This window comes from Catharus ustulatus, chromosome 27 (genome assembly GCF_009819885.2).
Source record: "Catharus ustulatus isolate bCatUst1 chromosome 27, bCatUst1.pri.v2, whole genome shotgun sequence".
In the NCBI taxonomy this organism is placed as follows: Eukaryota; Metazoa; Chordata; class Aves; order Passeriformes; family Turdidae; genus Catharus; species Catharus ustulatus.
Window position 1 is genome coordinate 2,427,748 of NC_046247.1, and position 288,358 is coordinate 2,716,105.

Genomic DNA, 288,358 nt, shown 5'->3' on the forward strand with positions numbered 1-288,358 from the left:
GGCAGCCCCAGCAAATCTGGGAATTCCATCCCAGCCAGGAATTCCTCCCCAAAATCCCATCAAAGCAGCACATGGAGCCCTGGAATGATTTGGGTTGGAGGGGATCCCAAAGTTCATTTGGTCCCACAGCTCCCACTGTCCCAGGTTATCCCAACCTGGAATTCTTGGACATTCCAGGGATCCAGGGGCAGCCACAGCTCCTCTGGGAATTCCATCCAGCCCCTCCCTTTTATTTCAAGGTAGAATTCCTCCCCAAAATGCAGTCTAGAGGAATTGACACCTTTCTAACAGAGGGAGGCTGCAGGTACCTTTGGGCTCTCTCAGGAGAATTATTTCAGTGTGAAGGGGCAGAGGGCAGGTGAGGGATTCCTGGGCACTCTCCAGGCTGGATTTGCAGCCCTACAGCTGACAAGGAGCTTTCCTCACCCTCTGTGTGCCAGGTGATGCCTTTTTGTGCCTCCTTTCCTTCAGCCCTTTCTCCCATTTCACTCCATTTACAAACACTGAACTCAGTTCACAAATTCTCTGAGCACCAGCGGTCTGTGGCTTGCTTTGCAAAACCCATTTCACATTTTTGTGAATGCTGGGAGCAGAGGTGCTGCTGGCATCCCCTGAGCCTGCAGGGTTTGGTATCCACTGAGCCTGCAGGGTTTGGTATTCCCTGATCCTGCAGGGTTTGGTATTCCCTGGAGGGTTTGACGTTTCCTCATCCTGGAGGGTTTGGTGTTCCCTGAACCTGCAGGGTTTGGCATTCCCTGCAGGGTTTGGTGTTCCCTGCAGGGTTTGGTATTCCCTGAACCTGCAGAGTTTGGTGTTCCCTGAGCCTGCAGGGTTTGGTATTCCCTGATCCTGCAGGGTTTGGTGTTCCCTGATCCTGCAGGGTTTGGTGTTCCCTGAGCCTGCAGAGTTTGGTATTCCCTGCAGGGTTTGGTATTCCCTCCAGGATTTGGCATTCCCTGAACCTGCAGGGTTTGGTATTCCCTGGAGGGTTTGACGTTTCCTCATCCTACAGGGTTTGGTGTTCCCTGATCCTGCAGGGTTTGGCATTCCCTGCAGGGTTTGGTATTCCCTGCAGGGTTTGGTGTTCCCTGAGCCTGCAGGGTTTGGTATTCCCTGCAGGGTTTGGTATTCCCTGCAGTGTTTGTTAATCCCTGCAGGGTTTGGCATTCCCTGCAGTGTTTGTTAATCCCTGCAGGGTTTGGCATTCCCTGCAGGGTTTGGTGTTCCCTGAGCCTGCAGGGTCCATTCCCAGCTCTCTGTGGGTATGACCCTCAATGAGCCCCCTTGGACATGGAAAAGGTCCCTGCAGGAAGAATCCGAGCCTTGCCCAGGTTATGGAGCTGATTCCAGATGTGACAGGAGCCAGGGAACAGCTGGAGCTGTGCCAGGCTCAGCTTGGAGAGCAGGGGAAGGTTGGATGTTGGGAAAGGTTCTTCCCCCAGAGGGTGGTGGGGCACTGAACCCAGGGAATGGGCACAGCCCCAAATCTCCAGAGCTCCAGCAGGGTTTGGGGAAGCTCCCAGCTGGGATTTTGGGTCTGTGCAGGAGCTGGATCCATGATCCCATCCCTTCCAGCTCAGGACATTCCATGATCCTACAACAGGGATCCCGTCCCTGCAGCTTCAGAATGCCACAGTTACTCCTCACTCTGGAGGCCCCTTTGGAGCAGAGCTTTGATTAAATATTCTGGAGTGTTCAGTGCACGAAATCTTTTTATTTCCTGTCATTATCTCAGTACAATCATGAGTGCCTCTTTTATTATTTTTATGGATGTGCTCATCAGCTGTAGCTTTTCCCATCCCAGTGGGAATTTCCCTGCCCTGAAAAGCTGAACCTCACACTATCTGGTAGAAACTGAATTTTTTTCCCAGCTGGTGAGTGCAGCACCAGCATCTCCCATTAACAGAGCTCTGCTGGGGGAGATATTACAAACCCTAATCTGCTGGAACAGCCCACTGGGGTGAGTTTGTGCTTTCCTGGAAACTCTCACAGGTGCCTCAGCTGGGACATGGCAGTGAACAGAAATAAAGGAATAAATACACAATAAAGGACTCTTGCTTGTAACTTGAACTTGTGCTTTACAAGGCAGAAAATCTCTTTTTATACATTTTGCTGTAAAAGCAGCCTTAGTTTACTGTTTGTTTGTGGCATGAAGGAATTTTTGTTATCAGTCTTTAGCTGAGGAGAGAAACCCCACAGTCACAGTGGAAGCAGCCACTTTTTTTAACTTTTTATTTCCAAATCAGGTAGGTTTTCTTTTCCTGAGACATTTTTGCATTAGGCTCTGTATAAACTGGATTAATTTGGGATCAGTTCTTGCTGTGCTAGGCTGGCTTCACCTGAAGCTGTTTGCTTTGTTCTTATCTGTTCATTTTATACACAGGAAGGTCCAAATTGTGAATAATTCCACAAAATAAACCTGTAAAGGATGTGCAGCTCTGTCAGGGCTCTGTGACAAAGTCAGTGCAGATAAACCACCTTCTTCAAAAAAACCTGAATTAAAGAGGGGCACTTTGGAGCTGTACAGGAGGTCCAAAATGTCCTTTATCCAACTTGGTATTGCAGTGCAGTGACACTGAAATGTGCTCTGGGCTGGGAGGAGGGAAGAGCCCTTGTGGGAGGTGAGGAACACAAATTTTGGTATTTAAGGATATTTAAACCTCCCCCAGATGGGGCTGGGCAAAGGCAAACCCAGAGTTTCCATGTTCTTTCCCTCTCACAGTTTAGAAAGAGCAGAATTGCAATTTCCTGCTGTATTTCTATTTTAATTTTCCTAATAAAGAACTGTTAATCCTATTCCCATATCTTTGCCTGAGAGCCCCTTGATTTAAAAATTATAATAATTTTGGGGCAAGGAGTTTCCATTCTGCATTTCAAAGAGAAGCTCCTGCCTTTCTCAGCAGACACCTGCCCTCCAAACTAAGACATGAGGACAGGGAATGAGCTGAGCTCTGCTGTGAGGGGGGAATGAAACAAAGCAAAGAGGATTTAATTTAATTTCATTTCCTTTCCTCTCTCCAGCAGGTGGAACAAGTCTGCCTGGCTGCCTAAAATCCACATTCCAGTGCTCCCCTCCACGGAGCCTCTTCTTCCTCTTCAGGTTTTCCCTTTTTCTGGCAAGACTTCATCTCTCCAGAGGAGTGAGCAAATGCAGTTTTTGATTTTGTCTTTCTAAGTGTTTCAGATTATCCTGGAGCTCCTCACTCTCCAGGACAGCTTTTCCCTTCTCAATTACTGGATGTGCTGAAGGGAAGCAAAGGAATAAAGAAGGATAAACTTCAGCAATGCTCAGGGCCAGTCCTCCCCAAATCTCTGCACACAGAACCTTCTGAAAGGTTAAATATTGGGAAAAAGGATTTTGGGATGTGCTGGCCTGTCCTTTTTGGGTGGATTTACCAGCCAGGAATATTTAGAAATGTTATACAATAGCAGTGATTTAACAAACCCCAAACTGATTTGGAAATTCACATTTTTAAGCCCCACTTTCACAGCAGAGGAGGCTGCAACCCCAGATACACTAAAATTCAGGAAGGAAAATGAAGGGGGGGGCTGTGGTGCAGCTTTGTGTGCAATAATTTAATATTAATTAATTAATAAAGTGACAATTTTAGGTGTCAGTGAGGGGATTTGTCTCCTGCCCTCCAATCATTCTTCTCAGGGGTGCTCAGAGCTGTCTGATGCTTTTGGCTGGTCATGGAACAAGGTTCCAGCTCTGCTCCCAGCATTTCCCTGGGGTTCATTTTAGGCTGATTTCCTTCTGGGACGTTGTGGAGAATCCTGGATTCTCTCCAGAGCCTTGACTCCCCAGCTGCATCCCAGTTCACCCCTTGGGTTCCCAGTCTCCTTCCAGACCAATTCCACCTTCAGATCCCCCAAAATTCCAGCCTGGACTCTCCTTTCAGCCTTCTGCAACTAGGATGGGGAGGATTGGGGTGTTTGGTCACCCAGGACATGAACCTGTGTGACTTGGGGCTGTGAATGGATTTAAAATGGGAATTTGAACTTTAGAGGATGGGGACAGGGACCATTGGGGTGTTTGGTCACCCAGGACACGAACCACATGTGACTTATGGCTATGAATGGATTTAAAATGGGAATTTGAACTTTAGAGGATGGGGACAGGGACCATTGGGGTGTTTGGTCACCCAGGACACGAACCACATGTGACTTGGGGCTTTGGATGGATTTAAAATGGGAATTTGAGCTGGACTGGGGTGTTTGGTCACCCAGGACATGAACCATGAGTGACCTGGGGCTTTGGATGGCTTTAAAATGGAAATTTGAGCTTTAGAGGATGGGGACAAGGACGATTGGGGTGTTTGGTCACCCAGGACATGAACCTATGTGACTTGGGGCTGTGAATGGATTCAAAATGGGAATTTGAGCTGGATTGGGGTGTTTGGTCACCCAGCTCATGAGCCATGAGTGACTTGGGGCTGTGAATGGATTCAAAATGGGAGTTTGAGCTTTACAGGATGGGGATGGGGAGGATTGGGGTGTTTGGTCACCAGGACATGAATCTGTGTGACTTGGGGCTGTGAATGGATTTAAAATGGGAATTTGAGCTTCAGAGCACCCCGTTTTGCTTTTGCTGTGTGCCTGGATGATCCAACCCCACCCAAAGAAGAGGCAGCACCAACCTTCCCCTGGAAATGATTTTTGAGGGTGGATGGGAAATGAAAAGTTATTAAAAGCAGCAGAGCTCTCAAGGACCCCAACTTTTCGTTTCATTCTTATGAAGAAGCTGTGAACCCAACAGGGAAAAAGCCCTGGGAGTAATTATCCAAAATGGGTGGCACAAACCCGAGCAGAAAGTAATCCATCAGTTTTAAAGCTGCTCATCTCAAACTGTGAGCTTGATTTATCTGACCTGCATTTGGGAGCAAATATTAATGAAAGGGCAGAGGCAGCTCATGGCTCCTTCAGTTCTTTCATTTCCCACTAGATGTCTCTGGTGGAAAAACTAATTAGGAATGTTCTTGATTGAATTTGGGAAAAAAAAAATTGGATGAAGTTTTTTGGTGTTGTTTTTTATTGTTATTATTATTTCTTGTAAAGTCTTGCAGCTTAACCCTTGCTCTTTCTTTGGTAATTACTTCAGCATGACAAGAGGCTGCTTAGAAATGACTCAGTTAATGAATATTGGGGGGTTTTTTTTAAGTAATAAAGAGTAGTCCAAGTATTAGGAGAAGGAAATTTTTACTCCATCTTCTTTGAGGGAATTCTCAAAATTCCCTCAATTTTGAGAATTCTTTGGCTGGAATCTGTAAAATCAGAGCTGGGAGAGAAGTTCAGCAATCAGTGAAACTTCCCTGGGTTTTTTTTTTTATTTATCCCAACATTGGCAGTGTGTGTTTGAGCTTGGATCTCCTCTTGGAGTTTCTTTTTCAAGAGCAGCTTTGCAAAAACTAAAAATATGTTTGAATCTGCATTCTGCACACAGAAATTCACAAGCCTGCACCTCTGCAGAAATAGTTTCTTTTGTCTGACTTGTTTGTTAAAAATAATGGGAGTTTAAGCAGATGTGAGGATGCACCCACATGGCTCTGGCTGCAGAATTGAGAATTTATCCTAGCAAAGAGCTCAGTTTTAATTTCCTCTCATTTTTGTGTTGCAGGAATCCTTCAGGAGCAGTGGTTGGATGTTGAGGAGTCACTGACCTGCTCACACTTCATCCCAAACTTTGTTGGGTTTCTCTGGTATTATCTGAGTGATTTCTCTGCCTGCTGAATATTTCACTGAAAGAATTCAAAAATTTTTGTTTGGAACAAGCAAAAATCCATCTCCACTCCTGGCATTTTGGAGGTGAAAATGAATTCCAAGTGTCGGGGGGGGACTAAGGGAGCTCCTTCAGAATGGTGAATTTGCTTTTCCTTGGCTTTTCCCAAGGTTTGTCAGCCTGGACCAAGTGTGGAATTTGGTCTGTAATGATGATTTGGGTTTTAGGGAGGATCAGTGTGTATTTTATTTTAGAAATTCTTAGTTTTTTCCAGGACAGACATCCCAGTAAACCTCAGCGTTCCTGGCATGGCAGGAGTGTGGGGATACACATATGGAGAATGCTTTAAATAAAAGCCATAATAATAATAATGGAAATAGTAATAATAGTAATAATAGTAATAATAGTAAAAATAATAAAATAATGGAGAAGGAGAATCCCACAGAATTCCACTGGATCAGAAGGAAAAGAGCAGAGATTTCCAGCCTGGAAATCTCAGCAGGACAGAGCTGGGCTGGGTGAAGAGAGCAGAGCCTGCTGATGCCTTGGGGTTCGATTTTATACTTTTCAGAATCTCTGCTGCTTGGTGTGTAACTCTGGAAGTTCATCTTAAGGTGTTAGTACGTGTTAGTTGGGTGTTAGTAAATTCTCCTCACAGGGAAGTTGGACAAAACAATTCCTTTCTAGCTGGAGAATCAAGGACAACCAGTACCCAAAAATCATAAACAATGGTTAAAGGAAGGGGGTTGAGACTTCACAGCCTGGGGCTGTGGTTGGATAATTAATCCCAATATGTAAATGAACCAAAACTTAAAAGTGTAAAACTCAGGATTCATCTTGGATTTGATTTGGGTGTGACCCCATCCAGGCTCTTGCCCTGCCCAAGGTGAATCCTTTCAATAAATTCCAATTTTATCCTTTCAATAAATTCCAATTTTATCCCTTTTGCTCTGTCCAGTCTCTGTTCCAGCTCAACCTTTCCTGGCATCAGTGGAGTCATGGAATGGTTTGGTTCAGAGGAACCTCAAAACTCATCCCATCCCAGCCCTGCCATGGGGACACCTCCCACTATCCCAGGTGCTCCAGCCTGGCCTTGGACATTCCAGGGATCCAGGGACAGCCCCAGCAAATCTGGGAATTCCATCCCAGCCAGGAATTCCTCCCCAAATCCCATCCAAGCAGCACATGGAGCCCTGGAATGATTTGGGTTGGAGGGGATCCCAAAGTTCATTTGGTCCCACCGTGGGTCCCACAGCTCCCACTGTCCCAGGTTATCCCAACCTGGAATTCTTGGACATTCCAGGGATCCAGGAGCAGCCCCAGCAAATCTGGGAATTCCATCCCAGCCCCTCAACCCTCCCAGGGAGGAATTTCCCCCCAATATCCCACCCAAACCTGCCCTTGATCACTTTAAAACCCTTGTCCTGTCTCTCTGTGTCCTGGGCACTTTTGGGATTTGTTTTCCTGATTGAACAGCACCAAGCACCCAAAAACCAAGGAACCAGCAAGAGCCATCCTTTTGCTTCCCTTTCTTCAACTCCCTTTCACTGCTCTTTCTCTTTTCTCCATTTCTTGCCCTCCAAGCTGGGCCCAGTTTGGCCAGTGAGTCCCAGTCCCAGCACTGGTTGTGCTCTGGGCAGGGCAGGCTCCAGCTGTGCCCACAGCTCTGAGTCCCCAGGCTTGGCAGGAGGCTCTGGGCACCGTTCTAATTAGATAACAGAATAATTTCATATGCAATTGGAAGTGCTGCAGGGGAAGGGAGGTGGTGGGGAAAGTGGATTGTAATTACTTGAGCTGGAATTTGGCCAGGATTTGGGGGTTACTCTTGCAAAGAGCACCAGGGGAGCTCCAAGGAGCACAAGGAGTCAAATCCCAGGGAAATCCTGATTTAGGAGATGCAGCTCTGGTGCCTGCCCAGCACTGAGCAGAGCCACCAGAAAAATCACATTTCCATGATAGAGGTGAAAAGGAGATAGAGGGGAACTGGGAATGGTTTTTATTCTGCCCTGAATTGTCCTTGATATTTTCTGCCACGCTTTCCCCATGAAACAAAAAAAAAAGATTTGATGGTGTGCGAGCTGAAATTTGAGGTCTGGTGGCTAAAATGATCTGATACATGAGGGAACTCAAAAATTGTGACTTTGGCACCACTTTCACTGCAAGTGTGACTTGATAGAAACCCCCAGCCTAAACTGTGAGCCTTGATCAGGCTGAGCAGCCCAGAAATTCTGAATTTGCAGAAGATGTCAGTGTCAGTAGGTGAGAGTCTGACTTTTCCTCTCCAAAAAACAAAAAAGGACCTCTCTTATTTTCATCCTCACTGCTAGTCAGGAAGATATATACTCCCCAAATAATAGCAGTTTCCTTGTGCTGGAGTTATAGTGGCTTTGTGATACAATAAACAGCACCCTGTCATAAGTCTGGGATAAAAAATGGCCTGACATTTCTTTAAAAGTAAAGAGAAACACCACTGCAGCAATGACCTCTGGGCAAGGGCACAGATGTTTTGCATGGTGGGGGAAACTGTGGTTCCAGGCTTATCCACGAGGATATATTGCTTACTTTTCACAAAGAGTTTTCCTGAGAAATTACAGTACATGAAAAAAAAAGAGAGCCCCCAGCTCAGCCCCTTCAGTGCTCGTTTTTTAAGTGATACAAAGCAGAATAAACGGGACAGGGTGGGTTGGTGACTTTTGTTGTCCCTGCTGTTCGCTCACTTTGCGCTTTAAAAAATCCTCAAGTCCCTCAAGTCCATCCTCAAACTGGATGGAAAAAAAAAATTTCAAGTCCCTCATGGTCCAAACTGGATGGAAAAAAAAATTCTCAAGTCCCTCATGGTCCAAACTGGATGGAAAAATTTTCTCAAGTCAGATTTCCCCAGGTTTCTCCAAGCTGTAGCACTCCATGGATAGAAATTAAGATTTTTTGGGGTGACTTTTCCAGATTTCCCCAGGTTTCTCCAAGCTGTAGCACTCCATGGATAGAAATTAAGATTTTTTGGGGTGACTTTTCCAGATTTCCCCAGGTTTCTCCAAGCTGTAGCTCTCCATGGATAGAAATGAAGATTTTTTGGTGACTTTTCCAGATTTCCTCAGGTTTCTCCACGCTGTAGCACTCCATGGATAGAAATGAAGATTTTTTGGTGACTTTTCCAGGTTTCCATGGCTGTTTCCTCAGGTTTCTCCAAGCTGTAGCACTCCATGGATAGAAATAAAGATTTTTTTGGTGACTTTTCCAGATTTCCCCAGGTTTCTCAGAGCTGTGTTCAGCTCTAGAACTCCACGGATAGAAATAAAGATTTTTTGGTGACTTTTCCAGGCTTCCCCAGGTTTCTCAGAGCTGTGTTCAGCTCTAGCACCCCATGCATAGAAATGAAGATTTTTTTTGGTGACTTTTCCAGATTTCCCCAGGTTTCTCAGAGCTGTGTTCAGCTCTAAAACTCCATGGATAGAAATAAAGATTTTTTTGGGTGACTTTTCCAGGTTTCCCAGGTTTCTCCAGGCTGTGTTCAGCTCCAGCACTCCAAGGCCATTCCCACACTTGGGCTGACTCCCTGTGTTTGAAGAAGAAAAGTTGATTTGTGCATACACCAAGAAGCTTTTCTTCCTCCAAGAAATGTGGAGGACACAGGGAGCACAAATGATGTTGAGCTCCTTTGTTTTCCCAGGATCACACAGCAAAACCAGGAAAAAAACAATTCCAGGGATTTTTCTGGTGTTTTATGTGTCACACTCTGTTTTTTTCAGGTGTTTCCAGCTTGGTGACAGAGAAAAGTGACCCAAGTCCAACCTCTGCTGAATAAAATGTTCTTTTTTGAGCCCTGCCTGGAACCTGGGGTGTCCTGGGATGTCCTGGAAGAGCCTCTGAGGCTCTCTGAGCCTGTCCCACTGCTCATCAGAACCAATTTTATCAGCTTGGTCATTCATTTATTAACTTATTTACCAATTATTTATTATTAAATGGTTTGTAATAACCATTTCTGATTGGTTTTGCTGTCAAACAACAGAATTTTAGGACCAGTGAAGCTCATATCCCAGACTCTTCTGTCAGAATTTAATTTGGGATGTCCCCCTGGGAGGGTGGAAAATGTTCAGGGCTGAAAATAAAAAGGAAATATTTTCCTGCTCCTTAAACTGGACAGGAATTGAGTTCTCTGACACCTTGTTTAAAGGATAAATAGTGCCAGAAATCAATATGCTCATCCTGGAGATCTGTGGAGCTTCTTTAAATGTTTCTTCTTTAAACTTTTTTTTTTAATAAACCTTTTTTTAAAATTTATAATTATTTTTTTCTTTATTTTATTATCCTCATTTTATTATTTTTATTCTCATTTTTTTCTTTAAATGTTTTCATTTAAATGTTTTCCCCTTGTTTCTTTAAGCTTTTTCTTTAAATATTTATTTCTTCAAACATTTTTCTTTAAATGTTTTTTCTCTAAGCTTTTTTCTTTTTTTTTCTTGTTATGTTTCTTCTATAAATGTTTTTTTTTCTGCAAGTGAATTCTTCTGCAAATGATTTTTTTTCTTCAAATGAATTTTTTTCTTCAAATGATTTTTTTTCTTCATATGATTTTTTTTTCTTCAAATGATTTTTTCTTCTTCAAATGATTTTTTTTCTTCAAATGTTTTTTAATGTTTATTGTTCTAGTGTGGTTTTTTGATTAAATGTAGATTTTTCTACAGTTTTGGTTATTTTCCCATTGTTTTGATTGACTGAATATGAATGAATCTCTCTGCTGGAATTTATATCAGTGTTTGACACCCTCACATCCTCCTCAGTCCTTATTTTTCTATATGTGCTATCAATGGTTTTGTGATCTTCATTCAGAAATTTTTTTTTAATAGCATGTTAAAAATAGTTAAACTCTAATAGGAGTCACCACTTGGGAAGTTCGAGGGGGGTTAAGAAATGAAGGCCCAAGGATGAGCTGCAATTTTCTCAGTGGGGAAACTGAGGCAGGGATGGGAATGGCTGAGCTGTTTTTATTGGCACACACAGAGGGTGTGATTTAAATCCCCAGGGTGGGATTTAACCCAACACCCATCAATCTCCAGGGCCAGCACCGAGAATAACAACTCCTCCAGGCCCAGCTCCTGCTTCTTGTGACTCAAAAAGGGGCACAAAAATTCCCATTTTTCAGAATTTGCACTGTCCCATGGCGTGGCATTGAATAAATGACATTAAACATTTTCATCCCTGGCTGAACTGGGAGAGGAAGGGCCAGGAGGGAACTTGGCTCACACTGTTCATGACAAAAGAAAACTTTTATCTTCCTCAATGAATGTAATTTAGTCCTTTTAAACGTCTCAGTTCAGGTTTTCACTCCTTGACCACTGCTTGATCCATGAAATTGCAGAGCAAACCCTTTGTTTGCCATTTGGCACAGGTTTCATCTGCTTTCCCCTTCTCTTTCATCCTCCAGCCAGTTCTTCAAACTAATTAAAGCAACTTAGACTTGACCCAGGCTGTCCTTTCACTGGATTTTTCAGGGAAAAAAAAAATCCCTTTATCTGAAAAGCAAACAACAAGCAGCTGATAACACAGTGGAACAGGAGTTCAGAGATAATCCAGAGGAAAAGATCCTGGGCTGAGAAGGGGATTTTGATTTGGGGATTTTCCTCTATATTTGGTGTACATTTTTCATCCACGAGATGGCAACAAGCAGCCACCTAGAGAGCTCTGAGAGCAGAATCTGGGCTTTTATCTCGGGCACTTTCTGGGAAGGTTCAGCCCTGGGTGACCTTTGCTGCCTTGGGCTCTGTGCACAAATGTCTGAGCCCTGCCCAATGTGCTGCCTTTGTGTGCAGAGACCCTGCCAGGCCATTGTGTGCCTGTCACTGCCACCACCGGGGGACATCTCCAGCAAAAGGGATTTTCTGGAAGGCATTTCATCCCCCTGCACACCTAGGGCTGTTTGTGGCTGCCTTGAGGATGTGGATTTGGGGGTGGCTCTTGGCTCACCTGTAAAACCATGCTCAGAATTCCTTTTTGTGAAATAGGAATGTCCAGGGAGATGGGGAAGGGGCTGGAGAATTCCTGAGGGAGCTGGGAAGGGGCTGGAGAATTCCTGAGGGAGCTGGGAAGGGGCTGGAGAATTCCTGAGGGAGCTGGGAAGGGGCTCAGCCTGGAGAAAAGGAGGCTCAGGAGGGACCTTGTGGCTCTGCACAAGTCCCTGCCAGGAGGGGACAGCCTGGGGGAATTTGGGATCTGCTCCAGGAACAGGGACAGGAGCAGAGGGACCCAGCCCTGACCCAGGGAACAGTGGCTGAGGGCAGGACAGGCTCAGTCTCCAGCCAGGTTCTGCATGTGGGTCACAGCCCCATGGAATGTTCCAGGCTGGAAAGCTGGGAAAGGCCCTGGGGGTGCTGGGGACAGTGGCTGGACATGGCCAGGTGGGCACGAGGCCGATGGCACCTGGGCTGTGCCAGCCCCAGTGTGGGCACAGCCCCAGGGCAGAGATTGTCCCCTGAGGGACACCCTGGAACCTTGGGGACAGCCCTGGAGGGGCTGGAGCATGTCCAGGGCAGGGAACGGAGCTGGGGAGGGGCTGGAGAATTCCTGAGGGAGCTGGGAAGGGGCTGGAGAATTCCTGAGGGAGCTGGGAAGGGGCTGGAGAATTCCTGAGGGAGCTGGGAAGGGGCTGGAGAATCCCTGAGGGAGCTGGGAAGGGGCTCAGCCTGGAGAAAAGGAGGCTCAGGAGGGACCTTGTGGCTCTGCACAAGTCCCTGCCAGGAGGGGACAGCCCCAGGTCGGGCTCTGCTCCAGGAACAGGGACAGGAGCAGAGGGAACGGCCTCAGGCTGGGCCAGGGGAGCTCAGGGGGGACAGCAGCAGGAATTTCCCCATGGAAAGGGGGCTCAGGGATTGGAAGTGCCCAGGGGGGTTTGGATCCCATCCCTGGAGGTGACACCCAGTGACAAGGTGGGATCAGGCTCAGGTTGGACTCCATGGGCTGGGAGGGCTTTTCCAACCTCAATAATTCCACGGCTCAAGACTTGTGGATCCCTGAGAATCCAAATTAGTGAGAGCAGCCCCTTCCCTGCAGCTGCCCTGGCAGGAATTTCTCTGTTGAGGCACCAACACCTTCCAAGAAATTCTACAAGACCCAAGGAGATATTTCCAGTGTTTGCTTCAGGTGGCCTTAAGCATTTTCAGTGTAGGCCTGACACCATCACCCCTCACTCCTTCATCTACACAAGTCCAGGCTAGAAATGGGAAATTCTGATCATTTCCACAAACATTTTGCAGCAGAGGGAACCTTGTGCCTTTCCCCTGTGTGGACTGAGCTGTGTGTTATCACTTTTAAACCAACAGGCTCTGGGATGGGGGTGTGGAGCCTTCAATAATTAGATTGAGAGGGCCCAGGGACACCAGGAATGAAAAAATGGGCTGGATATTTAAACTGAATGTTGATATTTAAACTGAATGCACAGGGCTGCTGAGCTTGCTCTCCAGCACAGCTCCTCACCTTGTGCAGGGAAGTTCTGGGCAATTCCAGGTGTTGTTGGTTTTTTTAACCAATTTTGGAGAGTGCTCAAAGCTGGACATGGGGCCTGGTGGAGGGAATGTGTTTTCAAACATAAATAATTTAAAAGTGCAAAACAAGTAAAGGCATCAAAGTGTGGGGAGCTCTGCAGAGTTTGGTGTGCACACCATGGACAGGGACACCTTCCACTATCCCAGATTGCTCCAGCCTGGCCTTGGACACTTCAGGGATGTGGAATTCCATCCCAGCCCCTTCCCCACCTCAAATTCCTCCCAGTTTCCCATCTAAACCTATTCTCTTTCAGTTAAAAGCCTTCCCTCCTTTTCCTGTCACTCCATCCCTTGTAAATAATCTCTAGGAAAAGAAAAATAATAACAAAACTAAGTACAGTTAAACCCTATGCTCCTTTCTTATGTTTGCCATCACTTTTCCCCCTTGGCACCTCAGATTCTCATCCTGAAAAGCTGCTGTGGTTTTATTTCCCCTTCCCTTCAAAGCTCTCTGGGATTTGCTGGTGAAGAGGCTGAAGTTTATCTCTGGTGATGTGGATGCTCCTTGTGGGAAGGAGGAAGGCACTGACATCTGGGCTGAGTCTCCATGGCTCTGGGAGATGTTTGGATCCTGAACTGAAGCTGTCAGCTCTTGGAATCGTGCAGCAGATCTGCCCTTCACAGCTGGGCTCTGTGAGGAGATTTTATTTTTTGGAATCCTGGGAAAGATTTGGGTTGAGTATTTGCTCTTAGTCTTTAACTGGTAGAGGTTGAGGATGGTGTTTCAAAGTTGTTTTATTCGCTCCAAGATGGAGCAGAGCAACGCTCTGGCAAAGTTTTCATTTCAGAACCTGTGGGTGCTAAAATTTGAGGCCTGGAATGATATTTTGGGGTGGAAAACAGGGAATAAAGTGTCCAGAGCAGCAGCAGCTATAGCAAGGAAGCTCTGGCAGTTGGGTGCAGATTTTTTCCCCCAGCCTGTGCTCAGTCCCCAGGCACAGACGGGGATTTGTTGGCAGCGCCCAGGTAGCGCAGGGAAGTGTGAGCTCCTGGAACATATGGGCTGCAATATCACAGCACGGGCGCCTGTGAGAGGCAGGCAGCAGCTCAGAAAATATCCCTGCTTTTGTCAGTTTAAATACATGCTGTTGGAGGCAAAACATTTGGATTGAGGAGAAAAAAAAATATATAGAAAAGCTCTGCAGTGCGTGTGTCGGAGAGATTCCCCTCCCCCTTCGAACTCTGTTGTGTTTCTGTGGCTGCAATTAAGAACAAAAAAAAAACCCAAGAGAAATCCAGAAAAGTTTGTGGGTCTGAAGAACAGCTCCAGTGCAAAGCAAATGAAGATTTTGGGGAAGAGAAGTCAATGAGAGTCTTCATTGCCTGAATAAATTCCAAGGAATAAATGAAGAGTTTGGTTGTGAAGGATCACAAACCCTTTCTGCACTGTCCATGGCACCAAAGGAGGGAATCTGAGGGCAAAAGTACTCTGAAAATACTATAAAATAGATTATATAATATATAATATATAATAATATATGTTACAGAATATAGAATAGAGAATAGAAAATAATATATAATGTATAATATACAATATATAATATATATACATAATACATAATACACAATACATAATATATAATAATATATGTTTCAGAATATAGAATATAGACTAGAGAATAATATATAATATATAATGTACAGTATACAATATATAATATACATACATAATACATAATACACAATACATAATATATAATAATATATGTTTCAGAATATAGAATATAGAATAGAGAATAATCTATAATATATAATGTATAATACACAATATATAATATACATACATAATACATAATATACATGTCTCTGATTTTAAATCCAGTGATTTAGAGGCTGCAAATTTTATGATTTAAAACATAATAATAATTTTAGATTTTGTTTAAGGGGCTGCCCCTGTGTTGTTGCCATCAGTGGGCAGATGAAATTCCAGCCCTGTTTGTTGTCCCTCCTTTTTTGCTGAACCAAACTCCAGCTCTTGTCACTCCTTTGGAGAATTTGGCTTCAAATGCCTTTTGCATTATTGTAACCGACAAGTCTAAGACACTGCCTAATGTTAATGCTGCTCATTGCTGCCAATTATAATCAGAGCTAGTCAAAATAAACAAATTAAACAAATAAACATGTCAAAACATCTCAGTCCTAGAGAAAATAAGCCAAGTCTGAGCCCTCTCAGTGCTGCAGCATAACCAGTGTGCTGTGTTGTGAAATGTTCCCTCAGGTTTTCCACCTTTTTTTGGGGGGGGAAGGGAAGAAAAGTTGGGTCAGTTTAGAATTATGGTCGAGTCCTGCCCTGCTCAGGAGGCTGCAAGTGAAGCCAGAATGTTCCTTCACCCACCCTGATGATCATCAGCTGTATGTTGTGAATGGTTTTTAGTGTTTGGGTTGTTTTGTTTTGTTTTGTTTTGTTTGAGGGATTCTTTGCTGTCAGAGTGCCAAGATGCGAAATCATTGTAGGGGCCGGACGAGATGCAGGTGAAAATATCCCCAATGTTGCTGTGCACATCAATATAAAGCATGCTGCTGCTGGGACCATCCCAAATTTAAATGCCATTTCAATTAAAAGCACCCCAAGTTTAGAAGAGAAATACACAAAATGCACAAAACACACAAAATATACACAAAATGCACAAAATGCATAACACACACAAAATGCATAACACACACAAAGTGCACAAAATGCACAAATACACAAAATGCACAAAATACACAAATACACACAAAATATACAAAATGCACAGAATACACAACATGCACAAAATAGACAAATACACAGAATACAAAAAATACACAAAATACAAAAAATACACAAAATACAAAAAATACAAAAAATATTCAAAATACATAAAATGTATTTTTGCTGCACAGAGAGGACATCACAGCTTGGATTTGCTGAGAATTGGTGGTAATGGGAGGAGAGGACATTTTTTTTCTTTATTTCTTTTTTTTTTTTTAAATGGCATGCTAACCTTAAAAATCTGTTGGGAGGTTAAAGGAAAAAGCTGTCGCTTTAGGCAGGTGGTTCTTGTAAAGAGGTGATCTTTTAAAGTGCACTCTTAGCATGTCAGAGTCTGGGCAGAGATAAAGCTATAACACAGGTGAGTGCTGGGACTCTTCTGGTGTCTGTCACAGGGCTTTAAAATCCCATTCAGAAGTTGCACTTGGAGAGGCTCTTGCTTTGTTTTAATGTGAGACACATGCAGCTTCAAACAGGAATGAAATGGAGATAAAAATGGAAATGCAAAGCTCAGAAAGTGCTGTGTGCTCTCACACACCTTGGGGTGTCCCTGGGGGTCAGGGGGGATCAAAGCACCACTGATGGGGGGATTGTTGCTGAATTTCTTGGGAAGGAGCCTCTGTCTGTGGTAAATGGCTGGGATCCCACTGGGATCAGCTATTCCACCTTCTCCAAGGGGATGTCCTTGAGGAGCCACTGCTCAACAAATCCTCCTTCAGTCCTGGAACAAAGCTGGGAGAGCAGAAAGGTCCTGCTGAAGGGAAACTCAACTTCTTCGAGGTGCAATTTGGAGAGAGTGTGAATTCCCCACAAAAATACACCAGATTCTCAACTCTTCCCCCTCTCCCTCCCTTCCTTTTCTTCCCCCCACAATATTTTTAAAGCGTGCAAGGGCTGGGGGAGCAGAGGAGCCCCGTGCCTTTGAAATGCTGTTTGCTGCAGACAGTGCAGAGAATCTCAGTTATTAACAGCCTCTCACAAGACAGTTATTTTTGGAGTGGCCTCTGAGGAGGCAACCTCTTGGAATCGAGCTCATTTATTCTGCGTTTCACTGTCCTGCCATTTCCTGCAGAGAGAGGGGAAAAGTGAAACCACATGTTTGGAGGAGCGAGCGTAGGAAACCCCACTGAAGACAAATGACTGCTCCTCTCCCCTGGCAATTAGTCAGGGCCGGGCTGGGTGCCAGCCCAGGTGTTCCCAACCGTGTATAAATTTGCCAAAGAACAATGAAAATAGCAGCTGATTGTGCTGACAGATTCTTCTGGTAATTTCCTGTTGTTTGGCATCTTCAGGTTACTTTCCCACAATTATGGGTCCTGATGAAATGCTGGGCCTTCAAATCCACTTTTTTCACTGGAAACAGAGGAATTGTGTGTGTGTAGACCAACCCCGCTCTGCTCTCCAGCCCCTGCCTTTCCCCCTCGCTCCCAGATGTTTTAATTTAATTCATTTTGTAAAATACATATTTTAATGAGTCTGAATTTAAAAAATAAAAAGAAAACAACAAAAAAAAATTTCCCTTTTTGCACCTGTATCATATAGAATTTCTTGGCAGTCCCACTGTGGGTTTTGCCAGGATTCCTGCTCGTTCTATCACCTCAAGCTGCCACTTGGAGGATTTTCCTGCCATTATCTTTGAAATCAGGGCTGGTCAAGGAACACTCATGGATGGAGCTGAGCCTTGGGCTGCTCGTGGCATGGGAAGGGAGGTTTGGCAGCTGGAGGTGCTGGGAAGGTGGTGTTGAAAGCAAAGCTGTCTCCAGGATTGGCTCTGAATGTGGGGGAGAACAGGCTCACCCCAAAGAGCCACCACGAGTTTTATTGTGGGGAGAGAAAGGAGGGAGGACAGACTTTACAGAGCTCTTAAAGCTCTGTGCAATCCAGGCTGTCAGGAAGTTATAAATACTTGTTTGGGTTTTTTGAACAGCTTGACAGGGGTTTTTTTTTGAGCTGGAGCAGAGCTGGATGGGCACCAGGGGACATCAACCCCGGGTCCATGGTCTTGTTCCTTCCCAGAGCATCCCAAGGAGAGGGAGAGCAGGGCTGGGGTGTTGGAGCAGGGTCTGACAGGGAGGGGGAGCCTGCCCAGCCTCTCCTCTGAGCATTCCCTGCTCCTTCAGTTATTCCTACAAGATCCATTCTAAGGGTGACCCTGAGTTCTGAATGGTTTTTTTAATATATAGTTTAAATGTGCATTTTGGCAAGATCTAACTTGCATGTTTTAAAATGAATAAATGTCCTGCCTTGGCTAGAAAATTTCCTACACCTATTTGTTGTCCTTAAAGGGAGGAAATTTTGCATTACTATTGGGACAGGTGAATTGTGAGTGAGGTTGATTAAAACCACCCTGCTTTTAAACTCTTTCTCAGAAAATGGCTGGTTTGACTGAGTTAAAATCTCTGCCTTCCCTTTTAAAAGGCAGAACTCCCCAGTCTCAGGCAGGTTCTCCTGGTTGCTTTGGAGGAAGGGAAGGATGACCATTCCTGCAGCTTGAGGACTTTTTCTTTTTGCCTCTTTACAACTCCCATTGATTTACCAAAATCTGAGTATTGGGCTAATACTGATACTCAACTGTGAGGACAAAAGACTCTGTAACAATTTAAAGTTAGACAGTGAATGTTTATTCAGCGCTGGGCAGCAGTGTGGGGTAACCCTCTAACACACACTGCACAATCACAGCTGGTCACAGAGTCTGTTTATTGACAAAAGGTTCAAACAAATTCATATTCATAACACCAGCCCCTCCCATCCCTGCTTCCCATGGTAATTAGCTGGAATGGCAATTAAGCAGCGTGGTTGGCTTCTTGAATTAAGTCTGGGCTCGTTTTTATGGGGAGGGGTCTTAAAAGGAGGAAGTAAGGTGAGTCTTCCTCACCCTGACCTTTTCTATCAATGACAATACAAATGGCTTTGGGGGCAGCTCCAGTTTTGCAAAGAATGAGTTTGTGGTTGCAATTGTTTGTGTTCTTTGGACCTACCTACCAGTTTCATCCTTTCCCATTGCAAGCACAGCTCAGCAAACATAAATTGACAGGAATCAATTATTGAAGTTTCAGGTAACGATCTCAAGCCCAGTTTCTTGTAACTTTTAACTAAAATCCTGATTTCTTTAAGGTTAGTGTTTCACCAGTGCCCAGGTATGAAAGGAATCGTTGAGGAATTGTGTCCAGCGTCCCAAAGCGTTCCCTTCTTTGAGGCCACTCTGCCTCCCTGTACCACCCATCCCACTGTAAAATTCCTTGGGGGACATCTCTGCTCCTTCAGGAGCTCCCTGGCTGTGCTTTGCAGGACCCATCACAGCTCTCTGTGCTCCTGGCTGCAACAACAACATCCCATGTGGATTCCACTGAGCAGGTTTAGGAAAAGCAGAGAAATCATGTTGTGAAACTCCCCCACCTCCCCTCACCCCCTTGGTTTGCATCAAAAAAACTGTTTTCAGTGGAAATCTTCTCCCAGCTGGAGTGTCACCTTCTGTTCAGATCCCTAAAATTAGACTGAGAATCTTCTCTCACTTCAACAAATCTGTGCTGTCTGCCTGACAGGAATTATTCTGGAGCAGCCATGGGGCAGCTTGGAGGGCTCTCTGGAGATGGAAAGCACCCAGTGGTGCTCAGGCTCCTGGCTGAGGAGGGAGAGCTCGTGGGAAGTGTGAGGAGGTTGGAAATGCTTCTCCCACGGGCAGTTCACGATGGGGATCCCCCTCCCAGGACCCATCCCAGGGTTTGGGCTCTGGGCAGCTGCTGGGTCTCAACCCACCCTGAATCAGAGGCTGCTGAAGGCAATTAGAGCCTTGGTGCTAATTATTATATAACCATGGGATGGTTTGGGTTGGAAGAGACCCTAAAAACCACTCAGTGGTTTTTAGGGTCTCTTCCAACCCAAACCATCTCTTGATTTGGTGATTTCTGTTCCAATTCCTCTGCTCTATTTCCCAGGACAAGAACATTCCCCCCAGTGCTTGTCCAGTTCTTCATGACCAAGTTCTGTGTGTATTAATGGTTTCCAAATACTTTCAGCATCCCAGATCTGCCTTTTTCAGCTGTAGAATTTGGTACATAATTTTCTCTGGTGTCTTGGAAAAAAAACAAACAATGCAAAACCCCCAAAAATCCATGTCCTGTGAACGAGATGTTTTCAAGGTGTGCTTGCAACTTCTGAATGTTTGGAAACTACTTTCTTTAAGAGATCCACATTAAATATATTACATAATATCTGCTAAATTATCATAGGAATCCTTCTGGATTTGTCCCTGCAAGAAAGATCAGGCTCTTCCCTCCCTGTTTGTGCATTAATGTTCTTGCAGTAACTTTCAGCTTCAGGCTTGTGACCTCTGAACACAAACTCAAAAATTAATGATTTTCTCCTCTTTTTTCAAGCCAGTGCCTGTGTTTCTTCAAGTCACTTATCATGTGTCACATGACAAATGAGCTTCTGGAGCACTGAAACTTCTAAGAATATTATTTTTCATCTTTTTTACTCTGCTCTGTCTGAAAAACAACTCAGTGCCTCTGAGTCTTGGACAGAAAGCTGAGGCAGAGGAAATCCTTGAGGCTCAGTGACTGAGCTGTGCAGTGGCTTTTGGGTGGCATTTCACATTTTCAGTTGCTGATTCTAAAGATGAATATTTTCTTGATTGAGATTTCTTGATTTTCTTGATGATTTTCTTGATGAAGTTTAGAAAACACTTCCAACTTCATCCATTCAGTCTTTGACCAAATCCCACCATGCCCAGTCCATCACTTTGGGATGTCCAGGCATTCCTGGGACACCTCCAGGGACTCCAAACCTCCCTGGGCAGCCCCTGCAATGTTTAAATCCCTCCTGATGTCCAACCTGAACATCTCTGTGCTCAATTTGAGATTATTTCTCTTTGTACCATCACAGCTGGCTGTAAATAGAAAAAGAAAATGTTTATTTTGTGCTGCCAGCACGGATTTCCTGGGATCCAGCCTTCAGCTGGAGGGTTTGGGGTTTGTCTGGGTGTCCTGCAGGACATGGAGTGGGGTGTCCCAGCTGGATTTGCATTTTGGAGTTTGCCCATCCAGCTCTGGAAGAGTTCATGGAATTATTTTTGGGCGGGAACTGAAAACTCATCCAGGTCCAAACCCAGCACTTCCCGCTCTCCCAGGGTGTTCCAAATCCATCCAGCCTGGCCTTGGACACTGCCAGGGATGGAGCAGCCACAGCTGCTCTGGGAATTCCATCCCAGCCCCTCTGGGAAATCCATCTAGCTCCTCTGGGAAATCCATCCAGCTCCTCTGAGAAATCCATCCCAGCCCCTCTGGGAATTCCATCCAGCTCCTCTGAGAAATCCATTCCATCCAGCTCCTCTGGGAAATCCATCCTAACCCCTCTGGGAATTCCATCCCAGCTCCTCTGGGAAATCCATTACATGCAGCTCCTCTGGGAATTCCATCCCAGCTCCTCTGGGAAATCCATTCCATGCAGCTCCTCTGGGAATTCCATCCCAACCCCTCTGAGAATTCCATCCAGCCCCTCTGGGAATTCCATCCAGCTCCTCTGGGAAATCCATCCCAGCCCCTCTGAGAAATCCATCCAGCTCCTCTGAGAAATCCATCTAGCTCCTCTGGGAATTCCATCCCAGCCCCTCTGAGAATTCCATCCCATCCCCTCTGGGAATTCCATCCTAGCTCCTCTGAGAACTCAATCCCAACCCCTCTGAGAAATCCATTCCATCCCAGCCCCTCTGAGAATTCCATCCTAGCTCCTCTGAGAATTCCATCCTAACCCCTCTGGGAATTCCATCCCAGCCTCTCCCCACCCTCCCTGAGGAATTTCTCCCTGTGAATTCATCACTACCTCACTGGAATCCAGCAAAGCACAAACCATGCTGGCACTGGAGAATTTCTGAACCTTCTCCTGGGAAAGGATTTGGGATTTTCCTGCCTTTCCCCTTGGCTGGAATGCCCTGACCTGCTCTGTGCTTGTGCAGCTTTGCTGTGGCTTCACCCCAGGGCTGAACTTCAGCTGAGCCCTGAGGTTCCCTCTCCAGCACTTCGTGACTCCATTAGGGAGAAAAAACCAAGATTGATGTTATATTAATGGCAAATCTGGGAGCTGAGTTTTATTTCCAAAGTGAAAAATCTGACTGTAGGTGAATCTGTTCCAGGGCTATCCAGTTTGAGTTATCTGGAAGGGAATCACTTATCAGCAAGGCAGGTGTTTTTCACTGCATTTCACTCTGGGTCCCTGAAAATCATTACTCGTGACTGGAAATCGTGTTCCTGTGTTTTAAATTTTCCTTTTCTCCTTTTTTTTTTTTTTTTCTTTCCCCTCCCTCTCAATTTCTGAAGCTGAGCAGCCAAATGTTGGGAATTACTGGTCTCTCAGAGACACGGAAGATTTTCAAATGGTTTTCATGTTTTTTGGAACAGTTTACATTTGGCTGATCTCTTTTAGTAGGAATTCTTGGATTTCCAACCACCCCCCCTCCTTTTTTTCTCTTTGCAGTTATGAAAACCAGGTTTGCTGCCTTGGTGGGGGGAAGGGAGAGGCTGGGAAGCAGAAGATGAATTTATTCTGACTTTATCTTTATTTCATTCTCCCGAGTTAAATTCTACCCTGCTTCTCTGTGGCCAGCTGGTTTGAATCACTCCAAGAGAACACTATTTATGAAGTGTCTGTTTCAGGCAGTGTCAAATCCTTCAGCTCCTGCTCTATTCTCCATTGTAAGCAGGAACATCAGTAGCCCAGGTGGGCTTTGAGTAGCTTTGGAAAGCAGGGAGGTGAGAATCTATTTATTACTTACTGTGGATCTCAGTAGACACAGACTCCAATTAAGGCAGGAAGCTGACACACTTTGCCAACTCCTTCCGAGCAGAGGATGCAAAAAGAGGGAATAAAAAATTAAATAAAATAGAAAATATTACCCCAAACTTCTCTGCGTTCTCTCCCACAACCTAGAACTGTAATTCCTCTGTCTTTGCTTTTTTTCTCACCTCCTTTTGTGAAGAATGAATGCAGAAAGCAGTGGGGGAGTTGGGTTTGGCTTCCAGGGCACAGGTGATGGAAAAGTCCAGAAGCCACTGGAAAAACATCAAATTCCTTTACTGCAGGACTTGAATCCCCTTTATCTCTGTTCCTGAAGTAAATTAATTTACACTTCTGAAACTGATAATTGCTCCATTGTCACTTAAGGTCATGATCAGATTTACAGTATCTTGTTTTTAGAGCATCAAAAAATGTTTATTCCTATTCCTATTTAGCCAATATTTGCATTCTAATCCACAGAAGATATCAAAACCAGATTATTTATTGTAGCAACAAATGTGTGCATTGTAAATACACCAAAGAGAAAGAGGACAGTAAAAAAAAATAAATAAAAATGTGCAGATTTTTACTTGTGTCTGCTGATATCCAGTTCAGAGATCACAGAATGTGCAGCAGCTCTGCTAATTTCTGATTTCCTTCTCACCAATCCCAGTTCAGCCACACGAGTATCAGCCCAAGGTAGTTCCTGTAATCTCATTCAAAATAATTTGAATTGTAAAAATAAAGGGTTTTTAAATAAAATATTGTTTTGTGTAAGGTGGATATAACTGGAATTCCCACATATGACAGACCTGCTTTCAGACCAAGGCTGGTTCAATCTAGAAATCACTCACATGCTCATTTTTATTGCAACTTTGATTTTTTTCTATATCATTTCTCCCTCTGTTAAACTGCTTTGAAAACAAAGCAGAATAAAACAGAGAACAAAAAGAAAAAAAAAAAAGAAAGAGGAAAAAAAACCCACCCATCATCAAAATTTCCAGCTCTGGATGTTTTCCAGTGAACTATTCCTGAATGAAAGCATGTTCTGTCTTCAGTGTAACGTTGGCTCTAATGGAGATAAATCAGAGCATTCAGTTATTCACAGAAATCTTGAAAGGAGAGGGAAAAACCCCAAAGAAAAGAATGATCCTGAGCATTAGCATTTATTTAGCAGCTCAGGGGGAATCTGTGTCTGCTGAAGCACAAAGTGCAGCTGCTGCTGCTCCAGAAGGAAAAACTCTCCCTGTTTTTTTACAAAACTCTCCCTGTACTTTTTTATTCTCTTTTTTTTCTGGAAAGGGCTGTGGAGTATTTGCATCAAGCCCTAACCCTGCATTCTGCTACAATACAAATCAGTTTTTATTTCTTCTCCCTACCTCCTTCCAGTTCCTCCAAAAAGTCTTTTCTTCCATCAAAATAAATTAAATATTCTGAATTAGGAGATTTTTTTGAAGTCTTTTCCCACCTCTATACTTGTGTGGTTCCTTTTTGCACCTGTTGTTCAAATATTATTTTGAGTTCTTTGCTCAGGATCTGAAGCTTTCCCAAGCTTTGAAATGCTTTCAAATTCAGCTACAATTTTTTCTGCCAATCTGTGAAATAAATACATGGAAATATTGAAAGCTGTAGAAAGAGAGGCAGGAAAATGAAAAGAATCAGGGAATCTTGGAATGGTTTGGGTTGGAAGGGACCTTAAAGATTATCCAGCTCCAACCCCACTGTCCCAGGTGATCCAAGCTGGCCTTGGACACTTCCAGGGAGGGAACAGCCCAGCTCCTCTGGGAATTCCATCCCAGCCCCTCCCCACCCTCACAGCCAGGAATTTTTCCCATCTATCTGACCAAAATTTCTTTCAAACAAATTCATAAAAGAGGTTACAGAGGCTGAGCAAAACAGTTGCTGATTTTTAAAGTTTTTTTTTTAAGGCATTTAAATAACTTTTGATGCTTCACTTGGGATTGATAATATTGGGAATTATTATTTCTTAAAGCAGAATTGGAGGCAATTTTTCATCAGTTTTGGGGTGGCTGCACTGAAGTCAGGTGCAATCTGATTTTGGGGCACTTAAAGGACTCCTGACTCCCAGAAACTTCTGTGAGAGCTTGAAATTGATCCAGTGGTTTTACTGGGAATTTTCTCTGGCAGATTCTGGATCTGTTTGAGCATCATCTGAGGTCCAAACATTTTTAATGCAACCAATTTTGGGGGTGTTTTGTTGAGGGAGAGCTGGTGTGGTCCACAGCAGTTCAGGAATTCTTGAATTCCTGATGAACAAACCACAACAATTCAGGAATTATTGAAAGCCACCAGCACAGGGAGAGGATTTCATTGTTCATCACACATCTCCTCCACTTGACATTTCTGCACCCTTGTGTCATCCTGCAGCATATCCTCTTCAGATTAACAGCAATTCATCATTAATCCATTTGAATAATACTTTTACTTTTTTTTTTTTTCCAATGGAAAGAGACAGAAAACATCTGCATATTGAGTAATATTAGCTGCAGTTTGTGTCTCAAGTGAGCCTAACTGACAACCCTCATTTGTTATGACTGTGGAGGCTTAATTGGGTTGACGTAGGATTTGGACTTTATGAAAGGAGAAACAGTTTGAAAATCTTTCCCCCTACTAAAAAAAAATAAAAATGCACAACAAAACACTTTTAGAGAGGGAAAGAGCAGGGGAGGAAAGGAAAAAAAAAAGGTTGAATATGTAAAATAACAACACTGAGGTGTCCTGGTAAGGCCCAAACATTCAGGAGGTGTTTTAATAACGATGCTTAAATGAGAGATTAGTTATTAAGCCATATGGTTTGGATTACAGCTCTCATCTTTTGTTTCCTGCTTATGCTGTCAGGCATTAATGTGATTGTTTTGATTCTTTAATGCCTTAATGCATCATTCCTCCCGTGCATTAGGATAATAACTCTGGTCCTCCAAAGGGCAGCACTGCCATTCATTACTCTTCTGGTTTTTTTGGCTGACCAGGGACATGGAAATGACTTGGAAAATATTCCAGCATTTCTGGAGCCAGCATGGGGGGATCACCCAGGAAAGCTGAAGGGCATCAAAGCTCCTGTGGCTCCTTTGGAGGAAGGGAAGGATGAGCATTCCTGCAGCTTGAGGATCTTTTCTTTTGGCCTCTTTGCAACTCCCATTGATTTACCAAAATCGAGTATTGGTCAAATACCAACACTCAGCTGTGAGGACAAAAGACTCTGTAACAATTTAAAGTTAGACAGTGAATGTTTATTCAGCGCTGGGCAGCAGTGTGAGGTAACCCTCTAACACACACTGCACAATCACAGCTGGTCACAGAGTCTGTTTATTGACAAAGGTTCAAACAAATTCATATTCATAACACCAGCCCTCCCAGCCCTGCTTCCCATGGTAATTAGCTGGAATGGCAATTAAGCAGCGTGGTTGGCTTCTTGAATTAAGTCTGGGCTCGTTTTTGTGGGGAGGGGTCTGAAAAGGAGGAAGTAAGGTGAGTCTTCCTCACCCTGACCTTTTCTATCAATGACAACACAAATGATTTCTGGGGATAGTCTAATTTTTCAAAGAATGAGTTTGTGGTTGCAATTGTTTGTGTTCTTTGGACCTACCTACCAGTTTTCATCCTTTCCCATTGCAAGCACAGCTCAGCAAACATAAATTGACAGGAATCAATTATTGAAGTTTCAGGTAACTCTCACAAGCCCAGTTTCTTTTAACTCTTAATTAAAATCCTAATTTCTTTAAGATTAGTGTTTCAAGAATTGGTGCAGCAGCCTGAGATCCTTGTCATCCTCTGGTCACCCCAATTTACCCAGCAGGAAGAGCAGCAAGGTGGAAGGAGGATGAAAGGTGTGACGGGCTGCTCACAGCACTGAAATGTATTCCACATGTCACTGGAGCTGTGATGGGGCTGCACTGGAGGAAGTGTCAGTGTGAGAGACAAGTCCAGGATTTAAGTACAGGAAATACCCAGTGGGATCCTCACACAGCCTGGAACTCAAACACACAACAATTCTGGAATTCAAACACACAGCACTTCTCAGGCTGGGGAGGGCCAGGATTGCAATTTTAGGTGGGAAAGAAATTTTACCAAGATAATTTCCAGAGTTTGTTGGGTTTGGGGGTTTTGGGGCAGAGGGTGTTGAGGATTTTTTGCTTTTTTCTCCTCATAGGACATTCTGGTGTGTCTGTAAGCAAACTGGGACACAACGAACTTGGAGACCCTGGAAGGAACTGAAGCTGCAGAATTCAGCCTGGGGAAGAGAAGATGAGCCTGGGGCAGAAAATAGAACATGGTTTTGGGCCCAGCAATTGCTGGGTTTTAAAGGAAAAAAAAAGTGGATTCCTGTATTTTGTTGTATCAGAGTTGATATTTCCTGTTGCTTGGCAGAACCATATCCTTTCATACACAGCAGCAGAGGGTGAAAATGTTTTTAGGATGGAGAAGTGGAGGAACAAAACTTGCCTCCTTCTCCTTGAGCCTGATTTAGAACCCAGCAGTTCCTTCCCAGGGAATGTTTGTGCTGATCCTTGGAGTGCAAAATTAGTGGGGCATGAGGAGAAAAAAAATACAATAACAGAAAAAAACCCTCTTTTTTAATAATGCAAACAATTCAGCAAATCCTGATGTGATCCTTTAACTCTAGGTTTGATTGAAGGTGATTTCCTTCAATTAAATTGCTGAAATTCCTCTCGTGAGCCTGGCCACAATTTCTGGATGGTTCTAAACTATCAGAGGAAGGGAAGGGAGACAGGAAGGTCTGTCCCAGAGAGAGTGATCTGAATTCTCTTCAGGCTGCTCAGCATGACAGGAGGATGGGATTTGGGGGAGGAGAAGGTGAAGGCAGGCCCCAGAATCACAAGCTGAAGGATGAAGGATGGAGCTGAAGGATGAAGGATGGAGCTGAAGGATGAAGGATGGAGCTGAAGGATGAAGATGAAGCTGAAGGATGAAGGATGAAGCTGAAGGATGAAGGATGGAGCTGAAGGATGAAGGATGGAGCTGAAGGATGAAGGATGGAGGTGAAGGATGAAGGATGAAGCTGAAGGATGCTTTTCCAGTTGGGAATAAGGAATCAGGGCTTGCCCCCTCCCCATCCCCTTTGTGCAGAGCCATTCCCCCAAACTCCCCATCCTTCCCACCCCAAAATCAAACCCAGCTCGGGGGGGTTCAAGGCTCCAGCTCATCCCGTGGGCTGTGGGATGAGTTTGGGGCTGTTTGCTCCACATGAGTCATCTCCCACTCTGCCTGAGCCTGGCTGAGCCCCTGGAGAGCAGAGCTCAGGCTCTGGTGGCTGCTGAATTAAACAATGAGAAATATATGCCAGCTCTTTCCATTTGCTTATTAATAGGTTCTGTGTCTCGTGCTCCAAGGGGATTGTCCTTGCTTTGGAATTGCTGGCGGGGAAGCATTCAAGCATTCAGTGCCTGTAAATGGAGAAAAATGGGGAAGGGGAGAGAGGAGAGGGGTTCAGGGCAGGTGGGGAGCGTGGCTTTGCAGAAATTGGGAGTGTTGTGGTTTCCAGGAATGTGGTTTAAATGCTCGGGGTCTCTGTCAATCCAGCACTCTGTAAATCTCTGTTGTGATTTCCTGACACCACCAGCAATTCCTATCTGTGCACTCAGGACCCTCCACTGTGAAATTCCTTGATAGATGAGCAGGTTCAGTGTGATATTTTATGAAGACAAGGCTAAATATTTTATCCTCTTCCCAAATTTCCAGCGATTTGTGAATATTGGGTAATATTAGTGAATGCAGGATGAGTTTGAGCTCCTCATTCTCTTTAAATCGTTTGGTTTCCAGTAAATCCTTTAGGGTATGAAAATCTCAGCCTTGGGGTTGTTTCCCCAGAAAATCCTGGTGGTTTAAGAGATAATTTTATGTTCCTGTTTCAGATCACTGCAGTTTCATTGTTTAAAAAGCTGATTTCAGTCCATCCTTACCCTTCTCATGGAGTTAGAGGAGAGTTTGAGTGAAAGAATTTGTGGAGGTGCTGCTCCAATCCCCCACTCCAAGCTGGGCCACTCTGGAGTTAGATCATGTTGTTCACAGCTAATAAACAGATTTAGAACAAAGGAAAATGAATCAGGCACAAACCTCAAATGGGTGGAAATTTGGAAGTGCTCAAGTGTTCCTTTTCAACAGAGATTTTGGAGATTAAATTCTGTTGTCTCACTGATTGGGTTTTTTTTTGTTGTTGTTTTTTCTCCAAATTTTGAATGACATTTTTAACTCGACCACTTTGGACACCAAAAATTCATTTTCTTTGGAAAATGGAACACAGGCTCTAAAGTCTGCACACAGACTTTAATATTAATCAGGTGATTTCTTTCAATTAAATTGCTGAAATTCCTCACATGAGCATGGCCACAATTTCTGGGTGATGGTTCTAAATTATCAGGTAAATGGATAAACTCTGAGCTGATGAGTTTTAGGTGCCAAACAGCAGCTTCAAATCCTGAATGAAGAGTGATAATGGGTGAAGGGATGCAGGACTGGTTTTCCAACACGTTCTTGCACAACTTTCTTATGGAAAAACCCCTGCAGGATTTTGGAATCCCTGGGCAGGTGTATCAGTAATTTCATTTACTCTGTAAATGGCTCAGGGATATTTGCATATTATGTGAATATGTGAAGTTTTTATGGATGGAGAGTTGGATTTGCACTGCAAACTCGAACATTTGGGCTTGGTGATTCTTGTGGGTCCCTCCCAGCTGAGCAGATTCTGTCATTTTGCACCCAGGTTATTGCTGGCATTTCCCTGTACTAAACGACCACAAACTGATTTATTCTTGATATTCCACCAAAAAAAAACAAAAAAAAAAAAAAAAAAAACAAACCAGTGCCACCTCCCAGAGCAGGCAAGCCAACGAGTTCATGGAGGAAGAATTGTCCATGATTTCATCTCTTCTATTTGCACCCCCAGCCCTGAGCATGGAGCTGCCTCTTGCCCCCCGTGCCAGGATGATTAATGGGGGCAGCACAACGAGGTCAATTAGCTGGGTCACTCTGGAGCTGAGAGGTGCAGAGTGTTTCTTTATTGAGCGCTGCATTCACACTCCAGCCCCTGACCTGGGCTCTGGTGATTTATTACAGGGGCAGTGTTTTGATCACTTACCTTCAGCACCTCAGGTTGGCTCCAGAAATCAGCTTTTCACTGGCAATTAGAGGCTGGGAAAAGAGATCCCTTCAAAATGTGAGCCCCGAGAAAAAGGGATGGGGAGCCTGGGGATGCTTTTCAAAACTGTAACAAAAAAAAAATTAGATTGGGTTCTATCTCAGAGTAAAAAAAAAAAAAAAAAAAAAAAAAAAAAAAATCCAAAGCTGAAATTTTACAGCATTTTCCCCCACTGAGCTGAAACAGAGGAACCAAATCTGTCCTAACAAATTTGGAAGAGCTGCCAGGGAAAAAAAAAAATCTCTGCACTTAACATTTATATGGATTTGTGGTGGAAGACACAGGAGAACAACCTCCTGCTATTTTTGAAGGGTTCAAAAGCTCTCATACGTGTTTATTAATGAATTTTAGCACTTTTGAGGCATCTTTCAGCAGAGGAATCTGAACTGAAGCTTTTGTTGATGGAGTTGGGGAAACAAATCCCTGCTGGTTCTCCTTGGGGTGCTCAGACTGGGAGAAAAGAGGAATTGAAGCACCAGGCAAAGTGTTTGTGGTTTTATTTGAGGATTTTTGGGGTCACTGATTTGTTTTGAGGGTTTTTTTGCAGTTGTAGGGTTGGGGTTTTTGGTGATGGTTGGAGTTTTTTGGTTTTGGGGTTTTTTTGTGTTTTTGTTTGGGTTTTTGTTGGTTTTGTTTGTTTTAGTTTTTGGTTGGTTGGTTGGTTTGGTTTGGGTTTTTTCGGGGTTTTTTTGTATCCCAATATCCTATTTTTATTTCCTTATTATCTCAAGCATCTCAGCCCTTTGCCTCAGTCCTTGATTGGGTCTCATCCCTCGATTTATGAAAGATTCGCTTTTCCTTTTTGTACCTGTTGTTAAGTGTGGGCAGAGCCTTTCCTGTGTCCCAGAACAAAATAAACCCAACCCTAAAAACACAGATTAAGGATTCCATTCACGTGAACTTCCTCAAACATTTCTCAAGCACGGTAAAAACCACTCAGATTCATCTGAGATGGAACACAGGGGTAAAATTCTCTCAGCTCTGGACAAGCAGTTTTATATTTCAAGACACAATAGTGTGTTTCCCCTTGCATCTTCATAGCATTTAATGGTGAATTATTTCCTCTTCTAGATTTCTTTTAAGCTTTTACTGCTGTTGCAGGATTTAAAATATGAGCATATGGGAAAAGAAAACTTGTTTAAAAACATTACCTGTCCTTGTAGACTTTGGAGTAATTTCCATGGCATCCTGTTTTATTCCTGTAGACTGCTGTTGACTCAGTGCCTATTAATTTTTATAAGACTCTCTCCATCAAGCTTTGTAAGGGAGAGGCAGATATTTAGTCCCTGGCCTGGTAAATTTTAATGACAATTTTGCATGCTTGACTTAATTCCTATTTCTCGTGTCCCAGCCGTGCCTCTCCCTCACCTTGTTCTTTCAGGGCTGGATTCTTGTCTTTGGAGGCTGAGCCAAGAACACCCTCAAGCATTTACTCCCTCAGATTTAACAGAGGATTTTTCCAAGGTGAGTTGGTCCCCAGATCTCTCTGGATTCCTGAGGGAGCTGAATCCCAGCTGCCCTCCTTGCCTTCCACATCAGAGCTGTGACACTGAGAGAGCTGGAAAACAGGAGAAAATGTCTCTTAGCACTGCTGGAAAGCTTTTGGATCTTGTATTAAATCCCACACACTGAAATAGTGGAAAAGGAGGAGATTTCTCCCTGTTTTCTGATAAATAAAAATAAAATGAAACACTGACAGTATTTTTTTTTTTCCTGCTCACTGTGATCAGGCTTGTCTGGGGAGAATGAGCAGAGAAGAACTGGTGCTCCCTCCTACCAAGAAACGTGAGCCAGAATCCTGGTTCTGGATAAAAACTTCCACAGCAGTTCCACACACCCCAGCTTCTCCCTGGGACTAACTGGTGAGCTGGATATCCACACCAGGATTAATTCAAACCCTGGAGAAGCAGGATCTGCTCACAAATGGACCCGAAATTCAATGAATTGGCCTCATCTGTTAAACTCTTTCTATCTCAGAGGTGACCTGGAAAAATATAAAAATTCCATCTATGTTCTAACAGCACTAACTCTGGCTGTAGCAGTGTCCAGGCAGGTTTGTCCTTCCATGGGTAGCTGGAAAACCTAAGACAGCTCAATCCCTCCAGGCCATGTGTCTTGGGTTACAGGATGTGATCAAAGGTGTCTGTTCTATCAACATCTGCTGAGGGTGGGGCAGTGATCCTGATCTCTGTGGGAGATATTCTGCTAATGGGCATCCATTGAAACCAGCTGGGGCAGTGTTCTTTATCTCATGGGATATCTCCTGTTCATGGCCATGGTTTATAAACCAGCTGGGGCAGTGTTCTTTATCTCCATGGGATATCTCCTGTTCATGGCCATGTTTATAAACCAGCTGGGGCAGTGTTCTTTATCTTTTCCCAGCCCACCCTTCCTCCAGCCAGTCATTTTCTGCTCATGGCCACTGAGTCCCAGGGCATGGCTGATAAAATTCCATCATCCCATGGGGAGATGCTCCAGCCAGGGGAGAAGCCAAGCATTTCCTACCCTGATCAAATCTGAGATTTGGAACATCAGAGCAGCCTTTCCCACTGGATCCCAGAGGAAAACCAGACCCTTCCACATCATCCCTGGAGCTCCAGAGGGAAACTGCACCTTGTCCAGGAGCACTGCTCCAGCTGAGCCACATCTGTCACTGCAGGAGGATGCAGCCACCATGGGATGGGACTGCTGCCAACACCCTGCCTGACTGACGGCTGTCAGCTTGGATTCTGACTCTGCCAGGGCTTGGGGTTGTTCTTTGGAATTCTGTATTTCTATTTTAATTTCCCTAGTAAAGAACTGTTATTCCTATTCCCATATCTTTGCCTGAGAGCCCCTTGATTTCAAAATGATATTAATTTGGAGGGAGGGGGTTTCCATTCTCCATTTCAAAGAGAGGCTCCTGCCTTTCTCAGCAGACACCTGTCCTCCAAACCAGGACACCATGGGAGCTGGGAATCTCAAATTCTAGGTTCCATACCCAATTCCTTCGTGACTCTGGGAAGGTTTTTTTCCCTTCTCTGTTCTTCATTGACCTCTCTGCTCTTTATTTATTTCCAGAATCCCAGAATGTCCTTAAAGTCCAGCTCATTGCAAGCCCTGGGATGTTGCCTGATCAGAGCCTCAGAATTTGGCTGCAGTGGGAGAATTCATTCCTAGCAGGATAATAGGAATGGAGTAGAAGAAAAGCCCGAGTTGTTTCCATGCCTTTAGAGTCATAAAACATATTCCTGGGCTTCCAGATAATCTTGTGTAATTGCTCTGCAAATAAAACTACCAGTTTTCCTCTCCAAAGAGCAGCTCACAAGCCAAAATCCCAAATTATTAATCTATTTGTCCCCATTGTAGGCAAGATTAACTTGATAGAATGCTCCCCAAGCCCCTGGGTGCCCTCAGGACCTGACCCTACCTGGTTTTCTCCTGTGAATATTTACTTGGGAATGGTGCTGCAATTACAGCTTCTCATAGTGGGAATGAAAGCTGCTGGAAATCAACAACAACAACCAAAAAAACCCCCAATTAATAAATAATGCCATAATGAATTTTCCATTTCGTGACATTCCTACAGAATTTCACTGAGGATTGGATCCAAACCATCGCATTCCCCAGGACACCCTGCAAGCCTCATCCTTGAAATAACCCACGGAAATGATCTGATTTAAATCCTGGAGTGGTTTGAGGTGTATTTATAGAGGTCCATTTTGGCTTTCTCCCCAGTAATCACTATAAAACTTTCCCTGAAGGGAACATGAATATGTGTAAACCTTGGTGGGAGCAGGAAAATAAAAATAGAGCCATGAACCAAATTTGCAGCAAATATCAACTCTTTTAACTCTCTTCAGGATGAATAAAGCAGCTGAAGAGCTGCTTCTCAGTTCAGGAAAAAAGACTTATTTTCTGAGCTGCAGATGAATTTGGGGTTTATTCCTGAGCAGTCCCAATAAATTCATCTCCTTTCTTTGTGTGAGCACAGAGCAGGCTCCCAGCAATGCCTGAATATTGATTGTGGCCCTGTTTTAATATGGAAGCCCTAATTGGGATGATTGGGAGCCCTAATTGGGGTGGTGATGGGGACCAGGCACGGTGACATCTGAGCCCTGGATTGGGGACACCCTGCACTGCCAGAGTCCATCACACCCAGGATGATTCCCTCAGCCAGGGAATTCATCTGAATGAATCTGATTTCACCCAGAGCTGCTTCCCTCCAGAGAAATCCCCACTCAGGGCTGGGCAAGGAGATTTTCCTTTCGGGGGCACCATTCTGGAATTATTTATTATTAAATATTATTTATTATAAATCTATTATTTATTATAAATCTATTATTTATTATTTATTGGGAATCTGTCCCAATAAAAGCAGGGCAGATTCCGTGGGATGGACTGGAATTCCATGCCTGCTCTCACTCCCTGTTCAGGTTCTTTCTGTGCTTTTATTCACTCCCCTTCTCCCTGTACTAACCTACTTCTATTTCTCAGCAAAATATTTTAGATTTCGAGGCTCCTTTCAGCCTTAAAATAATTCCACAAGCAAACACAAACTGCTAATGCTACCAAAGAAGGTTCTTTCTTTCATTATGACGTTGATAATGATGATGATTATTATTTGGAAGAAGGTGGTGAAAAAGGGAGAATTTGTCATTACTGTATAATTTAAAATTGCACAGCCTACAGCCCACAAAACAGAGCATGTAATTACACACTTACTAGAGGTAACAGCAGTGCTGATAATTATTCTTTACACAGGAGAATCTCGCTGATATCCCAGAGTCAGAAAGTGGGAACTACAATATCTTTAATACCATCCTTGGAGACCCTCATAAGCAGAGGAGAAGTATGAGGAGGCACACAGGGTCCAGAGCAATATCTTTATCGTGCTGGAATGTCAGGGGCTTTGCTACAGCACAAATCAATAGATCCAAGTACTTCTATTTTTTCTTTTTTTTTTTTTTTCTCTCTCTCTTTTTTCCCCTTCTTTTTTGGTACAATATTTTTCTATGACCCAACCTTGGAAAAGTACAGCGAAGGCAGAGGAGCAGCCCTGGGATGGAACAAACAGTTTGAGTAGGAGCCATGGTGGTTTAGGAGAAGAAAGAGCTGAGATTTCTTAATTGATGTATGTTAATTCATTTATTTTTCTATATTTTTATATATATATTTATATTTTTATATATAGTATTTCTTTTTAAGGTATGTTGTGCTGCACGAATTTTTAACAATTTCAGGGCTGTAACCTTAATGTTTCTCAGACATTAAAACCCCAATTTTTCTCAACCAATTTTTTAAACTATTTTTTTATATTCCTCTCTCTCGCTGTTCTCTCTCAGCTTTTTTTAGCATTTTTGTCCCTTTGATTTAAATAATTCAGATTTCATCTTACTTTTGGCATTTCTCTTGGTGCTTGCCAATCTGAGCTAGAAAACACCTGCTGGAGAATTTTCCCCATCCCAAATATTGGGTTTTTTTGAGTAATTAATTAAAATCAGGGTAGAGTTTATGGTCTAAATATCCTCCCCTCTACTCCTGAATGGTATTTATTTTGCAAGCAATTAGTTTGATTTTTAAGGAATTAAATTCTATTTGCTCCCTAAACTTTCCCATGTTTTACCAGTTTTTTTTCCCCAGCTCGTGCAAATTGATGGGAATTTACCTGGCCATGGTGAATTTTGAATTTTAATGGAAGGAGGCTCTAAATGTGTTCCTGGAGAGATGTGGGTTCTAAAACAGACAAAAAAAACCTGGTGGCTCCTGATTTTCCTGTGCTGTGGGGTCCAATCAGACTGAAGGTGTCTTAGAGGGTGACCAAAGTCTGGATTCTGTCCCCAGCTGTTAAACCAGCTGTGGCAGTGATCCTGATCTCTGTGGGATATCTCCTGTTAATGGCCATGGTTTATAAACCAGCTGGGGCAGTGTTCTTTATCTTCCCACAGCCCATCCTCCCTCCAGGAGATCTCTCCTGTCCATGGCCACTGAGTCCCAGGGCATGGCTGATAAAATTCCATCATCCCATGGGGAGATGCTCCAGCCAGGGGAGGAGCCAAGCATTTCCTACCCTGATCAAATCTGAGATTTGGAACATCAGAGCAGCCTTTCCCACTGGATCCCAGAGGAAAACCAGACCTTTCTACAGGATCACCACTTCAACAAGAGCCCTTCACCTGCCCTGCTACCCCACCCCAACTAGAGGGGTGTCAGGTTGGATTCTGACTCTGTCAGTGGTTTTTCTTTTGTACTGTTGCATGTATTTTATTTTTCTTTTTTTTTTTTTCTTCCCCTATTAAATTGTATTTCTGACTTGGAGTCTCTCACTGTTTTTGCTTCCAAACCATTACAGAGGGCTGATCTAACTTAAGCCAGGTCTAGTGTGGCTGCTCAAGGTGAGCTGGTCCTGCTCCTCCTGGATGGTCCCAGCTCCAATCTGGGTCACGGTCACAGAGAGGCAACGGGGATGATGATGTGCATGGAGCACCTGGGGAGGAGTCAGGGGACAGAAAGTTAATTAAAAAGAAAAAGTCTGCTCTTCATCTCCCTGATAACAAATGTAAAATTGACATCAAGGTCTCAGCAGTTGGTGGAAAGGGAAATGGAACTGTTTGTGCTCCAATGAGAGCTGGGAGCACCTGAGGGTGAAATCAGAGTCTTCCCTCTGAAAGGGATTGTCCACCAGCCTCTGTAAGAGACTTCCCAAAATCCTGGACATCCCTGAACGTGTGGATGTGGCTTGGGAGGACGAGGTTCAGTGGGGAACACGGTGGCTGATGAACTGAAGGGTCTTCTCAAACCTCCATTATCCTGAGATTCCATAGGAGACAGAAAAAAGGTGACAATCCCAGGGTGTTCCTGTGATCCCATAGGAGACAGAACAGAGGTGACAATCCCAGGGTGTCCCTGTGATTCCATAGGAGACAGAAAAAAGGTGACAGTCCCAGGGTGTTCCTGTGATTCCATAGGGGACAGAACAAAGGTGACAATCCAAGGGTGTCCCTGTGATTCCATAGGAGACAGAACAGAGGTGACAATCCCGGGGTGTTCCTGTGATTCCATAGGGGACAGAACAGAGGTGACAATCCCGGGGTGTTCTGTGATTCCATAGGGGACAGAACAGAGGTGACAATCCCGGGGTGTTCCTGTTCCTCTGGGGAGTGTCTGGAGACACTTGGAGATGTCTGGGGCACTTGGGGAGGTGTCTGGGGTATTTGGGGGTTTCTGGGGACACTCTAGGGAGTGTCTGGGGATATTTGGGGGTGTCTGGGAGCACCTGGGGAGTGTCTGGAACACTGGGAGAGGTTATGTGTGAAGCTGGGACATGGGAGGATGTCTGGTGGCACACAAGGAGGTGTCTGGTGGCACATAAGGAGATGTCTGGTGGCACACAAAGAGGTTTCTCGTGGCACACAAGGAGGTGTCTGGTGGCACAGGGATGGGATCTTGGTGCTCAAGGTCTGGTGCCACACCCAGGGCCAGGTGGGGACATTCAGGTGACATCCCAGGCATGCTGGGAGCTCCACTCCCATTGCTCAGACTGGATCTTCCCCCTTGCTCCAGTCTCACACCGACTGGAGCTGGGGCAGGGGGAAATGACAGAACCAGTCCCGTGCTGGGGACAGGAGCTGTGCCAACCTTTTTGTCCTGGCCTTCTGTGCATTCCAGAGTCACACAAACAGCCCACCCGGGCTGCCCCTTGATATTTGTCCCCTTATCCTCCTGTGGGTCCCCTCTGCAGTCCCATGGCTGAAGTTCATCCTTTTTTCCAGCTCTTCCCTTGCAGCCTGGTGCCAAAAGCGAGGTGCCATTTCCATATTAATGCCTGCAGTGCTGGTGGCTGAGCTGATATCTCTCTTTGCTTTTGCAGCTGGATCATATCTGGTTCCTGATTCCCATGCCATACCCCCTAATTATTATTTTTCACACTTCATAACATTTTGGTAACCAAAATGCTCTGGGGCTCCAAACTTATCTATTCCATTTTAGCCCAGAGGAAACTTCGCAGCCAGTTCCAACTTCTAACCCCCCAAATATGAATTTAGATTGGAAATTCTGATGGATCCTGCCCAGGATTGGCGCAGCCCTGATAGAATATTGTAAAAAACTGACTTTGTTGCACGTTGAGAGGGGGGTATTTTCTACCCCCCTTCCTTTCTTTTGTGTAAATCTGTTTTCACCACAGGAGCACATGCTGTCTCTTCTGGCTACAACACTACTTACTAATTCATCGATTCATCTTTAATGAGGCCCCCTGCCAATGTTTAAATAGCATTCGGAACAAAGAAAAAGGCAACATTTCCAAAACAGCTGCTTCTCCCCAGTCTTGACATCTCAGCCTTTCAGAATTTTTAAGTCTTTTTTTTTTTTTTTTTTTTTTGTACCCCTACGAAAGTTGGTAATTTATAATTTAGGTGTAGCGTTATAATTAATTGTGTACAAGATGGAGGGGAAATGGGAAGAGATAGGAATGGATTTAGAATAAAAGCAAGGGGTAAAGTTTCCCCCAGGCTGTTGTGAGACGTGAAACCAACACTGTGGTTTCTGTGGATGGCTCAGCATTGCAGATGGAGCACTGGGAGAATTCTCCTTGGCAGCCAAAATCATTTCTTGTGAGTGCTGAGTTGGTCCAAGGACACGAGAAAGCAAAGATTCCTCTGTTCCTACAGCTTCCCTTTCCCTGGAAGTGCTCAAAAATGTGGGGATGTGGCACTGGAAGATGTGGTTTAGTGGTGAATGTGGTGGTGTTGGGTTGAAAGTTGGATTTGGTGGGGTTAGAAGCCTTTTCCTGTGATTGGTGATGTCTTTGGAGCTTGAGCTGACCACTTGTGTATGTTTTAGAGTCTTTGTGTTTTAGTTTGAGCACCAGAGAAAGAGTTAGGAGGGTTTTTTGTTGTTTTTAGAGGTGGTTTATTTTATTTCATCTAGAAGTTCTTTCTCTGACCAGCTGAGGTTTTTTAACTAGTCAGTTCTAGGCACACTGCCCACCCTGGGCTGGCATTATCTTCTTACACTATAAACTACATCAACATTATTTAAAATTATTTTTCAATACCTATTACTTCTATTGTACAGTCTGGTTTTATTTTAAACTAATTTAAAAATGCCAACATCACCCAAAAGATGGATGCAGGAAGAAGGAGAAAGAAGGACAGAACATGCTCAAATTCTTCCGTTTTGACCTCAGACACTTATTATAAACAATCTTAAAAACCTACTTTTTCACCTTATCATAATCTAACTTACACTCTGCTTATTTTTTGTGACTTGTAATTCTTCATGCAAAGGTGGTAATTTTTCCCAGGGGTTGAAATCAAGGCACAGGGGTTCTGGGCTCTGTGCTAAGGTTTTTGAACCTTCTGCCTGGGTCTGGAACCATCCAGGGCAGCCAGAGGGATGTCCTGGGTTCCCACATTTTCCAACCTTAACAATTCCATGATTCCAATTGCTCAACCCTGCTCAGAGCTGAGCTGGCTCCACAAGCTGCTCCTAAAGCTGCTCTTGGCCATTCCTGTCCTTGTCCTGGTTTCTCTTTTCTCAGAGGATGGTCAGAGGGATGGAGCAGCTCTGCAGGGAGGGAATTGGGATTGTTCAGGCTGCAGAAGAGAAGCTTTGGGTGGCCTCATCGTGACCTTCCAGGATGTGAAAGAAAGGTGAAGAGAATTTCTCCAAGGACCTGAAGTGTCAGGACAAGGGGAATGGCTTCCCACTGCCAGAGAGCAGGGTTAGGTGGGATTTTGGGGAGAAATTCTTCCCTGGGAGGGTGGGGAGGGGCTGGGATGGAATTCCCAGATTTGCTGGGCTGCCCCTGGATCCCTGGAATGTCCAAGGCCAGGCTGAAGCACCTGGGACAGTGGGAGCTGTGGGACCCACGGTGGGACCAAATGAACTTTGGGATCCCCTCCAACCCAAATCATTCCAGGGCTCCATGTGCTGCTTTGATGGGATTTTGGGGAGAAATTCCTGGCTGGGATGGAATTCCCAGATTTGCTGTGGCTGCCCCTGGATCCCTGGAATGTCCAAAACCAGGCTGGATCACCCTGGGACTGTGGGAGCTGTCCCTGCCCATGAGATGAGCTTTAAGGTCCCTTCCCAACCCAAACCATTCCAGGACTCCATGGAAATTCTGTGTAATGGTTTGGAACTCTGCTTTCAGACCTGGAATCTGCTCTCCTGAGCACTTGGATCACACTGACTTTTGAAATTCTGCTAAATCCATGTGCCTCTTTCTAGGATTAACTTGGAACTTCTGCATGCTTCCCAGAACAGGAGCACTCCTTACATTCAGGTGCTTCCTCAGTTCTTCCTCTGGATTCTTTCCAGCAGCTCCAGATCCTTCCAGTCCAACCTCCAGCACTTGGAAAATCATCCTCATGTGGGTGGGGGAATTGAGGGTGGACTGGAGGGTTGGAGAGATCATTGGGATGGCCCCAGAGGGTGCTGGGCACAGCACCAGAGCTCCAGGAGAGTCTGGACACCACTCAGGGGTGCCCAGGGTGGGATTTTGGGGTCTCTGTGCAGGGCCAGGACTGGGCTGGCTGATCCCAGCTCAGGATATTCCACAGTTTTGTGATTCTCTTTCCTCTTGGCCATGACAGATGTAGGGAAATCAGTGAATATTTTAATACCCACATGCCATCCAAACTTCAAGGCCAATGTTGGCAAAGGAGCCCAAGGCAGAAGAGAGGAAATCCTTGGGAAAAAAAGAGGATATTTTCTACTTAAATTAGTGTTTTACCCAATTTGGTTCCCCAAAAGCACATTTCTGCATTAAATAACAGAAGTCCTCCAGCCTCAGCGTGCACACTTGTCTAGAAAGAAGAACAAAACCAAATGAAGGCAGTTGGGAGGCATTTCCTGGGAAAGGGATTCATGATTCTGTTTCCATGGAAGCGACAGCACATCCCAAGTGGCAGAGGGAGCTGACAGAGCGAGGCTGGGAGAGGAAAGAGGGAAAGAGGGAAAGTGCCATCTCCTTCCTCCCAGCAGAGTAGGGGGGCAGAGCTGGGGGGAAATGGCTCCTGCAAACCAGGCAGGGAAATGTGAGAGGACACAGGGACATATGGCACAGCTCTGGGGAGCTGGGCTGGGCTCAGCTCTGCCACAAACTTCCTGGGTCCCTTTGGGCAACTCACACAAGACGTCTTCCAGTTCCTGTGGAAATCAATAATTGATTTCACTGGGCTCTAAATCAGAGCCTCAAACATCCTGGGCAGGGTTCAGGCTGGGTCCTGTGGCTCCTGGGGGCTCAGGTCCAAGTCCAGCTTGGTTTTGTTGTTGATCTTTTGCTCTCCTTAGGAATGAAACACTGCCCATTCCCAGGGTGGCTGATCTGCTCAGGATGAGGGGGTTTCATATCTGCCCCTCCAGAGCTTGACAGAAAATGTAAAAGGCTGTGCTGGCAACTCCACAGGACTGAAAAACCTTTCCTTGCTTTGGATCAGCCACTTGAATTTGTCACCATGCATTTCTTTTTGGTTTTAGGTGTGACATAATGAGCAGAAGAGTTAAACAATGAGAGGGGTGAGGAAGGGGAAGAAAATAACTGGAGTATGTGCAAATATCACTGATTGCACTGAAAATTCCTTCTCAGCACCCAGAGACAGGAGGGCCCTGCTGTGCTCATGGAGGAGGGTCTGGGATTTGTTCCCTTTGGAAATGAAAGCTCAGTGAAAAAGGACAGGAGAGCACCAAACTGCAGCTCATTACAATTATCTCATGTGCTTTTGTTCCACATGTATCCCATGTTTGATTTCTATTCTTCACTTCTTTTAACCTGAAAAAGAATAGCTGGCTCAGGGGGATTTTGGGGGAATGTTGTAGGGGCATAGAGAGCAAAGAAAACAAATTCTTTTTTTTGGGAAGAATGATTTTGGCTGAAGTCCTCCTATTTAAACTTAGCCTTTTCTCCTGGGACAATGACTGTGAAGGAATCTCAGCCTTTCCTCTTCTCCCCTGTTTGAATGAGTGACTTTTTGGCAAGCAGCGGGAGCTGGTGGGCTCAGGGTGTTGGGAGAATTCTGCAGCCTGTGCTGCACAAGAGAGGGAGCTCCACCATGGCACTGCTGCCCTTAAAATCCAGCACATCATTCCACAGGCTCCTGGGCCCATGGGAGGAATGCTGCAGATCCCAAATAATAATTATATTAATATATTTTGTAATAAAAAACATAGTAATAGTGGGTTTGCACAAAGCCTGGCCATGAAACACCAGGTTTGGCTACCAGAATTTCCTCCACAGCCAGAATCCAGCCCTGCCTGCACTGGCCACTGCATTCATTAATACAAATCCTAAATTTCATTCTTTCCAAGAGTTTTCACTGAACTGGAGTGCTTTAACTGGAGCTCCCAGAGCAGGAACTGGGCTGCAGGGTCGTCCCCAGCAGGCAGGGCAGGGAGCTGCAGTGCCTGAGCTGCTGGGTTTTATTTGTAATGCTTTCTGGCACTGCATTTCACTGAGCTAAGTGCTTTGTTTCTCCCTCAAGTGGCACTCAGCTCCTGGGGTTTGCTTATGAATGCTGAAGGAGAATGTCCACTCGCTTTACTCCTGTTGTTTGTGTACTGTACAAGCTTTTGGCTGTCTTTGCCAAAGGAAAAGACAGGTTGCTGCTACTTAGAAGAAATATTTTTAATTGCATAGTATTGATTTTCTCTTCTCCTTGGTGGAGCTCTGCTGCTCATGGATGCAGCAGAATGTGGGGCTGTGCTTTGTGCAGATGGATCAGCTCTGAAAAAATAAAATTGTGTTGGGGTTTAAACCCATCCAGTTTTTTTTCCTGCCTTTGAGCCACGCAGAATTTGGCTTTCCATGATGGATTTAATGGAATACACAAAACTGAGCTTCTTCCTCTGTGTGTGCTGTGCTTTCTGCATGAATATCAACCATCACTGGTGTTATCACACGTGGGGCTGCTGGAATTCCCGTGTTGGATCCACAGCTTTGGGGTGGATCACGGCCAGGGGAGATGGTCCCAGGTTTTTATGTTGTTACCCCTCACCAAATGAACAAATTGCAGAGCCCTCAGCATCCCCAGCAACACCTCGAGGGGAAAAAGAGCAATTCTGCAAATCCTGGATGTAAACAGGTTAAAATAGAGCTGTGGAGCTGAACCATTTCCTTTATCACGGCTCTGAAGTTGGGATAATACCCAGTTCAGAGCTGGTAAAACGCACATGAATGTTGATGCAGGGCCAGGGAGTTCTAAAATTGTTTTCACATTTATATGTAAAGCAATTACTGATGATTTTTTTTTCTCTGCCTCATAACCTGAGAAGTGGAGCAGACATGCAGGAAGTCTTACATTTTATTTCACTCTGGTAGACTTGTAAAGCAGGCAGCCCTGGTGTACAGAGCAACAGGAGTCAAATGAAACTGGAATTTTCTTTTATGGCATTACTTGTAGCCCCATAATGCTGCAGATACCTTGGGATTGGGGAAGGGGTGGCTGAAGCTTGTTCTGAGAGCCCACAACCATTCCAGAGCGATTCCTGGTGTCCAGAGCATCACCCAGCACCCTTCCCTCAGCCCTGCCTCTGCTGATCTCTGCTCTTCAGGGCGCTGGGGAATGCAGTTTAATTCTTCTCACCCATTATTACTCTGCAAACTGCTCGCTCAGACCCTCCTCCAAGCCCACACATTCTTTCCTGAGGTCTAATTAATTCATTTGCAGAGCTGTGCCGCTCTCCCTGCTCGTTCTGCAGAGGTGCTAAGTCTTGCAATCAGAGAGAAGGAACCTGAACAGATTTGTTTTCCAGGCTGATAGAATCAGATCCTGTGCTGGAAAAAAAAAAGATATATCTTTGAGATATCTCAAAAAGAGAACACCAGCACTGTTTGGGTCAGGATTATCCTGAACTGAGCCCTGTTTTGCCAGCACCCAGCCCCTGGAGCACGAGCTCTGCCCTAAGAAACAAAACCTGGCCCTGCTGGTGCTCAGCTTTTTGGTTGGAGCAGGAAAATGCTTCATTTTCCAGCCTGGAGTGGGAGCTGAGGGTGGCTGTGGAGAGTATCACTGGTAATTAATTACAGGAATTTCACAATTATAAGCCGCACTTCCGCGTGTCAGCAACGTTTCGTTCTTTGTCCATAAATAAACCACACCGGATTATAAACTGCACTTTTGTTCGCTGTGAGGATCCGTGTGCAACTTTCACAAAGTTGCCAATTAGTAAGAGAATTGCAGGATCGCGGGGTTTACTGGCTCAGGGCGGGGCTGCTGCAGGCTCTCACTTCCCAGTTGGCAAATTTCTGAACTTTGTTCATATATCGGTCGTTCCGGAGTATAAACCGCATTTCCGGGTGTCGGCAACGTTTCGTTCTTTGTCCATGTATAAACCACACTGGATTATAAATTGCACTTTTGTTCACTGTGAGGATCCGCGTGCAGCTTTCACAAAGTTGCCAATCAGTAACAGAATCGTGGGATCGCGGGGTTTGCTGGCTCAGCTCGGCGCCGGGTGGGCTCGCACTTCCAGGTTGGCAAAATTCTGAACTTTTGGTTACTCTGGAGTATAAGCTGCACTTCCGGGTGTCAGCAACGTTTTGTTCTTTGTCCATAAATAAACCACACTGGATTATAAACTGCACTTTCATTCGCAGCGAGGATCCGCGTGCAACTTTCACAAAGTTGCCAATCAGTAACAGAATCGCGGGATCGCGGGGTTTACTGGCTCGGCTCGGGGCTGCTGCAGGCTTGCACTTCCAGGTTGGCAAATTTCTGAACTTTGTTCATATATTGGTCACTCCTGAGTATAAGCCGCACTTCCGGGTTTGGACCAAAATTTTAGTCACAATAATGGTGAAATTACTGTAATTACTCAGCCATCAGTGGTGCCAGGCTGGGGTCAGCCCTTGGAGGGGACACAGGGCAGGGGAACAGGGGCTGCTGCAGCTCCCCCTCTGCTGGGGCTCCATGCTGGGGGTCCTGCAGCCTCTCATCACAACATTCCTGCCAAACCAGGAGGAGGGGATGTGTGGAGGCTCTAGAATATCTGGGATTATGGAATCCCAGAATGGTGGGTTGGATTGCACCTGAAATCCCACCCAGTGCCACCCCTGCCATGGGTGGGACACCTCCCACTGCCCCAGGTTGCTCCCAGTCCTGTCCATCCTTCATCCACATCCTTCATCCCTCCTTCTTCTGGGAACAGCAGTTAAATGTAAGATTTTAGAGTCACAAATCCAGTTAAATGTAATATTTCAGTCACAAATCCAGTTAAATGTAAGATTTTAGAATTACAAACCCAGTTAAATGGAAGATTTTATAGCCACAAACTCAGTTAAATGTAAGATTTTAGAATCACAAACCCAGTTAAATGGAAGATTTCAGAATCACAAACCCAGTTAAATGTAAGATTTTAGAGTCACAAACCCAGTTAAATGTAAGATTTCAGAATCACAAACCCAGTTAAATGTAAGATTTTAGAGTCACAAACCCAGTTAAATGTAAGATTTTAGAGTCACAAATCCAGTTAAATGTAAGATTTTAGAGTCACAAATCCAGTAAAATGTAAGATTTCAGAATCACAAACCCAGTTAAATGTAAGATTTTAGAAAAAAAAACCACCAAAAGAGCCATCAACAAATTTTTTAAAAAAGGAAATAAAAAATAAAAAGAAAAAGCAGTGATTAACAATAATTTATTATGGTAAAATATTTACACAGATAAAAATATTGCACTTGGCATGTTAGGACCAGGAATAAACTCGTCTCTTGTCCTGTAGCTCTCATCTATTATTCATTCTTGCTGTTTGGCTCTTTTCATGTCGAGATCTCAAAGCATTTTGGAAATGAAGATGTAAATTGTTCTCCTTGTTTTGTAGTGCAATGGCTGGGAAAGGGAACAACTGCACTGCAGCACCACTGGAGACTGGAATTTGGGGGCTCCATCATCCCAGGTCAGGCTTTACCCACTGGATTCTGGAGATTGCCACTTCTTTCAAGGGTAGGAAACGTGATGGGATTAATGAGATCAGAGGAAAAACCAAGGTGGAGAGGGTGGGAAGCGCAGAAGGGGCTGAGGGGGTTTTGGAGAAGTGGGAAAAGCAGATGTTGGGATGGGAGTGGGTGAGGGGATGAGATCTTGGAGGATAGGGTGGGCTGGAATGCCAGGGGCTGGCAGGGAGGTGAGCTCTGCATCTCAGGGGCTGTGCAGGGATCTGGAGAGAACTTCCAGGAGCTTGAGGTGGTGCCCAGGTGTCTTGGGTTACAATACAGGATGTGACCAAAAGTATCTATTTTATCACCATCTGTTAAACCAGCTGTGGCAGTGATCCTGATCTCTGTGGGATATCTCCTGTTCATGGCCATGTTTATAGACCAGCTGGGGCAGTGTTCTTTATCTTCCCACAGCCCATCCTCCCTCCAGGAGATCTCTCCTGTCCATGGCCACTGAGTCCCAGGGCATGGCTGATAAAATTCCATCATCCCATGGGGAGATGCTCCAGCCAGGGGAGGAGCCAAGCATTTCCTACCCTGATCAAATCTGAGATTTGGAACATCAGAGCAGCCTTTCCCACTGGATCCCAGAGGAAAACCAGACCCTTCCACATCATCCCTGGAGCTCCAGAGGGAAACTGCACCTTGTCCAGGAGCACTGCTCCAGCTGAGCCACATCTGTCACTGCAGGAGGATGCAGCCACCATGGGATGGGACTGCTGCCAACACCCTGCCTGACTGACGGCTGTCAGCTTGGATTCTGACTCTGGCAGGGCTTGGGGTTGTTCTTTGTAGTTCTGTATTTCTATTTTAATTTCCCTAGTACAGAACTGTTATTCCTATTCCCATATCTTTGCCTGAGAGCCCCTTGATTTCAAAATTGTAATAATTTGGGGGAAGGGGTTTCCATTCTTCATTTCAAAGACAAGCTCCTACCTTTCTTGGCAGACACTGTCCTCCAAACTAAGACACCATGGCTTTTCCAGCAGCTTTAGGGAATCCCAGAACAAGCTGAGCTGGAAGGGACCCACATTGAATCCATTGTAGGCATTGACTTGCAGCCCTGCAGAAGCTCCTGAACTTGCTTTTGCACATTCATAATTAATAAAAATCTCCCTGGCTTAGCAAATGGGAGAATTCACAGCTCAGTGCCTCAGGAGTCTGTTAAAAAGTGACCCCTTGTCCTTGCTCTTGGTGCTGACTCTGTGTGCAAAAGCTGCTGATGGCTCTGCCTCTGAATATCCATAATTGGCCCATCCAGGTGACGACACAGCCGAAATTTTGGAGACTGCAAATGTCACTGTGGGGCTGGGAGGATGTTTGATTTCCTTCCAGGCATTGAGGAACAAATTGCCTTTAGTGGCAGCATCACCAGAAATTAGCCTCCCTCACTTCTTCATGTCGCTTCCAAGCATCTTGTTGATATTTTTATGGATTTTTATCATCCAGCTTGTTATGCAGCCACGCCAGGTTCTCAGGGATCAGCAGGCAGGGGGGGCCAAGCTTGAATGAGAGCTCCTGCACTCGTGGTTTTAATATCTTTTACTTCAAAGCAAGGAGCTGATGTGATCTTTCATCATCTCAGCTGTTGTTTACCAGCTCCCTACAGATGCTGTTTGAACTAACAAACCCCACATTTCCTGGCTGCAGTCAGGAATTCCCTGGGTGGCTGCAACCCCTTCCCTGCGAGGCTGAGTCATCCTGATTGAATGATGCCACCAAGGGGAAGGGGATAAGCGCTCAGGATCACCTTTCAGGCAGAGAAAAACTGCCCAAATTCCCCTGCCTCAGCTCCTCAGCCCTGCTCCTGATTTTCTGCTGCCAGGGCTGGGGTTGGGGTCAATCACTGAGTGTCTCAGGGACACAGGGACTGTCCCTGGTGCAGGGCTCCTCTTTGGCTCAGAGCTCTGGCCAGGGGTCATTTTGGCTCTGAAATGAGCTGAGATCCAGGAATTGCAGGTGAGCAAAGAGCTGTGAGGTCACCTGTGCTGAGAGGATCAGAGCAGGGGGTGCAGCGCCTGTGATTAAAGTGTGGGAGAGGCTGGGAGGGAGAAAATAGCAGCACTTCAGACTGTTTTCCTTTTTTCTCCCCTTTCTCTCCTTTTTCCCCCATTTTTTTTCCCATCAGCAGTGTGCTCCTGCTACCTTTATCCCTTTTCCTGGAAGTTTGCTGCAGAACCTGATAGAGCTTTAAAATACACTGAAATAAATATGTTATAATAAAAAATGGGCTGAAGCTTTTGTGTGCCAGACTGGTCCTCAAATAGATTTTCCTTTCAGGATACAGGATAGCAGCCAACCAGGACTTTTTTCCCCCCATTATTTATATCATAAATCATGGAATTATTTGGGTTGGAGGAGAATTTAAAGATCCAGGCAGGGCCACCTTCCACTATCCCACGTTACTCCAGGTCCCCTTGGACACTCACAGGGGTGCAGCACACTCCAGTCCCTTTGTGTATTTGTATTTTTATAGAAATATTGTTCAGCTGCAGAGCCACCATGGCATGAATCCTGCTCACCTCTCACATCCATCCCCAGGAGCTGATGGTCTGAAAGGGCTGGGAATAAAAAAGATTTGGGAAGTGATTTGCTCCAGGTGAAACAGAAGGTGATTTTATGGGCCCCTCTTAGTTCTGATGTTCTCTAATTGTTTTATTGGTGAAGAAATGCTCTTTAGAGTTGAGATTTGTGACAGGGCTGAGCAGTGGAAACTGCAGGAAAATTGGAAAGGATGCCTGGCTGGAATGAGTCCCTCAGCTCCCAGGAGCAGGGTGGACAGTCAGCAGCATTTCAGAACACAGGCACTGATTCAGAAATGGATAAATTTGTGGCTATAGCTGAGTTCAGGTGCTGTGAACGCCATCGAGCTGCCAGTCAGGAATTCCTGTCCATGGAATATGTGGAATTTCTGTGGAAATGGTGCTGAGCAGCCCTAATTCCACACTCCTGCAGGATTCCTTCCTCCTCATCCCAGCATTTATGTGGAAAACTGCAGCCTCAGAAACCTCTGCCCAGCTGAAAATTCTCCTTTTTGGGTGCTGGCAGCCTCCAACCAATCCCTCCTGTTGCTAGACTCTTGTCTCCAGTGCAATTTTGGTGAACAAAAGTGTTATTGACCTGACAGAGAAACTAAACTGCTTTTCAAAGCCACCAGTGCACCTAAGCCAAATAAACAATCTGTAGGGCAACTTCCACGTTATTTCTCTGCAGACTTTCTGGGTTTTTTTCCCTGCCAGACAGGCACCTCTCAGAGCAAAAGGCAAAATCACCCTGTTGGAATCTCCTCTGCTTCATATTTCCTAATAAAACAGAATTTTAAAATGAAAAGGGATTTTTTTCTAAAGAGCAAGTGTGGGAAAATGATGGAGAACTTCATTTCACACAGATCCAAGAATAATTTTTCCCCTGTTCAAGATGCTTGGCTATTTAGTCTGCATCAGAGGCATGGGAGTTTATCAATCAAAGAGCCACTTTGTCATTAGCTGGAATCTGGGAGTTGCTCTGAGATTCAGCTCCATGCAGAAATGGGGAAATCAGGGTCTGCTTCTCAGGCACACCGAGGCTCCTTTGTGCACCTCCAGTGCCAAAAAAGGCCCCCAAGACTTCATTTCACATCAGATCTTTCATAAAATCCATTCACCCAAAGTGCTTTAGGGTTAAAATTAATTCAGTTAATGAGTTAAATAACTGCCAAGGGAGAGAGAAATTAAGAGTCATGGGCAAAGGGGAAAAGAGATGCTTCCAGCTGAGTTTAGAAGAGAGTGTGAATGAGTTGGAGGGGAAAAGAGATGCAAAGGAGATGCACTGATGGGCAAGAGCTGCAGAGGAGAAAGCTCTTATGCCCTGGGGGTCAAATTATATGAGGGGAGGAGGAAGGGGCCTCTTTCTGCAGAACTGTACCACTGGTAGCTGATTTAAAACCAGCACAGAAGTAGCAAGAGAAGATGAAGGTTTGTACCCAGTGCAGCTCTAAATTCTGCCCAGGTTGCACAAACACTCATTTTTTATTATAATAAAATTTTTAATAAATTTTTATAATTTATAAATGTTTATAATTTAGAGGAAATTGTCATGGAGTACGTTCCTATTGCATCAGGGAAGAAAAGGCAGACTTTGATTTGCTCCTTTGACTCCCAGAGTCATTTTAGAGAACCATGGGATAAATGAGGTTGGAAAAGCCCTCCTTGATCTGTGCCCAATCCCCAGCCCAGAGCTCCCAGTGCCACCTCCAGGAATTCCCTGGACACCTCCAGGCACTCCAAACCCCTCTCCCATGTTTAACAACTCATTTTTGTGAGGAAATTCTTGCAGAATTGGGTCCAGGCAGAGCTGTAGCTGGTAGACAACTCCCCCATGCCCATTCTCCAGTCCTCAGCAGCCCTTCCTTTGACAAAGAACATTTGAACAGATGTTTTCCAAGTGAGCCATTCTTTCCCACTTTTTATGGAACCTCTCACTTCACACGAGGCAGGGTCTGAACCTGAAAGGAGCTGAGCTACACCAACCTTAAACACCCCCAGCAGCTCAGACTGATGACGTTCCCCACGCTTTAAGAAGCCTCTGAGGCTCACAAACAGAAGTTTTACATTTAATAGTTTGCATAGGACCGGCCCTGATTCATTCCCCTCCTTTTTTTTCCCCTTCACTGCTCCATGATGGTGCATTTATGGTGCAGGAAAGTGCCTTGGAAGCTGGAGAACAGTAAATGCAGGCCTGGATTTGCTCAGCAGAACTTGTGCAGGGCTTTACAAGAAATTTTCAGACAAACTCATCCGACAAAAGTTGGTTTGAAACAAAAAGAAAAAAAAAAACAAACAAAAAAAACCAAAACAACAAAACTAAACCACAAAACCCTCAAAGCCCCAAGTGCCTTATTTGAGGAATGTAAATAAAACACATCCTGGATATTCTCTTAACTTTGGCTTATGTAAGAGGGAATTTGCTTTTGCTTGGTGCTCACTTTGTGAATTTGAGAGAGAATTTGCTCTTGCCTGATGTTCACTTTGTGAATTTGAGAATTTGAGAATTTGTGAATTTGAGAGAGAATTTGCTCTTGCCTGGTTCCATTTGTGAATTTGAATTTTCTCTTGCCTGGTGTTCAATTTGTGAATTTGAGAGAGAATTTGCTCTTGCCTGGCACTCACTTTGTGAATTTGAGAATTTGCTCTTGCCTGATGTTCACTTTGTGAATTTGAATTTGCTCTTGCCTGGTGTTCAGTTTGTGAATTTGAATTTGCTCTTGCCTGATGTTCACTTTGTGAATTTGAATTTGCTCCTGCCTGGTGCTCACTTTGTGAATTTGAATTTGCTCCTGCCTGGTGCTCACTTTGTGTGGAGTTTGCTGCTCTGTCCCAGGGAGCTCCTTTGATCAGCACAGGGAAGGGGATGGTGAGGAGGGAACTCTCAGGTTTTTGGGTTGCACCCACACAGCTCAGGGGCTGAACAGTCCCTCCCTCCTGTGGGTGGCTCAGTGTCAAACACCAGGAGCATCCCCAGGAGATGATTTCCCCCCAGGTCCCTCTCAGCAAGCAGAGGGAAGGATTCCAGCACATGGAGAACAGCTCTGGTAAGACACACACCCACCAGGCTTCTCCTGCTGCCTCTGGAGCTTGGACAGGCTCTGATTTCCATAAATCCTTCTGTGAAGGTTTGCATTTCAGATCTGAGTTAGTGCCAGGTCTGAAGCAAGAGCTGGGTGCCCGTTCTGAGGGAAAAGAGCAAAGGATGGAATTTCTCCAGACTGTTCAGTGCCCATGGACTCATCCTCCCACCTGCACTTGTTTCCTCCCCTCTCAGGTCTCTGTGGCAGGGGCTGCCTCCAGTCTGTTGTTTTTGGATCCTGGTGCATCCTGTCTTTGATTTGGATGTACCTTGAATCACAGAGAGCAGGTCTGAGGGAGTTTCTGTGCATTTCCTCTCCTCTGTGAACCACCACAGATAATTCCTGCCTCGTGGGCATGTGGATTTTAATAGTTCAGTCCCCCAGTTCAGCAAAGCACTCGAGTACATTCTGCTGGAGTAAATGGGATTTTAATTCTGTGATTACATTTTTTTTGGGTGAACCAGGGCCACAATAAAATATTGGGAGATCATTGGAATTGGAGGTGTTAGAGAACTGAAATGTCATTATCAGTATTTTGCAGTTAAAAAAAAAAAAAAAAAAGGTGATATTTATTCCCTACCTCCAACCAGGAAAAAATGACATTTGGTCATCTTAAACATATAATTTAGATGTGACAAATAGCCTGAGATGCTTGGTTTGCCTGGTTATTTTGGAATAATTTTTTTATTTAAAATGCAGTAATTCTGTGCCTTAATGTGGTTTTCTGGGGGGAGGGGAAAGGGAAGGAGAAGGAAAGGAGAAGGAAAGGAGAAGGAAAGGAGAAGGAAAGGAGAAGGAAAGGAGAAGGAAAGGAAAGGAAAGGAAAGGAAAGGAAAGGAAAGGAAAGGAAAGGAAAGGAAAGGAAAGGAAAGGAAAGGAAAGGAAAGGAAAGGAAAGGAAAGGAAAGGAAAGGAAGGAAAGGAAAGGAAAGGAAAGGAAAGGAAAGGAAAGGAAAGGAAAAAGGAAAGCCCAGTGGCTCGGCAGCTTGTTCTTATCACCTCCCAGACTGATTGCAGCTTATCACACCCAGCCCGGAGCTCCCTGCCCAGACAATCCTTTAATTGTCTGTCCCCCGTTAAGTAGCAGCTCTGATGACATTCCAGACCTTGACCCCTGCCCTGTCCAGCGCCAAACCAGTGCCATTAGGAATCATGTAACACCGGGAATTGGGGATTGCTGCAGGAGGCCAGGGGTCAATCTTCTGTGGAGCTGCAGCAACAATGCTGGGTCCAGCTGCCTCCCCCTTCCCAGAGCTGGGAAAATGGGGCTGGAACATTCAGGGAAGGAGGAATGGACAAGCCCAGGATCGCTGAGGAATTCCATCCATTCCATAAAGAGTTTGGGCAATCCTTGGTCAAGAAAAGTGCTTTCAGTATTTGATATTTAAGTTTTCTTGGACACTGGGGCTTGGAGAGTGAGTGTGCAAAGGTCCTGGCAGCCACAGCAACAGGTTCTGTGTGCACTAGAGCACCACGAATGCCAGCTGAGATCTGGGATTTGGGAGATGGGAATCAGAGCACCAGCCACTGCTGAGACACTCCAAGAGTCAGGCAGGGTGTTGGCAGCAGTCCCATCCCATGGTGGCTGCATCCTCCTGCAGTGACAGATGTGGCTCAGCTGGAGCAGTGCTCCTGGACAAGGTGCAGTTTCCCTCTGGAGCTCCAGGGATGATGTGGAAGGGTCTGGTTTTCCTCTGGGATCCAGTGGGAAAGGCTGCTCTGATGTTCCAAATCTCAGATTTGATCAGGGTAGGAAATGCTTGGCTCCTCCCCTGGCTGGAGCATCTCCCCATGAGATGATGGAATTTTATCAGCCATGCCCTGGGACTCAGTGGCCATGAACAGGAGAGATCTCCTGGAGGGAGGATGGGCTGTGGAAAGATAAAGAACACTGCCCCAGCTGGTTTATAAACCATGGCCATGAACAGGAGATATCCCATGGAGATAAAGAACACTGCCCCAGCTGGTTTATAAACCATGGCCATGAACAGGAGATATCCCATGAGATAAAGAACACTGCCCCAGCTGGTTTCAATGGATGCCCATTAGCAGAATATCTCCCACAGAGATCAGGATCACTGCCCCACCCTCAGCAGATGGTGACAGAACAGAAACCTTTGATCACATCCTGTATTGTAACACAAGACAAGATCCTCCTGGCTGTGGCTGTCAAAATCCCACCTTCTGCATGTCCCAGCCCACTCATCTGCCACTGGAAATGTGTTTCTTTTGGCACATTGGAAGATGAGGCATGGAAATTATGAACTGAGGGTCCAGTTCAGGGAGTTAATTGAGAATATTGATAGATTCAATAGACCTCCCATTAGGCATGTCCCAAAATACTGTCTCCACTTAGCCTGGAAATCTCTTCTTTAATAACAGCTGCTCTTATCACTGGAGTTTGATTTTTTATGCAGTATTCAAGCTGAGCCTTTTAAATAATGAGAAATAAGCTTGTCTGAGCTTGTAAATGTGCAAAAATTCTCAGTGAACCCTCCAAGTGGTGCAAACCAAGGTAACCATTAAAATCAGTGGAGCTCTGCCAGTTTACATCCTTTAAAGACCTGACTCTATTCCCAGGCATGTTAGAGGTGTTACTGCGTAAATGACTGCAAAAAAAAAGATTGCTGAAAGGATTTTTATGCACCAAAGGCAGCTCAGGTATCTGGTCCAGGGAGGGCACATCCATTGCTGCAGGAGGAAATAAAGGAGAGAAAATTTGGAAGCACTAACGGAAATTTTTAGAAGCTCTATAATGACAGGTCACATTCCCAAGGACAATAAAGTGGCACATCCAACACCAATTATTCAAGAGGGGCAAAAAAGATGCAGCGAGCAATTACAGCTTAACAACAGTTGTGGGAAAAATATTCGGAAGCATTTGAGGGTATTTGGGGAGTGAACAGCTTGAGAAGTGTAATTTGATTAGAGATGGCCAATGAGGGGGTTGGAGGTGGGTTTTAACTGAGGATTCTTCCCAGGTATTGCTGCCAGGGGAGGGCTGGATGGGGATGGGATGATGGGAACTCGCATTTTTGAAGTGCCAGCCTGGGATGCAGCAGCAGAGTTTCACAGGGCTGGGCTGCAGAGCCCGCTGGAAGGTGTTTAAAGGAGGGGGGTGATGGATGCTCTTTGTCAGCAGAGCCAGACTGGGTTTGAAGAAGTGAAATGAAGGGTTTGGTTTTTGTGTTTGGCTTCCTGACAGTCACAGAAGATCATCACACAGGGGAAAAGTGGGAACTGGGCAAGCTGGCTCCCATCCAAGCTCTGGCACTGGGGGAAGGTCTCTAAATGAGTTTTTTGGGTGTCTCAGTGCACTCCAGGAGCTCTCTGGGTCATGCACAGAGCAGTCTCTAATTGAGTTTTTTTCTAGGTGTCTCAGTGCAGTCCAGGAGCTCTCTGGGTCATGCACAGAGCAGTCGCTAAATGAGTTTTTTTTGGGTGTCTCAGTGCAGTCCAGGAGCTCGTGCACAGAGCAGTCTCTAAATGATTTTTTGGGTGTCTCAGTGCAATCCAGGTGCTCTCAGTCATGCACAGAGCAGTCTCTAAATGATTTTTTTTTTGGGTGTCTCAGTGCAGTCCAGGAGCTCATGCACAGACCAGTCTCTAACTGAGTTTTTTTTTGGGTGTCTCAGTGCAGTCTAGGAGCTCTCTGAGCTCATGCACAGAGCAGTCTCTGAGTTTTTTGGGTGTCTCAGTGCAGTACAGGAGCTCTCAGGTCATGCACAGTGCAGTCTCTGAGTTTTTTTGGTGTCTCAGTGCACTCCAGGAGCTCATGCACAGAGCAGTCTCTGAGTTTTTTTGGTGTCTCAGTGCAGTCCAGGAGCTCATGCATAGAGCAGTCTCTAATTGAGTTTTTGGGTGTCTCAGTGCAGTCCAGGAGCTCTCTGAGCTCTCCTGCACAGAGCAGGGCAGTGTAACTGTGCCAAGGGGTCTTTGCCCACGCACACAAATCCTCTTTTCTTTGTGACTCACTTGGGAAATTCCTTTCTGTTGCCTTTTTAAACTGCAGGCTGCACTCTGGGGATGTCTCTCAGGGTCCCCCCTTGCCTTGGCCTGTGCATCAGGACAGGTCTCTTTTCTCTGCTATTTATTCCCCCTGAAACCTTGGCAGGAGTTGTTTGGGACATTGTCCTGTCACCTGAGGGACAGCAGGGAGCACAGAGTGTCCCTGACCATTAAAGATCCTTGGTGCTTCTGGGTCAAAAAAACCCCTAATATTAATAATATTAATATTAATAAAAACAGCTTTAAACAAAGAAACAGAGAGGATTCTCCTCCTGAAACACCAGAAAAGCAGCTTAAGATCCATAATTCACATGACCTCAGTACCTGACTGGGTTGGACTGGGGGTTAAAAAGGTAATTTTTGGTTATCCATTTTGGGAGGGAATAACTGGAATATTGCAAGCAGCACCCACAGATTCCCTCTTCTCTCTCAAAATGCTTTTCCAGCTCTTTTTGAAGCTCTTTGGGTCCAGCTCTTCTGGGTTTTGTGATTATAAACACCTTACAGTCCCAGTCCAGCACAGCATTCCCTGGGTGCTGCTCCAGGACAAATAAAAACTGCCCTGAACTGCAAGGAAATGGTTGGGAAATGGTTGGGAAATGGTTGGGAAATGGTTGGGAAATGGTGAGTGACCGAGTGCTTCTGTTACTGCACACCCAGAAATGTTTACTCATTATATTGAAATCGGTTTGGATCATTGGGGATGAAAGTGAAACAAGATATAAGCCTGCAATGACATGCATAAATACATAATTAAGTGTATTTCCTTTCCATATGGAGAGGATTAGCTCCCTTGCCTCAGCAGGGAGTTGCTTTATTTGGTGTCTGCTTTGGTGTCCCTTTCTCTCTGACAGCTTTCAGGGGATGCTGAAAGGGAATTTCACTCGCTGCCTAATGAATCTTGGAGTAAGGACTTGGAGGGCAAAGAATAAGTGATTACCTCAGAAAACAGAAGTTTGCTGACCTGAAGGACCGCCCTGATTTCTCTTTTTGACCTTAAGTGGGCCCTGTGGGATGGCAGTGCCCACCTTTCCAGCACTTACTGCTTAGTCATAAATCCACATGGAGGGGAGAGGGACGTGTCTGGTAAATGCTGAGGCGTCAGCAAAAGCTCCCGAGCTCAGGTTTCATAACTCGAGAAATATTTTATCACCCCTGTGAGCCAAACCTCTGAAAAAATCAATAGAACTTGAGAGTTGTCTGTATTGATCTGAAGGGCTGAGTTGTACTGAAATATTCATGGCCCTGTGTGTTTGTCTATGTGTGGTTTGGGGACCGAGGCGTGGGCAGATTTCAGAGGGAAATATTCTCATTTTTCACTTTAACTGGATTAAGCACACCCTTAAGAGGCTCTGGATTTGTTTGTCTGCCAACCAGCCAGAAATGCATCATTATTATTATTATTATTATTATTATTATTTTTAAATGACAAACCGTTGGGAGGAAGGAGTCAAGGAGATCTGATAAAATTAGCACCAGCTCCTCCTGGGGATCCCCGGGCTTGCTTTGTTTGCAAAGCCAATTTGGACACTGTGGCTTTGATCTTCACTTTCAGTATTTGAGCAGGCATGTTTAGTATCACTCATTTCACTGGAGATTTGGGATTCAAGTTTCCTCAACAAGCTCCAAAGCAGTACATTAGAAGGGGAATTGTCTGCCAGGCGTCTCAGAATCTCAATACCCTTGATACTAATTTGATGTGATGCATTTCACCAGATGTGTCTACCTGAGCACTGCTTTATGCCCAGGGGGGTTGTGCTACTGTAGAGTATTAAAGTTGCCTCTTCCCCCCCCCTCCTCCCCTTTTTCCTTTCCTCCCTTTTTCTTCCAAAAGCAGCTGAAGGAAAAGCATCCATAATTTTAATATTTTAATCTGCATAGAGGTGGATTTTTGGAAGGAATTGCCTGTGTGTGCTGACAGGATTTATGCAAAAAAAAACCCCCTGATAATAAAGCTTCAAAAATATTTTAAGGAACTCCAATAAAGCTTCAAAAATATTTTAAGGAACTCCAATAAAGCTTCAAAAAATATTTTAAGAAACTGGTGCTTAAATATAGGCTAAGTGATTAATTTATCCCCTCCAACTCCAAAACCTGCCTTTTTATTTTTTTTTCTATAATTATGGATGTAAAGGGAAAGGCTGAGAAAGGAGAAATGGAGAAAAAAAAAAGGGTGGAAATTACACTTTAAGAAAAAATATTGGCTAAATAGGCAGCCAGGGGGCTGAAAATATGTTTTTTTTTTTTTTTTATTATAAAGAGTGTGGGGTTCAGGCTGTTTGTGGGTGGTGTTGGAGCCCAGATCTTACATGGAAGGAAAAACAACAGCAATTAGAACTGGTCTGTTCCTTAACTCCCCACCCTGTGCAAACTCACCCATGGTTAAAAATATTCCTGAGAAATAAAAACCAGCACCCCAGAGAGGCATTGCTGCAATCAGTGCCTCGAAATAAGCAGCAAGAAAGTTTGGGCACCTGAGATTTGCTGATGCTGCTGAAGAAACCAGAACAGATCGTTCCCTGCACCCAGGGAAGTGTCTTTTCCCCAGGGAAGGGGCTGGGAAGGCAAATCTTGCTTTGGGATCTGGAGCACCCTTTAAAAATCCAATAAATCTGAATTATTGCTGCTTCCCAGAAGGGGGAACCTCCAAATTCTGTGTGAACCCCAAGTGACAGAGTGTGAGCAAAGCTGTCACCAAGATTCCATCCATTTTCCATTTTTTTCCATTTTATCCATTTTTATCCATGTGACTGTCACAAACCTTCCCTGTAGAAAGCAAGAGGGGGAAGAAAAAAAAGCATCCTCGCATTTTTTTATTTATTTCCATCCCTCAATGGCAAAGTAAACGGAATGTTTAAGCATCACATCAAAGATGTGATTTCTCTGAAGCTAAAAAGCCCATTAATCACAATTTTAAAGTGTTCTTTAATTACCCTGTAATGAAACGACACACGCAGAGCGGGAGGAAAAAAAATTGTGTATTTTGGAGTTGCTCGTGCTTGTTTGTGTTTCAAATCTCCCCGGAAATCCTCGGTGATCCCTCTTGCTCCTGCTGCTTAATTCCAGCCTGCCACAGCTCCTGTGCTGTGGGAACCCTGTGCTGTCTGAGGCTCAGGGAAAATGGGCAGGGAAAACGGGAAATTGGGAATTCCATCCTCTGAGGGAAGCACAGAGCATCCTGGATTGAAACACAGAAAAGTGGGGAGGGAAAATGGAAAATTGGGAATTCCATCCTCTGAGGAAGCACAGAGTCTCCTGGTTGAAGGAACAGGAAAAGTGGGAGGGAGAACAGGGAAAATTGGGAATTCCATCCTTGAGAATGAGGTGAGCACAGAATGTCTCCTGGATTGAAGGTACAGGAAAGTGGGAAGGAGAACAAGGAAAATTGGGAATTCCATCCTGAGGGAAGCACAGAGCATCCTGGATTAGACTCAGTAAAGTGGGGAAGGAGATCAGGAAAATTGGGAATTCCATCCTCTGAGGGAAGCACAGAGCTTCCCTTATGAGCACAGGAAAATGGGAAGGGAAACAGGAAAATTGGGAATTCCATCCTTTGAGGAATGAGGTGGAGCACAGAGCTTCTCCCAGATTGGACAGGAAAAGTGGGCAGGGAAAATGGGAAAATTGGGAATTCCATCCTCTGAGAGAAGCACAGAGCTCATCCTGATTGAGTACAGGAAAAGTGGAGAGAGAACAGGGAAAATTGGGAATTCCAGCCTCTGAAGACACAGAGTTTCTCCTGGACTGAAGGCACAGGATGGAGAGGAGAACAGGGAAAATTGGGAATTCCAATTCATTGAGACAAGGAGACAAAGGGAGCTGGGTAACACTTGGAGGGATGAGCTCTCCAGAGCTTTGAGAAAAGGTGAAAACCTGGGTAAAAACCTCTTTGTAAAACTGGAATTTGTGAAGGAAGGAGTGAAAAATCAGAGCCCACTCCTGTCCCTTCGAGGGGTTGTGATAGTAAGAAAATTTGGAATACAAAGTAAATTCAGCAAAATCACAGGCCACACCTCACCAAAATTCCATCCTGCAATCCAATCAACCTTTGCAGGTCCTAGAAACCCTCTGCAATTTTTTAAAAACCTGAGACCATCCATAAACGGGAGATGCAGCTGTGAGCCCTGTCCCCATGGGCAGTGCTGGTGAATCCTCCTCTCACTGGGGGAGGAATACCTGGGCTGGGAATGGGAATTATCCCCTTCTGCACACCCAGCTGGTCCAGGCCCTGTGTTTTGGGCTGGAATTCACTGCTCTCACCAAACTCAGCCAAGTGGGTGTGTTCTGACTCGCTCTGTTTTCAAACCCAGACAGTTGTTAATGAAACAGTTGCTGTTTTGTTGACAGAACATTAATTACTTGATCTTAGGACTTGGTAATTGCACGGGGCCCCTCTGTATACATCACTAATTACATTAGCAATTATATGGCGTTTTAAAGACAAAGAAATGACTGCAGCAATTGCAGTGTCAGAGGGACCCTGCTGCTAAATTCCAATCAAGTCCCTGCACTGGCAGGGAGGTGTTGGGAAAAGTCCTTCTTGTGGTGGCCTCGAGGTGACCACCTGGGTATGGTAAAAATCTCTGTGTTCCAGCCCACACCAGAGAGAGTCAGGAGACTCTTCTGTTGTTTCCAGAGGTGTTTATTTTATCTCATCTCAAAGTTCTTTCCCTGCCCAGCCCAGGTCCGTTCCCAGCTCAGCCCCAGGCACACTGCCCACCCTGGGCTGGCATTATCTTTTTATACATAAACTACATCAACATTATTTACAGTTATCTTCCAACCTAGCACTTCTATTGCACAGTCTGGTTCTGCTCTAAACCAATCCAAAAGTGCCAACATCACCCAGAAGATGGATGCAGGAAGGAGAAAGAAGGACAGAACACGCCCAGGTTCCTCCATCCTGACCCCAGACCCCATTATAAACAATCTTAAAAACCTACTTTTTCACCTTGTAATATCTAACTTGTTTTTTGTGACTTGTAATTCTTCATACAGGTGGTAATTTTTCCCAGGGGTTGAAATCCAAGGCACAGGGGTTCTGGGCTCTGTACCAAGTCTCTGAGCCCCCTGCCTGGGTCTGGAACCATCCAGGGCACCCAGAGGATGTTTTGGTTTCTGACACTTCTCATCCCAACCCCACACAAATCCCACTCTGTCTGGTGCTGCCACTTAAACCAGGGAGTCTTGAGGAAAGAATTTCTCATCCAGGTTAGTTACACTCTTAAAATTGATCCAAAGCGTTCTCAAAGGCTGCTTGCTGTTGGAAATATTTTTTTTTTCTCTGTTACTCTTAGAAATAACTGAGCCATATCTTAAAAATCACAACTGCAATTAGGAATAAGCATTGTAAAACTCTGAGGAGCTGCACTGTGTTCTGAGACCTTCCCTTGCCAATGAGTAGGTGACTTCAGGAGGTTACAATTCCTCCAGAAGGTGCAGTTTGCACCCCCATCCCCCTGTTGAAAATAATGTTCCAAGGGCCAGGTTGTGTTTTTTTCATGCTCTAATTTTGCCCAGACCCAACACAGGACAACAGATCCCATTTCCCCTCCCCACTGTGCTTCCCCCAGAGTTCTTCTATTGCTCCATGGATGTTTTTGGTGCCTTTTCCCTCAGGATGAAGTGTTGGGTTTCCCTTCCCTTATCTCCCTGGTGTTTGTTCTCTGCTCTGTCACCCCCAGCTCCACCCCCAGCTGCAGGTTAAGCCAGGCCTGCACAGGGAGTTAATGAGACATTCCTGCCTAAATAACGTGGTGCCATTAAAGCCTCAGATCTCTGCACCTCAGCAGCTGGGTGTTGTCACTGAGATAAATATTTTTACTGGGCTGGCAATTGCCTGCCTGCCCTGCACAAGTGGCTTTTGTTTCACCATTACTGAAGTGAATTTTTTAATTTTTTTTTGTCTATCTAGAAAATACCTGGAAAGACACACACAAAATAAAATAAGGTGGGAGAGGATGTGATGTTCTAGAAGTTGTTTCTGAGCCAAGGCAGAGCATGGCCAGATGTGACATCCCCCTCCCTGGGGAAGGACATCCCTGAATTCCCCAGAATTCCCATTATCACTGCTCTCAGCAGGAATATTCCTTGGCTGCTCCTGACTGCAAATTCACTGACACTTTGGTAAAGGGACATTTTCTATCTGATGTGACCAAAGTCATTGAACTCCTCCCAGAGTGTGTTGGAGGGAAGGTTGAACATCTGATCCTCCTGTAAAACCTGGAGAAACAAGGATTTGACATGTCTTAACATTGACCAAAAACCTCTTTCCACAATATTTTTTAAGAATGGGGTAAGACTGATAACAAAACACGTTCACACAATGATCCTAGAGATCTTTTGGTTTTTTTAAAGATATTTCTGTGCAGATAATCCTGATAATCTCAGATATTGGGCTTGGAGGGAGTTGTTCCTATGCTTATTTGAGTTAAGAACTTGTTTTTTTTTTGTCTGAAACTCACACATCTCCTCCTCCCTCCCTTTTTTTTTTTTTTTTTTTTTTTTTTTTTTGGGAGCTGTGACACAGCCCAGGCTCGTGTTTGTGTGTGTCCATCACCAAGTCCTTAAGAGATGTAAGAAAAGCAGGAGTGGAACAGCAGAGCTGCAGCTTTCATCTTTCACCTTCTCACTTCCCCGCAGCAGGGCCCTGGTAAAGACTGGGAATCTCTTTCACAGGAGCCGGGGTTTTATCACCAAAATCATCACTTGAAACGCTGCTGGGATTTCTTAGGGGGAGGAAAAAAGCTGAATCAGATTTTCAGGAGAATGGGCCTCTGTTCAACAGGAGGTGAAGGATATTTCATCAGGACAGTGGAAAATTGGGGTTTCAGTGCTGGGATGAAGGTTCTGCTGATTGCACCTTTTCCTGAGATGAGGAATTGGTGCACATTACCAAAAATCTCTGTTTTCTCCCCAGTTTTGGGCTGATAGTGCCTCGTGTTTTCAGATGCTTTCACTGACATCTGGCAGTAATTTAAACACTGACTCACATTCTGTCAAAAATGTCAGTAAAAGTGACCTTCCTCATTAAAATTTTCATTTCTTTGAACCTTTCCAGTAATTTTCATTGAAGAAAATGGAATTTCCTGGTTCAAATGGCCAATTGCCATTTTCCAAGCAGCTTTCAGCACTCTTGTTTTGTCCATCCCTGTGGCTGAGATGGGAATAAATATATCCAGATTATTTTGGGAGCCAATGTGATTCACCTCTGCAGTATCAGTTCGTTGTTTGTCAGAGTTTTGCACAAAGACTGTGCCTAAATCAGGACCAATCCCAAATTTAGTCCAGGATCAGTCAGTCACAGTTTTTATTTGTAATAAAGAAATGGTCATTAAAAATCAATTATTTACTATTAATTATTCTTATCCGCCCAGCATAATCTCAGCCTGGCTCTCCCAAATTGTGGTTGGATGTTTTACAGGCAAATCTTCATTTAAAATTGATATAAAATCTCTCACATAACATTTTATGCTGTTTTTTAAGTGTTATTGTTACCCTGAGTGACCCATAAAGATGATAAAGAAGCAGATTGAACACTTGAAATTAAGATAATTCCCCCTTATTTACAGTACAAAAATTTTATTTTTTTTTTTTGTTAGGATAATTTAAAGTTTAAAACTGAAGTAGACATATTCATTTTACAAACAAGATATTCTTCCATAAGTAGGACCATTAAAAACAGTAAACAAAAAAACCAAAAAAGCTATCTTTACAAAAGCTCTGTGCATAGCAACTTCATACTGTATATAACTACAAAGCAAAAAAAAAAAAAAAAAAAAAAAAACCAAAAACAAAAAATAAAACAACCAGCCAACCCAAAACTATACAGGAGGGAGAAATGAGGAATTTACAGGAAATGGTTTGGAGAAACCATGCATGTTGGAAGTGTGCAAAGAAAGAGGGAGAGGAAGATGCTCTGCTGAGATAATTGAGGAGATCAAACCAACTTGCCCAAAATCATGATGGAATTTGTCATCACCTACTGCAACACCTTCATCCTCCCAGTGGCAAAGAGGAAAACTCTCAGGGAATTGTCACTGCTCAAAGGGGACAGGTTTGATGGTTACACTGAAAAATCCTCACATATCAATTCTGGAATCATCTTTGCCCAATTCCTAGTTTAATTTTTCAAGGATTTCTGGTTGTGTTTATTTACAGGTGTTTTCCTGCAAATCAATTAATTTTATTCTCATCTCAGTAATGATTTCCCTGCATTGACAAAATCCATGTTCAAAACAATTCCTAGTTTTAATTTTCAAGGATTTCTGGTTGTGTTTATTTACAGATTTTTTCCTCTGTAAATCTCAATTTTATTCTCATCTCCAGTACCATGATTTCCCTGCATTGAAAAGATCCACATTAAAAACAATTCCTAGTTTAATTTTTCAAGCATTTCTGTTGTGTTTATTTACAGGTGTTTTCCTCTGCAAACCTCAATTAATTTTATCTCATCTCCAGTAAATTATTTCCCTGCATTGACAAAATCCATGTTCAAAATAATTCCTAGGTTTAATTTGTTCTCATCATTTTGGCTCAAAGCAAAGCAGATTTTTCATATTTGCATCAACACAGGCAGTTCCTCTTCTGCAAGTGCTTGGAGCAGCTTTTTAGGGAGTTTTCTCTTTTTCACTTGGACTCGTGGCAATTGGGCAACTGGACAGAACTGATAAAAACAACTGAAGGGTGAAAGGAATGTTCAGTGTTCCAGAAACTTTCATCTTTTTCTATTTTTTATTGCCAGACTGTCATTTCTCCCCTGAATCTTCCCAAGATTTCAGTGATGTGGTAGATCTTTTTTTTTTTTTTTTAATGTGCCTGTGCTGAATAGGCAAAAATAAAACAGAAGGATGGACAAAACCCAGCTTTTTCCATTAAATACCTCATTTTTATTTTTTTTTTAATTGGAAACTTTCCTGACTGAAATTTTGTAATGAAAAATTCCATTTGGTAAAAAAAATGAGAAGATTTAAGGTAGCAAACTGCTGCTCTGCAGCACATGGTCTAGAAATTCCTGATCTGGAATATTTGCCAGACAAAATTGAATCTATTTGATGATCAATTTTAGAAGTAGCCTGTTCAGAGAAGGGCAGGGGGAATATTCACCATCTTCACACCTTGGAACTGTTTGGGGTTTTCAGGTGGGAATGGAGGAAGGGATTTGATGGAATGAGTCCACCAAGATAATTTTTGGATTTAGGACTCAATGTGTTTTCACTGAAATTTAGGGAAGTTTTAATCCCAGCTCTTCCAGTCCTCAATCCATTCTTGCCCCTGGATAAATCCATAATTCCAAATATGAATTTGGACTCCTGCTTAGCCCTGGTGAAATCAGCACCTATGAACAGATAAATATTTTGGGGGTTTTGTTGTTGCTGTTTTGTTGTCCAGGTCAGACATTCCTGTTTTGTTATCAGAGGTGCTCTGATGACTCCAGACTTTTTAACATCTAGGATTTTTTGCTATTTCAGATCTCTCTTGGTTTCAGGGGTGCTGGTTGATCTCCAGTGGCTGCCACATCCTTGGTGGCCCGAGGGGCACGCAGAGAACCCGTAAGGACAATCAACCTGCAGCCATAATTAACAGGGATTCATTTTATTTCATTTTTTTGTGGAACTCAGACAGTTTCAGTAGTAGCCTGACTGTGAAATATTAATTATATCCACATCATGTTTCTTAAACCCACGTTATTCCCACCAAATCTCTCTTTAAATTGTCGTTTTTGCTGATATAAGTTGGGCTTTGAATTTTAGAAGAGATTAACCCTCTCCACCTTTTCAAAAAGGGACTTAATGGCATTGAGGGGGCACCAAATGGAGACCCTGCCCAACCTCCCAGCACAGCCAGGAACACAAAACCCCCTCCCAACATTGGGACTTCCTTTAGGAATCCCAGCAGCTCTCTTGGTGTCTCCAGCCCCTCTGAGAAACTCTTTAAACTCCTGTGCAGTGGGTGGGTTTATCCCTTAAACTGAGCTGGGCTCCACACAGGAAAGGGAACCTGCAGGACCTTGGAAGTGTTTTCCAATCCCTGGAATTGTCCAAGGCCAGCCTGGGATAATCTGGGACAGTGGAGGTGTCCCTGCCATGGCAGGGGCGGCATTGGATGGGTTTTATGTCCCAACCCAACCATTTTAGGGTTTTTGGGCTGCCCCAAAACCTGTCCCTGGGGTCATCCCCCACCTCAGGCTGCCACCAGCACCGAGCTGTGGATCTGCAGAGAGGATTTTTGAGCTGTGGATCTGCAGAGAGGATTTTTGAGCTGTGGATCTGCAGAGAGGATTTTTGGCTCTTCCTCATCCCAATTAGCTCCACACCAGCTCCAAACGAGCTCAGCCAAGAGAGTTTTCCCAGTTTCACCATCCCAAGCACAGCTCAACTTCTACCATCCCTAAAGATCACCAAGAACACAATTTTGCCTCACCCATCCATAAAACTACTGGGAAAATGGAGAAGTTCAGATCCTGGGCCCTTATTTAGGGTTTATTGATTCACATCAAGGTGTTTCCATAGGAACAACTGTCCCATGCACCCATTAATTGTGTGGATTTTAGAGGGGTAGCTGATTTTTTTTTTTCCCCCACTAAAAATGGCTTTCCAACAACCAAATTCTTTTGAGAGCTCTCTGGTTTAGTTGGATAATTTGTAATTTTCTGGTTTAGCTGGATAATTTGTGATTTAATTTATCAGACTTTTCCTCACCTTCCAGTTTCAGGAGAGGAGATGCAAAGGAGAACTAAACTCTTTTTTTGTTTTTAATGCTAAAATGCAGGGAAATTCAAAGCAATTGATTACCTCTATGAACTTCAATATATAACTGGCAAATACTTACCATTTTAAATGACTCAGGATAAAAGTGCATAAATCACTCAAATACACGTTCACCTTTCATAAATGCACCCTTAATATGAAGCATAACTGAATTTAAGGTGTTCTAACTACATGGAAAAACCACAGAGAACCCTTCCCCTCCTAATTCATACATTGAATCTATAAAATAAACTCAGTACCTCATGAAAAATGCGATTCACTCAAATCCCTAAGTGCCACTCACTCGTCAGCTGGGTCTTTGAGACTTAGCAGTTAATCTTAGTACCTGAATATTTTAATTGAAAAAAAAAATGGGAAAGGGGGGGGGAAAGATGAGGAGGGTGAAAAAAAATTCCTACATGACCTGTTTAGCACAATGTAGGTAAAAGTTTCTGAGGGTTTTGTTAATCAGAAAGAATCCTATACATCCTTGCACAAGAATTCAGTGAGGGGGGGGAAAGTGAGGAGCAATTGCAGCAGTAATAATATATCTCAAACTTATCACTACATTTTTGCATCATCTTTCTTCATTGTACAACTGGAGGAAAAAAGTCCAAAAAAGGGTTTTAATTTCTACCTCTACATACAATAAGTTACAAGTTTATTTATTTAAATAATTGTAAAACATCTTACATTTTTTTAAAGAGGTTAAACTATAAGCAAATACACACATACACCAAGTTCCATCATTCATGTCAGTTTGTCCTAGAAATTCTTTCATGCTGGTACCCTGTTTTGTTGAATTGTTTTTCTGCATAAACTAAATCAATATCTGAAAGGCTCCATAGAAAATAGAAACTTCAGCTTTTTTTACCCCTACAAAGTAAAACAAATTGTATCCAAAATATCAAGCTTGAATCATTTTGCCAATTCCTTTTTTTTTTTCCCTTTGAATATTTTACAAATCTCAGGAAGGTTTTCGTGTCTTCCAGGAAAGACTTTGCAATTCCAATTCCATTCTGCCAACTCTTGTTCATCCTGGCTCTTGCTGTTTCTTCATTCCTAATGTTTGAGGAGTTGATGTGGTTGTGTCAGAAATATGAAACAAGTAAATGATGCAGACTTCTATCTTGTCCAATCCATAAAAAATGTTCCTTTTTTTTTCCTGGGCCTGGCTTTCCCCCAAAAAAGAGCTTGTAGTGCTATTTTTTCTTTTTTTAGTGGTCCATCACAATAAGTAGTTTTGTGCTGTAAAAGAAAAATGAAAAAAAAAAAAGGAGGAAAAAAGGGAAGAGGGAGAGCAGCAAAGCTGCCCCTTCCTTACATCGGGGGAACGACAAGACCAGTCATGGCTGAAAAAGAAAAGTGAAAAAGATGAAATTGTGACAAAATGTTATGGAACAAAATATAATCGAGTCCTCTGTGAGCAGTCAGGAGTCACAGGGAGGGCTGATCTGAGCTTAAATTCGAGTTTTAGTGTCTTTAAATCGTGCTGTAGTGCGAACTGTGGGACTGACCATGACACAGGCAATGGGCAGAGGGTAAAAGGAATAAATTTCTTCCTGTGAGGTGGGGAGGGGCTGAGGGAATTCCAGAGGAGCTGTGGCTCAAAACCATCCTCAACACCCAAAACTGAGTGTGAGCTTTCTTTTTGTCCCTGGTAGGTGTTTTAGCAGGACCTGAGAGTGCTGATATGGATCAGGATATTTTATAATCCATCTCTCAGGAGCTCACATCAGCCAGCACAGAAAGACCTTGATGAGTTCCACAAGAATCTTTATTTCATGGTCAAGCAGGATTCTCTCAGAGACAAATTTGAGACAGTCACATTTATGGGTTCAAGGGGCATTCAAACTACAACCAATAAAAAGTTTATCCAAAGAACAGCATCCAATCTAAGTGAGAAGTTCTAAAGGTGAGCTGACCAATTACACAAACTAATTTCTAACCAATTATCTTCCAAAGTGTTAGAGAGTGACCAAATTCTTAATGAATTTGGCTCAACCTTGGTATCTAGTAGACATTATCTATTCTAGAAAGTTCCAGGGGAAGATGCTTTAGGGGAATTGTATCATCCACAACTGAGCATGGAAAAAACCAAAATTCTGCTTCCTCTCCCCCCTTGCTCATCTGCTTGGAGGGGCTGGGAGCAGGGAAAGGTGGGGAAGCCAAGGGAGCTCCCCCTGGGCTACCAACAAGGGAATCGCTCCAAGCCAGGGAATTCCAAGCCCTGAAACACAAAGCAAAGCCCAGGGCTGGGTTTTACCAGTCTGGTTCCAGTGGAACAGCCTCACTTGGCTTCCCCTGCATGGCTGAGTCACTGCAGCCCTACCTGGCACACCCCCAGAGCACTGGGCTTATGTAAATTATTTATTGGTCACTCTGCTGCCTTTAATTGCAGCTCTGCTCCTCGTAACCAACGTTTGGAGCTGCCTGGAACCAGAGCTGCTCCCCAAGGTTTGGAGGGGTGAGCTGAGTTTAGATGAGCTGAGTTTAGTTGTTTTTATACAATAAATGAGTGAGGCACGTTTTTCAAAGGGGCCTGGGTGCAGTGCAAGCTCCTAATCCTGCAAAGATTTATGTTCACTGAAATTTGGGGGATTATTGGTGTGTTTAAAGCCAGGTCCCCCTGAGAATTCGTTTCACCCTTTCCTTGAGAGGGTTTTTAAAAAGTGTTTTGGGCAAGTTCCTGAGCTAACACAAGTCTCTTACTGGAGCTGTGTTTTTAAACAACTGTGGGGTTTTTTTTAAACAACTGGGATTTAATACAATAGAAAATAAATATTTTCATATTTTCTTACTGACTGGGGCTAAAGTCCCTGTCAATTTTAGCAGATAGCTGAAAGAGAAAGTGAAACCCAACAGCCTGAAGTCAAACAGATACTTTTTGTAATTGCTTTGGAATTTGCTGTTCTTCCTCATATTTTCAACCCTAAATGAAGCAGGTAAACTCTTCCATGCCTGTTTTTGGGATATGTGTGAGTGCATTAGAAAAGAGATTTTCCACCAAGGATGCAGCTGGTGTCTGTGGAGTTTAAGCTCTGTTCCCTCTGTTTCTATTTTTATCAACAGTATTTTCACTTTTTTTTTAAATCAAGGAAAACCTCCAGCAAAGCAAAGCAAAGTTTAAACCTGAGTTTCTGCTGTTTCTCTTCATAAATATTTTAAGACAACTTGTAGATGCATGATTTTGGGAAGTTTCTTAAATGAAAGTACATATTTTGCAAGTACATTTTTTACTGTAGGATTACAGATATTAATAATAAAATAATATGTCTTGGAATGGAAGAGGTTTCCAGAGAAGCTGTGGCTGCTCCATCCCTGTCCCAGGCCAAGCTGGGTTGGAGAAATCTGGGACAGTGGGAGGTGTCCCTGCCCATGGATGGGTTTAATGTTTTAATGTTTTCATGTTTTAATGTTTTCATGTTTTAATATTTTCATGTTATAATGCTTTAATGTTTTCATGTTTTAATGTTATAATGTTTTCATGTTTGAATGTCCCTCCCAACCCAGACGATCCTGAGATTTTGCGATCCCACAATCTGACACAGCAAGTTTATAACTCAGAAAAACTCAGATAAATATAACTCAGAAAACACGAGCACAGCCTAATCTGTGTCACTGGCATTTCACTCTCAGCCTCACCTCCTGCCACAAAGAATGAGGAATTCTGTGCAGGAATACTGGCTGCAATTCTCACCTGCTTTTCCTCTCAAGGCTTTTCTCTCTTTCCACACACCCTGCTCTGCCCATTTCCACCCCACCTCCACTCCCCGCTGGGGCTGCACTGTCAAAAGCCTATTCCCAGCCTGGATCGCTTTTTATTGAATGTTTGGGAGGTTTGGATTAAGGTCTTACACTGCTAGCAAAGCTGTAATTATTTTTGCCTGTATTACTATATATTGAATCGATGTAACTTTTCAATAAAGGTGGTTCAATGCAGGACACTCCCTGATGAGTTGGGAATATAGCAACCACCAGTCATTATCCCAGAGGGTCTTTTTTTTTTTCCTCTCTCTTGGAGGGAAATGGAAAAAGAATTAGAGATGAGCCTTATTGTATTAACCTTGACAGCTTGCAATTATCAACTGAAACACTTGATTAAAATTGTCACAAGGTTGGAGAATTTTTTTGCAGATAAATAATCAAAGATGGGTAGCATTCAGATGATCTGGTGATAGGCACCTTTAATGGGTGCAATTAATAATGATCAAAAGCCTGGGGAGTACAAGTGGCCTTTGGAAAAGTGGAAAAGGATTCATTGCAACTCAAATGTGGGGACTGGGAAGGGGATCAGTGCTGAACTCCGGGATCATGGAATGGTTTGGGTTGGAAGAGAAATGAAAAATCATCCAATTCCAATCCTGTGCCATGGCAGGGACACCTCCCACTGTCCCAGGTGCTCCAGCCTGGCCTTGGACATTCCAGGGATCCAGGGAGAGCCACAGCTCCTCTGGGAATTCCCTCAGCCCCTCCCCTTACAGGGAGCAAATCCTCCTAAAATACATTTTTGGGAAAAAAACCAAAAAAACAACAAACCCTCCCTGTAAACTGCTAGAATAATGGGAATACAAATCTAGGGATGAGGATTGCACAGCTGCTCCTGTTTAGACTGGAGTTTAATCCAGGCTTAAACACTGCTATGGTGAATTATATGGAAGTTCTAATCTAGATTTTTATTTCTGCCTGTAAGGAGAGAGGCATGCTCTGAAGGGCAGCTAAAAATAATAGTAATAGTAATAATAATAATAATAATAATAATAATAATAATAATAATAATAGGAAGAAGAAGAAGAAGAAGAAAAGAAGAAAGAAGAAAAAGAAAAGAAGAAAAGAAAAGAAGAAGAAAGGAAAGAAGAAGAAAAAGAAGAAAAGAAGAAGAGAAAAGAAGAAGAAGAAAGAAGAAAAGAAGAAGAAAGAAGAAGAAGAAAGAAGATTATAATCCTCTAAATGTTGATACATAATGCCATAATATTTAATATTAGTATTAATATTAGTGTTAGTATTATTAGTATTATTAGTATTATTACTATTATTACTATTATTATATATTGAGGAGATGTTTTCCACATGTTATGGGTGGGGAAATTCAGAGTTATGGCCTTTGGAAAGGGGCCTGCACATATTCACTGCCTGCTCTGTGTTCTTGCTGTTCTCTCTCCAGCAGCATTTTTGGATTCCCACTTTTGATAAATCAGCAAATAAATCCTAAATCCCATGCCCAGCACACCTATCCCTGGTCTGCAGCCCCAGGGGGTGGCAGAGGCTTTTTATCCATCTCCCAGTGCCTGAGCCCAGGCCAGGAGCCTCTCTGGGAGCCTCCTGTTGACTTTTTGGCCACATCTGTCTGTCAGCACTGTGGGAACGTTAATTTGGATATCAGGCTGCATGTACCTGGATCCTTTCCAAAGCATGTGCTCCCCAGCTTGCATCAATTTAAATATTTCAGCTGGAATTTGCATCCATGGCTGAAAGAGTTCAATAGTTACAAAGACCTGGTGTAACAAACCTTGTTTCCTCTTGTTGTGTCACTGAGCAGTCCTGCTTGTCTGGATATTTCTATTTAACAGTTGTAGAATATGAATATATTTATGTTTGTGTTGATGCACAGGTAGAAATCCCACAAAGAAAGGGATGTGGTGAATGAATTCTGTATCCATTTTTCTCTGATTTTACTAATTCAACAATTATTCACAGCCTTAACTCGTAGATTAATCCTGACTAGCTCAGGACTGGACTTAGGTCAATAGAAATTGATAGATGTCAGGTTTTAGCTTTGAGATTTTGTAATATTTAATGTTAAAGCTCGATTTTTAGAATCTCTCATTGATTACTGATTTATAGACTGGATAAAATACGTTATAGACACCAAATGGCACCAACTGGTCTCTAATACTTTATTTATTTATAGGTTGAAAGAGAGATAAACTCTTTCTAAGCAGAGTCTTGAGTGTTATCTTAAGGAAAATAATTAATTAAAATATTTCAGTAGTTTGTTAATCTGTCCTTTTTCTGTCTCCCACAAGCAGCCTGAGGGGTTTTCTCTCTGATTTGTGTTCAGCACCACCTCAGGTAACTCCTTAATATTTAGGCTTAATATTTAGGCCTTCTCTACATAACAGTTAGACAAGTTTAACTTTAAAGCAGATTTAAATCTGTGCATTCACAAGGTGAGATCAATGGAGCTACCCATTCATGGCAAGAAAATATGTTAGGAAAGTGTGGGTTTCCTGTAACTGGGGCAGAGGAAGAAGCAGTTTCAGAATTCTCTGAGTTAGCCTTTAAAAGTGTTACTGGTTTTGTTCATTCACTTAGAATTTCCTTATTACATAAAATAATCCCACTTTCTGCAGGTCCCGTGGCCCAGCTGAGGGTTTATATCACACCCAGCCCAACAGGTGCTGTTTGTGGGGCTCATTTGGAATTACCACTGGCTCTTGGCACGGCTCAATTCCAGACTTGTGTTTCCTAGGCTATCTCCAGTGAAGTCTGAAGGAGCCAGATGACTTCCCAGGTCCTATAAAGGCTTTTTTTATGGAGACTTGGAGCACATTTATGTGGTGCACACACCCCCCCCAGCCTGTTAAAAAGCAAGAATTCCGTACAGGTTTCCATTCTTATCTCAGTGCTCACATTTGTTTCACAGATCACCTTTAAAAGGGCTGTAAATGGGCTGTGGGGCTCAATTCCCAGGCTGAGCCTAAACCTTGCAGCAGGCTTGTGTTCTGGGCCAGAGCTGGGGATTAACTCTGCTCTGTTTAACATGTCCCCAAGCCTGGGGAGAAGCCGTTCCCCACAAAAGAGCCGCTGTTCCACGAGATTCCAGGGAAAGGCGTTCCTGCCTGGGTCTTTAAGGTCCTGTCCCAGCCCAAACCATTCTGGGGTTGAAATGCTTTGGGTCAGAACCTTCCCATGGAAATCATCAAATCAAATACCTGGATCTTGCTTTAAAGCCAAAATCTTGGATTAATGCCGTGGGTTACAATACAGGATGTGACCAAAAGTATCTGTTCTATCACCATTGGTTGAGACCGGGAGGGGCAGTGATCCTGGTCTCTGTGGGATATCTCCTGTTCATGGCCAGCTGTTAAACCAGCTGGGGCAGTGTTTCTTTATCTTCCCACAGCCCATCCTCCCTCCAGGAGATCTCTCCTGTCCATGGCCACTGAGTCCCAGGGCATGGCTGATAAAATTCCATCATCCCATGGGGAGATGCTCCAGCCAGGGGAGGAGCCAAGCATTTCCTACCCTGATCAAATCTGAGATTTGGAACATCAGAACAGCCTTTCCCACTGATCCCAGAGGAAAACCAGACCCTTCCACATCATCCCTGGAGCTCCAGAGGGAAACTGCACCTTGTCCAGGAGCACTGCTCCAGCTGAGCCACATCTGTCACTGCAGGAGGATGCAGCCACCATGGGATGGGACTGCTGCCAACACCCTGCCTGACTGACGGCTGTCAGCTTGGATTCTGACTCTGGCAGGGCTTGGGGTTGTTCTTTGGAATTCTGCATTTCTATTTTAATTTCCCTAGTAAAGAACTGTTATTCCTATTCCCATATCTTTGCCTGAGAGCCCCTTAATTTCAAAATGATAATAATTTGGAGGGAGGGGGTTTCCATTCTCCATTTCAAAGAGAAGCTCCTGCCTTGCTCAGCAGACACCTGTCCTCCAAAGCAGGACAATCCTTTAACCCAGCTGGGCTGGGGCAGATTTTCCATCCTGAGCCCTGCACCAGCACTGTGATGGCTGGTGGTGGTGGCTGCATTTACCCAAATTGAAATTCAATGTGAATTAACCCATTCCTCACCTCTGAACCCATTCCCATTGCCACTGGAGCAGGCAGGAGAGGGGGACCCTTGGGGTCTGATGACAGGAGCAAAGGCACTCTTCTGTTTGACAGCAGGGAACACCGAGGAGGAGAAAGGGAGGATGGAAGAAGTGCTGGAGGAACCAACTGTTGGACTTGAAGACATCACTGCCAAACGAAAAGAAAAAAAAGAAAGGATTTCTCATCAGGAATTTGGTAAATCTACTACAAGAATCCATTGTCTGATCCTTGTTCTGCCTCTCAGAGGAGTCTCATTCTCTCAGTGAGTATAATTAGAGTTAGGCTGAAGTAGAGAGGGAGTTAAACAGAATACTTCAGAAAAAGTGGGGTTTAATTCTTTCAAAATTAAGGGTGAGGGTGCCAGAAAATTGAAAGCCATCAAGGGAAAAACAGAGTCAATAGGAACAGTAATGGCCTGTCCACTCAGTGTCCTTGGAATTTGGAAAGCTTGGCAAATCCTGGGTCTTCCCCAGTTTCTTACAAATTACATTTCCCTGGTTTCAAACTGCTGCTTAGATTTTACTCAAAATTACCTACTTTTTAAGGAAGTACCTTGCAAGAAAAAAGCCGCTTTCTTTGTCCAATAACTTGTCCAGGAAGTGTTTGCTGAGCTTCCAGAACAATATCAGCTGTTCTTCAGCAAAATGAGCAACAAATACCAATATTGCATGTGAATTACCAGGTCTCCTGGAAATATTAGTTTGAAATCACAATCACTGGAGACCTGGTCCTTTCCTTATGGAAAGCTCCAGAAGAGAGGATAATAATAAAAAATAAAAATAAAAATAAAAATTAATAATAATAATAATAATAATAATAAATTAAAATCTGTTTAAATCTTCATCCTGTTTTTATATATATACACATATATATTATATTAATTATTTATTTACACCATAGCTGATGGTGTAAACTTTTTTTTTTGTTTGTTTTTTAACACATTTCCTAGCCAGAGGGAAATCAAGGTATGGAAAGAAGAGTGGCTGGCCATGGTAAAACAAGCATAAATTTTAATTCAAATTCCATTATATTATATTCTGGTTATGTTATATATGTTAAATTCTGGTAATTAAGGTGAATGGGGTGTAAATGGGGTGTAGATGGGGATTTAAATGGGGTATCTGAGCAGGATGGGTGTAAATGGGGTTTAAATGGGGTGTAAATGGGCTGTAAGTGGGGTGTCAATAGGGTGTAAATGGAGTGTAACTGGTTATCTGAGGCAAGATGAGTGTAAGTGGGGGTGGAAATTGGGGTGGAAACCGAGTGGAAATGGGGGTGTAAATAGGGTGTAAAATGGGGTGTAACTGGATATCTGAGACAGGATGTGTGTGTCTGGGGTGTAATTGGGATGTAACTGGGTATCTGAGGCAGGATGGGTGTTAAGTGGGGTGTAAGTGGAGTGTAACTGGGTATCTGAGGCAGGATGGGTGTAACTGGGGTGTAAATAGGGTGTAAATGGGGGTTTAGATTGAATTTAAATGGGGGTGTAAATGGGCTGTAAGTGGGGTGTCAATAGGGTGTAAATAGGGTGTAACTGGGGTGTAAGTGGGTATCTGAGGCACGATGGGTGTAAGTGGGGGTGGAAACGGGGAGGAAATGGGGGTGTAAATGGGGTGTAACTGGGTATCTGAGGCAGGATGGGTGTTAAGTGGGGTGTCAATGGGATGTAACTGGGGTATAACTGGGTATTTGAGGCAGGATGGGTGTAAGTGGGGTGTCAATGGAGTGTAACTGGGGTGTAAGTGGGTATCTGAGGCAGGATGGGTGTAAATAGGGTGTAACTGGGTATCTGAGGCAGGATGGGTGTAAGTGGGGTGTCAATGGGGTGTAACTGGGGTGTAAGTGGGGTGTAACTGGTTATCTGAGGCAGGATGGGTGTAAATAGGGTGTAACTGGGTATCTGAGGCAGGATGGGTGTTAAGTGGGGTGTCAGTGGGGTGTAACTGGGGTGTAACTGGGGTGTAAATGGGGTGTAAATGGGGTGTAACCGTATCTGAAGCAGAAGTGGCCGTACATCCATACGGGGACCCGCTGGGGGAGCCGTTGATGAAGCCGGGCGAGCCGGGCACGCCCAGGTTGCCCATGGGCACGTTGCTGTAGCCGTTCATGCTGGAGCTGGACGTGCTGTAGTTGGATTGCTGCGGGGTGGAGCTGGACGAGTACCCCCGCGGCGAGATGCTGCTGGTGTTGCGGATGTAACCTGGGAACAAAGCACATTTCAGAGCTCCTCCGTGGCCCAAAACCTCCTCCTGCACATCCCCTGCTGAAATAAATATCTCTGAAATCCACATTATTTAAAACATTCAAGCAACGCAAAGAAATTAATTGGTTTTTTTCCTGCAGTTTAAGTTCTGAACAATCTGATGTACATTTTTCCAATAAAATTTGATTTCTTAAAATTTTAAATTCATTCCAAGACCTGGAAAACATTTTGTCTAATTACAGTGTGACCTTTCTCAGCCCATCCTGTTTGGACACACAAACCCATTCTGTCACCTTTGCAACAACTTTATTCTTTCTACACCTTGAACTTTACAACTAAGTTTTTATAACTAAGTGTTTTTCTACTTAACACATCTCTGCTTTAAACTTTAAATCTACATTCTTACTTCTAGCACCTGGTTATCCTTGTTCCCTGTAACAACATGAAGGTAAAAGTTCACACCCCCACTGAGATTTTATATTTATTTTGAATTTTTTCCCAATTAAAATCCCGTATTCTTTCCCAGGCTTTGATTTAGAGAAATTTGAGAATCTGTTGCATTTTGGACGCCCCCAGCTCACCCTGGTTGTTGCCCTGTGCCGACTCGGAGATGCTGACGCCCAGCTGGCTGCCGTAGGAGTTGATACCCATCATGGAGCTGTGGGCAGGGGAGCTGGAGAGCGCCGGGATCTGCGCAGGGTTGCGGGGAACGCTGTACAGAGCCTCGGCGATGTCGGCCGCGCGCTTCAGGATCAGGTCCTGAGAACGAGGGATGGCTCAGGGGTGGGGAGGGAGGAATGGGAAACATTCCTGGGGTTTGGGAATGGGAAACCTTCCTGGGGTTTGGGAATGGGAAACCTTCCTGGAATCTGAGAATGGGAAACCTTTCCAGACTTTGGAAAAACCTTCCTGGTGTCTGGAATGGGAAACATTCCTGGGGTTTGGGAATGGGAAACATTCCTGGGGTTTGGGATAGGGAAACCTCCTAGGATCTGGGAACAGGAAATCATTGTGGGGTCTGAGAATGGGAAACCTTCCTGTGATCTGGGAATGGGAAACCTTCATATGGTTTGGGAAACATTCCTGGGGTTTGGAATGGGAAATCTTCGTGGGGTCTGTGAAATGGGAAATGTTCCCAGTATTTGGGAATGGGAAACCTTCCCAGGCTTTGGGAATGGGAAATCTTCCTGGGGTCTGGGAGTGGGAAACCTTCCCAGGGTTTGGGAAACATTCCTGGGGTTTGGGAATGGAAAACCTTCCTAGGGTATGGGAATGGGAAGTCTTCCTTGGGTATGGGAATGGGAAACCTTCCCAGGATTTGGGGCTGCACCGTCCCACCCCAGCAGCCTGACCTGGTTGTTGTGGGGGGTCCCATACAGGGCCTCAACCAGGTCAGCAGCTCTTTTCAGCAGCATTTCCTGTGGGGCAGAGGGAAAGAGGTGTTTTAATGGCAAAAAAATTAGCAGTGATCAATAAAATGAAGTAAATTAAATATATAATAAGTAAAGAAAATAAACCAAAAAATTTAATTAAATGGTAATAAATAAAATAAAAATAAACAGTAGAAATACATGTATAATAAATACAAATACAAAAATACAATTAATTGAATAACTATGTCATAGATACAATACAAATAAATAAATAAATAAATGCAGTAAGCACAATACAATGATAAAATAAAACAGGAGAAAATAAATAAAATAGTAAATTGAATAAGAGAATAGTCTAGACTAACCTAAAGTAAAATTTTGAAATAAATACAATAAATAGTGGGATGGGATGGGATGGGATGGGATGGGATGGGATAGAATAGAATAGAATAGAATAGAATAGAATAGAATAGAATAGAATAGAATAGAATAGAATAGAATAGAATAGAATAGAATAGAATAGAATAGAATAGAATAGAATAGAATAGAATAGAATAGAATAGAATAATTAAATACATAAAACCATGATCTAGTATTCTCTCAAGCGACTCCAGTGTTTGTGTGTGGTCACTCAGAAGCCCGGGTGCGCTCACCAGGTGTCATTTGCCAGGTACCTGAGGAATTTAATCCTTCTCGCTGGCTCAGAGCAGCCCCCCAAGGCACGAGTCCCTTTGGAGCCGGCGGGGCTGATCCCGGCTCGGCCGTGCCGTGCCCGGGGCTGCTCCGTGACCCGGAGCTCTCCAGAGTCCTGAACCGCCTCCGCAGCACCAAGCTCGGAGACAAACGCCAGGCGTCCCGGTGCTCCCCCGGGGGATTCCCTGGATCCTTTTGCACGGACACACGGACGTGTGTAGGATTCAATAAATCCCTTTGCATGGACAGAGAATTTGGGCTCAGGGATCTGCCACCGGGCAGGGCACAGAGACAACGAACTGGGAACGTTCACGGGACTCAATTCAGCAGCAAAATTACACAGAGACTGTTTGAAATCTAACACACAAAAATCGCTGTGAGTTCTACACAATCCATTCTTTCCACACTTACAGCTAATTGGTGAATTCAGATGTAATTGTCACTTATGACGTAATTGTGTTTCTTTAATGAATTAGAAGTGAAAGAGCACGGTGGGCTGAGTGAAATGGTTTAAATTATTTTACCTTAGCTAATCTTTCAGGGTCCCCGGGATGTCTTGGGATGACCTTCTGCAGTCTTTGGAAGCCGTAATCTATGGTAGGTTCATTTAAAGCTGGAAGGAAAACATCAAACCCCACCACAATTTATGACAGTATCTAAACATGTGTTTTTATATGGCTCTGACTCAACAGGGCAACAGAGAAATCACAACTTCAGCCCTTAAAACTGCTGCAGTTTCCCTGGCTGAACTTCTTATCCTCTATCAAAGGCTGAATGAATAATTTGCATCACAAAACACTCCTTTAAGGATGAATGTTTCACTCTGGACAAAACCACAACAGCAATAAAACAAATTATGAGACAAACACGCACCAGAACAGGTCTTGTCCTGCTGGTTACACAGCCAGAAATCAGCCAGCCGTGTTTGCTCCTCTAATAAACACATTCCACACATGCCCCCAACGTTTTGCAGTCCCAAAGTAGGGCACAGCTCTTCATTAGACACTTTCCCTTCCCCAGTTGTGTGTTCTGCATACGCCGCCACTTCCCTGTAATGATCTGAATCTCTGGTGGATAAACCAGGATATTTTGACCCAGATCCTCAGTTAGCAGTAGCTGGCAGAGCCCTACTGGCATCGCTGATGATTTCAGAAAACTTCACACACTCTCCTAGTCTCTGCTAGGAAATCGCAGCAATAATGATCGAATTTCTGATTGTTCAAATTCCAATTTCAGTTGGTGCAGAACCCAAAAGTCAGCTGGCAGCATTCTGCATGCTCCAACACCTCAGCAGTGCCACTGAGCACCAGCACAGTCACAGGGATGTTTATCTTTGAATTCCCTTATTCTTCAGAATGCACATTTTAACACAAACGACACATTCATGCTGAGGATTCTGTGAAGAATTTCATGACACATTTAATAAGTAACATATGCAAGTCCTTTAGCACTACCCTCAGTCAGGACTGGCTTAGACCTCCCTGTATCATTTATGGTCCTTTGTGGGGAAAAAAAAAATCTCTATTTTTAAAAATAACTAGCACTGGCACAGCTGAAAAATCCTGATTACAAGAGATGCTGATGGTTCTTATTGAATCATCCCAAATATCCTGAGCACCTCACAGGAGAACATCTCCTGCACCTGGAGATGAACCCATCAAGTGAGACAGATTTTCCACTGATCCAGGTTCCCTGTTTATCCCTGTCTGCCTTTGCTATAACAACATGAAGGTAAAAGGTCACATTCCCCACTGAGATCCATTTTATATTTACTTTTTATTAAATAATTATGGCATGGCATGAAGTTTAAATATTACAGGAGATAATCGAGTGGGAATTGAGCAGAGAAAACCCAGACCTGAGAATTTAGTCTTGGCTATACTTAGAATGTCTTTGCTGTCCACTGGGAGCCATTCTGGTTTGCTTAAGGAGTTTAATAATACACATTTCAACTGCCACAGAATCTACATCCCGTTTGGGAAGAGCAGTTTTTTGGGGGTGGGTTATTTTGCCAATAATCCTGAGAATTAGAGGCCAGTTCTCTCAAGAGCCTAAACATCATTATGTGTCATTTTTCTTCTTCATCACAAATCCACTCATTTAAGTTCTATATCTAAAGCTACAGAAATGTGAGATATATAGGAATTCAAACATGCAAAATGTACAGGAATTCAAATATATATAAAGTTACTAAAAATAGCTAGTGGGAATATGCAAAATGCTAATTCAGGAAGAAGAAGCTGGCTATTATTCAACAAACATTTTTCCAATGGATTGACGTGGACAGTTTCATCCTGATAGATCAACAGCAGCAAATGATTTCCCAACAATGCAGAATTGTTCTCAGGACTCAGCCATCCTGAATCAATGTGTACATTATGTCTTCCAGCACAAAGGTTTTCTGTACAGCCTGCAACCAAATTGCCCACTACTGGTTGTACTCATTAATGGAACAAAAATATCTCTGTTGTGAAATCCTGTGAAAAACCAACACCAAATATTTGGGGGAGTAAATGACACCTTCCCAAGTGGAGGCCAAAGATGGAGAATCCACCAAAAAGTTTAAGCTGCCCCACAATCCCACTTCCACTGAGGAAAGAGCTGCTGGGAATGTGTGTTAAATAGAAATGCACCAGAATTATATCCAAATGCTTTGGGATTCATGGATTCAGAGACCATAAAGGGGTCTGACACACAAGCAGGCTGCTCATTATTTCCTAGAAATCAGATATCTGAAATGAAACACCTCAGAAAATGGACTCAGGTACAAAATCCCTTTGGCAACCCTCAAATCCAGAGTTTCAGGCTCAAGGGGTCTCTTGAACTTCCCAAAACAGTTTAAAAAACTGGGTGTGGCGTGATATAATTTATGCACAAAAAGAGAAACCACCTGGGGAATAAACTAAATTATCAGCGAACCTGTAAACCTCTCCTTAGCATGCCTGCTGCAACAACAGATTTGTTGTGTAAGAGTAGGAGGGATCTAAACGTGTCAGCAACTGATTTTATTTATGTGAGGCTCAGATTATGGACAGTGCTTCCTCTTTGATGTTCTTTACCCTCCCAGACTTGTGTTTTTATGTTAAACACAATTATTCTGACTTGCTGGAATAGGAGGGGAAGGATTCTCACAGCTAGGTTCTTCCATGGCACTTCAGAGCTACAGCTCAGCCCCTCTCTGCAGGGCCAGGCTCCAACACCCACCCAGCACAGTGCTGACATGGAAAACATTCATTATATCAGGAAATATTAATTACATCACATCAAAGCACATCAGGCTGCTGGAGGAGGATGATGCATGATTTACCCTGAGTGGCAGCAGCTCGTGCTGGGGTCACCCTGGGAATGTGGGAAAGGTGTCCAGCAGCCTCACAGCTCTGCAGATTACCTTGGATTTACCCCACAAAGCACAGGGAAATCAGGAGAATCCAGGTCTGGATAACTCTACAAACATCCTGAACCCACAAAGCTGCAGCACAGGGAGAGCAGTTTTTGCAGTGGGCTGCCCAGCCTTTAAGGTGTTAACAGATAAAAGGCACCTGTGGAATCAAAATTGAGCCATGGAATGCTTTGGGCTGGAAGGGACCTCAAAAACCATCTTGTTCTACACCTTCCATTAGTCCTGGATGCTCCAAGCCCTGTCCAACCTGGCCTTGGACACTCCAGGGATGGGGAGGCACAGCTTCTGTGGGCAGCCTGTGCCAGGGCCTCACCACCCCCACTGGGAGGAATTCCTTCTGCAAATCTCACCCAAATTTAGTTTGAACCCATTACTCCTTGTCACTACTGTTCTGGTTTTCCTGTCAGCCCCCTCAGATCCTGGAATTCTCTTTTCCCCATGTCTCTCACAGGCTAAAGCAGTGACAGCAGGAAATGCTTTGTCACCTCAGCTTTTTCTGTCCAGCTCACTCTTCCAATTTACAGAGCTCTCTGCATCCTTGTGAGTGTTGCTTCTCACAAGCAGAAAACAAGAGCTCCAATCTCCTTTCAAGATCCAGCAAACTAACACCTTCCCATCCCTGGATCCTGGCACGGAGGCTGATACAGCACAACCAGAGCCCAGCCTCTCCCACAGATGATTTTATATTGCTTTGCTCTGACAAGGTAACCCCTGGAGGATTTCTGCTCAGCAAGGAAAATTATGTTCCAAATCTCCCTGATATACACATTTCCAGGTTAGCATCTCTGTGACAAAGTAAATGCAGAGCTGTGATCAAAGCTGAGCTAGGAAAGCCTCCAAGACGTGCCCTCAGCTGGCATAAACTGGTGTGTTATTAAAGCCAAGGGAGCTATAATGGAACCACTTAGAGCAGCAGAGAATTTGAATTTGTGTCGTATTAAAAGCAGAATGTGAGGCTACAGCAAGATTAGCAGCAGAGAACAAATGTCTTTCTCTTCCAGGAGCAGCTGATGAAAGGAGAGCAGCTCCGAGCAGGGATGTGTGTGCAACTGCATCCTCACCAGATGAAGGCACACACAGGGTGTGTTTGGGTGTGGTGGTTTAAAAACAGGCTTTTATCTCTCATTTTAACTATTTCTTCTCTTACTTCAACTGCTGAAGTTGCTTCAGCAGCTGCCATTCCCCTCCAAGGTGCCGTTTGCCTGGGTTTGCTGTACTCTCCAGAACGTTCCATGTCTACAGAACCCTGCTGGCTTCACTCTGACAGGAAGTTTTCCATGTGGGAGCCTCGTGGAGAAGTGCACACATCCATTTGGTGATGAGAGGAGAATGCAGCACCCTGGGTGAGAGCACTTGGGAGTGGAAATGCTCAGAGCCCCAAAGTGGAACAGTGCAGGAGCCCAACATAAAGACACAGATGAGCTCCCACAACAGCCTCACTGTGCCACTCAGATTTACCCTCCAAATGTGCAGCCAATTTTTATATTCATCTTTCCAACAGTATTGCCATTTTCTTCTTCAAACAATCTGTCTTAGTGTGACTCTTTCAAAAAAAAATATAGAAAAGCTCAAATATAATTGGGTTGAACATAAATATTTGGTTGCATATTGTGTTGCCAGACCCATGTTATGACAGCAGTTGGGAAAAATAATAATGTGGGGTAAAAATTCCTCATGAAAGTTCCTCCTTACACCCAAAAGTGACACCACTGCCTTGGAAGGGCAAGAGTAAATTGATTAAATAATGAATTAATCAAACCAAATCACCGACACAGCTCCTGCAGCCCGAATGCCAGGCACCCACCTGTGTAAATGAACCTGCCTGGTGCTCCTTTGCAGAACTGTTTGGATTTGTAGGACAGTGTCACCTCCACCACGCCGGGGATGTGCCGCGGGGGCGTCTGGACGCGGATGGCGTGAGGCGTGATCAGCTGGGGATGGCAACAGGACAGGCACCGTCAGCTCTGGGCTCTGCCCTTGCAGTTTGTTAGAAGTGCAAGATACATTGTTGGCTTTTCACAATTATTAGGATAAATGCTATGTGTGGAATGTTAAAATAGCTTTTCTGTATGAATATAGTTTTTTTTTTTAAAGGTAGTATGCTTAAACTACCCACTTAATTAAAATAACAGCCCATAAACGTGTGATGGAAACCCTACAACTAACACAACAATTATCAACACTCACCAGCTGCAAAAGGCCAGGACCACCACCCAAATTAAAATTGATAAGAAGAAAATTAAAACCACAAACCAAAAAAACATGCGTGCTCTAAAAAAGCAAACCCAAAGAGTGGCCATGCTAAACAGTTCTCAGAAAAAGCTGAACTAGTTAAACTATGCATAAAGAACTATGAATATGTAACAAGTTACTGTATTGTAAAATGTATTTAAAAGAGGGTTCCTGACAACCTTTGCTATTACCCACAGCCCATCACAGCTACCAACATTACCACATCCATGTCACTTTTCCAATCACTAAATTCAGTGTGTTACAGATTAAGCTACAAGTTGTTCTTCAGTTTTCTTGCAGTGGAAAATTCTGAGATCTTTTCTCTACTTGCAACATGGCATTTTTGTTTGTGGAAATTCTTTTGCTTGGTAAAATCACCTTTTGTTTGAGGTGGATTTATCCTTTGCTCAGAGTCATAAAAGCCCTTCCAACTTGCTCTTTGCCTTTTTAGCTGCTCAGTAAGACTGGCTCAGCAATTCTTTTTCTCTGCATTAAAACTTACTATCATTTCTATACCTTTTTAGATTCTACATTCAAAGATCTTTCTGTTACATACACATATCTGTGAGCCCTTCCTGTCAAATCTTTATCTTTCCCAGCAGGGAGCTAACCCCATTCCTCCTCAGGAAAGGGAATTGTCCCCAGCCCAGGGGCAGCTGGACCCACCTCGCTCCACACCAGCATGGTCCCAAACACCACCTGCAGCCCATCGAAGAAGTTGTCCCCGATGATGATGACCATGGCTCCCCCCGTGGTCCAGCCCTCGCTTGGGCTGATGGCTTTGATGCAGGGCGTGGCTGCACACAACAAAAAAACATCAAAACTTCATTTCAAGGTGTTTTTTTTTAATTCCCCCAGCTTTGAGGGTGTTTGCAAGTCTGTGTGTAAATTCCTGTGAGCATCAAACCCCAAGTGATGCTAAACTGGAGCTGAGAGCAGCTCCACCCATCCACAGCTGGGAATTCCTCAATTCCCAGTGCTGGCAGAGCCTGGGACAAGTCCCTTCCATCCACTCACCCATGAAGGCTGCTCACCACTGCACAAACCCCAGGATGCTGATAAATAAATAAATAAAGGAGTGTTTTCTGCCTTGCAAGTGTTAATTACTTGCCTATTCATTACTGGCACTTAACATGGTGTCATTAAAGCCTAATAGGCCAACTGTAGTGGGTGTAAAAATGAAACGCTTAAATGATTGTGCAGAGGCTGCTTAAAAAAAACAAAATAGCACCCACTCATTAGCATATGATCCCACAGACACAAACCCCGTGGAAAAAAAGGTAGAGTCACATTCATTAACTTTATCAATGGGTGAAAGAAGATACAGGAATATCAAATGTCTCCTACAATTCATATCAGGAGATAATGTCTAATAATTTTTTTGATTTTATAAAGTCAATTTTTTAAAAAATTTCTTTCTTCCATATGTTCAAGGCCTCTGGACTATGCATCCCATCAGGAACCCAATATGGTTTCCAGGCCATAACCAAAGTCAATCCATCACTCCATTCCCAATGTTGACAGGGTCAGAGGTGGAGGGGAGCTTTGGCAGTGCTCCAAAAACATGAGACTCCTTTGAACAGCCAGTCAATCACATCCAATCAGTCAAGGAAAAACTGGATGGCTTCCTAGGCTAGGAATCCTGGGATTTTCCTTCTACCATTTCACTGCCCGCTGGGGGAGAATTAACACCACTCTGAATTCTTTACTGATTCAATCATTTTCTTCCAGTTCATTAATTCTTCTCTTAGGTTGATACAGGGCACAGTTAAGAAGTGGGGCAGCAAAACATTATAATGAAATAATATCCTTGCTTGTCTATTCCACTAACATCACCAGCTCTTCTCACTTTCAGTGGCTGCAGGAGAGGGAGAAGCAGGCACTGATAGCATTTTCCAGCACTTTCCAGTCGTTTTTTAGCACTGAGGGAGGCGGAATGTTTTGGGAACCAAGAGGGAGAGGAGAGGAGGGGCCGAACATTTTGAAACTTAACAGATACAAGAATTTGTAATTGCTTGAATCCAGTCCCCAACCCATCCTGGAGCTGGCCATGAGTCTGGCTTAGCCAAACAAACTCCCATCAATTAGTGTCAGCTCCCTCTGCGCATCGTTAGGCTCCGTGCACAGTTTGTTTAAGGGAACCAGTGACACTTTTTCATACACATCTTGTGCTGGAACGGCTCTGTTTAACTAAGATGTCATCTTGCCTAATTTGCCTGAAATCAAATCTATCCCAGCTGAATGAGAGGGCTGAAATTTAGATAATGCTCGGTGTTTCTGTGTTTTTCATCTTTGCAGTACATACTAATTAATAAATTGCAGGGGGAGGGGGAGCCAGTCCCTTAGATGTGAGGAGGATCATATTTTGCATGCAGTAGACACTGTTTTCCTGCCTCTGCCTTCCCCAAACCCCCTGAGGCTCTGCAATTCCCCCTCAGCTCTCCTTCACTCCTGAAAACAAACAGAAATGGAAGAATGGGTAATTTCTGCTCTGCTCTCCAGACAAAGCTCCCACCTTCCGAGGGGTCGAGTCTCCTCGCTCTCCGCCCGTGCTTGGAGTTGTTGTGCACAAACATGTTGTCAGACACGGCCAGCACGTGCCCATCCACGTTCACTGTTGTTGATAGCACCACCTGGATATTTAGGGAGAGAAGGGAAAAACAGTCAGGCAAACAATTTATTCCAAATTCATCTTGGTAAGGATTAATTGTTCGCTTCGGCTAGACTCTTGTCCTGTGAAATAGCAGCAGGGGTTTAAGAAGGGGGGAAATATTCTCAGCCTTCATTCAGTGCATTAATTGCATTTACACAGCATTCTGTATAGAAGCCTCACTGAATAATGACCCAGCTCCTGCAGGTTGGAAACTCCATGAAAACAGGACCTAATCCCATGCCTGGTTTTGACAGGTGAGTGCACAATCCTGAAAAATCATCTGAGCCTGAGCACCCCAAACCAAGCAGGTTTAAACCTCAGCCTCCATGACTGGGCTCCAATTTGAATTCTTAGAGGAACTAACTGTGTATGTTAATTAATCCCACTTCAGTTTTTACAGCATCCAAACCTCTAAATCCCATCAATCCAGGAAGATGTGTGACTTCAAACCACAAACTTTTGGGATAAACAAGCGTTTATTTAACTCCTGGAAGAAGATGCCCTCTGACTGAGCAGTTATGACCATTATTTAATTCCATCCCACTGCCACACCTACAGTAATGCACAGCCATGGAGAGCCAAACCCTGGATGTGTTCATGGATTTTCACAGCCTCAGCTGTCTCAGCCAAGGTAAGAGAATGTCAAGCTCCAATTGTTGATAAAACTCTATCCAGCACAGAGCAGGAGAGACCTTGCCCTCCCCAGGCTTAGGCGAGCTTAAAGCACACTTTCTTTCTCGAGACAACTCTAATTCATTCCAAAAGGCTCTTGTCATCCTGTGCTCTAATACTTCTCAAGCATTCTTGTCACAGAATGTGTTGCTTTTGTGTGCCAGCAGATTTCCTCATTCCCATTAGGGTGGGGTGTGACTCCATCCAAAGGGAACGTTTCCCGCATGACATAGCTGAGCCCACTCAGATGCACTTCATTATTTTCCCTTAAACAATGGAAATAAATTTTAGTCTCTCACTGGCCAGCCCAGAGCACACTGTGGCAAAGGGGAATAGGCCTGAATTATTCCAGTGTCTGGAATATTTACAGCAAGTGCTTAAATTGCAACCAAATGTAAATAAAAAAGGGTGTCTTGTATATAGAATTACTGTGGAATAGAGACATCTCTGAGCTCTTACATGGGAGGGATCAATGCACACCCATGTGCTCCAGGAAGAGAGAACAGAGCCAGGCTTCAAGTGTTCACACTTGAATGGAGCAAGGAATGTCCTGAGTGGAAAAGGGACCCACTGGGATCATTCAGCCCAGCTCCAGGCCCTGCACAGACACCCCAAAATCCCTGGGGCAGTGTCCAAACAAGCAGTGTCCAAATGCTCCTGGAGCTCTGGTGCTGTGCCCATTGCCTGGGGAGCCTGGGGAGTGCCCAGCACCCTCTGGGGGAAGAACCTTTCCCAAAATCCAACCTTTCCCAAAATCCAGCCTTTCCGTAAATCCAACCTTCCCCTAAATCCAGCCTGTCCCTAAATCCAACCTTTCCTTAAATCCAACCTTCCCCTGCTCTCCAGCCTAACCCTCCCTGCACAGCTCCCTGGTTCCTGTCCCTGTCCCAGAGCAGGGCTCAGTGCTGGAATCATAATTTGTGTTGTGCACAAGACCAGAGCCACATTTGGGTAGGAGATGAAGAGACCCCACAGCAATGGCAGAGAAATGGCAAGAAGCAGGAGACAAGTGCTGAGCATCCTCTGCTCCCTGGGGCTGCAGGAATGGGAGATGCACTCCAGATCTCTCTCCATGTGTGGTTCCACTTTTATCCACCTCTCCCATCCATGACTTGGCCTACCACAAGCTGGGATCCAGGGTGAATAAATAGCAGTGTCAGGATGATGAGCAAAGCTCAGATGTGCAGCAGAACCTTCTCAAAGTTTTGGTCTTTTTTTGTTGTAACCTGAATTTCAGCAGAGACTTTTGCACCACCACCCAGCTCCTCAGCCATGGTGTGGAGAAAGGACATGAAATCATGGACACCAAAATGACTGAACTTCTTCACTTCACCCCAGCCATTCCCTCTTGGAATCACAATACAATTATTTTATTCTGGAGATTAAAAACCAGTGTTTTATGGATAAAAGGAGGAGGAATGTGCATTCCACCATGGTCTCTAACTCCCAGGCCCTTCCCTTTCACAAGCCAACTGCTTTCCCCCAGTGAGTATTTCCTGGGTCACCAAGGGTGACCCTTTCCATCTGGAATCAATCAGTCAACTCCTGACAACTTCCTGAAACACCTCACTCCATTTCCTGCTCTCTCCCCCTTCCCTCTTTCCCCCTGGTTTGCTTCACTCTTCAAAACTGCAGGCCACAGCAGCTTAATGTTAGAGGGTCAGACACAGTTAGACTCCAAAACACTACACAAGAACACCTTTGACCTTCAAAAATCTTTACATCTTAGCTAAACAAATCAAGGTCAACATTTCTTACCATTACCTTGTTAACCATTTCTGTGCACTTTTGCCAGTGCCCTCCTGCACACGTATTTATCAACAACACTTGTCCTCCCAACGTCGTAAAATAGCCCAAGCCCTTTTTAAAAATCTCTTGTATTTAGTGCTGGTGAAAGGTGATGTGCAAACTTCCCTGGAGATTTAAATTCTGGTTTTTGCCCACTGGCAAATGGTTCTGGTGAGTTTTTCTTTCCCTGCCCTGATGGCACTATTTGTGTATGATAATTTGGCTTCTTTGCCTACTCTCAGTGGATGATCTTTTCCCTAACACCATTTGATAATGCAAAATTTAACCCAAAGGCGATGATCTGAGAACAACAAAATAGGTCAGGTAGGCTATAGATTAGGGCCAGATTTTGGGCACAGACAGCATAAAAACTTAAGATTTTGTGCTGGACCAAACTGTCACTTCTGGTGGGGTCTCAGAGGACACCAAGCAAAAACAGAGAGGGGAATGTGATGTTCCTTCATCCTGCCAGCACAGACCCCATCTCCCCCAGAACTGGGGGAATTACAGAATTCTGGAGGAATTAAAGAGAGGACAATATGCTATTCCTTCATCCTGCCAGCACAGACCCCATCTCCCTCACAACTGGGGGAATTACAGAATTCTGGGGGAATTAAAGAGAGGGCAATGTGCTGTCGTTCATCCTCCCAGCATAGATCCCATCTCCCCCAGAACTGGGGGAATTACAGAATTCTGGGGGAATTACAGAGAGGGCAATGTGCTATTCCTGCATCCTCCCAGCATAGATCCCATCTCCCTCAGAACTCTGGGGGAATTACAGAATTCTGGGGGAATTACAGAGAGGACAATGTGCTATTCCTGCATCCTCCCAGCATAGATCCCATCTCCCCCAGAACTGGGGGAATTACAGAATTCTGGGGGAATTAAAGAGAGGACAATGTGCTATTTCTGCATCCTCCCAGCACAGACCCCATCTCCCTCAGAACTCTGGGGGAATTACACACTCTGAGCTGTTTTCACACTCCTTGAGGTTCTCCCTGCCAATCTGCAAAGGTCTCCTTATCAGCTGGGAGGCCACAGGCACAGAGCTGGAGGAATGCTGGAGCTGGATCTCCACATTATTTTTGTTTCCCAGGTGGATTTCTGTAATGCAATCCTCGCTCACCTCCCGTGACATCCAGCCAAAGTGTCTTTAGCACATTAAACTCGGCTTCTCTGGGCTGCAGAGCCCCTCCTGCCCCTCCCTGCACAGCTCAGTGTTGTGTTTCTTTACAAACCTTCACCTGGCTATTACAGATTTCCCTCCCCCATCCATGTTGGAGCAGAATTTTTATATTCTGAAGTGTGCTGCTGTTGGAATCACAGATATGCAAATGCATTCCCATCCCCAGATATAAAATCTGTATCAGTCACAGACACCTATTTGGACATATGGTACAAACATTCCAGGCATACAGGCATTTACTTACATGTAACATATCTCATCACTGAGTAAATGATCTCTCTCAAAAAATTCCTGTTGCCATTCCAAGTGTGGAAAAAATTCTTTATGACATTGTACATCTGGAAACAATATTGAATTCCTGATGCACTTTCCCTTAAACTCTCTAGTCACAGCACTGTGTTAACTTGTAAAACAAACTGCTATGAGGATTTTTATATTATTATGTATTCTGTATTAATTGTTAATATATAAATATATTAATATAAAATATAAAATATAATAATAATAATAATAATAGTAATAATAATAATAATAATACCAGCTGAGTGGAAGTAATCTTTCTCTTAAACTCTCTAGTCACAGCACTGTGTTATTTTAACTTAAAAAAAAAACTTGCTATGAGGATTTTGATATTATTGTCTATTCTATATTAATTATGAATATAGAAATATATTAATATAAAATACATTTGTAATAATAATAATAATAATAATAATAATAATAAATTTCCAGCTGAGTGGAAGGAAACTTTCCCTTAAACTTTCTAGTCACAGCATTGTTTTATTTTAACTTGTAAAAAAAACTGTTATGAGGATTTTTGTATTATTATATATTCTATATTTATTAATAATAATAATAATAATAATAATAATAATAATAATAATAATAATAATAATAATAATAATAATAATAATAATAATAAATTTCCAGCTGTAATATGTCAGGCCTCATCCTGCTGCCTGGACTTCTGGACTTGGACAGGGCTGCCACTGATGTCAAGAAGAATTTTGGTTGAGGGAGTGGCCCAGGAGGAGAGCCTGGGTATGGTGGGTGTGCTTCAGACTGGATTAGGAATTAGATAAACAGTGTGAAAAATGCCAGCAGCCTCACTCTGCTCAAAACTTCCATGGAATTCTTTGGGAAATCCTCTCCAGGACCCTGAGCCTGCAAACTGGGGGCAAACTGGGCAAACTGGGCAAACTGGGCAAACTGGGAAACAGATTAAACTGGGCAAACTGGGCACTTCCACCAGGGTTGGGCACCACTCCTGGGTCGCTGCCACTTTGTCTCCTGCTTTTATCCACAGCCAGACATGGAGCTGCTTCCATAAAATCATTTGTGACCATTTCCACCTTCTGCCCTTGACACTTGTCTTGTTTTAAAGGCTGATGATGAGGGAATTACAGCCTCAATTTATTCCCAGTCAGTTTATACTTAACATTAGCTTTAAAATTATTATTTCCCTTCCTGACCTACCTGAGGGTAATTTCGTCCCTCCTCAGTGCAAATATTTGAGCCAAGCTCTTGTCCAGCCCCTGTCCCCTTAATGACCCATTCCTGCATCTGTTCCAATGTCATTTTGCTCTCTTTTGGCTGGAGTTAATTCAGTGTATTGTACCCAAACAAGAAACAAGAAACCAGTGCAATGAATCCCCCACTTTCTGCTGCCAGTGTGAGACAGAGTGGATCCCATCTGTGGTTTGTTTTTAATGGATGAGACATCACTCTGGGAACTTTTTATCCCCGTGGATATTTGGCCTTCAGATCTGAGCACATGAAGCTTCTTGAGTACTTTTTCTCTTGCAGTTGAGTCACTCCTTCCCTTAGTCACACAGAATCTAAAATAACATCACCTTTTGTTGGATCAGAAGAAATCTGCCCCCTCCAGTAACAGACCCAGGCTCTGCTGACACCATCTTCATTATTTTGCAATTTATACCTGGGAAATTAGTCCCCCATAATGATTATTGCACATAGCATCCACCTCTCCCAGCAGGGCAGTGATCCCTGCCCATATCCCAGCCTGACCACAGGAGATTCTGGCACAGTTCTCCATCAGCCAGGACAGGATTCCCATTTTTGTTTTATCCTCACAGTTCCCCACCAGCCAGGACAGGATTCCCATTTATGTTTTATCCTCACAGTTCCCCATCAGCCAGGACAGGATTCCCATTTATGTTTTATCCTCACAGTTCTCCATCAGCCAGGACAGGATTCCCATTTATGTTTTATCCTCACAGTTCCCATCAGCCAGGACAGGATTCCCATTTATGTTTTATCCTCACAGTTCCCCATCAGCCAGGACAGGATTCCCATTTATGTTTCAGCCAGGACAGGATTCCCATTTTTTTTTATCCTCACAGTTCCCCATCAGCCAGGACAGGATTCCCATTTATGTTTTATCCTCACAGTTCCCCACCAGCCAGGACAGGATTCCCATTTATGTTTTATCCTCACAGTTCTCCCTCAGCCAGGACAGGATTCCCATTTATGTTTTATCCTCACAGTTCTCCCTCAGCCAGGACAGGATTCCCATTTATGTTTTATCCTATCCTTGCCATCCCTTTTGTTCCTACAGCCTACATTCCCGACTCCCAGTATCCTCCCACCCCTCTTAATGATTTCCCATCTCCCTGAGTGGCTCAGACCCCTCAGAGCTGTGGATTTGAGTGAGCTGGGTGAAATCCCAGCCCCAGCCAGCCTTGCTCACATGCCTGATGATGAACTGATCCAAGCACTCCGAGGTCAGGAAGAAAACCTCCCCAGGGATGCACCTTGTTATTTTTCCTTTCTCATCCTCCCCAGAGTGTCTGGAGGAGGGGGGTTACCTGCCAGGAATCACTCCATGTCGTGTTTTCTGCTGAAAACACAGGGCAATTACTGACCTTTCTCTTTTTGCTCCTCAGAAAGGATATTGGTTCAAAGCTGGACGCTGTTAGTACCAATTTCTGCTGCCTCCCAGCCCTCCCTGTTCCCTCCCTGTGCTCCTGGAGGAAGCAGAATTCCCAACCAGCAGGAGCCTGGTGTGTGAGCACCAGGTCTCAGCTGAAACATTTCAGCTCAAGAGCCCCACCTTAATTCCACAGAATTGTTGTTCCCCTTTACACACCGCTCGTTACCATTAAATATCATTGGGCTTCAATAGATTTCTGCAGGAGAATTCCTCATTAAATGGAGGGCATCGTTTTTATTTCATGTTTTTTATTTTAAGTTCCATTCCTGGGAGATTCCCTCACTGACAACACAGCCCTGCTTAACAGCACCTATGGAAACTCAGTTTGCAGAGGAGCTGAGCTCAAACCCTGGGTTTGAACAGGTGATTTTAGGATGATTTTTTGCCTCAGTTTTCCACCCACCAGCTTCATTTGGAAATATTTTCATTGATAAATAACCAATATTTACTTCAGTTCAATTCACAAGGATGTATTGCTCCATCTCTGTGGGTTTTGGGCAGCCATCAAGTAACTATGAAAGCATCCCTCATTCTAGAAATATTCCCTTTCCTTCAGTTCTAGGAAGATTCTCTTTCCCTGCTTTAGCCACTGACAGACATTGAAGCAGTGATTCACAATAAAATCATGTTACTACAGGGGAAAAAAACCCCACTAAAATAATGATCACACATTCCTTAATTCTGATGTAAACCATGAATTTCAACAGCACAAACTCATTGCATTTGGTTAAAACAAAAAGGGAAAGCAAGAGAATTTCATTCTATTTTTGAAGCTCTACTTAATATCAAAGCAAATTTCTAATAGTCAACGGGATAACAAAGCAGCTGGTGCTGCTCTCCAAACTAAAGAATTTAAATAAAAAACCCACAACTCTTCAGGCATCTGGAGCTGCATTAAATTTACAATGCAGTGTTAATTCAACCTTTCCTCCCCTTTCTCTCCCCACCCCTTTTTTTTTTTTTTTAACAATACACGTGAAACCTAACATTTAATTTATCTTAATCTATTAATGGTGCAGTATGAAATATCTGAGCCTTGTAATGGCTCTGGCAGGGAGGGTGAGGCTTGGACACTGGATCCCAGAGTTGTGGAACTTTGGGGTTGAGCCAAACCCAGCCCAAACTGTGCAGCTTCACACCCATCTCTAATCAGAAGCATTAGCCTGACACTTTTCCAGCCATGAGTAACCATTGCTCCTTGCTGGAAAACTCAGTGGGATGCATGGTAAGGAATTATTTCCACCCCTCTTGTTTGTGTTTGTGTCTCATCAACCAAGCCTCAGGTCTGGGCTTTCATTAAGGCTCATTAAAGAGCAAAAATGGTGTTGGATGAGCCCCTTTCAAATGTCAGTGGTGATTTAAATGAGAACTTTGATAGAAGGATTCTCTCTGCTTTTTTGTTTAAATGAGTGTTCTGATGTCTCCTGGAGGTTTGACAAGCACTCCTCCATTGAAAATGAAAATATTTGGTTCTGCAGAAGAACACAGGCAGGAATTAAAGCACACTTAGATGAGCATTGCTGCAGAATTCTGTTTGCATAAGGGAAGTGCTTGGAAATGTCTGGAAAAGGAGGGACTTAATAACAACAGCTGTACAAATAATTTATTGGGGAAAAACCAGCAGATATGGCCCAAGACTGAAACATAATGAATTAAATGATGAAATTAATAAATCACTCTACCTCACTATGGTTTGTGACCCTGCTTTTTACTCACAGCTTCAGACAGGATTCAAAACTATCTCTTCAAACCTAACAGACAGCTCTGCACATCCATTGCTGTGCCTGCTGAATATATTAACAATTACAATGAAAATTAACACCTCCAAAGTGTGCAAACAGACCACTAATATTTTAAAGTAATTTTTTCCCCCCCAGTTTTGAATTTCAGGGCTGCTGACCATGCCCAACAAGCAGCAGGCAAAAAGAATTTATCAACATTTAAAACCAGATAACTCAACAAACACAAAAAAAAAAAAATCAACAAAAAATTAAATAAATGTCCAGAAGCTACTGGAGTGTTCAAGAACACTCCAAACTTTGGTTTTATTCAGGGAAGTGATGCTGCTCTCCTTAGAAACCAGGAGGCAGACAGAAAACAAGCTGTCTTTGCCTATTGTCCTTCCTGTTCATCATGGCTAATTTGCTTTGGAACACGGAGCTTTGTTATTCCCAAGGTGTCAGATTTTAGCAATTTGAGCCACTTTTTGTGTCTTTTTTTATCCACACTGACCTCTGCAGCCCAGAACAAAGCTCAGCAACCCACGTGTCCAGCTCTGAAGGAGCCTGAGCGAAGATCTTGGTCTCACTCAAAAACCTCAAGAATTCTGCAATTTGTCTCAAAGGTCTCAGTTCTGTAACTCTGAGAAAAGGTTGAAATTTGGGGGGGGTGGGTTGATAAAAAAGTAAACTGAGTTTAGTGGTTTTAAAGCCTGATCTTGATTAATTTGGGGGCCTGAACTGAATTCTCACTCTGAGACTCAAAGGGGACGAACTTCCAAGTGCAGGAGGAGTTGAAATTCTCCCAAATTATCCCAGAGAAACAGAACCCTGGAGTTTCCTTGGCTCTGCTTTCCCAGAAAACCCAGCTGAGGAGCCAAGCCCAGCTCGCTCTCCTCAATAAAATGCAGATTTTGGTGCAGAGTTCAAAAGCAAGGCCAGGCTCTGTCCCATCCAGGAGCAAGGAAGGAATTCCAGAATTCCAACCCCATCCATCCTGCAGGGCTGGCTTCAGTTTTCCTATTCAAGCTTTCCCTGCACACCTGAGGCTCTTTGGGTTCTGTCACATCCTCATTTGGGTGAGGTGACACCAAGGATAATGCTGAGAGTGAAACACTAATCTTAAAGAAATGAGGATTTTAGTTAAAAGTTACAAGAAACTGGGCTTGAGATAGTCACCTGAAACTTAAATAATTGATTCCTGTCAATTTATGTTTGCTGAGCTGTGCTTGCAATGGGAAAGGATGAAACTGGTAGGTAGGTCCAAAGAACACAAACAATTGCAACCACGAACTCATTCTTAGCAAAGCTGGAGCTGCCCCCAAAGCCATTTGTGTTGTCATTGATAGAAAAGGTCAGGGTGAGGAAGACTCACCTTACTTCCTCCTTTTAAGACCCCTCCCCACAAAACCGAGCCCAGACTTAATTCAAGAAGCCAACCACGCTGCTTAATTGCCATTCCAGCTAATTACCATGGGAAGCAGGGCTGGGAGGGGCTGGTGTTATGAATATGAATTTGTTGGAACCTTTTGTCAATAAACAGACTCTGTGACCAGCTGTGATTGTGCAGTGTGTGTTAGAGGGTTACCTCACACTGCTGCCCAGTGCTGAATAAACATTCACTGTCTAACTTTAAATTGTTACAGAGTCTTCTGTCCTCACAGCTGAATATCAGTGTTAGACCAATACTCATATCTTGGCAAATCAAGACCACACTGAGATTTCTGTCCCTCTCAAAAAAAAAAAAAAAAAAAAAAAATTTAGATCCAAACTCCTCCTGCATCTGATGGAAATGAGACTTGAGGATTTTTTGGGAGTGGCCAGCATGGGTTTGAAATCAGAGCTGAATTTCTCCAATACTCCAGCGTGTTTGGGTGCAGAATTTCTCTTTTGGCACTGGCACCAATATTCTGTGTTGTGGCAGTGCCTCAGGTCCCCAGGTGTTAATCAGTAGAGCCCTGGGCATAACATTTTACAAACTCAGAACAAAACCCCCCAAAAATGAGATTATTTATGTTCCCTGACATTCCACAATCAGCTCTTTTCGCTCCTCCAAGAGCCAACAAAATGTGTTTACATGCTGTAAAAGAGATTTTCTTTTGCTCTCCAGATTTTTTAGCATTCTTGGCAGATGATAACTAATTGCTGCTTTTTTTCTTTATGGAAATTGCCACTTGAAAAAAACCCTCAGTATAAATTCCCTCACAATGAGCACCTCTTTTTTCCTTGTGCCTTATCATCTCTAAAAAACACAGAGTGAAGAAGTCACTGCAGTCTCTTTAAACTGCTGGTGAAAAAAATTAGGTTGGTCAGGAATTTTTCTTTAAATTTCTTCACGCTCCAAACAAAAAGCTAATTTTTTTTTTTTTGCCTGCATTTCTTTATTTTTTTCTGAGCTTTCAAAAGCTTTCATTTTACAGGATTTCTCGTAAAAGTTGAAACTCTTTTAATTATTAAATTTTTCGTTGCTAGCAGAAGCGGAAGAAAAACAAAAATCACATTTTCTATGAGAACACGTTTTGATGGAAAGTCTGAAGCAACTCAGTAAACTCCTGTGGAGTTTTAACTCCATTTATAAATGAGGAAAGTGATTCAAGTGAACACAAAACATAGAATATGAAGCAATGGAGCATCAAGTGCCAAACCTATGGATGTTGGATGTCACCTTCCCATGCCAAGGATTTACAGGAAAACCACACATCCCTCAGAGAGCTAAAATCCAATTTTTATCAGAGATGTGGGACAGGGAAGGCACAATAACAGGGAGAACAAGCAGCATTCCCAAGGGTGGCTCTGGGTTCCACCAGGGAGTTTTGGAGGCTCCTGGACTTGCTCCAAGGCTCTCCTGGATCAAGAGCACAGAGTTTCACCAAGGAAATAACCCCATGGAGTCAGGGATGGAAAGAGAGGGAAAATGACTCAAAGATCACCCAGAACAGCTGGGGTGAAGCACAACACCCAATTTCATTGCCCCAGAGTCACCCCCAGCCCCACTTTCCTCCCCTTCCCTGTGACTTGATCTCACATCCACATATCAGAGCTGCACCATTCCCTCAGCTCTTGAACAGGGGCTGAGCTACAGGTGAAACCTCCTTATTTATTGTACAGAGCTGCAGGTGAAACCTTCTTATTTATTGTACAGAGCTACAGGTGAAACCTTATTATTTATATAGAGAGTTACAGGTAAAATCTCCTTATTTATATACAGAGCTACAGGTAAAATCTTCTTATTTATATAGAGAATTACAAGTGAAACCTCTTATTGTACAGAGCTACAGGTGAAACCTCTGTATTTATAGAGAACTACAGGTAAAATCTCCTTATTTATATAGAGAGCTACAGGTGAAACCTTATTTATATACAGAGCTACAACTAAAACCTTCTTATTTATTGTACAGAGCTACAGGTGAAACCTTCTTATTTATACAGAGAGCTACAGGAGAAACCTCCTTATTTATTGTACAGAGCTACAACTGAAACCTTCTTATTTATGTACAGAGCTACAGGTGAAACTTTCTTATTTATATAGAGAGCTACAGATGAAACCTTCTTATTTATATACAGAGCTACAGGTGAAACCTCCTTGTTTATATAGAGAGCTACAACTGAAACTTTCTTATTTATTTTACAGAGCTACAACTGAAACCTTCTTATTGTACAGAGCTACAGGTGAAACCTTATTTATATACAAAGATACAGGTTAAATCTTCTTATTTATGTACAGAGCTACAGGTGAAACCTCCTTATTTATAGAGAACTACAGGTAAAATCTCCTTATTTATATACTGAGCTACAGATGAAACCTGCTTATTTACTGTACAGAGCTATAGGTGAAACCTTATTTATATAGAGAGCTACAGGTGAAACCTCCTTATTTATATAGAGAACTACAGGTAAAATCTTATTTATATACAGAGCTACAACTGAAACCTTCTTATTTATGTACAGAGCTACAGGTGAAACCTCCTTATTTATACAGAGAGCTACAGGAGAAACCTCCTTATTTATATACAGAGCTACAGGTGAAACCCTCTCATTTATTATACATTTATTACAGAGGTGCCTAAATGTGAGGGCACGAGAGCTGTGCCTGTCTCTGCTCTCCCCACTGCCCCACTCCCTCTCCTCTGCTCTTTCTGGGAGCTGGAATTCACAATCCAGGGGCAGATTTCACTGCAAAGCAGCTGGGTCAAGGTCCCACAGGGGTTTGGGGCTTGTTGCTTTTGCTGTGAGATCTTAAAGTGACCATCACTATTTTGGCTTCTTGGTTTGTTGTTTTTTTTTTTATTTATTTTAAAGAAGCTGAAGGGAGGATGTGAGAGTGTTAGAAAGCAAGAAAAAAAAATATCAGGGAAAGAGGTAGGAAATGAGGAGGTTGCTTGTGTAGCACGTTCAGAGCTACTTTGAAAAATTCTGAGGCATCTAAATATCACAAGCACGATCCCTGCTGTGGGCAGCTGCATGTGCGAGCGCTTTGCCCGAGGGTGTCAAATCAAATATCCACTGCTGGTTGGTACAGTACAGCACTTCCCCCTGGGGATTCAGGGTGGAAAAAGAGGGAAGGGAAAAAAAAGAAAAAATAAAAAATAAAAGGTTTAAACAAAACAAATGGAGAAAAAACTTTCACAGTGTCTGATGTGGCTTTTCATGGATTGTCATCGTGTTTATTAGGGGCAACGTGGGAGAGAGGAGATGGGGAAGGAAAAGAAGAACAAAGGCAGGCAGGTTAATGCTGAGCCTTGTAAGACTTACCTGGAACCGTCTCATATCTCTTGGGTTTCCTGCTGTTTTCAAGCAATTCTGATTGCACTTGAGAAAAAATTTTAGGAAGAATCTGGAAAGATAAAGAAGCACGTCACTTCTATTAACCACAGCAAAGGTGTTGTTGTGTTCTGGTTTAAATGTGCATGAAGTGATTTGCAGGAGGGTGGATCTTACAGGACTGCAAGAATTTCTCACAACACAAACAAACCAAACTCTAATAAGGAGAATTTACCAAAAAACAACAGGTAAAGCACAAGCAGGGTGAGTGAAATCCGTGGTGTGAGTGAACACAATTCCTCTGATCTGCACCCACTCCTCCTCTGCAGGTTTGACCACACAATTTTAGTTCTTCCTTTATCTCTCCCTCCCATTCAAGGTCTTTCTTTGGCTGTCTGCAGGGATTTTCCACGAAACAATGCAGAAGGAGAATGGTATTGTGGAAACCACAAAGCCAACAGGGCAGATAAACCTTGGAATAAAAAACCCAGGAGCAAACACAGACCAGAGAAGAATCTGGTGAGGTTTCATCCTGGTGATGTTTTTTTTTTTCTGATGAAGATTCCAGGACTTCCAAGAGCCCAGATTATTCCTACCTGGATTTTGGGGGAGGAAAAGGAAAACAGGAGCTCAAGTGAGACATGACAGCTCACGCTGTCCGAGCAGATAAACCCATTAATATCCCACAAAGTTCTCCTGCCAATTATTTTTTGCCCTGTCACATCCCCCCATCTTCACATAGTTTTTTATTCTGTGGGGTTTGGCTTGTCATGTACCCAAGGTGAAGCTCCAGCCTGCTTGGTGAATCATCCAAAACTGCAGGGAGATTTTAGAGTTTAGAAATGTTAAGCAGGAATTTTTTTTTCCTTAAACTATTCCACCAAATTTTGAGGAAAGGATTCACCCTTTTTTTTTTTTTCTGATTGAATCTGAACATTTCAGAGGTTAAAAAAACTGTGTTGCTGGATTAAAAACACAACAAACAAGTCTTCAAAATTCAGGCATAAGCAAAAAAATTTTTGGCATCCTCTGTTGCAAGTGAGAATATTCTCTGTGATTCTTTCCCTTTCTGTTTGTCAGACAAGATGGGTTTAACTGCAACAATTGTAATTAAAAAAATAAATCAAAGGCTTCCAGATAGATTTAGAAGGAAAAAGAGTCAGATACAAGGAAAAATAAATAGTTGAAGAATTGATTTCGAATACAAAGAACAAGTTATTTATTTATTTCTCTTGCTGAGTGCTTTCCTTAAAAAAAAAAAAAAAAAAAAAAATCTGCTTTTGCAGTAAGTTAAAGTCCCAGGTGAGCCAGGCCTATTTCCCTTTCTGTTACTATGACAACGATTTTTTACCGCAGTCCCTAAGTCCCTTCAGAACTCACACATTCATGCCTTGAATTAGAACTTTAAAGGAGAAAGATGGATATTTCCTGGCTTTACCAACAACACCCTCCAAACCAGCCCCTGCACAAGACAATAACAGAAATCTGCTCTCCCTTGTTAGTGCCACTTTCTCTGCACTACTCCCACCACGAGATTTCTCCTCCATCTGCCCCAAAAACACAAAGGAAAAGCCACGGGTTGGATCCATTTGTGTGTGGCTCGAATAAACAAAACCCCTCCGAAAACCTCACCCACAAAACAGCCCCAGACTGTGCCACAAAATCCACCCTGCCAGGCATTTTCAATTTAAATATCTTCATTTTTAGCTATCATTTCCTTAAACCTCTCACCAATGCATTAGGTATTTTTTAAAATGTGTATTTTCTCGAGGTGAAAATGTTATTTTCTCCTGTTTCCTTCTCAGATCTCCCTTGAGCAGGACTCAGCTCTCAGAGGGCAACTTCTCCCTCTGCACCTCCGTGGCTTCCAAACTAAAAATCCTACAGAATTGGGAGCAGCACTGAATATATTTTATTAAATAAATCCTGTCGAGCCCGTACTAAAACCTGTGACCTCTTTTATACAAAAGATTTGGTGAGGTTTGATATAAAATAAAACTTTTTCAGAAGGAAAAATCCCCTGCACGCCGGCACCCTCGGAGAGGCGCAGGGTAATGTGAGGAACAAATGTTGCTCACAAATATTCTTTTTTTTTCTCTTTCCTTCTTCTCAGAGATATAAAAAAGAATATTTGTAGATATATGAACAGCTTAAAGGAGATGTGCCTGTGCAAAGGAAAACTCCAAACTGTAAAATGAACCAGGGAAAGGAACTTTTACGTGAAAATCGATGAGCTGCTGGCTGATCATTCTGCAGGAACCACAACAACAAAAAAAAGAACAGAAAAAAAATCCACAAGTTGTTACTTCTAAGGAAATACAAAACAAACCAAGCAGGAAAACGGGCAGCTAATTTTTTAAATTTTTGTAATGCTTGCATCCCTTTGGATTGAGACGAGAAAAATTATCAACGCTAACGGAAGAATGAAGAAAACGAGCAGGGGAAGAGAAGTTGCTGTGTGAGCTGGGCTGATTTTGGGGAGGGCACAGATCCTGGGGGACTGGCAGTGACACAACCCCTAAAATGCAGGCACAGAGAGGCAAAAATTCCAAATTTAAATTTAACTGCATCCACGAGCAAGCTCAGCAACGCGGCGAGGAACGAAAATCTCCTTTTTCCTAAACCCTGCAGAAAATCAGGGTTCAACCCCCCAGCAAACACAAACCAGCAGCACACTTGAAAACCAAGCTGAATTCCAATTAAATCTGAGCTGATTCGTGCTGAGGGGGGCAATGGTCATTAAATAAAACACAGAAAAATAAAATTTCCCCTGTCCCTGAGCTGCCGCAGCGCGGAACGTTCCCGACCCTCCCCGAGTGCACCGAACTGCAGCTCAGATTTGGCTGGAGGAACTTTGAAAAAGAGAAAAAGAAAGATGTGGTTCAGCTGAAAATAAAAATAAAAATCCCTGTGTGTGCAGCTAAATGCAATTAAATCTAAATTTTGGGGTGATAGGAGGGGAACACCCAGCCATGGAACGTTCCCGACCCTCCCCGAGTGCACCGAACTACAGCTCAAATTTGGCTGGAAGAACTTTGAAAAAGAGAAAAAGAAAGATGTGGTCCAGCTAAAAATAAACATAAACATAAAAATAAAAATAAAAATAAAAATAAAAATAAAAATAAAAATAAAAATAAAAATAAAAATAAAATTCCCTGTGTGTGCAGCTAAATGCAATTAAATCTAAATTTTGGGGTGATAGGAAAATAAATGTGAATTTTCCTAACCGAGAGCAAACCCAGCACTTTCAGATGTGCACGAGGCAATTTGGCGATGTCTTTGAGCGCCAAAAATTTCAGCAAAAATTTTTGAGCTGCTCAGCATTGCCAGAAAGTCAAGGTAGCTCTAGGAGAGCTCGGTGGGATTCCCCAAATTGAGCTGGGGTTGCTGAAATTTCTGAAATTTTTGGCGCTCTAAGACATCGCCAAATTGTCTCGCGCACGTCCGAAAATGCTGGGTTTGCTCTCAGTTAGAAATATTCACATTTATTTTCCCATCACCCCAAAATTTAAATTTAATTGCATTTAGCTGCACACACAGGGATTTTTATTTTTATTTTTATTTTTATTTTTATTTTTATTTCTATTTTTTATTTTTATTTTCAGATGAACCACATCTTTCTTTTCCTCTTTTTCAAAGTTCCTCCAGCCAAATTTGAGTTGCAAGTGGGCACCTGCATGAAGTATTTGGTAGGCTGTTTTATATATATATATATCTGTGTGTGTGTATATATATATTTTTAAGAGGTTGCATCTGGGAAAGGCATTAATATTTATTGCAGAATTAGAATAAAAATGACTTGGGGGGAGCAAAGAGGAGGGAAGGTTTAGCACTAAATGAAGCTGATTTAGGGGCAACGGGAGAATTGCAGAAAGATTTTATTCATTTCTTTAAAGGAGAACACTTCAGCCAGTTTTTTGGCTTAACCAAGATATAAATCAAAAAATAATAATAATTTTTTAAAAACAGAATTATTGTAAAAATATTGATTGTATTGATGTTTCTTGGCCAATCTTTGGCCTTGCTAAGGAGACAGAATTAAGTGGGAGTTCAGAAAGTGACTCTGGCCCATCCTCCCAACATTTTCAGGGTGGTGAAGTAAAATTTTACACATTTCAATAACTACCCCTGAAAATCTGGCATTGCTATAGAAAAGCTGATTGACTTGATGCCCAGACATAAAATTAATTCAGATAAAATTCCAGAGTTCTGTCCCTGTTGTCTCTCTCTCGTTGGGTACAGATTGATGCTCTTAAGAGGTCTCCAAAACGCCACCTTAAATCTGCCTCCCTCTTTTTTAGAGCTGTTTTAAAAGTTACTGCTCCTCCTGCTGGGAGTTCCCACCAAGCTGATGAATCCTTTAATGCCCCTTTTCCACTAAAGAATTATTTTTTAGTAAATCCTTGGTGGGGAAGCAGCAGCAGAGCTCCACTCACAGCTGGGGAATGCACAGAGATCTCCTTGGATGTGAAAAAAGGGTGAGGGCAAATTAAGCCAGGTCTTGCATCACTTAAACTGTTCCCAAAGAAGTTTTTCACTCACATCTCACCTCTCTATGCCCAAATTATCAGGTTCTGTACCTGGCTGGAGCTGGAACCTGCTCTCCACACCTCTGAGGATTTTTATCCAGCTCAGATGAGTGAGAAGAATCAAATTGACCTTAAAATCAAACCCTGCTGGAGTCACAAAAATCTTCCTGGTGACTGCAGCAGGACTAGGCAGAAGCCCTAAAGCCAAGTCCCACGTGCAGTAGAGTCTAATATAAAAAAATTAATAATTTTCTTCCCCCATCCACCCTGTATGCTTCATTAAAATAGAGGGACAGAATCAAGGTCCAACATTGCTGTATGTTGGGATACACCTAAAATTCTGGATACACCTAAAAATTTTCCCTTGTAAAGCAAATAATTTTGGTTTTTTGGGATTGCTGTGGAATTTGTGGCCTCAGTGATTTTTTGGCATGAGAACACATCTACCATCTAGGATAATTCTGATTATGCTTCCCAGCAAATCCTGTGATCCCAAAATCTCATGAAAATATAAAGATATGGTGCAATTCTGCTTAAATAATTCAGAGCTTCCAAAAAAGCGACAAAGGAAACAAAGAGAAAAAAACCCCAGAAGTTGTTTTTATGAGTATCACTTAAACAATATTAAATTTAAATACACTGTGAACTGCAGAAGTTATTATTGCAGTGAGGGCCTGGCTCCAGCTCCTCAGAGCAGGGGAATTGTGGATGAGGTCAGATCTCCCTCTGAGATAAATGTGACAAATAACCCCACACAGCTCCACATTCCTCCCTTTCAAAGGGGCAGATTTGCAGGTCGCTGTTTCAAATCAATTCATTGTATTTATTTGATATCACCATCCTGATTTTAATAACCCTCACAGTGAAGGCTCCTCAGTAATCTGAATATTTATCTCTGGAGTGATTCTGATCCATCACATCAGGGTGTGTTATTAGGGAGCTGATGAGACAATTCCCATTTTTTTGCAGCAGTTCCAGTCAGGGTGGGCACTTTAAAGGAACGTTCACCTTGCACTGGCTGAGAAATGAGAGGGGTTATTGCATGAAACTCCACAAACAGCAGCTAATTAATCTTCACCAAACTCCTGTGCATAAAGTGTGAACCCAGCTTAACAAACGTGGAAAGCAACATATGTAGGTCAGGAGATTTCTCTGAGTGTGTCAGGGATTCTCTGGGAGAGCAGGGAGAGGAGATCCCAGCCCAGGCCAGGAGAGAGCAGCTGATGTTTGTGGTGCCTGAGCTGACACCTGTGTGTGTTTTAGAGTTTCTGTGTTCCAGAGACTGGACAAAGAGTCAGGAGACTCTTCTGTTGTTTCCAGAGGTGTTTATTTTATCTCATCTCAAAGTTCTTTCCCTGCCCAGCCCAGGTCCGTTCCCAGCTCAGCCCCAGGCACACTGCCCACCCTGGGCTGCCATTATCTTTTTATACTATAAACTACATCAACATTATTTACAGTTATCTTCCAACACCTAGCACTTCTATTGCACAGTCTGGTTCTGCTCTAAACCAATCCAAAAGTGCCAACATCACCCAGAAGATGGATGCAGGAAGAAGGAGAAAGAAGGACAGAACACGCCCAGGTTCCTCCATCCTGACCCCAGACCCTTATTATAAACAATCTTAAAAACCTACTTTTTCACCTTATAATAATCAAACTTATACTCTACTTAATTTTTGTGACTTGTAATTCTTCATACAAAGGTGGTATTTTTTTCCCAGGGAGAAAAATTAAAGGCACAGGGGTTCTGTGCTAAGGCTTTTGAACCCTCTGCCTGGGTCTGGAACCATCCAGGGATGTCCTGGGTTTCCACAGATACTCATTTGTCACTTGGGTTTGTTTTTTTTTTAATAAAAATACTCCATTTGCACAAAAAAAACAACCAACCAGCCAAAACACTACCCCAAAAACCCCCCACATACACAAAAAAAACTCAAACAAAACAAACAAACAGAAAGCAGATTAACACCATGCCTGCTATTGCTACCCCCAACAAAATCCTCCTTTCCTGATGGGACAAAACAGAAACTTCTCCATCCTCTTGCCTTGATTTCTTCAGTCTGGTTAGACTTTTTTCTGAGTGACTTTTCTTGCAGTCACTCACTCCAATTTAGATTTTGGGTTTAAAGTTTAAGTTTGGATGTGGGGACATTGTTTAGGGCCTAATCCCTGAAATGGGGGAAGGCAGAAGTGTTTGATTTTTCAAAAATGTTGGAAATAGATGTGAAAAAGGAGCAAAACCAGGGTTAGAGATTCAGCTAAACAAGCCCAAGAGATCTGACCAACTTAAAAATCAACCTTAAAACCACAGCATGGCAGAACCCAGCTTAAAACTGCCTCTAATTATCTTTTTTTTTTTGCAGTGCCAAGATGTTCTGCTCACACTTGGGTAGGTAATACTCTCCACAATGGATTAAAGAAGACAAGGGCTGAAAATATTCTGTATTTCAGATGGATCCAGAGAGAACATTGCACACAATTCCACAGTCCAGCACCCAGTCACAATTCCTCCTCAAATATCCCCTCCCTCTGCAGCTTGGAACAACATATTTCTCTCCACCCTTTATCTAATGGGTTCATTTAAAAAAAAAAATCTTCATTTCAAACCAGTAATAACTGAATATAAACCTTAGTTTCAAACCAATAATTACTGAATATAAACCTGCAATGTGTCACCCAACCCCCAAATGTGTCAGGAAACTTGATATTTATTTTCTGTGGATTTTCCACACGTTTTGCAGTTCTCATCTCTGAAGCAGATTGTGTCCCCTCATTCAGAGCAGGAACTGCAATTCACATTTTTTGGGGTAAATAAATGCTTCTTCTGCTGCAAAATATCCAATTTTCAAGAAGGGCTGGGGGCAATGCCCTGCCAGGTACCCAGGCAGTCGTTTCTCAGCGCTCAATGTTTTTATTTCCCATGGCCACATTTGCTAAGGGGACAAAAACCCAAAATCTCCAAGGAAAACCTCCTTGTTTGTGCACTCTGATGAGAACCTGACACCATTAATGAAAATAATAATTGAACTCTATGGGCTCAAATTGAAAATGAAACACAACACTAACGGTGTTTGTAATTGCAATTGTTCTCCAAAAAGTCTTTGGAGGACTCTTTGCAATTTGAGCAGTTTCCCCCTTATCCTTTGGGCTTTCCCCTTTCCTCCCACACCAAAACTTTCCACTAACTTCCAAGACAATAGGTAAAAGCTGATTTATCCTGTCAGATCCATATTATTCATGGCATTTGGCACTGGCCCAAATGCCAGAGCATAATCAAAAGTCAATAGGCAGGGAGGTAATAGAGGAGAGGATTGGGCTGGTGCTGGTGAAATATATTCAGATAATATTCCCTGGTTTGTCACAGTGTCTGTAGGCTCCAACTGGGCTGGGCCACGATGTGAAATTGTTATTGGGGAAGGGAGGCACAAAGGACAGCAGGGAGGAAAAGCTTTTGTGCATCTCAGGGATGGGGAAGTTGAGGCACAGAAATTCAGTGCCTGGTGTTGGGAAGGAGAAGGGTTGGATGGAAAAGTCTCACATAACAAAAAGATTTTTAAATGTAAAATCTAAAGAAAGTATAGAAATGACAGCAAGTTTTGATATAAAGGAAAAGAATTGCTAACCAGTCTTATTGAGTAGCTAAGAAGGCAAAAGTGAGGTAGAAGGAGCTTTTATAACTCTGAGCAAAAAAATAAATCCATCCCAAACAAAAGATGTTTTTACCAAGCAAAAAAAAATTCACAAGCAAACAAAAAAACCCAATTTTGCCAGTTAAAAATACCTCTCAAAATTTTCCAGTGCAAAAAAACCTAAAAAACAACTTAACTTCAACTGTAACATACTAGCCTTTTGCAATGAAAAAATAGTAACATAAAGATAGTAATGTAATATAATAGTATATACATAGTATATATAATGTAATATAGTAAATATATAATGTAATACAATGTATATTAATGTATATAATGTATATATAATGTAATGTAGAATGTAATATGTAATGTAATATACAGTGTAATATATAATGTAATATAATGTGATATAATGTATATAATGTATATAGAATGTAATGTAGACTGTAATATATAATGTAATATATAATGTAATATATAATGTAATATAATGTATAATATATATAATGTATATAGTAAAATAAACTATAAATAATAGTAAAAGTATGAATTAGTTGTTATGCAATAAAATGTACAGAAAAAAAAAATATATAATGCTTTGCAACATCTTTTCCAGGCAGCAGTCACATCCCATTCCTGCAGCCACTTCTTTTTCTGGTGACACAAATTCCATGGAGCTCCTTGCCCCCCACCTCACACCCAGCAGGGTTTGGGAAATTCTTGACCAATTTTTGTTCTTTCCCCTCCTGCCTGCCCCAGCAGCACACACAAGGGTTGGAGCTGGGCTGTGGCACCAAACAGGAGCCCAAGGATGCTGTGCAGCCCTGCTGAAATCAGTCATTTCTGGGATCCCTTCATCCCCAGAGCTCTGCACAGGTGCAAATTCATCTCCAGATCAACTCTGCAAACCCTGCAGCTCCCAGGAAGGCTGGCACAGGTGTGCACACCCTCCAATCCCCACTTTTTTTCCATACAGAGAGAATCAATTCCTTCCTCTGGTGAGCCTTCCATCCTGCCAGCCCGTGTCTCTGCAGAACCTCAGCGTGCTGAGCCATGCTAGGCTGAGCAGTGAGCACCAATTCTGCTTTTTACTGTGCCTGCCAGATGGCAGAGCCCGGCACACAAAACCTGCAGAACTCAGAAACAACTTCCCAGGCGCTCCAGGAGATGCAGGGATGTGAGCACAGGGGATGGAAGCGAGGTGAGGCTCCCGTTTTACACCTGGCTCAGCTCAGAGCTCAGCTCTGGGCAGGGATCAGTCCCCAAACCGGGTTGATGTAGAATAAACTGCATTCATTCAAAGAGGCAGATTTGCATGCTCAGCTCTGGATCCAGGCAATTCTGCCTCCTCCCTTCTGCAGGGCCATTCAGAGGGTGGATTTGCACCTATTGTACGTTGGGTCTGGGCACAGATGACCTTGAATCCGAGCATGGGTGTAACATTATATTCCTATGACAGATTTATGGCTTGGCAGACAGGGGTGCATTCAGCGCATTCCTTCCCTAAGACAGGACAGCATCCAATGTTTGTTAGCATCATTAAACTAAAACTGACTTTTCACCTGCTCCCATACCATATGCAGCTGCAAATTTTTAAATTAAACTATGAAGCCATGCATAAATTTACATATATTACAGACTAGCCTCTCCATTTAACATGCAAATGTACTCCAATGTTTCAGAACACCTTCTGTCGCTAATTAATTTGCTGAATTATAATTAGACTAATCCTGCATAATTAATAAGCACAGATTTTTTTTTAATTTCTAAGCAGCTTGATGAGATCATTCACTTCCTTCTATAAACTGCTAAGTAACTGTTAAAAAAAATCTGGAAAGAACATATGTGAAAAGGTATGTTTGATGTCGCATACAAATTCAAACGAGCGGGCAGGCTCCGGGAAAGTCAGGATTAATAGAGGTGTGAGCTTGAAGAGCACGTTATTTTTAGGGGCATGGACCAAGATTTTCTGTGTCTGTTTGATTCCTTGTTTGGGGTTTTTTTTTGTTTCTTTTACCTCTCAGAGCTTGCAGGATGACAGGACAGGGATCCCTGCACACGCTGGGTGTGGAGCAGCTCCTTTGATGGGATTTGGAATTGTTTTCATCCCGGCTGCCAAAACCAACCGAGAGCATTGGAGAGAAACAATTAAGTGCTATTAGCACCGGATTCATTCTCAGCTGATTAAAATGAAGGGTTGTGCTTTCATGTTGGAGAGCTGGGCTGCAGAGAAGGGCGCGTGCCACAGCAGCTCCAAATGGGCTGGGTCAGAGGCCACAAGGTGAGCCACAAAAACCTCAAAACAGCCCAGTCTGAAGAGCTAAAATACATATTTCTAAAGTATGTCTTTCTAAAACACATCTCTCAAAAATATATCTTTTAAAAATATATATATCTTTCAAAAATATATCTATATTTCGAAAATATATCTATCTTTCTAAAATACATCTTTCAAAAATATATCATTCAAATATATATCTCTTTATAAAATATATCTATCTTTCAAAAATATATCTTTCAAAAATATGTCTTTCAAATATCTATCTTTCAAAAATATATCTTTCTTTCTAAAAGATGCCTTTCTAAAATATGTATTTCAAAAATATATCTTTCAAAAATGCATCTTTCTAAATAATCATGCAGGGCGAGAGGGAGATCCAAAACATCACAGCATATTGTGATGCCCACAATAATGTGATAATAATATAAATTATAGTTATAATAATAATAATAGAATAAATTATATTTATCAACAGTGTCTGGAGCCTCAGTCCCTGGATTTATTTACCTACTTTGGGAGTTTTTCAGCTCTGCTGTTCCTTGTTTTTAATTCCCCTCAATCCTCCTCAAATTCAGCACCAGCATCACCCTGTGTTTGCCTCAGCTGTGAGTGAGCAAAATCTGTGACAACACTTCCTGATTCTCAACAAAGGAAGCAAAAAAATATTAATTCTTATCTGAGGAAATTGCTGAAGCACTTCAAGTCTGTGAATGTGGTTTGTCTGCTCCAAACAGTGCATGTGACATCCTCATCAGGCACTTCTGCCTCAAGTTTGTTATTTTTTATTGCCTTGGACAAGTGCCCTTCTTCAGATAAATATATCATTTAAATGGAGCTGGGTTCTGCATAAACACAAAATATAAAAGCTGAAACAGGACAAGTTCTTGGCACTGTGTGCCAACCAAGCCTCTTTCTAGTATTTCCTACTGGACACTCCATTTTTTTAAAAATAAAAACCAACCAAACAACTTTTTGGCCCAAGGAAGACATGAAATTTTTCTGCTGTGATTGAACCCATCAGAACCTCTCAGAGCAGAGAAATGCTTTGAATGGCATGTGTTGAAAGGTCTCTCTTTGGGGGAAGAAATATCATCTTGAAATTAAAAACACAGAAAAATTGGAATCCTGTCCACTCCCAAAACACAGCAATATCATAAAACCACCACCAAGGACTGAGCAAGGAACAGCTCTAACAATTCTCTTATAAATTTACAATAGATGTTGTTTTCTTAAAAACCACTGGACACATCACCAGGTGACAAAGGAAGTTAAAGAGGAACAAAGAAAACATTTCCCTGCCTCATCCATCTCCATTTCCTGCCTTCCAATATCCCAATTCAGCAGACAGAGAAGATGTAATGAGTTAAAAAAAAAAAAAAATCAGGATTAGGTCTTTATTTTTTTTCCCTCCACATTTCTGCCTGCACTTATTATTATTTTTTTTTTTTAAACCATGGATGGATTGGCCCAAAGATATCTAGGTCACATGGCTGAGGCAGAATTAGAATCTGTATCTCCAGAGCCACAGTTCTGGTAGATGAGCTGGTCCTTGCATTCTTTAAAACTATTCCAGTTTTCTCAGAAGAAGAGATTTTTGCAGCCACAGCACGGGGCCAACCCCAAATATCAACATCCACACCTTTCAGATTTCTGATGCCCAGGGCTTCCCACCATGGAATCTGACACAGCTGAATTAATTTTTCACTTTTTTGTTGTTTCCACTCCTGATAAAGATTGTGTGTGTGCACATCTGCCTGTGTATGGAGATGAAATTTTGCTTTGAAGAGAAAAATTCTGAACTCTGAACCCCACCTTTTCCTATATTTTAACATATATCCTCAGAAATCCACTCATTTTGTATTTCAGACACATAGGCACCACCTTGAGTTTATGAGGAACAAGAAAATACATTAGATGCTGTAAAAAAATTAATACATTTAAAGTGATCCCACCCTGTAGTGCAATCATTTCATTCATCCCTGGGTGCTGCTGATGGTTTTGGAATTGTTCAGCTGGGGGGTCAGCAGCTCCTCTCTGCTCTCAGGGATGGATGGAGCTGTGCCAGGGAGGCTCAGGGTGGATTTTGGGAAAGGTTCCTCCCCCAGAGGGTGCTGGGCACAGCCCTGAGCTCCAGCAGAGTTTGGACACCACTCCAGGGATGCTCAGGGTGGGATTTTGGGGTCTCTGTGCAGGGCAGGGATGGGTTGGATGATCCCTTCCAGCTCAGGATATTCCATGATTCTGCAGCTCCTCCAGGGGAATTGCAGGAGGCTGAACACTGTGTGTGGTTTGGGACAAGTGGAGTGACCAAACTTCCCATCCCAGGCAGTTTCTGATCACAGAACTCCATCAATGATGGACAAGGACCCCAAACCCCCACCAGCCCCCCAGGAGCCCACCCAGAGCTGGTCATTGGTTGGGGTTGGTTTTAATTCCATTAAGGGAAGATTTCTGCAAGGCTCTGCTTTATGGCCAGGGCTCCAGATGTTCTCAAACAATTCCTGCACTGATTTCCAATCCTGATATTCCTGCCCAGGCTGTGGAGATCCAAAGTCAGAGATGAGACTCTGTCAAAGTGTGGCAGTGACAAAGCTGGGCACAAACCCACACTAAACTGGGCTTGGAGGATTTCTCAGGGAGACAATTCAGCCTGCACACTAAACTGGGCTTGAAGGATTTCTCAGGGAGACAATTCAGCCTGCTGGGCACAAACCCACACTAAACTGGGCTTGGAGGATTTCTCAGAGAGACAATCCAGCCTGCTTTACCTCTTGGAGGTGCCCAACAAATCCCTGTGCACAAGAATTCCATATTCGATGTGCACACACACATCCAGGAGAGCACAGATTGCCAGCCCACTGTTGCCTTCTTGATTGGAAAATCCTCCTTGGTGGAGGATTTAAATGCTTTAAATAACAAGGTACAGTTCCAGCTGCATCACCACCACGCTGACAAAAGCTCTCCTGGCAGTTCCCAACTTTAGAATTTCCTGCCCAGGTCCCTGGTGCACACAGCCTGACGTGTGCTGTGAATTTGGGATTTTTTTTTTTCTTCCTTCCCAACTTCTACCACAGCCATAATTCCTAGAGAAAAGTTTTTGAGTGCCTGAAACATTTGCTGGATGTTTTCTTCATTTATTTAATCCAGATGTTTACATTTTAAATAATTGAGAAGCTGCTATGGTAAATAGACATCAAGGAAGGCTAATGGGAGTCGTGCTGTCATTAGGGAGAACTTGTAGGATGAGATTTTGGATAAGGATTCAGTCCCTGCACTGCCAGGATGGGTTAGGGGAAGGAAGGAGTGCAGCTTGCTGGAAAACATTAAATCAGTGCAGTCCCTGACACTCAGAGAGATCCTGAGCAAGGTTTGGCACAAACTGCACAGAATTTGTAAGGGAAAACAGACCCTGAGCTTTGGCACTGTAGAAGCTTCTGTTTATTAATATGGTTTGATTTTAAAAAAATATTAAATAAAATTAAAAATTGAAATTAAAATTTTAAAATTGAAATTTAAAAATTTAAATCTAAATTTAAAATTTTAACTTTAAATTTAAAATTTAATATTCCCATTCCTGCACTTTGTAGACCCTCTCACTAAGCTCATCAAACAGCAAGGGTGGTTTTATTGAGGCTCCCAAATGAAAAGCTGCAGTTGTTGCTTGAGCTAAGCCTAAGCAGGGCTGCTTTGATTTCAGGTTTCAGGACTGACAGTGAAATTCTCAGTCTGGGGGAATGTGGGTTCTACTCAAAGCACTGGAAATTTGCTGTCCTAATTTTCACCACATTGTTAAACTCTCATTTAGTTTTAATTTGAATCTCCTAAAAACCAACCTTAACCTGACTGAGGAAATAACACAATGTGCAGGCCTGAAGTAGCTTTGATAAATTGATTTTTAAAAATCACTTCTAAAATTCCTCTGCTGTGACTGAGGATGGTGTCAGCCTCGTGATGGTTGAACTTTTTATTGTTTCTTACAGGTTTTTTCCCTGATTTTCTCAAATACTCTCAGCTGTGTAAAGCCACACAGAAATTGCTGAGTTATAATGATTTGGAGCAGGTAAAGATTTTTCTCTGTGAAATCAGCTCCTGTCTATTCCCTCTGCACTCCATTTGCAACTGAGTTTTCTCTCAATGTGCAGGAAGATTTCAATGAGTCCCCACCCTGATGTAACCCCCTGTAAAGGCTCCTTGGAGCTGTTGGGAAGTATCTCCTGGAATATCTGTGCAACAGCAATTTTACAGGAATTCTGCTCCTCAGGGCCCAAAATCCATCTTAAAATGAGCCAGCAGGGGAGGGGGAAATGCTCCTTTAAAGACCAGAAGATTTTCAAAGGTGTTTTTTGCTGACATGAAAATGAACTCTATGAAGTTTCTTCGTGTTAAGTTCAGAGATTCAGGGTGAAGTGACTTTGCAGACATAATTTTGGTAAAATCTGTTTTTTTGGGGAGCCAGAGCCAAAACTACATCTCTTTCTAGATGAGGGTTTACTATAGATGAACTAAAAGATATGCACATCTTAATATTTGTCCTACAAGGATCTGCCACAGTTCTGAAGCTCTTGGCGTGTAAATCTATTGATCACACTCACAAGAAATCATCAAACCAAGGCAGAAGCTCTGATCTCTGCCAGGACACTTAAAAATTTTTAGACAATTAATCAGTCCCTCTAATAATAGACCCCAATTCCCTCCATTCCCCAGTCCTCTTTTTCCTTCCCTACCTTCCACCAATAAAAAAAAAATTGAACAGTTTCAGTCTAAATTCTGTAATTTGTAATCATTCAGTGAATGCCAACATAATTTTTTGTAGCTTAATTAGACTACTGATTTGGAGGACAGCTTAGGAAAACATTCACTACAATTCTTGAAATGAGGCATTAGAAACCATTTAATCTGTCCTACATCATTACTTTGTACTTACCAATTAGCAAGAAAAATATTAGGGGGAAAGTGTCTTTTACACAGAACAGAACATTTCATTCTAATAAAATAAAAGCCTGCTCATTTTATTCCATGTTGAGTAAGCTCCTGAGCACCTGTGCAAAAATAATAGGGCAGTTATTATGTTTGGCACTGCTTGTGCTGGAGCTTAGAAAAGGACAAAACTCTGGGAAAAAGGTGAAATTGTTTTTTCTGCATGGCTTTTCCTCTCCCATCCCTGCCATGGTTTGGTTTGGCTCCCTGTGGCTGTGACTGCCTGGAGACTTGTGAACATCTTTTGGTGACAGGAAGGATTTTTACTGTCCAAAACCTTTCAAGAGGATCCAACAAAGAGGGGAAATTGCCTTCAAACCTTGCTTGGATCCAGCAGAAGTTTTGTTTCACCAAGGACTGCTCCCACCTCAGAGTGTCCAAAGTGGGAGGAGAAGCTGACAATGAGAATTTATTCAAAACTGATTCTCCTGCTCAATAAACCCTCCAGAACCAATCCTCCCACCATGAGCATTTTGTTCTTTTTCTGGGTGGGAGGGTGATTTTCATTTTCCTGTGGCATCCTGGGAGGAATTCCCTGCCCAGGATAATCTTTGGGCTAAAATTTCAAACTCTGCCTGTCACAGCCTTGGTGTGAATGTGCCCATTAAATCATCACCCCAGTGGTGCTGGGTTTGTTTTTGTCATAGCTGTTCACAAGAAAAAATCCTGATCTGATATCTCCATTTCTTACTGAAAATTAGTAGGGATTTTATGAGGATTAAGAATTAATATTATTTGTACCTGCAAACTCCAAGACCTGCACACAAAGGATCACCCCAAACTTTGCTCTGCATCACTTTATCCCCATTAATCACAGCAAAATCACAGGCCTGACCACAGAGCAGCAGCAGACAGAAGAAAATAGAATGGAATTTATGATTCAGAGACCTTGCAACAGGAAGTTTTGGACAATTTTTTGACAAAGTTTTACCCAGACTGGGATGGCCCAGCAGCCCTCAGAACTCCTTCTGTGCTGTTATTATTATGTTCATTTTATGGTCAAATAGTTACTGCCCACTGATACCCACCAAACCTTTGGCCAAGCTGAGCTTCTGAACAGACAGAAAATAATAAAAATGATCCTACAATGGGGGAAGAATGAGAACAAACTTGGTCTTTTAAACTTGTTCCACTTTTAAAGAGGAACTTTCCCTCACTGCAGACCAAGAGCTGCCACCTCAGGGGAGAATCTGCAGAATAACCCTGATTAAAGCACACCAATAATGCATGGGAGGGAATTTTGGGGTTTTTTAGGTCTGTGACAGACTGAACACACATGAGGGGACACTGGAGATGGTTCATGCATGAACCACACTCTGCTCACCTCTGCCCATCAGGAGTGTCCTGAGCTCAGAGCTTTTTTTTAATTTACACTTCAGGCTCAAGACCTGAGGAACTTGGGTTTCCAGAGAGCTCAGCATCTTTAAAATCTCCAAAAAAATAAACTTCTGCAGTCCTGGGCATCCCCCAGCACTGCCCATGTCCCCCTGAGCCTGGCCTGGGTCTGCACAAGTGCCCAGAGATTTTTCTCTCATGTTCCCACTTTGAGACATCTTCAGATGAGCCCATTTTTCACCCAGGACTGCTCACCTGTCTTACATTTAAAACAGAACATTTCCAGATGCTTTTACCCAATATTTTCGTGGCTGCCACCAAAAGAGTTTGGTTTGCTTTCTCAAACACTGAATTTTGGCGAGTGTTGCATGTGCAGAGAGGCTCAAAGGGGCAAGAGGCATAAATCATCCCAAAGTGCTGCTGTAATAAACGTGGACAAATGAATAAAATTTGTCACCAGCCGAATATCACCATCAATGTTTTGTTTAGCTACTGAAAACAGTTCAATACCCCTTTTACCTTCAAGTAGCAGCACTTAATAAACAGTGATGGATGCTTTTTATTCCCTTCCACCCCCCACCCTCCCCCTCCCTCCCATTCCAGCCTTTCCTGGGTCTTTTCCAGGGGATTGTTTAGCTTGGGGGAGATGTAGATCCTCCATCCTTCTTGCATTGACATGCATCCCTCAAGGAATGACGACCATATTTAATTCATAACCCCCCTTGGCTACACAAACATACAACTTCCCATCAATTAGGCAACACAGAGATGCTGTTAAAAATCAATGAGCTTATTATTAAATATATTTTCTTTTCATGTAACAATAATAGTTATTGCAGCTCCATTGTTAGGGCAGTGATATCAGCTGGTTTAGCAGCTCTAAAAAAAAAAAAAAAAAAAGGGGGTTGATTGTGTTTCATCAGCTGGGGTAATATCAGGATATTGTGGGACAGATAAAGGTGATAAAAAGTGACCAAATAGATGTTTTTTTGAAAAAAATAATCTGATGTGAGTGGAACAGAGCAGAGACTGAATATTTAGCTGATTTCCATCGCTGTACACAGATCTGTGTCAGCACTGAGCACCCATCACACCCCAGCAGGGCCAGGCTGCTATTTGTGTTCTCACTGTGCTGAGTTTATCAGGAATTATTGGGATATTTTGACACATGCCACTACTGAAGGAGCTACAACAGAGATGTAAAATCTGTGCCAGCTCATACAAAGGTTAAAAAAAAATTACACACACACACACCACACACACACACCAAAAAAAAAAAAAAATAAAAACCCACAGTGCACAGATTTTGGCAAGTGCATCAGATGCTGTCTGGCCACAGCTGATCTGAAGCGAGTCCCCTGTAATTAGGGGAGAAGGTGGAACAGGTTTCCTGCTAATTGGAAAATTCTGCAAATGGCACCACTGAAGTAAATTGACAGTCGTTAGAATATTAGCAAAATGAGGGGACTGATTAGGAAAAAGCTCAGATGTGGATTTCTGGTTTGGAGGGGTTTTTTTTTTGGTTTTAAATAGTGCCTGAATCTACCAACAAATTGATAATAAAAGCTGAACTTAATAATAACAGCTGTTATTTGACCTGGATGCAAATAGATTTGTGCAAATATGCATCCACACACATATAGGTACTACACAGATTTATTCAGTGTATAAACACACCATCCCTGTCACTTTTCTCACGTTAAGACAAATATTTGCTGACTCTTTTTTAGAAGAAAAAACAATTTCCCCCAAATATTTACACCTAGCAGGGCAGCAAAGCTGCATTTCAGGGCTCCAACAAGAGGCAGGTTCTGATGAAATCAGAATCACTTCGTGCCCCAAACAAACCCTACAAGGGAATTGTTTGCATCCTTAAATCTTTCTGTGGTTTGTTCTCAGGGAAAGCCAAATTTTATTGTGAGTGTGGTCTTGCCTGACTCTGGGGAGAATTTCAGTTCAGCTCCTCTTTGTGTTTGAGTTGGAGCTGCCCAGGAAGCACCAAGGGGGATTTGGCCACGATTTTGGCCGTTCTGGTGTTTGGATTCCTGATTTTCCACTACCAGAGCAAGGTAAAATGAATTAGAGACACTCCTCCATTCTGCTTCTTTTCCTGCAATCCTGGTTTTAGTTTCAAAATAATCCCCTGCTCTGACTTTTTTGGGAGCTCTGCCTCTCTTTGTTAAGGATTTTTTCTGTCTCTGGTCACTGGGACCCCTCATTTCACAGAATCCCAGACTGGTTTCACTTGGAAGAACCCTGAAGATCTTCTCCAATCCACATTTCCCCTCAGCTCCACAAAAAGATGCTCAGTTGGCTTTGATGGAAGGAGGACATTTCTGGATTTTATTTTTCCTTTTTAACAAACTCAAACATTTACCCCCCTTCTTGGAAAGAATTCCAAAAGACACTAATAAAATTTAACCAGAGATTCCTAAAAGGAACTCCTACAAATCCTTCCAATTTAAATTCTATTTTCATTTAAAAATTAGATGCAATCAGTAGATCTGCAATATATTTTAAACAATCCAATGGAATCATGGAATAAAAACACAACTGACTGAAATCCTATAGACAACCCAATAAAAGCCACGTTGTCATTTCATTAAGACTTTTCCTCGTAACAACCACCTCAGAAATTTTTATTAATCCAAACCAATGCAGACTCTGCATTTCTGCTACGAGTTTGAGATTGCTTTATTCATCCCAGGGATGCCATAAACTTAATAAAAACTCCAGCCTGGAAGACTCTAGCCCAGGAAGAACCAAAATAACTGCAGAGAATTCTCCTTGCCTAACACAGTCTAACCTTGAATTGATTTTATGTGGAACATTTTCAGGCTTCAGAGATTTCTCTTTAATGTTGCCCCTCTTCCTGTTCCTTAAACATTTATAACATTTTATTTCCTTCTCTGTAATTTTTAGTGTAGGTTTGGTGTCTCTTATTGCACTTCACTGTCTGAGGGTTTGTTCTTCTACCTGTGTGTCATCCAATAACAGAATTTTTTCATACCTAAAACACAATTTAAAACAATCAAATATGCCAGAATTGAACAAAGAATGAGAATTTATGGGGCAGATCCAGAGTTAATTTAAATAACCATGTGTTTGGGTTTGGGGAACCTCAGCTGGACCTCCAACCTGAGACATGCTGCTTTATAGAGCAATTCCAGTAGAATAATATCAGTTTATATCCTGTTAAAACTCTACAGGACTTTTGTAGCATGATTTTTTTTTTTTCCCCAGTACATTTTTGCTTGATCTGATTAGCAGAGAACCTCCTGTTTGCTCTTCCAGCATCCTCATTTATTTTCACACATTTATTTGCACAAATCAGGCAGTGCAAGCGCTGCCAGGTCTGGTGTCCTCGTGGCACTCCCAGGATGGGAACTCACAGAAATTCCAAATTCCCAACCCCTCGTGCTGCTCTGACCTCAGAGCCAATTCCAACCATGGGCTCATCCTCATCACCTTCTATGGATTTTGGATCAGCTCTCTGGGTGCCAAAATCTGATTTTTTTTTTATTTTCTGTAGATCTTCTGCTCCCTGTGGGGAAAGCCAAGACACAATGGGAGCACAGAGGATTCCCTTTCAAAATTACCAGAGAAAGGAGAGGAATAAAGAGGTTTTATGGCTCAGTACATGATTTTCCTTCCTGTTCCTGGATGTTGAATGTTCTATCCCAGTTTCCAGCCCCTCAGAAGGAATTCTCACCCGACACACAAAGATCTTTGAGCCATTTGTTGTCACTCCTAGGAGTAGGTGGGCTTTGACAGCTTTTAGAGGAGTAACCAGACTCCTCTCCACACAAACCAGCTTCTTCTCTCCCACCTTTGCAAATTTTTTTTTGCTTTGTTTACCATTTTTTTTTTTACTCTTGTCCCTTTCCTACTTTTCATTCATCCTGACAATGAAACAAAAGAAGGAAGGAGAGGGGAAACGGAAGAGGAGGAGAAACCCTACCCAAATTTTTAAAAATAAATAAATAAATAGATAAATAAATAGATAGATAGATAGATAGATGGATAGATTAGATAGATAGATAGATAGATAGATAGATAGATAGATAGATAGATAGATAGATAGATAGATAGATATAGATAAATAAATGAATAAGTCAACCCAGACATTTTGTGCCAAATACAGTTAAGGGTGGTTGGCGAGAGGAAGAGAAAAAAAAAAAAAAAAATCAAGTCCCTCTCAATCAAGTGTCACACCTTTAAATAGTGGTTAAATCTTTGCATTATGCAGCTCATCCCTTTTACAACACGGGGCTCCCGTGGAGAATTCCCTGTTTACACTGGGAATTCCTCCAGGAGAGCATCAATAAAGCCGAACAGATGTCGGGGTGGGATGCCAGCGGCGGTGCTGTTGTCAGGGGTGCCGGGGGGGACAATGAGCGGTGGCAGCTGCGGCACAAAGCCCCGCCGGGCTGGGACACCCCCTTTGTGTCACTGCCACCCAAAGGACATCGGGGTGAGCGCTGGGAGCTCTGCTGGCAGCCAGGGACAAGGGGCAAGGGCAGAGGAGGGGGCAATAAATGGGAGGGGATGGAAGAAAGACACCCCCAAGCTCACAGGTGCTCCCTGAGATACGGCTTGGGGAGGCACTTTGTAAAATTTGGGGTGCACTTTGTGTCCTCCCTGAGATACAATTTGGGAAGGTACTTTGTGTACAATTCAGGGATGCACTTTGTGTCCTCCCTGAGATACAATCTGGGGAGGCACTTTGTGGAAAATTCAGGGATGCACTTTGTGGAAAAATCGGGGTGCACTTTGTGCCCTCCCTGAGATACAATTTGGGAAGGTACTTTGTGGAAAATTCAGGGATGCACTTTGTGTACAATTCAAGGATGCACTTTGTGTAAAATTCAGGGAGGCATTTTGTGTAAAATTTGGGGATGCATTTTGTGTCCTCCCTGAGATACAATCTGGGAAGGCACATTGTGTACAATTCAAGGATGCACTTTGTGTCAAATTCGGGGATGCACTTTGTGCCCTCCCTGAGATACAATTTGGGAAGGTACTTTGTGGAAAATTCAGGATGCTTTCTGTGGAAAATTCGGGGATGCACTTTGTGTACAATTCAGGGATGCACTTTGTGGAAAATTCGGGGATGCACTTTGTGTACAATTCAAGGATGCACTTTGTGGAAAATTCAGGGATGCACTTTGCAAAATTCGGGGATGCACTTTGTGTCCTCCCTGAGATACAATTTGGGAAGGTACTTAGTGGAAAATTCAGGGATGCACTTTGTGGAAAATTCAGGGATGCACTTTGTGTACAATTCAGGGATGTACTTTGTGGAAAATTCAGGGATGCATTTTGTGCAAAATTCGGGGATGTATTTAGTGTAAAATTCAGGGATGTATTTTGTGTCAAATTCAGGGTGCACTTTGTGTCATCCCTGAGATACAATTTGGTGATGAACTCATGTACAATTCAGTGATACACTCTGTGTTCAGTTTGGTGATACACTTTGTGCTCAGTTTGGTGATAAAATTTGTGTTCAGTTTGGTGCTACACTTTGTGTTCCATTTGATGATACACTTTCTGTTCAATTCGGTGCTACAGTTTGTGTTCAATTTGGTGATAAAATTTGGTGATAAAATTGAACCCTTTGTGTAAAATTCGGTGATACATTTAATGTTTGATTTGGTGATGCACTCTATGTTCAGTTTGGTGATAAAATTTGTGTTCAGTTTGGTGATACAATTTGTGTTCAATTCGATGATACACTTTTCATTCTCCCTGAGATACAATTCAGTGATACACTCTGTGTTCAGCTTGGTGATAAAATTTGTGTTCAAATTGGTGATAAAATTTGTGTTCAATTTGGTGATACACTTTGTATTCAGTTTGATGATACACTTTGCATTCTCCCTGAAACACAATTTGGGGATGCACTTTGTGTTCAATTTGATGATACAATTTCCCTGAGATACAATTTGGGGATGCCCTTTCTGGCCAAAGTGATGGAGATGCCCTGGTTGTAATGAAAATTAAGAAAGTGAAACCTAATTCACAGTAAAAATACCCAGAATGGGAAATACTACTTGAAGGTAAGTCCACACATTTGAAAATTTGATTCAAATGCCTGAATCAAAAAAAGTTACCACTCTTAAAAAAATAATCACACTGTCAGGGCTAAATGGAAATATTTACACACTGAGCTCTATTTTGACTGCAAATTTCATCACCACATTAACTAAAACATTGTGATAAAACTCTCATTAATAACCTTATAGAGGATTTGAAACCTTTAGTGTGACTTTGTATTCAGATCTCCTGATGGCCTAAATCACAAAAAAACCCCACAAACACCAAAACTAAATAATAACGTAAAATCTAAATAATAATGTAAAATAAAAAAGTAGATTATAAAAATAAAGAGAGAGAAATAAGAAAGCAGGAGATAGTTGTGTGGCAGACAAGCAGGTTGCATGCTGGGGGCCTCTCCCTCCAAACTGTTAATTGGGTTTATCTGAAAATCCACAATGGAATTTCGACAAAGTCTTTATCTTTACTTTTGAGAAATAATAATAAGAAAATTTGGATAACTTTTCCCCTTTACAATAAACTTATCACAGTGTCCTTCCCCTCAATTACAATTTAAAAAACATTTTAAGACAATCTTCACTCAAAATCTAGAACTGCCCAAACGAATGCTGAGTTCTGATTGCCTCTAAAACTGATTGCCATTTCCCTGAAAACAATAATAAAATCAAATCATAAAAATTGATTCATTCTGAGGAGTGCAAAGTAACCCCTGAGTGGTGATATTTGAGTGTAACAGGAAACTTTCAGCTCTCAGAGCTGCCCAAATTCCCTCCTGGAGTGCCAGATCTGCCCCTGCTGCTCCAGCCGGGAATTCTGCGGGGTAGGAAACGCATGGCAAGAGGGAGAGAGGCTAAAATGGGATTTTCACCCAAGCAAAACAAGAAACAGCAAAAAACAAACCCTGAGCTGACACTTTGCCATCATCTTTGGTGTCTGTGAAAAACAGGTTTTACTGTTTTGGTAAAATTTAAAAGGTTTAATAAAAAGACAATGGGAGACACACATAAAGCAAAGGGTGCTTGGCAAACTGCCACAGCTGCTTTGGGAACACCCCTTTAAATACACTTTACAGTACATCAACTTGTTGTATATTTATAGTTTTTTATGTATAGTAAAAAATTTTGGGAACAGTTCAGCATGGCTACGTTTTGAGTTTGCTTTTTTACAGCACACGTGTTTTAAATTTTTTCTTATCATTTTTGAATTTTGATGGTGGTTTTGGTTTTTTGTAGTTGGTGAGTGTTGATAATTGTTGTGTTAGCTGTAGGGTTTTTATTACACATTCATGGGCTGTTATTTTAACTAGGTGGGTAGTTTAAGTAAACTATTTTTTAAAAATTTATGCCTAACTTTTGCTATTAGAAGAAAAGAAAAAACTTATATTTATACGGAAAAGCTATTTTAGCATTGTACATATAGCATTTATCTTAATAGTTGTGAAAATCCAACAGTGTGTCATGCACTTCTAACAGTGTCCTGTGGTTGGTGGTGACTCTGGAGCTTGAGTCAACCACTTGTGTTGTTTTAGAATCTTTGTGTTCCAGCCCCAGCATCAGAAAGAGTCAGGAGACTCTTCTGTAGTTTCCAGAGGTGTTTATTTTATCTCATCTCAAAGTTCTTTCCCTGCCCAGCCCAGGTCCGTTCCCAGCTCAGCCCCAGGCACACTGCCCACCCTGGGCTGGCATTATCTTTTTATACTATAAACTACATCAACATTATTTACAGTTATCTTCCAACACCTATCACTTCTATTGCACAGTCTGGTTCTGCTCTAAACCAATCCAAAAGTGCCAACATCACCCAGAAGATGGATGCAGGAAGAAGGAGAAAGAAGGACAGAACACGCCCAGGTTCCTCCATCCTGACCCCAGACCCTTATTATAAACAATCTCAAAAATTTACTTTTTCACCTTATAATAATATAACTTACACTCTGCTTATTTTTTGTGACTTCATGTAAGGGTGGTAATTTTTCCCAGGGGTTGAAATTGGGTTCTGGGCTCTGTGCCCAGGCTCCTGAGCCCCTGCCTGGGTCTGGAACCATCCAGGGATGTGCTGGGTTCCCACAGTGTCCCACCAAGATCCTCACTCGAACAGGGAGGGATTGGAGCAAACAGCACCTGGGAAGGAGCCTGAACTCTCAGCCAAAGGGATTTGGGGACATTGTGGCATTTAGGGACTCTGCACCCAGCAGAGCCAAACCTTTGAACCCTCCCCACTCCACATTCCTTCATTCTTTACAGAAGTTCAACAAGAAACCCACCTATGCAGAGTTTAGAATTCCTTCCTGATTAAATGCTTGGAATAGAAAAGCGAAATCTCACTTTTCCAATCTTTATATGCTTCAGAGGTGCAGTGTTTGGGTGGGGTTTTATTCCCCTTTTGACAATTAGAAATTATTTTTGGCTACTGTGTAGCTAGCAAAGGTTAATTGGGTTTGCTGCTGTAAAATACAGAATTCTGATCACTTGATTAATGAGGTGTCAGAAGCCACGAGTAACCAACACTTTTTTGAAGGGAAAACACTGAAATAAAATGGAGTTCTAAAGATTTTATGTTTCTCCCCCTTTTCTTCCCACCCTACAACAGGCAGCTGTTTCAAAGGCAGATGAATTTTCAGTCAAAAAATAGAATATAATAAAAAAATCAATACTCTGGTTTAGGTTAGAGTAGCCACAAATTTTTGGGCGGTGCAACCCCTTTAATCATGAGTTTGAAATGGGATTTTTGGGATGTGTAACGTGATGGAGCCTTAGAGGAGATTCCTAAATTCCCACCCTCAATAACAGCACAGAAGACACAAATTTGGATGAATGCTCAGCTTAAAAAAAAAAAAGAAAAGAAAATGAAAAAAATTTTGAAGAGTTTTAACAGACTCCACACAATTTAGGAACATAAGTTTCATGTATATTTGTCTTATGCTGCAATGAAAAAAAAATAAACAAACCAAGGCATGGTAAATTGTATTCTGCTCCCATCTGACTCCATTCAGGAGCAAAGCAATGAACTTTGTCACAATAAACCACTGGAAATTCTGTTTGTAGACGTCCTTCAGGCATGGCACAGCGGTTTGGCATCGGGGGCTGCTCCAGCCCTGTGTGTATGACACAGCTGTGTGTGCATGACACAGTCCTGTGTGCATGACACAGCCATGTGTACACGACACAGCCATGTGTGCATGACACAGCCATGTGTGCATGACACAGCCATGTGTACACGACACAGCCATGTGTGCATGACACAGCCATGTGTACATGACACAGCCCTGTTTACATGACACAGCCATGTGTACATGACACAGCCATGTTTACATGACACAGCCATGTGTACGTGACACGGCCATGTGTACATGACACAGCCGTGTTTACATGGCACAGCTGTGTGTACATGACACAATCATGTGTACATGACACAGCCGTGTGTGCATGACACAGTCCTGTGTACATGGCACAGCCCTGTGTGCATTACACAATCATGTGTACATGACACAGCCATGTGTACATAACACAGCCCTGTGTGCATGACACAGTCATGTGTACGACACAGTCATGTGTGCATGACACAGCCGTGTGTACACATGACCCAGCCATGTGTGCATGACACAGTCATGTGTGCATGACACAGTCATGTGTACGACACAGCCATGTGTATGACACAACCATGAGTACATGACACAGCCATGTGTACATGACACAGCCCTGTTTACATGACACAGCCATGTGTGTATGACACAGCCATGTGTACATGACACAGCCATGTGTACATTATACAGCCCTGTGTACACGACACAGCCATGTGTATGACACAGCCATGAGTACATGACACAGCCATGTGTACATTATACAGCCCTGTGTACACGACACAGCCATGTGTGCATGACACAGCCATGTTTACATGACACAGCCATGTGTACATGACACAGCCCTGTTTACATGACACAGCCATGTGTACATGACACAGCCATGTTTACATGACACAGCCATGTGTACGTGACACGGCCATGTGTACATGACACAGCCGTGTTTACATGGCACAGCTGTGTGTACATGACACAATCATGTGTACATGACACAGCCGTGTTTACATGACACAGCCATATGTACATGACACAACCCTGTGTACATGACACAGCCCTGTTTTCATGACACAGCCATGTAGCTCCATGAACCAGGGGGCAGCTCACACCTCACAAACTCTCCGTGCCTCAAACCAGACGTGGGCTGCCTGGGACAGGGACACTCGGATCTTGGTGGGAATTTCACCTCCACATCATTCAGGGCTCCCTCCATTCTCTTTTATATTTTTCCTCCCACCCCACCAGAACCTTGGCTCCAAAAGGAGGAGGATGGAAGTCAAGAAACAAATAAATAAACACGTAAAAAACCACAAGAATAAATAAATAAATACAGCACTATTAATTAAATAAATAAATAAACACAAACACATAAATAAATACATACATACATGCAATAAAATAAAATTAAGTAAAATAAATAAATAAATAAATAAACTCAAACACGTAAATATCTACATATATACATGCAATAAAATAAAATTAAGTAAAATAAAATAATAAATAAATAAATAAACACAAACACATAAATAAATACATACATACATGCAATAAAATAAAATTAAGTAAAATTAATAAATAAACACAAACACATAAATAAATGCATACATACATACATACACACATGCAATAAAATAAAATAAAATAAAGTAAAATAAAATAAATAAATAAGTAAACGCAAACACATGCATACATAAAATAAAATAAAATTGAATTGAATTAAATTAAATTAATAAAGAAAAAAACAAACAAATAGTTAAATAAACAAACAAATGAATGAATGAATGAATAAAGAACCAGGCCCTACAAGTTTGGGAGCAGAGCTGGGAAGGGAGGGAAGGGAGGGGGCCTGGGGGCCACTCGGAATTCGGAGGATTCTGTGGCTCAGAATATTTTGAAGTGGGGTGGGCTGGAGAGAGAGCACCCAGGGATTTCCTGCCAGGAGAGTTTCTGACAGTTGATGGACAGATGAATTCCGTCATGGAAGCGTTAGTCGAAAGCGGCAAGGCCAGATGGAAACTCACAGCTTGTCTTTAATATTAATTTTCTCCCCCCCTCTCCCCTCCTTTTTTTTTTTCTTTTGCAGGAGATCAGAATTCCCTAATTCCCTAAAATGTTTCAATGCATCTTGAGGTATTATTTTTCCAGTGCCTTTACCTCCCTACTCTTAATAAGAAGTGCTCCTTTGTGTTAATGTTATTTTTTTCCACTTTCCTCTCTGCTTACTCCCCTGCCCTGACAAGAGTCAAAAGAAATTAAGGAAAAAGAAAAAAAAATAAATCAGTGCAGCTACATGGCTGCTAAAAAGTCTGCCTGGCTTAAAATACACCAAGATGCCTCATATCTTAACCTTGTGCAGAATTTTACAGATCCAGATGTATCTTTAAAAAAAAACAAATAAATATTTGAAAGAAATGAAAATTAGGAAGGGAACCCTCATGACATCATCTGGTTTTTAATGGAGGAAAAAGTCACAGGAGTGGGAGTGCAACTGTGTCACTGTCCAGAGATGATTTTTCAACAGTTGCACAGAAAGAAGTGTCTTGATTTAAAAAAAAAAAATCAGAGAATCAAATATCAGCCAACTAAAAAAAAAGTCACACATTTCTAGATTTTTCTTCCATATTTGTTCACAGGCTCGACTGTCAGAAACATCTCTCTTAGAATCAAAATCGACTCCCACCATCCCACAGTGGCCCTTCAAAATAAATAAAAAAAACCACAGAAAATGGAATATTTTAACAGCTTCATTTCCCTAATATATACTTGTGAAACTGATGTAAATAGACAATGATGGTTGTACTGAAAAAAAAATTTATGCCACCATCCTCCTTTTCAGAAGTCCTATATTCAGTTGGGAATAAACCATATGGTTCTATCATAATTTAGCATGTAGCATCCTATGGATATTTACTCAGTACAATTCGAAGAGGGAAGAAATAAATATTTTTTTCCAGCTCCTACTCTGGTGAATTAAATAACATTGATGCAAAATTTAGAGATACATTCACAGAAGTGTCAAAATACTTGGAGAAAGGAGTTTTTCCTTCAGAAAACTCTTATTTAACATCCCTGACAAAAGGATGCTCAGAGCTCCCAGCCAGTTCAGAGGGAGTCACTGTAAGTGTTGCTCCAATCTTGCTGCACATTAACAGGCTCCAAGATTAGTTTTTCACATTGAAATTAGAACATATGCACATCCTGTGTATTTGTTTTCCTCTCAATCTTGGTTATGTGCAAATATTTGCCAAGCAGGATGATTGACATGCAGCACGATGCCCTTTTGTAATTGCAGTAATTAAACATTTGGCCAAACTGCTGAAATCAGGGGGCTGGGGATGGAGCTGCAGGTTGGGGGAAGAACCAAATCCCCCTTCCCTGGCTCGTTCCCAGGGATCTCTTTGGGGCAGTGATGGTTTGCACAGAACTTCAGCAGCAGGAATTGCAATTTGCACCCTGCAATCCAAAACTGGGGAAAGGTGCAAGGATCACGCCGAGACGAGGCAGCAATTATTCCAATTTTAATGGAAGCCCCATGCCCAGTCAAATAATTGATTTTTTAACACCCAAGCTACAAATATTTCACCAGATTTGTGAGTTCTCTGTGTTTCTGCTGGACCCAGAGCCCTCCTCAAAAGGACTTTTCTGATTCCTTCACCCCAGCACAGCTCTGCTCTTCCTGCCAACACTCTGGGAATTCAAGTCCTGCAAACTTCCACCAGCTTAGGCTGGGAGATGAGGGGAAGAAAACAAGCTCAAAAAGAAAAACACAAAGATCCCAACTGGACCCAACCCAAGGAGTAGCTCAGACTGCAATCTCCCATCCCAGCACTCATGCCTGTGAATCTGGAAATGAATCCAAACCCTGTGGCTCAGACACATCCTTATTCACAGCTGCAGTTTTCACATAGTTTCAACACAAAAACAGCCCCATTAGCCACCCCCGCAGGTCAGGAAGTCCTCTCAACCTTATTTGCAAATCTGGTCCTGTTTTGGAGTGTGGAAATGCACCATTTCCTTCTCCAGTCATCACCCTGTCAGTCTCCCATCTTACACAAAATCTGGGATTTAAAGAATTTTACATGGACCTTAAAGCAGAGGTTGGGAATTCTGACCTCCCTCCATTGTTAATTAAATAAAACTGCCCAGAACTTTAATTAGAGGTGAGTCCCACCATGTCCATTCATCCTGTGGGCAACAATCTCACAGATGGATTTAAACCAGGAAAGTTGGATGTCCCCACAAACTGGGCACCCACCAAACCAGTGAACGATTCAGGCTGAACTGGGAATCCCATCCCACCAAACCAGTGAATGATTCAGGCTGAACTGGGAATCCCATCCCACCAAACCAGTGAATGATTCAGGCTGAACTGGGAATCCCATCCCACCAAACCAGTGAACGATTCAGGCTGAACTGGGAATCCCATCCCACCAAACCAGTGAATGATTCAGGCTGAACTGGGAATCCCATCCCACCAAACCAGTGAACGATTCAGGCTGAACTGGGAATCCCATCCCACCAAACCAGTGAACGATTCAGGCTGAACTGGGAATCCCATCCCACCAAACCAGTGAACGATTCAGGCTGAACTGGGAATCCCATCCCACCAAACCAGTGAACGATTCAGGCTGAACTGGGATTCCCATCACACACAAAGCCAGCTCAGACTGACACCCACCCAAACTCAACCAGATCACTGTAAGCACATTGAAAAGATCTGCAGCTCCAAAACTCAGATCAGTTTTGTCACAGAGCAAGATCTGAGCTGTGGAAACATTTCTGATTCTGGATGATAAAACCTTTCAGTCACTGATACAGATCCCATCCAGCACTCTCAGATAAATTACCAGGTTGATGCTTGGCAGCAAAGGGGATTTTTATTGTGAAGTGAGTGACTGGGGAGAGGTGTCTGACTCATTTCTGGTGTGGGACACAGTCTGTGGAGAGGGAATGAGTCAGGAATTCACTGCAGCAGGGCTTTTAGAGAGGGAACACAAGCCAGCCTCATCACAGAGGGCACAGAGAGGCACAGGAGAGCCCTGGGCACTGAGGAAGGGATTCCCAGCAGAGATGGCAGCACCAAGCACGTCCCAGAGCAGCCCCATCCCACAGCAGCTCCCTGCCAGCATCCATCAGGAGCTGGATTTTCCCAAGCCTGTTCTATCTGTAAAGACTCTTCTCCTTTCCTTTGTATTTCATTTCATTTTCCAACAAATTGCTGCTTCTGTTTGCTCTCCATCCCCTTCCTCTCCTGTGCTCCAGGCAGGGTGTGGACACAGCACACAGGGGTGGAATCACGGAATCATCAAATATCCTGAGCTGGAAGGATCTCCAAAGCCTGCCCAGGACACCCCCAACAATCCCACCAGGTTCCACGTGCATGGAAAGAGATGGAAAAGCAGCTTCCTGTCTCAGCATGAACTTTGGCATTCCTGGGATGGATTTTTGGTGGAGCTGGGAAGGGTTTGGTGCTCTCCTGAGGAATTATTTCTGCCCTCACATGACAGCTCTTGCCTGCCTGAGTGCTTTCCCCACCCTCTGGCTGCACTTCAAGGGGCCTGTGGCTCTCCTGGAAACACTTTTGGGGTGCCATGTGCCAAATGCTGTCATCTATAGGTTATTATTGGTGTGGGTTTATGTTCTCAGCAGCAGAGATGTGTCTTCAGATGCAGTTTTTCAAAGCATTTGATAAACAACCACTGAACATCAACCCTCTGCCCCTCTCTTGTTCCTCACCTTTTTGTGTCTTGCTTTGTTGATCTTTTTCCTTGCCTTTTTTTCAATGATGTTTCTATACTTCAAGACCATCTCATCAACCCCAGGCCCAGGTTTTGAGGAGTTTAAGCATTAATTTTATATCTTCTGCCATCTCTACCTTGAGTTCACACGGATTTTTGTCATCCATAATCCTGCAGGATTTCTCCTGTGTTACTTTCACCTCATCCAAATTTTAATCCAGGACTGGGATCAAACACTATCATAGAATCCTGAAGTGTCCAAGGTCAGGTTTTTAGGGGGTTTCAGCATTAATTTTACATCTTCTGCCATCTCTGCCTTGAGCTCACATGAATTTTTGTCATCCATAATCCTAAAGGATTTCTCCTGTGTTTCTTTCACCTGGTCCAAATTTTAATCCAGGACTAGGATCAAACTTTATAATAGAATCCTGAAGTGTCCAAGGCCAGGTTTTGAGGGCGTTTGAGTATTAATTTTACATCTTCTGCCATCTCTACCTTGAGTTCACACAGACTTTTGTCATCCATAATACTACAGGATTTCTCCTGTGTGACTTTCACCTCATCCAAATTTTAATCCAGGACTGGGATCAAACTTTATCATGGAATCCTGAAATGTCCAAGGCCAGGCTGGAGCACCCTGGGGTGGTGGGAGGTGTCCCTGCCCATGGCAGGGTGGCACTGGATGGGATTTAGGGTCCCTTCCACCCCATAATTCCATGAGGACACATTCCCTCCCCAGTGGAAACCTTCAGCTGGAGCTCCACCTTGGAGCAGAACATTTTTCCCCTCTGCCCTCCCAGGGCAGGGTCCAGGCTCCCCTGGGGTGCCAGTGCTGCCCAGATGTGCACCCCAGCCCTGCACATCTGTTCAGCATTTCCAGGGGTTTGCACTGGTGCTTTTACAGCTGTTTAGGCATGGAAGTAGCATCTACACTTAAAAGATTCCCTAAAAGGAAGGGTGGGGGGAGAAGGAATGACAGCTGAAGCAGAAATACAGAATAAAGAAAGTGGCCAGATGCTGCTTAAAAAACTAGGCTAGCACTCCTTTAAATTTTGTGTCTGTTAAAAACACATTTCATTTTGCAAGTTTATTTTTTTTTTAACAAATCCCTGAAACATAAAGAAAATGTTGTGCAACCACTACTCAGAGTTAAGAGCAAAACAACAGCTGTGAAAAAGCTACAAATTCCTTCTAGAGCTCAAAAGACAATAAAGACTTTCTGGAGTGGAGACATTTTATACTTGAGCTAAATACCAAATGATGCTTAGATGCCAAAATATCATTTATTTTCTGTTTAGTGAAAAATAAAATTCAGAGTCAGATGGCCAAGTCCTAAACTGCAGAAATTAAAATAGCAAACTGCCTACAATGAGTTTATTAATAGACAAAGTTAATATCTTATAAGTAATATGGAAGGTTTTATTTATTATTATTGGTTTAGATTGCTTGAGGTCTTCCAGGCTCATTAATTGCCACAATCATGGGATCTAAGCTCTCATGAAGTCTCAAATAACAATATATTGGGATATTTTGTAGAAACTAATATCACAAAGCATTAAGGTCAAGGACAGAGCCCAAAAAATCCATTTGTCCATATTTTGGCCTCACTTCCCTGGTCCAAGCCTTCGAGGCTGACAGAACCTGTCACAGTTTTCACTGGGACAATCCAGCCACAGATTTTCAATGATCACACCAAAAACATCCAGGAAGGTTGGGCTGGTTTTACTGAGCACCAGCGAGGGGCCAGGGGGTTTAATCAGAGAATTGTGCAGTGGTTACATAAAACCAGAAAAAAGCAGGAAACACAGGGATTGGCACATCACATCAAATCCTGCCTCGTTCCACGCTCTTATAACAACACTGGTTAACACTTGCACCTCAAACTTGGCCTCTGACCTGAGCCAGCAGCAGGCATCATCTCAGAACAAAGTCAGCAAGTACAGGGATTTCACAATCACAAGCTGCACGTTACAATACAGAATGTGATCAAAGGTGTCTGTTCTGTCACCATCTGCTGAGGGTGGGGCAGTGATCCTGATCTCTGTGGGAGATATTCTGCTAATGGGCATCCATTGAAACCAGCTGGGGCAGTGTTCTTTATCTCATGGGATATCTCCTGTTCATGGCCATGGTTTATAAACCAGCTGGGGCAGTGTTCTTTATCTCATGGGATATCTCCTGTTCATGGCCATGGTTTATAAACCAGCTGGGGCAGTGTTCTTTATCTCATGGGATATCTCCTGTTCATGGCCATGGTTTATAAACCAGCTGGGGCAGTGTTCTTTATCTTTTCACAACCCATCCTTCCTCCAGCCAGTCATTTTCTGCTCATGGCCATTGAGTCCCACTGTGGCACTGATAAAATTACTGCATCCCATTGGGAGTTGCTCCAGCCAGGGGGAAGAGCCCAACATTTCTTACCAAGATAAAAACAGAGGTTTTGGGACACTAAGGGAGCCCTTTCTCCACTGGACTCCAGAGGGAAACGGGATTGCTCCACATCATCCCTGGAGCTCCAGAGGGAAACTGCACCTTGTCCAGGAGCACTGCTCCAGCTGAGCCACATCTGTCACTGCAGGAGGATGCAGCCACCATGGGATGGGACTGCTGCCAACACCCTGCCTGACTGACGGCTGTCAGCTTGGATTCTGACTCTGGCAGGGCTTGGGGTTGTTCTTTGGAATTCTGTATTTCTATTTTAATTTCCCTAGTAAAGAACTGTTATTCCTATTCCCATATCTTTGCCTGAGAGCCCCTTGATTTCAAAATGATAATAATTTGGAGGGAGGGGGTTTCCATTCTCCATTTCAAAGAGAAGCTCCTGCCTTTCTCAGCAGACACCTGTCCTCCAAACTAAAACAGCAACTTTTTGTTCTTTGTCCATATATCAGCCACACCTGATTATAAGCCGCACTTCCGGGTTCGGACCAAAATTTTAGTCAAAACGGTGCAGCTTATAATCATGAAATTACTGTAAATCCATCATAAAGCCTTGAGGAAGGTGACTTTATTCCTGAAATGGGAGCTGAAATGGCTCATCACAGCTTTCCTTTTATTAATCAATGTAACTTCAATGCATTGCATCTTCCCTGGTAGAAGGGTTAGGGGGAGGGAACAGATTTAAATCTATATAAGTAGTTCTTTTATTAAATCCCTGTTTTCCCATTAAACTTCCTGTCATCTTTGTCAAAGCAGCTGTTTAACCTCTCTGTGTTTTGTTTTCTTTTCAACCTCTCCATGTCTTGTTTTTCACTCAACTTCTCTCTATCTTTTTTCCCCTCACCTGTGTTGAGCCACAATAAACACAAAATCCTCTTTATGAACTTGACACTGAATTTAAAAGTCAAATCCCCTTCTTTGTAGGGGCTACAGGTGGAAAGCCCTAAAACACCAGTAGCTTTTTTTGTGGTTGCCTTGGGTGGGACACAATTTTCCTGGACAAACCCTTTAAAAAGTCAACAGGGCCTGGGACAGATTGGATTCCAAGATGAGGTCTGACACCACGAACCCATGAGCCACAGAATGATTTCATCAAAGGCTGCCATTCATTCTGCTGCTGTTTGCAGCAGCTCTGCCCTGGTGCAGCCCTGCAGGTCATTTATTAACTGTGCAGCAGACACAAAATACCAACCTTGCAGCTTGGCAAATGACACTCAGGACAGGGGTCAGCAGAGGATCAGGCCCTTCAGAAACCCACCAGGACATTTGTAACAGATTTTATATTTGTTCAGATTTAAATGGCATCAATTAAATTAATGATGCTTGCAGGATCTCCAGGCTGAGGGACCCTGCCTGATCCCTGGACTGGTTATTCCCTGAGCTCTAGCTCTGTGAGCACAGCACTGAAGGGAATTGCTGAAGCCCAGCCTAAGTTTGGAAAGTCCAGATCCTACTCTGAGCTCTGCTCCAGGCTATGGGATTATTTGGCAAGTTGCTAAGAGTGTATTTCTCATTTTATGGGCTCGGATCAATAGGAGACAAAGGGCTGAGCGCCTCCAAAGCTCCCAGCTTTGCTTTTCTGGGTGTTCAGCAGCAGTGACAGGATTTCCCCTCGCCACCAGAGCAGGAGAAGCCAGATCTCCACACAAGAAATCAGAAAAACTGCAGTGAATGTGGGGAAGGGACACAACAGCATCACTCACCAGCTGAAGTGCAGAAAGGGAAACCAAGCTGTCTTAGGCTGCCCAAGAGCAGGGGGAAATGGGCTCACACTCACAGGAGTTTCAGCAAATCAGCCTGCTTTGGAATTAGCAAGAACATCCCCACTGTCACCTGTCACAATGTGGGTTTATTGAAATAAAACATGATAAATTTGGGTTGTGCTGCCACATGCCTGGAGTTAGGCAGAAATACTCCACTGCAGAGTGGTAGGAAGGAAGAAAAACTGTTGAGAAAATGATAACAGCAATAAAAAACCTGCAGAGAGGATTTTACATCCCAGGCTCTTTATGAGAGGTCCAGAACATGAACTGTGTCGTCCCAGCAATGACATCAGCTCCTCTTCCTGAGGAGATCCTGTCAGATGATAAATGAACAGATTCCCAATCCCACCTCACACCTCGATGTGGAGCAGTGCACAGCCCAGAGGAATGTGGGGCCAAAACACACAAGGGGCAAGGAGAAGTTAAATGTAAAAATCTGCTCTCTGCAAGGATCGAGCTGAGCCCAGACCTGGCATTCTCTACGGACTCACAGAGAAAAATTGCTCTAAAAAAACATTAAACATGAATGCACCTACTTCCAGCATTATTTCCCCTCAGTTTTTTCTTTTTTTTTCTAACTTTTCTTTATTCCTCTCTCCCCATCAGCCCCCCTCTGCCTGTTTCTACATCTGTACTTTATTCAATGAACACATCTGCATTCTTTCTTTCTGTTTTTGGCCAGAAACTCTATCCAACCTTTATCACTGACACCTCTCTGCAGTTTCAAATTCCAACCTTGTGCCAAATCCCCATTTCCTGCTGCTTAATTTCCATTCATTTACTCTTGTTTTTGCTTCTTCTGCCATTCCCAGCATGGACCAGCTCCAACCCAGCTTCTTCTAATTTTTTAAGGAAGGCTCCCTATTGAGTGCTATTGGAACTTGATCCTCTGCTCCAAGCCAATGGCTGGCTATTGTTTATACTACCTAACAACAGTTGCCAATATTACTGCTTTTTTCCTTCTCTTTACTTCACTCTCTAAGTGTATATCCTAAGACCCAAGAGAACTCCTCTCCACATATGGTGACCCATTAGGTCTGGTTTTATTATTACTTCTGCAGAATCTGAAGTAGCCTCTTTATACTTATTTTTTTTTTTTAATGGTTGAAAATCCAGGAAAAAAAAAAAAAAGTCAAGTAGAGAGTCTGTGGTGTCTTGTTTACACAGGTCTGTTGATCTGGCTCTGGACATGTGGAATAATCTGGCATTAGGATTGTGGTCTTTAAAGAAAAATCATCCTCTCAGTGGCTCATTTAAGGGTGTGTTTTATGCAGGTGGAGCCCAAAAGCAGCAGAACTGAAGCTCTCACTAAAACTGCCCAGAGTAAAAGAAACTTTCCAGGTTCTAAATTACACAGAACTGTTCTGGGGGAGTTGTAAAAAGTCTCTCCCCTCTTCACAGATGAAGGAAATGCTGTTAATAAAGGGGAAGCAGAGTCCCAGTGCTGCAGGTGTCAGGCACCAGGAGATCACACAGGATCAGGGAAAGGACCAGAAATTGAGATTAAATTGAGATTAAAGCAGCCCTAAACAAATCAGGGTTATAGAGGAAATGTTTCCCTCAAGCTGCAAATGGAAAAGGCTGGATCTTCCCTTTGACTGCTGGTTTGATGCCTTCCTTCCATAATCAATAATAATAATAATAATACTAATAATAATTACATTGAGTTATCCTAGATCAGCCTCTCCTCAGCACCTCCTTCCTCCAGGTCAGCTCATTCCAGCAATCCCAACACATTTTCTTGGAATCCTACTTCACAAACCTCACAAACCTCTCCTCCTCTCCCCAAGCCTTTTCCTCTCTTATGGGAGCTGACAACTCCACAAGCAATTTTATTCACTTTCACATTTACATAAACATTCCTGGCATCACTCTTTGCAGCACTCACTCTCCAAAACAACCCCTGCACCCAAGGAGTTGTGGCAGAATTTGCTCTTTCTGTTCTTTCCCCTCTGGTGTAATTCAGAATTTCAACCTGCAGCTTTCAAAACCTTCACCCCATCTTAAACTGAGTCCTTTCTTTTTAATCTAATGACTGCAGATCTGAACTTTGGACTGTCAACCACCAGGATTCAAGTATTTGTTCTCCTTTTCAGGTAGGACAGGACCTAATTCTGAGGAAGAGCTGCACATATTTCACTTTGCTGGGAGCTGCTGCTTTTTGCAGCTGGCAGAATCCCCTAAACTTCTCCCTGACCTCCCTGTGAGAGAGAGAACTCAAGCAACAGGTTCAAAACACACCCAGAGAGATAAAAATTTCAGGCCCAGAGTGTTCATTGTGCTCCAACACATTCCCTTCTCCTGGCTGGAGCAATACTGCTGTTAAAGCTCAGCCTTAAGGGCAGTTTTGCCTCTTTGGAAGCTTTTATTTCACAAACATCGTTATGCTGCCTTTTTGTTTATTTATTTCTTTGCTCCATTCAAAGAAATGATGGTGAATTTTAAAAGCAGCGTGGTTTTTCACAGCTCTGGTCCTGTTTCCTCGTTTTCCAGCAGTGCTGGGGCTGACACTGCCTCTCCTCCAAAGCTTTGCCCGAAGGCAGCAGGGCTGTGGCCAAGTGCACCTGCCAGGGAGCAGCTGTGATTATGAGAGGATAAAGTGAGGATTCAGCTTCCAGACAGGGAGTGACACAGCCTGGCAGGCCAGGCATGAGGGTAAGCCTTGGAAAAACTTTTCTGTGTGTGTCTGAGCCAGGCAGTCCCAGCTGTGAAGGGCAGGGTGGGTTTCAGGAATCACAGCAACCCTCCAGGACTGCTCTGAGCTCCCTGCTCACCCCTCCTGCCATGCTGCCTCCTCTTCCTCAAGGGCAGCACTTGTTCTTCTCTCTGTTTACACTGGGAACTCACCACAGCAATCATTTTCTTCCCAAACCTCTAAATCCAGAGTGTTTCAACCACACATTGGTGTGCCAGGGGCACTGTGACAGAGCTTCCAACCCCACACTCCAGCCTTTCTTATCACTCCTCACCTTTCTTATCAAAACTCACAATTCCAGCTAAGAGCATCCTTATCTGTGGTCAGTGGTGTCTCTGGAGCCTGAGCTGACACCTGTGTGTGTTTTAGAGTCTCTGTGTCCCAGCCCCAGCACCAGAGAGAGTCAGGAGACTCTTCTGTTGTTTCCAGAGGTGTTTATTTTATCTCATCTCAAAGTTCTTTCCCTGCCCAGCCCAGGTCCGTTCCCAGCTCAGCCCCAGGCACACTGCCCACCCTGGGCTGGCATTATCTTTTTATACTATAAACTACATCAACATTATTTACAGTTATCTTCCAATGCCTATCACTTCTATTGTACAGTCTGGTTCTGCTCTAAACCAATCCAAAAGTGCCAACATCACCCAGAAGATGGATGCAGGAAGAAGGAGAAAGAAGGACAGAACACGCCCAGGTTCCTCCATCCTGACCCCAGACCCTTATTATAAACAACCTTAAAAACCTACTTTTTGACCTTAGAATAATCTAACTTATACTCTACTTATTTTTTGTGACTTCATACAAAGGTGGTAATTTTTCTCAGGGGTTGAAATCCAAGGCACAGGGGTTCTGGGCTCTGTGCCCAGGCTCCTGAGCCCCTGCCTGGGTCTGGAACCATCCAGGGATGTCCTGGGTTCCCAAACTTCTCCATTTAATTAACACAGAGGGTGCAGATCCCAGCACACACTGCAGCTCTGTGTCAGTGAGCTCAACAAAACCTCACCCATCTCCTGTTCTCTTGACATCCCAAGTGTGAGCACTAAACCTGAGCTTCCTCTCCTCTGGATTTATCTGCCCCTTGCAATCCATGCAGTTATTTGTAATAAATAAATCCCCATTTATCCCTACAAAAACATTATCCTCAATTTAGAACACGAGGGGTTTTCTCTAACCTCTATGTTTAATATTTCTTTACATTTCTTCATTTTCTACTTTCTTCATTCTTTCGTTTCTTTGTTTTCTACTTCATCTCCTGGTGTGGGGCACTGAGGTACAAGCACAAATATTCTTTTCTGGCCTCTTTTTGTTTTTTACCAGCAATTAAATGGTACAAAAAGAGGCATTTTCAAACTGGAGCAGCAGCCAGGCAGTGAGAGCAGTGTGTTCACACAGTTCTCTGCCTGGAAATAAAGTGATTTATTGGTGAGCAAGATCACCTGTAAACTTGTCTGATAAAACAACAGCAAGCTTTTTTTAAAAAAAATAGTATTAACCTGGAGTTAATGTGTTTTTTCCTTCATTAGAAGGATATTCCTGCAGGAATTCTGGTCATTCCTGCTGACCCAGAAGTAAGGATCACAAAAGTGATGCATATTTATCCCCAAAAATGTTGCACTTTTAATCTTCTAACCACAGGGCTTAGGGAAAAATCCTAAAAATGTCATCATGGTGATTAACAGCATTTTTACAAATACAGGATCACACCTCAAGTTTCAGTGAGCAATGCAGAAAACAAAAGGGGATTTACCCTTTGTTGCATTTTTCACAGGGAGCAAAGGCATTAAGAGTGCAAAAATATTTTATCATCACTATTTAAAATAAGGAGCTTGATTTTAAGACAGAATTCAGATTTTAGACTCCAAATCATGAAAAATTCTAATCTTACATTGGCTTGAAATTTCCCATTTTTAATATTTCCAAACTTTCCATTTGGGATCTCTGCCATATTGAAGTGAATAAACCAAAAAGTCGAAAACATCAAGTTTTCTAAATGCAAGAGCCATTCAGCAAAACGAGAAAAGTTTGTCAGAGGGGAAGAGAGGAGGACAAGCTTGCACAAGAGAATCTGCAGCAGATTTAAGCAGTGACTCACATGTCCCCACCCTGCCCTGGAGCCCTGACACACAGCCCAGCACAGCAGGTATCCAGATTTTGGCAATAATTTGTGCAAGTTTAACACTGGCCAGTGCTTGGCACCATCATCTTTGGCCACAGACTCAGGAATGACAAATGGGAGATTATTCACTGAGAGACACAGGGGCTCAGCCAGCCCCAAACCGAGAGCAGAGCAGGGACTGGGGCAAAAAAATCCAGCTGGGCATTAAATAACTCAGCTTGGGCACTTAAAAATAAATAAACAATAAATGAGAAAGAAGAGAAAAGAGAAAAGAAAAGAAAAGAAAAGAAAAGAAAAGAAAAGAAAAGAAAAGAAAAGAAAAGAAAAGAAAAGAAAAGAAAAGAAAAGAAAAGAAAAGAAAAGAAAAGAAAAGAAAAGAAAAGAAAAGAAAAGAAAAGAAAAGAAAAGAAAAGAAAAAGAGGAAAGGAAAGGAAATTCAAGGAAAGGAAATTCAAGGAAATTTAAGGAAAGGAAATTTAAGGAAAGGAAAGGAAAGGAAAGGAAATTTAAGGAAAGGAAAGGAAAGGAAAGGAAAGGAAAGGAAAGGAAAGGAAAGGAAAGGAAAGGAAAGGAAAGGAAAGGAAAGGAAAGGAAAGGAAAGGAAAGGAAAGGAAAGGAAAGGAAAGGAAAGGAAAGGAAAGGAAAGGAAAGGAAAGGAAAGGAAAGGAAAGGAAAGGAAAGGAAAGGAAAGGAAAGGAAAGGAAAGGAAAGGAAAGGAAAGGAAAGGAAAGGAAAGGAAAGGAAAGGAAAGGAAAGGAAAGGAAAGGAAAGGAAAGGAAAGGAAAGGAAAGGAAAGGAAAGGAAAAAAAATATAAAATAAAATAAAATAAAATAAAATAAAATAAAATAAAATAAAATAAAATAAAATAAGAATGAAATAACATTAAATAAAATAAACAAATAAACCATGTTAAAATGCTGTTGGAACAGACTGGGATTTAGGGAATGTTCTCTAATCCTGGTGCTGCCCCTGCCCTGCTGTGAAATCCTCAGGAAGTTGTTCCACTTTTCTGTGGTTTCTGGGCTCTGTGTTTGTACAATCTGATGTAAAAGTGACTTCTCTCTCTGGCAGGGACTGTGGGGAGCCAGGCCAGCTCCCAGCACTGCTGGGACACAAACTGGTGAATTTTGATGCAAATAACTGCAAATAAAACCATAAATGATCAGAAGGTGGGGAAGGCATCATCCCAATAAACGCAACACCATGAATAAACCCAGACAAATGGATGCCACATATTTTGCTGGTGACTCCTGTGTCAGAAACCTCGAAGTCATGACATCATTCTGGAAGTATTTTGGTGGCTCTTCCCCCCTCCCAGATCAAGTCTGCTTCCTCCACAGCCTGGAAATCTTGCTGAGGATAAAAACCAGGGGTAGCAGCACGAGGCACAAATTCCCCCTGTGCATTTAAGCCCTTCCTAAAGCTCTGAGAGGAAGAAGCTTTCAGCTCACTCCAGCACACGACTGCAACACAGGATATTTTTCCAGCTCACTGATATTTCATAAATACCATTTGTTGTCATGTGGTAAATTAAAAACTCAGGATATCAAACATCAAACAGTATGTTAATGTCAAGTATGCTTGAATAAATACTAAAGAGTTCAACTGACTGAAATATGTGGACTACCAGCTAATTAAGAAAGAAGCAGGTGTGAAAAAAAACCTAATTTAAGCAATTTTTTTTTTTTTATAATTAATAATGTTTACTTGTAGTTCCCCTTATAATAAGGCTCTGGTTTAACCTCCAGAGAATTCGTAGCTCTAATCCAGCATTTTAAAAATAATAATTGAACACTGGGTTCTTAAAAGGAGATCAGTTTCCAAACCTGGATAATCTGCATGGCACATACTCACAGAGGGGTTTTTATTCTAAATAACGGTGCAGCTTTGTATCCACTGCATCAGTTACCAAAAATATTCCAGCAGATCTCCAAAACAAGCCCAGCTCAGTGTCCACTGCTAATTCCTGCAGGAATTAGAGCAGGAACAAAGTGGGAAAGGCTCGGTGCTGTTGCTGCAAACCTCATCCACTTGGCAAAACAAACACAGGTAATTTGGAGGCTGAGTTTTCTCCAGCTTCTCAGAGGAGCAGTGTCTCTGTGACATTATGGCCTAGTTTTACACAGGGAAAAAAAAATAAAATAAATAAAATGAAAAACAACATGAAGGGTTTTATTTGGACTGTTCTGGCAGCACACACACACCCAGCCAATCAACTCATCCAAGGCTGCATTTAATGGAGAGTTTCTTTCCAAGGAGGCAAATGGAAGTGCAGGAGGAGAAAATGGCTACAGATGTAAAAACAGACCTGGAATATTTCATTGCCATGACATATCTACTGCATTTAATTAAAAGAAGAATGTATGGGAACAATGCATCCTACTCAATTGGGGTCGGGGGAACAGAACGGGGCTGGATTAGATAGGACAGCCCCAATCCCCAGGGAGATTCCCATATTTAATGGGAGCAGCACATGTTTGATATGTAGGGAAGCAAGTGGGTGTTCCTGGCCTTGATCCACTATTCATCATAATACCACAGCCTTGTTCATTCCCAGTGAGGAGCCTTAAAACCATGAAACCATATGTGGAATATTAAAAATCATTTAAAGTTAAAGCGAACATGATGAAGCCGAGCGCTGGGGCTGGGGCTGCTGTCCAAGAGCCTCCAAAAGGAGCCTGGCTGCTCCTGGGGAAGGCAGAGAGGGAATTCACACTCCTGTGCTCACACACACATCCCCTCAGAGGGCACAAATTCCTCCCCAATACTGCAGCGAGCTCGTTATCAATAATTGATGCCCCTTTAATACCTACAGCATCAACGCTTTCATTTATAATTAAAGATCAGAAACTCCTCTTCTATTTTTCCCCTCCTACTATCTGGTATTTAAACTTTTTTTTATTTTTTTTCCCCCCCACTTTTTCTCCCTGACATTAAATTGTTTCTCAGACAGAGTCAATAACTTTACTATATTCTCATTGCCTCTGAATTAATCATGGCTCTGCACTAACCACATGGAATTTAATTTCCCATAAGAGAAATGTTTACTTTGGTTTACTTTGTTGGAACTCAACGTACTTATACAGTCTATAAAGATTTACTGTAACATATTTTGTTAAGCAACATTAAAGCCTGTGCTGACAGATCTTGTCTTGCATTACTTCACTTATATTCAGGTCTTTAATGCTTTTGCTTTTCACCAATGGGGCAGCAGGACCAGCTTAGAAATTCAGGTTTTAAAAGTACATTAAATGCAGGAATCTTGGGGCCGTGTTCTGTCCTGAGTTTATTCAGAGCAAACCACTCCTTCCTCTGCATGAATTTTTATTGCCCTCATTACAGCCACGGGGATGAATGAACAGAAGACAAGAACTTTATTTCATTCCTTGTTATGCATTAATTGGATCTAAATTTATTGCTCACAAGAAGCAAAAGGAAGTTTAAAGATAAGATAATGTCAGATAAAGCAGTCAGGGGAGAGGAAAATTTGGGGATTGCAGCCTTGGGGTGCAGCACAGTGATTGGGAAGGAATTCCTCCCTGGGAGGGGCTGGGATGGAATTCCCAGAGAAGCTGTGGAAATGTCCAAAGCCAGGTTGGGATAGTGGAAGGAAAGCAGAGATCCCTGTCCTCCAGTGAAATATTCAGAAATTCTGGAAGTGCCACCGAAATCCATGGGCATCAGTGCCAATGGAAATTGAATTTGAGGCCTCAGAAGCAGAAAATTCCCACAAACAGCCAAGCACTGGAAAGCAGAGCTGCACACACACACCAGGCAGTCCCACTGCACTCCAGCATCCTGCTGCTAAATGTTAAGCAACAAGAACTAAAATATTTACTGTACCACTGAGTAAATTTGGTTAGGGAATTTAGGGAATTCTGCTTGGTGCCAGTAGATTTTGGCAAAAGGATCAGCACAGTATCTGGTGGTGATTGTGACCTGGTCACCCTGATTTTCCCTTTCCCCACAGCCTAAAATTTAATTCACGTCCTTACTGAGAGATGGACTTTTACCCCAGATCCAAAATACACAGGAGAAGGAGGGGGGGAAAAAAGGAATAAAAAAGGAACTGGTTAAAAATAAAAGAGGCCAGATCATGTGAAGTTCTGGTGAAATCAGAGCTATCAGCGCCTGCGGATGTGAATTCAGTTCACATTCAGCCACATTCTGGGGGTGGGAGTTGGCAGCTGGGTGGAGGAGAAAGGAAAAAGTGATTTTGAGATGTATTTGTTAAATCACTGCTGAGAACAGAAGGGAAAAGAGAAGCCTGGGAATCTGCTGCGGAGGCTGAGCTGATGGGAAGACAAAGAGGCCACGGCACTACAGGAAAGGATTTTTAAAAAAGAGAAAGAAATCACCCCAAATTTTCACCCCAAATTTTTAAAGGCACAGCACAAGAACCAGTGAGAAATTTGGTATCAGTGCATTGTCTTGAAAATATTTTGTGTGAAGGCAGAATTTGGGGTGTCCCTGCCAGTTTTGCATGGAGCTGCTCACGTTAATGAGCTTTTAGAGTAATTAACAGTTTGTTGCAGGGTGTGGTAATGCTGCAGATTTGCTCCATCAGAGCCAGGCCAGCTCACCCTGGGTGATCCTGGAAGCCTGGAAATCCTCAGGGGTTGTGCCAGAGGGGATAGAGACTTTTCCAAGGGTCCCAAAGCAGCATCTCCTCACCAGATCCTCTGGGAAATCCCTGTCCTGGCACTCTCTGGAATTTCTTGTCCTGGCACTCTCTGGGAAATTCTGGCACCCTCTGGGAATTGCTTGTCCTGGCACCTTCTGGGAATTCCTTGTCCTGGCATCTTCTGGGCAATCCCTGTCCTCAGATCCTCTGGGCAATCCTTGTCCTGTCCCTCTCTGGAAATACTTGTCCTCAGATCCTCTGGGAATTTCTTGTTATGTTACTCCCTGGAATTCCTTTTCCTGGCACCCCTGGGAATTTCTTGTCCTGTCACTCTCTGGAAATCCTTGTCCTCAGATCCTCTGGGAATTTCTTGTTATGTTACTCCCTGGAATTCCTTTTCCTGGCACCCCTGGGAATTTCTTGTCCTGTCACTCTCTGGAAATCCTTGTCCTCAGATCCTCTGGAATTCCTTGTCCTGGCACCACTGGGAATTTCTTGTCCTGTCACTCTCTGGAATTCCTTGTCCTCAGATCCTCTGTAATTCCTTGTCCTGGTACCCTCTGGAATTCCTGTCCAGTCACTGTCTGGAATTCCCTGTCCTCTCCTCTCTGGAATTCCCTATCCTGTCCCTCTCTGGAATTCCTTGTCCTGTCACTCTCTGGAATTCCTTGTCCTGGCACTCCTGGACAATCCTTGTCCTCAGATCCTCTGGGAATTCCTTGTCGTGTCCCTCTCTGGAATTCCTTGTCCTCTCCTCTCTGGAATTCCCTGTCCTGTCCCTCTCTGGAAGTTCCCTGTCCTGTCACCCTCAAGGAATTGCCTGTCCTGTCCCTCTCTGGAATTCCTTTTCCTGGCACTTTCTGGGAATTCCTTTTCCTGGCACTTTCTGGGAATTCTCTGTCCTGGCACTTTCTGGGAATTCCTTGTCCTGTCCCTCTCTGGAATTCCCTGTCCTGTCCCTCTCTGGAATTTCTTGTCCTGGCACACTCTAGAATTCCTTGTCCTGTCCCTCTCTGGAATTCCTTGTCCTGTCCCTCTCTAGAATTCCTTGTCCTGTCCCTCTCTGGAATTCCCTGTCCTGTCCCTCTCTGGAATTCCTTGTCCTGTCCCTCTCTGGAATTCCTTGTCCTGTCCCTCTCTGGAATTCCCTGTCCTGTCCCTCTCTGGAATTCCTTGTCCTGTCCCTCTCTGGAATTCCTTGTCCTGTCCCTCTCTGGAATTCCCTGTCCTGTCACCCTCTGAAATTCCTTGTCCTGGCACTTTCTGGGAAATCCTTCCCTCCCTGGAGCCAACCAGACTCTGATGATCAAACCCAGAATTCCTTTCCTCCTCCTCCTCCTCCTCCAAGCCAGGAATGGGAAGATCAAACCCAGCTCTGCCTTTTCCTGGCCTCTCCAGCAGAATTCCAAGATTTCCTGCAGGGTCAGGATGTCACCTGTGCAGTTCCTCAGCGTCTCACCAGGTGGCTTCACCTGTGCCACACTCCCCAAATTATTGCTGTGCCATTATAATCAATAAATATTATATAATGCTTATTTATAATCTTTTCGTGCTGCATCATGACACTGAAATTCCACCAGAATATTGGGCTGTACAAGGAAGGGTTTATTCTAAAATCAGAGTTGCTGAAATACTTTTTTTTTAAATTTAAATGAACAAAACTTGTTGTTGAGGATCCCCTCTCTCCCACATTTTTTCTATGATTGGGCAAGAGGAAGGAAGACAGTGCTTTATTAAATATTTATTCCTTTTGCTGTCTCCTTCTCCAACATCAATTTTCTATATAAAGATCCCAGAATCGAAAAATAAAATTTTTAAAAACACAGAAAGAAAAAATAATTGTGTAACAACTCTTTTAAAAAGCTGTGAATAACTAAACAATAAACACAAGATTTTGAAAAATCTAAAGTGTTATTGGATAAAAAATAAGTTTTTAAACACATACAGAATTTGCTCTTATTTGGGAATTTTCCCCATGAAAGTCACCTAAATTCCATTTTCATTTCTGTATATTTCAATCCAAATACAACATCTAAAAGAAAAGTCATCATTTGTCCATTTCTCCTCAGAATCTGTAGAAATATTTGCATTTCTACTGAAAATCTGCAGGAATATTTGCATTTCTCCTCAGTATCTGCAAGAATATTTGTGTTTCTCCTCAGTATCTGCAGGAATATTTTTATTTTTCCTCAGTATCTGCAGGAATATTTGTGTTTCTCCTCAGTATCCACAGGAATATTTGTATTTTTTCATTCCAAGGTGGTGGGATCCATACGAGGTGCACGAGGCAAAGGCTTGGCTTTTCTAACTCAGCTTATTTTTAGTTTTTTTTTATAAAAATCTTTCTGGACTCTGCACACATCCTTTGATACCTCAGTTTTTCAGAGCCCAAAAATAACCCACCAGGTGCTCCTGAACCCAGAGCTGTCTCCAATATTTTGTTGTCTCCATGGCTGCTCTTCCAATTTTTTATCCCAAGAACTCCTGGTAATTACAGTCCATCTGAAATCAGGATTTTTTTTTTTTTTCCCCCTCACCAGCACAAGCACTTTCCATTGGTGCCAAAACTGATCCATGGTGATAAAAAATTTAATTTGCCATTTCTGCAGATTTACCAAGATTTATAGAAAGCTGATGGGAAACCTAAAATATTTCAGCTGTGCCCATCATGGTTTGGATGGAACAACCTGGGCTAGTGGGAAGCGTCCCTGCCCACAGCAAGGGGTGGAAAAAATGGATTTTAGGATCTTTTCAAACCCAAATTATTCCATAAATCACTGGTTGCATTTTCTTCAGGTGTTCGGAATGCAGGAAGAGCTGGGAGTTGGAAACATCACCCCCACCAAAAAAAAAAAAGGATTTCTGAGAGAAAACCCCCAGGAACATCTCAGGATAGGATGCAAACACCACTGCTGGCTCTGGGGTTGATTTATCAACCCTCCATGAGATTTTAGCAAAGCCCAGGAGGAGCAGTTTGCAAGAAAAATGATTGCAGGCAAATGGTGGCTGGCATTTTAAATCTCTCACTAAAAGTGATAAGTTTGTGTGTGTGTATGTTGCTGAAGATACCTGAACCAAAAAACAAAAAAAACCCAAACCAAAACAACCTCATCTTGTATTTGTTGCAGCCTCTGAGCCCCAAATAAACACCCCTGATAATGCTGCTGCAATATTTACAGTTTTCTGACTCACTGACTTTAATTATACATCTGGATTTTGGGATTGTGTTTGCAAAGTCAAACACAGCCAGGCCTCTTTCCTGCCTCAACCTCCCCTTTTTCTCTGGGGGAGTAGTGGTAAAAAAAAAATCAGCACTTTTCACCTTCCCTTTGTTTCATGAAAGTGAAAAATAACTTTGCTCTTCAATATTGTTAGAGCCAAGTATTTTTTTTTTTTTTAATTTTCATACAATCTGAAAGAAGTTAAATAAATAGAACAGTTTTTGAGTGAGGTTAAGTGTGGGGCTTAAGCTGACATAGCCCAGGAAATTGGAAGTTAAGGCTGATAGCAACAAATTCTGGCTCGTATGGAAAAGAAAAGGCAAAGACAAAATGATCTGAGCAATAAATAACTCCTGCCAGAACTTTTCATCTCTAGGCTCAGGCCCACTTGTGCACAGATGGGAGTGCAAGGACACTCTCCTAACCCTCCCCACGTTATTTAAATGTTGGTTTGTGTGTTTAATTCTTACCAGGCTCATAAAACACATCATTTACACCAGGGAGCCAGGAGGGACCAGGCTAAGGATGTTAAGTAAGCACTTCTGAAAAGGGTTCATTATTTACCTTGAAGAGCAGAAAACCACCACTGGAGATGTTTGGTCTCTCAGGTAAATAAGGATTTAGTCTGCAGGAATTAAGGATTCAATTCTTTTTTATTATTATTATTTTTATTTTCTGAGGCCCATTTGATAAAACACTGAATGTATTTTTTTTATTTTATTTTTCTAGTGAAGCACAATAAACCTGATTTTTTTCTCTGTAAGGGCCTCATTGCTTGGACAATACTGAAGTGACTGAGAAACAGAGGCAGCTTTGATTTAAACTCTCACAAAGGCCAAAAGTGACCATAGCAAAGAAAAATTGTATCCCTTAAAAAGGTGTCACCCTTCAGCATCCTTCTCATTTTTATTTTCAAGTGGAAGACCAGAGACAGCAAAAATTATTCCTGTTTCAAGAGTAAAAGACCAGAATTTTGCATATACAGTACACAGATTTTTAACTGTATTAGTTATGTCTGCTGATTTCTTCTGTTAATTAAGACTTTTTTTGATGTCTTAACCTTTACACCTCATCAAGAACAGCATTAAAAAAACCAAACCCCATCATCCATTCAAATAAAAATCCAGTGCAGCCTCTCCATTAAGGTGCTCCAAGACCCAGACATGAAATCCCACCAAGAACAAGGGAATGTTGATCAGAATTTAGCAAATCCAGAGCAATGTGTCTTGGGTTACAGGGTGTGATCAAAGGTTTCTGTTGTGTCACCATCTGCTGAGGGTGGGGCAGTGATCCTGATCTCTGTGGGAGATATTCTGCTAATGGGCATCCATTGAAACCAGCTGGGGCAGTGTTCTTTATCTCATGGGATATCTCCTGTTCATGGCCATGGTTTATAAACCAGCTGGGGCAGTGTTCTTTATCTCCATGGGACATCTCCTGTTCATGGCCATGGTTTATAAACCAGGCAGGGCAGTGTTCTTTATCTCCATGGGATATCTCCTGTTCATGGCCATGGTTTATAAACCAGCTGGGGCAGTGTTCTTTATCTCATGGGATATCTCCTGTTCATGGCCATGGTTTATAAACCAGCTGGGGCAGTGTTCTTTATCTCATGGGATATCTCCTGTTCATGGCCATGGTTTATAAACCAGCTGGGGCAGTGTTCTTTATCTCATGGGATATCTCCTGTTCATGGCCATGGTTTATAAACCAGCTGGGGCAGTGTTCTTTATCTTTTCACAGCCCATCCTTCCTCCAGCCAGTCATTTTCTGCTCATGGCCATTGAGTCCCACTGTGGCACTGATAAAATTACTGCATCCCATTGGGAGTTGCTCCAGCCAGGGGGAAGAGCCCAACATTTCTTACCAAGATAAAAACAGAGGTTTTGGGACACTAAGGGAGCCCCTTTCTCCACTGGACTCCAGAGGGAAACGGGATTGCTCCACATCACCACTGGAGTTCCAGAGGGAAACTGCACCTTGTCCAGGAGCACTGCTCCAGCTGAGCCACATCTGTCACTGCAGGAGGATGCAGCCACCATGGGATGGGACTGCTGCCAACACCCTGCCTGACTGACGGCTGTCAGCTTGGATTCTGACTCTGGCAGGGCTTGGGGTTGTTCTTTGGAATTCTGTATTTCTATTTTAATTTCCCTAGTACAGAACTGTTATTCCTATTCCCATATCTTTGCCTGAGAGCCCCTTGATTTCAAAATGATAATAATTTGGAGGGAGGGGGTTTCCATTCTCCATTTCAAGAGAGGCTCCTGCCTTTCTCAGCAGACACCTGTCCTCCAAACCAGGATATGATGCCTGGCCTGGGCTGCTGCCTCAGCATCTGTGCAGCAAATCATTTAAACTCCTCCAAAAACCAGCCCCAGCTCCTCCTGAACATCTGGGGGTTTTCGTTCAAGACCCAGAAAGCAAAGCACGGACAGTGAGAAGTTAATTTGCTCAAGCCAGCTTAAGCTCAACTTTTATTCTCAACTCTTAAATCCAGGCTCAGCACTATGCATCACATTGGGAAAAAAAGGGGAGAATGCATTTCCAGTGAGCTGAGAGGGAGGGCAGGTGTGTTCATAAAAAAAAAAAAACATTATTAGATTAAAAAAACTAAGAAAAACACAAACACAAGCCCCAAAGAGGTGCACTACAAAACCTGTAAATCAATATACAGTTTGAAATAAACCCTTCTGTCCTCTGAAGAGGAGGGGAAATTTTAAACCTTGGCTCAGGAGCTGAAATCTTAAACTGTTGACAAAACTTTATGCACGTTGTCTGCTCACCATGCACATCTCTGGATATTGGCAGGGAGGATCTGGAAGTGTTTATGAACCCAAAAATTGCAACATCAGGGCTGAGCAGCCCCAGCCCAGGCTCCCCCATCCCAAAAAAATCCCTGGGAATTCAGAGCAGCGAGTGGAGGATCCATAACCTGCCCTGAGTCCAAATGAAAAAAAAAAAAAATTTAAAAAAATGTTGCCAAGGAAACACCCAAATATCAAAATTGAAATATAGCTCAGCCCTTAATGAGCCCAAAAGGAGCTGTAGGAAGTTTACTCAAGTTCAGCAGAAAATTTTTTGGCTGAATGTGGGGAAGAGATTATTAAAAGAGATCCCAGCCCCGTGGTGGAGGAGGGAGAAGAAGCACAACACAATTTTGTGATGTAAATGTGTTTAAAAATCCTCTCTCACTTTTTTTTTTTTTCATCTCTTGGGACAGCTGCAAACACCCAAAAATTCCATAAAAACATGAAGATTACTGAAAGGATACAAAACAAAAAAGAAAAAAAAAACCCATGCATTTGGGGAGAAAACCAAACAAAAAGGAGGAAAACTTGTAATGTTAGCACAATGATGCAACCTCAAAAAAAAAAAAAAAAAAAAAAAAAAAAAAAAAAAAAAAGGTACAGTTTTCCAGGAACTGCATTTTTCCTGACATCTTGTGCACATTGAGCTCCGTGGAGAGTTCCCATTTTCCACAGTCAGCACTTGGAGGGTCGGGCAGGTCAAGGCACCAGAATTCCCAGGGGGTGGCTGGGAGTTCATCCAGAACAATGGAGCTCCTGCAGGAGCACGAGCAGAGGGAAACCCAGAGCACAAAATTCACTGGGGATGGCTCCTTCCCCCAGGGCTGCGTTCTTCCAGCTCAGAACCCAAATCTACATCTCCAAAAAAATACAAATTGAAGTTTATACCCGGCTCAAAGTGACTCCAAAGGGGCACCAAGGGGAGAATTTCTACTTTTTTACGGGTTTGTGTCATGGAAAATTAGAAATCCTTGGAAGTGCCCTGGGACAGGAAGGGTCTTTTTGTTGTGAAAATACCTGGAACAAAGACACTTATGTTTGGGAAATCCAGTAATAACTGAATTAACTTCCAGTTCTGTGAAAAATCCAAACCACCAAGCCCTACATCATCATCATCATCACCACCACCATCATTATTATTATAATAATAATTATTATTATTATTATTATCATCATCATAATCGTTATTATTATCATTATTATTATAATTATTATTTTCATTATTTTCATTATTCACATTTACTCCCCATTTATTATTATTATTAGAAGTATTTTCATTATTTTCATTATTTTCATTATTGTCATTATTCACCTTGACTCCCCCAGCCTGGTTACAAACTAACACCGTTTGCTTGATAAATTAGGCAATAAAATAATTTGCTGGGAGAAAATAAAAAAATTTTGAAGCAAATAGGTAGAAGAGCGAATTTTCTTTTTTTCCCATGGAATTGTTTTCATACCTGAACTGAGAATCCAGATCAGATTCAGAATTTCCATTCTCTGACACATGTAGTTGTGTGTTCATTCAATATGTTCCCTAATTAAATCATGTGTTTTAAATATTCCATCTCTGTCTGCACTTTAAACTTCCAATGCAAAATAACTGAGAAGAGGCACCTAGTGCATGTTTTTATATTTATCTAAATTGCAGTTTTCAAAATATGTGGCTACTTTTAAAAAATAAGATCCAAAATAATTAAAAAGCACCCCAAGCATTCAACTACTTTACATCAAAAAATGTTATTTTTCAAAACAGAGAATTAGGCACCATACAAAATTAATGTGTATTTGAAAAACACCAACAAGGCACAGAATTGTATTTAAATAGTAATGGTTTCTCAGGAATGTTTGCCAGAGTTTATGTAGCTACCAATGAAAAGTAAAAATTTAAAGCCAGAAAAGGAATTGATGCTACTGGCTTGAATCTTTACAAGATTCTTAAATAATGTTTAAACCAATATCCAATGAAAAAATAGACACACAGATTTATAAATAATACAAATTGTGAGTCACTTCTGATTGTGATGGAGATGTTCAGGAGATGAAACATTGCATCATGCACTTCATAAAAAGAAATTAATATTTTTTTTATAATAGGATGTGGTTAAAATGGTTAAATCATTATTGAACAGAACTCCTCCAAACCACAGGCACTTTTTCCATGTTATTTCCCCACTTCAGACTCCAAATCAGGATAATTTGGCCAATTTGGCCCTCTCCCATCACAGGCTGCTCTTCAAGCCCAGCCAAGGGCTGAACTTGCTGACTTCCAGCAAGGTTTGTGAGCCCCAGGAGGTGCTGAGTGCTCACTCCACATCTCAGGAGCTCTCAGAAAATTCTGGGCATGAGACTTTGGAAAATGACACCAAGTGGGAAAAAAAAAAATTTAAAAAATACCCTCTGAGCACGGTGATTACTTGGGTATGATTCCCCATATTTTCTTGCATTTATTAAAGTTTACAGGGCGAAAAAAATTCGATTTCTCTTAGGAAATGCCTCTGCTAAAAATTTAAAGCCTAGGTTTCATTCCTACAGTTCTGAGAAGAGAGAAGAAAAAGAAAGGAAGAAAAAAAAAGAAACCCTCAAACTGATTGTTGCTTTCTCTGCAGTTACTGTAAATATTTTATGAATGGATACCTTAGAGCAAAGAATCCAGATAAAAATTCCCTATAATTATTTGTCTAAGGAAGGATTTGGACTTTGCCATAAGTCCTTAACGCAAAGAACTTGTCAACATCAGCTTGTTGAGACATTAAGAGGATTTCTTTAGGTGCCACCTTTTAAACCCCAGTATTAAGCACAACTTCTAGTAAATTTACTCCATGGTAAGCAATTCCAGATGAGTTCTAGTGACAGGCTTCAGTCTCAAGGTACTTTTTCACTGCACATTAAAATCTCATGTTCCCAAGGCTGGGTTGTTTTCTGACTGATATCCAATTAGGGAATTGAGAAAAAAGGCATTTCCAAAGCTGGAGCTGAACAAAACAAGCCAGAGCAGTAAGTCACTGATAACCACCAGCAGCAGTCGATACTCTCTGTTTACTCACAAGTTACAATGGAAACAGAGGAGATCCTAAACAGCAACAGCTCCTCTGAAATAATTGCCCAACAGAGCAAGAGCAGCGTTCCAGGCACTGAATCATCTTCAAACTGTGGGAAATATTTGCACTAAATCATCACCTTTCAGCCCATTTAGGATCTTCCTCACACGTGAAACTCTGTGAGTGCTGATCCCCAGAATGTCAGACAAGGAGGAGTTGTAAGAAAATGCTGCAATAAGATTTCCTGGATGGGAAAACCAAAGTTTTGTGGAACTGAGTAGCCCCAAGTCACAGTGGCAAAATTCACAATTGAAAGCAGGCCACTTTAGAGCATCAAGTTTTAGCTTCATCCCTCTTTTTCTCTCCCACACCACATAAAATTAAGGGTCCCAGTAGAACAAATATTGTCCTCTGATAAGGAGTGGAATACAATCAATTAATCCACACACAGGGACTGGTGCAACAACACAGGCAGGGCTTTCCTGTCACCCAGCAGCAATTCCAGCAATAAGGAGCCCATTAGCTAATGTAGATATAATAATTTATAATTCCTGTAGGGCAGGAGGGGGCTGTGGAAGGGACACAAACCTCTCTGAGGGCTGGCAAACCAGCCCCAAACCAAACCAGAGCTGAACCCTGCAGGATCAAATTTGAATTTTCTTGCTCCCTATTTGGATGAGCACTTTGCTACCAGTTTTGCTGAGATTATGAAGGATTTCCTAAGTGCTGGGATGGGAATAAGGAATTTTGGTTGTTGCTTTGGAAGCTGAATGTCAAATCCCTCTGGGAGGTGCTGAGGTCACAACTCTTGTGCTGCTTTGTCTAAATGAGTGATGGGTTAAAGAGGAGCCACCAGAAAAAACAACCAGGGGAGAGGAGCCAGCAGTGAATCTGCCTCTCCTCTCATTCCCACTGAGCTGGTCACTACAGAAAAACCACCCTGGTCACTAGAAGGAGCAGATGAAACACCAGAACCCCCCAGCAGCAAAGCCCAGTGTCACAGGCTGGTGACACTCCACGTGTCACTGAGGTCTTGTTGTGTGGGAACCCAGGACATCCCTCTGGGTGCCCTGGATGGTTCCAGACCCAGGCAGGGGCTCAGGAGCCTGGGCACAGAGCCCAGAACCCCTGTGCCTTGGATTTCAACCCCTGGGAAAAATTACCACCCTTTCATGAAGAATTACAAGTCACAAAAAATAAGTAGAGTGTAAATTAGATTATTATAAGGTGAAAAAGTAAATTTTTAAGGTTGTTTATAATAAGGATCTGGGGTCAGGATGGAGGAACCTGGGCGTGTTCTGTCCTTCTTTCTCCTTCTTCCTGCATCCATCTTCTGGGTGATGTTGGCACTTTTGGATTGGTTTAGAGCAGAACCAGACTGTGCAATAGAAGTGATAGGTATTGGAAGATAACTGTAAATAATGTTGATGTAGTTTATAGTATAAAAAGATAATGCCAGCCCAGGGTGGGCAGTGTGCCTGGGGCTGAGCTGGGAACGGACCTGGGCTGGGCAGGGAAAGAACTTTTACAGTAATTTCACTATTATGAGCCGCACCATTTTGACTAAAATTTTGGTCCGAACCCAGAAGTGCGGCTTATAATCAGGTGAGGCCAATATGTGAACAAAGTTCAGAAATTTGCCAACCTGGAAGTGTGAGCCTGCAGCAGCCCTGAGCTGAGCCAGTGAACCCTGTGATCCCACGATTCTGTCACTGATTGGTAACTTTGTGAAAGCTGCACGCGGATCCTCGCTGCGAACAAAAGTGCGGCTTATAGTCATGAAATTACTGTAGGTAAAATAAACACCTCTGGAAACAACAGAAGAGTCTCCAGACTCTCTGGTGCTGGGGCTGGGACACAGAGACTCTAAAACACACACAGGTTCCACAGACACCACTGACCACATTGTCACAGCAAACCAGAGCAAAGAGCCGCCCTGAAAGGAGCACAGACACACAGAGCTGAGCCAGGTTTACCTGCAGCTCAGCAAGAAGCAAATCTGCTGCAGGAGCACAGGAATGGAGCGTGGGGAGCAGCAAACCCTTCCCAGCAGCAGCAGGAAATCTTTGCTTTACGACTGCTAAATGCCTGGCTTTTTCCCCGAGCAATTTACGGTGCAGCCACATGTCAAGATGGCTGTTGGGAATCAAGATGCTCCAAGTTACTCAAAATAGATCAGGGATTCTACTGACAGATGCCTGTGGTATTTGCCTGGCTAATTTGCTTTTATGATGGCGAGCAAGGCTGCTGTGAAATGCTGGCTGCACGTTTGTGGGCACGGCCAGGTTCCTGCAGGGCTCTGCTGCTGGGACATGGGGGCTCTCCCAATGTTTGCATTAGCCCACTTTCATCATGAGGGCAGGGGATGTTTTTAACAGCCTCCTTCACTCTAATTATATTGGAGGTTTTATTTAAGAGGTCCTAACAGCCTCCTTTTAACACGTTTGTGTGAAGGTTTTTATATTCTGCTGCTTTAACGAGGGAGGAGAGTTGGTGTCCCTGTCCCTCCTGGTACTAAAAGCTTCCCACATCCACAGAGCTGCTCCCAACAAGAATTCCACAACAAATATTTGCAAAGGACTGGCAGAAGTTTCAGTGAGTTTGGCACAAACACTGCTGGCCCATTGGGTTTCCTCCAGAAGAAAGAAGGAAGGCAAAGCCAACCAAGATGGCAAAGTGGATCAACACAAAAGTTAAAGGTTATTTTATACAAGAGTTTGAGAGATCTTTTCTAAGCTCCCAAAGGATTTTAACAATTTGGGACAGGGGGGAAAAAAATCCTCTTGAAGAGGTCTGGCATGGACAACGAGAGGGAAGAGGTAAAAATGGCTCCTGGTGCTGCAAAAAGGAATTATGAAATTAAGATTCACCTTGAGCTTTCAATTCTTGAAAATAATGGAGCATTAAAACTTCTTGGAAAAGAATCTGACATCATTATTAGAATAAAAGGCAAATTTACCTTGCAAGGGTTCTACAAAATGTTGGCCATGAAGGGAAACAGGGAGAAACACAACGAAGGAGAAATAGCTGAGGATTTATTTAGAGAAGGGAAACATTGAAATGAAGTCAGATTGTGGAGGAGCAGTCTGAGAAAATGAACCCAGAAATAGTTTCCCTGACTTTGCAAAAAGCAACAAGGATAAAAAATTTCACAGAAGGGAGCACAGCCTCCACCAGGCTGGAAAATCCAGCACCTAACAGGTGCCACCAAAGAGCAGCCAAACAAATCCACTGAGTTTTGCACCCTGATGGGAGGCAGAGAAAGTATCTTAATCTTCATTGAACAGATGGGGAAAGATCCAGACCTTGTTTTTTCTCCTTTTTTTTTTTTTTTGACTCCTCTGAAGTCACCAGCAGAGCAGACCTTCTGTATTCCCTGATTTTTTGATCCCACTCCCAGACAATCTCCATCCCTCGGAGCAGGGAAGGACACTGACAGCTCTGACTCCCATTTTTGTCATCAAACAGATCAAAATTCCCAAAATCCAGGCCCTGGATGGTTCCCCAGAAAAGCCAAGCTCATGTTTTCAGTCTCCCAGCACTGAGGCTGGGTTGGGATTTGTCTCTGCTTTCACGTTGCTTTGGGAATCAATCGATAGGAAAAGCAAAACATGGCAGATTTTGCATTTATTGCCTGTCCCACCCAAAATAACAGCCCATAATATCAAAATCTCAGTAATAATCTCAATGTCCTACTGGAATTTGGAGCAGGGTTTGCATCACCTTGCATGGGGAGGAGGCTGAACCCATCACCATCACACTGAGAGCTCTGTGACATCATTTTACATCTCAGGGGGATCCCAGCCCATGGGGGCAGCTCTGACTCTCTTTAAAGGAAGAAGAAGGTGGGAAAAGGTTCTGGGGACAGAAAAGCACACACAAAATCCTAATTCGAGGTAGGAAGAGGCAGAATGTGAGCGAAAACAGAACACAAATTAAACCAGAATGAGCATCCAGCTCCCAATGGGGAGGAGAGGGTTCCTTTTTCCTTTTTATTTGATGTAACATCTGAATTCCACCATGAAGAGTTTTGTGTAAACCAAAAAATGTGTTCTGGCCATTCAGACACAGAATCAGGCATACAGAATTTATTTCATCCACTCCCTGCCCCTACCAGGATATGGCACCTCTGGAGAATCATGTCAAACCTCCTTTCTGATTTTTCACCTAAAAATCACAGATATTCTTCCCCCCAAAATCACGATCTGATCACTTGTGCCATCATTTTCCATCTAGCTCTGTCTCTTATCAGTGAAACTTTGGACCCATTTGCCCTTTTCAACCATTGTCTGATGGTACAAAACTTGAGCATCACTGGTTCCTCTTTGTTACAACGTGGACTCTAAGCCAAAGAAACTTATAATTAAATACAAAACCAAAATCTGCAGGGAAAGGCAAACCAGATCAGCAAAAACCAAAACCAAAACCAGCAGAGAAAGGCATATCAGATCAGCAAAAACCAAAACCAAAACCAGCAGAGAAAGGCAAATCAGCTCAGCAAAAACCAAAACCAGCAGAGAAAATCAGATTTACTTCTGCAAAGCTTTGTTTCAATCACAAATCAGAAAAGAAACACCCAAAAAACACCTCACCAAAACCCCCTCAAGACCCCCTCTGTGATGAAAGCTGTGGTTGAGGTCACACTGGGGGAACATTTCACCTGCAAAAAAAGGCAGGGGTGAACATTTGTTTGTGTTGATGAGGGGAAGGAGAAAACTCACAGCTGAGTAATGTGCATTCATCCACTCTAATAAAAGCAAAGCCTTCATTTCCTCCTCGGCACTGAAACACACTCAGACACTCCCAGTCCCAGGAGTGCCACCCCCATGGACCACCAAAATCCAGCTGAACAAAGGAGGCTCATTTACAGCACATTCAAGGAAAATATCCTGTGTACTTGATTTTTTGGAGGAGGATAGCAGCTGAAAATTCTGTCATTAGAGAAGTTTGGAATGGATGTGAGAGCTCCTGGCTCTTGTTTCTTGCTTTGAAGGGACATTCAGGGAAGTTTATCCTAGCAAACATAATCAGAGGGGATGTTCACAGCGCTGCTAAAAAAGAAAAAAAATATTAACATTTCACCAGTTCCCCCTGTGGCCTGCCTTGCTCCTCCTTCCCCATCAAAAATTCATAAAGGGAATCAGCATTCTTCCCCCAATGGCTCCCCGAGGTGCCATAGACCTTGCTGGAGAGCAGGGCTATAAACAGGAATTATCCAGCCCAGGGGAGGGCAGGGCTGGGGATGCAGCTCCAGACCCCTGGGGATTGCTCTGCTGGGGCAGGGAATGGGTCAAGTGTGGCAATTCTGGGATCACCGACCCCTGACACCCCCAATGCTGCCCCAGCTCCTCCCCGAGCGCCACAAACTTCCCAAATTCTCTCCAAGCACACAAATAAATAGGGCAGAGCCGAGGAGCCTCTCCAAAAGCTGCTCCTGGCCCCTCAGAGGGACAGCAGGGCTCAGATGTTCAAGCCTCATCACTCATCTCCAAACCACAGCAACCTCTGGGTAGGATTTGTTCCAGGCAAAAAAAGCAAACTCCAGATTGTTAGACAGCACAAAGCTCAAAAACTCACACTTGATTTATCTTTATTTTTTTAAATCTTCTAATAGCATCTCTACTTCAAGCCCCAATAAGAGGTGTTAAACAGTTAAAAAGCTGAATGAGCACCTTTACAAAGAAATAAATAAAAAATTAAAGCAATAGAAGTCCTGTCAAATGTTTGGTACAGAGCTGCAGGAGGTCAGAGGGGCTGCCCAGACCTCAGCAAGGAGCAGCTCCAGGTCTGGCCTCTCCCCACATTTTTGTCACCTTTGGCTCAGGCTGGTGGAAGCCAAAGCCACCAAGAGCAGAAAACAAAGAAAAACAGATTTTATTCTCTTCCCAAGCCCAGCCCAGCACACAACACCATCCATCACAGGTTTTAAAGAAAATATGATGTAAGGAAGACATTCAAGTAGTGCCAGCAGGAATTATGACCTTATATAAGTGACAGCACAGAGGCCAAATGTTGGTGAAGAACCTCACAGGAACCAGAGCCAGAATGGGATATCCCAGTGACCAAACCAGGATCTGCCCTGAGAACAACAGGGCCAACAATTCTCCTTCCAAAACAAACCACCACAGTATTGTAATCCCAAAATGTATTTCCTTCATAAAACAGAAATAAAAGAGGGTTTAGCAGAGGTCCAGAGGGCACTGTGGTCCTCTGGAAAGGTGTCTTAGGTTACAATACAGGATGGGATCAAAGGTTTCTGTTCTATCCCCATCTATTGAGGGTGGGGCAGTGATCCTGATCTCTGTGGGAGATATTCTGCTAATGGGCATCCATTGAAACCAGCTGGGGCAGTGTTCTTTATCCCATGGGATATCTCCTGTTCATGGCCATGGTTTATAAACCAGCTGGGGCAGTGTTCTTTATCTCATGGGATATCTCCTGTTCATGGCCATGGTTTATAAACCAGCTGGGGCAGTGTTCTTTATCTCATGGGATATCTCCTGTTCATGGCCATGGTTTATAAACCAGCTGGGGCAGTGTTCTTTATCTCATGGGATATCTCCTGTTCATGGCCATGGTTTATAAACCAGCTGGGGCAGTGTTCTTTATCTCCATGGGATATCTCCTGTTAATGTGGAACATGCACAGCCTGGACAGGTCCCAGGCAGGATTATTCCTGATGTCTGATCCTGGAATTTGCTGAAGAAAAGATTCAAGGTTCATCTTCTGGAGCTCTGTACGGACATCACTGATAATTTTGGCTGCAGCTCAGCAGTAACAGAGATCTACAGCAGGAAAAATGGTTTGGGCTGGAAGGGATCTTAAAACTCACCTAATTCCACACCTTGCCATGGGCAGGGACACTTCTCCCTAGCCCAGGTTGCTCCAAGCCTGGCCTTGGACATTTCCAGGGATGAGGCAGGCAGTTTTTTGAGTGATTTTGTGGCAAATGCTCCTACAGGATTTTCATTTTGCTTATTCAGAACCATCAGAGCATTGGAGCCAACTGAAAAGCTCCCCACTCTGATCAGCACGTTTTCAGATCAATCATTTATGCCAACCAATCTTGCCATGGCCAATTCAGAACTGCCCTGTCTTCCTCCCTTTTGCTCATAACACTTCCAAGTTGTGTTTGGGAGTGTCATTAAATGCCCTTTTATTGCTCCCTCGTCGCAAGCACCTGAGAACCAAGCAGAGCTTCAAGATTTACAGCCTATTTTAAACTCAGATAATGATGTTTGATTTGCTATTGGCTGTGTAAAGGTTAACAAAGAAATAACTCAAACTATTAGCAGAGGAGTAGCACGTAAAGACAGGGCAATGAGGAGCTGTGACTGCCCTGCATGACAAGAGGAGCTGATGATCCACATTCACAGCACAAGAGTGCTCCCCAAATTCATCCTCTGAACATTTTCTGTCTTGTTCACTTGGCTTTTATCACTGGAACCAGCAAAAGCTGAGAGATGTCCTCACACACCCACCTGAGAGGGTTGAAAGAAGTTCCTGCCCTCAGCAGTTCATGATTCTGATTTTTGGGGGTTACTCCTTGAAGCAGAGATGAACAAACAGCATTTACCTGCCTGTCAAAGGAGCCAGCTTGGCTTAAACCCAGTTTGAGCTGCATCTTTGTCCATAATGTGAGAGAAATTCCTGAATCCCTGCAAATTTCCAAGGCCAGGCTGGACAGGGCTGTCCCTGTCCCTGTCCCTGTCCCTGGCAGGGGTGGCACTGGGTGGGGTTCAAGGGCCCTCTCAACCCAAACCAGGAGGATTCTGTGATTGATTCCACCAGCTCTGCAGTGCAGGAGGCACCATCTGAGCAATGTTCAGTAAATAAACACAAATCACAGCCCTAAGTGAGCAGATTTCAAACTGATTTTATGGCACTGCTCAAACTACACCCCAAGGCCTTGCTTTTAAAACTCCATGACCATGGGCTCTGTGGATCACACATTTTCCTGGGGAGGGAGGGATTAGCTTTCCCAATTTTATTGCACTCTTTCAATCAATCAATCAATCAATCAATCAATCAATCAATCAATCCTTCTCATGCAGATAATCTATTTTTTTTTTCCTCATCCGTATTCAGGCCCTTGGGCAATTGCAGGAATCAACTTTTGGAAGAGCTGGGGAGAGGTTATTGGATGTAAGCCCAGCAGCTTTTGGAAAAACAGAGCAGAAAATATGCAGAACTCATGGAGGGAAGACAAGCAGATGCTGCTTGAAAATGTGGTTCCATTCTTATGTCAACAAATTTGTGCATGGGCAGCCAAAAAGCCCACACAGAGGTAACACAACAAATGTGGCCCTAAGAAATCCAGGGAAACACAAACTCTCCCTGTAGGATCTGCACTAAGACCTGACTCAAGAGCAATTCCCACAATTTGGGATCAATGAAGCAAAGCCAGGCTTGACTTGCTGCAGCTGAGCTCCACAAATCTTTGCTTGAACAAATCCTTTTCTTGAACAAATCCTTTCTTGAACAAACCTTTTCTTCAACAAATCTTTTCTTGAACAAATCTTTTCCTGAACAAATCTTTTCTTGAACAAATCCTTTCCTTGAACAAATCTTTTCTTGAAAAAATCTTTTCTTGAACAAATCCTTTCTTGAACAAACCTTTTCTTCAACAAATCTTTTCTTGAACAAATCCTTTCTTGAACAAATCTTTTCTTAAACCAACCTTTTCTTGAACAAATTTTTTTTTTAACAAACCTTTTCTTGAACAAATTTTTTCTTGAACAAACCTTTTCTTGAACAAATCTTTTCTTGAACACATCCTTTTCTTGAACAAATTCTTTCTTGGACAAATCCTTTTCTAGAACAAATCCTTTTCTTGAACAAATCTTTCCTTGAACAAATCTTCTCTTTAAAAAATCTTTTCTTGAAAAAATCCTTTTCTTGAAAAAATCCTTTTCTTGAAAAAATCCTTTTCTTGAACAAATCCTTTCTTGAACAAATCCTTTTCTTGAACAAGTCCTTTCTTGAACAAATCTTTTCCTGAACAAATCCTTTCTTGAAAAAATCCTTTTCTTGAACAAATCTTTTCCTAAACCAACCTTTTCTTGAACAAACCTTTCATTGAACAAACCTTTTCTTGAAAAAATCCTTTTCTTGAACAAATCCTTTCTTGAATAAATCTTTTCTTGAACAAATCTTTTCCTAAACCAACCTTTTCTTGAACAAATTTTTTCTTGAACAAACCTATCCTTGAACAAATCTTTTCACTCAAAAACTACTCCAAACCCCCTTCCATGGGGATAATAAAAAGAAGGCTGGGGTGAAGGGAATGTGGATTCTGCAATTTTGGCTGGAACAGAATCCATTTGATTTCCTCAAACATCACCCAACACTGCAGCCAGGGGTGAGCTCCTCCAGCTCTTCCCAAACATTCTCTGGGAGAACAGAGCCCCAGCTGGAACCCAATGGGGAACTCAACAGCTTTGGGACTTTTTTATTTCCACCAAGCCCAGGGTCTAAGTTCATGCTCCTTTTAACACCCCTTTCTTCATTTTTTGTGTCTTTTCTGAACACCCCCACCCCGATTTTGCATTTCTTGGCTCTAAACTTGCAGAAACATTGGGTGTGTTTGTGTGCACACTCTTCCTGCAGGATTTTAGCATAAATTCTAAGGACTCTGACTAAATTCTGTGGAACCTTCTCATCCTACCCTTCCCCCACGTTGTTTTTTTGGTTTTTCCTTTTTTTTTTTCCCTTTCTCTTAACTCTTACCACATGTTGTAGAGGCCAGACATGAGTCAGACCAAGCTCCCTGAGCAGTGGGGAGGGGGAGAGGGGAGGTTCCTTTATCAGCTAAGGGGGGTCAGTTCCCAATCTGCCCATTCCACACCCCCCTCAAAGAGTCCCACAGGTAGCTGAAGGCTGGGGACTATTCACAAATTCATGAAATCAGCATGAAAGTGGTGGAGTTCATTCTTTTATTACTTTCTAGTGGGTGCCCCAATGCTCAGGGTCAGTCCCTGGGGTGTCCTGGGCTGAGGAGAAGATAAATCTTAGATAAACCTTTCACTTTTATACTGAAATCCAAGGCTCCCAGCTCTGGACTGCCTTATCCACTCCAATTTTCTCTTTATCTACTCTCTCCTATTGACTCTGTTTCCAAAATCTGCTCCTAAAAGGACTTCCAGAAGCTTCCAGAAATTTTCCCCAGTTCCATTTGATTTTGTTGTTGTTTTATCAGTCTTTAATTTCAACAAATTTCTATTCCATTCCCATCAGAGCCACCGAGGCAAACAGGCAGCTTGGAAGTCCAGGGAGAAATGATGATTTTGGGGCATGTTAAAGGGGCATGGAAAAGTGCAAGTGGTGATTTTGGGGCAGATCAGAGGTGCATGGGTAAATGCAAGAGGTGATTTTTGGGTTCTGAAGTGCCACTGAGGGCATGGCAGTGGCAGGAGAATCCCCAGGAAATGGAATCATCCAGCTCAGACATCTCTGCACATCACATTCCCAAGCTTTTCTGCGTCCATGAGTGCAAAGGGTGGTCAAGCAGGATTCTCTCAGAACAAAAGGCAGACTCATATTTATAGGTTCAGGGAGGATTCAAACTACAACCAATAAAAGTTTATCCAAAGAACAGCATCCAATCTAAGTGAGAAGTTCTAAAGGTGAGCTGACCAATTACACAAACTAATTTCTAACCAATTATCTTCCAAAGTGTTAGAGAGTGACCAAATTCTTAAGGAATTTGGCTCAACCTTGGTATCTAGGAGACTTTATCTATTATAGCAAGTTCCAGGGGAAGATGGCTTTGGAGGAATTGTATCATCCACACATGAGGATTTGCTAACTTGGTTGTGTCCACCCAGGAGACACAGAACAGGCTCAGGCCCAAAGGCTGGACCCTTCCAAGCCCTCCCAAACCCAGCAGAGCTGGGAAATGATGATACAGGAGCACAAGTGGCTCTGCCTGGGATGCACTGAATGCTCCCAGCCCAGGGAATCCCACCTTGATGCAGGGATATGAAAGGACAAACTGCCAATTCCTTGATTAAAGAACAGCCTTTCACCACCAGCATCAGCTCTGCTCCTGCTGAGTTTCCCCCCAAGGCTCCAGCACAGGAGATTTTTGCTGCTTCTGCGATATTGGTGTTAAAAAAAAAAATAAAAAAAAGAAGAAGAAATACATTGATGAACTACTTTGTCATTGTTAACAGCACTGCTGACAAACTCACAGCAGGCCCACTGTGAGGAAGACAGCAGCATGTCTACTGAATGTCTCTTGTAGCTGAGACATGTGCTCTGAATTAGGCAAGGTGTGTAAATTCCGACAGGCAGAGCTCTTTGGAGAGGGGATTCTGTCTTTGGAGAGTGCCCAGGGCTCAGGGATTCTGCTGCACTTTTGTTGCTGCTGCATTTCCCCCTGGTTCTCCCCTCAAAAGAAACCTTGCTCCTTGGAGAGAGCTCTAACAGACTCCAGCTCCTCGAGTGTCATTTGAAAGAAATAAAACTGAAATGCTGAAAGGAAAGCCCAGCTTCTTCTCCTCCTTGTGCTCACTGCTTTATTCTCTACTGTGGCTCAGCCTCAGAGGAGAAACAGGCACAGCAGGATGGGGGAGGAGAGAGGGTGAGACACAGCCTGGAAACGTGGTTTGCCTTAGCCAAAATCATGCATGAAACTGCCACACATCTGGCCACATCTGGGAGGAGCTTGCCTGGAACACAGGCTGCCAGATGGATCCCAAAATCTTCGTTTCCAGGAGTCCCTCAGCAGGGCAGGAGCACTCAGAGTTGTTGTTTTGTTGAAGGAAATTAGGCAACAACACCCTCAATCTTTGAAAAAGAGAAAGACTCTGAAGGGACATCAGTTTGTTCAGCCTGGGCTGAGGTAACACTGCCCAAACTTTCTATCAAAAAGTGTTGAAACCCTTTCAAGATGGGATTTTTGCCCTTCCCCTAAACATCAGCCTCACATTCCACACACTCATATTCCAAAGTCCCTCTCACTAATTAATTTGGACACTTGGAGCTGGTTGTTTTACACTTTCAAAAGCAAAATCCAATTTTGAAGTTACAAAGAAGGTTGTGCTTATTAAGAAAATTGTCCTGAAATTACCACACCAAAATGGGAAGCTGGTAAAGGAAAAATTAACCAAAAAATATTTTTGTTACTATAGAAGATATCAATTGAAATAATTTAGGAATACTGCTAATCAATCCTATCCCATGTCCTGCAACTTTATCTTTGAAAGGGGTTTGGGGATCTGGAGGAAAAAATAACCTACCAAAAATAATCTTCATTATTATGCAGTCATAATAAATTATCTCCATTATTAGTTATGCTGCTTTCAGGATTCAAGTATTGTAGTGCAACTCTTCATCACCTTTACTGGGCATTTACTAAATTCACATTCTTTTTAACACCCTTTTTTTCATTTTTTTCCTACCTGCAAGCCCTGTGTCTTTTCTGAACACACCCCACCCCAATTTTACATTTCTTGGCTCTAAACTTGCAGAAACATTGGGTGGAAGAAATGCAATTTTCCTCTTTGCAATAATTGAACATAAATTTAAAACTTCCAAGAGCTTCTTGCTAAGAGAGGAAAACTTTGCCACTATGAAATTTTAGAGTAATTATGCAAACACAAAGTCTCAAACAGCTTTGAATTATCAAGCATCTGAGTGGGGTCAGCTGAAGCAGAGATGCTGAGCTGGGGGATGAAACCAGAGAGATTCAGTGAAAGATTTGAGCCCCAGCAGCCACCACTCCTCCTCAGCTCCATCCCTGGAGCTGTGCTCTTTGTGTGCTTTGCCATCTCACCCCCATCCTGCTGCAGTGCTCAGAAAACATTCCCATTCTGACATAATTAGTGCTGTATTGCAGGGAAAACCAACCAAATGAAACTTTATCAGCTGGTTAATTAATAAGCAGTTTGCCAGGAATTTTTTAATTTTTTTTGCCAGATTTGGCTGTGCTGGATTTGTTTATCCCACAGCTCCTGCAGGGAATGGACCCAAACTCAAGGAATAAATGCCAACAGGACACTGGTGCAGCACAGAGCTGCTCCCAGTTTTTCCAGAGCTAAGCACAGAATTCAGGAGGTGCTGTGACAAATGAATCATTTCTGGTGTGAGCTCCAGCTCCAGAACCAGCCACAAATTCACCTCCTCTCAGGAAAACAAGTGCAAATTAAAATCCAGAGGGACAGCAGAAGCTGTATCTTCTGTTTGATAAGGAAAAGCCACCACCACCATGTTCTCCTACCAACTTAACACTGCATTGCTTCTTTTTAAACTTATTTATGGTTCTGTTCCTCTAGTAAAAGAAATTTGGACATCAGCTGCCTGTCAGTTCTATTTGGATTATTTCCCATGCAGAGATATACCAGCTGGACAAATTTTAGGCTGAGATCCAAAGCTGGGAGAGCATTTTGATGGAGCAGAAATAAGATTTGTATTAGCTCAGTTCAGGGATTTTCCTTCCTTGTTTAAAAGGCATCACTGAATTTCCAACCTTCACTGAATGTCCCTTTGTAGCTAAGCAGAGATTTACCTCCAGTTCCCCTTGGTTTCTGGTTTTTCTCTCTTTATTCCAGCCCTAAACCCATCAGGTGTGTGGGAACAAGGGGCAGGTTGAGTCATTTCCCCTCTGCACAGGCACATCCCTGATTTCCATCCTGCCTTCCCAGCCCCAGCCAAGCCCTGCTGGTGACATTTGGCACGGGGAGGTGACAGTGCACCCACATCCTTCCTCCCCAGAGCTCATCCTGCCTCCTGTGCCACAGCATTCCCACCTGCTGCAGCCTCCAGCAGCACTGCACAGCACATCCCCAGATTTCTTTACTCCCACTCTGCACCACAGCTCTGCTTTAGCAATCCCAAATGCCATTGGTAACAAGCCAGGCTCATGTTTGTGATTTCCTAGGCCAGGCTCAAAAGCTGCAAAGTCACAGCTTTCCCATACCAGAGCTGAAACTGAAAAAAAAAATACAAACTTTTTAATTATTTTTCTTTCACAGCTTTCTCCCTCTTATTTTTGGAATCGGAGTGCTTCCAACCCAAACCAGTCAGATCTGACTGCTAAAATTGAAGCAGAGATATTCAATTACTTGGTTAAGGGGAAGTGTATTAATCATGTATTAATCAAAACTGAAGTGCCTGGCTTCTGATTTTCTGCTAATTCCAAATCTTTTCCTGCGTTGGAATTAGCAGGGCTGGCTCATCTCTTCACATCCTACAGAACAGATTTTCTAATGGGTGGAGTGAGGGTGCAACATTTCCCCATTCTGATCCTTACTGTTATTGCTCAGAATAGAAGGCCAACCCCCAAATCAGAGAAAAACCAAAGAACTCAACAACCTCAAGCTCCTTTTAAGATCTGAGATGGTGTAACATCATCATCATCATTATTATTACTATTGTTGTTATTATTATTATTGTTGTTATTATTGTTGTTGTTATTATTGTTATTATTATTATTGTTATTGTTGTTGTTATTATTATTTATTATTATTATTATCATTACTACCATCAAGCTCTAACTCTGTAAATACATCCCAGCCTGACAAATTCCTGAAGAAGAAGGCAGGAGCAGTTCTGGTGAGAGGGGCTGCCTGAAATCCGAGCTGAAGTCACTCCCTAGTGGCTGCGGCTGCTCCCGGAGCATCCCTGCAAAGCGCTGCTGACAGCTCAGCACTCGGGCTCGTTTCACAGCAATTCAATTCTGCACCCCGAGCCGGCCTCCTGCTTAGCAGGGAAGGTGTTAAAATGCGCAGCCCTCCCTGCAGAATTTTTTAATTTTTTTTTTTTTTTTTTTTTCCCCCTCCTTGACCCACACAGAAGCAAATTTGGTCTCCTGCAAAACACTCACCGGGTTCTCCTTCCCTCTCCCTTTCGCCCCGCAAAACAACACAAAAATAACAAATTTTCCCCCAAAATAACACGGCAACACCTCGAGGAGGGAATCCAGGCAGTTGTTGCCAGTGTCACTGCAGAAGTCCCAAATATTTTGTGTGACCTTTCATCCTACAAATTCATTTATTCCCAAATTCATTTATTTCCTCCTTCTGTACCTGACAGCTCACCCAAGGAGATTTACAGGAGGAAAACTGAGAAGTCAAACACCCTGCTGAAGGTACCTAAACCCTGGGCTAGGATTCCTGTCTTATTTTAAACTTTGCTTTCAACTTAGAACACATCAGCCTTTTTTATTATTGTTTCCCCCTAAATTTGCTTTTAAGGATTGAAAAGGGATTTGCAGAGTTTCGCATCGTTTAATAATGTGTTGATAAATCTGGGGTTGGAAAAACAACTCCAAACTGATCACTGCTGGTTCCCAGACACAAATATTCAGATGTTCATGCAGAGAAACTTCATTTTTATGAACACATAAAAAGCCCTGGAAGATCCCCCCAAACAGAGGGAATTCAGTGCAGTTGGCATTGCAGCCAGTGCTGATTGCACACACAAACCTTGCCTGCTCACACATCATCCTTCTATTTTTAGATTTTTAGGAAACAAAGAGCCCTTTCTAATGGCTGTATTCTTGTTTGGGGTAAAGGGAAGGGAATAATTTTGTTTCTATTGCTCCATCAGCCTGCTGGCTCGCACACAAAGCTCTGAAGCAATTACAGTGGCTGGTGCACTCAGCAAACATCATTAAAAATGTGATTATTCATTTTCCTTCTCCTCCCATTGCTGGGTGCAGCACCCCCAGGTCTGACACATCCCTGTGCCAGTGGATGTACCTCCCACAAACACTGAACTGCCTTCAGGAAAGCAAAACTCTCCAAGTTACAGCAGGAGATGAATTAATAAAATACAGCAAGAGATTCCTGAGCAGGGCCACGCCAGGGAGTGCATGGGGTGACCTAATCCACATGGAAAGGACCCAACTTTTATAACTCTGATTCCTCTCACAAAGCCACCCAAAACTGACACTCAGAGAAAGACAAACAGCACAAACACATCCTGGACACTGCAGGTTTCCTTTTCTCTTTGGACACTGATCTCATTCTCTGTGCTGGAACAAGATCACTCATGTTATATACATTATAGATAGATACCTATATATCTATACATTAGATACAATGATCTAGAACAGAATCCTGGAGAGGGCTTCATTTTCAGAAGTTCTCAAGAGCCAACAATTTCTATAACATCAACTGCAGCCTTCAGGGTGATTTTTCCAAGCCAGCCATTAGATTTGGATTATAATTATGTTATAAACTCCTAGGCAGCAAGGCAGGTCTGGTGTAAATAGTGATGGGGGAGAGAAAAATTCCATTTTTGAGGTCCAAGAGCATGGTGAATAAACAGGTGAGCTTCAGAGAAGGTTTCCAACTGCAGGTGAAGAAACAGCAATGGTAAAATTCATTATTCAGGGCTGTCACCAGAACCTGTCCTGGTGTCACTATGGGAAGTCCTCCTGCCACTCTATTAAAAGTTTCTGTAGCCTTTTAGAGCCCATAAATGATGGATGGTTTAAAACTTGCTGGCCCACAGTAACCAGCTCTGTGTTACCTATTTACCCATCAGAGAAAAAAGTGCATTTCCACTCTGAGGTGGAATCTGTTAAGGGGAAAGGATGGAGATTGCAGCTGATGAAACAAGGACACCACCCTGCACAACACAGGCATGCTTGTGTTAAACAGAATTGTTAAACAGAATTGTTTGGTGATTTTCTCCTCCACCCACCTACTCAGTACAGGAGACTCCAGATTTTAACAGGAGATACAGGGGTGAACATCAGGAAAAAACTTCTGCTGCTCAGTGTTTAGCTTAGATAAGCTTAGAAGGGCTTGAAAGATCTCATTAAAAATCTCCTCAATATAGACTCTTCCTCCTTTTAAATCAGATTTATCCAAATTATCCCTCCCCATTTCTCAGAGCTCATTTACAGCCATCCATGAGTGTGTAAAGAGACCATTCCTACCCAGAGAGCTCAGCCCAAGAACAAAACCTTGGCAAAAGGACACCCCACAGCTCCTGGCAGCACAGGTGAGCAGCTGCTTTGTGCAGTTTTGACCCTCACAAAGATTTGTCTCTCTCTCTTTTCTTTTTTTTTTTTTTATTGCTCTCCTTTTTAGCTCTTATACTTTGAGGAGATAACTTCTCCCAGTACAGTCTGATCCAAAGTCCCAAGCAATAAACAGGAATACTTTGGGTTTTCAGATCAGATCCTGCTGTCACAGACTGAGGGAGATGAGCACTGGCAGAGGGAGTGAATTCCATTTTATCTGTGTCCTGCTTTGCCTTTTTTACACCCAACCCTTCCTCCCACCCCATGAAACAACCTCTCACTTCCTCCTTGCTGCCCCAGTTCCTCAGGATATTTCACCCTGCTATTTCTCTAAGCCTATTCAGATATCAATATAAGGCAACAGGAGATTAAAAAACCCCAACAGAATGGAGAGAGATGAAGCTCATTACAGAAAATCACATTAACTTCGTGAATCTATTGTGTACCTGCAAACATTAGAACTTCTTGTACCAGCACAGCCCAGGAGGGCTCAGCTCCTCTCAGCCTTTCCAGGCTGGGGAATTTGGGCTGATCCCTCCTTTGGGGTCCCTGCAGAGCATCATCAAGGTGCAGAAAAGCTCAGAATAACTCCCAGATTAAGCCACGAAGTTTTGGGGTTTATTATCCAGCTCTTCCCTCTCCCCAGCACCATGTGAATGTTCTGCAATCCCACCCTTCCCTGGAAATGCTCCTGGTGATCCCAGCCTTGTGTGCACCTCCAGAATGGAGAGATGCAGGGGAATGTGGGGGCTGCAGGGAGATGATTCCAAACTGAGCCTTAGATGATTCCAAACTGAGCCTTAAATGATTCCAAACTGAGCCTTAGATGATTCCAAGCTGAGCTTTAAATGATTCCAAACTGAGCCTTAGATGATTCCAAACTGAGCCTTAGATTATTCCAAACTGAGCCTTAAATGATTCCAAACTCAGCCTTAAATGATTCCAAACTGAGCCTTAGATTATTCCAAACTCAGCCTTAAATGATTCCAAACTCAGCCTTAAATGATTCCAAACTCAGCCTTAAATGATTCCAAACTCAGCCTTAAATGATTCCAAACTGAGCCTTAAATGATTCCAAACTCAGCCTTAAATGATTCCAAACTCAGCCTTAAATGATTCCAAACTGAGCCTTAAATGATTCCAAACTGTGCAGAGATGAGTGGTGTGAGGTGAGAAAAAAAATCCTCTCCCCTCTGACCCACACCACAGATCTCCCCTGCTCTCCCTGCCCATTGAGGGGGGATCAGGCAGATTTTGGCAATTTTAGGAAGTTCCACTGTGCTGCCACGTTGGCTGCAGGACCATTTTTGTCTCCAGCCCAAATCACAGCTGAGCAGCAAGCCCTTCCTTCTGTGAAATTTAAATTAAAAGGTGTTAGGAGTAGTCATTTCACTTCCCAGAGTCTTTACCAATTAAGCTGAGTGTTCAATATGGTCAGGTCACCCTCCAATTTGGATTTTTCACCCATCCACATGTCAATTAAAAAAAAAAAACTTATTTTAAAAATTAAAATCATTGTTGCAAGTTGCTCAGCTTCACATAAAGCAAGGTTATAATGAAGGATCCTGGAGGATGGTGCTGAAGGGGCTGCACAGCCTGACCCTTGCCTCTAATCCCCTGTAAATTCACCCAAAAAGTCACGAACTACATCATATTAGTTCTTACAGACTGACATATTTCCCTGATCTTTCATGGGCCACATGGGGAAACAGTTTTCGCCTGATCTGAATGAAGAAGAAAAACAGTGATCCTAATCAACCATTTACCCTTAGTGGCTTCCCTAAACAAATCTGGGAAAGAGCTTAAAGGCTTGGGAATATCCTCGACCCTGCTTGATGCACTGTAATAACCCTACCTAATTATACTGATATAAAAACTAATTGGAAAGATAGCAAATGTCAGGGTAAGATGCAAATTGTAGGGTGTTAATTGCTGAACAGGTGCTGGAATAGAATTAAATGAGCATCTTGATTAGGAGAGTGGAAAAAACAAATGTGGACCCCGAAATCAAGTTGGCCACGTGAATTATTTAGCAGGCTCCTGGTGGCGGTGAGGAGGTCGTGTTGGTGTGACCTCGGCTTTGTGAGGCTGGCCTGGCCAAACAATGGTGAGGAGGAGAGAATGGGCTGAGACGGGGAGGGGAGTGTGCAAAAGGGGGGTGGCAGTGGGGTGGGGAGGGGGTTTATATCATGAGATAAGGGGGGTTTTCCATGGGGGTTGTTGGGGTGATGGAGAATGACTGATCCCACAGAATCAATGATTCCAAAGAATCCCTGATCCTACAGAATGATCTCAGAGAATCCCTGATCCTACAGAATGACTGATCCTAAAGAATCCCTGATCCTACAGAATCCCTGATCCCACAGAACGACTGATCCCACAGATTCCCTGGTTCCAAAGAATGACTGATCCCACAGAATGATCCCACAGAATGATCCCACAGAATTACTGATCCCACAGAATGATCCCACAGAATGACTGATCCTACAGATTCCCTGACCCACAGAATCAGTGATCCCACAGAATCAGTGATTCCAAAGAATAACTGATCCCACGGATTCCCTGATTCCAAAGAATGACTGATCCCACAGAACCCTGATCCCATAGAATCAGTGATCCCACAGAATGACTGATCCCACAGAATGATCCCACAGAATCCCTGATCCCACAGAACCTCTGATCCCACAGAATGACTGATCCCACAGATTCCCTGATTCCAAAGAATGACTGATCCCACTGAATGATCCCACAGAACCCTGATCCCAAAGAATGACTGATCCCACAGAATGACTGATCCCACAGATTCCCTGATTCCAAAGAATGACTGATCCCAAAATATCCCTGATCCCACAGAATGATCCCACAGAACCCCTGATCCTGCAGAACCTCTCATCCCACAAGAATGACTGATCCCACAGAACACTGATCCCACAGAATGACTGATCCTGCAGAAACCCTGATTCCAAAGAATCCCTGATCCCACAGATTCCCTGATCCCACACAATCTCTGATCCCAAAGAACCCCTGATCCTGCAGAATCCCTGATCCCAAAGATACCCTGATCCTACAGAATGACTGATCCCACGGATTCCCTGATTCCAAAGAACCCCTGATCCCACAGAATCACTGATCCCACAGAACTCCTGATCCTACAGAATCACTTGTCCCATGGAATCCCTGATTCCAAAGAATGACTGATCCCACACAATCCCTGATCCCACAGATATCCTGACCCACAGAATCTCTGATTCCAAAGAACCACTGATCCTGCAGCATCCCTGATCCTACAGATTCCCTGATCCCACAGAACCCCTGATCCCGCACAATCCCTGATCCCACACAATCACTGATCCCACAGATTCTCTGATCCCACACAATCCCTGATCCCACACAATCCCTGATCCCCAAATATCCCTGATCCCAAATATCCCTGATCCCACAGAACCCCTGAGTGCAGGAGAACACTCAGGTGTCCCATCTGCAATGGGGTCACTGCCATCCACAGCAAATATTTGGGGAAATTGAGCCTGGCCCAAGCAAAGCTGGACTAGAAGGCAGTTTCACTAAAAGGCAGTTTCACTAAAAGGCAGTTTTACTAAAAGGCAGTTTCACTAAAAGGCAGATTTTGTGTCTGCCCACCCCAGGAATTCCCTGGCAGTCCCCACCAGGGCTCCTGCAGGAACACCACCCCACCCTGGTCCATTTTTCTCACCCAGACCCTTCAAATCCCATCTCATGTTTCAGTTGCCCCTCAGTGGCCAGCGAACAGATCAGATCAAATGACATCAATTAGCAGCAGCAGTCTGGAAACAAGAGACCCCATCGTTAGCAGGGATTACTTGGGGCAGAAAAGCAGAATAATTTTTCATGAAGGATTTTATCCCTGCTTTTTAATCTGAGATTATTTTCTCTTGGTGAAACAATTAGAATTCTGCACCAGCCAGGTTTTATAAAGAAAAACTTCTCGTTTTCAAAGAGTTTCAACAAGTGACAAATTGAAATGTTTTGCCAGTTATGAAAAAAAAATTATGAAGAATTCTAGAAAACAATTTTTAAGAAACTACCAAAAATATTTAAGTGGTTATTTAATATATAATGACAAATAATATATAAGGGATGATATTTTAAATATATATTATTTTATAAGATATAGTTATTATATATTTTTAACTTATATTGCATGTATATATAAAATATATAGATTTTGCATGTATATATAAAATATATAGATTTTCCTGTAAAAAAAAAGCAAAGGGGTAGACACTCACATTCCCATCCCAGAAATGGTTTAGTCTCTGCCTCTGAAGGGTAACTGCATTTTAGGGAAATCACTGGGCAGGACTGAAGGGCAAGAACTGACAGTGACACTTTCTGAAGGCACCAAAGGAAAGCTGGAAAATGAGAGAACCAGATGTCCCTGAAGGAATGCTGGGAAATGTTTCAGATAAAGAGGAAAAGGGGGAAAAAAAAACATGAACCAAAAGATCCCAGAGGATGAGGGTTTGTTTTTTTTTTTTTTGAGGTTCTGTGTGACCAAGTGATGCTGACACAACACTGGACAGCTTTTTCTCCCCTCAGCTGAGGAATTTGGAGGGAGATATTTTGTCAGCATGGAGCAGAGATTTGGAAAACCAGACTCTGACACTCCTAATCCAATTTATCACTTCTATTTAAAAACTCCTAATCCAGATTATAATCGAGCATATGCAAGTTTGAACACCAAATTGAATTTGAATTTGAATTTTCTAGCAGCCATAAATTCCAAGATGAGTTGCACAGTAAAAGCTGGAGGTAAATGGGAGTAGAAGGAGGCAGAACTGAGCTTCAGGCACCCAAAACTGCACTTGGTGCTTGAGAGTCATGAGAACCTCAAGTTCCATCTTTAAAAAAAAGCAACTTCAAGGTCTGAATTTTCTTACAGAAAGTTTGTGACTGTGAAAGGAAGCAGGAGCCCAAAATATCAATCTCTGCAGCTTCATTTTTCAGGATTTACTTCATTTAAGCTATTTACAAACACACACCCTTTTCATGCCAGTTAATACAAGGTGTTAATTGCTTTGCTGAACCAGGATCCATTTCAAATAACTTTTTATGGGAAGAAAACCAAAGCACACCTCTTAAAAATTAATGAAATATGATTTATAAAGCATCAACACTCAACTTTAACTTCTCAATGCCACGAGCTGTTTTCTCTGTTTGTTGTGTCCTGTTTTCAGCTTTAAGCACCTCTGGAATTCCTTTCCCTCTTCCCAAACACTCCAGGATCTGTTAGATTTGGTTTGGAAAAAGAACCTGTGTGTTCCTGGTTAATGCAAACCCACCTGGAGTTTCTGTGTCCTCACAGCAGCTCTGGGACACAGAGCCAGCCAATTATTTTTTCCTTCTCTGATACAAACCTCTCCCAGTGAGCTGCAGAGATCCAAGACAAGGGCCCAGGGGGGAAATGAGGAGGTGGAAAATATTTCCCCTGGAGCAAAGGAAGAAACCTGAGCAGAGACCTGCAATAATCAGGTGAAAAGCTCCTGGTGGTGCAGTCAGAACACAGGATGTGCAGAATTCCTCATTTTCCAATTTTCCATGGAGAAAGTTTGCTGGTTCTTTGAGGGAAGCATTGGGAATGCAAGGGAAGCACAGTAACCCTGCTACAGGCTACACCCAAAGCTGTTTTCATTTTTTTTTTCTGTTTACATAGCTATAAAACCACTTCTGTAATACTTGAATACAACCTTCCTGCTGCTTCCACTGAAATTAAATCATGGGTTTGCACAGGATAAATACCCAAACCATAACACACCATGCAAAGGGAGCTCTGGTGGTTGTTCTCTGCTGGAATAAATAAAAAAAATCTCATTCAGAGTGAGAAATGCCATGTTCTGGTGAAACCAGCCTTATGTCAGCTCCTGACAGTGACACCACTGAGAAGGACAAGGGATTAAAAGCCACCACAGGGCAACCACTTGCCACTTGATTTGATTTTATTTTCTTGAAACAGCCTTTGCAGGAAGGCACAAACTCATGGAGGGCAGAGCTGGATTCACACCCTCTGAGACTAAATAAGCTGACTGCTTAAAAACAGCTCAGGAGCCACAGTAAAAGATAGAAAATTATTGCTTCCTGTCATGACCAAATATTAAACACAGCACACACCTAATGGCTCTATCACTCCCCAGGGAAGGAGCTTTATGAACAATAAAATCCCAGCAGACTTGCACTGTTTGGACTTAGAAGCCTCATTATGGGCTCAGTGATCCAACACAATTTACAGGCTCCATGGACTCCACTTGGAGGAAAAAGCCACCAAATGTGGAGCTCTGAGTGGGACACCCATGGAGACATTAGCATTTATTTGTGGGGAAAAGCAGCAGAGGAGATGGGGAGGAAAAGGAAAAATAATAATAAGGAAAAAGAAGGATGGTTTGGATGGCAGCAGCACGTTAAAGATCCAAAGCAGGGAGGAAGAGAGGAATGGGAATCACAGCTGCAGGGGAAATCTTGTTCCATTATATCCTTAAATGATCCAACTTTGGAATACAAAACTTGGGTTCCACTCCATGTGCAGTGGTTGAAGAAATGTAATTTTTTTTTTCTTTGCAGTAATTGAAAATAAACTTTGATGCAGGATGTCTCCTACCTCATCTTGGACAAATCAGATAAGCTTTATTAGCTTTAAAATGTTATATAATATACAAAATATATCATAGCTTTTTTTTAAAATAGTTTTAAAATTATATCTGCAGCTGATTCAAGCTTCAGATGCACATTGTGCACTTTCAGCCTCAATCTTTTCTTCACTTCACAAGGATTTGGGGTGATGCTCCAAGTTTCATACCCCATGTGAAAAAGCAGGAACACATTAATTGGGAGAACTTTTTCAGGGGTGAAGCAATCAGCTCAGAGAGGCTGAAACCCTGGGATGTTTACAGGGCAGAAAATATGGGAGATCCCACCAGAAACAGATGGTGACAGAAACACACAGGGAAGGGATGAAGAGAAACAAAAGGTTCAAAAGGAAAGCAAGAGGCAGTAACTAAAAAGCTTAGGGCAGATGAAGTGACAAGTCCATAAAACCAGGTCTAGACAGAGGCTGAGGGGAGTGCAAAAGTGAGAAGGAAGAGTATTTCAGGTCATAAATACACAGAGGGGGCTTTCATTAGGATGCAAATACTCTGAAATATTGGCATTTTTATTGATGAGTGCAGATGGAGCCAGGCAAAGGCAGAGCCAAGCAGTGGAGCTGTGGAGATCCCATCTCACTGCTGCTCTGCATACCCAGAATTTCTTCTGTGCTGTTTGCACTGTGAATTTATCCTCAGCTTCTATTCCCAGAGGTGCTTTAGTCCATGGGAAACTTGTTTTCCATTCCCCTTTCCACTACTACCAAGCTCATTGATTCCAAAGGCTCCTGGCTCTGCTCTGTGTCCTTCTGAGGTCAGCACCTCTTAACCTCCTCACCCACTGCTTAGGAGCACAAATGGACCAAATTCTCTCTATTTACAGGAAAAAAACCCTCAATTTAAAAAGAAACCAGGATTCTGGTTTCTTTGCTCCCAACTTTGCACTGCTCATGCAGGATTTAGCTGAGCTCCATCAGTGTCTTTATCAAAACTCATCTAACAAGGCTGGAACCCATCCATGCTCATGTCCAGGCTGCTCTAGAGCATCAGAAAAGTTTATCTGATTTATGCAGAGCTGCTAAAATCCTTTGGGCCTTGCCTTTGTTTGACTTATTTTCTTAAGGCTTCCATGCAGTAGTATTTTATATAATTTTATATAAGTATTCCATGCAGTAGTAGCAACAGTCATATTTTATTTTTAAAATGATATCATGAGCCCTTGCTTAGGCTCAGCCATGTTTCCCTGGCAGTTCTCAGATCAGGACTAAGTTCAGGACTAACTATTGTAGTCATAGGTTTAAAGGAACTGAAGTGATCAATATTGGTGGGCACTCCCACTCATTTGTCCCCCAAATACATCCCAAAAGGATTTCTCTGTTTGGAGATGCCCACAAAATTGGTGGAATTAAAGTTCCAGTTCTGTTTAATTCCCCAAGAACCAGCAGTGATTTAAACCCATCTCATTTCTTGCTCTGTTCCAGAAGCAGCAGCACCCAACAGTTCTGGGGGAGAGAAACTTTACAGAAAATCATCTCCAGTGTGACAGCAATGCTCTTGCACATCACCAGAGTATTTCCACACATCAATCCTCAGCAAATCTCTGCCAGAAAATCACATTTGTGGTTAAACACAGCCCCTGTAGATGGCTACAAAAAGGAGCAGAACCCAGAACTTCCACAGACCCAACCAAGCTATTCTGCATTTTTCCAGCACACTCAAAAAAATATTTAAGCTTCTTCTGACTCACCAGCTTGCTGGAAAATCTGTTGTCTGTCAATAATAAATGAAAAAGATTAAGTGACATAAGCTACTCTCCACTTTAGTCCATTTACAAGCTTTAAGTGTTTGCACACATCAAAGATTTCAAGATGTTTTGGACAGCAAACTAGCAAAGAATTTTCTTTTTGTCTAAAAGAGAGGGGAAAATAAAAAGAAACGATCAGGCACTAAGAGAAGCACTTGCCAAAGGGCTGGGATAGTGCACTTTAAGTTACTGACTCCCCTCAAACATCCAGTCTACTAAAAAATTCATAAAGAGACAGATGGCACAACAGCAGCTCTTTGCAGGAGAGCAGGGTTTAGCAGGGAACAAAGGGCTTGGACTCCCCAGGACAAGGGGGGAGATCATTGTGGGGTTTGGGGGCTCCAAGGGGGGACTGGGGCACACAGGGAGCTGGGAAGAGCTCCTGCTTTCACCCCACAGATCCCAGAATTTGATTTTGCCCTGGCAGAATCAAAGAGAGCAGGGCAGAGCAGGGACAATCAAACAGCAGATTAAAAATCCTCCTGGCAGCAGGAATGTGAAAAATAAACCCAAAAATTCTTACTCAGGGATCTGAAAGCACTTCCCATAACCAGGCAGACACCAAGGCTTTGTATTGGGGGGAAACTGAGGCACAGACTGAAGTCACTTAGGGTGACAAGGACAGCCCAGGGTCAGGGGGAATTGAATCCAGGCCTTTCCAGTCTTGCTGTTCTGCCTCTGAGCACAAGAAAATGTCCTTGTGTCACCCTGTGGGGTTTGGGATCACCCCAAAAGGGAGGTGCAAGGCACAGAGTCCTTTTCAGATGGCTGAGGTTAAGAGAAAAGGAAGAAAAAGAGAAAAGAAAGGAAAAAAGGAAAATAAACAGAAGTCTACACTTATTCAAAGTCCTTCAAAATGAAAATTCATCTGTGTGTTCTTTGGCATTTTTTAGGGACAGAGAAGAGGGGAGGTAGGGACACACACAGAGGTGTAAAGCCCAGCCTTACTAAGCCTGCAGTGAGTTTTAGCGCCTGTGGGAGCAGCAAGGATGGGAACCTCCATCACTGCACCCCAATTCAGGATGGGAACCTCCATCCCAATTCAGGATGGGAATCTCCATCCCTGCATTTAAATTCAGGATGGGAACCTCCATCCCTGCACCCCAATTCCAGGGGTGAACCTCCATCCCTGCTCCCCAATTCAGGATGGGAATCTCCATCCCTGCATTTAAATTCAGGATGGGAACCTCCATCCCTGCACTTAAATTCAGGATGGGAACCTCCATCCCTGCACCCCAATCCCATGATGGAACCTCCATCCCTGCCTCCCAATTCAGGGATGGAAAAATCCATCCCTGCACCTCAATTCAGGATGGAACCTCCATCCTTGAACCTCAGTTCCAGGATGGGAACCTCCATCCCTGCACCCCAATTCCAGGATGGAACTTCCATCCCTGCACCCCAATTCCATGATGGGAACCTCCATCCCTGCTCCCCACTTCAGGAAAGGGAACTTCTATCCCTGCACTCCAATTCCATGGATGGAACCTCCATCCCTGTACTTAAATTCAGTATGGGAACCTCCAACCCTGCACCCCAATTCAGGGATAGGAACCTCCATCAGTCACTTAAATTCAGGATGGGAAGGATGGGAACCTCCATCCCTGCACCTCAATTCAGGATGGGAACCTCTATCCTTGAACCTCAATTCCAGGATGGAACCTCCATCCCTGCACCCCAATTCCAGGGACACCCCATGGCACAGGGATCTCAGCCAGACCCTTCTGCTCCTTCCCAGAGAGGCTGACAAGCTGTGACAAGGCCTTGAGTCCATTTTATTATTTTATTTTTGTTAGATAATAACTCCAAAAACCTCCATCTCACTTTTGCAGTGCTGCCCTTCACCCCCCACCCAAACCCTGTGCCCAATCCCAGCTGGTGCCATGGACACCCCAACAATTCCCTGCATCCCCTCCCCAGAAACAACCACAATAAATAAATTAATAAAACGTGCAGCACACACCAGACTGTTCCCAGGACAGTTAAAAGCAGAAGGAATTGGAGGCAAGGTCTCAGATTCTGGAAGAACCTGAGTTAAAATTCCTCATTCCATGACCCAAAGGATGCAGCAGCCACAGGGTTTGTGCTCCCAGGTTTTTGTGCTGTTCCTTGCAGGAACAAAAAGTTCTGTCCCACCCTAGTGACACTGCATTTTTAATTGAGTTAAGATGTTTTCTTTCAATGACATAGAAATTCCTTTTCACTGTTTAAGAGGTTTCATTTGAATTACATGTAAGCTTCTTTTGAATTTGTCTATTAGAAAAGGGGGTAGAAAGGTAAAAAAACAAAAAAGTAATTTTTTCAACTAATAATTAAACAAACCTCCCCTGTACAGAGGCTTCAATTAAACCACAGCTTCAGTAAAGCATTAAGAGTAACAAGTACACAAAATCACCTCCTCTAAAGAGCTTGAATCTTCAAGGAACACAAAACATAAAAGAAAACCAAAATATCATTGCCATTTGATGAATTTATATCCAAAACTACACAACTCACTCACAATGAGAGAGAAAATCTGCAGTGAAGTGATTAATTAAATTAATTTGCATCTTCCACGACCTCTTAATCCTAACACCAAGTTTCTTTTTATTTGCATAAGCAAGGTAGGGAAGGCAACAAAGTGAGTAATTCTAACCCAGGTGTGACAAAATGCAGCTTTCAGCTGGAATTCATTCAGAGGAATGAGCTTCCATCCCCAAGTCCCCACCTCATACCCCTGGCTGTGATTTCCAGAAAGAAAACCCAAAATTCACTCTCCAGGTTCAAGGAACATCAAGAACCACCACTTCAGCCATGAGGGGGGTGGGAAAAAAAGATAATATTTATATTTTTGATGGCTCTTAAACCAACCAATTCCACAGATACCAACTTGCAAAGGCGAGTGTGAAATCCAGGATGGATCCACCAGAACCAGCTCAGCTCTAATTCTGCTTGTGCACACAAAGTTGAAGCTTGTTGGGATATTTTGAGAGATGAGTTTGGCCCCAAAACATTGTGATTCTGGATTAAAAATGCAACCCCAGGTCCTTCCAGCCCTCTGAAATCAGAGGAATTCCCAATTTTGGGCACCTGTAATAACAGGATCTGAGCTGTGCCAGCTCTGTTAAATCAGAGGAATTCCCAATTTTGGGCACCTGTAATAACAGGATCTGAGCTGTGCCAGCCCTGTTAAAACAGAGGAATTCCCAATTTTGGGCACCTGTAAGAGCAGGATCTGAGCTGTGCCATCACTCTGAAATCAGAGAAATTCCCAATTTTGGGCACCTGTAATAACAGGATCTGAGCTGTGCCATCACTCTGAAATCAGAGGAATTCCCAATTTTGGGCACCTGTAATAACAGGATCTGAGCTGTGCCAGCACTCTGCAATCAGAGAAATTCCCAATTTTGGGCACCTGTAATAACAGGATCTGAGCTGTGCCAGCTCTGTTCAATCAGAGGAATTCCCAATTTTGGGTACTGCAGGATCTGAGCTGTGCCAGCCCTCTGAAATCACAGGAATTCCCAATTTGGGGCACCTGTAATAACAGGATCTGAGCTGTGCCAGCTCTGTTCAATCAGAGGAATTCCCAATTTTGGGTACTGCAGGATCTGAGCTGTGCCAGCCCTCTGAAATCACAGGAATTCCCAATTTGGGGCACCTGTAATAACAGGATCTGAGCTGTGCCAGCTCTGTTCAATCAGAGGAATTCCCAATTTTGGGTACTGCAGGATCTGAGCTGTGCCAGCCCTCTGAAATCAGAGGAATTCCCAATTTTGGGCACCTGTAATAACAGGATCTGAGCTGTGCCAGCTCTGTTAAACCAGAGGAATTCCCAATTTTGGGCACTGCAGGATCTGAGCTGTGCCAGCCCTCTGAAATCAGAGGAATTCCCAATTTTGGGTACTCTGAAATCCAACTGTGAGCAGAGTCACTCTGGAATTCTGGCTCAGCTCATCACAGGAACCCAAATATTCAATGTACCTGCAGCTCTGTGCCAGCAGCAGAGGGCACACTCTGAATTTCAGGGGAGAGGTTCCCCTTCACATGGAAATGTTCTCATTTCCAAGAGGGAGTGGAAAAATAACTGCAAGGGCCTTCAGATCTAAATCCAGTCCCCAGAGCAAAGGTCACTGCAGAAATGTTTTATTCAGCATCAGAACTTTTGGAATTCTTTCAAGGAGAAGAAGAAGAAGCCCAACAACAACAGGGCTGACATTTTTTTCCCACTGAACTATTTCTTCCTTTTTAAACAGGGATAAAGTCCCCAGGATTTGGTGAGCACTGGTGGATTGTAAAAAAGTGGGGGAGAGAAATAAATAAAGGTGAAATCATCATATTGATGATGGGGTTATGGTCGAACTCAGTGTCCTTGGGATTCTGGAATTTTATTCTATGGAAATTGTTTCACTTACACCCAGCTCTGCATAACACAAAGGAGTTTTTGCAATTCTTCTCTCTCCATTTTCCCTTTTCCCCTCCTCCAGGGACACAAGACAATGTTACAGCTGGGTTGGTACATGGCAGATTTTTACATTTACCTCTCATTTCACACCAGGGACAAACACCTGTATTTCAATCGCTGTTTAAAGAAAACCTGCAGCTCATTTTAAATTAACAGCAAGGAAGGCATCACTGAGCTGAAAACATCACCACATTTATTGACCCACATGGTTGCAAGGTGCACTTCAGAAATGAAATTCCACCTGCTGCCAAGTCCCTCAGCAGAGGTGTTTTCCTTTCAAGCAGCCACAGAAAAACCCCACAAATAAATCAAAGCTGCCCAGCCAGGGCACACAGAGCTGTCCTGGTTTGGAAAACAATAAAAAATGACCCCACAGGGTGTATGAGGGTGCACAGCTCCCTCTCTTTATTTTCATTCCTTGTGTGGATGGAGATGCAGCACCCAGGATCATCCCTCACTGCTCAGGCCCTGTGTCACTGGGGGAACAGAAATAACTGTGCAGAAATAACTCCAGAAGGAGGAGTCACTCTCTTGATGCTGCAACATCAGTTTGTGGTAGAAAAAAAAAAAAAAAGAAAAATATTTAGCTTTAAGTTTTGCTTCTTTCACCAAGCCAAGCCTCTTCCAGACAGCAGAGCTGGGATAAATTTTTCTCTCTGGAGCCTAAATCTGATTTAGTGACTGCCTTTAACACCCAGTGGAGCAGCTTTATCAGGCTGCATCTCTTATTTATTCCCCTCACTGAGCTCCAGAGCTCCCTGGAATGGAGACACAGAAAAACCAGCACACCAAGAGGAGCTGCCACACTGACCCTGAGGATGCAGGAAAAACAGTTCTGTGCTCAGAACAAATTAGGAGAGGTCTAGACAAAGTTAGGAGAGCAAAACAGAAAAGGTTGGGACTCTGAGCACAACAGGTGACTCGTGGTTTTACACAAGGTTGATAGAAATAAAATCTCTGTTCTCTCTCATTATTTCCATCTCATTTTCCAGCAGCAGATCCCAAACCCCCCCAGGGAGCTCAGAATCCTCACTGAGCTCAGGATCACAAATTCTGCAAATCCAGGCCCTTCCACCCTGAGCTGCTTCCCAGAAAATTCAGAGTCCAGGCTGGAAAGTTCCCAAATTCCCAAAGTTCACATTCATACCAAGCATGGACACAGCCAAAAATAAGCTCCAAATTTCATAGGAAAGGTCAAGATGGCACATCCAGGACTCCCCAAAGAGCTCTGTCCCAACCACAACTTGTGAGTGTAGAATTAAAAAAGAAAACCATGGGGAAAAGGGAGAGGGAGAACCCATCACCTCATCAGAGTTCCAAAATTATTTAGATTAACTCAGTTTAAAAAAAAATTTTAAAAAGAAAATTATTGCAGTTCTTTATTCAAACCAGCTTCACTGCTCTGAGTGCCAAAACAAGTCCATGAGAAATATTATGACAAATAAAGCTGATTAGCAAGGAGCTAGAACAGGCCAGACACAGACAGGAATAAAAACTGATTTTAAAATCAATCCACTGCACCATCAGCTCTCTGGCAGCATCTGCTTCAGGGGAAAAGGAATCCTTTAACAGTGACTACAGAATAATCTGGGGGAAAACATTTTCTTCCTGGCTTTTCCTTATTCTGGAGCCCTTCAGTGTGTGCTCCTTTCTGAGGCAGCTCTGCCTGGTTTTATTTCCCTGTCTGAACTCCAAATTTCATCCCTTCCACACCAGTGAGTGCCACAAGGAAGTTTGCTAAGCTCCCCCAAATCCACACAATTTTTACAGCCCCACTTCTTGGTTTAACCAAATTCTGCTCTCCCTCTCTCTTTTGTGTTATTGGCCCAAAAACCAGCAAAAAAACCAACACAAAAAACAGCAGAAAACCTGATCCTGGAGCTGGAAGTGAACAATACACAAAGTTCTTCTGCATAAAATTACTCACAATCCCCAACCTGGCAGATTTAATGTTGTATTTTTGTCTTTTTAGCCATCCCTTTCTCCCCACATCTCTACAAAAATATTGTTCTTTAGTTGAAGAAATTCAGGTGGATCCCACCCCTGGTGAGGAGAGAACGTTCCAGGTGCACACATGGGATATTTGGTCACAATAAAAACAGAACTTCATTGAAAAACTCCATTTAAAAACAACATTTAAAAAAGAAACATGGATTTGTCCCAGTTCATAAATGGCAGACACCAACAGATAACCAGAGAGAAACAACCTCAGGTGATGCAAAGTGAAAAAACAGAATTTTGGGGATTTTTTGCAGGAAAATGAGGATTCATCTCCTACCTGTCAATGATCACAGGGTCAGAGGGAGTCTCATTTCTGTTGCCACAACTTTTCTTCTCACAGCACCGACTGGAGAGGGGAAAAAAACCAAAATTAAAGAACTGAGAGCAAAGCAGCAGCTCCAAATCTGTCAGAAAACCTTCAAAAATTTGAAAATAAAGGAATTGGGTGCCTGGTTCCAGCTGGAGTGGGACACTTGGAATTCTGGAATCCATCCTGAATTAGGCAGCCAAAAATGAGCAGCAGTGAGGCCACACTCGAGGCTGAGGTGAATTTATAAATGTCTAAAAAGTGATGAACAGATGCCACAAATGGCACTAAACAAATGGGTTATGTGGGGTTCAAACCCAGCAAAAGATACCAGAACTAACTTTAAACAACCTGATGGTTTGGGGTATTCCAATAATATTTTTTTTTAATATTAGTGGATTTTTTATTATTAAATATCTAAGTTTTATATGAGGACTGAAATCTTCAGCACTCCATGAAAAGCCAAAAATTGAACATATTAAAATCCTACAGAGGATCTGAAGAAATGTTTTTCAGATTGGCTTTTGCAATCCCATTACACTGGTTTCAGTGATAATATTTAAGATTAAATACTTAATACTTTAATTTATTAAGTATTCATTTATACACATTCCATGATAACATTAGTTCTAATAAATAATAATAAAAAATTAAAAATCAGGAGACAGTTCATTATTTTGTTTCCATTGATATAATCACTGACATGGGTGATGTTCCCAGCACAAACTGTAGTTGGGGAAAAAAAATAATTAAAAAAAAAAATAAAACCAGGAGTTTAACAGACTTTTAAAAGTCCTTTCTCTGAAATCCTCACTTTTAATAACCTGAAGCAACAGAGGAGATTTAAGCTGTTTTCACTCTCAGGTTTTTTGTTCCAACATGGGATGGGAAGGGGGAGGCACCAAAAGTTGAAAAATTCTCTGTCAGGAGTCCCCACATCCCTCAAAAGTCACAGCATCAGACCGTCCCAGGAGATGTTTTCCACATTCTGCAGAATTTTCTATTCATATTTACAAATTCTGGTGGGGTTTTTGCACAGAGATGCTGAATAAGTTTGCAAAATTCTCTCAAGCATTCTGAATATCAGAGTTTTCCAACTGGGAAGCACTTCCAAGAAGAATAAAATAAAAAAAAATACAATAAAAAATAAATAAATAAAATTGAAAAGTAAATATATAAATATTAAAAGAAGAAATAAATAAAATACTGGAATAAAATTGAATAAAATACCAAAGTGGGGATTTTTTTTTTTCTTGATATGCCCAATATTCAATTAGAAATGAGCATTTAGACAAATAAAAAAAACAAAACTCTGCAGTTTGCAGTGAGCTCCAGCTCTGGGGCTGCAAGGAGCAGATCTATTTGAATAGCAGCTCTAACTGTTCCAACATTCCTACATTCCCCCTGCCTCAAACCTGCACTTACCCATCCGTGCTGCTCCTTTTATTTTAAAAGGAGACACTAAATATTTCAAACTCCCTGGGGCAGCCCCTGGAGCTGCTGTAAATTGTCACGGCTCCATCACTTCAGTGCAGCTCTGGTAATTCACACCAGCGCTCAACATCACCCTCCCTCCTTCTCCCAACTTGATTTTAAGTGAATCTTTTATGGATTTCGCTGCCTAATCAGTGTTTAGGGAGAATTGAGGGGTTTTGGAGCAGGAGCCAAGATGGGAGATGTTTTCTAAAGGAGAAAAAATGATAATAAACTCCCCCGAAAAAGCAGAAAATCCTCTCAAAGGAACAAAAATTTGAGATGTCTGATATAGCAACACTTGGAAAATAATATTTGGAATAAAATCTTTGCTGCTTACAGGCCATTATAATAAAGCAAAGAAAGTTTTTAAAATATTTCTGTGGTGATTCCAGGATGGTGCCACTTCTTGGCAGAGTTTTAGGGTGAATTCTGTGAGATTGAGCACAATCAACTCAAACTGAGTTGGGTTCAGAAACAAGTGCATCTTGCAGTTCTGAACTTTATATTTGTGATAGTCAAATGTTTTCCCTCTAAAACTGTGGCTTGAAGTTCTCCACAGATTTTACTGATACCTGCATTCCTCTCACAGCTGGGGAGAGATCTTTGGAAGTGATAGAACTTTATCCCCGTTGACCATGGCACTTTCTGAGCCCAAAGAAATGAAAAAAAAAATTCTGTGATGAGGGAGAGGAGCCACTTCCAGTGAAGGACTTGTTTGCACATAAATCACAGTGGGACTGGGATGTTTCAGCCCAACATTTCAGTAAAAACAACTCTTAAATCTTCAAATTTCAAAATTTCACCCTCTATCCAACCACTGACATTTCCACTTGCTTGGTTTCACAAGTGACAGAACTGACTGGTTCCAACTCCAGCTCAATCCAAACCCCCAAATTCCAGGATGGAGTTTCAGCCTTCAATATTCTCTTCAAGCAAATTATTGCCTTGACTTCAATAATATTTCCATTTCTGCCACAGCCTTGGGCACCTTTAGAGATGCTGGTTTGCTTAAGACAAGAATATCAAGGCTTAAGATGACTTTCTACATCTTTTGTTTTTGTATTTTCCATTCTAATTAGAGGTCCTTGGGGAAAATGATGGTTTAAGATTGGTCCAGAAATAAAACTAAGACCAAACCCAAAGACAACCCTACAAACTGAGCACCCTCAAACTCCCACCCTTTCCCCTCCACCTACTTGATTCCAGCTCAATCCAAACCCTAAACTCCAGGATGGAGTTTCAGCCTTCAATATTCTCTTCAAGCAAAATATTGCCATGACTTCAGGAACATTTCCATTTCTGCTACAGTCTTCAGCGCCTTTAGAGATGCTCATTTACTTAAGACAAAAATATCGAGGCTTAAGATGACTTTCTACATCTTTTGTTGTTATACTTTCCATTCTAATTCGAGGTCCTTGGGGAAAATGATGGTTTGTGTTAAGATTTGTCCAGAAATAAAACTAAAACCAAACCCAAAGACAATCCTAAAAACTGAGCACCCTCAAACTTCCATCCTTTCCACTCCACCTACTCGATTTCAGCCCAAACCAAACCCCCAAACTCCAAAATGGAGTTTCAGGTCCAGGATGAAGCCTTCAATACTCTCTTCAAGCAAATTATTGCCATGACTTCAGCAATATTTCCATGACTTCAACATTATTTTTATTTCTGCTACAGCCTTGGGCACCTTTAGAGATGCTGGTTTGCTTAAGACAAGAATATCAAGGCTTAAGACGACTTTCTACCTCTTTTGTTGTTGTTGCTCATTTACTTAAGACAAAAATATCAAGGCTTAAGATGACTTTCTACATCTTTTGTTGTTATACTTTCCATTCTAATTCGAGGTCCTTGGGGAAAATGATGGTTTGTATTAAGATTGGTCCAGAAATAAAACTAAAACCAAACCCAGAGACAACCCTACAAACTGAGCACCCTCAAACTCCCATCCTTTCTCCTCCACCTACTTGATTCCAGCTCAATCCAAACCCTAAACTCCAGGATGGAGTTTCAGCCTTCAATATTCTCTTCAAGCAAAATATTGCCATGACTTCAGGAACATTTCCATTTCTGCTACAGTCTTCAGCGCCTTTAGAGATGCTCATTTACTTAAGACAAGAATATCAAGGTTTAAGATGACTTTCTACATCTTTTGTTGTTATACTTTCCATTCTAATTCGAGGTCCTTGGGGAAAATGATGGTTTGTGTTAAGAATAGTCCAGAAAAAAAAACTAAAACCAAACCCAGAGACAACCCTACAAACTGAACACCCTCAAACTTCCATCCTTTCCACTCCACCTACTCGATTTCAGCCCAAACCAAACCCCCAAACTCCAGGATGGAGTTTCAGGTCCAGGATGAAGCCTTCAATACTCTCTTCAAGCAAATTATTGCCATGACTTCAGCAATATTTCCATGACTTCAGCAATATTTCCATTTCTGCTGCAGCCTTGGGCACCTTTAGAGATGCTCGTTTGCTTAAGAATATCAAGGCTTAAGATGTTCATTTACTTAAGACAAGAATATCAAGGCTTAAGATGACTTTCTACATCTTTTGTTGTTGATGCTCATTTACTTAAGAATATCAAGACTTAAGATGACTTTCTACGTCTTTTGTTTTTATACTTTCCATTCTAATTCGAGGTCCTTGGGGAAAATGATGGTTTGTGTTAAGAATAGTCCAGGATAAAAAAAACTAAAACCAAACCCAAAGACAACCCTACAAACTGAGCACCCTCAAACTCCCACCCATTCCCCTCCACCTACTCGATTTCAGCCCAATCCAAACCCCAAACTCCAGGATGGAGTTTCAGGTCCAGGATGAAGCCTTCAATACTCTCTTCAAGCAAATTATTGCCATGACTTCAGCAATATTTCCATGACTTCAACATTATTTTTATTTCTGCTACAGCCTTGGGCACCTTTAGAGATGCTGGTTTGCTTAAGACAAAAATATCAAGGCTTAAGATGTTCATTTACTTAAGACAAGAATATCAAGGCTTAAGATGACTTTCTACATCTTTTGTTGTTGATGCTCATTTACTTAAGAATATCAAGGCTTAAGATGACTTTCTACATCTTTTGTTTTTATACTTTCCATTCTAATTAGAGGTCCTTGGGGAAAATGATGATTTAAGATTGTTCCAGAAATAAAACTAAAACCAAACCCAGAGACAACCCTACAAACTGAGCACCCTCAAACTCCATCCTTTCTCCTCCATGTACTTGATTTCAACCCAGGCCAAAATGCCCAAGCTCCAGGTTGAAGCCTTCAATACTCCCTTCAAGAAGTTATTTCCATGACTTCAGGAATATTTCCATTTCTGCTACAGCCTTGGGCACCTTTAGAGATGCTGGTTTGCTTAAGAATATCAAGGCTTAAGATGACTTTCTACATCTTTTGTTGTTATACTTTCCATTCTAATTCGAGGTCCTTGGGGAAAATGATGGTTTGTATTAAGATTTGTCCAGAAATAAAACTAAAACCAAACCCAGAGACAATCCTACAAACTGAGCACCCTCAAACTCCCATCCTTTCTCCTCCACCTACTTGATTTCAGCCCAAGTCAAACCCCCAAACTCCAGGATGGAGTTTCAGCCTTCAATATTTTCTTCAAGCAAATCATTGCCATGACTTCAGGAACATTTCCATTTCTGCTACAGCCTTGGGCACCTTTAGAGATGGTCATTTACTTAAGACAAGAATATCAAGGCTTAAGATGACTTTCTACGTCTTTTGTTTTTATACTTTCCATTCAAATTAGAGGTCCTTGGGGAAAATGATGATTTAAGATTGTTCCAGAAATAAAACTAAAACCAAACCCAGAGACAACCCTACAAACTGAGCACCCTCAAACTCCCACCCTTTCCCCTCCACCTACTTGACTTAAACCCTTTTGAAATTCATCCCGACACCAAAATTTAAAAAAAAAAAAAAAAAAAAACTTAAAAAAAAAAAATCTGTCTCTAATTTCAAACTCAAATAAGCTCGCAGCATGGTGGCCTTTGTTTTGTTTTCTTGTGCCCAACTCCTCCCTGCAATTGCATAACAAAAGTGTCTAAATTCACACCATCTGGCCAGTACAGACACGGCCCCAGTGGCCGCCTGGCCCAGCTGATTAGAGCTCCCGTCTAGTCTGAGCCTTGTGGCGAAAGTCACAGCTGTGGGGCTCTCTGCTCTCAATACAACTCTGTTATTAGCCAGCTGTAGACCCTGAGACTACTTCTGTTCGAATTATAATACCTTTTAACCCTCTGAGCATTGGGGGCGGAGGGGGTGCTGGCAGCAGCATAACAACGAGTTGGCTGCGAGTGGATAATTGGAAGAAAAGGGAGAAGATGGGGGGGAATGGGGAGGAGGAGTTCTTGCAGGAGAGGAGGGTGTTGCACCTTGATTGTGTTGTTGCACACACAAACCCACCCAACGGGAGCTGGTTGTGAGAAGCCAAATTGGGGGTAAAAAAAAAAAAAAAAAAAAAAAAAAATCAGATTGGAAATGAATCAATCGAGGCTCACGCTGAAAGCACTAATTATTGAGAGCTGAACTTTCAATGCCTGTGACAGACTGGTGCAGCCATATCAATATTTAGACAACTTTCCTGCTAAGCAGGCATCTGTCGCTGTCTGAGGGAGACACGGGCACTTTGGGGAGCACAAAAAAAACCATCTCCATGTGTGGTTATGTACAGAAAAATCCCCCCCAAAAGCCCTCCCTTCAGCCAGGGAGGATGGGAAGAGGAGCAGAAAGACAGACAGACCCTGCTTGTTTTCCTTTTCAAAAGCAGCAGGCATCAATTTCGACAGCAGAGTGGGTACAGTGCATTAAAATTTTATATACTGTTCCTAATGCAAACTAAACTAGGGGCTTTAAAAATTGATGCTGCCACTTAAGCAGCACACAATGAGGAAGATTTGATTATTGTACTTAAAAGAAATAAAATAAAATGTCAAGTTTAACTAGAGTTGGAGCCATTCCCCTGGCATTATTCAATGTGATGTGTGCAATTCCTGCTCAGAATGCACAGCTCAGAGATACCCCAGGAAAACACGACATTTAAAATCAAATGTCTTCATTAGGTTACAGAGAGCTTTTGATTCCCTTCACTAATCTGTGTTTTACATGGGAAGGATGTCCCTGAGTTGTAATTCTTCCTTGGTTAATCTATCAGGCAGCAGAGCTGAGAATAATCAGAATAATGGCTCGGATTTGTGCAACGCTGCCTCAAACCAAGCACGGGGGTTTGCAGGCATCACTGGAGCTCAGAAATATCAAAGCTGAGCAGAGCATTTGGTACCATAAAGGCAGGGAGGGGAGAGGGGGAAAGCCCAAATTAATTTGGAATCAAACAAGTCCATTTGGATGGAAGGTGCTGGAATAGTTGAACTTGCAGGGAGAGGAGACACAAGGAAAATCTCACTGATCTGATTTATCACAACCCAAAAACCTGAATTTTCTTCTCTAATTTTCACCTGGTTGTAGTGAAACCTTTCAACAGCATGGATCCATCCATATATATAGATATATAATTATATACATATATATATTATATATATATAATTATATACACGAGTTCTAGGTGTGCCAGAAAGTCACTTCAACACCTCTGATCTTTGCCACTACATCACCAGGTCCTTGTCAATGCATCCCTCATACGAGATATAAATCATGTTTGGGTAGAAATATGGAAATATTGGTCAAAAACTCATTTACCTAATTAATGAGAGCTACCCACAACAGAGAAATAATGCATTTGTTCAATACTGAATTCCTGATTTATATTATATTAAAAAGTTAACATAATTAGGTATTGAAACTAAGACTTCCCCTCGATAAAAATTCTGTCCAAATAAGCTTCTCTCACTGCTGCATTAATTTAAAAAGCTACTTTAATTTTAAAAAAATTAAAAAACAATCAAGTAGCAAGCTGCACCATTAAAAGAAGCAACGTTGAGTCCAACAGCTTAACCCTCTCCCACTGATACAATAAATCACAAACTGTGCTTAATAAAGGTCACCAATGGGTTTTGCCTCTTGTTTTATGAACGTTCTAGGCACATTTTAGCACATTTTAATATAAGAACATTGACTGTTTGCATTATTATATGTATTGAAAAAAAAAATTTAATTACCCCAGAACAGGAAAAGTAATAAGTTACCATGGAAGCACGACATCCATAAGGTACATGTAAGTTCAGACTTATACAAAAGTTATTAAAAACATCCTCAAGTCATTTCACCCTCCAATTTATAAATTTAAATGCTCAAAATAATCTCTTTTTAGTTTGTTTGTTCTAATTAAAAAGTAGAAGGCCCCTAAATATTGTTCACATAGAAAGGAAGGGTTTGAGGGTTTTTAATTCAGGGGTAGAATTGCTCAAAATTAAAGAGTATTAATGATGTTGCTTTAATTAATAAAATTAAAATATTTCACCAAAGGAAATGACATGAAGAACACCTTGCAGTTTCCAGGTACAAATATCTGAGTTAAACTGCTCATTCTCCTAAGGTGAGCAGAAATTTTATGAGCAGTAAGCATAAGGAAGTCTTGATTTAAACAACACATGCAGAGGCCTACTCTAAACAAAAATAGTGCAGCTGTGGTTGCTGAATCTCCTGCAGGAAAAATGAAAAGCAAAAAAATAAAAAAAATTAAAAAAAAAAAGAAAACCTCCCCCAAAAATCTGTTTTGAACCCAAGCAAGCATTACCCACGTGAAGAGAAAAATATTCCTGCACCAAGACCCTCCCCAAACAACAAAACCAAACTTTCCCTACCTGAAACTGCCTTGGAGAGGCTCTCCCAGCATTTTAGGGAGGTCTCAAATGAGAATAAATGTGAGAATAAATCCATTTACCTGCACATGACCTCATGGGTGAGCAGCACTCTGCACATCTCGGGGTTCTTGTTCTGCCCCTCGTAAGTTATGGGCTACAAAAAGGAAGAGAAGGGGTGAGGCAGGAGCAGCAGGGGTTATTTATTCCTCAGAATATTCAGGTGTGAAGGGATTTTAACTCTGCTCACCATCACCTTCCCCTTTATGTGCAGGGAAAACAGCCTGACAGAAATATTGCTACAAAAGGGATGAAAACCTTCAGTTCTCAGAGGGGGGAAAAAGAGACTTAAGAGCATAATTTTTAATTCCCCTCCAAAATGGGTCTGCAATAGAGCAGAGCAAGAGAGCCAAGTGAAGCAGAGAGGGGAAAACACCAAGGAAATGTTGAGCAGGAAGGATGGGGTGGGACAGGACAGCCCTGCTCACCTGCTTGGTGACAGAATCAATGAGCCTCACATAGAGATCCTGCTCTGTCCTGACACCTGGAGCGAGGGATAAATAACAGAAATGACATAAATAGCAGAAATAACAGAAATAACAGAATTAACAGGTATCCAGCCCTAAGAGCAGAACAACAAACCCATGTTGGACACCCCAGGACATTCAGTTCCCCAAGCCCATGTGAGCTCCAGGGCCCATCCCTGCACTGAAGGGGATCCATGCGAGGGAATTTTGGAATTTTCTGGAAATCCCAGCCCCCAGGAGGGGCCAGGGAAGGCGCTCACCGTTGCTGTAGAGGAGCTGCAGTTTGTAGTGTGTGCCGTTGTTCGTCTTCTCGTTGCCTTGCTCCTGAAAGGGAATTCAAAAAAAAAAAAGGGGGAAAAAAAAATCCTTCCAGAACTTACACCTGGCACATTTAAAATGCAAGAGCTGATAATTATGATGGAAGTGACAACAAAGTTCATTAAAATTCCAAGAGGTGAATCCACTGATTGGGATGTATTAACCTTCTGAGTGACCCAGGACAAACTACAAAATGCTGCTGACACCTTTTCCTGTACGAGTTCAAGAACTTCTTTCCCTCTTATTTGCCACTGTGATCTCAACTGTTTCAAGGCAACACATGGAGAAGAATTTGTGCCTTTCAAATCAATTAATAGAAAGCAGATTGACAGTGGGAAAGCACAATTTTGATTTTACTGTGATCATTACTTTGCAATGGTGTTACTTTGAGTCAAAAATTGATATTTATTTCCTGCAGGCTGTGTTACAGGGATGTTTCTTACACATTTTTTTAATTTCCTCTAAGATAATTATTGATGATTCACAGTTCTAAAAATCTTGTTCATAGCTAAGAAAATAATTGAAAAAATGCAAAGTGGTCAAGACATGGAATTAAAATCCAAAAGCAAATGTTTTCCAAGTCCTGCCATTCACTTTGGAGCCTTAGCAAATACTTAAAACCACGTTCAGCAATAATCTGAATTATTACAGGTCAGATTGCACTTCTGTTTGGGTACTAATAACACCTGGCAGATGTAGGTTTTTTAAAAAAAGTGTATCTATCCCCTATGAATTTTATTTATTTTATTTTAGCAGAGGTTTCCAGCCCCCAGCAGCACACACAGCACCTGAACCCCGAGCAAACCACGGGTGTATTTTATTGGGGACAACAGGTACGAGAAGTTAGCAGCTCAGTGAGGGGAGAAGATCAAAATTGGAGAGGAAAAGAGAAAGAGGAAGAGTAAGGAGCCTTACTTTATCATTTTCTACAAAGTCCACAAAAGCTGTCCTCTCTATTTCCACCGGCTGCCCCTGTCTGTCGTAGAGAGCCAGAACAAAGTGAAAGAAATTGGATTTCCTCAAGTTGGAGGGTGGCTGCTTTTCAAAGTGGGCTCTGGACAAAGCTACTCCGCTGTGGAGGAAACACACGGGATGGGGTGAGGGGGAGAGACAAAGACATTACTGGGTTGTGCGGTAGAAAAGGCAAAACAACAACAGAAAAGGCAGAGCTCGCTCCGAGTGTCCCTTGTCCCCGCCGGGCTGCACCGGGACGGGGCGATGCTCCCAGAGCCCGAATTTGGGGAATGCTCCCTGGAACCTGAATTTGGGGGATGCTCCCTGGAACCCGAATTTGGGGGATGATCCCGGGACCTGAATTTGGGGAATGCTCCCTGGAACAGGAATTTGGGGGATGTTCACGGGACGCGAATTTGGGGGATGCTCTCTGACACCTGAATTTGGGGGATGCTCCTGGAACCAGAATTTCGGTGATGGTCCCTAGAACCCAAATTTCGGAGATGCTCCCCAGGACCTAAATTTCTATGATGGTCCCTGGAACCCGAACTTGGGCTATGCTCCTCGGGACCCGAATTTGAGCAATGCTCCCTGGAACCAGATTTTCTGTGATGGTCCCTAGAACCCAAATTTCTGCGATGCTTCCCAGGAACCAGAATTTCTATGATGGTCCCTGGAACCCGAATTTGGGGGATACTCCCTGACACTCGAATTTGGGAGATGCTCCCTGACACCCGAATTTCTGTGATGGTCCCTGACACCCGAATTTCAGCGGTGCTTCCCGGGACCCGAATTTCGGTGATGCTTTCCTGGAGCCCGAATTTCTGCCCCGCTCCCTACACACCCCCAGGACAAAGCTCATTTATAGCCAGGGGTTAGTGCTAAAAGTAGATTGTGCTCTCCTTCCTCCACCTCTTTCCCTGCCTGTCACCGCTCCTCGCTGGAATGCAGCAGGGTGGGAAGTGGCTGCGAAGTGTCAGAGGGTCTGGAAGTGCTCTTTGCACATCCCGCTCCCTTTTCCTGGAAGGGGAAAACGAGCCACCCTAAAAATCTTTCCTACGGGCAGGCTGTCACCTGTGCTGCTCAGAGACAACTTCGGAGCAGAGCAGAGCAGAGCACCCACTTCCCTGGGCAGCCAAGTTTGACTTTAGTCACTGATTTACTTGAACCGATTCCTGCGCATTGAATCTCTGATTTAAACGGAAAGAATTTCGTCTCGGGTTAACCAGCCCTTGCGAAAATCTTGTCCCTGACTGCAGAAAACGTTGTGACGTTTCCCACGCATTTCCCGGCTTGGAAAGATTAAAATGCTTCCGTTTACCCACGGCTTTATTTCTTTGTGAAATTAGTTGTAGCTCCCTCTCGCTGAAGCAAATTTCTACTTTTACTGCGAATAAAATGGGTGCACCTCCAAATTACTTAATAGACAGATAAAGTCTTTGTTCCAGACTAGTTAGGAGCTGGACAGCTTTGGGTTTTAGTCCCCAGAATAGCTCCAGAGCCCTGGCAGAAGTGTTTGACTCTTTCGGAGAACTGCGGATGTTTCCCTGTGATTTCCTTGCCAGCGAGGTACGGTGTGAACTCACCACATCCGCCGCAACTGCACCTAGCCTGGGGCTTCCTCTGCTTCTGAGCGCAAAAATCGGCATTTATCGGTTTGTTAGGAATATCTGGGAGTAAAACCTGGCCAGGGCAGCGGGCAGCGCATCGCGGCTGCACCTCCAGCGCTGCCGTCAATCGAGGTCTTGTCTCGCCCTTTCCTTCTGCTCTCGCTTTCCTGGAGGATAAACCTCTTCCACCTCCACCGTATTTATTAAACGCTCTATCGACATTCATAAAACTCTGATAACTCCTCCCATGGCGCTTGGAAAAGCTTTGCTGCCAGGTCAGGCCGTGGGTGGGAGCACGGATGTGTTGTTTCTAAAATGTCCCTGTTTCATCTGAAGTCCCCTCTGCTGTTTCGTGCCTCTCACCTTGTCTCTAATACTAAATAAAATCCCGGGATTCCCAATTTAGCCTTCTCCAACACTATTACTTCATTTTTTTTTTTTTTAACTTTCTCTTTTTTAGCCATCCAGAGAGCAATGGGAAAAGAGTAGCTAAAAGAGTTTTCATCGGGAAAGAGACTGGGATAACTGTCCTGTGCCGACTTGGCTGGAAAGAGAAAATAAAAACGGGGTATGAAGGGAGATAACCCGGCCAAAAATAGTGAAAGCAAACAGCCAGGCCCCAATTTCGGGGTGTTTGGGCTCAGCTGAGATCTCTCGGACGCTCGGGCGGGGATGCTCGGGGCGGGCAGGGATGCTGGAGGCGCCCAGGGATGCTCGCAGGTTGCGGGATGCCCGCGGGGTGTGGGATGCCCGTGCCCTCCGCTGCTCTCTCTGCCTGCCCTGAGACCACAGTGAAGATTTCGGCAATGCCCACCGAGAATCCAGCAAAGCGACATGGGCCGGGGAAAGCTGGGGTCTGACATCTGCCTTTGAGTTAATTTAATTCTAACTTGCTCCCCTTCTGTTCGGCTGTCTGGCCCAGCAGGCAGGGAGGAATAACCTGGAAAGCTGGGAACAACCAATCCAGGACCCCACTCAGATTCCAGGGGCAGAAAATAAAAGGGTGATCCCATCTCGCTGTCATCCGAGGGTTTTTAGGACTCCTGATGCTCCCCGGTTTGGAGCGCTGCTGCCTAGCTCTAGCTCCAGCCTTGGCTTTTCGACCGGGAGGGGGAACACAGAGGGAAAAATAAATTTACAACAGGGCATAAAGAAAAGATTTGCTTAAAAAAAATAATACCAAACAGGGGGAAAGTGGGAGAGAAATAGTCACGGTTACCTTTGTGCTGCTACGTTTGCATCCACAACCCCAACATTTCTGACCCAGGACCTGACGGAATCCATCTCAGAACCTAGAGATTTATCTTTCAGAATTGGTCCTCTTCCTAAAGTATCTTGAATTCCAAACATTTAAGAAGTCTATTCCAACTAGCAACAGTTTCCTTTTGGGTGATAAGGGAGAAGGAAAAAAAAAAAAAAAAAAAGAAAAACAAAACGACGCAGCCTTTGAATCTGACACACAAATCCCAGGAAAGTGAAGTTCAGCTTTAAAACCAACTTCTTCTGCTTTTTAACGGCGCGTGTTTTAACGCCTTCGAACGGGGAAGAAAGTTTTTCCTCTCGCCAAGTAAAAGTTACGCAGATTCAGCCTTGCCGGGTATCATCATCCTTCACACGCAGGGAGCGAGCCGCATCCAAAAACCGAGCTCCGCTAACGAGAATCACCTGTTCCTCACGCAGACACCGGCGAGAGGGATCGATGGCTGCCTGATCCGGGAAGGAGGAAGGCAGGGGGGTGGAAAGGAGCCAGCATTGGTGGGGCAGGAGGCAGAAGAAAGGCAGGGATGGAGCGGAGCAGCGGCCGGTCCCACCCGCGCTTCCCGCGCTGCCATCAATGGGTTACACGGGTGGCGCACGGGGGGCGGGGCCTCGCGCCATATAAGGGTATCTCATTTGCATCTCGCGCTCTGATTGGTTAAGACGCGCGGCAGCGCTCCGCCCCCTCTTTCCTCCGCGCGGGGCCGGGGTGGAAGGAGCGCGCGGGGCCGGGAAGCGGTGGGGATGTCGCGATGGGGATGTCGCGATGGGCATGTCGCGATAGGCATGTCGCGATGGGGTTCTGGTCATAGCACGGCAGCCCCGCACAGAGCGGTGCCGCCCCAGACCGCACGAACTGTGCTAAAGCTGGAAACAGCGCGCCCGCCGCCCGCCCTGGCGCAGCTGGAGCGCCACCAGTTTATCGCGATCGTTTATCATATCGTGATTAATGGTCATAGCTCGGCAGCTGCACACCAAGCGGTGCTGCCCCAGAATGTACAAACTGTGCTCAAGCTGCGGGACTGCGCTGGAAGGAGCGCGCCCGCCTCGCGGCAGCCGAAACCCGGGCAGGAGAACAGCGGGTTTATCGTGATGCTTTATCGTGATGGTTTATCGCGATGGTTTATCGCGATGGGTTATGGCCAGGGCCCGACAGCCTCACACCGATGCTGTTGCAGAGCGCACAGAGTGCGCTGAAACCGCGGGGCCGGAGCGCGCCCGTCCCGGGACAGGCAGAGCCGGGCACGGACCCGCGGGTCTATCGCGATATTCCGGCAGCCTCACCCCGACATGTCGTGCCCCAGAGCACCCAAAGTGGGGGAAAGCAACGCTCTGTGCCCCTCTGAGCCCGCCGCGCTGCCAAAGCGGCCGCTCCGCTGCCAGGCGCGAGATTTAAAATGAAAAATCGCTCCGAGGGACAGAAATGGGTCTGGGGGAGGGCAGAGGCTGTCTGCAGGGCAGGAGCCAGCCCGACACTGCCAGGCACCCAACCGACCCCGGAGTTACACCCTGAGAGCTGTCAGGTCTCACCTTAAAACTTTTTCTAACATCCCATGCAGGGAACATTTCGCATTAAAGGAAACCGGAGCTTTTCCCAGCCCGGCCCGCCGTGACCCGGCACCGTACCTACGTCTGCATTTATTTTCGTTTCTTTTTTTAAAAACTACTCTGCCTTGGCGATATTTTCCTCCCGGCCCTTTTGTATTCTGATCCGTGTATAGATCTGCCTCTGAAATCTATATAACACCAAGGCGAAAACAGATTTCAAGACAATGAATGCAAATCTGTGCTCAGAGACCATCTGCCAGATGAGGGAATCAGATGTTCGGTAGTTAAAGGCACAGCGCAAGGATTCAAGGATTTCCTTGACTCATTATGTGCAGCTCCTCTCTTTAACCTGCTTGATTTTTGTTTTATTTTTTTAGGGATAGAACTATAATTTCCATTTTAGAATGAATCCGAACTCCTTCCATGCACGTTCAGCCGCGATTCAAAAAAGCCATTTATTAAATACTAGATTATTTTCACGGAGTTTCATACAGTTCTCTCCAAAAAGAATCTCAAATTAAAATCTCCCCATAAAACTTTCATAAAATTGTATCCTTAATTCAGGCACGATTGAGGGCAAAGCCGGGACTCAGATTTATTCTGTCTACACAAGTGACAGACATGGTATTGGATGAACTGATACATCTCACCCAATCTTTGTTGAAGGAAATTTGCCATGCTAACCCACCTCCCCAAATTGATAAATATGCAGGGAGTGATTTTGCCAGGTTAGCAAAAGGCGAGGCTGGAGTAATTTTAACGTTCGAGAAAAGCAGCAGCAGTTTGATGGAGCTACAGGGTGGAGGCCAATCTAAGATATGATCTTGGCATCTCTGAGATGTCATTTCTCTCTATTAAAAAGCCCGAACAGGACAAGATATTTTTTAAAACAGGACTTAAAAAAAAAATGAGAAATCAGAGCATGTAAGATAAGTATACAGACGATGGTAAAGAACATTATAGTGGGTTTGTTTTTATTTTACCATTTCGCAATAGGCGTGGGCACATTTCCTCGAATTAAAGCCCTCTCTTTGTACTGAGATAATTTCTGGCAATGCCAAACCGTCCCCACGTTTGTTCCTAAACCTGGGACAGGGGCGGAAGGGGAGGGGGCGGAATTCCCTGTGGCTGCTGCGTTCACAAGGAGAGGATGAACACCCCGAAAAGCCGAGCCCAGGGAGATAAAACCGAGCCTATCCCCGCAAGCTCGGCTCTAACCCAGGCACTCTGTCAGCCCCAAGCCTCGAACAAAGAGGATTGGTGTGCCGTGGCCCCGGGGGACCCCCGCTTTTAGGGATTGCTGGCGGGTCAGAGGGCAGCGCCGCAGGTCAGGGGAGATGCGCTCCCCGAGCCCCAAACAGCTGCCACCAGAATTTGGCACTTCGAGGCGCAGATGCAGCAGCATCGTCCCCTCCTGTCCCTCCGGGGGATGTGGCCGTGGGGTGTCCCCTCCCCACGATCGCGGGGGGCTCGGGGAAAAGCTTCCCCAGCGATTTCAGGGGCAGAATTTGCTCCCCCAAGCAAGTTTCTCGCCTTTAAAGAGACGCTGCGAAAGCACACGAGTCCTTGAATACTTCTGAAATTATCGACTCCTGCTCTAGATTCCCCGTTTCGAGCCCAAACTGTATTTTAACCAAGCGAAAAGCCCATCGCTCGGACTTTCCTGGTGTAAAGTCACTCAAAAATAAAAAAAAAAAGGCAAGCAGCGTTTATACCGCCGATAAATCTGGATTTGCACTTTAGAGCTTTCCGCAGTTCGGCTCGGGGACTCGGATCCAGCGGAAAAAAAAAAAAAAAACAAAACAACCTTCGAGACCCCGGCAAAGCGAGGGGAGCCTCCAGCAGCGCCGTAAATCCAAGGACGGGCTCAAACCGGAGCCCAGGGGTTGGGAAGGGGCTCAGGCACCGGGAGCGGCTCCGGTCCGCGGTTCTGGAGGGGAAAAGCGGCGGGGTGGGCACTCCCCGCATCCTCAGGATCCCTCCTGGATCCCCCGGTTCTCTCCCGCATCCCCGCATCCCCCAGCTCCCTTCTGGATCCCCGCATCCCCCGGCTCCTTCCCGCATCCCCCGGTTCCCTCCTGGATCCCTCCTGGATCCCTCCTGGATCCCTCCTGGATCCCCTGTTCCCTCCTGGATCCCTCCTGCATCCCCACATCCCCCGGCTCCCTCCTGGATCCCTCCCACATCTCTCGGATCCCTCCCGCATCTCTCGGCTCCCTCCCGCATCCCCCTGTTCCCTCCCGCATCCCCCGGCTCCCTCCTGGATCCCTCCCGCACCCCCTGTTCCCTCCCGCATCCCCACACTTTTCCATTTCATTCCCCGAATCGCTCCGAGCGATTTTCTGCCTCGGACCGGCACAGAAAGCGTGGTGGGTGAGGGGGGAAGCAACTGGTTCGGTGGGTGTTGATCATTTCCTTCTGGAGGAAGAGTTATTCCCCTCCAGACTGCCGCACTCGTTTCCACATGCCGGGGTCGGAATGACAGGTGAGGCAGATTTGACGTGGTAAAGAGAGATGCTCGTCTTTGTTAGCAGGTTTTGAGCAGCGTCGTTCATACACCGGAGTCAACTTTCACTCCTCGGCACATCCCAGCAACTCCCAGCAGGAGGAAAGATGGATAGAAGATAATATTTAAGTCATTTAAAAGCATGACCTTAAATTATTGTTGTTTCGTCTCGCGTTAAAAGAATGTCAGAAAAAAAAAAAAATTAAAAAAAAGTTAAACTAAGCCTAAAGACGACACTTCGAAGGAAACATTTAATTCTTGTTTGTGAGAACTCACCAACCTTCAGGTGCCTCACGGGAACGAATTGTTGGTTAAAATTACCAGCGTCAGAATGGACAATTCATTTATTTCCCTCTTTATCCACTGATCTCACTGCAAAGTTCATTTTTTTCAGTGCCAGAAAAAGAAATTTGCCTTTTGGAGACGTTTCCTTCAGCTGGTAACAGCTTCGAGTTCTGAGTGGTGCACACCAGTGGCACTTTTGGCAATAAAATAACGGCATTCAGCGAACAAAAAATCCCCGAAAATAACTCCCAAGAGCAGAACATCAGCACAAACAAAATATTCTCTTGCACGGGATGGCTTGGGACAGAAATGTGGCTCCAAAAGGCAGGAGCAGGCTGAGTCCCGAGCTGTGGAATGAGGATGTGAGGGGGGCACTGAGCACAGAACCGGACACAAAACGGCTCCAACCGATGCCAGGCTACTCCGGATTTACAAGACTCCCGGTTTAACTAAAATAAAAACATGTGTAAGGAGAAAAAAAAGCTTCTTAACACGTTTTTAACAGAGGAGGTTTAAAGCAGTTCAGGTGGGTGCAACTAAATCCTGCAAGCAACTTGAGCTCTTAGCTGTGAAAACTGCAAAGCAGGGTCTGAAGTGCTGCAGTTGTATTTATTATAAACCTGGTTTTATACAATCAACACATTTCTCGCTGGAAAAAGTCGGACCCCCAAGTGTAAAACAATAGATCGTGATCACAGCCATCAGTAAAGGAGCACAAACACGAGTTTAGGGCTGTGAAGTTGTGAGCCCTACCTGCTCTCTGCCTCTCTCCCCCTTCCTTCCCCGTGGCACCATAAAGGAACTTTTTACTGAGGCGCTTCCCGGCTCATCAGCCTCACAAACTGCCGCAGATTCCACCGATCACATTTATAAGCGGCCAACAAAGGAACGCTTTCAAACTCACAAATGCATGGGTAAACATTTAATAACTTCTTCCCCACCTCATCTTTCCCAAAAGAGAGAAAACTTTGTGTCCAGCAGATCCACTTCTGAGTCTCCTGCTCATTCCAATAAGTAGGTGTTTTTCTTTTCACCAGAACAGAAAAACACATCTGCTACGTTTTATATCCAACTTTTTTCCCTTTTAAAAGATACTTTTACTGCCTTTTGCCTAGCACAGTTTTTGGAACACGTTAGCAAATAATATTTTACCGTGGGGAGTGCGTGTTCCATTTTATTTTATAATGCAGATTTGAGGAGTCGTAGCCCTGAAGTTTGTTTTTGTAACCACATGGAGGTTTGAAGCAACAACCACACTCAGAAAAAATTCTTGTATATTTGTGCTGGGATCCTCTCCCTCGTTTTGCACTTTATGGGAAGCAATCAAAGTCAACTTTTCAATATGTTTTTGTATATAAACTACCTGAAATATTCAGCAGGAAGGAGTTTAGGTTATCACAGATCCAACCCCAGCTGTCAAACAGAATCTCCACAAACAACTGGATAAATGCAGCCACGCTGGAGATGAGAATTCAATTAATTCATTACCGTGTGAACCAAATAAAAGTGGTCCCCAGAATTACAAAGATTGTTTTAGTGGCACTTAACCTACCCCAGGCACTCAAGTGGTCTGACAAGAATTGCTTGACAATGCAGACACGCTCAGCATCGCGCTCAAACATCTGCACAGCCAGGGCCTGCCTTTTATTCCTCGACTCAACTGAATGCAGCTCTGCCCTAAGCAGGTGTCTCACTTTAATTACATGAATAGTCACTCTCCAGTGATGCCACAGGGACACTCTGCCAGCTCAAAAGTCAGCAAACATTAAGCAACTCGCTAGACAAAACCACTTCTTTGAAAAAGTGCTTTAAAATGTAAGGATTACAAATTTCTGTGGTTCTTCCATGAAGTACAACCTAAGATTTAAACTCTCAAGTGACAGGGATGTAAAATTACTTTGATGCAAACTGGTGTTGTAGCAGGAATATGCAAATTGTGTTGAATTACAAATTTGCCAGTTTTGCCCTTGATTGATAGAAAAAGCAGGATTAGGAAAACCACGTGGATGGACAATAATTGTAACCTTTGCCTCCTGTAAAGTTTCCTGTTTCTTCTTTTAAAGCATCTGGTAATAGAAGCTAAAATAAAACACACAGAAAATAATCTAATTTAATCTGACTATTCCTACATTCCTTCCATAAGGCAGAAAGAGGCTTTAAAAAAACCAATATTCTACAAGAGCTTTGCAATTTTGGAGAGACAGCTCAGCTCTTAAACAAAGAAACTTCAGGTTATTTGGTGCAACAGAACTACTAACACACCTCACTCCAGACAGCCTACAGGATTTCCACCTCAGCACTTTGCACTTCAAAAGCTGCCAAATTGCACAGCCAGATCCTGATCCTGACAAGATTTGCACCTGTATCAGGAGCAGGGAAGTTGATTTTATGTGACAGCCTATGTGATTTTATGATTTATGTGATAAGAGAAGCTTATCACATCTTTCCATGTTTGCTTCCCACAGCCAGTAAAAACGCCAAAAATAAAAGCTCAGAATTTAACTCATCAGGATTTAGGTTAGCTTCAACATTATCTTCCAGGAGGGAAGAAATTTCCCCAAAGTTTTAGGCCTTCTGCACTATTTAATTACAGTTCACCATTTGAACTGTTTCTTTCAGCACTGCTTTTAACAGGCTAAACAACAGCAAGGCTTTGAAAGTTTCTCACACCTAAATGGTTCTGAGACTTGAAAGGATTTGTAGAACATCACATTTTCATCAGTTAGGTGAGTAAAAATGATATCTCCTACTAAATAATCTGTATTTCAAAAGAAAGCTCTGCTTGCCAGAAATGGCAACAGAAATATCTTCAAATGGAAGCTGGAGTTGTTCTTAGCAGAACAACATATGCCATATGCTTCAACATATTCCAGCTTTCCAACGCTCTTGAAAACAACAGAGGGTGTTTTCCTTCCCTAAAGCCAAGGAATGCATGTGGACCACAAAGCTGGGTCTGCTCAGGGGGCTCTGAAACTCTCTGACCTTGCTCATTGTTGCCACTGATGTCCTGAGGACTTGGAGTCAGCCAAGGTTATTTTTTGTCCTCAGCATCGTCTTGAGGCATGTGAGCATCACAAAAGTGTTCAGTGAGCATCACAAAAGTGTTCAGTGAGCGTTGGATGGACTGAATTTGCTTGGTCATACATGTCCCACATCTTTAAGACGTGTCACAAACCTTTAAGGTTTTCTGTCTCCACTGATACCTCACTCTGGAGGCCAAAACACCAAATTTTGCTGCTTCCAACAGATTTTGTGCTTTTCTCCCAGCACCCAAGGTCTAACTCAGGTGAGATAAAGCTCCTTCACTGCACTGCTCACAACCCAAACTTTGCAACAATGAGGGCAAGGAGGATGGAGCAGGGGCACAGACAGGGAGGGCAGGAGGAGAAAACACAACCTCAGAACACCCAGGATGGCACAAGGGCAGCAGTGAGCAGCTGCAGGGCTGGCTCTGTTTGCTCAGAGCACCCACAGGACAGAAGGACAGAAGGACAGAGGACAGAAGAACAGAGGATAGAAGGACAAGAGGACAGAGGGACAGTAGGACAGAAGGACAGAAGGACAGAGGACAGAAGGGCAGAAGGACAGAAGTATAGAAGAACAGAAGGACAGAAGGACAGAGGATAGAAGGACAAGAGGACAGAGGACAGAAGGACAGAGGACAGAATGACAGAAGGACAGAAGACAGAAGGACAGAAGGACAGAGGGACAGAGGACAGAAGGACAGAGGACACAAGGACAGAAGAACAGAAGCACAGAAGGACAGAGGACAGAAGGACAGAGGACAGAAAGACAGAAAGACAGAAGGACAGAGGACAGAAGGACAGAAGACAGAAGGACAGAATGACAGAAAGAATGACAGAATGACAGAAGGACAGAAGGACAGAGGGACAGAAGGACAGAAGGACAGAAGCACAGAAAGACAGAAGGACAGAGGACAGAAGGACAGAGGACAGAAGAACATCACCCCCCAGAGTGACAGCCCTGCCCATGGGCACTGCCTCAAACCTCAAACCCCCTGATGCTCCAGGGGCTCCACCCCAACATTTTTGATTTGAGCCACAAAATCCCAGCTGCTCACGGGCTGTGCTGCAGGATAAAACCTCCCAGTGATGATTCCTGCCCTGAGCACCCCCAGGTTTGCTGCAGTGCCCCCGAGATGAGCTGGACACAGCTCAGAGGGGAAACCATCCCCCAGGATCCTTCCTGGGATTTTTTCCTGGAGCAGAATATGAATAATGTTCATGGTGACAGAGCCTACAGGCAATAAAAGGTCTTGGCAGGTATCAAACAGCTCCAAACTTTGCTTTGGCTCCCTGCCAGCTGCCACAGCCAGCCAGCACTTCCTCCTCCAGCCCAGGACCAGTGACCATTAAGGAATTACATGGGATACTGGTTTCCAGTGAGAAAACAGAGAGCAAATGTATTATATTTTAATTTTTAAAAAAATCCCCAAAAAACCAGGAAGGAAGAAATTTGTGTTTCACACACACCTGCCCCCATTTTTAATATATATTTCTAATGGATAAGGAAATTGTTATTATTCACATATTCAGCTGCCAAGGCTCCAAACAAGAACATAGGTTGGGAAGCCAAGGAAAAAATCTCTGCTTTTATTATCATCCTTTGTCCAAACAGCACGTGAAGGCTCAAACCAAGAATCCAGAGCTCCCCAGTGCTAAGCTGTTCATAGGAATTTGCAGAGAGTTCCAAAGAGAGCTCGAGTGTGAGAAGAAATAAGACTACAGGATGAAATAAGTAAGAAAACAGATTTTTTTTTTTTCTGGGTCCTGCATAGCATTCAGCTTCAGCAGATTTGGCCAAGTGGTAATGACCTGTATTTCAGAGCAAAAAAAAAAACCACATTCTACCATTTCCACTATTGTTTTTTTGTCAGCCAGGGTAATCAGCATTACCAACCAGGAAAATACTTTGCATTAACTAATTAAATCATATGAAAAAAACACTTCTAATTTCACATCTCCAAACCATCAAAGAAAGAAGTTTTCTTTGGTGACTAATCCAGTTTGGGAGATTGTTTTTGGGAGTTAAATCCTTCCTATTTTCCCTTAGCTCTTCATTTCTTTATTCTTTTTCCTGGTTTTATTGACCACTGTAGTTTCAATAAATTTATATAATGCATAAGAGTCAAATGGGTTTTTTCTGCATTTTTCAGACCCAGGTTGACAAACCCATTTTGGTGAACACCAAGCCCTGTTGCTGTAGATAAATGGAGGTAAATGCTGCTGTCTCATCCCTGTCCCATAAAAAGTGAGAACAGGGGGAAGTCAAAGCTGCTGCAGGTCAGTGGCAGGGACAGGATTGGATTTCAGGAGCTCCTGAATCCTGGGACAATGCCAGCCATGGACACGTGCAAGCATTGTCCCCAGGGCTCAATTATTGGCACATTTGCCACATACCCTGCAAAATAACAACATTGAAGAGGTCCCAAAGACAGGCAAAACACAAACATCTGTTTTAGGGAACATCCCTGTGGGCTGGGAACACAACAACCTCTGCCTTTCCACCAAGGATGGGTGAAAGGAGCCAAGGACATGCACTTGGATCGACAGCATCATCCAAAATTTTGAATTTACTGCACTTCCACAGTCTTACATGCTCGTGGAATGCATGTATAACATATGGATATAAAATTATAAAATCGAGCTTGCCCCTACAGGTAAAACTTCAGCTATTGGTGAAATGTTCTCTCAATGGTTGGAAGGTTTCCACTTCCACACTGTTAAACAGGAAATATGAATTACAAGCCTTAATAATTTGCAGAACTCCTGTTTACACCTGGCCTAATTATTTGGTAAGATAGGAATTATCCAAGGTGTTTTAATACCTGCCCTGATTTTCTGCCCTCAGCAGCTTGGGTGCATTTGCTGTTCATGAGCACAGCAGCTGAGAACCAGGGGCTGGTGAAGCCTCACCCTCAACAAGAACAAAACTGAATTTGTGTCCCTGGTCCCTGACTGCACAGCACACCCCAGCCTTGTCCTCTGTCACAGGAAAGCCCCAAGCACCAGACAAAAATTCTCTTGTGCTGGGCAGTGTGCCCCAGAAACTCTGAACATCCAGGAGTTCAGAATCAGTGGGCAACTCAAGAAATCCAGGTCAGAGGAAGTGAAAAGGATGTGTCTGTAGGTGGAGTTAAAAGAGCAATTTCTACAAAAGCAGAAATCCATTCAGTTGACAGAAACCAAACATAAAAGATATAAAACCACAATTCCATTATTTAATCTGTATAACACAGTTTAAAACTTTTCAGATTAATTCTCACCTACATTTCCCCCATATCCTACCACAAAACTCACCTTCAGATCTAGAGAATTCCTAGAAAAGGAAAGGAGAAGATCACTGATCTGTGTTTGAAAGTTTGCAGAGGGTGAGGAGTTTGTCAGGCACTGAGAGATGCTGAGGAGGAAGGGGTGAGCACAAGGGGATGGAGAAAAGGCAGCACTGGGGAAAGACCTTGGAGAAGGATGGATAAGGGAGCAGCAGGAGCAGGGAACCAACAACCCACACTGACCCCCTTCAGCAGTGCCATAAAGTGGGGACACACAGGGGCAGGACAAGCCTGAGCCTGAAAACTCAGCTGTGGGAACCCAAAACATTCCCTGGATGGTTCCAGAGCCAGGCAGAGGCTCAGGAGCCTGGGCACAGAGCACAGAACCCCTGTGCCTTGGATTTCAACCCCTGGGAAAAATTACCACCCTTGCATGAAGAATTACAAGTCAGAAAAAATAAGTTAGATTATTACAAGATGAAAAAGTAGGTTTTTAAGATTGTTTATAATGAGGGTCTGGGGTCAGGATGGAGGAACCTGGGCGTGTTCTGTCCTTCTTTCTCCTTCTTCCTGCATCCATCTTCTGGGTGATGTTGGCACTTTTGGATTGGTTTAGAGCAGAACCAGACTGTGCAATAGAAGTGATAGGCATTGGAAGATAACTGTAAATAATGTTGATGTAGTTTATAGTAAAAAAAAACTATGCCAGCCCAGGGTGGGCAGTGTGCCTGGGGCTGAGCTGGGAACGGACCTGGGCTGGGCAGGGAAAGAACTTTGAGATGAGATAAAATAAACACCTCTGGAAACTACAGAAGAGTCTCCTGACTCTTTGTCCAGTCTCCAGAACACAGAGACTCTAAAACACACACAGGTGTCAGCTCAGGTTCCAGAGACACCACTGACCACACTCAGCTAGAAAGACAAAACTCAGATCTTTAAAATATTATTAAGGTGGGAGTGCTGAGGCTCATTCATGTTTCAAATGCACAGGTGCAGGAATTTGGGCTCAGCACCCCCTCAACACGAGCTGCTCCCAGTGCTGAACCCCCAACACTCAACATTGGGGCAGATTTACCAACAATGAGCAAATAAAAAATATTTTGGTGCTGTGCCCCTTGATTCTGCAAGGATTACACTTTAAATACTCAAGAAGAGAGGGTGATAGAGAGTGAGGCAGCACCTGAAGAACAGGAGGAGAGGTACATTCCCAATTTACAGATCAGAAAGAGGAGTCCATAAAATTTAAGCCTGAAATAATAAAGGAACAAAAGAACTCAGCACCACTCTCCCATTTTCAGAGCACAACTGCACTCAGTCCCTTTGTAGCATACTCAAATTCCTTAGCCTTGGGAAAGCAGGAGAGGAAAATGTTCTAAAAGAGAAAATAAAAGTGGCTACCATCAAGAAAAATCTTTTACACTTCTGATTAATTACACAACAGAGCCAAATATTTAAAGTGGGATTTCATTTCCCATAATAATGCTGGCACAAAAGACAAACCTGCAGTTCAAACACGCAGAAATATGAAAATAATGATATTTCATGCACCATTTACCTGGGCAATGCCACCACCTTGTGGTCTGCACAGCAACTCTCTGCTCCAATCCCAAAATCTCTGTCAGGACTGGAGCTGAAGCTGGGAGCTGCTCTCTTTTGGGGGAGCTTTGCTCAAATCCCTCTGCTGAGCAGCCCTAGCAGGGTGCTATGATGGGAATTTGTGATATATGATTATTTTGGTACAAATTAATACCTGTCCTCAACACAGAGTCACACTTAGTGAGCACAACACCTTCTATTCATGGAACCCTGCAAAAATTCCTTTTTTGTGCTGTTATTCCAGCATAGATTCCTTTTCTCTCTTTTGAACCACACTCTATTCCCACCCAAACTTTTCTTTTTCCTGACAGCATCTTGAGGTCAAACTGATTCCTGTAAAATCTTCCACTCCCCACTCTGAGCAGTGTAAAAACACATTTTGCTTATCAAGTGACACTTTGTAGAAATGTTTGTTTGCTCTTTATGTTCAGAGCAGAAACTCAGTTATTCTGCCATTATTTTTTACAGCTTGGAAATACAGATTTTTACAGCCTGCAATTACAGATGATCAATGCTGTCTGCTCTCCAAGAGGATGGAATATTTCCTGCTATGAGTTCCAGGCACACACAGGAGAAAATTCTGTAATTATGGAATTTCTTCAGCAGTGGCAGCAGAGTCAGAGAAGCAGCACCACAAAAGTCAGTCCTCACCAAAATGGAAATATTTTAACCTCAATATTTTAACCTCAATATTTTTACCTCTATATTTTAACCTCAACATTTTAATCTCAATATTTTAACCTCAACATTTTAACCTCAACATTTTAATCTCAATATTTTAACCTCAACATTTTACCCTCAATATTTTAATCTCAACATTTTAAGCTCAATATTTTAATCTCAACATTTTAATCTCAATATTTAACCTCAATATTTTAACCTCAACATTTTAACCTCAATATTTTAATCTCAATATTTTAACCACAATATTTTAACCTGATTCCTCCCTGTCACAATACCCTGCTGCCACCCCCTGCAAGTCAGACATCACCTGGGAAGAAAAGGGAACACCTGGATACCTGCTGGCCTTAGAAAAACCCCCAAAACCCAACAAAAAACCCTAAAAAAATGCACACACAAATGACTGTCTGTCTGGGAGTGAGTGGCAGCCTCTCTGATGAATTTTTGGTCAAAGCTGTGAATTCCTCTGAGGAGAAGGCACCTGCAGACAGAGCTTTACCCAAACCTTTGGGGTTGGTTTCCACAGCACCCCCTAAGCAGTAAAAAACACATTTTCAGCATTTCCTGAACATTTATTTCAACTTTCCTTGGATATTTTAAGCATCTTGATTTTGCCTTGTGAGTCCCAGGGTGGAGAACAGGCGTTAATGCCAGGAGATTGTTTTTGACTGTAGAACCTGCAGCAGTGTCAAGCACATTCCCTTTTCCCTAACTCCAAAAATGTGGCCTCTTCCCAGACCTAAAATACAAAATTTCCTGACAGGTTTCTATTTTGACACCCAAAATGACACAATTTAAGGGAAAAGACCCCAATCTCATATGAACTTCCCCACTGTGTGCATCATAGAAAATATATGATAAACACTCAGCAAGTTAAAGTGTATCCCTGAAGAAGGAATTTTTCCTGAAACCATTCTCAGTTGCATCATTTAAAAAAAAAATTTAAAAAAATGGAACTAGAAATGCTGAAATGCAGAGCTCTTTGTGGTGTTTTCACAGCACTTAAAATGATATTTTGCATTGGGACCTCGAGCTGCCACTGTCAAGCAAAAATGTTGTTTTAAGGGCCAATTTTCAGAAGCAATTTCAATTTCAAAACTAATTTATTTGGGAGGAAGCGAATTTGTGCCTCTTGATGTCAGGATTAAATACCCAGCAGAAAATGGGGAGTTTTATCAGCAGATCAGATCCTGTTTTCACAGCTGCAAACACATCAGGCACATTGCAGAGCTCGGGGCTGGGGAACCTTCCATAGGTGGCAGCATTACTGCAGGATTTTAGGGAGAAATCCAGAGGAGCAGGGTGATGCTGCAGCACCACAGGAATGGGAAAACCTTGGGGGAAAATCCTTGGAGGAAATAATTCCTTTATTTCTGTAGTGCTGTCACCCAGACCAGGCTCCATACAAACCTAAACTCCAGTGGCAAGGCTGGAATTCCATCCAAACAAGGCTTGACAATGAGCTGGATTGATAATTTACTGTTATAAAAGGCCTGTAATTATCAATAAACTCAGCTTTTACTGCCAGAGGCAGGACAAGGGGGTTACCCCAAAACAGAGGCTGATTTAAGGTACAGTAATTTCACGATTATAAGCCGCACCATTTGGATTAAAATTTTGGTCTGAACCTGAAGCGCAGCTTATAATCAGGTGTGGTTTATATATGGACAAAGAATGAAAAGTTGTTGTTTTAGTTTGGAGGACAGGTGTCTGCTGAGAAAGGCAGGAGCCTCTCTTTGAAATGCAGAATGGAAACCCCCTCTGTCCAAATTATTATCATTTTGAAATCAAGGGGCTCTCAGGCAAAGATATGGGAATAGGAATAACAGTTCTGTACTAGGGAAATTAAAATAGAAATACAGAATTACAAAGAACAACCCCAAGCCCTGGCAGAGTCAGAATCCAAGCTGACAGCCGTCAGTCAGGCAGGGTGTTGGCAGCAGTCCCATCCCATGGTGGCTGCATCCTCCTGCAGTGACAGATGTGGCTCAGCTGGAGCAGTGCTCCTGGACAAGGTGCAGTTTCCCTCTGGAGCTCCAGTGGTGATGTGGAGCAATCCCGTTTCCCTCTGGAGTCCAGTGGAGAAAGGGCTCCCTTAGTGTCCCAAACCCTCTGTTTTTATCTTGGTAAGAAATGTTGGGCTCTTCCCCCTGGCTGGAGCAACTCCCAATGGGATGCAGTAATTTTATCAGTGCCACAGTGGGACTCAATGGCCATGAGCAGAAAATGACTGCCTGGAGGAAGGATGGGCTGTGAAAAGATAAAGAACACTGCCCCAGCTGGTTTATAAACCATGGCCATGAACAGGAGATATCCCATGAGATAAAGAACACTGCCCCAGCTGGTTTATAAACCATGGCCATGAACAGGAGATATCCCATGAGATAAAGAACACTGCCCCAGCTGGTTTATAAACCATGGCCATGAACAGGAGATATCCCATGAGATAAAGAACACTGCCCCAGCTGGTTTCAATGGATGCCCATTAGCAGAATATCTCCCACAGAGATCAGGATCACTGCCCCACCCTCAGCAGATGGTGATAGAACAGAAACCTTTTATCACACCCTGTATTGTAATGTGTGGTTTATAATCAGGTGCAGTTTATGTATGGACAAAGAATGAAAAGTTGTTGGCACCTGGAAGTGCGGTTTATACTCAGTGCCGCAGATTTGGAAGAGAAATGATCCAGGATTTGTGAAATCCCACCTCAAACCTCCTGTCAGAGCTGGCACTGTGCCTGCTCCAAATGTTAAACTTTCAAGGGCAAACACCCTGAGCTGCTCTGAAGAACTTGGAAGTGTTCCTGGATGACTCCAAATTCCACAGAGTGAACACACAAATGACAGGGACCCAACCAAGGCTGTCCAGGGCTTCTGTTTGAAGGGATCCAAAACAAATTTCAGAGTTGGGAGGTTCCTGTTTCAATTTGCATTTGAAGCGTTTTGGGTCTCCTACCTGCAAAAAACCACAAAAAAACCAAAACCAACCAACCAAAAACAATCAAACAAACAAACAAACAAGAAACAAACAAAAAACCCAAACAGAAAAAAAACCCACAACACAAAACAAAACAAAATAACTCAAAAAACACAACAAATATTTAACTGAAAATCTCACATAAATTTTCATTTTGACAATGGTTTTACTGTAAAGGTCTGAAAATTAGCTGTATTTTCTCTTGGTTTCCCTCTTCCACAGCACCCCTTCACACTAAAAATACGGAAAGTTTGCATTTGTTCTTTAGATACTCATAAAACTTAAGTCTGATTTTTTGTTTTTCATTGCTCTCCAACATCTTCCTCCAGTGAAACTCTTCTCCACAGTCTCCTCCCCTTTTTAACTATTACACCGAAATTCCTTCTATTAAAAACTGACCCAAAACAAGCTGCCATTGCTGTTTTTGTCCATTTTCCCAGTATTTCTGAATAATCTCCCTAAAGCACAGGAATCTCTGTTGCCACGAGCCAGGATTACTGGAAAGGGCAATTCCTGTTCCATCCCTCACATCTGGGCTCTGGGAGGTAGCAAAATCAGGGGAATGATGAAGATGATGATGATGATGAATTGATTTTTGTTTTCTCCAAACAAATTGAAAAACGCAACGAGCCTGCAATTAATTGTTCTGTCTCCTCCAGCAGACTGAAGGTAATTAACTCTTTAATTAAGCAAGGAATGAGCGCTGTTAGCAGAACGTGGTCTGGGTCACGCCTTGCTCATTTTCTCCTCCCCTCCTCCACGCATCCACTCGAGTCTGGGGACACAGAGGCCTCTCTTTGTCACAGCCTCCAACAGTGGCAGCATTGAGTGATGGGCTCATGTGGCCAAAAATAACCCAGCAAGTGTCCCCTGGCCCCGGGGGCATCCAGCAGCACCCAGGGCTTGGCAGGGTCCTGGAAACTCGACACCTTCCCAGATAAATAAAAATAAAATAAAAAAACAACAGCCTTGGGTATACATTTAAAGGGACGAGGGTTTTGTTTTCTTCCACGTGTTTAGTGTTTTTAAAGAGGTTTTTATGGCTCTGTGTTGGTTTTTTTGTTTTTTTTTCAGGGAGTTATTTGCAGCGTTCTTAGCTGAATTCCACCAAGGGTCATTGCTGTCTGATTTCAATTTCCCAGTTTTACACAGAATTATGGAATAGTTTGGATTGGAAGGGACCTTAAATCCTATTCCATGTGCAGGGACACTTTCTACTATCCCAAGTTGCTCCAAACCCCATCCAACCTGGCCTTGGACACTTTCAGGGTGGGGGAACCACAGCTCCTCTGGGAACTCCATCCCAGCCCCCCACTGCCCTCACAGGCAATAATTGCATCCTAACACTTCATCTAAACCTCACCTCCTTCATCTTATGATGTTTTCATCTTGTGTTGTTTTATAATTTTTCTGAGATCACATCAAATCTTATTTTTCACATAGATCCAAGAGAGTTTCAGGTCTTTTTTACTAAGCAGCAATTCCAGTCATTCCTGTAGCAATAAGAAGTCAGGCTCCTGAATGCCAGGTGCAGTAAGATGCATGGATCCAGCTAAAGAAACCATTATTGTTCCTACTTTTAGGGGGAAAAAAAAGGAAGGAAGGAAGAAATTAGATTATTTGCTTAGCTGGCACAACAAACATGAAACAGAATAGAGAACAAAACCCAGATCACTTCAGCTCCTTGTCAATCTTCTAATAAAGAACTTATCCTTCAAGTTTGTAAAGCAAAACTATAGGATCAGTTTCTTTTCTGTGATCTTTTCCACCAAGCAGATTTCAAAACCTACCCCAGAAGTGGCTGCATTTCAGTGCTACACGAAGCAGATCCTACAACAGATAAAACTAATATTTGTAAAGCAAAAAGAGCAATTTCAGCTTAAAACCATGATAGAATCATTGGGATTGCCAGCTCCTAGGGAATAAAGTTTTATTTCTGAGACCAGTAAACTTCTTATTACCTTCACATTCACCTCTGGAGTGATTTTTGACATGATGTAAGTACAAACACTCTCCTGGATTATTCTGTTGATGTGGATCTGAACAAAATGGGGAACAACAACATTTAACAGTGCCTGTACCCTCTTCAGAAGTCCTGGAAGCATCAGAGACTGGGGAAACAAAGGTTTGATATTTATTACTGCTGTCAGCTGATGTCCTAGGTGGGCTGGAATGCTCCTCATGGAGTTCTTGGTTTGAGTTTTCTCATGGCCAAAACCACTTTTCCAAATGCAGGGAGCAGCACTGGGTGAACATCCCCCACGTTCATGCTGAGTTGGTGATGTCAGGCTGGGCCCTGTGGATGGTGTTTTCCAGTCCCCAGCCTCCTCACAATGGAATGTCCCATCAGTTCTGGAGGAATGTGGCAATGAATCCACAACTGAACTCATTTCAGATGTCACAGGGCTCTCCTGGGGAACCAGCTGTTTAGGCTGCAACACAGGATGTGACCAAAGGTCTGGATTCTGTGCCCAGCTGTTAAACCAGCTGTGGCAGTGATCCTGATCTCTGTGGGATATCTCCTGTTCATGGCCAGCTGTTAAACCAGCTGGGGCAGTGTTCTTTATCTTCCCACAGCCCATCCTCCCTCCAGGAGATCTCTCCTGTCCATGGCCACTGAGTCCCAGGGCATGGCTGATAAAATTCCATCATCCCATGGGGAGATGCTCCAGCCAGGGGAGGAGCCAAGCATTTCCTACCCTGATCAAATCTGAGATTTGGAACATCAGAGCAGCCTTTCCCACTGGATCCCAGAGGAAAACCAGACCCTTCCACATCATCCCTGGAGCTCCAGAGGGAAACTGCACCTTGTCCAGGAGCACTGCTCCAGCTGAGCCACATCTGTCACTGCAGGAGGATGCAGCCACCATGGGATGGGACTGCTGCCAACACCCTGCCTGACTGACGGCTGTCAGCTTGGATTCTGACTCTGGCAGGGCTTGGGGTTGTTCTTTGGAATTCTGTATTTCTATTTTAATTTCCCTAGCAAAGAACTGTTATTCCTATTCCCGTATCTTTGCCTGAGAGCCCCTTGATTTCAAAATTATAATAATTTGGAGGGACAGAGTTTACATTTTCCGTTTCAAGAGAGGCTTTTACCTTTCTCAGCAGACACCTGTCCTCCAAACCAGGACACCAACCACCCATCCCCAGGACAGCAAAAGCAAGGTGCTCATTCCAGAGGAGCCCCATTTGATCTGGAGCTCTCTGCAGAAGCTGAGGATGGCAAACACCACCAGCCTGGCAGGGGAGGAGTGGGCAGGCTCTGGGAGCTGCACATTTGGCAATGCTGCATGAAACTGGTGCTACACCCAGGCTGTTTGCAACAGCTCTGCTGATGCTGGCACTGCACAAGGAAACCAGGAGGAGCAGCAGGCAGAGGAAGGATCTATTTCAGGCTGCTGCAAAATGAACACTGCAGCTTCATTCTGTGGTGGCCACTCTGGCTTCCAACAGCAGGGCCAAAGTCCAGTTGTCTTCTTATTATTGAGAGAACAATGGAAATATAGTGCTTTAAACAATCACCTCCTTATGCAATGTCCCAGCTGATGCAAGGAGAGGAGAAACACGGCCAAAAAATGAGAAAACAGGAAAATGAAAGTGGGTATGTGTGTGAGTTAAGGGAAACAAAGCTTTTTTTGAGCAGGAGAGCAGAAGCAAGGTGTCAGGGCTCTGGGCCTTCACTGAGGACAGAAGTTTTCATGTGCACTTTAAACTGAAGTTATGGTTAATGAGTTGAAATAACCTGCTATGAAGAGGGGTTTAGGTGCTTGGCTTCCAAAATGACCTGGTGTCCAGGGAAACCAAAGTTTTGATTACAACAAATATTTTGTTGTGGCATCGTTCTGCTGAGGGTCCCTGAAGGATCTGCCTGTCTCCATAGTGTTGGGTGAGAGCAGGCAGAGAGCATTTTGTAAATTTTCCTTTTTTTTTTTTTATGCTGGGAAGGGAAGTTTTCCAAGCTTTGAAATGTACTTTTTTTTTTTCCTACAATGTAGTGAAAAGTAAGGCCTTTTAAAACCCTTTTGTAGTTGCTTGGCAAAGTACAGAGAAAGAGGCTCAGCAACAAATTTAATTAGGGCACTGGTTTGCAGTGTGACAGACTAAGTTCAAGAACTTGGGCAGAATCGAGCAGAACAAGAACTTCAATTGACCCTCTTGTGTATGAGAAACTCCTGCTGGAAAAAATCCAAACACTGTACCTTCCCTTCTTATCTTAGAGCATTCCATGGAGATCACAGCCTTTCATTAAATCAAATGTTATAATTAGCTTTGTCTCCAGGTATGGTACAATATAGCTGCTGTCAATGTGTTTGATTAAAGTTATTATTGTGCTCACAGTATTGACAAGAGCTGCTCAAACACACTCTGGGAAACCAAACACTGCTTTGCTGAGATCTAAATGCTCCATTTGAAGCACTTCACTTTCACATTTTGCCTGTAACTGATTCATTGTTCCTGCAGCTGTTCTTGTATATCACAACTGAACAATTTCTTGGTTTCCCAGATCCCTGCAGAATCCAGGGAACCTCCAGATTCTGAAAATATTCCTAATTTGGTCCAGTTTTGGAATGATGAAGTTTCTCTCACACCAGAAATACTTTTGCTTTTGGGGTAGAGGGTAATTTTCTGTCACTGAGTATTCATGTGCATTCTTTCATGGCTCAGATTTCTCTAGAGAGCAGCTCTGTACTTTCAAAGAGCAGCTCTCATTTGCCACCCACTTCCTTATCACTTCTTGCAACTGTGGTAAAATATGGAATGTGAAAACTGACTTATTCTAACCTTGGGGTTTTGTCCATCAGGGTTGTTCATCCTTGGATTCAATGTCACCAAGAGGGGACAGAAAAAGCAGAAAAGAGCAGCTTGGGAAGCAGGACTTGACAAGTCTGGTCCCTAGGACACATATTCTTCATAGTTGGGTTCTCTGCTGTCCAGAAGGATGCAAACTTTGATTAAGGTGTTTTCCACAGATAAATCATTTTAACACCTCTTTTCCAATGTGTATTCTCTGGACTTTACCAGGTCTGAACTCACCGTGCAGGCAAAAAGTCAATTGAGTTTTCTTGAAGCTGTAAGCGGCTGAATATTCTTGGAACATCCATTACTACAAAACTTAATTGGAATTGATCATTGAGTCAAAAGTTCCCATGTGGAAATAGAGAAATAGGAATTTATCTACAGAGATAGAGAGCATGGCCATGTAAGCCTCATGTGGAAGGAATGGGGATAGGAGAAGTTTGCTTTCGATCTCAGTAACCATAAAATAAAAACAATGACACTGCAGAAATGTAGCTTTACCCAGAGGTCTGGCTCAAAGCTGGGAATAACATTGGAGCTCCATGAAAACTCTTTGCTGTTAAGCAAAGTGAAAGGAGTCAACCTGAACCACTTTTTAATAATTAAACCTTGCACTAGTGGCTCAGATGAACTCATTTCTCTTTGCATGCAGCACGCTGGGCAGATGTTCTGTGACTAATTATTGCAGCTCAGTGCAATGCTCATTAGACATTATCAGCTGGATCTTGTGTCCTTGTGTGACTACATCCTAAATTCCACCTGGTTTATAGGGATGGCTCTTTTCAAAGATCCCTGGAAACCTAATTCTGCCATTCTACACACTTGTCTTTGCCCAAGTATAGTTTGGATGAATTGATAATCAAGTATCAGTAAAGGAGTTTTTACTTTCTATCCCTCCATCCCTCTTGGAGTCTTTTATAAAGTAACTTCCAGTTTAAAAAATAAATGGCTTTTCCCCCTGGGATAGAAGCACCCAGGTCTCTCTGCTGATGGGCAAAGCAAGAAGCAGGATCATGTCAAAACCAGTGTGCACAGGGAACCTCAAAGGCAAATTTGTTCTGTTCCAGGTAGTGAAGTGCGAAGATGAAACAGCCACAGAAAGGGAAAGGAAAAAAGGTCAATAAAGAAAGTAATTCAGGGCTTACTCTTGTCTAGGATTTTTAAACAGTCTCTAGGTTTGCCAGTTAAGAATCACATTAAACAACTTGCCCTTTTCCTGTTTCTCAGGGGTCCTCCCTCCACAGCTCCTTTGAGCTCTATCTCCTGCTGGAAGTCACCTTTTCCTCCTTCATGGCAGTACTTGGCTGTGGTAGCACCATTGTGATGTATTGCCAGGCTTAATTACAAATAATTGTGTCTTTCATTGGTGTCTTATAATTAGCTTCCCATTTGCCAAGTTGAGAATGACATTGTCTGAACACGAGCACATAATTCAGTGATCAGAGCTCTGATCTTGGAAACCACATGGGAGTTACTCGGCCCTCTGCATGTACTGGCCCTTCCTTGCACAGGAACTGGCACAGCACAGTCAAAATGAAAATAAAATGCCTGGGCTTGCTGGAACTTTTGTCCTGGTTTTGTTTCTTTGAGGTGCAAAGGTTTGGATTTGGAAGGGGAAGGGGAGAAAGTGAGCTAGGGGAATATACATAAGGAATGGAAATACATAAGGAATGAAAAAGAATTGTGTCTTAGGTTGCAATGCAGGATGTAACCAAAAATCTAGATTCTGTCCCCAGCTGTTAAACCAGCTGTGGCAGTGATCCTGATCTCTGTGGGATACCTCTTGTTAATGGCCAGCTGTTAAAAACCAGGTGGGGCAGTGTTCTTTATCTCTGTGGGATATCTCCTGTTAATGGATCATTTATTAAACCAGCTGCGGCAGTGTTCTTTATCTTCCCACAGCCCATCCTCCCTCCAGGAGATCTCTCCTGTTCATGGCCACTGAGTCCCAGGGCATGACTGATAAAATTCCATCATCCCATGGGGAGATGCTCCAGCCAGGGGAGGAGCCAAGCATTTCCTACCCTGATCAAATCTGAGATTTGGAACATCAGAGCAGCCTTTCCCACTGGATCCCAGAGGAAAACCAGACCCTTCCACATCATCCCTGGAGCTCCAGAGGGAAACTGCACCTTGTCCAGGAGCACTGCTCCAGCTGAGCCACATCTGTCACTGCAGGAGGATGCAGCCACCATGGGATGGGACTGCTGCCAACACCCTGCCTGACTGACGGCTGTCAGCTTGGATTCTGACTCTGCCAGGGGTTTTGTATTACTGCATTTTATTTTAATTTTCCTATTAAATTGTAGTTCTGACTTGGGGTCTCCCACTGGTTTGCTTTCAAAGCAGCAGACATGGGAAGAACAGATCTTGCCAGCATTGAGAGATGCTTTTAGACAGTCAGGTGAATACTCTGCTCTCGTGAGACCCCACCTGCAGAGCTGCCTCCAGCCCTGGAGGCACAGAAAAAATTGAGAGAGACTATTTATAAAGGCCTGGAGTGACAGCAGAACAGGGAATGGCTTCCCACTGCAGAGGGAAGGGTTAGATGGGATTCTGGGAAGAAAGTCTTCCCTGTGAGAGTGGTAAAGACCTGGCAAAGGTTGCCCAGAGCAGCTGTGGCTGCCCCATCCCTGGACCTGTCCAATGCCATGTTGGATGGTGTAAACTTTCTTTTTGTCTCTGGCAGTTGTTTTGGGAGGAATTGCATCATCCACAGGATGGGGCTCAGAGCAGCCTGGGAGAGTTGAAGTTTTCCCTGCCCACAGCAGGGGATGGCACTGGATGACCTTTAAAGTCCCCTCCAACCCAGACTATTCTATAAATCTTTGATTCTACAATTCTCATAGCTCAGCAATAAAAGAGAAATGAGTTCTACACATGTAAAACTTCATGGCTAAATTCAGGATTTCATACCAGCTCAGGACAAATGATATGCAAATCAAACCACATTTCTTTAGGCTCTCAAAATTGTCTTTCAGATTTAGCCTAGTTTATAAAGCTTTTCAGAGCAAGGATGAAATGCATTCTTAAATGCCAGCAGTCACAAACAAACACTGAGAAAGTTGTCTAAATTTCAGCAACAGTTCAGAAGTTTTGACAATTCAAAATGTTTGCAGTCAAGTGAAAAGCCAACAAGGTTTGGTAAGTAACAGACAAGTCTTCAGCAGGTTTTCCTCCTCTGATTATGTGATGGGAGAAAATTGTCACTCACTTCTAGAGATATTTCCATCATTCCTGTGGACTAGCACAAGCTGTGTGTGCTCAGTAGCTCTGAAATTGTGTCTGGAAGCAGTGAGAGAGAAAGCAAAGTGAGGAAGCTGAGGTGCAGACACTTTCCAGGAGTCTGGACTTCGCCTTTCCATGCTGTTAGCACACCCTGTCACTGCAGCTCTCCCTAATTAAAGCAGGATGACAAGCCTGTAAGTCTGATTCATCACTTACACCATCATTTACCTCAATAGAGAGAATCTGCACTAAAAAAAATCAGAATCCCTGCAGAGCTGTCACACCTCCAGGCTCTGCTCCTGCAGGATTCCAGCAGCAGCCTCTGCTGGTTCCAGACCCTTCCCATCACACAGGGCTGAATTCTGGGGTGTGGGGCAGGGGCTCAGCAGCCAGGGCTGAGGGTCTGACACTGAGCCCTCCTTCCAAGGCACTTCCCTAACACAGCCTCACTCCCAGATGTGCAATCCAAGGGGAAAAAGGTGACAAATGTGATTGCACCAGGTGCAGAGTGCACTAAGGATGACAGAAAATCCCACCAGACAACAGGAGGTCACATTTCCACAGAGACCAACGTGGGCTCTGCTGAATTCAGCCCCAAATTCAGAGCAGGGTAAGGAGTTACCCCCAGAGCAGGACTCGAGCTGTTTTTAAACTCCTTATGAATAAGTGAAAGGCTGCTCTTCTCAGCTAGTCAAGGGCTATCATCCCCAGTTCATTCCCAATTAAAAATCCAGAATGCAGTTGCTCAAGGTCTCCAAGGGAACCAACAACACAGCAAGGATTAGAACTAAGGATTTCCTGTCCTATCTGCAAACCACACCTCTCTCCTGTTTACAATGTGAACTTATTCCCAAGCAGAAAAGCCATGTGAATGGAACAATTAATTCTGCTATTTCGGCCTCCCTTCCTTCCCTTCTCAGTTCATTCCTGGCATTACCTTCAGGTCCTTGCAAATCTGGTACCAGAAGAACTGTGGGACAAAGCAGAGTAAGAAAAGAACATTTCAGGATAAATATTTTAGCTGCAAATACTTGAATTTTGACTTATATATTTTTTTGCTTAATTAAGTTTGAAACACTTTAGAAATAACCTCAAAATATGGTGTTCTTGTTAATGAAAAATGAAACCAAAAGGTAAATGAGCCTGAACCTGAAATCCTGAAGCAAGGAGTAGGTTAATGTATCACTTGAATGGTAGCTACCTGGAAATGTCATTTTGTGCACGCATGACTTGAGCATCACTAGAGTGACAGTGTTACTACTCAGAGTAAGTTACTATCAACAGAGTTTTAAAGAGATCATACTTTTCCTTTTTTTTTTTTTTTTTTTTTAATTTTTTTTTTTTAAGTCACATTTTCACATTTCCTGGAATCAAGAGCTAAAAGCTCCTGGTGGAAAAATATAATCTGAAAATTTCTCATGCCTTTCTACAGTTCCAGGACTTAGGACATCAGTGTGTTCCCACCCTTTAAACACCGTGGGAATTTGGTAACACCAAGCTGATTGAAATTGTCTAGAGGATCAACAGCAAAAACGCCTCAGCTCAAAGCCTGAAGTGACATTTTAGTCCAATTTGTATATTTAATCAGCATTCCCCACAATCCATGGTTTTTAAGGAGCATTTCTTCTGGCAAAGTGGGATCCTTGATGGATAAGTTCATGCTCCCTGCTAGCACCACTCAGAGCTACCAATTAACTCCTGACTGCAAAATGCTACTGAAATCACAGGCTGCTTCCAAGTGCAAAAACATGATTCCAAGGACCAAAAACATGATTCCAAGGAGCAAAACCATGATTCCAAGGAGCTGATCCTGCTCTTTTCAGACCACTTGGCTTTTTAGGTGTGTTTTAGTAGCAACAGCTTCAGTCATCCAAACAAGATAACAACAGGGCCTGAATTAAAACTTGTATTTTTGAAACACACCTGTACAGGTGTAATTCTTCAATTCCTACTGAAGGATAATAGCTTGTTAACAATTAATGCATAAAAGCACTTTGCCTTGGTAGGAATCTAAAACAGAAGATGTTAAAGCCCACAGTTAAAAATAACAGGGAAATCCTATGGAGAGCAGTGTTTTGAGCATGCTTGCTTTTCAGCTTCCTGCTTTTGTTAAGCAAAAATGTTTCATTTAAGTCTCTGAGGGTTTTATTTCACTTATTTAGATCACCCAGGCAGGTTTATTAGGAAGGTAAAATTAATACTTCTTTTAACCCTGCAATCCTTCACCCCAAAAAAGCAATGTTTCTGTGTAGAGGCCATGAGAGTTTGAAGGCTTATAAAGCAAAAATAACCCAACCCCAAATAAAAACTCCTCAAGGACTTTGGAGTTGTGTGTGCTGGCTCCTCCCCTTCCTGCAAATCGTCTTCTAAAGGTGCTGGGGATGGCTGAGGCTGCTCTCACCTGGAGTTACCTGAGATGCACCATGCTGGCTGATGGGGCTGTGCACCAGGGGCTGGGGCTTCCCCCCAAGGTAATTTTTTATTCTCATTTTTTGTGTTTCTGTTTTGTTCCCTTTATTGAGCTAAACATCCTCAAAGAGTCAAGAAATGCCAATTATCCCCTTTCTAAAGGCTGAATAGGAGGAGAATTTAATAGCTTTAAAGGTATTCTCTGAGCATGGATTTGTTGGTGTTGGTGTAACTTGATTTTGTCATGGTGCAAAGGACTTGTGATTTCAACTGAAGGATCTGTTTGTCTGTTGGGAGGTGAAATTGGGGCTGTAAAGGACAAACATCCCTCACTCTGGGGCAGGGAGTAGCTGGGAATCTGTTCCTGGGAGGGCCTTGTCGTGCATGGGCTGCAGGTATTTTCTGGCAATTCTACTAATTGAGTTTTTAATCACTTTTGTTAGAATAAAGCCACTTTGTGAGGGCCTTGTGTTGTCCTCGTGGTGGATAGTTTGGGATGACTGTTCTCATTTTGTTTTGATGTTTTCTTCCTGTTTGTAGCTATCAGAGTTCTAAGTTGTGTCCAAATTGAGTTGGAAGACTCAAAGTTATCCCCAACCAATCATTTAATTGTAGCTGCTTCTTTTTAGGGAGGGTTAAATCTATGCCTTGTGAACTTTTAATCTTCTCCAATGGCTCCAGGCTTAATTTCAATAGGATTATCAGCATCCCATAACAGCTCTCTTACTTTTTGGTTGGGTTTATTTTCCATAGAACTATCTGCAGTTTATAAAAACAACAAAAAACAAACACCAAAAAAACAACAACAAAAAAACCCCAACTAAACACACACAAAAACCTTATAGTAAAAGACACAGAAATAAGAATGGAAACTTTCTAGAAATCTCAATTTACCCCTCTTGTTTTAATTTTTAATCCCAAAATACTGGGACACTCCTGCCCTCACCAACAAGCCCTCCAAACTGAAAAAAAATTGTTTTTTACCAGACAGGTGCTTCCTGACTACCTCTAACACCTTTTCCCTTCTTTTCCAGAAGCTTCATTTTCCCTTTATCTTTCCCTGTATTTTTGCACTTGTTTTAAAATAAAATTCAGGTGCATGGATTGTCTGCAAAATATGCTAAAAAAATCAATTAATGTGTTACAAATTGTAGTTTCAGTAGCAGTGTCTTAGCCCTGCTATAACATATCAAATTTGGAACTGGTTTTAAACCTGTTTTGCAAACTATTCCTGCAAAGGACATATGATTTAATTTTTTTTCCCCAAGCCTAATTAACTCTTCTGTTTGCCTGTATCAGGCTAAAGTTAAGAATAAAAGTCTTAATAATTTATGGAAAAAAATGCTGAGGGCTCCTCTTGTAACAGCAGGGTTTTAATCCAATGAACTTCACAGTTTTAGGATGACACAAATTGCTTTTTACCAGAATTAGTCATTTCCATGGCAGAGTTTGCTCAGTGAGGAGTAGTTGGGGCACTCAATTCCTGGATGGTTGTTAGGTTGGGTTTTCTGGGTCTCTAAAAAAAATTCCTGCAAAATGAACTGAAAGATATGTATTATCCTTTTCTGCTTTTTTTTTATTGATGAGATGAGATTTTATGCCCAGGTCCCCTCCATCCCAAAACATTCCTTCCTTGATTTTTCCCAACCGTGTAATCATGTAAGAAATTTTTAATTTATTTTTGGAAAGGGAAATGTTGAAAACCCAGTGAGTTTGAAAGTGCCCCAGTGACACAGAGCACAAGAAATATCTTTATAGTGTTCAGGTTTAGGAACTGGACATGCTTAAACCTTTGTTTACACCTTGGTTTTACCAAAAAATTGTGGCCACTGGCAGTTGAGTGGAACATGGTTAAGGTGAAATCAGGTCGAGTAAAGGCAGAAAAAGCAAATTAAACTGTGTGTGCCCACAGAAGAGCCCTGGGCTGGCAGCTGGCACACAAACAGCAGCAGGGACACAGCTGCTGAGAGAGGTGAAGAGGGTGGATGGGTTGGGACTGGGGTGGATGGGTTGGGACTTGTCCCACACGTAATTTTCCCTGAGACTTCTTGCAGAACCAGGGTCTGCCTGACCTTTCCTTCAGCTTTCCTGCAGCAGCACCAAGATGTGACTCAGCACCGGTTTGATAATGGCTGCTCGTGTGGAATAAAGAGTGGGAAATGGGGGTGAACGTTAGCAAACATTTTCTAGCAGTTAAAGCTGTTATTCTCTGAAGTCTCTGCAAAATCACAAAGGAAAGCTCTCAGTGAAACACTCGAAGCTGAAGGGAATGAAGCAGAGAAGGGAATTACAGTGCCCTGATGTTAACCTGCACGTGGCCTCAGATGGCTCAGCTATTACTAAATTCCAGTGATAATTCTGGTGATAATTGCTCCCTTTATTTCTAAACGGAATTGTTGTAATTCATTACAGTCTTGTCTAACAGGTCAAATTACTGGAAAACTAAAGCAGATACAAAATGAGTTGCTGATCGTGCCCTTCTTTGGAGCCTCAGCTGTTTGATCAGTCATTTGACATTATTATATATTTTTATTGGTTGCTGGTCACATGTTCCACTTTGATTTTTAGGTTGTTCTAACTTCCACAGCTCCTGCTCTAGGCTGCTGTGAGCTGTGACCACTCTCTGTGTAGTTTTCTGACAAATGTCACAGTAAATAGATGCAGAAATGCAGTTTTGTGAGTCCTTGTTCCTGTAAGTCCCTCCCACTTCCCAGAGGTGTTCAGCTGAAGGAGTTTGTGTGCAGAGTAAGGATTAGTCATTAAAGCGTGATCAGAGTAGATAAATGCTCATTAAAGCTTTGTGCTGTTGTGGCTGTGTATAAATGTAACATCACACAGTAAAAATCTCCCCAGAGCACCTCAACAAATGCCCAAGCTCCAGAGAAATCTGAGCATGTGCTCATAAACTTTGAATCAACCATTCCAAGTGTGAACACTGAACTACCGAGCAAGTGAACACCCAGGCAAAGGTTGTGGTTCCCAAGATGTCTCACTAATTACTCTGGCTGTGATTTAATGTTATTTATTTATTAGGCTCCATTATTTTCTGCAGCTCAGTTAGTTCACAACAAAAACCTGAAATGTTGGAGTTATAATCCATCCTCCTGGCACCATGATATTAAATCTTTTCTAAGAGGGATTTTAATTTTAATTATAAGGTATGTACTAAGGCTTCATTAATTTGTATTACAGAGCTAATTGCAGGTCTCTTTGCCTTATTTAAATTTTTTTAACAACAAAAGTTCTTGAACCAGTGCTTATTCTACTATGAGGATAAATTCTGCAGTGATTATACAGAAGGCAATGGATGAATTGAACTGGATTTGCAAAATTTCCTCCTAAACAGTTGCAGGACAATTCTGCTTAGGTTGAAAAAAGTATGTTTAAGGAATTCTGAAAAGAGAGGAATGCCAGCTTTCATGCTGAATTTGGTATCAAACATGGCCACAGATTTGTAGAATTGAGTGAATTGTTCTTGAGCTCTGGGAAATGTGGGCTGGGATGTTTGGGATCAGGGATTTTGTCTTCATTGTGATTGTTTCCAAACTTGCAGTATTTTTGTTTTTTAGGTCTTTAGTTTGCTCTCAAAACAACCTAAACAAAACACTTGGTTCCAGAGACTTCCACACTTTGGTGAGTTGCAATTCTTTAGAACATCCCAAGTGTGTTAAGTGTTCTTTCAAATGTTACTGTCCTTTCCAAGATTGATTTATTTGCCTGTGCAATTTTTTTTATCAGGAATGCAGAGATAAATCTGAATTTCAGAATAACCTGTAAGCTGGGCCAGTTGTGAGTTTCTGGTGGGAGCCTGGCTGTTTTTTATTCATTAGTGGTATTCATTTCCTATTTTGTGCTGGACTTTACCAGCAATTCAATGGCCTTTTAGTTTAGAAAAGGTGTTTAGAACTGGAAATGCAAAAATCAGTGTACGGGATGGTTTTGGAGGCTCGTTCCAAGTCACATTTCGAGTTTGTGGCAGTGCTGGGTTTGCAGGATGAGCTCATGAATCTCCAAGTGAAATCTGGATTAGCAAGATCTACCCAGCCCGAGAAGAAAATGTTTGCACAAACATCTGCGAAGGGAAACCGATGACTTTCACAAGATCTTAAATAGATTGTACTGAATCAATTATGCCAGTGCTGTAGTTAACTACAGCTGAGACTGGAACTGGGACCCAGCGAGCTAAAAAGGAGGCTCCATCCTCCCCGAGCCAGCGGGAGCTGAGCCAAGCTGGGCTCAGCTGAAAGCCTTTCTTTGTGGATCTTGCTGGCTGTCAGTGTGAAAGGTGGATGGAGGCTAAAAATGGCTCAGGAGCATGGCTGGTGTATGCAGGGAATAGCAATGAGAGCGGAGTGAGAGCAGAGAGAGACCTGCACCTTGTGGGAAGCATCCAATGGGGTGGAAAATGCGCAAGCAAACAGGTTATGTGTGGCTGCTGCACGGGGAATGGCAAAAGGGAGCAAAGGGAAGGGAAAAAAACCAAAAGGACAAGTGAGGGGGGATGTTTGAGAGACGTGAAGGATTATCAGGGAATGGTGGTGGGCACTGAGCAGGCTCCCCAGGGAATGGGCACGGCCCCAAGGCTGCCATTCGAACAGCGCTCTCAGGGATGCTCAGGGTGCGATTTGGGGTCTGTGAAGGGCCAGGAGCTGAATCCATGATCCTGGGGAGTCCGTTCCAAGCCAGGAGATTGGATTGATGAAGGGCGAGCCCTGGAGGAGAGAGATTAGCGAAGGAACATCATGAAGGGGAGCCCGGGGATGAGAGGGGCAGAACCGGAGAGCGGAGGGGCTGAGAGCGGACAGGGGCCGAGCTGAGGGGCCGGAGCCCCGCCACGAGAGCGGGCAGGGGCTGAGCTGAGGGGCCGGAGCCCCGCCATGAGGGCAGCCGATCGATGCCGGCCCGAGGGGCGGCAACCCCTCCATGAGGGCGGGCAGGCGCCGAGCTGAGCGAGGGTCGCTAACCCCGCCACGGGAGTGGTCGATGCCGGGCTGTGGGCGGCCGATGGACGCCGAGCCGAGGGGCAGCAGCCCTGCCATGAGGGCGAGCAGGGGCTGGGCAGGGACATGGCGGCGCCGCCCTCCCTCCTGAGGGCGGCAGGTTCCCGCCCCGCGCTGACGTCACCCCCAGCTCTGCCGGCGCCATTTTGGACGCTCACCGCCGGGGGGGCCGGAGCGGGGCCGCCCCAGCCCCGCCGCGGCCGCGCCGCCGCCGCCTCCATCCGCCGCCATCGCCGCCCGCCGCCGCCGCCCGCCCCGCGCCGCCCGCCCGCGCCGCCCGCTCCGCCCGACCCAACGCGGCCGCTATCGCCAGCACAATATGGCAGGTAAGGGCAGCCTGCCCCCCCTGCCCCGGCGTGGCTCGGGGGATCTTCCCCGCTGCCTCCCGGCCGCCTCTCCCATTCCGGCTTGCGCCTTTCTGGTTGTGGGGTGGGTTGTGTGTTTTTTTTTTTTAATCCTCTCTTGTGGGAATTGGTGGTTTGCTCCCACCCACCCTTCCTTCCCTCCGTTCTCGGGGGAAGGGAGAAAAAAAAAAAAAAAAAAAGCATGGAAGAAGCAAGGTGGAGGGGAAGTGGTGTGTTTTGGAGTTGAGCAGCTCGCAGGCAGGGTGGGTCTGCTGCCTTTTCGTGGAATCATGGAAGGATTTGGGTGGGAAGGGACCTTAAAACCTGCCCAGTGCCACCCCCTGCCATGGCAGGGACACCTTTCCGCTGTCCCAGGCTGCTCCCAGCCCATCCAGCCTGGCCTTGGGCACTCGCAGGGATCCAGGGGGCTGTGGGCACCCTGTGCCAGGGCCTGCCCACCCTCCAGGAACGATCCCTGCCCAAAATCCCAGCTCCTTCACTTTGAACGCCTTCCCCCTATCCTGTCACTACACGCTGTGCTGAAGAGTTTCCCCCTGGAGGCTCTGGGGTCGGTGCTTGTAGGGATTTCTCAGAAGCGCTGCCGTGCATGGAGAGGTTCCAGGTGCAGGCGGTGTCCAGATTGCAGTCGCACCCTTCTGTAGGGAGCAGCCTCTGAGCATCTGCAAATGCCAGTAAAATTTGGCACAGGGCGTAATTAAACAGCACACAGGTCTCGCTGTGTTTTCTTTCCCATTCCTTTTCCCATTCCTTTCACTGCTTGCTCCCCATTTCGCATCCCCAAATGCTGTGTGTGTGCAGAACGGATCTCTCCCCTCTTACTTTTCCTGGCGATTTCTTCGTTTGGAAATGTATTCATCCCCCCTCCTCTGCACATGAATTGTCTTTTCAGTGCTTTGCATGTGGAGGAGCAAAGCATGGGAGGCTTTGTGAGGCTTGTGCTTTGCCTTTCCCCCCTACACCATGCTCATGCTCCTCCCTCCTCTCCTTTTTAATCGTGGGGGGGACAAAGTGCCAACTTGGTTCCAGTGGATCCTGTGGAAAAGAGGACTTCAGCTCCAGGAAGCAGGAGCAGGGATTTTCTCCAAGCTGTTGCCTTTGAGTGCTTCTGTGGTGCTAGCTGCTAAATGACAAATGAAGCCGAAGAGAGGAAAGAAAATGGATTGTGGGATTTTTGGGGAATGATGAGGGGGAAAAGCGTTTTGCCATCTCCTGTGTGAATGGGTGCTGTTGCTCGCCTTCGCCTTCTCAGGTTATGCAGCTTGGGTGTCTGTAATCCTTCAGGGAAGAATTTAAAGCAAGCAAAAAATGGAGATTGTACTCTATTCCAGGACTTCTCATCCTTAGGCACTTCATTTTTTCTGGAAAGATTCTCTTCAGCCTTCTGATTTTCTTCTCTTTGAGTTTTTTTGCCTGCCTTAACTTGGGAAGAGTCTCCTCCTGTATTCTTTGTTATCCCCAAAGCCCTACCAGAGCTCGGGATTAATGTGTAAATGCCATCTGTTGCTCAGCCGGTTTGAGTTGTGTGCAGGAAAAGTTCCATTTTGACAGTGGCTTTTGGGAAGAAGAAAAAAAAAAAAAAAGACGGGGAAAAAAAAAAAAAAAAAACAACCAACCAACCGAGGCAAGCCCATTTCTGTCTCTTCCTGTATGTCCTCAGCCCTGCAGTGATTTGCTCAGGATGAAATGCAAAAGAAATGGGTGGTGATTTTTGGTGTGTGTTTTGGTGGCACGGTTTAAATGAATCACTGCCTTCCACCGAGGCGGTAATGTTCCTGAAGTTTTCTCTCCGATCCGTTTTCTATGGTAGTAGAACTTGTTCCCCTCCGATTGCTTGTTTGCTTTTTCTGCTCGGATTTGCTGCCTTTTTTTTTTTTTTTTTGTCGGGCTGATAATTGCTTTCATTACTTCTGCGAAGAGACTCTAAAATTGTGGTAAAATTCTTTTTCTTTAGCCTTGAGCGCGTAGGGTCGGCACAGCGGGTTTGTGGAAGGAGGAAATGAATTGTGTGCTTGGTTTGTGTCGGGTGGGAGATGGAAATTTTCTAAAAATGCACAGCTCTGATAGTCTCTATTTAAGTTGTTAGTGTGTGTGTGTGTTTTTTCTGACTGCTCAAGTAGGAAAAAGCTTCGTGTGAAACGTGCACTTGAATTTTAAATCGGTCCTTAATGGTGCTTAGCCCAGCTTTTCACCCTGTTTTTGACAAACGCTGCATTGAGGGCTGACAAAAACAATATCCAGAGGAAAAAGGTGGGGAGGGTGCTGTGTGATTGTGAGGAAGTGGGCGTACACAGCTCTGAAATGTGCAATCTGCAACCATTGTGTGCCTGCCCTGCTGCTCTGGGGGGGCTCGTTTTTATTGAATTGTTCTCGTTTTTTTAGGAGCTGGAGGAGGAAATGACATTCAGTGGTGTTTTTCTCAGGTGAAAGGCGCTGTAGATGATGATGTAGCAGAAGGTAAGAGTGATATTTTTTACTGTTTTTTGACTTTTTCACCATTCCTCGTGTAGGGAGATGTGGATGCAGGCAGTGAAATATCCCAGTGCATGTTGAGCAAAACAAATGGACTTTTCATGTGCATCCCCATATCCACATTCAGGTTTAAACTCTGGTTTGAAAGTGTTCAGCACTCTTGTTAAAAAAGTTGACTTCTTAAATTATTTTTGCTGGATTTTTTTCCTATGATTGTGAAGATGTTTCTGATTTTTTTGGCTTTTGATTTGTGTTCTTTCCTAATCTGCAAAATGGTGAATGTGGTGCTTGCATTCCACAAGGAGGTGTTGTGAGAATTAATATTCATACTCTTTGAAGATCTAAGTACTAGATAAAGCAATTGTTCCAATCTTCCCAGCTCCAATTAACAAATGGAGGAAGAAATCTGAATATTTGTGTGTGCCTACTTAGTACATAAAGAGCAGATTTGGGTTTGAAATGATACTGGGAATTGTGGAAAACTTTTTTTCCAAGCTGGCAGTGACAAGTGTCACGTTACACTAAGATGGCTGCCTCTGAATTTCACTGCAAAAGCTGAACTGGGTTTTTTTTTTTATCTCTTCCTTGGATTTTGGGGTTGGAGGAATGGTGCTTTTCTGTCTGCTGGAGAGCAGAATCTCTTCTGTGGTTGTTTTTGAGGAAAGTTCTCTTGATTTGTGAATTTATTTGGCCATAAAGTCCAGTGTGCACAAAGCACCCTGTAAGATCATGAGTTAAAAGTTTTCTTTTGCAAGCAGTTGGTCTTGTCACTTATGTAATTCCTGGGTTTTTTTTCTTTTTTTACATATCTTGAATGCTGTGACATACAAGTGAGATTTGTGTTATATTTAGAAAAGCAGTAACTACAGTTTCCATTATTTCCCTGCTTGACACGTGGTTCAGATTAACTTCCAAAGGCCAGAAGAAAAGATGGATATAAACATAACTGAGTTGTTTTTATTTATTAGCTGCAGCATGTGGTGAGAAACCTGTAACAGTTGTAATTTTAAATCCTTCAGGAGGTAGATTTTAAAGCTTGAACTCAGAAGTGCTCTTAAATGTGGTATAATTTTTTTCTGTAATTTTTTTTAATCTATCAAGCTAAATCCTTAAGTGCAAGTATTGAAGTTGTGGTGCTTGCAAATAATTCTTCATTAAAATAGACATTGATATGCTTCTAGGAGCAATGAACTTGTATCTAGGTATAGAAAAACAGCCTTTGTGGGGTGTGGAAATGCAGAAGTGAGGAAACAGGAAGGAAGGACAGGCTGTTTGAAGTGTTGCACTCTGTTACGAAAGGAGCCCTGCCAGCCTTGTGCCTCCTGCTCTGAACCCTGCTGGGACCCTGGGCTGCAGCTCAGGGAAGCCTTGGAGAGAATTAAAAGTTTCAACTAAAGCAGCTTGGTTTCCTAAACATTGTAAGATCACAGTATCCATTTTTTGTGTTATGGACAGTGTAACCTTCTGATTCTGTTACCCACAGAGCAAAGAGAAATTTTGTTTCATTGTCAGCTGTAGGATAAGTCTGGAGATTCAAAGTTTATTGTCCTGCGAGGTGTGGTGAAGCTGAGCTGCCCAGAGAGATCCCAAGTGTCATTGGTGTTGTGTTTGGGTGTAATCAGTGTGCTGAGCTGAAATTCTCTCCTGTCCTGTGCATTTGGCTCCCCCAATCCATCTTTGTTCCATCTTGAGATTCAAAGTGTATTGTACTGCAAGGTGTGGTGGAGCTGAGCTGCCCAGAGAGATCCCAAGTGTCATTGATGTTGTACTTGTGTGTAATCAGTGTGCTGAGCTGAAATTCTCTCCTGTCCTGTGCATTTGGCTCCCCCAGTCCAGCCTGGGAGTTGAAGGCAGTTGTTGATATTGATTTCTTGTTGTACATCAGTGTCTCGCTGTAGTTCTGGTGGAAGTGTTGTGTATCAGGGTGGTTGCATTTTCCCATTTCCAAGCTTGAAGGTTCATTTCCATGGCTTGGAGCCTTCTGTGGTTCCTGCTCCAGCTGGAGCAGCAGTTCTGGCCTTTTGGAATTCCCAAGGACAACTGACACTGGGTCCAAGTGCAGTCTGAGGATGTTTTTTTTATTCCCTGCCTTTCCATCTGCTTTCTTGGGGCAGGCCATGGTGAAAGCTTCAGGAAATCTCACTGTGTGAAGCTTTAATGAGTCTTTAACCACTGTGGTCTGCCAGAGAACAGGTCTGGACTCCAATCATGCCTGTGGTGAGCACAGTACCAATTTGTGTACAGGAGTACAAGGCTGGGGAGATCTGATTTTTGAGTGGCTGCTGAGCTCAAAATCTAAATGGCTGTTTGTTGTGGAATGCTGCAACTTCATTAAAAACAAAGTGAAGAAAACAAACTGAAAGAATTGGGAGTTTCACTTTGTTTTCCTCCTGTTGGGAGCTCAGTGTTGCAATATTTACATTGGAGAGCTGAGTTGAACTAAGCTGAAGCAGTGATAACCAGGAAACTGCATCATTTAATTGCATTAATCAGTGGGATCCAAACCCCTGTTTGTAACAGTCTCCCTACAATGGTTTTGTCTATAAAACAGCACAACAGAGAAGAAGATTTTGACCAGCAACACTTAATACAGTAAAAGTTGTAGCAACTTTTAAAAACCTGTCAAGAATGCTGCTATGTAGCTTCCAGAATATTTAAGATCAGACCTGACCTCCAGCCTTCCCATCACATGTATAACCTGTAATTCTTTAGATTCTTGGACCAGGCTGGCTGGTTTTTACAATTCAGTATTTGGTGGCTGAGACATGAACTCTGCCACACAGGTTTTTAACTTTCTGCCTTTCCAACACTGGGTGTGACATGTAAGGGGAAGGAGGGGAAATTGTCCCTTAAAGTTTGGGGAAAGGTGGCACTGAATTTCTACCTGGGACCTGCCTGGGTCAAAGCTTTTCTGCTGAGAATGTGAGGAGCAGAAGTGGCCTCTGTGTGGAATTTGTCCTTGCTTGGAAGCTGTGCCTGGCCATGTCAGATCACAGTTAAGCACAGAAATCAGGTTAGAAATTGAAATCTCAGTGTCAGCTTCATTATAAGTCAGGTCCTTAATTTTAATTGATGGCAGAAGTTTGCCTTGTAGTCATTTAGCATTCCATTGTATGAGGGCAGAGGTGGTTGGAGTTTGTGTTTCTTCTCTTTCTGAAATAGTTTTCCTCCCTTAGTTTCATATTTGTTTTGCTGGAGCTCAGTCCCACAGCACATCTTTGTTCAGTGTGCAGTGCAGAGGGTCAGACAAGTGTGGGGTGGAGAGCACAGTGCTTGTTTGTGATAAATTCAGATTATCAAAAGTGTCTGTAATACACAGTTTTCTTCCTTTTGTACCATCACAGTTTTGCTGCAAGTGAGACTTAATTGTCCAGAAATACTCCAGTGTTTTTTTTAGTGGAAGTTTCCTTTATGGGGATTATTGTAGAAAAGGATTACAAAGATTTTCTGCAGCAGTTTTGTTGGTTTTACTCTTTTGCTGTTCTGTAGCAACTGCAGTTGGGAGCAAGTAAGAATTGTGAGTTTAAACTGCCTCTGAAAACTGCACACTTGTTTAATGGGGTGAGTTTGTACTTCAGAACAAATGAAATCAGATTTATTTGAATTGCTCAGCAGAAGAAGAGTCAAGCAGCTCTATCTCAATGTTCTTTCAGGTGTAATTCAGACACAGGTAAAAGTCTGATAGTCCAGGTCCAAGGCTGGACCAGGAACTGAAGTCCTAAGCTTTAACCCTGAGTGATTACTGCTCATCTTGAAGAGTTGTTTTAACTGTTTAATGCCCAAATTGCCCTGAATATCTGTTGTGGGTGCTAATTACTGATTTTACTTAGGCTTAATACATAATGCTTAACATTCTTTGCTTTGTTAATTATTTGTGATTTGCTTCATGTCTCCTCTTGGAGCCAAACATGGCTGTGTCTGTTTTAGGCTGAAAATGATGGATAGATAAAAAATTATAAAATTCTGTCCCCTGGCTTGTGTGTGGTAAAAGATTTGAAACAAAATTGGAGATTTCCCTTTTTCAGGAATGCTTTTTATGTTTGGTTCTAGGTGTGTTATGTCTGTCAAGTGTGGTTTGGTAATTATTTTTGACAGGTTTCAGAATTGCAGAGCAGCAGTGGGGAATGGGGACTGATGTTGCTTCAGCAGTGGTAGTTTGTCTTGAATGGATGAAAAGTGATATTTCTGAGTAAAGGGAAGTGAAAGCTATAAAAAAGTAGTTTACCACAATCTGGGCTTTTTTTTCTAAATGAGGATTGATGGAATTGGAGAGGAGAAAAAATCTCAGAAAAAGAGTGAGGAGTGACAGTGAGGTTGCAATAACACTGCTGAGGAAAGATTGGGATATAGCTGTGGGAGGGAAGCTAATTTGGGCTTTTGAGGCTGTGGTTATGTTCTCTATGCTCATGAGGTAACATCATTTACAAGGAGCAAGGCCTAGTAATGGGTTTGTTTGTAAGAGGTAGTTTGAAATCTGCTATAGATGGGGAAAAAAACCACCCAAGGTTTTAATCCTGTTCTGTATTCCTGAGTGTGTTTCTGTGTTTGAGCTCTTCAGCTGTTCAGAGAATGACTGTCTGTATCTGGAGAGAGAAATAGGCTACTGTGTTCTAGGGACTGCTGCTCTGGATGGACTAGAGTGTGCATTTAAAGTGTGCAGTGCCCCAAAACAAAGAGCATTTAGCAGCCACATAAACAGGCAGTGGCTGTTCAGCTCCCCAGCAGTAATTCACTTCTCTTTCTTGCATGGCTTTGGAAGCTGGGGCACTTCAACTTGTCAGTCAGGAGTTTTTCTGTCCTTTCTTGTGAGGCTTTGCTGTTCTTGGAATACCTGTCTTAAATGAAAAATTAGTATAAAAAATGCTTTTGTGGTGGAAATGTTAAGAGTGACCAAGCCAGGCTGTCACAGCAGACCTGATGGATTGCAGCTCTGGATCAGCTTTGTGAAACTTTTTAACTTTTCATTTTAAAGGTGCTACCCTAAATGCTTCTGGTTTCTACTATAGGAATGGGGTTGTGTGGTAGCTGTAGCTTCACAGAATGCATTTTGGAAGAGCTAAAATGAAGACTAAAGCTCTCAAGGGATGCAGAGCTGAAGGAAGAGTTAAAAGCTGGGTGTTCCAAGCTGTCCTGTCTGCTCCCCCCCTCCCCTCCTTTCTGTTCTCCCTGACTTGCCTATTTAGGCCACAGCTGCATGTTTGGCAGCATTTCTGCTTAAAGAGGCACTCCTTCCCACTCTGCTGGCATGGCTCTTCACCTAAGTGCACACTGAACTTGTTGGGGAAGCTGATCCAGCTGAAAAATTGGTAAAATGGTGGTTTTTTTTCACCGGGTTATTTTTCGGCTGAATTGAAGCCTGATGTGATTGTCAGAGCTCTGCCTGTGCTTATACCAGCAGAGTGTGGAGTGATCAAGTGGCTCAGAGGAACAGGAGGAGCTCTGGGAGAAGATTGCTCTCTGTAGGACTGTATGTACAGGCAATGCAAGACCCTAATTGATCTGAGTGCTGTGCTACTGGGAAGGGTAAAACCAGCTGCTGAAAAGGACTTTAAACCTTTGCTGTTCCAGATCCATACTTTGAACGTGTGCTATCTGCAGACCAGCAATAAAATAAATATTACAATATCAGAATTATTTTCTGATGGAATTTTTACAGCACACATGGAGTGGGTTTTCTGCTGTGTCCACACAAGCAGCCTGTGGAAATGGGATTTGTTCAGTGTTGTTTGGAGCTTTGTTAGTAAAAGGAGCTTGTTAATTATCAGTGCAAGTTGAGTTTCTTTGAAGCTGTTGTAGGCAATAATACCACTTGAATGGGAGGTGGGTTATTACTGCTTGCTTTACTGTAAAGCACTTAAAGATAATCTGACAAATGATAATCTTCTTTTATCGTGTCTTATCAGTCTTAATATGATTTGAAAAATGGATCCCCTCTTTGGGGTTTCATCTTCACCTAAACCAGTGCATTGTCTTGCATTAAATGCTGTGGGATTAGCCTGCCTTTGTTCTTACGGTGTGTGTGCAATTAAATCTGCTCTGTGTGTGCCTCTTGAGCAAAAACTGGTTACTGATGGTACCCAGTTAAGGCTGCAGTTTGTCCTTTCATCTGGAGGAACTCTGTGCTCCCACAATAATTTCATTCTATAAGGTGTTTTAGTAACTGCCCTAAGGGTGTTTTTCAGGCTTTTTTTCCTTTTTTTCAATGCTCTATGGTATGCAGGACCATAATTGTGTCTGCAGTATTTTTAGTATGGAGTGAAAAGTTTAGCAGAACAAGCCAGGGTTCAGGAATGATGTGAAACTGAGGTGTGCACTTTCAAGGAAATGATTGAAAGGAGTAAAAAACCTTGGCTTAGATTGATATTTAGGTTGTGAATATGAGCACGGGCAACAGTTACCCTGTTCCAGTGAAAATGAGAGCAGATAAATACAGGAAGTATTTATTGATCCAAACCAATTTGGAGTAATCCCTCTCCAGAAGCAGTGGCGACAATAACAATGCAAGGAGACTTTTCTAGGCTTTAAACTTGAGTGAAACACGTGGAATTACAGCTTTGTTAGATTGCCACAGCTCAGTTATGCTCTTTGGAATTACAGCTCTGTTATATTGCCACAGCTCAGTTATGCTCTTGCAACATGCACCTGCTGCATTCTGCTTTTGGAAGGTCAGTGTGTCAGTAAATGGAAATGGATGCTTCTTCTATGCCTTTTGAAAATGGGGAAAGCATAAAAAGGAGTCTGAAGAGGTGAAGTATTGATAACCTGTGTGTGAACATTGATAATTTTATGTAGGATTTCCTTACTGAGTAGTGCTGCCAGGGCCCTGCTCCATGAGGCTGCTCTTACCTGGCTCTGTAGTGACTGGAAGATTTTTGGCTTGTTCATTTTCCTTTAAAATCATGTACCACCATCAGGTTCTGCTCCTGTGAGCTGATATTACTGAAAACAATTATTTTTGAGGCTTCTCTGCATGACTGTAATTCAGTGAGAGAAACAGAAGTGGCTGGAAGCTTCTCCCTTTCCTCTCCTAACTTATCACTCTTTTGTTAGGCACTGGAGGAGAAGCTTTTAATTTGCTCAGCCATTCTTTATCAAAATGTATTTCCCTCCCAGCAATCCACAAGTGATAGCACCATGAAGAGAACCAGCATATTTAGGTCACATGTGAAGCCCCTGAGGCAGTTCTGCTTGCATCTAATTCTGGAAGAAAATTTTGGGGTCAGGAAAAAGAGGGTTTAAAAGAGTTGTGTTGTAAGGAAGATTGATTTTTTTTGTTTTTTTTTCCCAAATACATAGAAGGCATTTTGTGTGGAAATGTTTCCCTTTGCATTTACAATTGCAGTTCTTAAATTAATGCTGTGGGATTAATGTGAGCTCCAAACACACAGAGTTGTGTGGCACTCTGGTTTTGAGAACCTGAGCAAGGATAATTGCATGTATTCAGGAGCAGTTAAAGTAATTGAGACTTCATATTATAGTTCCTTATTTAAAATATGGTGTAATTTCTGATATATTCTTGTTTGTTGAATGCCAGTAACTGTATTTTCCCATTCCTTTCAATGACTATAAAAGATATTTGAGCCCATTCTTTGATCCTTAAAAGCAGTGATTTTAGCTGGCCTTTGTGCTGTTGTTGAATGATGATTTGGTAAGTCATGAGCTATGTTTGTGCTTATAAATGTAATCTGAAGGTCTTGCTTTATTACAAATAACTTGGGAGTGAATTGGTCCAGTGGACAAGAACTACATACTGAAATAAAGCTTTGGTTTCCACAAAAATATAATGACTCTCAAAGACACTTGTTTGAGAATTCCTGGGCTATTTTCCAGTGGAATTGCATAACAACCCCCTGACTTTTCTGGTACTGCTCCTGGTGCATTGTATAGGGAATGATATACAGGAATATTGGAGATAATAAAGAAAAACATGGATTATTTTTTAATAATTACCCAGTTTGGCCTGTTTTGAAGTGTGACCGTGGAGTGGGAAGAGGAACTAAAATTCAAATTGCACCTCATGCTACCTGTGGGTTTATTGGCACCTCAAGGAGCTGCTGCTCCTGAGAGAAATGTTCCTTTGGAACTCTGGCAGTTCCTGCCCTGAGCTGAGCCCAAATGAAGATTGCATGGCTTGGGCTCCTTTTGGATTCATTTTATTCCACATCAGCTTCTCCAGACTTTATTTTTTCAACTCCTAGCAAGTGTTTGTGGTAGGATAGGTTCTACAGGAGTAGGGTGAGAGGTGGAAGGATGGATTGCTTCTCTTGGAGAGTTGGTAATGGTTCAAAGCAACATGGGAGACTGGAATTGGGAACAATTCAGTTTACAGGTGGTACCTGCTGGTTCATGCTCTGCCTTTCACATGAAAACTCCACTCCCAGTGCACTGAGATTTGTGTTTGGGGACATTTCTGCTCATGGATCAATCTGAGCAGGCAGCAGTTGAAGTTGAAGCCTGTAGTGTTCATTATTCAGCCCAGCAGTGAGGAAATGTCACTGTTTATAGAGGTAATAGTGAAACATTCATAAGCTGTTTTATTGGAATGTGGAACTGGCTGCAGTGGCTTTTTGCCTGGAAGTTTAAAACTTTCTGTATAATCCTTCTGCCTTTTGTCAGTTCTTCTCACAGCTTCATGTCATTGTTTTGATTTAGATTTATTTGTTTGTTTGAAGCTAAATCTTGCACTCCAAGAAGTATCCAGGATCTTTCATTTTATTCCAGAGCCTTCTGGAAGTGGTGAGCTGCTCTGGAAAGCAGCAGGAGCTGGCAGCAGGGCTGTGTTCCTGCAGCAGGACACGTGCTGTGCTTACCCCAGCTCATTTGTGTCTCTCAGTAATGAGATGCCTCAGAGGAAAGGGCAGGAGGAAGACAGAATTGAAAACAAAACAAACCCTTGGATGTTCTGCATGTGAGCTTGGTGGTGTGACTGAGGAATTCATCCCAAGCCTGGTAGCACCAAACATGAGCCTGGTTCTGGAACATTCTCATCATTGTGTGGCTCTGAGCTGGTGCAGCTGTGGCACCAGGTCACACCTCTGTTACAGAAATGCCATGCTGGGGTTGTACCCTGCATCTCCTTCCTGCTGCTCACTGCAGAACTTCCCTTTGTGCCCATAAATTTGTGTTTATGTATGCTCTGAAATGCTTTTTCCAGGGGTTTTATATTGCATTCAACTGGAAGTTGTTTGGCACCTTCTTCTAAGCAGGGTCTTTGGTTCATTTTCTTACAGAGCTTTTATTCCTCTTTTTGCCACTTAAAAATTTCAATTTAAATGTCATTGTCCCAGGGGATGGTGGGGAGACTGATGGAAGACTAGAAATGGAGATAACTGAAAGTAATTATCTGCACTTGTTTTTGGAGTCATTTTAACCCTTCCCTGCTTTATTTTCCCTGGGTGGTGTTTCCTAAAATAAAGTCCCAAAACATTTGATAATTTTTTTTGTAATGATCTTTAACATCCTTGCAGGACAGTAACACTACCAAAATATAAAATATATATATATATAAGAATTGTATAAACAAATTATATATATATCTATATCTACATATCTGTTGTGCAACTGTTGCAAAACCCACAGAAAAGATCCTGATCTAAATGGACATATTTGAAACAAACACTTAAAATAAATGTTGGTATTTTGCTCAGATTAGTAGACTATATATATAATTTTAAGAGGAGCTATAAATATGCCTTGGAGTTGTCAAGATTCCATGTGTTAGGAATCTCAAAGTCCAGGCCAGAAATTAGCATTGGTTTCTGTTTAATAATGATTTTTTTTTTTTTTTTTTTTAAGAAGCTGAGGCATGTATGCTTGGGCCAGAATAGAAACACAGGAAAACACTTGCAGGGGGTGGGGAGAAAAGGCAACTGGGCAGAGGGAGATTGTTCTGTAAGGTTCCAAATGCCACTAAAGCTGCATTAAAAGGAGCTGACAGGTAGGGGAATGATCAGAAATTGGGATTCTCCAGCTTCATGGAGCTGTGTATTTATCTGTGCTGGGAAGTTCAGTTGTATTTGTGACCTTCAGAGGCCCTGGGTCAGGCAGGCTGCCTGGGATGCAGCTGGAGAGCAGCCCCTCCTCTGCCCTTCCTCCTCTGCCCTTCCTCCCTGCCTTTCTGCAGGCTGGAGCAATTGCTGAGTTCATTTTCCTGCCTTAGGAGGAGGCACTTGATGCATTGTGTGAGCCACAGCAGCCTCCTGCATTCTGCACACCAAGATGAAAAACCTCCAAATGTTTGGCCTGAGCTTTGCACCTGAAATGAATCCTTTGGTCAAAGAAGAGTCTGAGACAGCAGGGTGGTTTTGAGGAGTTGTTTTTTTTATTATTATTATATCTACAACAGGAATGCACAGCAAATCACAGAGTTCTAATTTTTCTGTGATAATACTATTACTGAATTTTAACCTGCACTGTGTGTTTTGGATTGGCTTCAGCAAAAAGAGAAAATGAAGTTATTGCAGAGCTCTCAGTGACAAGAAAGGCATTGCCTCAAGGCTTCTTTCCTCCATGTGCAGAACAATGGCCCAGTATGTTATTTCCAAATATATTGTTATTTGCAAACAGAACAGCAACCCCTGGCTGCACTGTGCCGTGCAGCCTATTGAAATTCTGGCTGTGATTCCAGCAGAGATTTTTCCATAAATAGCTCTGTACTACTTGGGAACACAAACAAACCCTGAGAAGATCTGAAGTAAGGTCTGCTGAGGGACTGTTCAGCCTGTTATTAGTGTGTACTTCAGGGTGGATATTGTGGTGGAGTTTTTCTGTAGGGTTATGTGGGGGCTGTCTGCAGGAATTGAAAAGTAAATAGTTGCCAATCAAATTAGATGCCAGGACTCAAGAATCACCTGTCTTGAGCATAGGGGGGAAAATGATAATAAAAATTAATATAAGCAGAAAGAAGTAGATTTTCTTTCTGGATTTTTAAAAATGAAAGCTATTAGATAATGACTAAGCATTAGGTTAGGGTTCCAGTAAATTCAACTTGAAATTAAAATTATTTATTCTTTCCATGAACAGACATTCAAAACTTATACTGATTGGATGTTTGTTATGTGAATTATCTGCACAAGGAAATTAGCTTTATTTTCCAGTGCTGTGTAGGTAAACACCCACTTGTATAAGTAATACAATAATATTTTACAGAATGTTCAGTTATAATTGGTATAAGCTGTCTTGAGTAATTTGTAGTCTTGAGGAGAAACTTGTAAACATTGTGTGAATTAGAAAAGAGGTGAAGAAACACTTCTGTGTTTTTTCTGAGTCACAGGGCTGGTTCTCTGCTGCTCCTGTTGCTCATCAACATTTTTTCCTAAGAAAGAAGAAATCCCCTTTGAAAAGCAATCAAAGGCCACAAGAATAACTTTGACACTTGAGCAATCCCTGCTCAGCACCTCAGGAGTGTCAGATCTCAGAGCTTCAGAACCCTGGGTGTGTGTGGGGTGGGATGTTCAGCCTCTCCTTTGGGGATGCATCTGAGGATTCTGGAGCCACAGAATCCTGCAATGCTTTGGACATTGGAAGGAATCCTAAATCCCACCCAGTGCCACCCTTGCCACAACAGGGACACCTCCCACTGTCCCAGGGTGCTCCAGCCTGGCCTTGGACACTTCCAGGACTGGGGCAGCCCCAGCTCCTCTGGGAATTCAGTCCTAGCCCCTCCCCACCCTCAAAGGGAGGAATTCCTTCCCAATATCCCACCTCAACCTGCTCTCCTTCACTTTGAACCCATTTCTTCTTGTCCTGTCCCTCCAGGCCCTTGGGAATTGTCCCTCTCCATCTTTCCTGGTAGGAAGAGCAGCTGAACTGCTGCACCCTTTTCTGTTTGAAGGCCTAGGTGGTGTTTCTGAGCTTGTTCATATTTTTAATGTCATGAACATTGTTTTTCATTCCTTGTAGGCACTTTGAGAGCAGCTCCCTAAGAAACTGGAAGTATAAATAAAGCAGATCTGCACTCCAGCAAAGCACCTCTACTCCCAAGGGGTAATTAGCCTGGGTTTGTAAAACAGATACATTGCCAACATATTTATCACACAGGGAAGAAATAAAGCTGCAGTAAGACTCAGTCAAATGCTTTTAATGCATTTTGGGGAATCCTTATGCTCTGTACAACTTGCATTTCAAAGCATGCCTTAGGAGAATTATGGAGCATTTGTGTGAGCATTATGGATAAACCCTGAGGAGCCTTGAGAGGATGAACTGTGACTTAGCTCTGTGCTGAGGTTTTCCAGGGAATGGATTTGGGGCCTCCTGAATCTTTTCTAGATTCCTAGGATGCACTTCAGCTCAGCAGGGATGTTCTCTACAGCTCACAAATGTCAGAAATAGATTTTTATTTTCTTTGTTTCAGCATTGAAGCTTATTCTGGAAAATCAGTAAACATGAATTTTTGTCTTCCGCAGTGATTGTTACCCTCTTGGAAATTAGATATGTAGTATTGCTGCAGTTTATTAATGACAGTTGTAAGTTAAAACTCTGCAGGCAGACAAGATGTTGGAACAAGTCATGTAGCAGAGCATTCAAACCAAGCAAATACTGTGTTAGAGGAGAAATAATCAAATCTGGTATTTATTAGGTTTTTTTGCCGCAATTCTCCTCCTATTGCTCAACAAGTGCCAGTTTTGTGAGATGTAGTGACAGAACATTCAGGCACCTGAGGGGATCTCAGATGAAGCAATTGTGGGCATGGAGTTGGTTCCTGCTGCAGTTAATTTTGTTGCCCTATAATTAGCTATGTATCATCTGTGTGCAGTTGCACAAAGGACAGAAATGATGAGTAACTCCAAAACTAAATTCTACACAATGCAAATAGACCTAAAGCAATCTGGCATCTCTGTCTCAGAAATCAGTGCAGGTTTTGGTGGCTGAGAGTGTTTCTAGAAGAGCTGGAACTGGTATGGATTGTGTATAACTTAGTGCAATTACAGTAATTTCACGTTTATAAGCTGCACCATTTTGACTAAAATTTTGGTCCGAACCCAAAGTGCGGCTTATAATCAGGTGTGGCTGATAAATGGACAAAGAATGAAAAGTTGCTGTTTTAGTTTGGAGGACAGATGTCTGCTGAGAAAGGCAGAAATGGAGAATGTAAACCCCCTCCCTCCAAATTATTATCATTTTGAAATCAAGGGGTTCTCAGGCAAAGATATGGGAATAGGAATAACAGTTCTTTACTAGGGAAATTAAAATAGAAATACAGTGCTACAAAGAAACAAACTCCAAACCCTGACAAAGTCAGAGTACAACCTGACACCCCATCAGTCAGGCAGGGTGTTGGCAGCAGTCCCATCCCATGGTGGCTGCATCCTCCTGCAGTGACAGATGTGGCTCAGCTGGAGCAGTGCTCCTGGACAAGGTGCAGTTTCCCTCCGGAGCTCCAGTGGTGATGTGGAGCAATCCCGTTTCCCTCTGGAGTCCAGTGGAGAAAGGGGCTCCCTTAGTGTCCCAAACCCTCTGTTTTTATCTTGGTTATAAATGTTGGGCTCTTCCCCCTGGCTGGAGCAACTCCCAATGGGATGCAGTAATTTTATCAGTGCCACAGTGGGACTCAATGGCCATGAGCAGAAAATGACTGGCTGGAGGAAGGATGGGCTGTGAAAAGATAAAGAACACTGCCCCAGCTGGTTTATAAACCATGACCATGAACAGGAGATATCCCATGAGATAAAGAACACTGCCCCAGCTGGTTTATAAACCATGGCCATGAACAGGAGATATCCCATGAGATAAAGAACACTGCCCCAGCTGGTTTCAATGGATGCCCATTAGCAGAATATCTCCCACAGAGATCAGGATCACTGCCCCACCCTCAGCAGATGGTGACAGAACAGAAACCTTTGATCACATCCTGTATTGTGTGGCTTATAATCTTGAAATTACTGTACTTTGTAATGGCTGGAACAGGAAAATTCTAAGGAAAAAAAGCTATTTCTTGTGTAATTTAGGAAATGTTTTATATGTATTCAAAACTGTAGAAGCAGAGTACCCTGACACTGCCATACTGCAAACAAACCATAGATTTCATTTTCTTACCTTTTAGCAAATATTTCACTTTTGGATAAAAGAAAATTTCTTTTAGGTGGAGTTTTATTGCTGCAGCACCATTGTATGTTCATTTTTTCAGTGCATTTAAGGAAGGTTTGGTTTTATGACTCTGGTGGGCTGTTAAAAACTTTGTTGTTTCCTGGACTTCTGTGGCGCTTGATGGAAGTTTGAGGTTCTGGGCTGCTTTGCATCAGAACAGTTTTTCCAGGCTGAGTGTAATTGGTGTGGCCTGTGATGGCAGCAGGAACCAGCAAACCTAGGCCAGGATGTCAGCTGGATTTTTATTTTTTTATTTTTAAATTTTTTATTTTTGTTTTTATTTGAACTGCTTTTCTAGGTTAAATGTAATTGGTGTGGCCTGTGATGGCAGCAGGAACCAGGAAACCTAGGCCAGGATGTCAGCTGGATTTTTATGGCAGGTGATTTTTTTGAAACAAATTAAGAATTATAATGCATTTAGTTGCTTAGGTAGGATATTTTATATCTTTTGTGTCTGTTACATTTTTATTTTAAATTTCCCATCAAACTCATCCTTTGTCATGCACAGCTCTGACTGTGGTGTTATCCAACCTCTGGAACTGCTGTTCCTGGCTTTTTTTGGTAATCCCAGACTGTGAGTGAAGAGGAGTTTTCACTGTCATTGAAAGAGGATTGATGCAACACTGAGTGTGACACATCCTCAGTGGGAGGCCCACTCTTCTTTTCCTCTTCCCTGCCTGAAAATAGATTTGAGCTTCAGGAGCTGGAAGCTTTCAGCAGCTGAATTTTGTGGTGTTAGGAAACTTGAACCTCATGGTGGCTTTTCCATCAAACAGGTACCTGGCATTTAAAAATGCTGAAACACTGGATTTACTGTTGATTACTTTTTATTTAAAAGCAGAACAATTCTGCTTGGAAGGAAAAAAACTTGTGGATAGATTAAGTCCTTTTTAAAAGAAATTATTATTATTCTGTAATATTACAAAGAAGTTCAAGGAGATGCTGTGACCTTCAAATGATCATTCCTGGTCCTGGATAAATGTTGTAGCTCCACAAACTGAACCACTCATCCCCTTTGTGAGGTGATTTCAGCTGGGCACCAGCAGTGGGGCTGGATTTCTGCCACTCAGCCTCTGCTGTTTATGATATTAATAAACTGGTGTCAAATGTCCTGGGAACTGTTGGTGCAGGTTGAAAGACCTTTGTTTCAACCAACAATAGACCTGAATTAGCATGAATAGGAAAAGCAAATAGGCACTTCCTGTCATATTTGAGGGAATATTTGAGTTTGGGAAGCGTGGTTATTAAGAGATGTGAGCTGAATGTTCATCACTTGCTCTTTATTATCTTCCTAAATATTTATATTGATCATGTAAGGTGCAATTCCTTGTTTGAATACAGTATTTAGGATATTCATAGGGGGAACAACTCTACACCTGTCTAATGAGGATTTAAAAGGGAATTATTGCTTTCCTAATCACATTTATTCCTCAGATGAAAACTTGGAGCCTCTTGCAAAGACCAGAGACTCTTAGGATAAAGTGAAATCATGGAGTGGTGCCTCAGCTCTTCCTGAGGCTGAGCTGCCTCTCACAGAGTGCTGGAGCTGCTGTTTGTGGTTTCCAGGCAGAGGATGCCTTTAGAGCCTCCAGGGAATTCTTGTCAGGTATTAAATAATCCCTTCATATTGAGTTTGGAGTATTTTCAGGCTGATGGAGCTCGTGTTGAGTTGATAAAACAGCTCTGCCTTGAATTGGTGAAGTCCCCAGTTTGGAGCAGTGTTCCCATGGGGTTACTGGGACAGCAGCAATCTCCCAGAGCTGGGGAGAAGCTTCAGACACACCCCTCCTCAATTCCAGGGTGGGAAGGACTCTAAGGTAGATCAGCTCACCTTGGGTGTGTGTGTAAAATGCACCCTCAGAGGTTGGGGCAGCTCCCAGAGAATTTGGGAACTGCAGCAGGGGCCACAGCTCCTGTTTTGCTGATATTATATTTTTCACACCAGTTACTACTGGAGCTTTGTTAACCTTTACCTGCTAAATGTGCAGTGCCTGGGTGTGGGCAGCCCACTCAGCAGGAGTTTTTTGGGGGGTTTATTTGTCTGATTTGTTGTAAATATATTTATTTTCCTGCTTCTCTGCCTTCCTCTGTTCTCCCAGGTAAATCATGTCCAGCCTAGAGACAAGGCAAGTGCTGGGATCTCTGCTTTGCAGCATCTTTTGAACTAAATTCATTCAGTTGATAACTCTCTTGCTTGGTGGAAGGAGGCAATTTGCCTCTTGATCTCCTGTGCATGTGTTCTGAAGGGAACTGCAGTCATATCTGAAAGTTTAAAAATAGAAAGTAATTAATCAACATTATGAGGGTTAATGGTTTGTATCCAGAAATGAAAGAGCTTTGCATTTGTCTATATAGAGAGAACATTCTTCTGTTGCTGAGAGTTTAACAGGAGATTTTTGAAACACTAATAAAAATTTTTTGGGGTTGAAAACTCCAAAGCTATTAATTTCTCTCATCAGATGAAATGGTTTCAAGAGGTCAGTTTAGGATTGTTTCCTGCTGACAGGAATCCTAACCCCATAGGGTTTCTTTCTTCTGTAGGGTTGGTGTGAAAGTTTTACAGAGTGCAGTGGCAGGTGGGGTGAGCAGAGATAAAACTTCCAGCCCAGAGTTACACTGGTATTGCACAGAAATAAACCTGCAGCCAATGTTAGAGTGATCATGGTGCAGGTATTGCACAGAAATAAAACCTGCAGCCAATGTTAGAGTGATTATGGTGCAGATATTACACAGTGGATCACACCTCTAAATCAATTTAAGGTATAAAAGTTCTTCCCAAAGCTCATGGTATTATTTTTTTCAGTGTGAATACTTTCTTTTCATGAAGATCCAATTTCAGAGCAATTGTTTGTCATTTTCTGTGGTAGGAAGCAGGAACACATCAGTACTTGCTGCTGTTTGTCATCTCTGGTTTCCCCTGCCACCACAGGTGTCTTGGAGTCTTGTACTGGAGACCTGAGCTTCCTACTATAGCTGGAGACAGGAAACCAGTGCTCTGAGCTTTAAATCAGTTTTCTTTCTGTCCTAGCAAAGCCAGATCCTGGCCCTGTTGTGGATGCACACAGAAATGCACTAAATTGTCATTTTGGGTGTGGGTTGGATGCCTTTGCAAATCCAGCTGTGCTAACCTGAGTTGGGGTTGCTCCTGAGTGGGTTCCTTGCTTTCCCCCACTGCAAATTTGCTCATCTGATGCCTTCAGCTCAGTGAACTCTACAAATGGAGTAACAGAAATGCCACAAGTTGCCATTGTTCATGGAAGTTTGAGGTGGTGGCAGTGTCTGAAGATGATTCTAAATGTTCCCTGTAGGGATTTCTGCTCCTTCTGAGGTTTGCTGTGTTTGCACAGCTCTTTGTTGGGGAAAAATAATTGTAAATTTGGTGGTGGAATCTTGCCCTGAGTGGAGATGTTGAAGCAGTTGCCCCAGTGAGGCTCAGTTGTTTGCCAAACACAGGAATTAAAACACTCAGTGCTGCTGCCTCTCCAGTCTGGATTGCAGTGTTGATCATGGATTGTGCTTTCTGTGAATTCCATTTAAATGAGGATGTTACTTTGATGGCACAGTGAACTGGAGATCACACACAGATTTCTGATGCATGAGAAGCTGCTGTTCCAGATGAGAGATCAGCAGATGGTGATTCTGTTCTCTGCTTTACTATTATCTTGTAAAACACTTACTCTGCATATTTGTCCTATCTCTTATAGGATGCTAAGGGAATGAGTATCCAACTCGTAACTTGTAGAAGCTTTTGAGTCATTTCTGTGATGATCCTGTTCTCTGCAGTTCCAGTGCCATCTCTCACTCTGGCTGTGCATGGCACAGATGGGTTTGGAGTTGTTCTGTGAGCACTGAGCCCAGTAAAGTTATTTATTTCCATAAAACTAATGGCAGCAAGACTGGGGCTGGTGCCACTGTTCCTGCTGTGGGAGGGGATGGAAGTTTGCTCTTTGTTTTCTAGGAAGCCATGAGGCTTAACAAAAGTTATATGCATGAATTTAAGAAACCACCTAAATAACATTGTTTTGTACTTGAACATTAAGTTGCATTATCTCCAGAGTATCTAAATGTGACAAATGCAGCTGTAAGTTCATCCACATAAATCCTGTGCAGTCTTGGTGTACTGGTTCTTTCCCTTTCCCTCCAGTTCCTCCTCCCATTAAAAAAAAAAAAAAATTGCTTAATTCCAGCTCTTGCTTCTGAAGGCTGGTGATAACAGAGTGTTCCTGCTGTCATTGCTGGTTCATGGGTTTGACAGCACAGGGAGTGATCTCAGGAGGATGTGGCACACTCTGAGCTCTGCTTTGCCATGCAGGAGTAAAGCCCTGCTTACCTGAGCCACAGTGAGCAGGGCAGGCATGGGCCATGCTAATGTGACTGCAGAAGTAACAGCAAAAACTTCATCAAGAGATATCACACTTTTAGGGGGCTACAGTCAGAGTACAACCTGACACCCTGTCAGTCAGGCAGGGTGTTGGCAGCAGTCCCATCCCATGGTGGCTGCATCCTCCTGCAGTGACAGATGTGGCTCAGCTGGAGCAGTGCTCCTGGACAAGGTGCAGTTTCCCTCTGGAGCTCCAGTGATGATGTGGAGCAATCCCGTTTCCCTCTGGAGTCCAGTGGAGAAAGGGCTCCCTTAGTGTCCCAAAACCTCTGTTTTTATCTTGGTAAGAAATGTTGGGCTCTTCCCCCTGGCTGGAGCAACTCCCAATGGGATGCAGTAATTTTATCAGTCCCACAGTGGGACTCAATGGCCATGAGCAGAAAATGACTGGCTGGAGGAAGGATGGGCTGTGAAAAGATAAAGAACACTGCCCCAGCTGGTTTATAAACCATGGCCATGAACAGGAGATATCCCATGAGATAAAGAACACTGCCCCCGCTGGTTTATAAACCATGGCCATGAACAGGAGATATCCCATGGAGATAAAGAACACTGCCCCAGCTGGTTTATAAACCATGGCCATGAACAGGAGATATCCCATGGAGATAAAGAACACTGCCCCAGCTGGTTTATAAACCATGGCCATGAACAGGAGATATCCCATGAGATAAAGAACACTGCCCCAGCTGGTTTCAATGGATGCCCATTAGCAGAATATCTCCCACAGAGATCAGGATCACTGCCCCACCCTCAATAGAAGGTGATAGAATAGATACCTTTTATCACAATCTGTATTGTAACATGAGGCTTATAATCTGGTGCAGTTTATGAATGAACAAAGAATGAGAAGTTACTGGCACCCAGAAGTTCAGCTCATACTCAGTGTGGCTTATAATTGTGAAATTACTGTAACTCCTGCTCTGTGCAGAGCTCCCAGTTTGCAGCAGCCAGCAAGCCCAGCCTAATGAGCAGTGCTGGAGCTGCACCCTGGGCTCCCTCCCTGGGTCTGTGTCTCCCCAGCACTGAGGAGTTGGCCACCACACAAATCCCCTTCCCTGGGAAGGAGGGCAGCTTTGTGTGCTGCACAATTCCTGAGCTGGTGCTGGGGAGAGAGCAGGGGAGCAGCTGGCTCTGGCAGAGATGCAGGCACAGAGGGAGGATTTCTGCCACAAGGGCAATAACCCCTTTCTGCCTTTCCATTTCTACGTGCATTTCTTCTTGTCCCTGTATTTTAAGGGTTTAATATATTTTTAATGCCCTCTTTAGTAGAGAAGAGAGCTATTTAAAGGACTTGTGGAACAAGTCTCAAGCAGTAAATTGAAATTCTCCCAGCTGCCTTTGGGTTTGTTGCCTGGGCACTTCAGGGAGATGGAATGAATGCAGGGAATCACTCCTGCAAGTGAATGAAGAGGGAAATGAAGTCAATAGTAAAAGTGGTCATGGTGACTTTAGAGCATCCAATCCTTGTGTTCCTTCCCCCTCTCCTCAGACATGAATTAGGGATGAGGCTGGAATGCAGAGGCTGTTTTCTTTTGTAGCAGCAGCACTAAACAGTGCATGGCATTTTGCTCTCTTTTCCTGGGGTGTGAAGCTTTGTGTCCTGTGTTGGGAGCTCTCCTGTGCACACAGATGTGTGATCACCCTGCTTTAATCTTGTTGAAATAACATTCCTGTTCAGTTTGGGATTATCACCTCACTGCCCACCTTCAGAGATAAATGCACAATGCATCAGGACTCTGGATAAAGTATAAATCCAAATCACAAACAATGGGGTGTTGGTGGGATGACTCAGTGCATTGTGGAGCTGCTTAAAATATTTGAAGCCTTGCAAGAACTTTTGTTTTTTCCCCAGTGTCTTTCATTGTTTGTTTGGGTTTTTTTTTTTCCCAATGATGAAGTTATCTGCAAAACAACCATTATTGGAGACAAGAAATCCAATCAAAAGGCACAAATTTCTGTCATTAGCTGTGGCTGGAGTTTCTGGAAATTGCACCTGTTCAGAGTTTGAAGCAGGGAGATTTTGCCTCACCCTGGATTGGAAAAACCCACAAGTGATTTCCAGACATTGAACATCTGTATTCTCTCCTGGACAGATGTTCTTGCTCTCTCCAGGAAGAACGAATCAGGTCTGTTCAGCAATTGTGCATCAAATTCCTCCCGTCTTTATCTCTCATGATGTTTGTCCATTCCTCAGTTTGAGGCTGTTGGAGCTTCTGCAGATTTTAATATTAATCCTAAAAGTTTAGGTGGTTTCTTCATTTGAGACAGTTTGGAATGATTGATTGATGCTTAGTTTGATGAAAATGACTTTTCCAGGCTGATAATGAGGAAGTGAGCTCCACATTAGGGCAGTGAATTCTCCCCAGGACAGAATTACATTACCAACCTGTAAACAATCTACTCTGCTTTATGGACTGGATTCTTTTGGAGTTGCTCCTTTGGAAAATTCCAGAAATTATGTTTTGAACCACTGGGAAAAGTATTTAAACAATACTTTCTAAACAATTTTAAAATACTTTTTTAAATGCTACAATTTTTTTGTCCAGTCCTTGAAAACATCAGGAGATTGCTCCACTTGTGTAAACACTCTGATTGACTTGCTCTCTGCTTAGGCAGCAGATCAACATGATTCCAAAAATTTGCACAGAAACCTTTTGGGTCTGGTGCAATAAAGACTCTCTTTGTTCCTGCCATGATTGACTCCCTGCTGCAGAGTAGGTGACATGTTTTGCCTACCAAGCATGTTTTCTAAGCAGAGTTTATAGAAAGTTCATGGAACATTAAAATAGATAGCCTTTTCTCTACTAATAAAATCCCCTTTATTCTATTATTGGAAGCAAATTTAATCCAGAATTGCTTTTCAGGTTTCTGGAATGAAGTCATTGCATTACAGTTTTCTTTTGCTGGTTTATTCCCTTTTTTCCACAGACATTTGGACAGTGCTAAAACTTCATCACAATTTTTTTCTTTAAAGTTTCAGAAAATTGTGGCAGTGCACACTCTGCATTCACTGCAGCATGGGGAAGGCCCCCAAAGTGTGGAAGTGTTTTTAAATATTTGTCACTGAGTTTTTCTTGCTTTTAACAGGGGAAAAGGCATTTGAGATCTGTTGGATCCCTTTATTTTCCTTTTTGAATTGGAACTGCTTCTCTTTCCAGTGCACTGCCCCAGTGGCCTCAGAGCCTTACCTGAAGCTTTGAGATGTGTTTTATCCTTTTCCTGTTCCCTGTCAAAGCCAAACACTTTGTTTTGATTTTCCTTTTTGGCTCCTCAGATTCCTGTCTCCATGTGTACCATGGAAGAATTTAGTCCTGCTTGAATCCAGTCAAGTCTCCAGATCTTGAGTTTTGTTGGAGCACTTGAAAAGTGAAGATGTCTCATTTTAATGACCTTAAAGCAGCTGGTGAAAACAAAGATGATGTGCAGGAGGGAAGGAAAGCTTGGCCAGGTTGTAGAGGAGGAAGCAGATCTGCCCTGTCTCCATGAGCTTATGGGTGAGGGACCAAAATCTCTCTTCAGTTGGAGATTTTTGTCATCAGTGGCTTGGTTTGATTAGAGAGTTTTACATCTCTGTGGTGGGGATCTCTGTGTTTGCATCATGTTTTACACAACCTTGGAGAAAACATTTTCATTCATGAATGGATTTCAGGTTGTGTAGGTGATTCCCACCACACCTAAAAACCATTATGTGACAGCATTTGGCAGTCTCAGAAGAGTTTCTGCAACAATGAGTGTCTGTGGTTGTTCAGGAGGGGTTTGGGTGTTAAATGAGGGGTCAGTGTTTGTTTAGGAGGGGTTTGGGTGTCAGATATGGGGTCAGTGTTTGTTTAGTGTCAGGTAAGGGGTCAGGGGTTGTTTGGGTGTCAGGTAAGGGGTCAGGGGTTGTTCATCTCTGTGCTGGAAGAAGAGGGCACTGAAATCCTGTTCCCAGCAGCCATGGGTTGGTGACAGCAGGGCACTGCACATCTGCCTCTCCCCTAAACATCCCTCCCCAGTGCTCCTGGCCCTGGGAAAGGATCAATTCCCAGCCTGTGGCAGCAGGAACAGCTCTGTGTTTGCAGCCTTGCACCTGGGGAGAGGAGGGAGAACAGCTCAGGGCTGAGGATTGGGGATTCTGTGCTGTGGGAGTTAGAATTATCACTGGATAAAAGGAGAAGATGGGTGCATGGCTTTGGCAGTGAGGGTGTTAACACAGATGGGGATCCCCACGTGAATCCAGGCCCTGGGGAAGGTGAGAAGTTCCCTCTGTCATTTCTCTTGAAGCCACCCAGGTGAGCAGCAGTGCCCTGATGGCTCTGCCTTGACAGAGTGTGGGAATGTGGAATTCCAAACTGGGTTTGAATTTACAGCTGCTTGATTTCTTTGTAAGATCTGTATCTTGGCCCTGGTTTGGGATTGCTTAAGCAGAAATCACTTTTATCTGTCACCTTGGAGAGGGAACACTCCAAGATTTCACTGTGGAAAGCACACTGGATTTATTGATGTACCTTGAGATTTAAAACTCATTAATAAGTTTCCATTGTGATGGCTGCTAAGGAATGTTTTTGGTATGAAATGAAAACTGATCCAGGTACTTGGAATGATCTGTATGGTGTCAGTCAGGCTCTGGAGAGGTTTCAGTGCCTTGTCACTCCTTGGGGGTGTGGGGTGGGGGTGCTGGAAGTTTCTTTGTGCACTTGAGTCTGATCAAGCAGATGGATCAGTGTACCATGGGAGAGCTTGGATTCTCCTGAAAATGAAAATAAATGCAAGAATGGCTGGGATCTGTAGAGAAGTGCTTGTCTTTCTGCTATGTGTGAGATTTGTGTTAGTAAATACAATATATAGCATCAGCAGACCTAGGAAAATAAACATTTTTATGCTTAATTAAAGGTTTTTCTGGCTGCTGTTGCTGCCTGTTCTAAACTTTCCAGTGACTTTCACCACATGAGTACTTTGATTAATTTATCCATCTGTTCTTAGTTGGATATGAGACTTCTAAGGGATTTTTTCTTTGCCCTTCTTTTTCCACACACATGGACACTGGATCTGCTGATAATTTACTGTATTGTCTTATTAATTCCAAGACTATCAGAGCTTGTAGTGTTAAATCTGTGTTTTTCACAGGAGTGATTATTATTATATATTATTATATATATTATTATTCTGTGTGCTTGTCACTGCTGAGAGATGTTAGTGTGTTTTTCTTCAATTAATTGATGACTTTTCCTATTGGAGGAGTGCAACCATGTGCTTTGCATTGTGTGGAAGAGCCAAGATTGGGCTGCTTGGTTTGCACCTCCCTCTTTCTGCCCACTGATGAATTATTTTTTTATCTCTGTGCCATTAATTCCATCTCTGAGCTCAGTGGTTGCACCTCAAGCCTTGCAGGTGTGAGATAAATCACTTCATTTTGGTCACACATTAAAGAATGACTGAAGCAACTGCTGCCTTCAGGGGGAAATGATGAATTGATGATGGAATTCATGTTTTTGTGTGTGTGTGATCTGGCTCCTGGCTCACTGAGGCACAGGCTGAGGTTGTGTTTGTGTCCTTTGCTCTCTTTGGAGCCTTTCCAGCCACTCTGAGCAGTGCCAGGGAGGTTGGTGGGGGCATTTCTAGGGCAGTTTGTGCTGTAGAATACAAAACCCTGTGGAGCTGCTGTTTGGCACTAAGTCAAGCAGGTATTGATCTTTTTTTTAACTCTAAAATGTTCTGAATGCAATGGAGAAAAAAGAAACCATCCCCCAGAAAATACTGATTATCTACAACTGCCTGCAAGGGAAATGGCCTCAAAACTTGTGCATGTAAAACTTTCAAGCAGAAAATCAGATTTATGGAGTTGTGTTGCAATTTGGGTGCTTCAAAAACAGTTTGGATTGTGATTCAAGGACCATTCCAAAGGTGCTGCATCTGTACCTTTGGAAATGTGTGGGCTTCAGTTGTAATTTGTATTTTGTGATGTGTAAACAGCTCAGTTTGATACTGGGGATTGCTATTCTTGTCAGTGTATATTCACAATTTAATTTTAGCACTCCCTATAAAAACACTTGTGATAACATAAACCTTCATCCAGAAGAGAAACTCAGGATTTTTGAAGACTGTTGAGGTTTTTTCCAGCTGTTTATTCCTTGCATTCCTTGTTTATTCTATGATGTCTGAACTTTTCTCCCCTGACACCTTTTGTCCTTAAGTTACCAAATGTGTACTGAGTCCTTCAAAAAAAACAAACAAAAGATGCTTTGAGGTCATATGGATAATGATTGTATCTAAATCATGCACTAGGAAAAATTGAGAAAATAAAGGTACAGTTGTGCTAGGAAAGTGCATTCTGTATTATCTAACTTAAAGTAGAAAATAATTTCTAAGTTGATATTAATCCTTCAAGAACAAAGTAATGCACAACACTGAGCTTTATAAATATTTCTCAAATGTACAGCTTAAAAAATTACTGTTATTTTTTGGAAGAAACCTCTACTTGTATTTTAGAGATGCCCTTTAACTAAAACATGATTTTGTGATGGTTTGTTTTTGTTTTTAATCGTGGCTTTCTTGGCCACTTGGTATTGAAAGGAATGATTAATCTGTGGGTTTATTTTTGTTCTGCAGCTGATATAATTTCTACAGTAGAATTTAACCATTCTGGAGAGTTGTTAGCAACAGGAGACAAGGGAGGGAGAGTTGTCATTTTTCAACAGGAGCAGGAGGTGAGTGCTGTCTGTATCTCATGTTTTCTCTAGTCCCTTTTTAAAGATGAGATGTTTTTGTAAAACCTTTACACCAAGTGCATGCCTGTGTGATAAGTGATTACAGTTCTGAAATTTAATGAGAACTTTGTGACACTGGTAGAAATAATTTTAAACATTTTTTGACTGTGGTGTGAACAAACAATGTTGGAAGTGAAAAACAGAATAGGACACCAAGGAGCCTTGAGGGAGCTGAAATTGCTTCTTTTCCAATGATTCTTCTGTGAGGATGATTTCAGATTTCACTGGACTGGGGATATTCAAAGTTGCCCTTGAGCAGGTGACACTGTGAGCTCAGATGTCCTTCTCACCCTGCTGTCCATCAGGTAAAACCACAGAATCCTCAGAGCAGAGATCTCTCTCCTTTATCTTTGTTTTTTGGTCTTTAGGCTCTGCCCCCATGTCAGTGGGGATTTTTTAACTGAGGCTGTAGCTGGAATTGCTGTGGTTAGAATGGATTTCAGGGAGATGTCACTGCCTCTTTTTATTTAATCTTTCCTACAATTTCCATTTGAAAAGTCCCAAAGCTGCTGAATTCCATCCCCAGAGCAGGGGCTGGGCTGTGGGCAGGGCTCTGTCCCTGTGCCAGCAGCTCCCCTGGGTCACTGGGGACATCTAGTGGGGCTGCCTGGCACCAGCTCTTCAGCTCATCTGTGCCTTGTTATTGTTTGCTTTTTATTCCTTTATTACTTTTAACTCTTGAGCTGAAGCTTGATGCCTTTAAAAATCCTCCTGTGTAGCTTAAAGCTGCAGCAGTTCCTTGCCTGCTCTCAGGTGAGCTGTGGTTAAATGACTCCTTGGTTTTTGGAACATAATCTGAGGTCACATCCTCAGGAGCTGAGACCCAGGGCTAGGAAGAACCAGATGAAATTTTTGACATTTTTTTTGCTTCTCTGTGTTTTGGGAATGATTTGTGTTTAAGGACTTAATTCCCTGATGCACTGGTAGCTGATTATTCCAACAATCAACTATCCAGAGCAGGTTTTATATATGAAAATGTACAAAAGAAAAGTTTTGTTTGGAATTCTGTGCCCCCTTCTACCAGAGCTCTGCCAACCTGGGTGACTTCACCCACTGCCAAAGTGCTGCCACCTCTGGGCTGGAATGTGGCAGCCAGTGACATCAGCTCAGTGCCAGGCAGGAAGTGGATACTCAGGGGATACTCAGAGGATACTCAGGGGATACTCAGTGAATGCTGCATCTCCAGGAATCTGTGTAGGCACAGTGCAATTATCTCAGTTGGAATTTAACATCATGCACTTGGGCCAACACCTCTCCTTGTTCGGAATTTCTTTTTCTCTTTGAGCACCATGAGACTGAGAGTTTAAATTTTTATTTTATCCCAGTGATGGATTTTACATATTACTGGGTTTATGTGTTATTCTGGTCCTGTGAGGTTTTACTAGAATACAAACTTAGGATATTTAAGCATCAGTTGTTATGGCAAGTCTGGAATTGAAGGAAAGTTCCCTGGATTTCCTAAGGCATTTCCTACAGCACAATAAATTTCCTTTCCAACTGTTCCTGACCCAGCTTCACTTGTTAATTCTGACTGAGCCTTAGAACAAAGTCCCTTCCATTCCCCAGGGTGGGAAAAGCAGTGTAAGGGACAGGTGTGGTACAGAATTCTGTGATTTCTAAGCATTTTGCCCCCTTATCCTTTCCCTGCCCTGAGTTCATTTTAAAGTGTAAAATTCCTGCCAGCTCTCAGGGTATGAAGCACAAGAAAATTATGCAAGGAATGTGACAAATGTGGGCCAGCAAGGGTTGGATCAGATGTGTTTTGGGGAGGTGCTGAGGGATGAAATGAGCCCATGGACATGAGACAGCAGAGAAGGAAGGAGCAAAGTCCCCAGCCAGGAAGGTGTCACAGCAAAGGCATCTGATGGTGCAATCTCTGCAGTGGGTGGGACAGGAATAAATCACCAAATTCACCTTGAAACCACTTCAGGTAAACGTGGGGAGCACCAAAACAGAAATGGATCCAGTTTTCTGCACCCAGTGGATGAAATTCAAGGCTCAATCCATGCAGGGCAATATTTTGGTGCCTAAGACACAGCTTTTGGAAGGAGGAATTGTGCAGGTTTTTGGGTTTTGCAAACATTTCCACCTGCACAGGTAACTGCAGGGGGGACTCTAATGCCAGAGCTGTATTCAGCAGAGGTGCTGAGCTTTTTGCCCTTCTAGAATGAGGAAGAAAAAGTTGCTTAAGCAGTTCAAAAACTCTCAGGGGACTTGGAGATTTTAAACCAGAATAGTGGAGCTGCTGGTGTAAATTTAGAGGTGCCATGTGGGATTTCCATGGTGTGCCTGGAAAGCTGAATGTACTTACAGAGTAGATTTGCCATTTGTGTGTCTGTATTGAAAGGAGGAGGAATATTCCCTTTAAGCAGGAAAAGTGGAAAAATTAAAGACTAAACAAGTTGAGGGGGTTTTTTTGGTTTTTTTTCAATAAAATATTTAGGCAAAATATTATAGTTTGTTCAGCTGCTCAGCATAAATGTGAAAACTTGTTGATGTTATTCACATTCTGGAGAGTTTCTAGAAACTTTAGCTGCTGCATAAACTCTCTTCTCTGATGTTTTCTTAGCCAAAATAGTAGAAACTTGAATAAATTTCTTGCTGCAGAGTTGATGTTCATCTCACTTGCTTGACAGGCTCATGAAAATCAAGCAGGTTGTACCCCAGTGTACATTGCACATGTCTTGATCATTTAATTCTCTTTTCAGAACAAAACCCAGTCTCACAGTAGAGGAGAATACAATGTTTACAGTACCTTTCAAAGCCATGAACCAGAGTTTGACTACTTGAAAAGTTTAGAAATTGAAGAGAAGATCAACAAAATTAGGTGGTTACCCCAGAAAAATGCTGCTCAGTTTTTATTGTCTACAAATGGTAAGTTTGTTTTGCACCTTAACTTGTTATTATGTAGGTTTGCTGTCAAGATTTGGTCTAATCCTCTCCAAAGAGCTGGAATCAAGGAGGGTTTAGCTGCCAGGATCTGGGGATGTGGTTCTGGTGCTCCCCTGGGCTGTGTCCCTAGCACAGGGTGCTGGATTTGGGGTTCACTTTATATCCCAGAGACCTTCATGTGTATGTGAGTCCTTTAATTACAGTAATTTCATTATTATAAGCCACACCATTTTGACTAAAATTTTGGTCCAAACCTGAAGTGCGGCTTTTAATCAGATGCGGCTTATATATGGACAAAGAATGAAAAGTTGCTGTTTTAGTTTGGAGGACAGGTGTGTGCTGAGAAAGGCAGGAGCCTCTCTTTAAAATGGAGAATGTAAACCCCCTCCCTCCAAATTATTATCATTTTGAAATCAAGGGGCTCTCAGGCAAAGATATGGGAATAGGAATAACAGTTCTTTACTAGGGAAATTAAAATAGAAATACAGAATTCCAAAGAACAACCCCAAGCCCTGCCAGAGTCAGAATCCAAGCTGACAGCCGTCAGTCAGGCAGGGTGTTGGCAGCAGTCCCATCCCATGGTGGCTGCATCCTCCTGCAGTGACAGATGTGGCTCAGCTGGAGCAGTGCTCCTGGACAAGGTGCAGTTTCCCTCTGGAGCTCCAGTGGTGATGTGGAGCAATCCCGTTTCCCTCTGGAGTCCAGTGGAGAAAGGGGCTCCCTTAGTGTCCCAAAACCTCTGTTTTTATCTTGGTAAGAAATGTTGGGCTCTTCCCCCTGGCTGGAGCAACTCCCAATGGGATGCAGTAATTTTATCAGTCCCACAGTGGGACTCAATGGCCATGAGCAGAAATGACTGGCTGGAGGAAGGATGGGCTGTGAAAAGATAAAGAACACTGCCCCAGCTGGTTTATAAACCATGGCCATGAACAGGAGATATCCCATGAGATAAAGAACACTGCCCCAGCTGGTTTATAAACCATGGCCATGAACAGGAGATATCCCATGAGATAAAGAACACTGCCCCAGCTGGTTTATAAACCATGGCCATGAACAGGAGATATCCCATGAGATAAAGAACACTGCCCCAGCTGGTTTCAATGGATGCCCATTAGCAGAATATCTCCCAGGGAGATCAGGATCACTGCCCCACCCTCAGCAGATGGTGATAGAACAGAAACCTTTGATCACACTCTCTATTGTAACGTGCGGTTTGTAATCGTGAAATTACTGTAATCATTCACAGCAATTCCTATCCTAACTGAAAGTTGCTCTAACTCTTCTAAAAAGAACAAACTGTGGAGGAGGTTTTTTAATGCTTTTTATCTCGTCTTGTTTTCCCCAGGCAGCATTTTTGTCTTTTTTTGGTGCCCGTGGGCGGCCTTGTCTTGTTTGAAGGCATCAGCAGTGATGGCTGGTGGCTCTGCACAGGTCTCCTTTTAAACTGTGGCTGTTTCATTGCAGATAAAACAATAAAATTATGGAAAATCAGTGAAAGGGACAAAAGACCCGAGGGTTATAATTTAAAGGAGGAAGATGGACGGTATAGGGATCCTACTACAGTTACAACACTACGGGTGAGTAGCTCACAATCAACAAATTCCTCCTCCCCCTCTACCAGCCCTTGCCTCTGGGAGGAACTGAATCACATCATGAACTTCACCTTGGCTGTGATGGCAGAAATCCTGACTCCTGGGATCTTTGCTGCTGAAGCAGTGCTGCTGCCCTGCTGGGTTGGGATTCACTGGGTTGGGATTCACTCTTGCCCTGCTGGATTTGGATTCACCCCTGCCCTGCTCTGTGTGTTGCAGGTGCCAGTGTTCAGGCCCATGGACCTCATGGTGGAAGCCAGCCCACGAAGGATATTTGCCAATGCCCACACATATCACATCAATTCCATCTCCATCAATAGTGACTATGAAACCTACCTGTCTGCAGACGACCTGCGGATCAACCTGTGGCACCTAGAAATCACAGACAGAAGTTTTAGTATCCTTTGGCCATTGTTCTGTGGGATGGGAGCAGCACAACTGCTGGGTTTGATTTCCTTCATGAGAAATGTTTAATATATACACAGAGAATTGTTCTCCATTAATCCTGGGTATTTATTAGTTGTAAAAGTTTTTACTTGTGGAGAAGGAATGGTTTGGTTTGGACATTAAAGCTCATTCCAGGTGGGCAGGACACCTTCCGCTATCCCAGCTTGCTCCATGGACACTTCCAGGGGTGGAGCAGCCCCACCTGGGTCAAGTTTCTAATACAACATTTTATCATGCAGCAGTATAAAGTTCTGTATGAAAATCTTGGGAGATAACTTGTGGTATAGAATTCATTACTGCTGGAGTGTGGAGCAAGACTGAAGCAGGTTTTTGCTGCTGTAAGAATTATCTTGAAATTGGTACAGAATGTGATTTTTGCTTTGTAGACAAATTGTGTGGCTTGATTTAAACTCTTACCTGAGTTGTCCCTGGGTCCCACAAGTGCCTAAAACTGAAAAATCCCTTGGGAAAAACCCATTTCACTGAAAAATCTCTTGGTAAAAACCCATTTCACTGCAGGCCATTCCTTAGCAAGCTGCTGCAGACATTGTAGATATCAAGCCTGCCAACATGGAGGAGCTGACAGAGGTGATCACAGCTGCAGAGTTCCACCCCAACAGCTGCAGCACGTTTGTGTACAGCAGCAGCAAAGGCACCATCCGCCTGTGTGACATGAGAGCCTCAGCCCTCTGTGACAGACACTCAAAGTGTGAGTGCTGCAGCTCTGCTGTCAGAGCACATCTGCTGTGAGGTCATATCAAACCTGGATTGGCTGTATGGATTCCTGTAGGATTCCTGAAGCCTAAAATCTAAATTAAAATTGCATTTATGTTTTTCTAGCAGCTTCTATTTAGACACCAGAAATTGCTTTTTAAGACTTCAGGTGGTTAGAGGCCATTTGGTCTGTACTTGATACTGGAAATCTTGCATGTGTGAATCAACACTTTACATATTAGTAAAAAATTCATTTATTAAGAAGCTGATCTACAACAATAAGAGTATGGCAGCTGCATTGCAAGATAACATGCAAGAACATTTGTATGTTTGATTCAAGACTTCAGATATTAGTAAAAAATTCATTTATTAAGTAGCTGATCTACAACAATGAGAGTATGGCAGCTGCATTGCAAGTGCTTCTCCTTGAAAGTTATCTTGCATGTTTTAATGAAGACCTCACATATTAGTAAAAAATTTGTTCATTAAGAAGCTGATCTACAACAATAAGAGTATGGCAGCTGCATTGCAAGTGTTTCTCCTTAGAAGTTATCTTGCATGTTTGATTCAAGGCTTCACATATTAGTAAAAATTCAGTTATTAAGAAGCTGATCTTGGCTTGCTGCAACAATAAAAGTGTGGCAAATGCATTGCAAGTGTTTCTCCTTGGAAGTTATTTTATAACACAGGGTGGAAAGGTTGTTGAGACAATGTTCACGTTATTGAGGTGTATCTTGTATCAGAGATACAAACTTTCCTCTTGAAATGTCTGTCTTCTTTTCCTGCAGTGTTTGAAGAACCAGAAGATCCTAGCAACAGATCATTTTTCTCTGAAATCATCTCTTCCATATCTGATGTCAAATTTAGCCATAGTGGTCGATATATGATGACTAGAGATTATCTGTCAGTGAAGATCTGGGATTTAAATATGGAAAATAGACCTGTGGAGACATACCAGGTATGGGCTGAAAATGAAAAACCTGGCCAGGGGCTGAGTCTCACTGATGGTCTTGGTGTGGCAGTTGCAGTTTTGGCTGTAGATTCAGGCACAGCATCCCTGAGGTTTGGGGATTCCACACTCCTGCTGGAAGAGCTTGGGATCTGCAGGGTGGGGCTGGAAAAGCCTCCCTCTTACCCAGGGGGAATTTGGGAGGTGGAGAGGTGATCTCCAGCCATGAGAACCATGACAAGTCTGGCTGTCTTGATGTTCTGTTATTTCCTGAAGAAAACAGGAGGTGAAACATTTCCTTTCCACAAAATGCTTTTAGCTGCCTCTGAAAATTGCTGTTTTCTTTATAAGAAAGAGCTCATGTGAGCAGTCTGATTCCTGGATTTGGAGCAGGCTGGGAGCTGTTTTACCTGTTTGCCAGGTGTGTTTGATGCTCACTCAGTTCCTCTGCTCCCTCTTTTCCAGGTGCATGAATACCTCAGAAGTAAACTCTGCTCGCTCTATGAGAACGATTGCATTTTTGACAAGTTTGAATGCTGCTGGAATGGATCAGACAGGCAAGTGCAATTCTTCCTGTGCACTTCAGACCTTTCCAAATAATTCTTAAAATGGCCACTGGACCCACAAATACCTGGGTTTGGACAATGTTGTGGTACTTCATGTGAATTATTAGCTCTGCCCCAGAGCTCTAGGGGAACCCTGGGAAAACCTTCCAGGAATGTTCCTTTTTACACTGATTTGCCATGGTAGTGAGCTGCCAATAACATCACTTAAAACACTCCTGCTTCTGTGCTAATCATGTCATTAATTGCTTATTTGCTGCATTTAAAGCAGCTCATTGGTTCCCTGTCAGTGCTGTCACATGTGGTGTTTTTTTCTTTAATTTATTTTTTTTAAATTTGGCATCTAAGTATTTTTTGAGGCAAAGGGAGGACAGGGAAACTTGTAAATGTATTTTTCTTACTGAACAGCTGATGCAGAATCAGGAGCTGTAAGGGATTTTCAAACCAGATGTGCTGCTCAGTACCTAAATTCACACAACCTGTGTGTAACACCACAGTGCTAAAAACCTGATGTGTTTGGGGTTTGTTGGAGCTCTCCTGTGTGTGAAAAGCAAATTAAATCATGACATTGAAGTTGCTTGGATAACAAATAGCTCAAAGGGCCCAGGGAAGGACAAAGGGTGTTTTTGAGAGATTTTAAATTTATAAAATATGGTATAAAACATGGTAATACCTCCTTCCCTGTTGGAGGTGTGGGTGAAGCCACCTCCTTCCCATGTGTGTGATCTGAGCTGGGACCCTCCAGCTTTGCTGAAACGAGAATCAATTCCCAACTGACCTCTTTGTCCCTTCCCTATCAGTACCTGGATTCACACACTGAAAATCTGATGTGTTTGGGGTTTGTTGGAACTGTCCCATGCATGAAAAGCAAATTCAATAATGACATTGAAGGTGCTTGGATAACAAATAGCTCAAAGTGCCCAGGGAAGGACAAAAGGTGTTTTTGGGGAGTTTTTAATTTATGAAACATGGTATAAAACATGGCAATACCTGCATCCTTGTAGGAGGTGTGGGTGAAGCCACCTCCTTCCATTTGATCTGAGCTGGGACGTTCCAGCTTTGCTGAAACGAGAATCAATTCCCAACTGACCTCTTTGTCCCTTCCCTCTCTGTGCAGCATTGTCATGACAGGATCCTACAACAACTTCTTCAGGATGTTTGACAGGAACAGCAAGCGGGACATCACCCTGGAGGCGTCGCGGGAGAACAACAAACCGCGCACGGTGCTGAAGCCGCGCAAGGTCTGCGCCAGCGGCAAGAGGAAGAAGGACGAGATCAGTGTCGACAGCTTAGACTTCAACAAGAAGATCCTGCACACAGCCTGGCACCCCAAGGAGAACATCATTGCTGTAGCTACCACAAACAACTTGTATATATTTCAAGACAAGATGAATTAGGGTTGGCATTCCTAACTGAAGAGTCACTTCCTGCATAGTTGAAATAGTTGAATCTAGCATTTGTACCTGTAAGGAAAGCGAGTGAGAGGTCCATTATGGCACCCCCTTTCCAGTGTTTAAACATGTGCCATATGACAACACACTTTTATAGCTCCATGGAGAAGGCTCTGTGGCTCTGTTGTCTCCATGCCTGCTAGCCATTTAGGTGAGGGTAGGGCACTTTTTAATTTAAATGACTACTTGCACCATCTTGCCTAATGGACTAGACTGGACTGTCTCAACATCGGTTTACTCCACTTTTTATGCCTTCCATTGTGATGACGTCAGCCACAGGGAAAGCCTTCAATCATGCTATGGGATTTAATTGTGTAACCTCATTACTGTATCATTCGTGGCCCCCCCTTTTTTTATTAAATACAGCTCATTCTTGCTGTGGCTTGTAGCATTCCTCCTCCTTCTGGCCTCCTGGACTCCCCCTTCCCCCTTGTTCCCCCTCCACCTCGCCTCGGTGGTGGTGTATGGAAAAAAAAATAAACAGAATAAAGCACATAAAATGGGTCCTTTTGGGGTCAGTGGTAAAGGGGGTCTGTGTTGCAACAAATGTTTTAATAAACAGTTGACTGTAATCACTCCTTGCCGTGTCTGGCACCAAAAACAAAAAAAAAAGAAAATAAGGAAAAAAACAAACAAACTACTGAATAAAAGTGACAAAGAATGGAGAATCTGTTTTCTTTTTTTTTTTTTTTTAATCTACCTCTTTATACAAATACTCTGTGTTTTATCTTAGATGCATGAAAATAAAATGATGGTTTTTGTAATGATTTTAACCAGTATTAATTATTTTTCCTGGGAATGAAGAGAGGGAGGGGTTTCACAGGTACCTGCATTACTCCTGAGTAACCTGAGCACCAGCTCGTGTGTGTGACCACTTCCAAATCTGCTGTCAGGTTTTGATCTGAGCTGTCACTTCCTGTGTCCTTGAATGCTTCTCTTTTTAACCTGTTGCTTTAATCAGAAAGGGAATAGAATCTTCAGGTTTTCAATTCCATTTTATGGGACTGATGTCTTACTGTTTAGTTTTGTCCTGGTTTCTTCAATGCCTTGTTTTAGGATAAAATACCTTTAATGCCTTGTTTAGAGCACCAAGTCCCCTGTGGCTTTTTGAGAAGTTGTCTGAGCTCTTGTGTGGTGTTCTGTAGTACCAGCACCATGGTTCCATAGCTAATGACTGCACTGCATTCTGCTGCTCTATTTTCTGTATTTATTGCTAACTGGAAATGTAGTTTTAACCATGCAAGTGTTTTCTTCTGGCTTTTGGCTTTGCAGAGTTCCTGCACTTACAGAAATGTTCCCTTGGTGCAAGGAGCCAAACATGTGGAGTACAGAAGCTGCATGAATTAAGTGTTCATAGTGATGTGAGAGATTTCAACTCTTCAGCACATAAGGCTTATCCAAAGATGAACTAGATATTGATGCTTTATACGGCTCATGAGTTTTTACTTCCAGATATTTTTGCTAAATGTGCTTTTAGGTTTTGCTCTTCCTTCATGGAAATGTTCAGTGAAGTTTGAATTCATGGTGAATTTACCTTGACTGGGAGAATTTTTACTTTTGAGTTACCTGTATTTAATTATTTCTGTGGCTTAGAGGTAGTTATTAAAATGACATTATGATTTGATCAACTGAGATACTGTTTCTGCTGTAAAATTTTGGCTGGGTTAGAGGTTGTTAACAAGACTACTATTGCAATCACTCAAGTTTTTTTAAGTCCCTGTGCAGTGGTTTGAAAATGTAAAAATTCTAATATTTATTAATCCAATTCTCTTAAATACAATATTTGTCTTGTACCATGCATGCCTGACCATGAGCCTTTGTAAGGATTTAACCTTTTTTTTTTTTCTCACCTGTTAGCCTTGTAAAACAAATGAACTGCCCCAGAGACAGCAGCAGGTGAATAAATGAGTGGGCCCTACTCCTACTCAGCAGCATGTGACTAATCTTACTCCAACCAGACTTTCCAAGAGTTCAAAAACATCTCGTTGAGTAACATTAATCACATGTGCAGTTTGCAGGGCCAAGGTTTGTTCTTTACCTCCCTGTGAGGGCACAGAGGTGATGAGATGCTGTGGAGCTGTTTTGGGAAGGTGTAGGGTGATGCAGGATGGGGAAGATGAGAGCAGTGAGGCTGCTGTTCTGTGCCACCCCCAGCCCCAGGGATGCACTGAAGATGTGAGCACAGAGTGGGGCAGTGACCTAGAGCAATACTCCAGTACAGCTTCCTCTTGGAGCCCAGCTGGGCCTGCTGGGATGGGTTAAAGCTTGCCTTGGGAGAGGGTTTGGCTTTCTTGGTGATGCTGATCCTTGAGATGTCATCTGAGGTTGAAGTTGTCCTCACCAAACCCAGCTCCTGCCTGTGCTGTCACACTATCCATTAGAGAATTCTCTAAGCACACTGTCCACTGATACATGCTGTAAATCGTATATTTTATTAATAAAAGTACACAGAGAATACATTTTGTCAGGATGCTTTTTATGCTCTTTCCCACCCCTCCCCTTTTCTGCATTTGCAGGGATTTGTGAATGAGTTGTCTCCTCCCAGTGTCCCCATTCCTGTCCCAGACAGAACAGTGCTGCTCCAGCCATCCTCAGTGCCCAGTAAAACCAGTGCAAATCTGCAATTCCCAGTCCCTGAATGCCACACTGAGCTTGGGGAAGGCGTTCTCTCCCCTGCACTGAAATGCCACCAAGCCCCACTCAGGTGCAGTGTGACAGCCACAGTGTCACTGTGCTGCCAGCTCCTGCTCAGGGTGAGGTGTTTGCCCAGCTCCCAGGAGAGCTCTGTGCCCAAGTCCTTCCCTGCCAGCACTGCAAAACACGCTGGGTATGCAGCAGCACCTGCTCCCTGCTCTGCTCTGGAGATCATTTCTTGCTTAACCACAGATCCTTTTATCATCAGCCTGATTGGAAAAAGCTCAGCTCGTGCTGACAAGCAGAAAGCTGTGAGGCTCCCCTCCTGGAGAGGGGCTGGGGATGGTGGAATACCAATATTTTAAAAGAGATTTTTATTGTTTTATTCTTCTCTTCTCGCCAGCAGAGCTGGGAAGTAATTTCCTGTGTGCTGCTCTTCCCCTCGGGGTGTAGAGGTGTAAAACATCCTGGCTCACATCAAACACTCCTTTATTGAATACAAGCTGCCTCCTTTTGCCCTTTCCGTGGAACTGGCTGTTGTGAGGGGAAGGACTCGTGCCTTGGACAGGGCTGTGCAGGGAGTGAGGCTGCTGAGGAATGACTGTGGGTGTCTGGAGCTGTTTGTTTGCCCGCAGCAAACATCTCACTTGACCTGGTTTGGGCTTGTAAAGATAAGAGCTGGAATAAAAGCAGCGCTTGTTTCACAGCCGAGACAATAAAAACCGTGAACTCGATTTCTCTGCACAGTGAATTTCCCCCTCCAATTTAACAATTTCCAACAGGAAAACAGCCCTGGCTGGTTTTAATGCTGCTTTTCTGAGCCGGGGCTCTCCACTAGGAGGCAAAACGTTCCTGTGAAGAGGTGGAGGCTTCGGAACCGCGAGGGGTCACGGCGAGGTGTGGCCGCCGTCCCTCGAAGTCACCTCCGGAATCAGCAGTGCCCCGTTGGTGCTAAATAAAAGCAATAAAAACATTTCCAGGATTATTGCAGCAGAGTTCAGCGAGGAGCTCCTGTGCTGGGGGGTGCTGGCTGTGCCCAGCTCTGGAAAGGCTCTTCTTCAGCTTGGGAGAATAAATATCAAACAAAGGAAATAAAAGTAGTCAAGGCATGTTTTAGATTTGAGAATCATGGAATTTTTTGGGTGGGAAGGGGTTTAAATCCCATCAGTGCCACCCCTGCCATGGCAGGGAAACCTCCCAGTGCTCCAGAAGCAGCCACACCTTTCCTTCTTCACTTCTTTCAAACATTTAGAACACCTCAGAACCACGAGATAAAGCAGCAGGATTATCTTGGCACAGGTTTTGTTAATTGTTTGATTTAAACTGATTTTAAAACTTTTTTTTTTTCTTTCCTAGAAGAAAAACCTTTGTGTTGCACTCCAGCACAAAAAGCTTTTCCCAGGAATTTATGGCCATTGTTTCTCTTCTATTAACATGTGGTTTTGTGTCTGTCCAACCCTGCCATTGTCACAGCATTTTCCATGGCACGATTCAAACTGCAAACACCAATGACATCACTGAAATGCCTCATGGAACCTGTGCAGGGCTGAAAGTCAGGCCTTGTGAATGCTATTTCTGGCTCTGCCTTGACTCACTCTATAATCTTGATCAATTTATTTCTGACTCAGAAATTTTAATAGTCCCACTTGACTGATAAATATTCATGCCACAAAGTGTTGTGGCAAACGCTTCCTGAATGAGGGTGGTGACGAATGCTCACGTTAGGCTGGGATTTGAGGCTTGCAAAGCAGGATTGGGTTACCCAGGTGGGTTTTTTTATTCAAAATCACAAGCAGCTCATTGTTCTGACTCAAATGTTCCTGCAGCTCCTCCACCTGTAAACGATGTTTTATCAAATTAATTAAATTGCTGCTTTCTTTTTTACTGCTAATGTAGCCAATTCTCAGTGCTGTCCCAGAAACATCCAGATTTTCCATATTTTGTACAAGGCCTGCAGTCAAACTGAGAAGGGTTGGTTTACAGAAGGTGGATTTCAAACCTCCAACATTACTGTAGATGAATAGAAGACAAAAAATATTTAAAACAGGTATTGTAGTGTGGGATGATTGTGACCCTTGTCCATACAAGTTTTTTTTTCCAGCTTAAAACAGTTCTGACACAGAAATTGATTTCTTTACATTTGTAACAGGGACTAAGCAAAGAACACTGCTGGAGTTGTGTCTGTGTGGCTGCTACTGAATTCCTACAGTGAGGACAGTAATGAAAAAAAACCAATTTATACTCTCATGGCTGTTGATGGGAGGACTTTATGGTGTAAAAGGCTCCAGCAAAATGCTTACAAATATAAATAAAATAGAAATAGAAATAGAAATATGAGAGAGATGAGACTAAAGCCACAAAATTCTACAGAAAAGAGTCCAGGCCTCCAAATAAACCTTAAAGTTGAAGTAATGTCAAACCAGAATGGAGATAAAGAAAAGGAGACTCAGGAGAGACCTTGTGGCTCTGCACAAATCCCTGCCAGGAGGGGCTGGGGGAGCTGGGAAGGGGCTGGAGAATTCCTGAGGGAGCTGGGAAGGGGCTGGAGAATTCCTGAGGGAGCTGGGAAGGGGCTGGAGAATTCCTGAGGGAGCTGGGAAGGGGCTGGAGAATTCCTGAGGGAGCTGGGAAGGGGCTCAGCCTGGAGAAAAGGAGGCTCAGGAGAGACCTTGTGGCTCTGCACAAGTCCCTGCCAGGAGGGGACAGCCCCAGGTCGGGCTCTGCTCCAGGAACAGGGACAGGAGCAGAGGGAACGGCCTCAGGCTGGGCCAGGGGAGCTCAGGGGGGACAGCAGCAGGAATTTCTCCATGGAAAGGGGGCTCAGGGATTGGAAGTGCCCAGGGGGGTTTGGATCCCATCCCTGGAGGTGACACCCAGTGACAAGGTGGGGATTGGGCTCAGGGTGGACTTGGTGTTCTGGGACAGCTGACAGACCCTGTCACTCCCTTTCCTTTTCCCATCCTGACCGACCTCGCCGTTCCCATTCCCGTCCCCGTTCCCGCCGCTCCCTCTCTCGTCCCCTCAGGCCGCCGCGGCTCCCTCCGCTCCCATTCCCATTCCCGTTCCCATTCCCGCTCCCATCCCCACTCCCATCCTCACTCCCATTCCCATTCCCACTCCCATTCCCTTTTCCATTCCCGCTCCCGTTCCCGTTCCCGTCCCCTCAGGCCGCCGCTCTCGCCGCGCTCCCGCCGTGCGCACGCGCGGGACGTGCCCCGCCGCGGGTCGCGCCATGGAGGCGGAGGCGGGAGCGGCGCGCGCGGCGCACGCGCAGAGCGGGGCGGGGGCGGGGCGGCCGGGCCCGGAACGGAGTCCGGGTTTGTTGTTGTTGCCCCAGCGGCTCCTCAGTCGCTTCAGCCGCGTCGCCGCCGCCATGTCCAGCCCTCAGGAGCCGCCGCAGCACAACAACAACAACAACCCGCCGGCGGACGCGACGCACGGCGAGCCCGGCCTCAACAGTGAGTGCGGCCGCGGGAGCGCGGGGAAGGGCGCGGGGGGCCTTAGGGGCCGTGAGGGCCGCGACCCCCTCGCGCCGCTCCGGGCCGCCATTGGCGGAGGGCGCGCCGCGCGAGCCGCCGGGGGCCAATGGGCGGCGGCGGAGCGGGTATAAATGGCGCGGCGGCGGCCCGAGGGCCCACAGGGGCAGCGGCGGCCGGGAGGGGCAGGGCCTGACCGGGAGAGCCCCGGGACCGAGAGGGGCTGACGTCCGGGAGGGGCTGACCCGCACCGGGAGAACCCCAGGAGAGCCCGGCCCAGCACCGTGAGAGCCCCGCGGCTCCGGGAGAGCCCGGCCCGCACCGTGAGGGCCCCGCGGCTCCATCCTGAGCCGGATTAACGCGCTGCCGGAGCGCTGTGCCCGGCCGCAGCCGAGCCGCCCCCTCTCGCAGGGGCTGAGGGCGATTCAGGCCCCCGAGGAGCGGCCCCAGCTCGTTGCGTGGTTACTCGGAGTTTACCCGAGCGGCGCCGATGGGGATCCGGCGGGGTAGGGGAGGAGCGTGGCTGTGGGAATGAGTTTATTCAGTGGCTGAGTCAATAGCACTGACGTGAGCTATTTCCCTCTATATCCGGCATCTCTGTCAGCTGCTTTGCTGCATCCTTTTGTTCCTGGGATAACACCAGTGAGACGCATCATGTAGGCTCTGGTACTTACTTGGCAGATGCTTTCCTTTCCTTATCGACAGCTCCTTCGGGGTGTCCTTTCATCTCAAGATAGGGGAATAAATTGCATTAATGATTAACTGTAGCCTCCGTGGTTTATGGTGAAGTTTAGCTGACCACAACATAAACTCGCTGGTTGCTTTTCCGTAATTCAATGGGAATTGTGTGAAAGGAAGAATAAACTGTGCCCATTTCATAACGCTGCTATTGTGTTGTGGTAACACTGCCCGGTGTGATAACCGTGTACCTCAAACAATGTTACCTGAGTCAATCATTTTGGCAAATCATTCAGGCCTGTTACACTTAAATAACAATTAGGCTGTCGAAGTTGCGACATGCCGGGTGCCTGACTCGGTGCTTACTTCAGAAACGGCCGTGTTTGATGCGTGTGTATTTTATTTTTAATTTGTGCTAACTCTGTGGGACTCATGCTGGGTGCCAGGAGCTCTGTAAGGTTTGGAGATCTTGCTGCTGGCTCAGCACTCAGCCGGCTCAGGGTTTGCTGGAGGAGCTGAGCACAAGGTGGGAGAGGAAATGTTGGACACTGTGTGCTCCCAGAACAAAACAAACGCACCCAATGGGCTGCACGCAGGCTTAGCTGCTTTCAGATCTGCAGCCCCTGCACAATGCTGGGCTGGGACAGCTCCATTCTCTCATTTATCACTGAACTTTTCAGCCTAATGAGCTCAGACAGCTATTCACGGTGTTCTGTGTGCCGTTTGTGCGTGGTTAGAGCCTTTTATTCACATATCCCTTAGCACTTGGAGGGCAGAAGAGCTCCAGTAAAACTGGTAACCTGTGCTTTGTTGGGTTCCTAGAGATCAAAAATCTAAGTTGCTTGCTTTGGGAATTCTAGATGCTTCCTGTATTTTAATGATTATAAAGCTCTGTTACATATTGACAAAAAGAAATCCCACCTTAGGCAAGAGCCCATCTCCTCTGTCATGGAAAATCTGCTTAATAATTACCATTGTGGGACTCTGGTTGGCTTTCTTTTCCTTTCCCTCTTCTTTTTCTTTCTGTTAGTGTTGTGCTTCATTGTAAGAGTGATATTTATTAGTTTGTTCAGGTTGATCATGCCTCAGACTGCTTGTGAGCTAGTGCTTTTTGGAGTATTTTTCTATCTATAAAATGTATACTGGCATTTAATTTGTATATTGCCTTTGATATCTCTGCTTCATGTACCCAGCTGAAATCAGAGGGAATAAACAAAATGAGACCTGCCTTCCCCAGCATGTTTAGCTCCTGCTGTTTAAACAGTTCACCAAATTATGGAAAAACATGGAATTAAAGTCAGTGTATGTAAATTCATAATGAAGTAGAGAAAAGCCAAAAATTCAAACAATTTTGGAGAAAAGTGCCATTCATATGAACAGTTGTTTGGGGTTTTATTTTTCTCCAAAGAGTGTGTGTTATGTGATTTGTGAAGGGATGAGATGCTGCCACATTTCTTCAATTTATTAATCTTAATTCTACTTTTCATTGTGCCACATTTCCTATTTTACTGTCCAAATTAACAGCTCTCAGGCAGGTGCTTAATGAAACTTAGCTCTCAAAAACCTCGGGGCAAACCCCACTCTGTTATTTGGGCAGTTTATTCTCCTGTCCATGGACACTCCTGCCCCTCTCTTGAAAGAAACAGAGATTTCTGTCCCTGAAATCAGTTTTTAAAGCAATCCCAAACCCAGTGTGGGAGTGGGAACGTGCTGGGGCTTGATTGCAGATTGTGCTTCCTTGAGTGTGTTTTGAGTCATTCCCAGTGAGGTCAGCTGGGAACGTGCTGCTCCTCATGTCAGCTCCTGCTCAGCTCCCAGGGAGTCTTTCCTCACAAATTTGGGATTTCTTCCTACTCCAGCCACGGTGTGATTTAGATAAACACAGAGTTTGTCAGCCCGAGGTAAATCAGTGAAGATGTTACTTGTGGCAGTGGGTTAGAGCTGTGACAGTGAGGAGATGCTGGCAGAGGAGCACATCCCCATCCCCTCACACCTTTGCCCTCTGCTGATTTTTTCACTTTGCACATCCTGATTTTCCATGGCCAGGAGTGTTGTTGGGGATTTCTTACCTCACTAATTTCTGGCCACTTGCTGACTGATTCCCCACCTGCTTTTCTGCAGCTGTGGCCTCTTGCTGCTGCGAGGCAGAACAACTTTCCCTGTGAAGTTCTCAGAGTTTGGCTGTTTTATTTAGGAAATTCAGCCACCAGCAATCATCAGCAATCTGGATAACAGCCTCTGCCTGATGCTGACTGAGCAGAGCTGCCCAATTAACACTTGATTATCTGAAAATCCTCGTGTGCAGTGCTGAGCTGGTGCTGTGCACTCCCCAAATTCCCCAGCTCTGTAATGGCATCGTGAATCATTGGTACCAAAGGTGAATTCTTCACAAAAATCAAGTTGAGAGCAGGTTCTTTATCAAACATCTCTTCCTGTGTCACTGATGGTGCTCCCACACACAAAACCATGCTGCAAAAATAAGTGCAGGCACTCACAGATGCATTTCAGAAATCAAAAATCAGTGTTAAAATGTACAAATAATCCTCCAAAATTAGTTTCAGATGTTGTATTTGTAGCTTCAGGCTTGCTTTTCTTACTTGGCTATTTTTGACTGACAGGAGAACATGTCCAAACTTTAAAAAATACCAACCAAATACAAAAAAAGCTCCTGCCTTCAGGTGGAATAAACTAAATGACACAGGAGTTGTGGTGGCATATATCTCTAAAAGCTGTTTGTGTCCAGTTGAAACATAGCACTAAAGAATGTATCAGTTCATCCACTCTCACATTTAATTAATCTGCACATAAAATATCAGTGAAATATATTTAAAATAAAAATCCTCACAGTGTGTGAACTTTTTAGCAGCTGTTTGTGTCATCCACGGTACACTCTTGTTCTTTGTTGAATCTTAGTGTACATATAGATGTCCCATAGGTAAAAAGTGGGGAAAAAATGGAAATCAGAGCTCTGGGGGAGATGTTTGTGCCAGGGCAGAGCAAGCTGAATGGAACCTGAGAATAGGAAAATCAGGGATTGATCTCAGAGAAAGGAAAGGAAAAAGGGGAAAGGAAGGGAAGAAGGGGAAAGGAGATTCCAGGAAATTCCAGGAAAGGGGAAAAGAAAAGGAAGGGAAAAGAAGATTCCAGGAAAGGGGAAAGGAAAGGAAAGGGAAGGAGAAAGGAGATTCCAGGAAATTCCAGGAAAGGAAAAAGAATAGGAAGAAAAGGAAAGGAAAGGGAAAAGAAGATTCCAGGAAAGGGGAAAGGAAAGGAAAAAGGGGAAAGGGAAGGAGGAAGGAGATTCCAGGAAATTCCAGGAAAGGAGAAAGGAAAGAGGAAAAAGAATAGGAGGGAAATGAAAGGAAAGGAAAAAGGGGAAAGGAAAGGGAAGGAGAAAGGAGATTCCAGGAAATTCCAAGAAAGGAAAAAGGAAAGCTGCACAGAGGGAGTTTTGTCGTAGAGGGCACAGGCACGAAAATTCTGTTTGAGGAGGGAAAGTAGAACAGGGTGACCTGTGAGGGAGTGAGCCGTAGTTAATTGAAGCTCCAAACTGCAGGGAGAGGTGTGGCTGATTAAAGAATTAATAGCTGGGGAGAAAGGGGCCCTTTGATTGAGCAGCTGGGGAGCAGCAGCCTGGCTTTTTGGGGTGTTGTGCTGGTGAAAGGAGAGCGCTGTCCCTGCTGTCCCCGCTGTCCCCGCTGTCCCCGCCGTCCCCGCCGTGTTTGTGAGCTCTCAGCTCGGTGCTGTTATCTGAGCCCAGCCCTGGGGCTCCCCTCTGGCTGCAGCCGATAACCTGGAGGTGTGTTCAGTGCCGGGGTGTCCATGGGGTGACTGTGGCTGCCCCGCAGGTTCCTGGGTGGAGCTGCAGATGAACGGCAACGGCAACAGCACCGACAACGGCAACGGCAAGAACGGGGGCCTGGAGCACGTCCCCTCCTCCTCCTCCATCCACAATGGGGACATGGAGAAAATCCTCCTGGATGCCCAGCACGAGTCAGGACAGAGCAGCTCAAGAGGTAGTTCCCACTGTGACAGGTAAAGTGTTGGCTGCTCTGCCTGCAGTTTGTTGTTTTTGTCCTGTGGATGGGTAAAGATTTTGTGTTTGGAGTAGTGGCTGTGTGATGCTTCCACTCATAATGATACAAAACCACGTGTAATTCAGAGTGCTGGCAGTGTTCCCTGCAAGAACAGAGGGGTTTGCATCTTTTCTGTAGCAGCTGAACTTTTGGGCAGTGCTTTCTTTGCAACAACACTGTCGAGCAAGGTAGGATTATAAATGTAAAAAAGATGGGGGGGTTGGGAAGATTTTCTAATTTGGGATCTGAAGGGTGGTGCAGTCTGTAACTGCTGAATAATGTCCAGAAGTGCATGAGGAAATGATTCAGCTGAGATTTATCTACACTAATGGTTCTTTAGTTGACAAAATGACATAATGAAATCCATTTTTCTTTAGCCCGTCACCTCAAGATGATGGACAGATAACTTTTGATGTGGAAATGCACACAAGTAAAGACAGTAGTTCTCAGGTATTTGCTTCCTTAACTTTTAAATTATACATTTGTAAGTTGTGGGTATTTGATCTAGGCTTGAAGGGTAGAACAAGCTCTTTGTGATGTCAAAAGACTTAAATTCTGAATTAATTGAAATTTGACTTAGAGATGAGTGGGTTTTAAGTGAGAGAAAAACAAATCTGCATGTGCACAGCTTTCCCAGCAGTTGTGTTACTGTGGAACCCCTGGCACTGGGGGTCAAAGCTGCCTTTGAAATGTTGATATTTCTGCACAAGATTTCAGTGATTGCTGTGCAGACACTCACATGACTGTGAGTAATCTCCATAACAAACTGACAGGAGACTAATGCTGAACTCTCAGTTCCAGCATTTCACTCCGTTTGCTGTCTGCAGCAGCATAAATAAAAAGCATTCCTGGAAGAATGAAACCTTGCATTTAATTTTGTCAAAGCCTTGGGACTGTTGCAGTTCTGCCCTGAGAGCCAAAAGGGTCTGAAGGAAAGTGTTGGTGAGCTCTGCATCTCACTTGTGGCTCTGATTTTCTCTGGCTTTGCTGTGCTTCTCACTTCATGTTGTAAGTGCTTTATCTGATTTTAATAAGAGTCACTCAGGACATTGTTTTAATACTGAGTAGGTTATATAATACTTAATATTGTTTTGATACTAAAGTCAGTGGTGTTTTCCACTGTTCCTAATTTATTTCTTTTCTTACATGGTAACATTTGCATTTATTGATGTGAAGTTAAATCTTTATGCACAATTAGAATGAATGCTTGCCTTTCCCTCCTGCACCTGGGATTCACTCAGTAGTTGCAAGTAAAATAAATTTTAAATGACTAATAGCACCTTTAAAAAGTCAAAATACTGGTTTTGAAACCTTTTTATTTGACTTCCCATGCTTTTAGTCATGTTTTAAATGGAATACCATCAACCTCATGTTTTCATCCATTTGTAAATATTTTCTGCACAGTTCTGGTTCATTACATTTAGGATTAAAATAATCCTTTTGTTTTTGTTGGTTAAAAAAAAAACAAACAGCTGGCAATGATGTGGAAATCCCGGATATAGTAATAGAATTTGTGGTTTCCTGACTTCTGCTGGCAAAACCAAATCTCTTTGAAATAATCAGCAGTCCAAGAACAACTTACTCGTTTATCAGGTGCCACCATTTGGTGCTTATCTTGTCACCACTGTTGTCACTCTCATTTCCCACCCCGAGGAGGAGCTAATTGAGTGTTACAAGGTTTGTCCCCTGTGTCTTTCAGTCCGAAGAAGAAGCAGTAGAAGGAGAGAAGGAGTTGGAAGTTTTGAAGAAAAGTGCAGACTGGGTGTCAGACTGGTCAAGTAGGCCTGAAAACATTCCTCCCAAGTGAGTTCAACTCTGGGCTTTTCATGAATATTCATTTATTTTAATGAATAGATGAAGGAAAGGATCCTCACCATCTCACAATCAAAATAAGTTCATCTTAGGAAGAGATTGATTTCTGTGTGGGGAGGCTAAAAAAGGTCAAAACAATCAAGTGTGGCAATTAAAATAACAACAGAATGACTTGAAGGTAACACAAAGCCACAGCAAGCTGCTTGCAAGGATTCTGGACAAAATGAGAGTTAGTGGGAGAGCTGGGGACCTGCAGTGGGATTGATGGGATTTAGGCTTGGCTTTTGGAATGGAACAGTGCTGAGCAAGTCTCCTAAATTCTCTGTCCCTTTTTTTCTTTCTATGGAAAATATGTAATGTTCATCCAGGAAGGGGAACCCCTGAGATCCTTGAATGCAAAGCATTTTTATTAAAATAGAGGATGCTGTCTAAATCTGGCAGACTTCTGTATCTGTGTTTGGAACAAAAAATGAGGCCTCTTGCTAACAAATCACATCCTGAAATTCCCTCTTGGACCTACCTCTCTCTGCAGCTCCTGCTCCCTTTGTGTCTATACTGTCTGTGTAAGTGGTCTCTCCACAATCCCTCCTCTTATTATCTTTGGTTCCTTACTCTGTGTAAGGGATCTCTTGCTTTGATCTCTAGCTCTTTGTACTTTATATATAAAAAAAAAAAAAAAAAGTTCCTACAGAGATCTGTGCTTTTGTGTGCAAAAAAAAAAAAAAAAAAAAAAAAGAAGAAAAGGGAAAGAAACAAAAAAGTCTTGTTGAATTTTTCCCCCCCCTCCCTCTCTTCTTCCAGGGAATTCCATTTCAGACATCCTAAACGTTCAGTGTCTCTAAGTATGAGAAAAAGTGGAGCAATGAAAAAAGGTGGCATTTTCTCTGCAGAATTTCTTAAGGTTTTCATTCCATCTCTGTTCATATCTCATGTTTTGGCTCTGGGACTAGGGTAAGTATTAACCTAATTCTCACTCAAGTTTTGCTTGAATGTCAGGTCCTGCTGAAAAGGGTTTTTTCTAGAATAATCCAACTTTTTCTACAAAAGCAGGACAACTTTGCAGCAACTAAAACTTTGCAGCCTTTAATGTGCTTTATTTGTAGAATGAATCAAATTATATTGAGTATGCATGGATGAGTTTGCAAATAACCTTTGCAGTTGTAATGTGCAATTTGATTATGTGCCTTCTATTTAAATGCTTCAGGTTATAAAGGGGAAAATTAGAACAGATGAAAAGTAACTTTTGCTGGCCAACATAAAGGGCACTGTACAAATCATGATGCTGAGGTGGTGTGTGGCACAAACTGTAATTTCCAGTTGAATGCTGCATTGTGATGTTGCTGAAAGTCAAGGTTTGAGTAGTTAGAGAAGGAGAAATGAAATATTGGATGTGTCCTGCAAGATCAGCTGTGTCTCTGCTCAGCAGTGTTTGCATTACCTGTAATCCCACATAATCTCTGACTCTGCCTAAATCCTTCTGTTCTGTTTATCCACCTTATGTTCTTCTGGGATGGTGCAAAGGCATGGGCTCAAAACATAATTTTGTTTAGTTTTGTGGATTGAAATTCTTGTAAACTATCAAATAAATTAGGATAGAATGTGAGATATTTGTAGTGCAGCAAAGTTGTGGTTTAAATCTTGCTTGTGGTCAGTGTTTGCACAGATCCTCAGTGCTCAGAGTTTTAGAGCTCACAGCCTCTCTGGCAGCTCTTGAGTTGTTTTAGCCCAGTTGTCTGGGAGTGTTGCTGTGTCAGGTACTCAAAAGAAAAGCTTTTGGTTTGGGGTTTTCAGATGAGCCTGGGCCTGGAGGAAAACCCACTTTGGGTGAGTACTGAGAGCACTGATCCTTCCAGACTCATCTGTGAGTAATTTCTGGAAGAGAAGTGGAGTCTGTGCATGGATCCCAGAGCTGAGAGAGGGGCTGGAGCAGCTGGGGGTGTGGGGGCTGTGGCACAGCAGCAGCATTCCCATGCAACTCCATCCCCTTGTGTTCTTATTTCAGCATCTACATTGGGAAACGCCTGACCACACCTTCAGCCAGCACCTACTGAGCCATGGAGTGCAAACCTGGAGCCCACATGACCTGTGAAGGTGTTCCTGTCTCATTTAGTACATTTGACTTGAGACCATTCTAAGCATGACCCTGACTTCACCCTTTCCTTCCATATCCAGGTTTTTGCTAACTCTGGAATTCAGTATTGTGTTGGAACTCTGTTGAGGTGTTTGGCTATCCACATTTTTTCCCCTCTCTCCCATTCCCCTGCCTCTTGGCCTGCAAGACACAGCAGAGTTGCTGGATGGAGTTTACAACTGTCTCTATGTTGCAAGGGCTTCTCTCAATGCAAAATGCCACCAGCAAGTTTAATTTTATCAGTGATGCTGTTGCCTCCTTAGTGCAACCTGACTTCAGTTGCAGTTGTGCATGGTCTCATGTTGGCTGCATGGTGGTGGTAAAAGAGTCTCTGGAAGAAAATTACTGATTGGAGTGGAAAAAGAGTTTTTTCTTTTGTAAAAAAGAAGCTGGGTATGGAATAAACTAAGAAATCACTGGCAATAAAGATCCAGTTTAAATCAGCTCTTGGGGGGGATTTACTGAGCCCCTTGGATTGGCTAACAAACACCATTTGAATTGCAGGAGGCAAAGACTGCAGAAATTTTCAAGTAGGATAACTAAATCCATCAGCATATTTTAATACTAGGTAATTGTTGTAATCTTGTCTTTTCTATGAAGTCAGCTCCTTATTCCTTGTAGGAAAACCTGTCTGATACCTAGGAAATATTAGAGAAATTGCATTGTTTGCATGTGAAGAAGCTTTTTTTTTTTTTTCTTTACCTGTTTTTTCTTAAGGGAAAATTTTCAATGTGGAATTTTCCTTTTCAAAGTAGTTCTAAATTAAGGAAAAACCCAACAGCTGTAGTGTAGGTAGGCTCTGTGTAAAAGGAAATTCTCCTGTTTGTTGTGGAACCACTTCCAGCTCCGAGGATCCGGCAGTTCCAGCAGGAAAAGCTTTTCACTCATCCTTAGTGGGGACAATCTTGCAGGTGCATAAATGTTCAGAAGTTGGAAAAGCTCTGAAATGTCTTCTGCAAATGAATTTTCAATATTCCTCTCTCTCATTGTTTACTGTACAATCTCCTTTTTGGGGATACTTGGAACCTGAAAGTCACTTGTGGTGTCTCATGTTAGGGTAGATTTCTCACTGATGTTGTTGAACTTTTATCTTAGGGAACATTTAAGCCTTGTCCTCCTTCAGTGACACTTCTTTGCAAAAATGTGAAGCTTTAGTACCAAATTGTTACAAAGCATCAGGACAGTCCTGTCCTTAAAGAGATTTTATTGGATTTCAGAACATGTAGCATGAACTCTGAAGGATAGAATACTGTTTTTATATATATATATATATATATATGAATATATATATAAAAATATGATATAGACTTTAATACTAAGTATTTAGGGAACCAATGCTAATTTTAAGACTAGCAAAAATCTCATTTAAATAAAAACTTTAGTAGGCTGACTTGTAGAAAATAAGAAAATCTAGTCAGCCATTTGGAGAAAACAGCTACCTAGAATTGCTTGCTTGCATCAGACTTTCTAAAGTTGATTATTTGATAGAGCAGTGATTGCTTGAACCAGTTGATGCATAGAAGCTAAACCCCAGCTGAGATTTGGGTTCAAAAACTTTTAGTTAGCTCCCAGGAAGTGAAAAAGTTATGAATCCACTGCTAAACTGTATTTATTTTCATTCTCTACTTCTGAATGCTGTCAGAGAATGCTTTCAGGGTGAGCAACAAATCCTCTTGAGTAATCTGGTTTTTTTTATTTTCTTTGTGAGTATTTGGGAGCACTTGAGGTGCCCACAAGCAGGGTTTGTTTTGGGTGTGGATGTTGGGTTCACCCAGAAGTGGGGCTGGGCAGGGAGGGTGGAGGGAGGCTCAGAGAGCATCAAATATTTCATTTTACAGCCTGGGGGCACAGTGAAAGGCTGAACACTTCCAGTTCTAACACAGCACCTTGCTTTGGATGGAGTTGGACTAGTGGAAAAAAAGAGATTTTTACTAAGTAGGGAGTATTTTTTAAAGAGAAAAACCCAGTCAATGAGCCCTTTCTAAATGAATTTCAGAATATCTGCTAAAGAACAGTGCAAGCTTGTGGCTGGTAATGATATTTGGAGTAAAAGCTATGAAACCCAGAGCTGAGGAATGTCTGTGCTCACAGTGCAGTATTTATTGAGACCCTGTTCTAAACTTTGGAGGAAAATCTGCAACTTCCAGTTTTACAATGAACAGCAACAGAGGGTTGGATCATTCCAAAAGGGGTTTCAATATTGAGAGTTGGAAGTTTTGTTAAGATAAATGTCGTTTAAAAAAAGCTTTATACCTGTTTACAGTTTTGGAAAAAAGGCAAAAAAAAAAAAAAAAAAAAAAAAAAGAAGTAGGCTTCATTTTTCTTACATTCAGTGAAAACTGGCCTAGACTCTTTGTAAATAGGATCAAGAAAATAAAATGCATAAACTCGCACATCCAAGACCTAACTGCAGCAAATGCATCTTTACTTACTGTTTTCAAAAGTGAAAGCTGAAGATTGTTTAGAAATTCCAATTTTTTTTAATTGACATCTGTTGAAATCTTGGAGTTAACTGAGCCAAAGTGATTATGCATTCTTCATCAATTAGTTAGCACTTTGTAACATTCTCTACAGTTTACATGTATGAGTTGTAGCTTCTCAACGTTTTGTGCCATTAAAGCTCTCACAAAACTGCTTGTCTGAAATCATTTCTCTTCTCTTCCCCTTTTTTACAGCTCTGTTTTTAAGGTATTTTATGGAACTCTTTTGTTCTGGGTGACACAAACATTGAAGCTGCTGTTTATAAACTGGAATTTTTTTTTTTTTTTGAAAGATTGCTTGGGTTTGTTTTTGTTTTGTTTTTTTTTTTTTTTAGTGACCTGGGATCATCTGCTTCATTTCCTGAAGCACTTAATAAAAATATTCCCCCTACTTGGCCTTGTGTGACTTCTCCAAGTCCTCCAGCACCTTGTCCTGGAAAACTCTGAAAGGAAAATCATGTGGTGGCATATGAAATGTAAAGCAGAATTGCTGAGATTTTGTATGATTGCTCCACTCTATTGTACTCCTTGTATTTCTCTTCTTAATTGTGTTTAATTTGCAGATTAAAGAGTAAGGGACATAAACCCTCATTGTTAATCTGCCTCCATGTTCTTGGTTCAAGAGCACGAGTTATTTCTATTTATCAGGAGTTATTTCTATTTATCAGGAGTTATTTCTATTTATCAGGAGTTATTTCTGTTTATCATGAGGAGATTTTTTTCATTTTAGGTGGGAGTGGCACCATTCCTGTTACTGGTACCACCCATTTTAGTTATTCCTTTCTCTATTTTTAATCTTTGTGTAAATGGGATTTTTCTTTTCCAGAGGAATAAGAGAAAATGATAAACCCTACTTTGAGAAAGTTTCTGAGACTCAAGAATAAATACAAAATCATCTTGCAGAAGGCAGCAGCTTCTTTGCTCTGGGATTATTCTGGTGTAAATCACATTTTGATGGAGTTGTCTTCAAATTTCTTTCATTTTTGTTCAAGAATATCAGATTTTGGGAAAGTTCCCTTCTACCTTGAACTGAGTTCAGTGCTGGGATTGAATTTTCTTTACTCTGGGTTCGGGCTTCACTGTGCACATGTGAAAATCTTAGAAATGTAATTGTTTCATGGCAAAGTTCATTATTTACACTTTTTTTTATGTGCATACCTGTCAAAATTCCATCTGAAAGTGAAGCTCTGACTCCCTGCAGGTGTTTGTGGGATCTTTGCCATTTGTGAAGATTCCTTTGTGATTTGGGCCTTGAAAACCAAAATAAATCACCAGGATTCCTGAACTATGCCCTGTAGTTCAACCAGCACTTTGAAAACAAAACAAAACCCTGAGATTCTCCTGAAAAAGCTGGTGCTGGATGCAGCATCCCCATGAAAAACAGAAATTTGCACTTCATTAGTTCCCTTTGTGCCCTGCCCCGATGAGCTGAGCTGACATTAGGGGGAGATCGAGGGGTGTTTTTTCCAGGAAGGAAAGTAAACATGACTTCACTTTCTGAGCTGCTGCCAGAGAGTGAGAGTATGGAAACAGGAATTTTTCTATTTTAAACTGTTTCCTAACCCTTCTCTGATAAGACTGGGAACTTTGTTTAGAGATTTTTATTTTTTTTTTTTTTTTTTTTTTAGTGGTGCAGTTTGAGTAACTTGCTGTTTGTTGTCTGAAGACAAATCAGGACAGAAAATGCCTTATTGTGGAATGTTTATAAAAAAAAGAGAATAGTCCTACCTGCTGAAGTTGTTAAGGTGTATAATTTGGGTCACAAAATGACATGTCCCTGCAAAACTCTGTGTGTGGATTGTGCTGAACTTACCACACTGAGCTGTTCCAGCCTTTAATTTCCACCTCACTTTGGAGTTTAAATTTCAGCCCCTGGATCCTGGAATGCCTTTCTATGGGAGATCAAGGAGCCTCTGTCTTTCATTTTTTTAAATTAAAAACTCCAATCCTCTCACAGCCTTTTCCTTCTGGTGTGTAACCTGCATCTAACCACAGCTGAGACTCATTTATCAATAGAAAAAACTGTATATGCAAAATTTAGAGTGAAACATTCCTTGCTCTTCCTTTCCTTATCAAAAATAATAATTCCTCATTTATTCCTCATTTATTATTTGTTGTAACCCTATACCCAAGATGTTTTAAGAATGATATGTCCCTGTAACACCTATGGACTGACCCTCTGCTATCCTATTGGCAAGAAGCCAAAGTTTCTCCTCCCCTTTTCCTGACTCTAGAAAAGATCCCAGACTTTGGGAAACTTCCTCTTTGTCCTCTGGATCCAGCATGAAGAAATAAATCCTGGGAGAAAGAGCCTCTTTGTACCTTTTATCCTGTTCCTGTTATCCTTCCCAGCCTTGCCTTGCTGCAGAATTGCCAGTGAGCAGGGAAACCTTGGAAAGAGGTGACAATCTTTAATGTCCCTTCCAGCCCAAACCATCCCAGGATTCCATGAAGTGTCTGTTTATAGGTAAGAGAGGGATGCACTCTAAATCAGTATTCAGTTCTGAATGTGGAACCATTCTGGATTTCTGTCTGAGAATTCCTCCTGAAGGCCTCCTGTGTTTACTCCCATGGGATAGAATTGCTCTCAGCACAATTTCCTACATCTGGGAGGTGAGAAGGAGCTCTAATCTGGGCTGACTCTGTCTGGGCTTATCCAGCCAGCTCCACTTACAGGATTCTTTGTCAAAATATGGATACTTTATAAATCCTGATAAGGTGGGAACAAAGTTCCTGTCAGAGTCTGAAATGGATACACACAGGTGAATTTTTCAGCTTCATCTTGGCAAAGTCAGAATTAAAGCCTTGCAGTGTGAGGGCCTGAGCTGAAGCAGTGCTCAGGTATTTTTTGCAAAGAATGGGCCATAAAAATCTCTTTGTACTCGCAAGACTTTCAGTGCTGTGAGTTAGTTGGGTTTGAAGCTGTGTGCCTGGAGTGAAGTCTCCTTGAGGATTCTCCCAGAGAGCCTGGCTGCTCTCCTCTCACATGAAAAGGCTGCAGCACTACCAGGAGCCAGCCCAGACTGTGCCAATTGTCATTTCATGGAGAGTGAGAAGCAGCAGACAATTACAGCTGCTGCTCTAAGAGCACTGTCTGACAGGTAGAAGAGATCTCTGGGGTTCCTACAAATTGCTTTAATAGCTTCAGCTCACAAACAGCTTTCTGTGCCCGTTCCAGACAGCAGCTGCACTGAGGATCTCTGCTGCAAACAGGGTGCAAGCACTGCAGTTTGCCCCAGTCTGATGCTGGGCTTTGTTTCTGTGTGCTCAGCATTAGTTAAATTCACAGGTATCCGGGGAAAGGCAGAACAGGAGTCACAGAATTCACAGAACTCTGAACACACAATCCCAGAATCACTGAGCTTGGACAAACCCTCCAAGAGCATCGAGTCCAAGCTGTGCCAATGCCCACCTTGTCCACAGAGCTCCCAGTGCCACCTCCAGCCCTTCCTGGGACACCTCCAGGGATGGGCACTCCAAAACCCAATTCCTGAGCACCCTTTCCATGCAGAAATTCCTGCTGGGTGTCCACCCTGAGCTCCTCTCACAGCTCGAGGCTGTTGATCCCCACCTTTAAATTCTCTGCTGTTGATCCCCACTTTAAATTCTCTGCTGTTGAACCCCACCTTTACATCTCTGCTGTCAATCCCCACTTTTAATTCTCTGCTGTTGAACCCCACCTTTATATTCTCTGCTGTTGAACCCCACTTTAAATTCCCAGCTGTCAATCCCCACTTTTAATTCTCTGCTGTTGATCCTCACCTTTAAATTCTCTGCTGTCGATCCCCACCTTTAAATTCTTTTCTGTTGATCCCCACCTTTAAATTCTCTGCTGTTGATCCCCACCTTTAAATTCTCTACTGTTGATCCCCACTTTAAATTCTCTGCTGTCCATCCCCACTTTAAATTCTCTGCTGTTGATCCCCACCTTTAAATTCTCTGCTGTCGATCCCCACCTTTAAATTCTCTGCTGTCCATCCCCACTTTAAATTCTCTGCTGTTGATTCCCCACCTTTAAATTCTCTGC

The 288,358-nt window shown here is 43.2% G+C and overlaps 3 protein-coding genes across 7 annotated transcripts; 2 read left to right on the forward strand and 1 right to left on the reverse strand.

Moving 5' to 3' along the window:
* Nucleotides 1–63,649: 63,649 nt before the first annotated feature.
* Nucleotides 63,650–199,626, reverse strand: EBF2 (EBF transcription factor 2). Its single transcript, XM_033081434.2, has 16 exons — nucleotides 199,029–199,626; nucleotides 196,161–196,317; nucleotides 195,188–195,251; nucleotides 194,889–194,944; nucleotides 194,484–194,557; nucleotides 186,126–186,194; nucleotides 99,667–99,748; nucleotides 86,460–86,577; nucleotides 84,611–84,741; nucleotides 83,517–83,643; nucleotides 78,837–78,925; nucleotides 77,599–77,664; nucleotides 76,828–77,005; nucleotides 76,058–76,243; nucleotides 74,023–74,190; nucleotides 63,650–67,564 (listed from the first exon to the last, which is right to left on the reverse strand). The coding sequence occupies exons 1-16, from the start codon at nucleotides 199,157–199,159 to the stop codon at nucleotides 67,533–67,535; spliced, it is 1,728 nt and encodes a 575-aa protein (XP_032937325.1). The 5' UTR covers nucleotides 199,160–199,626; the 3' UTR covers nucleotides 63,650–67,532.
* A 30,091-nt stretch (nucleotides 199,627–229,717) lies between these two features.
* On the forward strand, nucleotides 229,718–267,817 carry PPP2R2A (protein phosphatase 2 regulatory subunit Balpha). Of its 5 annotated transcripts, none has more exons than XM_033081244.2 (10): nucleotides 229,718–229,811; nucleotides 233,135–233,209; nucleotides 258,279–258,376; nucleotides 261,145–261,310; nucleotides 262,793–262,905; nucleotides 263,140–263,317; nucleotides 263,912–264,076; nucleotides 264,870–265,039; nucleotides 265,496–265,587; nucleotides 266,711–267,817. In XM_033081244.2, the coding sequence occupies exons 1-10, from the start codon at nucleotides 229,784–229,786 to the stop codon at nucleotides 266,988–266,990; spliced, it is 1,365 nt and encodes a 454-aa protein (XP_032937135.1). In that variant the 5' UTR covers nucleotides 229,718–229,783; the 3' UTR covers nucleotides 266,991–267,817. The 5 variants fall into 5 exon arrangements, with proteins under 5 accessions (XP_032937135.1, XP_032937137.1, XP_032937136.1 ...); XM_033081246.2 differs by lacking the exon at nucleotides 229,718–229,811 and adding an exon at nucleotides 230,647–230,716; XM_033081245.2 differs by lacking the exon at nucleotides 229,718–229,811 and adding an exon at nucleotides 231,779–231,902.
* Nucleotides 267,818–272,958: 5,141 nt separating this feature from the next.
* On the forward strand, nucleotides 272,959–284,929 carry BNIP3L (BCL2 interacting protein 3 like). Its single transcript, XM_033081236.1, has 6 exons — nucleotides 272,959–273,136; nucleotides 277,681–277,867; nucleotides 278,286–278,358; nucleotides 279,608–279,711; nucleotides 280,522–280,671; nucleotides 281,723–284,929. Exons 1-6 carry the CDS (start codon nucleotides 273,052–273,054, stop codon nucleotides 281,769–281,771), a joined length of 648 nt encoding a protein of 215 aa, XP_032937127.1. The 5' UTR covers nucleotides 272,959–273,051; the 3' UTR covers nucleotides 281,772–284,929.
* The last annotated feature ends 3,429 nt before the right edge of the window (nucleotides 284,930–288,358 follow it).

Excerpts from the sequence above, each read along its gene's own strand:
- EBF2 (XM_033081434.2), bottom strand. The coding sequence starts at position 199,159 with ATGTTTGGAATTCAAGATACTTTAGGAAGAGGACCAATTCTGAAAGAT. Across the intron at positions 195,252-196,160 it reads ACTTTGTAGAAAATGATAAA|GAGCAAGGCAACGAGAAGAC; the intron begins GTAAGGCTCCTT and ends ATTCCCTTTCAG. Across the intron at positions 77,665-78,836 it reads ACCCTGAAAGATTAGCTAAG|GAAATGCTGCTGAAAAGAGC; the intron begins GTAAAATAATTT and ends TCTGCCCCACAG.
- PPP2R2A (XM_033081243.2), top strand. The coding sequence starts at position 232,450 with ATGGGTGGTGATTTTTGGTGTGTGTTTTGGTGGCACGGTTTAAATGAA. Across the intron at positions 258,377-261,144 it reads TTTTTCAACAGGAGCAGGAG|AACAAAACCCAGTCTCACAG; the intron begins GTGAGTGCTGTC and ends TTCTCTTTTCAG. Across the intron at positions 261,311-262,792 it reads GTTTTTATTGTCTACAAATG|ATAAAACAATAAAATTATGG; the intron begins GTAAGTTTGTTT and ends GTTTCATTGCAG.
- BNIP3L (XM_033081236.1), top strand. The coding sequence starts at position 273,052 with ATGTCCAGCCCTCAGGAGCCGCCGCAGCACAACAACAACAACAACCCG. Across the intron at positions 277,868-278,285 it reads GGTAGTTCCCACTGTGACAG|CCCGTCACCTCAAGATGATG; the intron begins GTAAAGTGTTGG and ends ATTTTTCTTTAG. Across the intron at positions 278,359-279,607 it reads GTAAAGACAGTAGTTCTCAG|TCCGAAGAAGAAGCAGTAGA; the intron begins GTATTTGCTTCC and ends TGTGTCTTTCAG.